This window comes from Apus apus, chromosome 2 (assembly GCF_020740795.1).
Source record: "Apus apus isolate bApuApu2 chromosome 2, bApuApu2.pri.cur, whole genome shotgun sequence".
Classification (NCBI taxonomy): Eukaryota; Metazoa; Chordata; class Aves; order Apodiformes; family Apodidae; genus Apus; species Apus apus.
Window position 1 is genome coordinate 143,335,216 of NC_067283.1, and position 235,766 is coordinate 143,570,981.

The 235,766-nt window shown below is 40.1% G+C and overlaps 2 protein-coding genes and 1 long non-coding RNA gene across 8 annotated transcripts; 2 read left to right on the forward strand and 1 right to left on the reverse strand.

Moving 5' to 3' along the window:
- Positions 1–1,545: 1,545 nt before the first annotated feature.
- Positions 1,546–9,288, reverse strand: LOC127381820 (uncharacterized). Of its 3 annotated transcripts, none has more exons than XR_007888814.1 (3): positions 8,815–9,288; positions 5,958–6,057; positions 1,546–1,744 (listed from the first exon to the last, which is right to left on the reverse strand). It is a non-coding gene; the product is annotated as an uncharacterized LOC127381820 (long non-coding RNA). The 3 variants fall into 3 exon arrangements; XR_007888813.1 differs by having other exon boundaries at positions 8,760–9,288; XR_007888815.1 differs by lacking the exon at positions 1,546–1,744 and adding an exon at positions 5,286–5,852 and having other exon boundaries at positions 8,760–9,288.
- Positions 8,249–86,326, forward strand: DEPTOR (DEP domain containing MTOR interacting protein). Of its 3 annotated transcripts, none has more exons than XM_051612617.1 (10): positions 8,249–8,519; positions 8,679–8,774; positions 37,164–37,342; positions 39,336–39,459; positions 44,761–44,939; positions 59,401–59,586; positions 60,203–60,337; positions 64,035–64,105; positions 64,805–64,909; positions 76,295–76,877. In XM_051612617.1, exons 2-10 carry the CDS (start codon positions 8,689–8,691, stop codon positions 76,325–76,327), a joined length of 1,098 nt encoding a protein of 365 aa, XP_051468577.1. In that variant the 5' UTR covers positions 8,249–8,519; positions 8,679–8,688; the 3' UTR covers positions 76,328–76,877. The 3 variants fall into 3 exon arrangements, with proteins under 3 accessions (XP_051468577.1, XP_051468578.1, XP_051468576.1); XM_051612618.1 differs by lacking the exon at positions 76,295–76,877 and adding an exon at positions 75,899–76,273; XM_051612616.1 differs by lacking the exon at positions 76,295–76,877 and adding an exon at positions 84,822–86,326 and having other exon boundaries at positions 8,251–8,519.
- A 24,735-nt stretch (positions 86,327–111,061) lies between these two features.
- On the forward strand, positions 111,062–234,219 carry COL14A1 (collagen type XIV alpha 1 chain). 2 transcript variants are annotated; one of them, XM_051610194.1, is made up of 48 exons: positions 111,062–111,162; positions 116,783–116,899; positions 118,001–118,144; positions 121,479–121,565; positions 144,154–144,309; positions 145,029–145,148; positions 146,479–146,643; positions 147,033–147,194; positions 150,167–150,318; positions 151,307–151,436; positions 156,711–156,856; positions 158,214–158,343; positions 162,259–162,398; positions 163,298–163,424; positions 163,776–163,915; positions 166,949–167,081; positions 168,185–168,256; positions 169,044–169,186; positions 172,994–173,123; positions 174,142–174,264; positions 175,571–175,720; positions 176,388–176,504; positions 180,649–180,795; positions 181,210–181,284; positions 182,600–182,739; positions 183,970–184,093; positions 185,142–185,285; positions 187,474–187,638; positions 189,330–189,368; positions 189,585–189,723; positions 192,226–192,368; positions 193,290–193,399; positions 195,115–195,273; positions 199,993–200,070; positions 200,346–200,432; positions 204,113–204,166; positions 204,563–204,658; positions 206,092–206,145; positions 207,235–207,288; positions 216,231–216,284; positions 217,178–217,249; positions 219,193–219,228; positions 219,583–219,649; positions 220,091–220,279; positions 229,993–230,070; positions 231,147–231,302; positions 232,663–232,755; positions 232,849–234,219. In XM_051610194.1, the coding sequence occupies exons 1-48, from the start codon at positions 111,087–111,089 to the stop codon at positions 232,986–232,988; spliced, it is 5,553 nt and encodes a 1,850-aa protein (XP_051466154.1). In that variant the 5' UTR covers positions 111,062–111,086; the 3' UTR covers positions 232,989–234,219. The 2 variants fall into 2 exon arrangements, with proteins under 2 accessions (XP_051466154.1, XP_051466153.1); XM_051610193.1 differs by having other exon boundaries at positions 232,663–234,219.
- Positions 234,220–235,766: the final 1,547 nt, after the last annotated feature.

A 235,766-nucleotide genomic window follows, 5' to 3' on the forward strand; every position in this document is an offset into this window, starting at 1 on the left:
AGTGACATACTAAAAATCAGTATGTGTCATCTGGCAAGTTATTCTATTGTCTCACTTCTTGATTAACTAGTATCTGCATAGTAGTAACCTCAGAAAGTTTTTTGCAGTTCATATATTATCATGTTGTGAGATATTACTAGGGCTAAGTGCAACAAGTAAATCCCAGCAAACTACATACCTTTAATATCTGTATGAATCCAACATAAATAAATGATTAATTAATGTCAAAACCCTAGCCATATTATGCACCATATATACGTATAAAAGGAAAGTGCATTAAATATTATATTTGTGAAGAGTGTTCAGTGGAGGAAAATGGCAGTGAAAAATATCAGAATTAAGGCTCAAATGAGGGTCATGAAGAAGCCAATATTGGAAAAGCTCATGTAACAAAAGGAGCACAATCTAACACAAGAAAAAAATTGAGATGACAGTAAAAATGAGCTTATAATAAAAATTCTGTCCAAACAACCCAGTTTTGGTGTGATCTATAAACTGCAGAACAAATATCTGATTCTTTTGAGTTCTAGTTGTTTTGTTTCTGCTTGTAGGGCCATTTAGTATCACCCTCAGTCATGCTGAACAATGAATTCTCAGGCTTGAGCCCTCCAAGAATCACCAATTAGCACAATTTTGTCATTCTCAGCTTTCCTCCTGGTGCTGAAATACTAGGTGAGCAGACTATCCCCTTCCCATTCTGTCCCCAGCACCTAGAAGTCCTAGTCCCACATCCTTTCTAGCCCCAAACCATCTGCTTGGTGTGAAAGTGTAAAAAACTCTGCAGACATCTCTGCAAGAAACACTTCATCCTGAAAATTTCCATCTACTCTCCTCAGCAGACATTACTAGAGCCAAACCTAAAGCATGAATGTCAGTTAGATTTTTTTATTTCTTTTTCTGTGTAGATCTTAACCAGCCATAGGCTTTTTTTTTCTCCTGCTGCTGAATAGTAGAGCCTGTCTTGAGGACAAACATTTTTCCATTGTAATCACTGTGTCAATGAGTAGCTGGAATTTTTTTTCTTGCAGCTCCGTGAGTAATGATTAGCAATGAGTGTATCACAAGGGATATCAGTGTCTTGAGATGTTGAACAATTTGACATCATGTGGTGAGCTACAAGAAGTAACTTTCCGTTTGACAGATGTTTTGGCCTCTCAGATCTGCAATTACTCTCAACTGGAAGCATAGCTCAATTGCCTGTACAGTTAGGAGAGATCATTGTCCTCTCATCTTTATCCCTCTAGGTATTGGAAGCAGGGTCACCCATTTTGGCATGGACCTCATCTAACAAAATTGCCTTTTAATCCCAGATATTGTTCAGTACGTGCATGGTGAGGTCAATCTCAATTAACTGCTTGAGAAGAGATGTTGTGTGAGGCTTGAGGGGAGATACTGCCCTTCAAGCCTCTTTGGAGATCTAAATGAGTTTTCCCTCCAAATTAATCATTTGAATGAGAGAAACATAAAAGGCAATTAAGAAACTTACAAATCTTTAATTAAAAATGATATGCAAGTTCCATTCCTGAGAGAGTGGGTGGTGGGACCTGCCAAATTGGGTTATAAGAAAAGTACAGGTGTACGGATCCTGTTCCATGGTGGGGACATGCAGTAAGTCAGCCTCGTGAGATGCTTCCAAACCAGCTTCCTGTACTGACATATTTAGGAGTGACAGCTTGGAGAGTTCCTCTCCAGAGAGAGGAGTCAATGCAGACAGGCAGGACAGGTCTTGTCTCTCTGCTGGTTGCTGTGGAGACAGGCAGCATCTCATGATAAAGATAGTGTAATACAGAGGGGGAGGGGGGAAGGTCTGAGGGGCATCACAAAGATAATTTATTCCTTCCATCTTCTACCTCAGCCTGGCTCTGTTCCTGCTGACTTCCTCCCAGCTTTTTCTCTTCCTTTCCTGGTTCTCTCCCCCTCCTTTCTCCAGGTCAAGTCCCACTTCAGTTCTTAGTGGGACTCTTCCTCCCCATTCCTTCACAGCTCTTTCCTGTACCTTTCTCTCTTCATTTCAGTCCACTTCTTTGGGTGAATTCACCTTGGTGAAGTTCCACCCAAACACAACCGCAGACTGATTTTCAGATATATATATATTTTTATTTTATTTTATTTTATTTTTTTTTTTTTTTTCTGCTGAGATGTTGAGAGTAGAACAGTATTCCTGGTACAGTTCAGCCTTGGCAATATTATTACCAGGTTCTGTATTTCAAGAGACCTGAATTTGGTCTTATGAGAAAACCTTGCTATGCTTCTGCTTCATCCCAGTTGTGTCTGTTGGTGGCTCCCTTCGCCAGTTCCTTTGGCACCCAATTTCCTTGATACAGAGCTGCAGCAAAGAATTCTGATTCTTTGTAGCACCAAAAATACCCTCTCTTTGGTTCAATAAAGGGACTAGTCATATCCAGTCATGTTGATACATATCACGTGGTATCTGAGTTATTTTAGAAACATGTTGTACTTATTTTATCTCATTGCTTCAGCAATCCAAGAGATCTGTAAATATTTTTAGAACTCAGGAGGTCCCAGACAAACACTGCCTGGCAAGGTGCTTTCGTAAAAGAGAATATTGACTTGTCTAGTGCAAAGATGATATTGTCTACAGATTATTTCCTTATGAAAATACTACTAGCTTCATTTAACTGGCTTTTTCTCTTGCGGAGCATCAGCTCTTTAACAGGCATTTTCAGGATTTCCTGAAAAGACCACAGGGTGGCAGAGTGATTAAAAACGTATCTACTGGAAACGGTTTATTTCACAGATGAAAACAGACAGGAGTTAGGACACCCGGAGTAGCTGCTGGTGGTGATTATCCCAGTGGAGCTGAGTGATGCCATCGGTCTGTAGCGTTCCTGATGTCTCACAGCAACGGGGACATAACTGTGATATTCCGGGCTGGCCGGCTGTGCCCCAGAGAGGCCTGGCAGCTTCACTGGAGGCTGCTCCTCTGTGTGCTACACAGCCTTACCTAACGACAGGATGTGATGTGGTTAAGGATGGAGACAACATTTAAACCTCTGCTTTGGGGAGTACTGTTTGACAAAGACTGTGTTTCTTTATGAAAAGCCTCATCAACGGGAGAGTTAGATTCTGTATCTTGTGGCAGCAGCTGTTTGGCATCCTGTCAAACTGCTTGCATCTGTTCCTGCCACCAGAACCACATCCACAGATAGGTGCTGCATGCTTGCACCCACCACCCACCCAGACCCTGGCTGTGGTGCTCACTCTAGCCACATAACTAAGGCTGAGTGCACTCCATAGTTTGGAAGGAGCAACAGTCAACAGAATCTTGGGCTGAGAAGAAGGAGTAGGTAACAAAGGACTAGTGAGGAACAGTGACTTAGACTGAATCTCAGCTCCTAGGCATTGCTTCCCAAAGTAGGAAAAAAAAAAAGAAAAAAGAAAAAAAAAGAGTGCCTGAGTGTTCAGGGCTGGTTACTGTGCAGAGTCAACTGTCAGTTCAAGCCAGGGTGGTTTAAGCAAACCTTCTTGACCTTGCAACCAGGCATCAGAGTGCATTAACCCAGATATAGCTGGGGGACAGCTTAAGAAGCTGGCTTTTACCACTTCATTGGAAGGTGTTGTCTTCACACTTGAGATGTGGTTTAGAAAGCAGTTCCTTTTCAGCTCTTAGTCACACTTCCCAGCTGACTCACACATCCCAGCCTGTGCACTCAGCTGAATACTACAGAAGCCCTGGACTAGAACCTGGGCTAAGCGTACAATGTAGACATAGCTCAGGTTGAGTGATTTCATAATTGCTATCCATTAAATGCAGAATAAAGAGAAAACAAACAAAAAAAACCCCTACCAGGAGTACATAGGAAATTTTCAAAGATTAAGGTTTCAGACAGTTTTTTAGGTGCTTTGTTATAGGTAAATATTTTTGTGCTTCTCAGAAGCAGAAATTATTGTAAAACTACTGAATATATTAAATAATAGGAATTACAAAATATTCCAGTTATAATAGATAAGTAGAGGTACTCGAGTGTATCGAACAAATGGCATCACTGTAACTTAGTAGTGCAAAATGCTGGTTTAACAGACCATACTGTCACCTTGAGTTATTGAGTATACTGCTCTGATGTGAATTTCTGATCTTTTATTTTATTGAAGCTGCTTGTTTCCATAAAATATATATCTGTTCACAGAAGCAAGCACTAAAACATCTATCTATCTCTTGGTTGTGCTTTAGCTGTCAGTCTGCATGGGAATCACTGTCTCTGTCTGGCCCAGGAAGTGTTTGAGCATTTAATACAAAATGGAATAGCTGAGTAAGGACAGGCTCAGAAAGCCTCTTTCAGATTGTCTCTGCATATCTCAAGAGCAAAATGCCTTTTTCTCTACACTTCAGCTCACTATTCAAACAATTACCAGGTCAGTGCCACATGAAATGTAAGAAACTTAAACAGATCTGAGTCTCACTCTAGTGCTGAAATGTTGGACAGATTGTGAAAAATTCCTCCTGTTATCTCACCATAGTGGCTTTTGCAGGAACTTTGGTGTTACAACAGAAAAAGAGAAGTGTAAAACATACAATTTTTTTTTGCTGAAAACTTACTAACTTTTCCTGCGGTTTATCGCAAGACTAAAATTAGCTCTGCCAGATACATTCAGTCCCTTGAATCACACAAGCACTGATTCTTCTGACCAGTTCCTAGCAAACAACTTAAATTGTTCAAATTTACAGCATCAAGTGAGCAGCCATGAATGTAATCTTTGCACTGCCAAGAATGGGAAACACTATTGTACGTAGCCCGAGAAGAGGAGGGGAGGCTGGACAATACCTGGTAGTTCCTCTGGTTCCCCTTGCCAGGCCCCTAGTGTTAAGGAAGTGGACCAGTTGAAACACAAAGACAAGTGAACTCTCTTTGCAAATAAGCATGGGAATATGGAAAAAAAAACCCACACTATTTTTTAATGAGTGTTGCAAGACCTATTTGAATGAAAGGCCAACTTAAAAGCCAAAAACCTATTTTGTATTTGTCTTCCTCGGTAAGAGAGGGTCCAAGTATTTTTAAATTTGAAGTTTACATAATGCTGGCACTTATACAAAAGATGTTAGGACAAACAAAACTGTTAACCCATCACACAGCTTGCTGGCTAAGGCCTATTCTCCCTCAAGTGCTTCACCACCTTTTGCATGAGTTGATCAATGCCTTAATGATTTGTCTGTCAGTTTCCTGTTTAAAAAGCTCTAGTCATCACTGCAAGGGAAAGACAACCTTATGTGAGGCTCAGGAACAATGCTGTAGGAGAAATGAGAAATACACACATGAATACTGGTAATTCTGTCACGTGAACTGTCTCATGCTAAATAAATTGCAGAAAATTTATTAGTGAAACTAAGGAATTTATTTATCAAATCTCAGATTAATTGGTGAAGTCAAAATATAGGCCACAGATCCAATACTTTTTAAAGCAGTGAAAGCAATATTCTTATTTCACTATGTAAACATGTCATGTTTTGGGCCTTTACTCAGTGAGATAAGAAAGTTTATACAAACTACTAGAATGTTTTCTAAAACCAGTACTCTAATACAATGTCCCTCTTCATGCACTATGTTCCACAGAGCATCATGACCTTGAGGGTTCAAAAGTGCAGCCTAATACCTTACTGCATGCCAGAAAGCCTCCAGGGTCATCAAAAGGCACTGGAAGACACTTGATCTTTCCCTCATGCCTCTGGTACCAACTCTCCACGAGACCTATAGCAGCTCTTCTTACTCTCTTGATGTTGTGGAGGATGAGTTTTAAAGTGTCCCAGGACTCCAGCTCAAAGATCTGCCATGCTGTTGGCTGAGGAAGGCCTTACTGTTAGCTGGTGATCCTCATCTCCCTTGACTCCAACCACGCTATGGTAAAATGCAAGTATGTGTTCATATCTGAAATAGACACCAACTCCTACAATTGATCCTGTGTTTATAAAAAAAGCAATAAATCCACTTCTTGGAGCTTACCTCAGAGGGATGTCTCTCTCTCTCGCTGTCAGGATTTCAAGCTCTACGCATGCTGTCCCATCTCTTAGAGGAGCATCTTAATCTTGGTGGCCAATCTCCTCTGCAAGGAAGGGTCAAGATAATTTAATCTTTGCTAGACTTTGTGTTCTATAGCAGTCTGTACATTAAAGCAAATAAGCAAATAGATTATTTTATGCAGCTCATTACTGGCTTTTAACTGAAACAGGACCCTTGGGGTTGGGTTAATTAATTGTTGGGTGACAGCAGTCTTGGTCCCTGCTCTTTGGCACACTGTAACTATAAGAAATTTCAGTGTGAACATGTGGAACAAATTACAGATGGGATGTCAGTGTGCAAAGGCAAACATGGCTGTGTATAATAATCAAATAAGTCAGTACAGGAAATCACACTGGCCCGCATTTTCCAAATTACAAGACTATGCAAGGAAACATCCGCATTTCAGGCTGCGGTTCCACAAGTACCCTGAGTCAAGCCAATAGCTTGTCACTAACCAAAGACAGCTTCTTCCCCCTTTTCCTCTCTCTCTTCCTCCTCTTTTGTTCCTGCTCCCAGCTGCCCAGACCCACTCCACCTTGGTGCCAGCTCAGGGGCTCATTTGACCCTACAGCCACCTGCACAGCTCCACTCACAAGCCCGGAAGAAACTCACCACTTTCTGGTACTCCTCTGCCTGTTTAATGAATTGAATTGCACCAAGCAGAGGTCCTAAAAATGGGAAAGCTACATAAAACACATTGCAGATTGTGCTGCTGGAGTGGAGAAGAATGGTGTATCCCCTTTTTAAGTAGTGGTGAATGGCTGAATCAGCCAAACCCAGGTGATGGAGCCAAGGACGTATGCAGAAATGGTCTGCAATCTACAATAACCTTCTCTAGAAATTGTCTTTCCTTCATGAGATAAAATGCTTGTTAAAAATTACTGTGCAAATTCTTTTTTCTAAAGATAAGGTCAGATGAGATGGTTGTTTCAATTCCCTTTTTGTTTCCAGCTCTGTGAATCTGTACTTTGTCTGTTTGCAGTACGAGTGGAATTAGAGGGTGTTTGCAAGTATTCAGATGAAATGCACATCTTCCAGATCTGCAGCAAGCAAGCTCAAGCTGTAGTGTTTACAGTCCTATGGTGTCCTCTCTCCCTGGCCCATTCCAAGAATTAAATGAAGAAAGATTCTGTTTTTCTCACTTTGCTATCCATAGGTCTCTGGTGCTTTTAGAGACTCACAAAGGTGTTCATTATAGTTACTATACTGGGTTGAACCAAAGTTCTGTCTAGTCCAGTATTCATCTCAGTGGCTTCAAACAGATGCTTAGGGAACAGCAGGGAAAGCCTGTACGAAATGTCTTGCAAATGCCTGCCTAGCTTCCAATTATTTTTAGAACAGAGAATTTTCCTGAGATGGATGTGCCTGCTGTCTGCTTAGTAACCCTCTGCAGATTTCTTTTCCAAGTACTTGTCAATATTTTTTCCTTGACTTCAACTCCATTATTTTACATCCAGAGCCTCCTTTGGTAATAAATACTTCAAGCCTACTATGGGCCATGCAAAGAATCACTTCCTTCCTGTTCTTTGCAGCCTGGTTAATACTAGGTTCACTTGATTCCCTCTTGACTCTCTTGGTTCTGAAACTATCATGTTGGTCCTCAGTGAAGGACTATATTGCAGACACTTAAATGTATGCAATTTCCATGCACACAGAGTATGTGCAGGCAGAAATAAAGGCAATAAGTGGGCAATCAAGGTATATCTTAATTGCACACGTTTGCAAATGAAAACCATGCTTGGACCACTGCAGAAGATGCCTCCTGGACTTTTTTTAAAGGCTGGGTTTTTTTTTTCCCCGTCAAAAATGTTGACAAATATTGCTCATCACCTTGCACTTCACTTCCCACTGTCAAGACTAAATGGTGAGAGAAATGCTTCTTTGCTCTCTCAGGAATTCTGCATCTGCTGTCGCCTGGAGACAAAGAGGTGAGGTGGGCAGGGGACCGATGTCTGAAAACAACCCCCGAGGAGCAGATGATCAGAAATCAGGACGGTGGAGGAGCAGCAGCGGTTTGGAGGGTGAAAATCCGGACCAGCTGCTCCCTCTCCGCCCCCCACATATCGCTAAGGATAATGGCCAAGGCGTAGCGCGCGCGCTACCTGCACGGCGGCAGCTCCGTCCCACCGGCCCCGCAGCTTCTCCCGAGCCCGCTTTCCCCCCCGCTCAGCCCGCCCTCCCGGCAGCCCCGCATCCAAGGGAGGCGGCGGGGACTTTGCACCCGCGGGAGGGGAGCTCTGCGCTCCTGCGGGGCCGGCGGGGGGAGCCGAGGCTGCGGAGCTGCCCCCAGCCCGGGGCCGGCGGGGGGAGCCGCGGGGCCCGCAGCCCCCGGGGGGAGCGCCGACCCTGCCGTGTGACAGCCGGGGGGGGGACGCTGCTGCCTCGGCGAGCCCGGCTGCGGCGGCTGCAGCCATGTGTTTCTCCGCCTGCCCGTGACACAATAACACGGGAAGCGGGGGGGGAAATCCAAGCCTGCCGAGGAGAAAAGTGACCTGCCCCGCTCAGGTGAGCTGAAGCGGCGGGGAGAGGCTGCCGCTGCCCCCCCCGCCCCGGTGACAAGCTCCGCAGCGCCCGGGGCCGGGAGTCCCTGCGAGCTGCCGGCGGGGTCAGCGCGACCAGGGGGTCCCCCTGTCCCCCCCTCACCCGGCGGTGCTGTGCCCGCAGGCCCGCGGCGATGGAGGAGGGCATGAGCAGCATGCAGCAGAAAGCGACGGAGCTGGAGCACATGGCCGAGGTCCTGCTCACCGGCGAGCAGCTCCGGTAAGCGCTGCCTTTCCCTCGCTTCGCCGGGGACACGTACCGGGGGGTCGGCAGCAGCCCCCTTGAAGGCGGGAGGGGAATCTGCGGGGCGAGGGTCTGTCCCTTCGGGCTGTCCTTGCACCTGCCCCGCTTCCAGCGCGTCCCCGGGCTCCGGTCCCGCTCCCCGCAGCGAGGAGAAGGGGAGACGGCAGCCCGGGGGGGTAAGTCACGGCCCCAGGGGTCTGACACCCCCGGGCGCCTTTGCTCCCTTGCCTGGGGTAGGAGGCGTCTGCGGGAAAGGCTGCTGCAGCGCTAGCGGGATCGGGCGATGCAGAAGGAAAATTGCATCTTTAAAGTTAAAAAAAAAACAAACAACCAAAACCCAAGCAGACCCAAAGAAAACGTAAGCAATAAAGTGTTTCAGCACTCCAGCGAGGAGTAAGCAGGGTACAGGTTTGTGCTCCTGCACAAACCCCGGCTGCGCTCTGGCTCTCGCAGTGGAGCCGGGCAGTGACCCTGCAGAGGTGCTCCTGACTCGAAGGGCTTGTTTTTGTTTTGCATCAGCTGGTCCCAGCAGATGGAAGGGGATCCCTACTGTCAGTGCCAGCAGTAATTAACAGTGCTGTGGGACTGGAGCTGGGCGCAGCACTGAAACCGTTAACAAAAATGCCTGACTCAGTTAATTTTTAATTTCTGTGAAGTGTTTAGTGTGCCATCTGTACCCATACACTACAGAGGAGAAAAAGAAATTTTAAGGCTTTTGGCTTGTTGATGGAACATTGTGTGATTCAGGAAGAATAATCCTATTGCTATTGTGTGTTATATGTGTAACTGGAAAGAGACTGTAGAACTATTTTCCCCTCTAGTTTTTGCTTGAATTTTCTTTGAACTTTTTTTCTTAAATATCAGACAAACACTGCAAAATTATAGACATTGTGCTTCATTTGGGAGGTGCCAAAGCTGCTACTAGAACAGACACTGACATTACTGGTTGCATCTCTATCGTAAGGACCATTGACACCTTGTGATGTACACCAGTGATATACATATTTAGGGAGTAAATGTTGTTTTAGTGGTCTGGCACCAGTGCACACACTAGTGTATGCTCCAAGCTTGAGATTCCCCTTCAAAGTAGCCTGAAGTGAAAGCTACTGACAGGGTGTACTGACATGCAGGCTCTGCATTTTGGGCTGAGTGCAGACTTGTTCAAGTACCTGCTAAGAATCCTGCTGTTCCTAATTTATCTCACTAGGAATCAAAGTTTCAAAGCTAATACAACATTTCTAGTAAGATCACATTAATCTTTCTTTATACCTCATAGTTAAATGTAAAAGCAAAAGCTTTGCAATCTTTCCCTAAGGAGAAAACTGAGGAAACCTCAACAGATCTGGTTTCTAGAATTAGCTCATTAGTCTCACAATCAAGGATTGCATTTGCTATCTTATTTATTGAAGTAATGAAACATGGTGCTATCTTTTGGGAGAATGACCTACAGATATAAAATCATTATTCCCTGCTCTGCACAGTTACCTCTGTGAATCTTCTAGGTAGATCCCCTCAGGCTGTGGTTTCATGAGCAAGACATCCTGCGTGATGTCCACCTACTGCTTGCTGAATGGGAATATCTTCTCTCTCCCTGACCCTTTTCCTACTCCCCATTCCCAGCTGCCCAGTCCTACCTTCCTCCCCCATGCCTGCTTGCATACTTCTTGCACCTTCCTGGGAGCAGATCCAATGTGGTATCCAGCAGGTAGTTATTTTTATGATCTGCCACCTGCCAGGACCCACAGGACATAGGCAGTGGGAATGTGGAACCAGGAGCAGGAAGAGGCCATAGTGTAGAAGAGATCTCCCATTTGGCAGTAGTGAGCCTGTTGGATCAGCTGGAACCATCCCATGAAACTGCACCCAAAATTGTCTCTCTTCCCCCAGTTTTCTGTTAACTTTGTTCTGTTTCTCTGTTGTGATACTCTATGCAAAGGGTTAGTTTTCTTTAGTCCTCCAGACAATAAAAGCCACAAAATATGTGATAGAGAACTGGCCAGTAGACAAGTTTTAGCCAACCCTGCATTAAAAGTTTCCCTTTTCCTGTCCAAGATAAGTGTGTAATTGTTAAGGGCTAAATGAGAACATGGAGGATTTTCAGGATCAAAGACAGGCTATCTCAGCAGCCTTTGGGGCAGGCAAACAGATGATAGCAAGCCACCACACACATGCACTCAAGGAAACATACTGTACTCTATTCTTAGTGATGCTTGCAAATGCAAGATAAGCCCCCAGCAGGAGTGATGCAGCCAGACAGGTGATTATGTGTGTATTTGGGTGAAAGTGCATATGAGCAAGTGTTGCATACTGCAAGATGAACGCATAACTTAGGAGTAAAAGTGTAAAACGAAACTGTGAGCATGGTGTCACTTACATAAAACTGACCAAATGTAGGTATTTAAAGCACTCTTGTACTAAACCAAGCACCACCTGTGTCTAAATTCAAATACTTCAGAGAGCTGCTTGATTTAAATTCCCTACAAATTTCCTATTGCCTGTCTCGCCCCAGCCTCACACATTGCCTCATAGCACTCATTCCTGTGGCCTGTTTGTTTCACATCTGTCCCTTTCTGGCAGGGACTTCATCCTGCCATGAGGGTTGAAGCCATCTGAGCAGAGCCTTGGTGAGCCTGGCTTTGCATGCTGGCAGTGCTAGCAGCAGGGATGGAAGCCCTCTGCCTCCTTCCCCTCCCCAGGCAACTGCACACTGGCAAGGAGAGGGAGAGAAGGAGGCCAAAGAGTTTTTTCCTTCTCCTTGTTACTGTCCCTTGGTTGCTTGTGATCTGTGTTTCTCCTTGGCAAGGTCAGGAGCTTCTGCCTTGGTGTGTGCTATGGCCGCTGGCAGCAGGGGAGCTGGCTGCTGGCACCCACTGGCTCTGGGCTTGCACCTACCAGCTTTGGTCATGAGCAGTTTGAGATTGTGATGTAAATCCTGGTCCATGGATGGGGTGATTATGGAAAAAAAAAAAAAAAATAGGATCTCAAAATATATTTTAGCTAAAGGGCTAAATTTTTACATCCAGTAGTGTCCTGTATGTCTATACCCAGGAGTTGGCTGAGCAAAATACCTAAATCTTAGTTTTTGTTAATAGAAACATCTTTTTTTTTAAAGTTAACATTTCTGAAGCAGGGCTCTTGGCAAGGCTTTAAATTATCAGGCTGACAGCTGTGAAACAGAGCTGAAGGACTTCAGACCCTACCCTTTGGCAGCTTCTCGCTGCTGTGCAGGAGACTAGGAAAAGCAAGGCAAGAACTGGGATGGGCATGATCCAGCTGTGAGCTCTCCAGGCACTGACAGCCCTGCAAGGACGAACAGTTGGGTCTGTGGCTGCCTGGCAGCTCCAGCCACACAAAAACTCAGCTCTTCGCTCTGTTCTGCTGCCGTTTCAGAGCCTCTGTAGCTGTTCAGTGGTGAGCTCACTCTTGTGAGGCTGGCTGCAGCAGAGCTGCCCTTCAAAGGCTCCATAAGCTACATGTCAACCTGTCTCCTGTAGAAACTGCGAGCTGTGCTTGACGGGATCATGGAGCCTTCAGCTTCCTTGGACTGGAAGAGCCCTTCGAAGCCTCCACCCTGCAATGTCCCTGCCTGCAAACACCTGCTGGGGGCAGCCCTGGGGAAGCTAATGCCTCTGAGCATCCCCAGTCTTTCTGGCTGTGCCTGAAGGAAGGTGTTACAGCCTTGGTGCTTTGGATAGTCATCTTTGGAAGTGTAGTAACGGGGACATATAACAGGACCACTGAAGTCAGTAAGAGTTTTATTGGAAGCAGAGCAATTCCAAGTTCATTTCTCTCCTGGTCAAAGGCAACAGGTTGTGCCCGTTCCAGCACTGTTTGGCAGAAGGATTAACATATCTCTGTCTGGGACTGAGTGTTAACTTAACTAGAGCTTATCTGGCCTCTGGCAACCAAAAGCAGTGTCAATGGGCATGCTTTGATATATGTGCTAGCTGCCTGTCTTACAAGTCAGGGGTGTCTGAAATCTTCCTTGCCTGCTAATTATTTCTTGATGCCAGATTGTCACTGAAATCTGGTACATCTTCCAAGATTTATTTTTTTTTTCTAGAAACTGTGCCTGGTCAGTCAGGGTGTCTTCAGGCCTCAACTGACCAAATAGCAATATTTAAAAAACACCTTTTAAAAATTATTTTTTTTATTTGCATCAGAAATTGCCATTGTATAAATGGTGCAGATTTTTGGATTCTTCTTTATCACCAGCCTTTAGAAGAAGCAATACCTTTCCTGATTCACACTTCTGCTAAATAGTTGAGTAAATAATTAGGAAACTTGTTAGACTGGCCACTTTTTTTCTTAGAATAATTCTTATAATTCACCATCTTCTTTCTTTCTGTTTAGAGAAATAAGAAGCAAGTTTCTTAGAGATTTTTCTTTCAGAAAAGACAAAATGCAACATACGGTTCAACAGAGATTTTGTTGCCTTTTTATCAGAGTTTGTATCTGAATTTTATTTTACAAACAAAGTTTTAGATGGTAAACAGCTATGTATTTTAAAGCTGCAAGAGAAAGGTCAAAACCAGTTTTCACTGGTCTTCCAAAGGTCTCACTTTGGTAAGATTATCAGTCTAAGAAAACTTCTTAACATATTGGAGTGCATAACTTTCAGAGTCATTAACTTCTGAGGGATGATGGCACCTGCCATAAATTTTTTTCTTATTCTGAGCAATAAATAGTTAACCTTTTTCACAGTGGTAGGGTTCAAAAGTTCATTTGCATTTTAAGGTGCAAAGAAACCAGGACACATAACAATAACAGCTTCTAAAGAGGTATAATCAAGACAGCCTTAGCATTAATGTATTGTCCTGGCCAATCTTCAGATGTTAAACATATGTATGTCATTTTTAGAGTCAGAATTCATTAAGATGAGTTTTTGTGATCTGCCTAGGCCAAGCAAATACTGAACTTCCACCTAAAGGGATGATGTGGTGTTCTACCCCCTGTACCTTGTTCTTGCAGCCTCCTTAGTTATCCTCCAGTGGCTGCATTTCCCTTAGCCAAGAGCTAATGCTCAGTCTTAAAACTAATCCTGAAAAAAATAGTTTCCAGTTGTTTAACTTGAGAAGGTTCCTGTCTGCTGACTTCAGGGCAGATAGAACACAGGAGATTATATCGTCAGATCTCTGTGGAATAGAGTGCTTCAGAACTCTCTGTCCAAATAATTTCATTAATTTGTTTTCCAAAATCAAGCAACCAAAAAATGAGCAATCTTCTTTGTGAGGGCCCACCAGAGTAACCCCTACCATTTTGTGATTCTGGGATTAATAGAATTTATTTTAATTTTATAAAAAGTATGTGTTTCTCAAAGTTATTTGTTCATTTTTTTTCTAGAATCTTTGATACCTGATGCACCTTCTCAAGTGTTTCAGTCTTGCTTTTCATTTGTACTAACTTTAATGACATCCAGTCCCATATGTATTTTTAAGTGTGCATGTATGCATATATATGTATGTATATACATGTGTATATGTATATGATTCCTGGGCCAGGAATCTCAGTTTCTAATGTCCCTCAGTAAAATTTGTAGCTATTCAAAATCTCTAGAAATGAAGACATAAGGCTTTTGTTTGCTCAGTTCTTTCCTTTAAGCTGTGCCCTCTAATAGCTGAGTCTTTCCCATCAGCAGCTTTCCTCAAGCACAACTCAGGGATCAAGCAGTTAACAAGGCATGTGCAAATAGCAATCGCTCTTTTGCTGTGTACACAAGAAGGTGGATGTTGTACAAGTGGTTTGTGCTGTATATTTGATGTATTCCATTGCAGGTGAAGTCAATAATTAACTTTTGTCTCAGGTTAGCAGAGATCAGCAGGCAAGCAAAGGATCCTGCATGCATGTAGCAAGTGCAAGAATATTTTTTGTTTGTTTTATGTTAGAGAAGCTGCCCATGAACAGATGAAGGAAACTGTTTGATGTTGATGCTCGTGCAGGGAAGGAAGAATTAATACATCAAAAACTATCCAGCTTTGCATTTACTACATGATCCCTGCTTCTGTGGGGGCAGTGGCCATAAGCTGGCATCATGACAGAGAAGTCCTCCTATCACTTGTCATTATTATTTACTATTTGTGCAGCAATAGCTCCTAGGAATTTGAGCTATTTAACAAGTCCCAGAAGAGGTAGGCACTGTATGCTCTGAAGAAAAATAAAGCCCTTGCAACACAAGTCTTGGCTGCAGTTGGTAGTGATTTCTTGCAGCAGTAGTGAGCTCTGGCCATCAAGGGAGGTCTGGGTGATGCCACCAAACTTGGTGAACCAAAGTGGGACTCTGTCGGGTTTGGGATTTCTGGTTTGGGAGGTCAGACACCAAGCCCAAGAGTGGTATCCCAAAAGCACAGGGAAAAACATCTCCTGAGTGTGGAGATGCAGGGAAGATACTGTGTGTGTCAGGATGGGTGGGGAGCTCTGAGTCTTGTGTTCAGAAGAGGATTTTCCCTTTTCTCCCTGCAATGTCACATCTGTAGAGTGAAAGACCAGACTGAAGCAAGGGGGAACGTCAGCCAGCTTTCAGTATTGGATAAAAGGACAAGGACGAGGGAGGAATCGGCACATCTAATTTTAATTGAGGTATTTCTTGTACCTGTAGACTCCAGTACTTTTTGAGGTGTTAAAGACAAATTTCAGTGCTTTTTGAGGTATAAACTTAAGAAAGGGAAGGATATTGTCACAGCAGCAAACATTGGCCTCTGCAGTCCAGCTAAGTTCCTGACACAAACCTCTTCATCCCCATCACCAAGTGTCTAGGCATTGAGTGCTGGCTTGGGTGGTAGATCCTGGCTTAGGGTCTGCTCTCAGAATCAGACATTCCTTCCTGAGGCTCTGGGCCATTCTGCCTTTCTTGCCACATATTCTGCATTTTATTTTCATAATCATTGTGTTGTGGTTTTGTTAACTCTTTTGCCTCTTTCTTGGCAGAGCAGGCTTGTGTGAGTCCTTTTGCTAATGGATACTTTGTTTCCTGTGTTCAAGGCCAGGGTTGAATACAGTCATCTCCTCAAAATGAACTTTTTTTGGAAGAGATTAAGGTTATGAAGAACTGGCAAAGGGGATGAAAGGCTGGGTAAGAAGCAAGAACTAAGTAGGTTTGGTTTATATACCTGATCTGTGAAGAGAAACTGCATTGAGGCTCTTAAGGTTAATAAAGACAGAAACTGCAAAGCTTCAGGTCTCAGCAGAACCACTGACATTCATTCATTGAAAGATGCACTTCACATGACAGTCATGGGTTGTTGTTTTATTTTTGTTCAAGCAAAAGCAGGACATAGAAACCATATATTTTAAACAATGTATCAATCATTGAAATTAAATACAGCTTAAGTTTATTTGAATGCAGCCTGACAAGGATCCTTAGTTACACTGATTCGACTAAGACTTGGTATTCCAACAGAATGGAGAGACAGATATACAAAGGCAGTTTGTCTCCACAACCTAGTAGAAGGAAAGCAGAGAAGGAATTTTTAATCAATTTCATAAATATCAACAACATTAATGACCTTTAATTTTAAATTTTTAAAAAACTGTTTGGAGATTTGACCTTTTCCATGAATCCCACGTTTTTCCTGTGGCCTTAAGCAGAAATGACTGTATTGTATATATGCTTTTGTTCCTTGCAGCAAAAAGAATAAAACTGGTCTCGTAGTTAATGAAAAATACAATATTTAAACCTATGCTGCCAGGAGAGTGTGTATAGCAGGAGCAGAAGTAAAATAGTGTACAGTCTTGCTCCTTCATATTTTGAAACCTCTGAAGCATGGAGAAAGGGAAAAGATAACCCATGGGCTCTGTGACAGGCTCACTCAGGCTCTAAGAAGCCAGGGAAGCCAAAGGAGCCTCCTCAGGCAGTGATCATCAGCAGGTTTACTTCTGTTACATCTTTTTCTCTGTTCCTCAACTGGGCTCTTTGGCGTGGTACAGCTACACACGGATCCAGGTACACCTGAAGCTAGAGAAGTGGAGAGAGGCTAATAGTTTGGATGGCTAAAATTCGAGCTAGTACTGTGACTGAAGGCAGTGGTTCTCTCTTTCTTGTAGCCACATCGACATATGTGTTTCTGCCTCCTGGTTCTCTCCTCTGTGCTTCCCCTCTGTTGGACTGGGTTAAATATCTCTGGACCATCACCATATGGTGACCTGCACTGGAAAAGTGATCAGCAGGGCTTTTGGATGACTGATACTTCAGTTGGGTCAGTTTCGTAAACCACTTTATCGCATGACCACATAAAAGCTTTCTCTGAAGCCATTTGGGGAAAGAAATGGGTGCTGGCTCATCCCATGTCACTAAGCTATGGTTCAGCTGCAGTTTTCTGATACAGCAGGTCTAGCTGCAGGCTGCTACTCTCCCGCTCTTATCTCTTCCCTTGCACTTTGCACCGGTGTTCATCTGGGATCAGGAGTTCAGGGAACTAAAGAAGCTGAAGCCAAATAAGAAAAATTTAACTTTCTAAACAGACTCAGCATGGGGTCAGACCAGTGCCAGCACTGGGGTGAGAGAGCCAGCAGAAACGCATAGTCAAGGAAGCAGAGAGGGAATGGTGGCAGCAGCCACTGCTGGGTTTGCTTGACCACCCACCCCCTCAGTGCTTAATTTGCCTAAACTCAGTGTGGGTCAAACGTTTGCTAGATTCCCATTAGAAAATTTCAGAATCCAGTAGAATACAGACTATAAAAATGATGTTGAGTTAAAATGACAAATGCATATGTTGTTACCACACAGGATCAGAAACTGTTGGCTATTCTCCTAGATTATTTCTCTTTCAAGGTTGTTACCATTATTTCTGCACTCTTGTTAGGGTATTGGGCGTGAATAGGGACAAACATTGACATTTCATATGTTTTGAAATTTGACAGCACTACCAGTGTGACAGCACTGCTTCAGAATGCAACTCCCTACTGCAATTATCAGCACTTTAATTTTAAAGTCTTTGTAGTTTGCTTCTTAACAGTGCCTCAATCAAGTAAATGCATTCAGATCTCAAAGGTGCATTCACAAGTAATTAAAAAATATACCTGACTTGGCTTGCTAATTCAGAGCAAATACAGAAGCTGGATTTTGCATAACAAGGCCATAATTCCCCATTTCCTTACAATTGTGTTGGTGATAATGTGGGCTACCACAGCTGTCTCACAGGGATTTGCAGGCAGGTGAGAGTTTTCTGTGGAGAAGCAGGGGACTGTGGGTTTTACAGCAGCGTGGAGCCAATGTCTCAAGCTTCTGCTGCAGTAAAGGGCAGCCCAGCCTTCATTGGTGTGTCCCCATGGTGAGCAGCCTAGGTAGCTAAGCAAGGTTATCATCATGGCAAACCAGCACCAATGGCAGTGTAAGGGTCAGCTTGCCTGGGGTCAGGGGGTGAGGAGATCCACAGACCCCCCTTTTAGTGGGGAACCCCACAGTGATGTTGGTTTCTCATGGAGTCTTACCCTCATGTTAAAGTACAGCTGTGCCAGTCACGGAGCCCCTCACCCCTTTCATCCATTCTTCCCCTGCTCAGCCCCTGTTTGGATGTCAGGTTTTTGGTAGAGATCATAGCAATGCTGGACAGGATTTTGGGGACTACAACAGACAGTTCCGTTTCTGTTTGGGTGAGGGTGCCTCCTGGGTATTAAGGCAGCAAGCATGAAGATGCTTGTTTAAACATTTAAAGCCAAATGGTAAAACTGGAATTAGATGTTGCTGGTTAGAGCAAGAGCAAACACTGCCTGAGACATAGTGATAGCAAAGGTAGGAGCTTGAAAGTGAAGATAAGCATGGTAATGCTGTGTTTGATGTGACAGAAGAGGAAGAGGCAATGGAAGGAATCAGAGAGATCAGGAGCTGTGTAAACTGTCTTTCTAAGAGTATTCCAGCTAGCTAAGAGCCAGACAAGATAATGTTTATCAAAGACAAAGCATAGAAGAAGCCTTGAGGTGTAAGATAGTAGGGAAGGAGAGCATGAAACAGAACTTCAACTTTCTGGGGGAGACATATAGCTGTCCTGGAGGTGCATTACATGAGATATCTGCAGACACCAAAGTTCTTCTGCTAATAAGCAGCACTATAATATTTCTTCTTTATGGATCTTGTATAATCTACCTCGTTTGGGAAGATTCTCCCACTCCCAGCAACACAGCTGGCACCCGGCACAGTGGCCTTTGACTTGCAGTTGTGGAGGTTTATGCAGGTTTGTTTCACTGTTTCCCGTATTAAGGGCCATTGCCAAAACAAGTGTGCTGCCCTAATGTCTCCATTACTGTTCAGCTGAACTGTTGTCCAACACACTGGCTCTGTACTTGCACCACTTTCCTGCATATTGGAACAAATGAGTTTATTGGCAGAAGTTAAAAAGAAGTGTACATGTGTTCTATCTGTTGCTCTTCACATTGTTACTCATGTCTTCAAAGCACTGAGGCTGCTTAAAGCAAGCCTGGGTATTTCTTTGTGTTTTCACAAGCCATTCTCAGCTCTGATTTCAGAGACAAACCAAATGCAAGGCATAATTACAATATGGTTCCTAAACCAATTATTTTTATTTTAATTCCAATAAGTATTGCAGAACATTCACAGAAAGCCGAAGTTGTGGTTGCTTGTCTGAGGACTCAATCCAGCACTTAGGCTTATCCTCTTTGGGAGGAGCATCTGACAACACATGGCCAACACGTCACTCAAAGTTATGACTGCAACTCATGGAAATGACTTCTGAAAGTATATTTGCTAAGCATTATTTATAGTGCTGATTGGCAGCAGTAGAACAGTTTCATGTTTTTGCAGAAAAGATTCTTCTATTGATAATCACATCCTTTTCTGCAGTAGCATAAAATGGTATAGCTTAGAAATCAGGAAGATATAATAGACAGCTGTTAATTGTTTCTTGATGCTCACGATGTAATTAACTTATACTTACCTCTAGCTGAAGTTAATTTATTTTTACTAAGATGTAGAAAGGGTAACTCCTAGCTTAAACCACTATTTTGCTGTTTGGTCAGTGCAAACAGAGGGAGATTGTGATGTGAAGAAGTAGCATTAATATGTACAAATCTCAAAAGAGATTGTACAAATGCCATTTTGAGAATTATCTGGGGCTAGAAGCTTAAAGACTTGTCTTGGACAATTAAGGTATTTTCAAAACTAATAGCATTTGGACAAACTCAGACCTTTTAAGTCTTGTGGAAAATGGTAGAAACAGATGAGGTGATATTTGTAAGTAGATCTCTGTGACAAGAAAAATGGCTCCTTCTTGGGAGGCATTGGTATCATCCTGCTGCTCGGCCAATTAGATGAGACGATGAAAGTAGGTCCTTAAAAGCACACTGAACAAAAGAAATAAAGAAAGGTTTATTAAAAGCTTATTTTAATAAGCTTAATTTATTTCCGCAACCTTCATTTATGCAAAAATATGCCATTAATAAAGAGCAAAAAGGTGTCTTTGTGCAAGAAGCAAGCCCAGAGGACTGGATCTCAGGGTGGGGTTGGACTGGAGCACGTGATGGAGAAGGAGATGCTGCAGGCTGGGTCAGCTCAGCCTAGATGAGAGAAGGCTCAGGGGGATCTTACTGCTCTTTGGAACTACTTAAATGAGAAGGTGCAGGAAAACAGGAAGAGAGTCTTTTCCAAGGTGCACAGAGATAGGACAAGAGGCAGTACTCAAAATTTGCAAGGAAATTTCTAATTAGATAATTGGAAATAATTATTAATTTTCAGGGTAAGTAAAAGATTGGAGCAGGGGCCCAGAAAAGTTCTTGCCTGGACGCGATCCTGAGCAACTTGTACTAGCTGGACATGCATTCAGTATAGGCTGGCTCAGTGACCTCCAGAGGTTTCTTCCAACCCAAATTACTCTATGTTTCATGGAGGCATAGTGTGATGTCTTCTGTAAGCTGCGGTGGCTGATGCTATCAGCATTTTCTTACTAGCTTGTAGCCAGAGATTATTATCCTCTTGGCTGCACTCAGGAGGGTTTGTGAGAATACTTCCTAACCTACTTCAGTGCAAAATGAGCTGGGTTAGTTTATACAATGGTTGCAGTGATTGACAGCCACTCTATTGTCCAGCTTTTCAAGCAAATTTAAGAACAAGAAATATATCCCTTTCCAAATGAACATCCAAGCGCTTTTCAAATGTTTCTGTTTCAGCTGAAATTTTTATGAAGATACCAAGGTGAGAACCTGATTCCATAGTGTCTTAAGTCAGGCCAGGATTATACCCCAGATCACGTGAAGTTCATGAGATGCCAACATTGCAACTCTTCCAGCCACCAAGAGAGCTTTTCAAGATATCTGTGGGGTTTTCTGTAGATTCATTTCTTAAGAACTCGGGGGACAGAAACCAAAGTGTGCATACTTAAGACATACTGGTTTTGTATCAGTCCTTGAAAGGATGAGAATAGAGAAAAGAGGGCAGTGTATGGAGTAATACATGCTGGAAGGCCAATAGACCACGTTAGTGCCAGAAATCCTGCTGGCTATGTCATGTTGGCACTACAAGAAGAACAGTGATCTCAGGGCAAACCACCTGCTCTTCCCTTCTCACTGTGCACAGTGAGATACAACAAATAGATTGACCACTTTCACATCCTCTCACACTAAGCACAAAGGGTTCAGTTTGGGAGTTCATTTGTGGGCATAAATTCCTGTTTTTCCATAGTCCTGCAGCTCCAGCTTTGCCTGTGGAAAGTGGATTTTCAGGCCCATGTTGAGGAAAGAAGGTATTAGAACTGTTAACACTTTCTTCCCTTGTAGAGGAATGTCTCATCCAATAATCCATTTGAAAGGAAATGGGATATATTCCCTCATCTTTATAGATGCAATCAAAGATGTAATTAAATCAGACACTATCTCACTTTTTTGAAAATAATAATCTTTCTTTCAACACAAAACAATTACATTTGTTGCTTTCTCTGTATGCTGTTGTGCTTTATTGCAATGCTGCAAGGCCTAGATACTTTACAAATGCTTCATAACAGGAGGAAAATCCAGTCATTTCAGGATTCTATAAAGTCGTGGTTTTTCCAAGTGCTATACTTTGGCCCTACTGTAATGAATCAAACAGTGGTGGTTGGAAGATAATTGCTTGCATTCACTTTGTTTGGCTACAGAGGGACTACAGCTACTCCAAAATAATATATTAAGAACTTCATATTACTTTTTTTGGTTAAATCTGTAAATCAATACCAGCTGAAACAGTGCATCCTACAATAATTTTACATGAAATATGTTTGGACTCTCTGTTCATTTCTTTTCTGATGAATATGGAACATCTGAGTTTATATGAGTCCAGTAACAACAGTACTCTGGGGAAACAAATTACTGGGGCAAAAGAGGAAGAAAAAAGGATTGTGTAGACTGTTAGGGAGAAGCATGATAAACACAGAGAGAGGAATTTATTTAAACATATAGTGGCTAAGGAAAAGTTGCAGTGGACTGGAAATTGTTACATTTTCCTAACAGTCTAAAGACAGTACACAGCACATCTTTTCATGCAAAATACCAGTATTCCACCTGAGAAAATGATAGACCTATAGAAGAAGGCACAGAACATTTTTAGCCACTTGATCAATGATTTCATGTCTTCAGTGGTTACAAACCTTTTGAAGTTTCAGCAGTGCTTATATACCCAGCCTGCTTATGTATGGACTGAAATCTTGTATGGTTCAGCATTCAGAAAGCTCACTCTAGTTACGTTCAAATTAAGACCTAATTGGTACTGTTTGTTTTCTGCTTTGATAGCCAGAGTAAATAATGGACTAAATCTTGGCATGCCTCCATGTGTCTGGGTAGCTACAACACGAAGTGACCGTGGTCCCTCTGCCTGACACCATCTGAGGAGCAACTTTACCCAGGCTCCTGTAGATCCTGCCTTTCTTCAGGAAAGGTGATGTCAAGGCTTGTCTTGAGTAAATTAATTTGATTTAGGATGAACACACAGTGTTGGGCCATTTACACTGATGACAGGTATAAAAGCACAGTGCAGACCTCTCACCTCCTCTCATCCTGTTGCTCGTCTAAAGCCTTTCCCTAACTGTCTGTGCAACCTGTGTTTTTAATTAAAGTTCAGGCCTCATCCAAAGTTTGGAGTATGGTGTAAACATAACCATACGTTTGTCACCTAAGTCTAGCAGAATTCAGCTAGACAGCTTACAGATATTGTCTGTAAGGCTGATGCCTTTACTTGGCGAGTAAGGGTCAGGGTGCATGTTCTGAGTTATAAAAGCAGTAAGAAGTCACAGTTAAAATTTATAGTTGGAGCACATGAATACCTGTTTGCTGAGTTTTCTGCATGTGTGGAGAGAGAATTTTGTCTAGAATGAGAAATGGCAAACACATGGCCCAGCAATGGGAGCAAGCAGTTCAGTACAACAGCTTCTTATTGATTTATTTCTTATTTTAAAGGAAAAATTCCATTTACTTTTAAGAGCAGAGGAATAACACTTCTGTAGTATTTATCTTTTTGAAGCTCATCCACTTGTGAACATTTAACAAGACAAGATCCTTTACAGCATCCTGACAGAAGGAACTATTCATGAAGAGTGGTCATGCAGCAGCTGTGTATCTGTTCTTATCATATATCAGATATAGAACAATGCTGAGCTCATCAAAAGAAACCATCCCCAGGACAGATTTTTGCACAAGTAAAATAATTTAAATATAATTGGTCTTACCTAGGATTTTTATTCATGTATTATCATTAATGGTAAACTTTGTAATTAGCCTGCCAGAGTTTATGCAGTGAGTAACTTCATGCCATTGAAGTAATCCCCTTAAATTCATATTCCATAGTTCTTCATGTTACATGTTTGTATGAACTAGATAAAGAGATTTAAAGCAGATGAGAGTGTTCTTTATCATTGAAACATTTGTGTCAAGAGAGCAATCCTTTCTGTGTTTTAAAAATAAACACAGCAGTATTATGTTGCAGAACTGTTGAGTAAAATCATTGTTACCATTTGGCATAGATGCATTTGGAATTCCTTCAGTGTAGTTTGGGGCAACCCGTAGTTTTCTGACACATTTTTAATTTTTTTCTCTGTAGATGGTGATTCATTTCTTCCTTTTCATTTGGCACTCACAGTGAAACCTTATCAGATGTTACAGGTTTCTCTTTAAGAAAAACATATATAAATGAGCAGAATGTTAATTGGGATTATACTGATTTGTTGCCTCCAGCTGGCTGTGAAGGTCATCCTGGCTTATATTTTACACTCAAAGCAATGTTTTTCTTGAGCAAATATGACAACTTAAGGCAACTGAAAAAGGCTGTAACATGAGTTTATGTAGGCTTTTATATTATTTTGATGTATTTAATAATTACAAAACTTGCATTCTTTCAAGAAATATAAAAAAAATAATAATTATATGCCACTAAATAAAATTAGGCAAATGCCAGGCTTAAAAAGACCAGGGTGACTATGACTACATAGTCAGTTTCCTCATGATAGCTTCACAAGATATCAGATGAAGGGCTAGAGGTTCTTGCAAACCTGGTGATTTGGATCTCAGTGGGATGAGTGGGTGTTGTACTTGGAGGCAGAGAAGTCAACTGAGTACAGACATGTACAGATTTCACCCAAGGGCAAAAAGGAATGTTTGGCTGAGGAGCTCTCCTGGCTTCTACACTTTTATTTAGCAAGGATGCAGACCAGACCCTTGGCCTCTATGCATTCTGCAAGCCCACTGATGGCATTTCCTCACAGAAAATCCCCAGCCATTTTCTGACACAGTTGTATGTCACAAAGGTTGTGGGATTTCCCTCAGATGTTGGAGGAAAACATACCACTAGTTTGGTGTTGTCTGCACAGTAATGAGCTGGTTCAATACCTGCCCCTCCAGTCAGCCACGTACAGGCTATTGTATGCTTGCACAGGAAAAATGAAAACCAAGTAATACTCTGTTGTAAAAAGCAGGAAGCCTGGTCACAGATACAAACATCCTTTATCATACTTACAGCTTTGGCAAGTACATGAAGGATATCTATAGATCTGCATACCCACTTTTACTTAAAGCCTTAACATAAACAGCAAATATCTTAATATAGGCAGTACTTGAACTTTTCCTTTTTGCAGCAGACATGAAACACAACATTTAAAAGGCTGCAAGTCCTGGTACCATGCATTCACAAGCCAGCCTCTGCTGTTCTTCCTCCCTGTAGGTAGTATTCCCAGTGTGCTCATAGGTATCAGTGTAAATCATACATGTAACTATAAAACATGGGACTAGGAAGTCTTCTGCAGAACATTATAACACGTAATCCTTTGGTATATTTATTACAGTTCTCTGAAAGTTATTTACGTTCTTGCCTCAAGTAACAGTGAGAAAATTTTGCACCAACACTTGCTCTAATTTTTATCTTAGGATTCCTTGGCATCACTTAAATAGCTTTTCTTTCACTCTGCTTTTAACTCACCTGAAAGATTATGGACAATAACTCTGTTCATTTCACTTTTTGCTTAAATAACACTAGTTATCCCAAGCCAGTATCTTTGTCTCTGCTCATGAAACAGGTTCATAATTTCTCATACCATTGCATCTCTTTGAACTTACTATTCTTGAATGAGGATGGCATAAAAGATACACAATATTTTTATGATCCTGTAGTATCTTATACAAGGACATGAACAACTAGATTTCCCATAATTTCTGGAAATATCTCCGTTAGTACAACCTAAGATTGCCTTTGGTTTTTATATCCTGTTGGTAGCTTGCAGTCATTGAAAGTTTAGCTACTACATATTAAGCTATTTCTTACTCTCTGTTGCTGTCAGCCTTCAAGTTCTCTGTTTTCAGCAGAGCAGTTTGTTGTTAGTGCACAGCCTTGCATGTTGCAGTCTTACCTGTGCCTCCATTTCTGTTTTTGCACTGTGAGGGTCATCCACTAACAATTTAATCACCTCTCAGTGATGCAGTCAAATGTATCATTACTTTCAGTGTGTAAAAATTTGCATCAGTTCCAATCTTATTTTATAGTTCAATGGTCGACCACTGGTTTTCAATAGACTTCTGGAAGACAGTGAAAAGAACCCCCTTGAATCATGTCTTCTGTGAGTGTAACATTCTATATATTGTGGTATTGCCAGCCATAGGAGGTAAAAAAAAAGCATGAATCAGTGCCAAAATGTAATACTATTTTTTTTTTATTTAAAGAAATTCAATACAGAGTGCCTTTTCTAGTCAGTATTTTTTCACTTACTGCTTTCACAGCTTCCTTCAAAGTAGAAATAAAGCTCAGGAAGGCAGTTGTACTAAACATGAAAAATAGATCCTGTTCATTTAGAATGGGGAGAGACAAAGTGTGAAGGTTTCAATACAACATATTGTATATTGAAGGAATATTGCATCTATACTCCTTTTAAGATGAACTAACATATTTGTTGGAAGTGAGTAAAAAGTCTTGAAGCATGGCCTCAATAGAAAATTTGCTTTGTTAACAACAGTACTCAGCACTAAATATTTTATTACTCATTTTAATTACCTGTCAAGTACTGGCTATTTTTGCTTAATGACACCCATGGTTGCGCAGCACAGTAATTGGTTAAGAGTTTTATTTAGAGATGGAAAACACTTGCTAAAAGCAATGGAGATATCACTGCAGTATTATATATTATTAATGAGGAAGGCCAAGGACTGTAGAAAGGACTGCACGCGGTCGGTGCCCCTCTGAGGAGCATAAAATATCAGGGAGAAGAGCTCCTGCAGACCTGCAGTGCTCAGGCTGAGAGCAGCCATGCCTGGAAGGACTTTGATATCAAGGATTACCCAAAGCCATAGAACATCTCAGCAAAACTATTTGTCACTCACTGACAGGATGGGAGGAATATCACAACTGCACTTGAGATAAAGCACTCGGCTGATTTCAGGTCTCCTGTGGATTTCTTGGGTTATCTCCAGCAGATAACGACACCTTTTCCTGTTCGCAGTGCAAACCTGTTGGGTGCTTTGTCAGTGTTATGGACCTTCACTTCTCTAGATGTGCCATGAGATGGGTGGGTGGAAAGGCCTCCTCATTTCTCATGAGGTGTGGAACGTGCTGCACATGGTCTGCTTTTCCCTGTGGATAAGTGTTAAAAAATCTCAGTGTTGGTGCATAAGGGACCTCAGCCTGTAGCTTTTTTTGGTTCCCCTGCAATGTGCATCCAAGAGAGGAGTTGTCACACCACAGGGCTTTCTGGAACCCACAGCCTCTTGCATCCTTGCTTCAGCCCCTCTTCTTGACTCCAGTGATGCAGACCTGCAGTCCAGCATGCTAGTCACAGAATCACAGAAGCACAGAAGCACAAAATCACAGAGCTGTTGGAGTTGGAAAGAACCTCTAGAAGTCATCTAGTCCAACTCCTTCCATATTTAGATGGAACTTCCTGTGTTTCAGCTTGTGCCCATTTCCCCTTGTCCTCTCACTGGGCACTACTGAAAAGAGTCTGGCTCCATCTTCCTTATACCAACTCTTCAGATATTTATAGATCTTGATAAGGTCTCCTATCAGTCTTCTCTCCAGGCTAAACAGCTCACTCAACCTTTCCTGATATTCCCCAGTTTCAGTCTGCCTCTCCAGGTTCTTGAATGGCAGTGCTAGCAGGAATGGCTGTAGCAGTAGGACTTGGGCCCTTTGTCCCCTATTTGCCCCATTTAGCATCTCAAAGGAACATTCACCTCTCCCAGCTGTGAGATAACAGGCTTGTGTTCCCTGACACAAATGTTATTGATTTTCGCTGGTCTCCCATGAGATGTACACTGCTCTTTCTTCAGTTTTCTGTCAGTAAAATACTTTATTGAGGGTGATTTTCAGCATAAATCCATAAGCATTGGTGTTAATGCAGTCAAGGGATGTCTATAGCAACAGTTGTCCTAAGGTCTCTGCTCTGCACTTTGAAATTTCAGTAGTCTGTGGCAGAAGTCTTCAGTTTAGATTTGGGAAAACATCCTCAAGAAAATTAATCTTCATAGTACTTACCTGAGAATATACTTGCAATGAAGACACGGAAAAATAATGTGAACAAAACCTGGTTGATGGACATAAGAAAAAAATGGCTTGTTCTTCCATCAGAAGTACATCAGTTCTGTTGGGGATCCACATAGTAATATCACATAGACTTTGACCTGCATGCATTTGTCATTCAGTGCATCCCAGCCCATCTGCACATGAGTGAGAATCCCAATTATATTTGACTTCCTTGTAGACAAGAACTGTGAGTTCCTGAGTTCTGACAGCTTCAGCCCAGAAAGCAAGCAACAGGAGTGAGACAGGCAGACTTCCACTTTCCTTATGACTAGGGGAAGGTGAAATCATAATTTGCCTGCATTTTGTGATTTTGTATTTGTAAAAACCAGTTGAATGCTTTCCAGACAGAAGTTCTCAAGGTTCAAGTGTGCAGGCAGTTGGAAGTATTATCCATCTTTGTACACATTTTAATTAAAAGTGAAATGGAATTGAAATGGCTTGGCAGGCAGAGAGATCCACAGCTTCCTATGGACGTGAGGAGAAAGTGTCGCCAGGTATCTAACCTTGCCAGATACTGCCTGCTTCTTGAAAATAGAGGTGAATAAATATTGTGCAGATTTAATTATACTGTTAGACAGCCCTCACACCTGGGTACACCACAGCCCAAAGAGAAAGGTGGAGTCAGAAGTCCACTGAGCATGCTCCTTTCCTTGAGGGGATCAAACCCTAGAAAAAATGCCAAAATAAACATTCCAAAACTTGATATAAAAGTTAACTAAAAAGCTTATTTACATTCATTGTTTTACCAGATCAGGAATGAAATACTGTGTTGTTTTAAATGAAGACCAGATACAGGCTCAGATTATATACCTTTGAGGTTTAAGAATCCAAACACTGGTTTTGCAAGTGGTCTCTAGTTTTATGACAGATCGATACAAACACACAGATCTAATTTCCTCCATAGTCTAGAGTACTCACAAGGGATGTTATGGGTCTGAATTTCTGGACTGAATTTGTGGGCTGAAGGAGTGTCTCCAAGAGATGTCAATTAGATTCCATCCTAGACCCTGAGTCCTGCCTGGGTCTGCTCCCCAGAGCTTGCTTTGACACCCACTGGTATTAGTAGTGTCCTGAGTATAGGAGATGTTCCTCTGCACGCTTGATTCCACACTCAGTGACCATATTACTCTCTGCATTTATAAAAAAAGACTTCATAAAAGAGGCAGCCCCAGTGTTTTATTTAAAGCAACAGGAGCACTGGTGGATCCTCACTTCTTGGGAAGCTTTGGCTTTTCCTCTGCAGTGTGCTGAGAGATGGTTTATCTGAAATCTCTGGCTCTGCATTCTGGCTTCTCCTCACATTGACAATGGCTGTGGGCAAAAAAGTGGAGATAAACACAATGATGAGAACTGATATCAGGAGCTGCTTTGCAGACACCCTCTGTAACCCTCTTTCAGATGGTAGAATTCCTTCTTTGCCACAGCTACCAACAGAGAAGTGTCTTGATCCTATTTCCAGTATGACCCCATGTTTTAAAAGGTATTTTAGCTTCTGTGGATATCAAGTGGCAGAAGTAAGTGGCTGCAGAGCTGAAGCATAAATAGAAAGAGGAACAGGCAGCAGCAAACTGCTGACACTTCAGCTGGCAAGCCTGGCTGGAAATGCTTGTCCCAGCAACACAGATAGCATTTGCAGAGTACCTTCGCCGTCGTCTCTGTGTACAAAGTTTATATCGTCACTGACCTATTTTATTCTTTTTGCTGACAGCAAAAGTTTAGTGTAAAGGACATTTCATGTAGTTCTGTATTTTCCTGGGCGTGTATATGTGCACAAACTCCACCCTATGCTCATTTGTAATGAATTGGGTCTGCAGCTGACCTGTGAGTTTTAACTTTCAGAGGGAATTATGCTTCTAAGTCACTGAGACTTAGAAGACTTTGGACGATATTTTTAGTGCTGTATTTTAGTGCTGTAAGATGCCTGTAATACAGTTCATACACTTATGATCAAAAACCAGCCAAATTTGTCATCTCTGGGGGGATAAAAAACTGTTCTGTTTCCAACAGAAAGGGGCAGTTCTACCTGCCAGTGGAGCAGTTATGATGTCTCTGGAGAAGAGATGTGGAAAACCAGTGAGTGCTCTTTAGCCACCGTGAATTGTCCTCATCTGTGACAAGATATTTTTTTCTGTCCATACAATTTTGTCACAAAGCACACTGTGACTTCTTTTACTTGGAAATAAGTAAATCCTTTTCTGACAGAAGTTTCAAATACTTGAAACTTGTGAATGAATTTGAAGATTGCAGAAGCCACTTGCAATGCTTTCCCCCCTGAATATCAGTATTAATTTTCAAGGGATCTAATGTGGCTTTTTTCAGAGTTTATCCTCAGGTGGTAAAACTGTAGTTGGTCAGTGCATGATGACTGGCCGTGGTCATGCTGGGCTGTGCAGACAGTCACTGAACCCAAGGGTCCATGCTGAAGGGAGATGTAACACAGCAGTAACACCTGAGCGTGTCCTAACTCATCAGCGATGGTTGAGTACTCTGGGGCAGGATATGCTTCATGCCATGACTAATTAAAATATCAGTATATATAGTTCAGTATTATTCCTTTTATGTGGTCTCCTAACTGTTGTTTTTGTTTGTTGGTTTGGTTGGTTTTGGTTTTTTTTTGTTATTCCATTAAAAAAAAAGAAAAAAAAGTTGTTAATAAAATCATAGAACCATTCAGGTTGGAAAAGACCCTTGGGATCATCGAGTCCAACCATCATCCCTACTCTACAAAGTTCTCCCCTAAACCATATCCACCAACACCACATCCAAACGACCCTTAAACACATCCAGGGATGGTGACTCAACCACCTCCCTGGGCAGCCTATTCCAGTGTCTCACCACTCTTTCTGTCAAAAGAAAAATTTCTTAATGTCCAGTCTAAACCTCCCGTGCTGCAGCTTGAAGCCATTCCCTCTTGTTCTGTCGCTAATTACCTGTGAGAAGAGACCAGCACCAACCTCTCTACATCCACCCTTCAGACACTGCTGGCTCATATTCAGCCTCTTGTCAATGAGAACCCCCAGATCCTTTTCTGCCAGACACTTTCTAGCCACCCTTCCCCAAGCCTGGAGCATTGCCTGGGGCTTTTGTGGCCCAATTGCAGGACTCAGCACTTGGCCTTGTCAAAGCCCAGACCATTGACATTAACCCAACAATCTAATCTATCCAATTCTCTCTGTAGAGCCTCCCTATCCTCATGCAGATCAACACTCCTGGTCTCATCTACAGACTTACTGATGATACACTCTATGTCCTTATCAGATACACTCTATGTCCTTATCAATTGCTCTTATATTGTTCTAGAATTATGTATTGATAGATAGATAGATAGATAGATAGATAGATAGATAGATAGATAGATATAGATAGACAGACAGACAGGCAGACAGACAGACACAGAGATTAGGGGTTGACCTGCTAGAAAGCAGCCCCATGGAGAAGGACCTTGGGGTCTTGGACAAGTGATCCATGGGACAAAAATGTGCCCTCGTGGCCAAGAACGCCAGTACATCTTGGGATGTATTAAGAACAGTGTGGCCAGCAGGTCAAGGGATGTTCTCCTCCCCCTCTACTCTGCCCTAGGAAGACCACATCTGGAGTACTGTGTCCAGTTCTGTGTTCCCCAGCTCAAGAGAGATAGGGATATACTGGAAAGACTCCAACCGAGGGCTACAAGGGTGAATAAGAGACTGAAATGTGTCATACAAGGAAAGGCTGAGAGACCTGGGGCTGTTTAATCTTGAGAAAAGAAGACTGAGAGGGGACTTTATTCATGTCTTTAAATACCTGAAGGGTGGATGTCAAGAATGAGCCAGTCTCTTTTCAGTGGTGCCCTGTGATAGGACAAGGGGAAATGGCACAAAGCTGCAATACAGGAGGCTCCACCTGAACACAAGGAAAAACTTCTCTGCTGTGAGGGCGATGGAGCCCTGGAACAGGCTGCCCAGAGAGGTTGTGGAGTCTCCTTCTCTGGAGACTTTCAAGGCCTGTCTGGATGTGTTCCTGTGTGATCTGCCCTAGGTGTTCCTGCTGCAGCAGGGGGGTTGGACTTGATGATCTTCAGAGTTCCCTTCCAACCCCTAAGATTCTGATTCTATGATTCTATATGTATATACATAGTATTATATATAATGATCTATGTAGTATACAAACATATCACATAAAATAGAAATTATATATATCATACTTATATTTGAATAGATCATAAATACAAATATGTAAGCACATATATATATATATACACACCTCTCTTATATATGCATATATATACACATATGTGTGTGTGCATGATTGCTTCAGATTCCTTGCCTTCAGGTAGGCATCTCAGTGGTTAAAAGAGGTGAATGAGTGAAGCACAATATGAAAGTCTTCATACCATGTTATTTATCAAGTGTCAGGAACTAAACTGTTTTCCTGAACTTTTTTATTGAGCCTTGCTAGGATAAACTTAGGGACTATATAGGATGTACCAGGGAATGGTAGATGAACTGTTGAGAAGATTACCAATGTGTCTTTTCATGCATAGAAATCAGGACTGGATGGTGTTCTGAAAGATATGTGTTAGCTAAGCACAAATTACTGGACTTAACAGAGGGAAATAGCTGGGTGAGATACTTGGACCATGGTTAGTGACATCATTACCATCTTCAGCCAGCAGTCTGGCCTTTTCTGGGCTTTGAAGGGGAAGCCAGACTCTTGTGCTGGCACTGCCTTTGCAAAATCTTTACCCATTGGCTCAGAAAAAGATTCAAGAAACTTCAAAACATGTAATTTTCCTGATGGAAAACAAAATGCAAGTTTCATGTAGCTGTGAGAGTTGTTTCTTCCCAAGTTGGTGCCTGATTCTTCATTCCTTAAGCAAAGACTTTGATATTTCCATTATGATGACTTTTCTGACAGTTGGCAAAGAAAAAGCCTAAAAGCCTCTCAACAAATAGCTTTGTTGCTGATTAACTCTGAACATGTTCACTGCAAAGCAGTGTCCTGGGTTAGCCTGTTCCATGCTACTCAGAGGGAAGGCACTTCTATTTGGAGCAAGAGTCCCTACATGTTGTTAATTAGGAGCAACTCCTGTTTAGACAGGCCCCCAGGAAAACTGTTGTGGCATGCATGCTTGCAAATACAGACTGTCTTCATTTGTTGTAAGTGTGGATAAGAGCCACGGATATAAAACTGTCAATATTAAAGAGTTGCATGTACCTGTTACAGTTCACAGGCAATTGCTCAAACACTTTAGTTCTCATGTTGTTTTCTGCAGGTAGGGAACAATGTGGCTCCAAGTGCAAAATCTGGCAGGTAATCTTGAACAATATATGGAATTAAGTATGGATGATGTACAGTATTGTTTTCAGGTGTTAAGCTATTAAGCTGTAGAAAGAGGGACAACTTTTCAAAGGTTTGTTAAATCAGGGTGTACTCCCATCACACCTTGTTGTTCAACCTCTCTCTTCTCCCTCTCTCCCTTCAAACTGGTCATGGTTTGTAAGTTAGTTAATTCTCTTAAGCAGCTCTTGAGGAAAAACTTCTAGCAAGAGAAATGTGACTGGTGTCCAGTTAGGGCTTTTCCAGTCATCATGCAGATTGGCTGACAAAAAGTAATTAATGTCTCTTAAAGGGAAAAAGTCAAGGTCTTTTGATAAGCAGCCTGTTTCCCAATGCCAATGGATAAATCTGGTATAGTTGGAGGTGTCCCTTCTTGTTGTAGGGGCATTGGACTAGATAACCTTTATAGGTCCCTTCCAACCCAATACATTCCATGATTCTATGATAAAGAATTTACCACTTCACTTGAGTATTGGTTCCAGTGTATAATTGCATTCACTGTTACATTTTATTCACTTTTATCCCATTTGATTTGGCTCCTGATAAGTATTTCTGAACACTGACACATTTTTAGAGTTCCTTCCTAAACTTTGGATTCTGATCTCCTTTTATAACCTGATGACCCAACTATTGGATGAGGGAAAGGCTGTGGGTATTGTCTATCTGGACCTCCAGAAAGCATTTGACACGGTTCCCCATAGAACTCTCATAAAAAACCTGGCTGCTCAGGGCCTGGATGAGCACACGATCTGTTGGATCAAGCCCTGGCTGGACAGTCGGGCCCAAAGAGTGGTGGTCAATGGAGTCAAATGCAGGTGTGGCCAGTCACAAGTGGTGTTCCTCAGGGCTCAGTGTTGGGACTGTTTCTGTTTAACATCTTTATTAATGATCTTGATAAGGACATAGAGTGTATCATCAGTAAGTCTGCAGATGACACCAAGCTAGGCAGGAGTGTTGATCTGCATGAGGATAGGGAGGCTTTACAGAGAGACTTGGATAGATTGGATAGTTGGGCTAATGTCAATGGTCTGGGCTTCAACAGGGCCAAGTGCCAGGTCCTGCACTTGGGCCACAACAACCCCGGACAATGCTCCAGGCCTGGGGAAGTGTGGCTGGAAAGTGTCTGGCAGAAAAGGACCTGAGGGTTCTCATTGACAAGAGGCTGAATATGAGCCAGCAGTGTCTGAAGGGTGGATGTAGAGAGGTTGGTGCTGGTCACTTCTCACAGGTAATTAGCAACAGAACAAGAGGGAATGGCTTCAAGCTGCAGCACGGGAGGTTTAGACTGGACATTAGGAAATTTTTCTTTTGACAGAAAGAGTGGTGAGACACTGGAATAGGCTGCCCAGGGAGGTGGTTGAGTCACCATCCCTGGATATGTTTAAGGGTCGTTTGGATGTGGTGTTGGTGGATATGGTTTAGGGGAGAACTTTGTAGAGTAGGGATGATGGTTGGACTCGATGATCCCAAGGGTCTTTTCCAACCTGAATAGTTCTGTGATTCTGTGATTCTATGATTCTACATTCTGCAGCATATACTCAATAAATTTACCTGAGGCATTTATATTTGTATTTTAGACTAGGTTCAATTCCAATTTATTGAGCTAGTTCTCCTCTACATACTTTGTTTTGTAGTGGGTTTGTAGAGGTGAGGAAGCCCTGGCAGAGAGAACAGTATACACCACCTGGGGGAGAATCTGAATTCCCTTTCTGTTCTTTATTTCAGGTAAATTAGCATGGACGTAATTCAGTATGAATACAATTGCTATAGAAGTTCCCACTTATCTTTGGAAAGGTGGATAAATTTCTTTTTTCAGATTTCTTGAGGCTTATGTTGTCATGCTCTGTTAGACTTAATGATTTCATAACCTCTTAGCAAATTTGGATCCACTTCAGCAAGTGGGTGGAGATAATAAAGATTATGCAATTTCTTTTAATTTTAGGAATATAGGCAAAAAGGTGTATAGGGAGACCCTGTAAATGCTCCATGTGAGGAAAAAGGTTGTTGTGGGAACTCATGTCTTTTGACATGACAGGGCCCTTGAGATATTTATAAGCCATCCAAGCAAAGTCTTCTGTAAGAATTCAAGACATAAAAATTCATTGCTGTGGCTCTTGGCTACTGGCTTTTGTATGGAATGCCAGACCAGCCCTGCCTCACTCCTACATGGTGTTTGGACAAACAATTTCATAGAAGGGGATTTCCTTCTTGTATCATATGAACTCCATCCATTTAGACTTACACCAATGACAGAAAGCTGGGTCAGACCTTCTGCAAATGTATCATTCGCTCTTTCCCTGTTTTTGTTCTTGCAGATTATTATGTGACATAAGACTAGATGAGCATTAACAGAATCTGGAATCTATTTCAAATGTAAAGCTCAGTTAGACATACTGATAATTGCATGTTCTATAATTAAAACTGTGTAGGCTTTTCCTTCTAAGTATGGCAACAGCTGTTAGAGCACATCTGGAAAATATGCTTTAAGCAAAGGTTTTTTAGCTCAGATAATTTCACAGTGCATAGGATATTTACCAGCACTTTTTTCCAGAATACTAATCTGATTAATCAGTAATTTTAATATAAAACTCTTCATTTTTTAATGTTTTTTTGCAAAGCTGGTTTTACATTCATATCACATACTGGCCATTCCATTGTAGTACACAGAATCACAGGATCACAGACTGTTAGGGATTTGAGAGGGCCTCAAAAGATCATCTAGTCCAATCCCCCTTTCAGAGCAGGATCACCTAGAGCAGGTTACACAGGAATGTGTCCAGGTGGGTTTTGAATGTCTCCAGAGAAAGGACTCCACAACCTCTCTGAGCTGCCTCTTCCAGTGCTCTGTGTCACCCAAGTTCAAGGCTAAATGCTGCAAAACAAAAGCTTGCTTTGGTACTCATTTTAGGTAGAAGGCTACACAAGCCTTGTCTGATGCTCTAGTAATACTTTCTTTACTGATTTCAGCCAAATATTTTCCTCTTCTTTCATTCCAAAGTGAAGTAATTGTTTCATACTGGATTCATATTGACAGGAGAATGGACTTCTGCTCTGTGCTTCTTGGGGCTCATCTTAGAGCCCTTCTGTGCTACGTCCCTCTCTAGAAAAGAGACAGTTGTACCCCCTACAACTACAGCATTACTCACAACATTTGGGCTCCTGTCACAACCAGAATTATTGTGGTTTCTTTACTTTCTTCAGAACTGTTGGATAGACAGGCACTATGAGAACAGAGTGGTTAAAACTAGTAATTAAAATGGAAACAAGAAAGTAGAAAACCTAAAAAAACTTTAAAAAACAGTATCCAACCATTTATTGATAATGGTACGGATTTCGTTTATTTGAGAAAAAATGATGAAAAATAAAGATGCAGAATCTCAGAACCTTTACTAAGGAGGTAAAACTAAAATCAGGAGTTTGCATTCTGATGCAAGTATCTCAAAAGCAGCCAGCCAACTTGCTTTCAAGATGGTGGGGGAGATTTTGCGGATAGATAACATTTACCAACAGTTTCCCAAGTGAGAAATCAGTTTCCCTTTATTTAGAGTAGGAGGCAGCTTTCTTGTGCTAGATGACATTGTGTTGGAACAGCTTTGCGACTGAATTTTAAATCATAAATGCAATGCTGGTTGTGCAGCTGGAGGCAAAACGCAGTTACCAAACCAAGGAAGAAACTACAGCTAAAAAGATTAATGAGATTAAAAGTAAATAAATAAATAAATAAACCTATGGCTGTGAAACTGCAAAATAAGAGTAACATGGAATGTATTAGTGGTAATGTGGGAAAATTAATTCTAAATTATTGACAGTTTAATTGACCTACAGGAAGTATTTTGATAGGCTTAGTATGTTGTGCTGTTCTTCATTTTTAAACCTTTCTCACTGGGCAGCAGGCCAGTTTTCCAAACATGGGGTTCAAAGTTGGATGTGTGACTGAATCTCTTCCTCTTCCATCCAACACCTTCCAAGCCCATCCTGTGAGCAGGGCTCGGATGCCTCTGCTCCCCTCGTTCCCCAGTCCTGCTAGTTACAGAGGCTCTTGGCAAATGATACTCACAAGGTGATTTGGCTCCCAGGCTCCGACTGCATGAAGAAAAGGTCATTAAAGATCGGCGGCACCACCTCAAGACGTACCCGAACTGCTTTGTTGCCAAAGAGCTGATCGACTGGCTGATTGACCACAAAGAGGCCTCAGACCGAGAGACGGCAATTAAACTGGTGCAGAAATTACTGGATCACAGCATTATCCACCATGGTGAGTGCAGTATCAGATGCTAAAAAGTTCTAAGCTGAATTTTGTTGACTGCTGTGAAACAGAGAAATCCAGTTCCAGCTCTTCAGCCGAGTATAGGACAGGTAGGATCTTTTCCCTGCCAGAAAGAGAACATGTCTGTTGAACTATGCTGCTCCGCAAGATCTCCTGTGTCCTGAGGGACGTGGAGAGGTTGAAGGGGTGTGGAGTGACATTCCCCATGTCAGTACAGGCCAAGGAAGGCACTGGAGACTGTGCTTGTACTTCCCTGCCTCCAGAGCAGCCCCAGCTGGATCCTGGCCGCTCTGTCCCTGCTGCCCTCACCTCCCTGCTTCCCAGAGAACAGCTTTCCAGCTGAAAAACCCACCTGAAAAACCAGCCAGCAAAAAAAGGTCATTTTTCTCACGTGGATTAGCTCTCTGGCCATATCCCTCACACCAGCTGCACAAACATTAGTGCTGGTACAGCTACAACAAAGTTAGTGGTCCGACTGTGCCCTGATTAATTTTCTCTGAAACTTGTTTCCTCTTTGAGATCTGTTCCTTTCAGCTTCTTGAATAACAATTTAGGCTGATGAAAAGGAGACTTCCAATTCAGTGGTAGCATTTATTTGCCTCTTGATACACAAAAAGGCTAGGAAGCACACACACAAAGTAGATCCAAGCCCTTGATTCCAAACATACAGTATTACCTATTTCAAAAAGGCGAAATGTACCATTTGTTTCCCGTTTAAGAGAAAACAGAGCAGCTGCAAAGAGACGAATATTGACTTTATGCAGAGGTCAGTGTATGTGCAGCAATAATGCTGCTATATGCAATACATTAACACCACCTTAATTAAAGGAAGAAATGCACATACTGAATGAGTGCCACTTCTACAGCTTCTGCTTGGCTATTAAATTAAAATTCTGTGTTGTTATGGAAACCGGGACTCACAGTAGATAGTTAAAGAATAAAGTAATTATAGGGTATTCAAATCTGACTACTTAATCCTCTATTGAGAAGATGTCAGTGAAGAGTTACGTGGCTGCCTGAGTGACTGAATTTAACTGAGCGATAGATGTTTTATTGCTGAATGCCCATTTAAAGCTTTAACAACCTTCAAATGTTTTCTACCTCAGGATCCAATTGCACACTTTCATAGAAATTTTACGTATGAGTGTATGTGTTACACATAGAGCAGGTGTTTCTTGAAAATGCTCATGTGTTGCACTCAAATTTAATAAAATAGCTTGCAAAGTGAGTTAGGGTAAATCCAGAGAGGTTCAGTCAGGTTCTGTGGGATGCTCAGACCTTCCTTTCAATTCCTATGTCAAAAGACAGGGGTACCAATTCCCGCTTCTGGGGTGCAGAAGGTGAGCCCGTGTATGGGTGCTGGCAACACTGCTAGGAGAAGCTTAGTTGGGATATCTTTACCAATAATTTATGCCCTTGCTGGAGCTCTGCTCTGCATCTACAAGAGTCCATCATCAGCTGCTGTCTTATAAACCTTATTTAGCATTTCTCAGTGTGCTTGCTCCTGTTGTACCTACTATTTGCTAGCTGGCATGGAAGAACAAGCAAGACAATTTTAAGAGGTCAGAAGGCTTTAATTTTGACTGATCCTGCAGCGTCAGGTTTCCTACAACATTGCTCAAATGATACAAGTAACTTTAAGAATCTTGTGAATCCTTAAATTATTGGGTGTTCTTTTTTTAACAAACAAGCTAACGGAATGTTTTAATCAAAAGGTTTTCTGGGTATATAGCAGATGGATGCATTTTTGTTCACAAAATGATGAACACCTATCCCCCTCACCAAGAAATCTGGTTACCTATCCAGAAGTTTCCTCCAACCTTTAATCCATTGTTAGAGCTGAATAAAGTTGTATGCACCAAAATACAGGAGTTCAGGCTCCATAAATGTAGAAGTTGAAGTTCCACAGTGAGACCTGCTAAATGGATCCTCAACTCCTTAACTTCTATATGAATATTTATTTCTTTATTTTGTGTTTCAGTCTGTGATGAGCATAAGGAATTCAAGGATGTCAAACTCTTCTACCGCTTCCGAAAAGATGATGGGACATTTCCACTGGACAACGAGGTGAAGGTGTTCATGAGAGGACAAAGACTGTATGAAAAGTATGTTGCATTCTGTATCTGTAATGTGTTGATAATCGTACCAAGGGAGGCAAATGATACTTGTTAGTCTGTTTGAATAGTCAGAGGCTTTCAAATCAATCAGGAATGGGTCTGCGTAGTCCCATGATTTTAGCTGGTAACCAACCCTTCTCTCTCCCATTTCTCTTTTGCTTTTCTACATGTTCACTTGTAACATTTTCTTTAAAATGAAATAGCATTTTCTGACATTCTGGGTTGCAAATACCTCCTATATGAGATGTAAAGCCTTGTACTCTGTCCTGTAAAAATTATTTCTAAAGGATGATTTGCTGTGTAAAACTGTAATCACAGGGCCTAAAACATGAATACATCAAAATGTACTGAACAAGTGGCTATGAGACTCCATGTTTACAGCTTCACCAGGAGGTATGATTTTAAATAATATGTGAAATTAAGCTTCAGTGTTCTAGTCTGAAAAATTTCTACTTCAGAAGGGTTATATTAAAAAAAAAGTAGTTTTTAAAAAAACTCAAACCAAACCTATCCAAGAGCATATAATTAAGATTCAAAACAGGTGATTATGCTGAGGTATTGAATATCCCACTGGATTACTTCTGTCAAATAACTAGGCAGCTTAATCATACTTCCCAGTCTGTAATTAATGACATTTTTATTTAGGTTTCAGTGTAAAATTTAGGATTCAGATAAAGTTACCTGAGACTCAGTGACTGACTATTTAAAGTAAAAAAATAAATAAATTGTATAAGACACAAGAAAATACATAATTGGAAAAAATCCTTCAGTGAATGCATTGGGACAAATGAATTGAATCACCCACCTGCAAAATGTTCTGTGCCTTACTAAGCACAGCTTTTGCTCCTTTAGACTCTGTAACACACAGTGCCTGCAATCCTGGCCCATACTGTGAAAAGCCCATCAGTGTGTCTACAGTAGCAAACTTTTTTTTCTCTTTGTTTTCTATATTTCTATTCTTTTGTAAGAAAAATCTTTTTATTTGTTATTGTTGGTGAGGCTGGTACCAGTCATCTGCATGAAAGGAGCTGTGGTGGGAAGAACTCTGTTCTGTCAGTGTCTGCTTGCATCCCTGTTTCTCTGCATGGACAACTGTCCCCAAACCAATGTCTTAGTGACCAGTCTGTGCAACACTATACTAGCAGAAAAATGTTCATATCAGTTTAGATTGTTCTCATCTTAGGAAAGAGGTTAATGCCAAAAGCAGCACCTATATCTAAATATAACTGCAACCTCACAAGGTAGTTGCTCCTAGGCAACGTATCTAAAGGGTTCAGAAACCTTTAAAACCAGCCCTGACAGCTAAATATAGTATAGATTAAAAATATCTGGCATTTCAAAATCAGTCTGTGACAGTCAAAGCTGGTAAAAATTCTCCATGGATCATTGGAAATATTATATGTTCATGTGAGATAAGAACCTGGGCTATCTGGGCTTCACTTTGTTTATTGCAGCAAATCCAGCGTGCAGAGCATTCAGATTTTACCTGGTCCTTTGTCCATGCACGTTTGTTAGCAACATCTTCATAGTTTCACTGGATGCATTTTAAACTCAAAATCGAGTAGTGAAAGTCAGACTACTACATTTTGCAATGAAATGGTTATGTGTGGTAGTTGTATCAATTTGCTGATAGTGTTGAGCAAGAAAATATTAATTCAGTGCAATTAAAATTGTTATCAAATGGCAAAAGCTGGAGAAAAGCATTCAGGCACAGATATGAAGTCATTCACCAGGACATTCAACATGTTTATCAAAATGCCTCTAGGCCTAATTTCAAGAGAAATGAAACTATGCCAAAGGAAATCTCTCTGAATCCAACATATTTTAAAAATCTGTGTCTAATTTTGTGGCTGTTGCTGATCTTTGTTAGACTTTGCTAGTTTAAACTAGACATTATAATACTATTTCCTGCCCTTCTCCACCCACTGCCCTGGGGCTGGAGTACCATTACATTCAGAAGCAAATGTAGTTTGTGCTTGCCCGGAGCTGTGGACATGTTATCCAAGAGCAGTCCATGCAGATTTGTACCCTCAATAGCTAAAATCAGCAAAATGCTTTTGGAGGATCAGCAGGTTGTTGCATGAGCAGAGGAATGGAAGCATTAGGCAGGTGCCCTGCATTCAACCAGCTGTTTTGGGTGAATGCCCTGTGTTCTCCCTTGGGACTGGAGAACATTAAGCTCCTCTTAGCCTGGATTCTCTTCTCTTCTCCTTTACCTGCTGTGGACATCTTCAGTGGCTGTGTGCTTGGATTTAAAATCAGCCTCTAATTGTTTTCTCCCTTCATTTGCACTGAAAATCATCAATCAGTTCAGATTCCCTGCTTATCATTGTGAATTTTGGTAATCCTTCCTGTGAGCATGCCTTTGAGTTTATAACTAGAGATGAAACCTACTTGATTTCCTGCAGTCCTGTTGATATGGTAAATTGCTGAACAGTTTGTTAGGTCCAAGGATGGTACCAGTTTTCATATTCTACAGGACTGACCAGATAGATCAAATGTGATAAACATGTTTCCAATTCAACCCTGTTAAGCAGCCTTCCCTGAAAATCTGAAAGAAATCCATCACAGACCTTTCAGAGCTTAAAAATTTTGAAAGAAATCAAGTTGTGCAGGCATCTTATTTTATGATGTTTGCAGTTTGCAGGAGGTTTTGGTCAGGCACATAGGACTGTTGTTTCTGGTGCAGTTGGATTTAGGAGCTATAAGTCATCTCATGGTGTTGACTTCAACTGAGATTTTTCAACCAGATTTCACAATGAAAGAAGTGCAGATTTATGGTTTTCATTTCAGGAAATAATTCTGATAATTTCAACACTGCATTCTTTGAACCACTTTCATTTTAACTCATCAGTGGTTAAGTCAGATTTATCCTCTGATGCAGTTATTTAGGTAAAACAAGGTTAAAATTTTCTTTTGAAAATGGGTTGAATTTCAGTGTTTGGCTAAATGAATTCTCTTAATGCAGAATAATGCCAATTTTAGCAGATAATATGTTTTGACATGAATAGCTCCATGTTTTTTTAAACAAGGAGAAAATGGAGGAGATAGAGGCAGTTTCTGATTCTGGCTAACGAAAGGACAGGTTTTGGCTGATATAAATTGGTACAGTTTTGTTGACAGCCATGGAGTTACAGTGAATTACTTCAGTTAGCAATGTAAGTCTATGGATTGCTGTTGCTGGGTTTGTTAAACTGTCAATTTGTCATGTCTGTTTGTTCACAAGTCCAAATCCTTTGCAGTGCTATTCTGGGCACATGCAGAAGGGTGTGAAATGTCAAGCTGAGTGTTTTTCCACTTGATATTTTTCCAAATTTCTTTTGTTTCTCTGTAAAAATCTAACAATTAGCATCTCTTTGTAAAGGACCTCTCTATCTGCAACTTCAATGAGCTGGTCAACTAATTATAGACTCATCACAGAGCCATTAAAATAATACTAAGGATTTTTTTCTTTGGTGCCTGCAGAGCCTGGGTAACCAGTTCTGGGTAGCCATGCAGCAGATGGTATGAAAAGACACGAGCTTTGGGTTTGTATTTTTTTTCTGGGAGGAAAAAAGCCTGGTGAAGGAGGCACATTTAAAGATGTTCCCTTGGAGCAGCGTCTGTATTAGATGTTGTTCATCTGGGACAAAACATTGCTTTGTGTGCAGACGCATTTAAATCAAAATACAAAAAAGAATAAGGTTTTTGCAAGAGTTCGAGAGTCAACACCTTGTCCTCTGTGGCACATCTCTTGCTTTTGGCCTCATCCCTGAGTTCAGCTAATTCTGACTTCCTTAGTTTGTACTCAGCTCAGAGGTGCAGGCAACAATGTGCCAACATATAAACATGCAGTTCAGTGGATCTGCCACTGACATACAGCTGTGGCTGAGCAGCCTTTTCCTGGTTTGGTGGCCTGCTGCCTGGTCATCAGATCCAGCTAGTTCAGGCTTCTAGTTAGCTCTTGTTAAAGTCAAGGGAATAAATCTCTGAAATCACAAGGGCTGGGTTCTTTCAAACCTCCTTGTAATTTCATGTGAAACTTTTCTCTGTGTTCTTATGGCACAGATTTTTCTGAATGGCTCCTAGAGGAGGTGATGTTATATTCCATGGACTCTGAACATGCTGGCAGTTCAAGAAGGAGATAACACACATATGGATTTACATGATTTTTTATTTTTTTTTTTTAATCAGAGGGGCAAAGATGAGGCGCTTCCAGAATATTCTTGTTACAGTTCAGTAGTGCCCTTAATTTCAAATGGTCGGTGAAGGGAGAGGACTTACTAGTCTTGCGTGGGAAAAATAGCCATGCAACTCATGACCTATTAGTCTGAAAGTCTTACCACTATTCTTGTTATTAGCCTATAACAAATAAAATAATTATGAAGATCAATTAAATTAATAAAGAAGGAGGCTATGGTGCTTGGTCTACCAACAACAACAAAAAAAGTGTGATTCTGTGTTGAAAGGGAATGATAATAATTTCTTTTTTCAATCTTCTATTTCAGACTGTCAGCCTTACTTTTGCATTGACAAATACTGAGACTTTTTTTTTTTTTTTTTTTTTAATACTGTGTCATTGTAGGTTACTTGAATGGAGAAGAATATTATTAGCATACCTAAACTAGATGCATGCCAATTGCTAGGGGATTTAGAGACACCTCAGGATGTTATTCTGAACTCTGGTGTTATATGGAGCCAGCTGGGGCACAGAAACTCTGAGACTCCAAGTGTTCAGGTGTGTAACATCACTGACTGCAGCTTCCCCCACTGGGTGTTGGACACTAAATATATATCAACCACCCAAACCACAGTATTACATTTTTTTCTTCCTCTTGGATTTTTCTGCAGCTGTTTTAAAGCTTATGGAGAGAATTTTCAAAAACATCTAAATGACCTTGAGGCATAGTCTTGCTAACTGTAAAAGCTACTTAGGGTTTTTTGAATGCATTAAGTCACAATCTGGTGCTTTTAGGCTAATTTTTGTTTCAAAGTTGTTTCTACGTTCATTTTTAGAGAAGCTAAAGAACTAACTAGGCAAAATGTGAAACTGAAAAACCTTGTTTTCTTTCAGGGAACAAATCAAGAAGGCATTAACTTCACACAGGGATATAAGGCCTAATTTTTTTTTTTACTAAGCAGTTATAATTCACATCCTAAGTTTAGACCAATAGCTTGAGGAAAGATTAAATAAGTCAGTGAAAGGTTCACATGTTTGCTTAGTATCAATGAGATTGACCAGAACAGATCTGGAGATGCTTTTTTAAAGAACCATTTTCCCTTCCAATTTTTTTCCACCCCCAATACCAGGCTGATGAGTTCTGAAAATACCCTTTTGCAAGCCAGGGAAGAAGAAGGAGTCAAGTACGAACGGACCTTCGTGGCATCGGAGTTCATTGACTGGCTGATCCAGGAAGGAGAGGCCACGACACGGACTGAAGCAGAGCAGCTCGGCCGCAGGCTTTTGGAGCATGGGATTATACAGCATGGTGAGAAATCTACTGCCAGGTAGCAAAAGCTGCACTTCTTGGAGTAGTTTCTTCAGGTCAAATCATGTCGAAAGGCTCTTGTCTTCTTGGTCATAATATGCCCAAGTTCTAAATAACTTCAGGTAGGAGTTTAGGTAAGTTTAAGTGATAAAAGGGGGGCTTTTTCAAAAGCTTGTTGTCTTAGTTCTGAAAATTCTACCTCAAATGCAAAATACAGCTGGAATTTGGGATTGCATAATAACAGCATAAGGATGTGGTTGAAAATCAGTGTTCCTGCACTTGTGGTAACTAACTTGCAGAACTTGTTATCTGAAATGTATATAATTGAGGTAAATAGCATTGTAAGGATCAAGTGGGGATTAGAGCCATAAATAAGCTAAATTTTCTATGTAGAATAAAAATGACATGTTCTGTATATCCTCCCCCTTGAGGACAGGAGCAGACTACAAACTGGTGCCAGAAAAGCAGCTTTCCTCTTGGCCATGTCACAGAGTCATTCTAGTATGTTTGAGCAAGCGAGAGAGTATCTCTTCCAGCTGAAGTGTTATTATATTTGTCCTGGTGGTGTAACTTCTTTAAGGCACAGATTGAGTATTTTTTCATGATCCAGCACAATGTGGCTGGCAGATGCACCTTCACCAAGAGCTCCTTATGTTAAGGGTGATGGAGATGAATTTTTCTCACTGTACTGCCCCAAGGGTGAAGAAATAAACACCCCTGGCACTAAAACCCATTTTGTATGTTTTCATCATCTACTTGCAGTGCAAGTTGCCCTTCTTTGACCAGGCATTTTCCACCATAAATGCGTTGCAGGGCCTCTGGGAGTGATGAGGGGTGCCAGGAGATGACAGAACAAGCTGCCAGTAGCTGTTAGCTACATTGCTTAATGCACAACAGGAAAGTAATCAGATCCTGGTGATCCAAATGTTGTCATATCAACACTAGTTCTGACAGAGAACAAACAATACATGATACTAACAGGTTGTTAATATACAAGGTGCTACACTGACTAGGTTGCTTGTTGCTTTGTGAGAAAACCTACTTTTAAGGAAAAGAGAAAAATGGGGGCATCAGTGACCTGCGCAGTTCCTTTATGGTTGTAATCATGCTAACATTATCTCTAGCTTCCAATTACTAGGAGCTACTCTTCAATGTTTACAGTAATCAGCTTCCAGTTCTATAATTACCCCTGTGCTTCCTATGATTTAGAGAGTTCCAACTGCTTGGAGCTTGACAGGCAGGGAAGGTATGCCACCCCTCCTCTTTATAGCAGCAATGATTTCATTCCTATTTTTACCCAAGAGTTTTCTGTATATAAGGTGAACTTTTCTTAAAAAAAGAAAACAACAAAAAAAAAGTAGTAGGTTTATGCTGCTATTGATGTTTTTGCAGAGGAAATACAGTCAGAACTTGGTATTTGGTTCAAAGCTGGATTTACTTTCCTATTGGAATCTTTGCAGAGCTAAGAAAGTCAGGATGTGACATTTATTGCAGATCAACCTTCTTTTTCGTTAATTAAAGCAAATGCTCAGCAGTGCACTTTGGCAGGGAAATAATTTTGCCTGTCATGCTGGGTTTCTGGGGTAATCCAGTGATGATGGCACTGCTCTCCTTTATGGATTGCCCTGGCCAGTTTTGCAGGCTGATCCCCTGCCCATCCTCTTCCAGCAGTCAAGAGCACATGCAAAGCACCCTGTTAGAAAGAGATTTGAAACTCAAGAAGTAATCACAAACAGGGCACTAGGAATTGGTTTATTACTGAGGATGTGGCCTTCTCATTCCAAGGTGCCATCATCTTCCTCACTCAGCTTTTATTGGGTCAAAGGTAACTCAGGATTTCACACTGAATTAATGGGAAAGCTGGAAATAAAATAAAACTCAATCATGTTCTTGAGATTTATCTTTACCAGTGGACATGCTCTGTGCATGCTCCTAGGCAGATTTCAATCTCCGCTGGATTTCTCTGAAATTATTCTATGATTTATCTAGGTGGAGTTTGAAATATTTATGAAAGTAATAGAGAATTAACGTGGAGCTGGTGTGGGGTTCATCTTAGTAAGTGGGTATGATCTATGTATTTTGAAGGTTTATGTAATGCTCATTTCCTCTAAGAAGGGAGCTCAGTGTGGTAACTCCCTGTGCAGAACTGGTGATACAAACTGGAAAACAGCAAGAGTGGTATTCTGTTTCCCCCATCTCAGTGAATTCTAGGTCCAATTGCAAAAAAAACCCAAACCAAGCCAAACAAACAAAAAACCACCACCAACAAACTGTCTCTTAGGACAGCAAATTCATTTCACCATACTAAGCTCCCTTTGGTTTATCTCATCAGCAGTACCAAAATGTTACTTGACACTAATTGGCATCCTTGTTGGCAGAACCAGAAGAAAAGGGTCTTGACTGTACAGGAGTGGAGAATAAAACATTTTTCTGCCCTAAAGGCAGTTTTCTGCTAGGAGTATTGTTTTATTTCCACAATATGGAATAAAATAAAGCTTGCTCTAATATTTTTATGAAGTATTTATTACCTTATCTAATGCAACAGAAAGTAATAGAAATGGTTCAGTCATGTTGCCAATCTCATTAGAAATTTTCCAGCCACAACTGAATTGTGCAATTTGTTTGTACTGATACTTTCATTTCAATTGCTCAGAGAAGCTCTACTCTGCAGCTGAGGTGCTGTATTCAAAACAGCTTCCTGACACATTTATCTTCACTTTAATTGGTCAGAGGCAAAACAGGTTTCACACAGGAAACAAACACTGCTGTTAATTTTAAAAAGGAAAACAGTGGTTTAAGAGGAATTGTATACATGCTGTAAAAACATAAAATGTTTCCGTTTAAAAATAATCTTATTGATCTCTTTGGGCACATATAACTACACTTATTTCCCTTGCCGTACATGAAAATGTTGAAAAGTGCTTAAGTGTGAATTGCTTCCTTCCAAAATCCCACTGGCACATGCAAATTGTAACCTACAAATCCCCGTTTTCACAAATAGGAGCGTCATGTCCTTTCCTATGGACTGGTAACCCCCAGGCACTACTGTATAACAAAAGCGTAGATAGCAGGTTACTATGCGCTGTACAGTTCTTGAAGGCTGGTGTTGGCAGGGCAGTTACCAGGAGTTATTCTGTATTTGGGAACACTGATGCTCTTCACCAGGATACAGGAATACAGACTGTGCAAAGAATTTTAAACAAAGTGATGCCCATTCAGTAGGGGCAGGGACAAAAGGTGCACAGAACACATTTCTCAGCCTTAGAAAAGCCCCTTTCTAGGATGGTGAGGTATGTAGAGCACTGTGATATTAACAGGTAAGACTTTTATCCAGGAGACTGGATTTTTCCTTGTTCTTCATATGGGAATGGTGAGACACATTAGTTACTATGGTAAAAATTTGTGTGCAACAAGAGAAGAAGGAGGTTCTCTGCCAGCTCCAGGATAGATGAGACCAAAACCAGAATGGGCTAAGGGGATAGCATGAGAATCCACATACAGTAACAGCTCTTGCTTAGTCTCAAAAATTGAGATACTGAGATGTCCATGGAGGAAAGAGGGAATCCACAGAGCTCTTTCTAGCATCATATTTTGGCTCATACTTGGTCATGGCACTTGCTGCAGCACTTACCCTGTACCTCTAGTCCTAGCAGCAGAGCTAGGGCAGAGAAGCACGTGTGATAGGTTCTGGAAAAGCCATAAACTATGCTTTCCTGAGTGAATGAGGGGTGGAAAAAGCTCTTTTTAAGATGACTGTCTAGCAGGTATCTTCCTTTGAAATATTTCATCAGTGCTAGGATTTTAAAGGGATAGTAAATATGTGGTAAGATGTACTAGGCATGACATGAGTGTCTTCTGCCCTCACTCCTCTCTACAATACCATTCAGCTTTAAATAGCTTTATGGAGTTAATTGCACTTGGCCAGACATGGTGTGTTCAAGGCACACATGTTCCGGCTTAGCACGGAAGCAGGTGCTTAACACCACTCAGGAGTTAATCTTTCATCAGCAAAACTCCACTGTGCAAATTACTTTCAGAGATGAAAACAAACATTTTGCAGTGACTTAGCAAGAACAGTAAATATTGACACATGCTATCTCCCTGTCTGCAGGAAAGTCTTAAAACATATATTTAATTTTCCCTATTATTTGCAAAGACTCTACATTTATACAGTAAAATTCCTCTAACAAGATAATCAGTGCATTTGGTTTTGAGCATCAGTATACACGATGGAGTTGAATGATTGTTATAATTGCATTATATAATTGGTTATAAAGGATCAAGCAGTGGCTGGACAGTCGGGCCCAAAGTGTGGTGGTCAATGGAGTCAAATCCAGCTGTGGCCAGTCACAAGTGGTGTTCCTCAGGGCTCAGTCTTGGGACCATTTCTGTTTAACATCTTTATTAATGATCTTCATAAGGACCTAGAAGTCTGCAGTAAGTCTGCAGATGACAGTAAGCTAAGCAGGAGTGTTGATCCGCATGAGGACAGGGAGGGTCTCAGAGAGACTTGGATAGATTGGATCGTTGGGCTAATGTCAATGGTCTGGGCTTCAACAAGGCCGAGTGCCAGGTCCCGCACTTGGGCCACAACAACCCCAGACAATGCTCCAGGCCTGGGGAAGTGTGGCTGGAAAGTGTCTGGCAGAAAAGGACCTGGGGGTTCTAATTGACAAGCGGCTGAATATGAGCCTGCAGTGTGCCCAGGTGGCCAAGAAAGCCAGTGGCATCCTGGCTTGTATTAGAAATAGTGTGGGCAGCAGAAGTAGAGAGGTGATTGTCCCCCTGTCCTCAGCACTGTTGAGGCCACACCTGGAGTATTGTGTCCAGTTTTGGGCACCTCAATTCAAGAGAGATATTAAGGTGCTGGAGTAAGTACAGAGGAGGGCAATGAAGCTGGTGAAGGGCTTAGAGAATAAATCTTATGAAGAATGCTTGAAAGAGCTGGGAATGTTTAGTTTGAGGAAGAGGAGGCTGAGGGGAGACCTCATCAGTCTCTACAACTACCTGAAAGGTCATTGTAGAGAGGTTGGTGCTGGTCTGTTTTCACAGGTAATTAGTGATAGAACAAGAAGGAATGGCTTCAAGCTGCAACAGGGGAGGTTTAGACTGGACATTAGGAAAAAAATTTTCACAGAGAGAGTGGTCAGACAGTGGAATAGGCTGCCCAGGGAGGTGGCTGAGTCACCATCCCTGGATGTGTTTAAGGGTCTTTTGGATGTGGTGTTGGTGGATATGGTTTAGGGGAGAACTTTGTAGAGTAGGGATGATGGTTGGACTCGATGATCCCAAGGGTCTTTTCCAACCTGAATAGTTCAATGATTCTGTGATTGTGGGAGTAGGTTAAATATCTAACAATATCTTTGACTTTTGTTGAAAAGCTTTCCCTCTCTCACCTAAAATTTCTGTAAATTATGAAGTATGTGTTGTTACTTTTGCATTAGACGTTTCTTATTTGTAAGTGAAAACTTGGCATGTAAGTGAAAATTTGGCATGAATAAAGGAAGAATAAACTGCCTTTATTCTTAATTCTTCCTTAAGAACTTAATTAGTTCTTTGGAACTCCTTTTCTTGGAAATATCAGCTGCAGATAGGAATTTATAAATGTCATTCAACCATGCAATAAATCTTTGTCTTAAATGGCAATAGTTTTCTCCTTCTAAAGTTAACACATACATTTTTATAATATCATTTTTCTAGTCGGTCTAAGACCTGGATCACATCAGGCATTGTTTATCTCCAAGCATTCATTTTGTGTACTCCATGCTAAAAATTATAAAGCATCACATTTTTACAGATGGTCCTTTGTTTTATCTCAGTAAAACACAAACCTTCAGTTAGTCTTTGAAGTCCTGCAACACAACTTTGTGTTCATTCTGAGCCATACTCCCCCTGCGAGGATGCCAGGCAGAGGCACTCAGCTGTTTATTTGTGTGGCAGTTCTTCCTCAGCAGTTCCCATACTTAGGAAGAGCAACCTCATCCATGTTAATTCAGATGCTTCTTCTAAGTCTGAAGACCATTTTTCATATTTTTCATTATTTTGCTCTGGTAGGGAAGTCAGAGAAAAAGAAATTGATATGTGATTCCTATTCCATTGTCTTCTCGTTGTGCTCTTGCAGTTATCTTTACCTAAATCCAGAATGGATTTGGTTTTTGATAGAGCCACATGCTCTTTGCATTATGTAAATAACATGAAGACTTCTCTTTGTATTAACTACCAAATTCTGTTTTTCTGACAAAGAATGAGTTTCAGTTTTTAACAGCTGCAGCAGAAAAAAGATACCCAGATGGGCCTTTTCATCTTCTGCTTCCCTTGCCACAGACTGTACTTTCCATACTTTATTTGGAAGCAAAGAAGAGCAGTTGGCTGTGTTCTGTAAACTTGCTAAATTAAAGATGATAAATCCTCATATACAAGCTGAAAAGACTGCTGAAATGTGGGTGATTCAACACTGGCTTTTCATGCTGGAGTAAGTCGCGTGTATTTGAAAATAGACTGTAAATAGATGGCAAACCTACTGGAAAGACAGAATGTATATAGAAACATTTATCTGCATACATATTTTAAGGCAGCTGAAATAAAATGTTAATGCACTAAGCAGAACATACTATTTTAATAAGAGCAGGATACTCTGTATTTCAGTTACCAAGCAACTTTTGACAGTTGTCTGTTGTAATCCTGATGCTTTAAAGGCATTAAAGTTGTCTAGACTTCTTTTTTTTTTTTTTCTTTTTCTTTTTTTTTTATGTGCTACATGAATATACCACAGTTCATGGAGGCATGGTTATCTAATTATACCACAGTTTTTTCTGGACCTACTTGCAGGTCCAGGGCATACTTATTTCTGAACACACTTACTGACTTCACCCTTAGCTAGGATGAGCTGGAACAGCTTTCTGAATTTTATGTTTCAGTGCCAGGATCTGCCTCACAGTTTTAAATGAGAGGGTGGGTGGAGGCGAGAGCAGTTCACGTTTAGATCCGTTGTCCGTTCAAAGCTAATTCCCTGTAATCCAAATGAGAAAAAAATGCCATTAAGTACAGCTACATTGCCAAGAGTTTAACAGGCTAGTTGAGCACATTCACAGGTGGGCTTATCTACAGTCTGTGTAGCATATATAGATTAATAAAATAGGTGGAATGGCAAGCGTCATATCTATATCGTGCAGGGAATCCAAGACCCAAGGCCCTGTGCTCGCTGACCATCTGTAGTCTCTCTTCCATGATTTGAGAGAGCTCCAAGCAGGTAGAATTCATTAATGTGTAAAAGGAAACTAATCTGAATAGGTGCCATTATTAAAATGCATTTGCAGATGCCAGATTAGCTTTAGAAAAACAGGAAGGCTTTGAGAGGAGTGGGAAAGGCATTGTCCAATGCAGAATAAAGTGCCGGTTATTCTCCTCCAGCAACACGTGTGTTGGTGCAAGGCAGGAGTGGGAGAGGATCGGGGCAGGAGTAGGGGGGCCATGCAGCAGTGGCTGGGCAGCATGGAGCTGGGGTGAGGAGCAGCCAAAGCCCAGCAGCTGCTTGGTGTTTTCCAGGCTTCCGGGCTCACCCTCGCGCTGTGCAAGCCCAAGTGGATACACACACACAGTTCCACTGCTGCCCTGGCAAGGGACCGAAACTGAGCTGGCAAAAAGCCTGAGGCACAGAAGAGAAGGGCTCAGCAAGCTGTGTGTAATCCACAGAGAGAAGCATTTTTTTAAGGAGCTGTTGTTTTACAGTGTTGATTTGTTTCCTTCCCTTTTAAACACCCGTTCTGCTTAGGAGAGGGGAGTGAGCAAGCAAAAGGACATGAGGCTGGAGCCAGGACCTTTTCCCTGGGCACACTTTGGGAGCTGGTGGGAGCAGCTCCAGCTGTGCCCTCCTTCAGATAAGCCAGAAGTCCCTGTCTCTCCCTGCAGCTCCCCAGCCTGTCTCATCATCCTGCACACATCAGCTGTTTTGGGGCAATGTCTTGCCACTTCAAAACCTGTATGGTCATCTCTGGCTTGCTATATGAAGGCACAGACCTAGACATAGTGACAGGTCTGGAATGATCTTCTGCAGCTTCAAACAGGGTTTAATGTAATTCTAATAGAGGGAACTACCTCAGTAAAAAAATAAAGTGTTCTTGTGAATAGACTGGGGCAGCTGCCGGGTGCAGCGAAAGGCTTGGATGTGTGTCGTGCACTGCTGGAAAGAGTTCAGTGCTGCTTTTGTCCTTAAGTGAGGAACAACATGACATATCAGTGCTAAAAACTCCGTATACTCTACTGATGCTTTTATAACCTCTTCCTCTTAACCCCAGCACAAGCACATGCTCACACAAACAAACAAGTGCGCACTTCAGCGTGTCCTCCACTCTCGAGAAAAGCTGCTCATCTGGCTCCGCAGGGAACTTTGATCTCTTTCCCAGTGCTCCCTTGACACAAAGCAGCCATTCCCTGGCTCCAGCCATGGGCTTGCTTGGTGACAGCCTCATGTTTCTGGGGATGTGTGAAGCAGCTGGAGATCATTGCTGGATGTGGCCTTCTGGGAGCTGCAGCTTTCATCTGGTAGAAAGCGTTAATCACCACAGTAGAGATGTAGACAGATTATCAGCGCTAAAAATCACAGGGAATTGAAGTTGTGGGAAGGATTTAAGGGAAAAGCCAGTTACGAAAATGACCTGATTTTTAAGGCATGAGTCACACCATTTATTAAAATAGGCTTTTGTACTTTGTAAAGCCTCTTCAGTTCTATGAAATCAATGTAAAGGTAATATTTCTATCTCTGCTGTGCATCAGCCTCCTTGTAAATGAAGACAAGAAAAGGCTGTTTGAGCCCCATGCAGAGCCCAGGATTTTATGTCAGAATCAGAAGCTGAAAGAAGATTTGCATGAACATTGCAATTCATATTGTATGTATCTGGACAGAAACTTTGAAGTAACCAGGCACAAGAACCACTAAAGCTGCAACAGTAGGTCCTCCCAATCAGAGAAAGGCGAAAATAAATAGTCTGAGTTTTCTCTTCTTAACAGTAAATGGGGAATGACCAGCTAAAATCCTTGCCAATTCAGTTTGCAAACTCTATGGATAGATGAGACAGTAAACAAATAATTGAACTCTATTAATTAGATGAGCATTACCCAAAAAGAGGTGTGTTTTCATATAACTAATGGTATAACTAGAAGGCAACACATCTAGGGATTGGGAATACAGGCTCTGCTCATTGGTGTGAAGCAATGCTGTGCAGGTAAAGGAGGATTTACTGGGCACAAATTGTTCCCACCTTATAGTTTTTGTGCAATACAGTTGTAGTAACTGTTACTATGAGCCTGAGATGTACAAAAAGGAGGACAGCAATCCAGAGAAAGGGAGTGAGGTTGTGACTGAGAATGGGGCAGTTCTGATAGCCATATTTCAGGAAGGATAAAGAAAGTTTGAAGAGGACTAGAGGAGGGCTAAAAAATGAGTCAGAATTTAAGGGGTGTTACTTAGTCAGCTGATCAAAGATACGTTTGAGTTGGCTTCATCTCTTCACAGACTTCTTTACGAATCTTTCTGACCAGATCTTGTGTCACTTTCTGATGAAGGTGTGATGAAGTCCAGGGCTTAGCAGCTAAAGTCAAACAAATTCAGCTTTGAGATAAATTTTTATTGCCTGTCAGCGAAAGTAACTGACGGCTTGAACAGCTCGTAAGGGGAAGAGTGAAGTGGTCCCTGCAGGCTTCTTTTAAGTATGAGTAAACTGTAGTTTTGTAAGAGTAAAAGATGTTTTTTTAATTCTGTTTCTGGTAGAAATTTTGTGGCCTGTGTATGTAGGAGGTTAGACTGGTGGGTTGTGACTGTACCTCCACAGTTTAACATGGGTGACTATGAATTAATGTTGGTGCCCTTCCTGCCAGGACCACAAATGCTCTTGTGCACTTTTATGATTTTTGAGGTTGACAGTCACCATGTATTTTACTCTCTTTGATACAGTTTCCTTCTGTTTCATAATCTGAACATGTTGCTACATGAGCACCGGTGAATTAAATTTGAACAAAGAAACCATGAAGTCACTCCACCTTTCTCTTTACACCACTCTCATCATGTACAAATACAGGTCCTGATCCTTGTCAGCTACAGCCTGATGATTTATCACAAACTGAAATGGATGCCAGTTTGCTTTTTTATGCTGCGTTATGAAGGGCAGTGAACTAATTCAGGAGTAGTTAAACCAGTCCCTGTCTGGAGGCAGCAACTTCCAGCAGAGGGACAGATACCTAGAGCAGAAGCCTTATTGGGCACCAGGAGTTTATCTGCTGCTGCCTCCGAGTCAACACTCCATGTTAGCTCGAGGTAACAACCTCTAAATTACCTTTACAAAAATCCCTCCTGAGCAAGTCTGTGCAGTCCTCTCAGAATTCTGCAATCAGCTTGGATTGCAGCAAAACATGAACTGTTAAAGCAGCTGAGCTGCATACCCATCCCTGCACCAGGACTGCTCACCCAGCATGTAGGCTGAACCATAGTCTTCCTTCTGAACCATAGTCTGGAAATCCCTTTTTTCCAAACCATTCCATATGCATTTACCCTTAGGCAGAAACCCAGCATGGGCATTTCATCCCAACTCATGGATACATCAGAAAGCTGCTAATTCAAAACGAACAAATGTAAAAAGCCCCATGGGGCACACCAATAATTCTGGTGAGAAATTTTATTTGATAATGTACATACAAGGAAGCAGTTTGACGTAGCTACTCCTGTGTGTATTTTGAGCTTCTCCTTAAATGTACACAAATATTACATTTTAGTCAATGAATATGCAAAAAATTATGTGGTGCTATGAATACAATATTTGAGTAAGCTGAGGATACATGCTGCTGTTCTAACACTCCCACATGAAATGTAAACTATCAGTAGAAATGAGGAATTCAACTGTGAAAATCAATGAGCACTCTACATTCTGTACTAATACTACTTGTCATAAACATTCTGGCTACAAACCCTTTGTTGTGTAAATCATATACAAATTTTCTACAATATATAATGATTGGTCCCAGCTTGTCCACTTGTATTAATTTATTGTATAAAAATTCACCCTTCCATGGACTAAAACGTTTACAGCAGACATGAATTATTACAATGTGAGACCTAAGTTCTGCTATTGTAAATACAGAATGTGACTATATTTCAGTCCAAACAAGTCTCATTATTCTAAAATATTTTCAGTATCTTGGCATAAAAAAGTTTATATTATGTAGCTTCATGGTCAGTAATGATCTAGAATTTCAGAGTGTTTTGTGATGTCCGCAACCCAAGTGTGTGTTGATCTCTGCTTATCATAATTCCTAAAGGTTGTCAAAACAGTTCACTTAACGACAAAAACAGAACAGAATAGTTTTAATTAAAAACTGTGGTGCCGTGATATTTAACTTGAATCAGACAACATACTGATCTTTTTTATACTGCACGTGGTTGGCAGCAGTAATTCTTCTTCCAGGTGTTTGTGGGGCCGTTTCACTGAATGTTATGAATCTCAGTAGTGTGCTGAATTAGTAGAACTTGTCTTTTGAAGTTTCAGGGAACTTTTCATTATTAAAAAAATGAAGGAAGTTTTTTGTATTTGCATCAGGCTGTTCTAGTAATATGGTAGAATATTGCTAGATATTGCTACTTTTCCTTATTGTGTCAGTGATCTGAAAATGGGACTGGTGGCTGTGAACACCTACATATTAACTCTGCCTCTAATAGCAAATCCTTTTTTAGATACAGGCAAGTCTCCAAATCTCTCCTCCTCTATTTTCATTCTTCAAAAACAGTCATCATTAGAAAATGTTGTTTAATAGCTCCGCATACTAGATGTGTCCAAAATTATGATCACAGCAGCAGTGTGTGCCTGCAATATTTAGCATGTCAGAACACAAATTTGCGGTGCTAAATTTGACTTAGTGAAGCCATTTTGCTCATGAAGAATGGATATGGCTGGTTTGAAGGAACAACAAGTTCAGCACCAAAATGAAGCAGAGGAAAGCCAGGTGGCACTGGCTCTTCTGAAGCTCTTCAACAGAACCAGGCAATCTAGGTCACAGGGCTCTTTTCACAGAATCACAGAATCACAACATTGCTGGAGTTGGAAGTGAACTCTAGAGATCATCTAGTCCAACTCTCCCACTGAAGTAGGATAACCTAGAGCACTTTACACAGGACTGTATCCAGGCGGTGTTTGAATATCTCCAGAAATGGAGACTCCACAACCTCCCCGGGCAGCCTGTTCCAGTGCTCTGTCACCCTCACTGTAAAGAAGTTTTTCCTCATATTTAACTGGAACTTCCTATGTTCCTACTTGTACCTGTTGCCCCCTGTTCTGACACTGGGAACTACTGAGAAGAGCCTGTCTCTATCTTCCTTGCACCTACCCTTTAGATACTTATATACATTGATAAGGTCTCCTCTCAACCTTCTCATCTCCAGGCTAAAGAGTCCCAGCTCTTTCAGCCTTTTCTCATAAGAGAGATGCTCCAATCCCCCTTTTCTGTAGAGGGTACTTGAAACATGCAGCTTGGCTGACTAGCGTCACCTTTCTGCTTTACTCATAAAAAAAAGGTAGTGTTTCAAAACTACCTTCTTTCAAAACTCTAAGAAATGCCCTACAGCCTACGGCTCATTGCAGGACTCTGGGGCAGATGGTCAGCGTGGCAGGTTGGGCACAAGTATGTGCAGTTCAGAAACCTCCTGTGTTGTGATTGCTCTTTGTGTCACAAAGGCAAAAGTCCATTTGCAGAGGCAGTATTGCCTCTCTGACAGTGGCCTGGACAGGCATGAGACATTCTTCTCTGCAAGATGGACCTGTGGTCTGACCCCCTCTGGCAGTTTCGTATCTGTATGGAGGGCTGTGCCCTGAGGGTCATGGCTAGGACTGGCCACATATTTATTGCCTGGATAATGATAACTTCCTTGATATCCCTGGCATGAATATTCTCTCTGAGATCACCAACTGCTGGAGAAGCTGGCTGGGCTTTTTCCTCTTTGAGGCTATTCCTTTAGCTCACACGCATCAAACAACACACTGGAAGTTTATGTCTAAATACAGCCTTTTTTGCAAGGCTACTACTTGTGTGGTCTGCTGTGGGTCTCATGGTGAGCAATCTGGGACACGAGGAGGTATTAAGAAGGAAAGAGAACAAGAAAGATCATGTTGGGGATGAGAATGAAGGGAAAGCAGGCCAGCAGGGCTCCAGGCTCTGGTCTGGTGTAGCACCTTGGGCTCAGTTGCTTTTGGACTCCATGTGCTGGGCAGAGCAAAGAGCAAGGAAAAAGTTCAGTATCTGTGGTAGGAGGCTGAAGCCAAATGACTGAGTCATGTACTCAAAAACTTGACTGACCTCTTGAGTGCATATCTGAGTGGTTATTTTATTACAAATAAATGCTTATAACCCACCAGTTCTTATGAGTTGATATTGAAAGAAATGCAATTTATTAACTAGGTAAATCCAGAATCTAGAACCTTCATCAAAAAGGTTGACTGTGGGAAATAATCTCTTTGGAACGTGATCACAGGAGCTGGGTGAAGATGGAGGAAACACGCAGCCAAAAAATCTACTGAAGCTCTTTAAGATGCTGCAGTAGTAATGCAGGGAGTGCTCCAGAGAACTTTCCTGTGATCAAGCCCTGAAAGAGCCAGAACACTTTCAGGACCTGGCACAGAGTTCTGTCCAACTGTTGCATTTTTATGACTATTCAGATGCAGCATTGGTGGCAGGAAACATGCAGGTGTTATGGCGATGCTGCAGTCTGTGGGTAGACTTGGCACCCTTGCTCAGGCACCAATGACCTGGGATTTGCTCTCAGTGTCACAACAGGTTGTAATTAAGACTTGTGATCATTATGTAAGAAATTATTTTTGGCCAGGTGCCCATTCCCAAATGTTGCGTATCTGTGCAAAAGGGAGGAAGTATCCTGCAGGAAGTGTCTGAGACACGGTGTCTGTGGTGAACAAGACAGAGGAAATACACAGGTCTTAGTCCTCTGCTGTCCCATAGCTCCAAGCAAGGTAGTCAGTCAGAGCACCCAAGGGCTGCCCTGGACTGGTGAATTTACAAAACACTCATGGTGAGGAGCTAAGTCTGGACTGCAGTGACGAAACAGCATGCAGAGGGAGTGTCTGTGGAGATGGACCATTATGCAGCCTGTCACGGAAAGATAAAGTACTTCCATTTCCACTTGACAAAAAGAAGTGCTTGTCTCTAATCAAGGTAGTGTAAAAGATTCCTCTCAGCAATGTCCCCTGATGTTCCTACTTCGTTATCAATGGTATAAAAGTGAATATATTAAAGATATCCATGTAAAGCTGAACACCTTCCTCCTTCTTCTGAGTCTGCAGAGGGGAGGGGAGAGCTCCAGGCGCTTCCTAACAGCAAAACATGCAGTGCACACCTTGCAGATAGGTATCCTCTGATTTCAGACCTACCAGGCATAGACTTTCTATCCATTATTTTTTTTTCCCCCCAGTGTCCAACAAGCACCATTTTATGGACAGCAACTTGCTCTATCAGTGCAGAATGAATTTCCGCCGGCGGCGGCGATTAATGGAGCTCGTCACCGAGAAGTCTCGCTTGATGCCAGAGAGCCATGACAGCCCGTTTTGCCTGCGCAAGCAGAACCATGACAACAGAAAACACACCAGTTTTCTCTCAGGTGACTCGTCGACTATACTGCTGTTTGTAGAATGACTCCATGGGATGTTAAACAATCCTTTTTTGGCCAAGGGTTTTCAGTGCTTACCTGAAAAAAAGCAGTGCAGGGTCTTGTGCAGCGCTGTTCATAGGGATTGTCCATTCACTTGATTTACCAAAGCTTTAGCTTCCTGGGTTAGTTTTGTGCCTGTATCGATGTCAGATGCTGATCCACAAACAAACAGAACTGGTTAAAATCCCTCTTAGCCCAAAGTAATTAGTGATATATTGAATATGGAGTTTTCAAGAAGAGTAAAAGTGAGGGGAAGGGATTCTTCAGCAATATCTAGCAAGAACTTAAAGAATGAATGGGAAGTAGAAGGAAAAATGGCAAAAATTATTTCCCTGTGTTGAAATGCTTCCTAGAAGACACTGCAATGGGAGCTCACTGTGTTAGCTATAGTAAACATGTGTATATTATACTCAGGCAGTGACTCTTCTAACTGCGTAAAACACACCAACCCATTCCCAGTGTTGTCAGCAGAAGTGTGCTGTATTGCTGTTGTTTTAAAGAAACCAGGAGAATGGTTTTAATAATTGGTAAAAGTTCCCTTTCTCTCTGTATTTTCTCTTTGTAGTGAGTCCCACCAAGGAGATAAAGATTGTATCGGCAGTACGGAGGAGCAGCATGAGCAGCTGTGGCAGCAGTGGGTACTTCAGCAGCAGCCCAACGCTCAGCAGCAGCCCCCCTGTGCTCTGCAACCCCAAATCCGGTGAGCACCAGTATGGCTTACAAGGCACAGGAGACAGGGTGCAGACATCTCTCTGGGGAGAAGGCAACATGAAGAACTCCTAGCATCACTCCTAAGATTATCTTTTCAAGGAGAGATTAAAAATGCACAGTGTCACAGGTGTTTGTAGGCTAGGTGGAACTATTATCATCCTCCAGCCTGAAGTCCTGCTAAACACAAGCCAGACGTCTGCCTCCAATAATCTCTGCTTTGAGCCTATCATTGTGATTTGAGCTGCAGTTTATCTCTTAGTAGGACATACAGTCAGAGACCCAGATTTGCCTCTTCATTGCCAAGCTCTGATCCGATTCAAATCTCCTCCTAGACACATTCCTTTGGTGCAAGTCAGAGGAGACTTTAACTATCCAGTGGCTGCCTGAGTTGCTGTGAAATAACACAACTCAGAAAACAGCAGCCTCTAAAAAAAGAGGCAGCATTGTTTCAGTCTGTCAGGGACCATTCCAATATTTTTGTTTGTTTAGGTCTTACTGGCCTGTTTAGGAAGGTAAAAGTAGTTTTGAAGCTTATTTTCCTTTTGAAAGGATTTCCTATCCCACACCGGAAGGTTAAACACACCCATTCTTCCACAGTTCACTTAGAATTGTTTCTTCCCCTTCATCTGGGAAGTGGAAAAGAGACCAGGATAGATATTGTTTCAGCCTTTTTTTTTCCCCTCAGAAACAGCCTGAAGTTCAAAGCTGAGTCCCTGCTGCCCTTTGTGCTCTTTATTTCAAATTTACCGGGTCTCTGCCAAAAGTGTGGGAAGTGTTGTGCAGCATGGGAAGGCTTCAGTGGAGATGTGTAAGCTTTGCTGTCAAAGGGATTGAGGTGATTTGAGGTGATTACTAGACAGTGCCTCAAGCCCTAAATGTATCCTGTTCAACACATTGACAATTTACTTTGGAGATGAGCAAGCTAACGTGCATTTCATTTCTTCTCTGCAGAGTGGCCATCAGAAGGAAAGGCATAGTTTGAGGACATTTTAATTCTGTCTTTCTCCTTTTAGAATCATAGAACTATTCAGGTTGGAAAAGACCCTTGGGATCACCGAGTCCAACCATCATCCCTACTCTACAAAGTTCTCCCCTAAACCATATCCACCAACACCACATCCAAAAGACCCTTAAACACATCCAGGGATGGTGACTCAACCACCTCCCTGGGCAGCCTATTCCACTGTCTCACCACTCTTTCTGTGAAAAATTTTTTCCTAATGTCCAGTCTAAACCTCCCCTGTTGCAGCTGGAAGCTATTCCCTCTTGTTCTGTCGCTAATCACCTGTGAAAACAGACCAGCACCAACCTCTCTACAATGACCTTTCAGGTAGCTGTAGAGACTGATGAGGTCTCCCCTCAGCCTCCTCTTCCTCAAACTAAACATTCCCAGCTCCTTCAAGTGTTCTTCATAAGATTTATTCTCTAAGCCCTTCACCAGCTTTGTTGCCCTCCTCTGTACTCGCTCCAGCACCTCGATATCTCTCTTGAATTGAGGTGCCCCACACTGGACACAATACTCCAGGTGTGGCTTCACCAGTGCTGAGTACAGGGGGACAATCACCTCTCTCTATATATACTCTTTTAGTATATATAGTAAATATGCTCTTTTAGTGTATTTCTTTCCCTCTCCTTAGGCTCTGCGAGGAATTCAGTATGAAACCGTAAACTTAAATAATTTGAAGGACTCAGTATGACTGCAGAAGCCATAACTCCCTACATCAGACTCTCTCTAGCTTGAGGGAATGCTCTCAAGTGCTGGTGGTCCTTGCATACTTGGACTACATTGCTGTTGGGCACTGAGCACCACCTTGTAATATGTTTAACCCTATACACAATGTGCTTGCCCCTGTGTGAAGATAGCCACACAATCATATTTTGGCAGAATGTTTCTCAGGTATACTTCCCATAAATGCTCTGATAGATTTTGTGTGGTGAGCCTTTGGACCCAGTACATCAATAATTACATTGTGGAACATTTTATGGGATGGATAAAGCAGCATTCGTGTTCTGTCCATAAAGATGTGTGTTATCTGAAGTATGCTGACTATTCCATTCAGTTATGATTCTGAGTATGTATGAAGTGTCAACCCATGAGTAGTGCGAACAAGTTTATTTTAAGGCAGCTGATTACACAACACTGGAAGAAAAAATACAGCCCTAATTTGGACTTGCATAAATTCTTTATTTTCTAAAAGAACTTCTTCCTGAGGACATACCTTAAGCAGACTCATATTTGAAATAAAACTACAATAGGATTATAAACAGACTTATCTTTTAGAATTATACAATTACCAGTGATGTAGGGTAATTTCTCCCATCGTGCAAGTACAGATCCACACATCATCTCACTTAGGTTAGCATAAGGCTGTCAGATGTAAAAGTTACAGAAAAATTCTTAATCCTCTGCTGAACTATAAAGTGATTTTTTTTCACAAATTGTTTCCTGCTATCCAGACCCAGAGCATGCTGCTGAACTGCGTGCTAATAAACACAAGGCAGAAGTATATTTATTGTCAGAGGAGTTATCTTGCAGGCAAACACAAATCCCAGGTCATGACTTAACCAGTCATGTGGAAAAACAATCAGCAAATAAAAAATAATGTCTGGAGGTATAAAGAAGGGAGGCACGCAAGGGAGTCCAGCATGGATGATTTACCTGATTCTGACTTGGCGAACGTACATAATCATTTAGGTATTTTATGTTGACCAAGCATCCTCTGCAAAGTGTAACTCTGGCTAAATGACAGTTTGTCAAAATCAATGGGAAAGTAAAAAAAAAAAAATGTTCTGGTTTGTATGCTAGAATTCTCCCTGTTCCTATGAATGTCATTGAGAAACTCATGAATGTCTTTGAATACCATCTGTGGGGAATGTCATCTTCTGAAAGGCAGACTGAAAAGGCAGACACCATCAAAATTAATTATCACTAAAAGAAAAGCAGCGGTGATTTTAGAGCTGAAGAAGGCAAATATGGTGAATGACATGTATCTTCCATTGTCCTCCATCTTGTGAAGCATTTATAGGCAGATAAAAACTGGCATGCAGAATGGTTTGGCATAACTATACATTTAGCTTGTTCAGGGGAAAATTATCCCATTATGTGGCAAAGCAAGGAGGAATCACCTGCAGAAACTCACTGGTATTCCATTGAAAATCCCAGCCAGCTATAGATTACCTAGGCTGTCCTTGGATGCAATTGAGTTAGATGCCTGTGCCTACAGTTGCAGAAATGTCTTTGTTGGAATAACTCCTGAATCAAGCAGACTTTTCTTATGACTTAATCCTGTGGTTCAAACCCAACTCAGATGAAGTAGCAGAGAGACCCAACATGCACAGAGCGAGCCAGTAAGAAAAGCTACTCCATGGCAAGTAGGTTGGTAATTTATTTCAACACTGGACACAGGAGTAGCCACTTCTGATATTTGTGATAGTGTGTAGTGGATCTTGATTGCAGACAAAAAATTCTGTTGGCTAAATGACCCAAATTCCTAAAGATCTCATCATTTATAGTCAGATTTATCTGCTGTCTTTTTCTCAGCTTTTACTGTCAAGCAAGTATGCAATAACTTAAGAAGTGTATGGGGAGTGAGACCAAAAAGATGTGTCCCAACACTTTATCTTATTTGTTAGGAAAAACTCTAGAAGAGTGCTTATATTGAATATTCATTCATGTACCTCCACAGTACTAAAGAGATCCGTGACTGCTGATGAGCTCTTGATGCCTGGAGCACCATATGTAAGAAAAACTTTTACGGTATGTCTCCAGTATTTTTCTTTATTATTTGCATGTTATATTGTCGCAAGCCGGTACTGGGGGGCTACCAGTAATCCAAAGGTAATCCAAACAGACATTTTCTGATGGGATAATTAGAGCTTATTTGCATTTTCTAAGGTTTGTACTTTAAAATCCCAAACTCTGTTATCAGTACTTCCACACATTTCAGGTCTTACTCTGCACTTGTTTATCCTGTCTTTATGCCAATATAGTACTGCTGACTTCAATGGAGTGTAAAATTACATTGAGCCAGTAGCATTTGTATTCTACAAACCCGTCTAGAGTTTGTGCTTCTGGTGATACCTGCACTGCAGGAGTGGATTACCTAGCCAAACTGAAGGTTTCTACTTAGGTCTTTCCAGACTGTGATGGGACAGAAATTTTGATGCATAGTCTCTGTTACAGGAAGCCTTCTTGTAAATATATTTTTGAACGTAGTCATGGGAAGAATTGCTTTTTACAGCCTCCTACTTCAACAAAAATAGTCCATTAAAAACAAGAAAAATAATTTGCAATGAGCCTTTCCCATGAGTGATACAGCAGCCCATACACACCATCCTGTACTATGTGTTGGAAGTATAGATGTGTTGAAGTTATGCCTTGAACCATTTAGATGTTACCCCCCTGAGTTTCACTGAGCTGCCCAAAGGTGACCACATCCCTCTTTTCTCTTCCCAGATTGTCGGTGACGCGGTGGGCTGGGGCTTCGTGGTGCGGGGCAGCAAACCCTGCCACATCCAGGCCGTGGACCCCAGCGGGCCAGCAGCCGCAGCTGGGATGAAGGTGGGTTTTCAAAACAGGGATATTTACTGGGGAGGGTATATTTGGTGCTGCTCAGTGAAGGTCTTGGGCTGCTTCTTCTTGGGAAGGGAGAGGTGCTTTTGTTTCAAGGGTCGAGTATCTTTGTCTCAATTGCAGCTGTTTGAGCACGGTGAGTTCTGCCTTTCACCCACCTCCTGTTTTGTTTCTTTTTGAGATTCTTCAAGTCCCTATTCCACTTGAAACTTGCTTATCCTTTCTAAGTTACTTTCTAGACCTTTTGCCTTTCTTTTATTGTTGTTGGTTGTTTTTTTTGTTGTTGATTGGTTGATTTTAGGGTTTTTTTATTGTTGCTTGGGGGTTTTTTGGTTTGGTTTTGTTGGGTTTTTTGTTGGTGGTTGTTTTTATTTTTACTGGTTGGCTGGTTTTGGTGGTGGTGTTTTGTTTTTCTGGGGTTTCTTTGTTATTTTTACCTTTTTCCAGCTCTGCACAATTATAGCTTTTCTCTTTACTTTGCAATCTATGTGGTTGCTGGTATGCAGCTGCTGGACTTATACCTTCTGGTCTATAGAGGAAGAGGCAAAGTCAGACATACCTATTGAAAGTGAAGCTAGGATAAGCCATTGTTCACTGTAAAGCAGTTAGGATTCAAGACATTTGGAAAGAAGAGTGTATGATACTTCCATATCTCATCAAGAGCTGAAATAGCTTCATACATGATTTAAAAATAAATAAATACAAACTCCATATCAAGGCTTTTGTACTGCTAATGCAGAGCCCATTGACTTACCTGTGACTTTAGATCATGTCCTGCATATATCCATGAATTAATCATTGTCCTATACGGTGGGAAAAATAAAAGCAAAGCATTATGCCAAGTAAAGATAAAAGCAAGAAAAGGAAACTAGTTGCTACATGTCCTCCAGGCTGGGCCAAACTCAAAAATTAAATTATCAGTTTCTGTCATGTTTTATTGTATGGTAACAACACAGATGAAGATTTCAGATGTATGCCACATGCAGCCCAGTTTGCCATGGACTTTGTTCTGCCTTTCAATTAATCTCCCTTTTCCATCACACTCACCCCACCCCTGTATTCACACCCACGAAGTTGGAGGCAGCTCCAGGGATGTGCATCCTGCCCATGGCACAAAGCCAGACCTGCCATGGCACCCTCCTTAACAAATGCACTGCAAGGGTTTCTTCTCTCCAGCTGCTGTTTTTTTTTTAATTTAAATGAAACCTCCAAAAACATACTGTTTTTAAAACACTGGCTTTTTCTGAGTATGGGCAGGAAAACCCCTGGGAGGGGGAGCAGCAGCTGCAGAGCCTGTTGGTGCAGGCAGAATCTGACACATCCTGCTGGCAAATGGCTTGATTCCTGAGGGAGCTGGAATTTTTTATATGTTTTATACAATAACTAAATATAAAACACATTTACAATTTTTAGATGAAGGGTATAATTTTCAAATAGTAATCCTGCCTAAAATTTAAAGGACTTAGATTTTAAAATAATGAATTTATTAATGTGCATGTTCTAGATTCTGAACTTGGGAGTTTAGTGCTGTACAGCATCTTCTACTCTCTGAATACAGCAGTTAGCAATCAAGTAGATCTATTCTGAAACCTGACTTATAAAAATAACACTGGGGTGTCAAATGTATAATCTTAGAGATTTCACTTCCACACTCAGCAGCTTAGAGCTGAGTATAGTGGGCCTTTGGTTTGTATGTATTTTTGATTTCATGCTGGCAGCCCTGTGACTGCACACTAGGATGTTTCAGTTAAGCTGGGTTCTTTCATATTTCACCTCTGAAACTGGTTTTATCTATTGAGTTATGTCCTCATGTCTTCCATTTGTGTCCTACATGTGCTCATGTAGTCTGTTGGGGTGACAGAGGTTTATTTGAACCACTCAAGACATAAAAATGTAAAATAATCCACTGTCCTGAGGGGAGAAAACAGTATTTTAGACACCAAAACATAGTATATGTTGCCTTGAATTTGCAGAAAAGGCAGATCCGATTATTTGCAAAGGTGCTATCTTTATATAAAATTGCTTTTCAGAGCAGAATTGCACATAAAACATTATGGACCTGTATTAGATGAGTCTCTATTTAGGTACCAAAATTGGTGCTCCTGTTTCAGAAATGCTGAACACCTTTAGCCTCTGGTGAAGAAATGCCAATTTTCTTTGAAGATAGGAGGGTTTGATGAGGTGTTCCCATGGCAATAGGTATGCAAATTAAAGTGCAGTATTTGAAATTTTTACAAATCTATGTCACTTAATCCATCTGTTTACAGAACTCCTCAATCTGGCAAATTCAAAGGAATCATATGACAGGCTTTACATGACAGCTCCTTGGAAATAAACCTTCCTCTGTGTGAAAGCTGCAGGAGGGGCACTTTGAAAATAGACTATTGGGCCTGGTAACTTCTAGTGGGCTTGTGCAAGAGGCTTTTGTCTGTCAGTGTTGCTCTGAGTACTACTCGAAAGGAGCACTAACAAGGAAAGTTGGCTATGATGAAAAGGGCAAGAATTTGAAGAAGAGCCAAGACTTGGCGTTGCACTTTGTAGAAAAGTTCTTGGCAGTAGCAGCAGGATTTTTACTCCTGAGGAGATGTATCCAGTGTTTTGGAAGTGTCTTTATTTGTAAAGCTTGTAATTTTGCATTTATTTCTCTTGGAGAACAATGCATTCCTGTATTTGCATTATGCTGGACAAATTGTTGAAAGAAGACTGCTGCCTACAATCTCATTGTAGGACCTAACTTTGTGCACTTATTACTCCACTGTGTATTATTTAAAGCAGTAAACATTTTAGGCTCAACCTACCTGAAGGATTTTGTGGTGTCTTGCTTTCAGTCTGACCTTGGCTGGGTTCCTGGCCTGCTCCACACAGCTGTGAACTGGTAGTCTCAGTTGAAATCTCAATGAACTTGATGGAGCTTTGACCACACACTGCAGCTGTATGGTGGACACAGTGCTGAGCTGGGATACATGGGTCCCTCTTCACAGAATCACAGAATGACAGAGTGGTTTGGCTTGGAAGGGGACCTTAGAGATCATCTAGTTCCAACCACCCCTCCATGGGCAAGGAGGGACACCTACCACTAGACCAGGTTGCTCAAAGCCCCATCCAACCTGGCCTTGAACAATTCCAGGGATGGAGCTTCCATAACTTCCCTGGGCAACCTGTTTCAATGTCTCACCACCCTCATGCTAAAGAATTTATTCCTAATATCCAATCTAAATCTGCCCTTTTCCTGTTTGAAACCATTACCCCTCATCTTCTCACTACATGTCCTTGTAAAAGTCCCTCCCCAGCTTTCCTGTAGACCCTTCAGGTACTGGAAGGCCACTATAAGGTCTACTGGGAGCCTTCTTCTTTTCAGACTGAACAGCCCTAACTCTCTCAGCCTGTCTTCACAGGAGAGGTGCTCCAGCCCTTTGATCATCTTTGTGGCCCTTCTCTGGACTTGCTCCAGCAGCTCCATGTCCTTCCTGTGTTGGGAACTGTGCACATGTGCCCCTCTGAGTGGCAGCATGTGCTATCTCATGACATGAGACATCCTCTTCTGAGGGCATTTTCAGACAACTTAATTATGAGAAAGTCCTTACTAGCATGGTCTGCTGAAGAGGTGTGAGAAGGTGTGACTTACTCGCCTATAGATCTTGATACCTCTTCTGAGGCCAGTAAATAAGATTACCACTGACAGTCTGAGGTTTCAAATATGAAGCTGAGCAAATAAATTAATAAGTATCTTGTCAATGAGCTTTATTTAAAGCATTTTTAGACCCGGTTTGTTGAAGTGCAGTTGGCTGTGACAGCCTTGCCAAGAGCACGGTTGCAGTAAGTCCAGTAACAAGGGGGAGCTGGAGGTGACGCGGAGCTCTGAAAGGAGCCAACACTGTGAGCTGTACTTCTAAAGGATTTGCAGCTCTGTTTTGCTGTCTGCTGTCATCAGTAGTGGAAGACAGGAACACCAGGATCTTGAAGTTTCCAGATTGCATAATATTCAGTATTGACTGGCTACAAAATTCAGGTCTCTGCTGATGATACTACTAAATATTGTGAGTTGTTGCCAGGAAAGCTCTTCCCCCTTTTTTCAGGGTTTTATCCTGTAAGTTACATTCTGTTTTTAAAGTAGAAGCATTCTATGAAAAGTTACACAACTTGACTTCAAACTGGTGACTTAAATTATGCGGCACACTTTGTTATTTAGTGTGACATCACTGCAACAGTGTGATAGACCTGGCTTAGTGTGAGGCTTGTGAAAGAGACAAATCGATCATCCAATTTGATGTTTATCTGTCTTCCCTTTGGCTGGAGAAATCAGTGCCCAGATCTAAACTTTGAGAAGTGCGAAAGAATATCTGATTCCTTAAACTGATTGTGAGCAATTTAGTACTTATAGGTGTTACACTCAAGGTCTTTGTATCATAAAAAATTGCCAACGGCCACTCAAGCTTCTTTATTTTAGTTCTTCTTTCAGTTATTAGCAGGGAGTTTGGAAGACCACATGTGGTCACTGTTACCAGTCTTTTCTGATTTGAGCTCTGCTTGGGGATTAAGGTATACAGCCAGCACCATTTCAGCATGGCTCTGCTCTCCTTCTGGTCTTTAAAAGCTGGCACAGAGAGGAGGTCAGCCTCATAAATTTTCTGCCTGTGCCCTCATCTTCTGCATTCACAAGTGATTATTTCAGGTCCAGGTTCTCAAGTCATTTCATTAGGAGAATCAGAGCCAAATCTCAAGTGTAACTGAGAAGTCACAGTTTCATGGAGCAGATTGCTGTCAGATCCATCAGGGTCATCAAGCCCAGTCTCCCTGCTGTCACAGGAGCATAAGAACTATCTGATTAGTCCACTGAATCCATATACTGCCATAGTCTCAATGTATTACAGCTTTATAACACAAAGAACTAAAAGCTATGCAGTATAAGGTGCCAAGTAGGGGATAAAGCAACCCAAATGCATGTGAAGTCAGTGGAATCACCAATGCCTTAAATTCCTGCAACAGTAAGAAATTTGAACTGTGAAATTCTTGGGAGATTGAAGTCCATGCTGCAGAGAAAAGCAAAACCCACTCTGTGATCCTTGCCAATCTGACCTCAAAACTGATGATTGCTTAACTGCTTCACAAGCAAGATTAAAAAAAATAATAATAATAAAAAAAATTCCCTGAGGAAAAAAAATTCCCATTTATGGCTGTGGCCAGTGTCCAGTGTTTTACAGGGTAGTGGGAAAAGCAGAGAAGCTAAAGGCAGCTTACCCAGAGCTGAGACGATATAAATAAGGGACAATGAACATGCCTCCATTTAACCCTCTCCATGAAGCTTAGGACAGGGAAGATCCCTCAGTGTTTGGTGCTGGGACTCAAACCCTTTAAAACACTGGGGAGATGCTTCAGTGCTAATTGAAGGTATCCAAAGGGTACTTTCACTGTCTCATGTGACTGAGCTGTAAATGAGAAGATGAAGTAGGTTTGGATAAATATTTATACCGTGCACTAGCATATGGTGTTGTTGAAGCAGATGCAATTCAGTCTTAGAAGTCTTATCTTATACCAACATGTTACTGATTGTAGAACCGAATAAATGGCAGGAGTTGCCATCTGTTTTCAATTACAGCATGAAAACACTGAAGCAGGTTGGTATTTTCCTTTAGCTGTGTGATGAGCTTGCTGCTGAATTTGATAATTACATTGAAGTGAATTCAGAATGAATGTATTTGGTAATGTGAACACTCAAGAAAAGTTGCTGACAAACTGCTTTCATAGCTTGTCCATAAATAGCAAAGCCGCAGAGCTAAATGCACGTAGCACTGCATGTGATGAATGTCACCGCTGTAGGGCTGGAGTGTAGATATATGTATAAAGTTTCAAGCTTGTCTCTGTGAGTGCCTCATTTTATGGTAGTATAGAATTATAAATTGTAACATAAGGGTCCATTCTTCCTGCTAGAGATGTGGAAGCTCTATTTAAGGACCTATGACTTTAGAGAAATCTAGTATTAAGAAATTAGGTTTGATACTTTACCATAAAATTTACCAACTCTGATTTTGCGAAACCAAAGAAAATTGAAACAAGTCGTAGCTCCATCTTTCACTTCATGCAGTTGTAACCAGAACCTCAGTTTTAATACGGTACTGTCCATCACAGAGACTGGAGAGAGTGAGACAATGCAGGTGGCCATTAGCCTTGAACATTTTGTCAGTCGTGCTCAAGAAGAGCAGTTGTCACATTAGGATGTGTTAAGAGCATAGTAAGAACATAATGGTCAACATTTTGGATGCTATGTTTTATTCATTTAATATTTATTAGAAATATTTCTGAAGGACTTTAAAGAAAACTTCAACAAGGCAGCTGTGTTAGTCAGTAGCATGATGATTCAACAGAAGTTGGAAGAGTTTAAATATTTGTGAATGTGAAAATACTCAGCTCTGCCACTGACATGATAAATGTATTAGTGGTTGGTTGTCCCTGACAACTGTTTAACAGCATGTGTAGCAGTCTCCATACTTTACCGATCAATGTACGAATTTGTGCCTGGGTGTTCCTGCCCTCTGCCTGCCTTTTCTTTTTGTTCTGTGGTCTAATTCACTCAAGGAGTTTGCTGGTGAGCTGTAGTGATGTCTCTGGAACTGTCCCAAAGTTTCTATTTCCAGTGGCTGTGTTTAATTAATGGGTAGTTCCCAAATTTTTTAGAGTGAGTGCTGTTACCACTTTTCAATAGGTTGGACCTACCCTAAGCCTCTGGTACTCTTGACATCAAAATTGTGACAGTAACATAGTTCTATAAGTACTGGGCAGCAGGCTGCATTGTACCCATCTCCTCTTGTCTGAGAGTTTTGTGAATTCAGCCCTCTTGGCAAACTGGGGACTTCTTTTACTGAAGGAAAACATTATTTTGGGAGCTGCATTGTGTGTCACTGCCAGACCTTGTGTCTGCTTGCCAAAAGGAGGAAAGGTTTGGCAAATCTCTCCTTTGCTTTCATTACAGAATACTGCTAGTGCAACAACAGAGTCCTTATGGCCTTGATCATCCTTTCATTAGCACAGTGTCTCTAGGTTAATGGAAATCGTGAGATGTTTTCTCAGCAGTGCCCATTTCCCTTTGGCATTGGGAATCCCAGTGCAGCTTTGGATGATCTATGAATCGGTCTCTCTTCTACCCCTTGGCTGTGCCAGCTACTCATTCCGTTTTGTTCCTCTTCTGTGGTGGAAGCCCTATCAGTGTTGGACCTCTCTGAATGGCAGGAGATTGTCTTAGAGACGCTGTACCACTGGTGTGCTGGAGGAACCTGCCCTGTGGTGGCCACATGGAAGACACAGTTTGGATTTGGATTATTTTCTTTACCCTGTCACAACCTCTCTGTGCAACTATGCTGACCATTTTCCTACTAGAATGCATAGGTAGTGGGATTAGACAGATGGAGAATACCAACAAATTGGACATAATCAAAACATTTTTTTTAGATCCATTTTTGTACCAGTACAAATTAATAAAACCCCAAGTTTGCTGAAGTTCCCTTGTGTTTTCTGGAGCTGTGCTTCCCAACATATAGTCTAGGTTTCCCAGTCTCAGAGTAACACACAGATCCAAATTTACAGGCTGTACAATCCCCTTGCAGCAGTGCTACAACTGCACAGACTCCACTGAGTTTCAGAACTCAGTTTGCACAATTGTGCCCTTGCTAAGCCATCCTCCTCCTGGCAAGGACTTTGTGTTTGCATCGACTTCAAATTGTTTCTTTGCAACATACCACCCTGCCATCCCTGCCAAGGTTGTAACTATTATGAGGATGAGTAGAGGCTTTCTACTTCAAGTGCTACTATATTCTAGTCTCTTACCAAAATTTTCCTCTGTTTCACACTGTTTCCCACTAATAATCACTAGACTTTTAAGCATGGCATTCTGGATCTTTTGAATCCATGACAAAGCTCCCTTGGTTTTCAGACATGAGAGTTTCATCCTGCATTCCTGTTTCTTGGTGGATCTCCATTTTTTTGCTCATTTCCCTGGTTTTCCTTGCCTTTTTCCCCACAGAGTTAAAGATCGATTTGTTTTGAAGACATCTCTCCCGAGCCCCAGTACTTCTTATGCAGTTGTTTTGGATGGTTACTTGAACTCCACCCTGTGCAGATGTCTCTGAGCACAGTCACCACCAAGTAGATGCACTTGGTTCAGCGGACCATAGGTTTCTGTTCTTCTGTGTTGGTGGACATAAAATCAACTATTGGACTAGAGATGAGGTGCTTGCTGTGGCTATCAGGGACTGTTACATGATAAAGAAATAAAAATTCTATGTGAGAAAATTCACCTCCCCTGTGAAGCATAAGGGAAAGACCTACTCTTCTGCAGATGGGCAGTGCAGTGCTCAAATGTCACTCCAGCAGGATGCACAGTGAAAACTGCACTACAAAAGATTTTCAGTCTTTATGACTTTCATAAAGTCATATGATTTTCAGTCCTATTTTTGAACAACAGGATCCATATTATTCACTACACAGGAAGGAATTAAGGCAGTGGGAATTCCTATGTGGAATATAAAAGGAGTGGGTTTATCATTTGAGTTTAAATTTCACCTTTAACAGTGAATTTCTTTTTTTTTTTCCCCTAAACTTACAGTGCACAGCTTTAGCAAGGTTTTACTTGCTTCTCCCAGACCTGAATTTTGGCCTGCAGAACAGTATTAGATTTCCAATAACTCTGTGTGAATTTTTCTAAAGACACTTTTAGCAGACTGGGAGTTTTACTGGGCAATAACATTACTTTTTTTTTTTTTCTTCTTTACAACTGAAATCTTATGCAAACACAGAAACTTTCATAATACCTAAGAGCTTGCTCTTCTGCATTTAAAACAGTGTAGTTGACATTAGAATTGTATTTGTTTGTAGGCTGGTCACCTAAAAAGCTGTTGGGCAACAAGGGAGCTACTTGTATCAGTACATTGGTTCCTTCTCATCAACAGAAAATACAATTCAGAAAACAAACCAAAAAATTGTCTGCAGGTTTGTAACTGGGGGTCAGTAGATTTTTAAAATTTAATCACATTATTTTAATAAAAAGTAGGCTTAAAAAATCCTTTTTGAGTAAGTTGGTTTTTATGGCCGGATAACCCGGCCATAAACCAGACCAGATATCTGATCTTGCTGCATTTATGAAAGTGCTTTCTTGATTGTTTCTGAAGTCTTACAGCTGCAGGCATTCAGAGGGAGCAAAAGTAGTCTTGGTTTCAGCTGCCCTGTGAAACAGGGCTGTGCTTGTGTTTTGATACAGCTTCCAAATTCCAGCATGGTCTATAGCCCATTGAGCAGCAAGATCTGGTGCCAGCCAGAACAGCTGGGATGTTGCTCTTCCTCAAGCTTTCTTAAGCTATTGCAGGTCAGTCTTAGGCTGTCCAGGCTCTCCAAAGAGAGGACTGTCATCTGAAAAAGTTACCTGCAGAGTAGCTGATATCTTTAAAAAGAGTGTCCTAAGAGTCTACAAAAAAGATATAAAATTAGAGGCCAGTACAGCAAATTGCTGGCGTTTTGAACTGCTTTTGCTATCAATTGAGGATGAAAAGCCTTTTGTATTGTTAGGTTTAGTTGCAATATCCATTTCACTTCAAGCCTTGGAGGGATTCTCAGGTGCTGTTGGGTTCACAGGATCGTGGCTATCTCAGCTCTTGCCCCAGGCACCTTGGGCTGCTGCCTGCTTTACAGACCCTTCCCCACTCTTCTCCAAGTCTTCTCTTGTTGCTGCTCAAGACACAAGCTGGCTTCCTTTCATGATATAAGCGAATGATTTGGGAAACACATTGCATTAAAGCCAAGGCTCTGTTTAGCCAGTCAAACACATGGAAAAACAATTGCACTTTTGTCTGTGCAAACAGAGAGCAGCTGTTTGTCTCGAATGGCACAGACCATTGCTGCTCAGTACAAGGCTTGATAGCAGAGGGTGCTGAGGGTGCCCTGCATAGATCTTGTTTGGGGACTGCTTTTAACTAAAATGGGCCCTAAATGAACTATATTTACTTTGTTTAGCCTAATTATATTTGACCTTCTAAGTAAACTGATAAATAGCTTTAGGGTTTTTTTTTCATTATGTGTGGCTTTCTTTTATCAACTGTAATTTATGTATAGATATACCAAAAAAACTCCAAAGATCACTGAAATTTCAACCCAAGCATGAAATGATACGATTTCTAAACTAAGTCCTTGTGTTCTTTGGTTCCTGATGCACTATTTCATCCAGAGCCACCTTCAGCCATTCTAGTTAGTTAACATTTTCAGAGCTGTTCAGTGGTAGGTATCAAATTGCAGTGTACGATAAAAACACAAAGTTAAGCAAGCAGTCACTGGTTTGTTTTCCTGATCTGGCCCAATCCAGCTTAGTTTGTTTTACCTGTGGGTATTTCTTGCTGGGACTCATTCAGTCATTCATTTTACACACCAATTCCCAATTAGGGCCATGAGAAGCATTGACCTATATTTCCCTATTCCCTATTTATGGAAGGTTTGCCTTTCAGGGTATTAGGTTCTTACTGCTGTTACCCTTCAGGTATCTACAGACAGCTTTCATTTACCTACAGGAGTAATTCCTGTTTGCTGTGTCAGTGTTTGTCTGACCCCTCAGCCAGTCCCTCGGGGAAACTGCCCCTGCAGAGCCAAGGTTTGCGTGCAGACTGAAAGCCACCCACCCCAAAACAAGAGTTGTTCTCATGGGCTATTAGGTCAGTTCTTTTCCCCCTCTCATTTGTCCACTCTATTTGTGGAGTTTGCACAGCAATGGTTTCATTCTATTCCTAGTGAAAAAAAAAAGACTGAAATACCCATTGATTCCTGTCAGTGGGGCGGGAGGGGTGGAGGGACAGAATCAATGAAGAGGCCCTTTGAGAACATAAGACTTAATTGGATATAATATGACTTATTATGTTATATTTTATTAGAGGTACTTACTTTTTATATTATATAGTTTTTATATTATATTGTTGGTTTTTTTGTGGTGGTTTTTTTTCCATTTAGAGACCAATGAGTATAGAATCATAGAATCATACAGGTTGGAAAAAATCTTCAAGATCATCAAGTTCAACCATCCACCCTACAATCCCTAACCACTAAACCATCTTACGAAACACCGTGTCTACCCCTTTTTTGAACATCTCCAGGGATGGTGACCCCACCACCTCCCTGGGCAGCCTGTTCCAATGCCTCACTCTAATATCCAGCCTGAACCTCCCCTGGCACAACTTGACCCCATTTCCTCTTGTCCTATCGCTGGTCACTAGGGAGAAGGGGCCAACATCCACCTCACCACAACTTCCTTTCTGGATGTAGAGGGCAATGAGGTCTCCCCTCAGCCTCCTCTTCTCCACTGTGGGTTACTATAAAAAATTCAGCTATTTTTTTTTTTTTTAAAAGTGTGTAATGAATCTATGCAATGAAAGTATGTAATGAAGCCATGTGGAAGCAAACCAGCCGTACCAGACTGCAGCCACAGACCAAGATGGAGAGCCAGAATTACACCATTACATTTGTAATTCTGTAAATGGAGATGCTTTTCTCTGCTTTGCATTGCACCAGGCTCTGCTGGTACCCAGTTTCTAGCCCACTGGTGGGACAGTGGGCCAGCTTAACACTGGTGTAAAGATGGAACAAGAAATGGGTCCCTCTAGACGGAAAATCCTGTGTTTATGCAAGACCTGGATACTTGCCTACTCCCCCACCACCCACCCTACAGCCAATTGCACATTTGCTGGAGATATTTACAGAGCTGAATACACAGCTGCAATTTATTCTGTTTCATCCAGTAACCTCAGTTATGCAGAAAAGGACATTGTGTGATTTTTTAACCTTTCAGTGACATGCAGGAGGTTTGGAATTGTTAGGCTCCAGCTTTGATTTACTAATCTTAGCAAGATTGCATGGATTTAAAAAAAATAAAAAATAAAAAAAAATCTAACTGGAAACATAATTTCAGGACCTCTAATTTTTATGTCTTTTCTTCATTCCAGTAAAGCTTAGCAGAGTGGAAGCAAATATTTCTGTGCTGCCTGTTTTTTTTATTTGGAAGGTTAGTCTTGTGTCCTGGGCTCTTCTGTAGGAGCACATTCAGCATCTTTGTAGCCCGGGCTCTTTGCTGAGCATGGGGATTCCTGTTTTTTTGCTGTGGGTTGCCTGTTAAAATAGAAGAGCCCCTGTATCAGCATAAATGCAGGGGGTGTGTGTAAGGGTCTAAAAGAAGCTGAGCCCTATGCCGTCTCTCCTCCACCATTTCCCTCCTGCCTCAGATTTCTCTGCACTTGTTCCTTCTACCCTAACATTCACCTTGCCATTGATTTCACTGGGACTTTAAGTTATCTGAAAACTTAAGCTGCAGTTTACTGATCTGAGTGTAAGCTAGTTCGCAAAAGCTTGATCCTATCTTCACCTCCATTTCATCTCCCTCTCTCCCTTTGCCTCCAGCCAGATATGTATCTATTGCCTCCTTCCTCCAACCATGCCAGGCACATCAGGGAACTTATTTTGCCTGGAGAAAAAACCTTTGATTTATTTGTTTTTGCTGGCACAAGATTAAAAGGGAGCGGTGCCTGGCGTTGGCACTTTGCTCCTGGAGCCAGCACAAAGGGTCAGGGAGTGCAGGCACCAAGTCCTGCTATGATCCTTCCTCCCCTTTGGAAGAGGTTTAATATCAGAACCCACAGAGTCCTTGGCAAGTCAGACCAAGGGTGTCCCTTTCTGCTGGCAGAAAGAGTTGTGGGGTCCCAAATCAGATTACAGCTCCAGCTTTTAATACACAAACTTTTTTTTTTCCCCATATTTTGTTTGAAAGTAACATTAGTTCTTTAATCCCTAAGGAGAGGGAACCTCATTGTCTGGTGTTGTCACTAAGTGTTTTGTTTACAAACTGTGGCATCCTGTGTGAGGTTGAAGATGATGTGCTAATTAGCTCAGGAGTTTTATTTAAGAGATCTAACCACCAGCAGGAGAAACCTGCATGGTTACCTGCTTGAAAATAGCTTCTTTTAAAATGGTAACTTCAATAAAAAATAGAAGCTGCCAGTTTTTGTTCCTCCCTGACAAAGTAACGGTCTTAGATGGGAGTGTTTACTTTCACTCATTTCCCAGCTCCTTCATCAGGGAACTTATGATGTCTTGATTTCCATCTGTTTCCTTGAGACCATAGTGGTGCTCAGGAGGCGGGATTGGAACAGCAGTTCCCAGCACCCCCAGGGGAGCAAGGGGAATGTAAAGGAGGGGGAATCACACTGGAAGCACAACTCTTCCTTTGAAATGTTGGAAGCTTGCGTGTCCCCTTCCTCCTTGCTAAAGGCTGGAACGCTGAGTTTCAGATGTTATATTCCTGTAGCACCCAAGCCTTCTCCAAATTTTGCTGAAATCTGTCAGCAAGACAAGAAAAGCCAAAGCAGATATATTGCCTTTTTAAACAGGCAATTGGAAAAAAAAATAAAATATATTTTTTGTTTGCTTTTTCCTTCTCAATTTCAGCAATTCAGTAACCTTCACAGGTGAGAGCTGTGGCCGTACCACAGAAAATCACCCAGAAAGATTTCTGTCTTAGAAGTGGCCCAAAGTTTAAAAAACTATCTATTAAAGCTTGAGTTCTTGGGTATTCTGCTTAAGACATCTATCTCCAGGTCACTGACAATTGCAAAATGTTAATTCTTCAGCCCCAGTTTGCATGGGTGCCTGTAAGGAAGGGTAATTACTGATAGCATGGCCTGACATTTACTAGAAATGAGGTCTGTCATGCAGGTTACATATAGAAAATCAATGCTTTTGCTAACCACACATGAAGAACTTTTCCTCTGGAAGATCACAGTGATTTTCAGACTAACATACTGAAACAATTATAAGCTTGAGCTACTCAAACTGGCCAGCTGATCCTTGTCCCTGCAGGATTAGTAGGACATGAAAAAGAACATTTTTTTATAGTTATTGAGAGTAGTGATACTAGAACAGAAATGTAAGCAGACTGTTCCTTTAATGTATTTCATTTTTATTTTCATTAGCAAGAAGAGATGCAAACCCACTAACACTGGACTATTTCTTTTGAAATAATTATATTGTTAGTTCTGGTATCAATTTTATTCTGTAAAATTGTCACAATGTACATTTCTTTAGAAAGCTCTGAAAGAAGTTACACTTAGAATCTTTTACTTTAGCTCTGAGGAAAATTGCTGAAGAACTTTCCAGGGTTGAATATAACTCCTGCATTTGCCTGAATTAATAATTTCTATTTGATGCTGATAAGGTTTAAACAACAACAACAACAAAAAAAAAAACAACAAAAAAGAAACTAATACTTTTTTCCACGCATTTTTTGAATGGCTTTTCTCAAAGTAGAAATTATGTGTGTGACTTTGGCATCACATCAGATGGTAAGAAGAAAAGATAGTTGAGGGAGAGTGTCCTAAATTATCAGATAACCACGTGTAGTTTGTTATGTGTACGTATTATGAACAGAGGGTTAAATCCAGTCAGTCTCATGCTGGATGACTGAGCCAGCCCAGATTCACACACAGCTTTCCCAGGAACTTCTTGTTTCTGTGCAGTGTGCTAATAACCTTTGAAGTACCTTGGTTTCAAAGGGATCTGCTCTGCAGCAGGACGTGGCCCTGGCTTAAGCTACCAGCTGCTAGAAATCTGGTTCAGATCTGTGCAGAGTCCAGGGATGAAATCCTGGCTGCTCCAAAGCAAAAGAAGATTGCAAGGCTGCATTTTACTTTATCTCCAGTGTTTTTTAAGATTTTCTTTCATATACTTGCCACATATACAGTAATATTTGCACCTTCAATGAAAATGAGTTGGTGGCAATGTTTTCAACGTCTCTTCACACTGTTAGCACCTGATGCCAGAGCAGCTATCGGTGTCAAGCAGCCTGTGGAAATCTTGTTTGGTTGCCCTTGGTGGTAGAGGAAAAAACTCAAGTGTGCTCGTAGAGACTTTGTGCGTTGCAGTCTTAGACCCTGAATGGTCCCATCAGCAACCAGATAGATCAGTGCTGCTGAAAAACACTGTTTTCACCACCATCTTTAACGTGTCATTGCATAGCGTAGCTTTGTATTCAAGAATTTCAAGCCAATGTTGTGTTTGCTAACATTGATTACTCTCTTAAAGAAAATTCAATCAAATAACCCAACACTTATTCTGGACACTGATCCAGTCAGTGAAATGGAAATGATAAATCCATTGTGAACCCACTGAAGCCACTAAATGAGGCACACACTTGCTCCTGTGGAGAAGGGGAGCTTCCCAGCCACCCCAGCCGTGCATTCCCTGGATGTTGGTGCAGACATTTGTGTTCCTCTTCATCTCAAGCTTTTTTCAAAATTCGTGTCAAATTAAAGTGACCATGTAACCATGCTCTTACCCTACTGTTTTGAGATACATTGTCTGTTGACTCTGTGTGGCTGTTACTCACTTCATGATCAGTGATGAACTGTTGTGCTCACTGCATCTGTAAAATTAATTGTTTTTTTAGGGCTGTCCTGAAGAGCTGGTTCAATCGTCACTTAAACCAAATTCTATGGTGGGAATTTCCAGCTCTTCATGATCTTTCACAGCACCCTTCTAAAAAGTATGCCTAGAAAAAGAAAGTAATTTTTTTCAGGGTTTTTTTTGTGCCTTTTTAAAAAAAATATTACATTGAGTGAAGCTCAGCCATCAAAGCCTGGCTCCACATGGGTGGGTGACTAAAGACTAGAGTGCAAACAGCATCTGAATATCCAAGGATCTAGGCTAACTGCCTCTTCTAAATAATACTCCTGTAACATTCAGAAATATTAAGGTCATCCAGAGACTAAATAAGAATTAGTGACAGGTAAGCAATGTTTTTATTCAATAACTGGCTTTAAGGTAGCTGTGCAACTTGGCCCCAACACGTGCAGCCGGGCTCTGACATCCCTGAGGAGCACCCTGCAGTCTTCCTCACTGCAGCTCCCAATCAGCGCTGGCTCAGCTGCCCAGCCTCAGGGCAGGCAGCCCCCTCCAGGGAGCTTTGCTTTGGCCAGCAGGAAATTCTCTAAGCAAGAAAATGAGGGGGTGTGGATGTACATCTCCAGGGCAGCTTGGCAAGACCAAGGAAGGGCCGGCAGCCAAAGCTTGCTGTGATGAGCGGTAACTAGTGAGGGGGAGGAAGGGCTGTACAGCTCCAAGTACAGCACAGTACGGATTTGGGCCATTAAACGTTACGGTAACTAATTATAAATCCTCTTGTCGCCATTTTAGTTTAATGATAGAATCGTAGAATCATTTTGGTTGGAAAAGACCTTTAATATAACCACATCAAACTATTTCATCAACTCCAACCATGATAAATGGCACAACAAATCTTTGCAAACTTCTTTAAGCGATAGGTTCCCAGATCCTTTCTGTTCAAATGTACAATCGAAGTTGAATTTTTCATTTTCCTGGAAACACCTGGATTTGCTTAATCCTTCTGTATGTGTCAGTGAAAACCCAGAGAAGGACAGAGGTGCCTTTTCTGCTGTCCCTACTTCAGTGGGCTGCTGTATGCCAGAGTGAGAAATCAAAATACTTAACAATAAATGCTTATTACTGTAACATACAATTTAACAATTTAATTAACAGAGTCTTTTCACTTTGGTGCTCCTTTATTTAACTGTTATTGTTTCTGTGGTTTTTAGATCACCACATACTGACCAACAAAATGGTCGGAATTTTTTCTGGGCTTTGTCATTTCTTGAAGTCAAAGCGATAAAAATGGATGCTTATCTCCTGTCAGGCTCCTTGGAGAGCTATGAGGAAATGAGCAATAAAAGGCTCTTTGAGGCTCTTCTAACTTTAGTTTATTATCTATTATAGTTACTGATGTGTGGAAACCAGCAGAGAAATTTTACATGTTTATAGTTACAAAGCCCTTAACAGCTGTAGCTATGAGCTGAGCACTTACAGCTTTTTGAAATGTGTTTTTATAAATGTAACATTAAATCATCATGATTTTGTAAACCAGTCTCCTTAAGAAAATTCCTGAGATAATAATACATGGGATGATATTCTCAGTCAGGGCTGGTTTGTGGGTACTCACTTGCTTTTGTAACTCCACCAAGGGAGCAAGTCAGAATGTGGGGTTTTGGGGGGCAGGGTTGATGATGGCCAAAATGCTCCAAGCAGTGCTGCTTTTCCTTTCCCCTTGCTGGATGGAAAAACGTGAGGAGAAGAAAACTGGATGAATTAAGGGCACTCAGCATACCAGAGTGCTCAGGACTGTGCAAAACTCTCTCTCCTCTTTGGGACTGGAGGACACAGCAAATGGCTCCACATTCCTTTATCCCTGAGGGAGCCGAATCTGGGATCTGCAGGGAATCAACCCTTGGGGTACTGCCCATGGACAGAGCTCTCTTCCTCCAGGGACACTGACTTTTTATTATTATCTCCTGTTCCTTACAGGTCTTTTAATGCAATTTTAGGACAGCAGTACACTCTTCTGTGCCTTGTACTCTCATCTACATTTCTCCTTTCTTCTGGCTTGGGTGGACTTTTTGCATCTAATCCTACCAAGTGGAAGTAGTGAAATGAATAAGCAATTTGGAACCACCACAAAGAATGGCACGAAGGGGACTGTTCTCAGCCCATATGCATTGCTGATTAATAATACTGCCAAGAGCACACATTAAAACAAATGCATTGAGAACATAGATGTGTCAACTCTTGTCTTTTGCATAAGAAATTAACTCTTTGGCACCAAGATTGCTGTTCACTACTGCAGTACTTGTACTGTCCACATAGTTGCAGCTCTGGCACTGGTGGATGGTCGGTCTGTAAAGTCTGTTCCTCTGTCAGGGATGTTCCTAAGGAGGCCCCTAAATACCCCTGACATGATCGAGCCTGCAGATTTAACCATCACACGTTTGCATGCCTGTCCCTGGCCAAACACAAATCCCATGCATTGGGATTTCAGTAACTTGAGAAGTCTGAGACTATGCATCAGTAAAAGAAACGTCAGCCATTCGACTTCCAAAAATTGCATTAAGCCAGAAGAGACAATGTTATTTCTGCAGGTCTGTTTTAAATCAACCCAAATATTATTCTGGAGCCAGAGTTGTAACTAAAACGTGATACAATCTTGGAAAGCCATAGAAAGTGTTAGGAAATACTGCTGGGAGTTGAGAGACCTGCTAAAATCTGCATTCTATACCAAATAGACATGCCTCTTAAATCCTAATTGAGGGTGATGGGTTACCTTTCCAAACAAAATCCTTACAATTCAGGAGGCTTTGTCTGCATGAGAAGACTGAACTGGTTCCTGATGCTAATTGCAGCTAAAATACAGCATATGAACATATAGGAAAGATCCGTCCATACCACCACAGAAGCTGACTACGTGGTGGTGCTGATGCCATCTTCTGATGACTGTTCAGGCTACCAGTAAGTCTGACTTCCAGGATTTTCACCTGTACAGAGGAGTTCTGAGTTTGAAGGGGGAAGGTGAAAGGGAGAGGCCTGCCCTCCCTTCAGAGGCTGCTGCTGCCGCTCCTCCTGTGCAGAGGCTCTGAGGAGCAGAGATTAAAATAATAGGTGGCATTTTTTATGAAATGTTACATTTTTATATTGTTTTTTCTTCCTCTGTAATTTTCCTTAAATGAACAATGTTTCACAAATAAGAATTGGGTCTCACCCCATGTTTTACTCCAGAGGGAAGGGAGCTGATGCACAAAAGTCAAATGATTTGGTTTGTGAGAAAATCTGGTTTAGAGCTAGCCATGGAAGACCCAGAGCTGTTTCCCACCTCTCCTACATACATTTCTGTGCTGTGTTTCTGCCTAAATAGGAAAAGTAAAAAAATATAAAATAAGGAGTGTACATTTCTAGTGATACTTGCTTCACAGATTACAGGCTCAAGATCACTTATGAGTAAGATAGCCTTCTGGTGAGGGTGTTGTTTTCACTGAAACATCAGGATGATATTATTGTTGCTTTAAGCTCCATATTTTTATCATTAAAAACACACAGCTAGTCACTACACACTTTTGGCCTTTTTATCAAATACTGTACTATTCTGATTAGATACAGAGAAGGCATCGTGTTTTGAGGAATCAGTATTGTTATCTTTCTTTTCCTTGTCAGCTCTTCACGATGTTTATGTGCCTTTTTCTCTGATTTTCCTTAATTCTTTTATATTACTCAGTGAAGTTGGTCAGAATATTTCTATCAAGATTTTTTGGACAGAAAAAGGCCTCTAATGATAGAAGACTTTTGGCATTTGAACTTGTTTTGGCTTTAAAAAAAAAAAAAAAGCATGTTTGAAATTTATTAATGAGCCACACTTGCTGGAGAAAAAAACCTGTTCACATTAAAAAAAACCTAAATCTGTGTAGGAATATCTCTGAAACTGGCAGTGGCATTTTAATCTGTCCTAGTAATGACTTCATCTTCCATTATATTATTTCCTAGAATTTGGATCCTTTGGGTTCACGTTGTACCAATGGAGGTTTTGGCACTGAATCTAGTCATCATCCCCACCATGCTCTGAGCTGGGGAATATGATGCATATTTTTACTGTGACTACCAAGAACTGTCTAAAATGTTTTCTATGAAGATGTTTGAGACAAACTAAGGATTGTCTAGTCCCATATTGTTTGCAAAGCACCGTTGATATAAGAAAATATCTGTGTTATGAGAATAATATAATTGTTAAAAGAAAAATGATTGGATATAGAACTTCAAAATTCCACAGGTTTGAAAGTTGCAGTGGTATTTCAAAAACATTTTTATAAAATCAACTTGCCAGATTAATTCTGGTTTTCTTAGCAGAAAATTTTGCTTTTCTTAAGAGTGCTGAATGAGATGGTATGAAGAGCTCTGGAGTTTTTGCATACCCAGAAGTTAATAGTACATCTGTGTAAATAACCTTACAAAAAACCCCTAATGCATAACTTTTTTTTCTGCTCTCCTTTCTCCTCAGGTTTGCCAATTCGTGGTGTCTGTCAATGGCCTCAATGTTCTCCATGTAGATTACAGGACAGTGAGCAACCTCATTCTGACTGGCCCTCGGACGATTGTGATGGAAGTGATGGAAGAAATAGAGTCCTGAGAAGAAAAAACAAAACCTCTTAATTGACATTTTTGTAAGAGAAATAGCGATGCCTGTGGAGCGGCATGACCCAAGGAGGCAAAATGTTGCTGTGTCTAAATAGATAACTTTTCTTTTTTTGGAAAGGGGGTGTCTTTCATTTAACAATAATAGCACTGGTGATTATGCTAAGAACAATAGATACCAGCATGTTTTCACTAAGGACTTTTCTTTGCCCGACAGAGACAAGGTTAAGGCCTTTAGGTTGTCTGTCCAGCCTGCGTCGGTCAGAATGGCTTCCCGCCTAAGAGGCCGTGCAGACTTCCTCACAGTCCAGCACTGGATCAAAGCTCTTCAGGAGATGAAAGAAGCAAACAGTGTGGGGTCAGGATGTCACAGACGGTTTGCATGACATATTTACATTGTTAAACATCCTCCTGGTGTCCAGTGTTGTCCCAGGAGCACGTGCTGCTGCAGTTGTTCCCTCCTTGGGCTGAGGGACAGCCGGCTTGATTGCAATCAATACAAACAAACTACAAATGCATGAAAAAAGGTGTTTATTCTCTGTAGGGAATACTCTGGTATGAATGTTTGGGTCTGGCAGAATACATGGATTAGTCTAGAAAGAAAAATACAAGACCATGCAAAATGGAAAATTGTGTGGTACTTTTGCTAAACATGGCCTTGGAAAATCAGGCCCTTTGTTTAGATGCCTATGCACTGGTTTAGGTGCTCAAGCATAAGATGGTGATTTGAATTTTTTTTTCCTTATCTGTAATGAAAAGGTGTCTCAGTCTTGTCGTTTGTCACTTTGGAGAAATTTTGGACACCTCTATTCCTAGAAGAAGAAGACAATTTGGTGGGTTGAAATGGGAAATTCACAGTGTTAGCATTAGCAGTGATACATCCAGATGCTCCAGTAGAGCACTTCAGATCGAAGTGCTGATGTACTTGAATGTACATTAAACTTGTTAGCACTTTCCAATCATCAAATGTTTTGCAAACTACAGACTTGCCACGTGAATTGCATTTGACACTGTTACTAATAAAAAAATGTATTTAACCAATGCTTACTCTTTTTTCAAATGAATTAATGAAGCAAATCTTTTTTAAAAATGCATATACAAATTCCATATTATGCTGAGTTAGGTGGCTCTTCAACTTGATGGTAATTGAACTGCATCTGTTTTCTTTGATCTTTCAACTGAATAAATACATCCTTGTCCACAAAATTATAAATATGTATTGCAGACTTTCTCTACTGCCTAAATTATACAATTAAAGCTTGCCTTTGTATATGAGCATACCGTGAATCCTTCAGTTATGGGATGGGGAAAGTATTTTTTTCCTCAAATAATTTTGAAATCTGTTTTATATTAAAAATTATTCTCACTAAATGCATTGCTCTTGCAGTATGTTTATCACTCAATCAAACACTTTTTACATCAGAGTGACAGCAAGTCTTCAAAATCATACATGTCTGCAGCTTTGTAGGTAGAAGTCCATGTGTTCCTTGTTTCTGATACAGTGTGGTTGATTTTTCACCAAGAAAACTTCTGGTATTCCACTAATATGTAGCAATGAGGAGAGTTAGAAAACTGCAAATGCTAACTTGATAATGACCAGCCATAAAAGTGTTGGGTGAATTCTTTCAAACTGTCATTTAGTATGATAGCTGTTTATCCTTATTGCACCCCAAAAAAGTTTTGGTGCATGTATATAACCCATAGCAGATTATATTCTAACAATTCATCTAAAAGACATAGTTCAGCACATAAAGTAATGTGAGATTGTAACAAGCACCAATGATACCTTCTAGGAACAGCTGGAAAAAATCATGTTGTCCCAGAAATGTGTCAGTATGCTACAGGCTTTTGATGCTGTGAATCCAGGAATGCTTCCCAAATACTTCCATTTTCATTTCTCTTTTTTAGTGGCTTAGTTGTCATTTATTTCATATCACTTCAAAACACAAATTCTACATGTTCAGCGAGGTTAAATATTAAAATGTGAAGGGTTTTCTTAGCAAAATGCTAATGAGTCTCTCTAATGACATTGTAGATTCTTCTGTCTTACATCTCTTGCCTTAGTTAATATTCTGCTACAAGTTTCCTGTAGCTTACAGATAATTAAGAAACTGGGTCAGAATTTAGCTTAATAATGCATTACAGAGTGCACTTTTGACTTGAGCAAAAACAGTGGGGATGGGGGCAGGGAGAAATCTGTGCATATCATTATGTTACAGATTGAAGATGGCATTTTCATTTGCAAGATACATTAGTCTCTATCACAATTTAAGCACAGTTACTTGCCTGGTGTTTAATGGGGATTTCCATATTGTGTTCTCAACTTGATTGACAATCTGGAATTTAATGAATTCTTTCCCTCTTCAATGTAACAAAGGGATTCATGTTACCTCTGCAGTGAAGTTTTGTATTTTGGAAAAAAAAGGATGCAAAGCTAACAATTAAGCTATGAAATGTATAATTTCCAATTAAATTGCAGTTTCTCTGCACATAGTGATACATTCCCTCTGAGACATCCCACAGGAGTCAGTGTCAAACTCTCATGCACTTCAGAGGGCACAGAATTTAGAGTATAATAGAGCACCTTGCTGCCTGCAAAGTACCAGGGGAAATGTAAGATCATTCACAAGAAGTGAGGCATTTCAAGAGATGCATTAATAACACAATGTGGACTGAAGCAAGAAACCAGAAAGGAAAAAAACAAAACACCACAACAAAACCTAAAAAACCCCTTGGCATCAGCAGTAATAACTTCATTAAAAAGTTAGGCCTTTTGTAGGACTTACTGTCTTACGTGATGGCATTTTTGGTTACTATAGATCTTGTGAGATCCTCTAATAAATCTTCAAGCCTTAATGACACAGATCAGTGCCACTCCTCTGCAAGGAGGACATTTGCGAGTCATTTATGGAAAATCTTCAAGCAATGTAATAGTTAATTCAAGTAGCAGTTAAGATAATTGGAGCATTAATTCAGTAACTTATTTCTACTATTTTTCTTCTGTCATATTTCCTACAAGATACATTATTTTCATTACCTTTGTCTAGATCCAATGCTTCCACAGCTAGTTCAATGGAAGGTGTTTCACTCATGAAATAATGCAATAAACCACTTCACGTGTATCAGATTTTGATTGTCTGCCTTTTAGGTTTCCACAGAAGCTGAAAATCAAATTGTCAGCATTAAAAGGACATAGTGGTGTCATAGCAGCATCTGCAATACCAGTGGGTCTGTCCTACTACCCTCTTCCATGAAATTACCTTGAGAAAGAGTTTTGGGAGGAAAAAGTGATGCAGGAGGAATTTCTGTGTCAATATTTCCTTCCTTTTCTGGTATATGTCATCACTAATAACTACAGAGTGGTAGGGAGGTGTCAGATCACTGGTTTAATGGTCAGCATGTCTGCTTAGCATGGTGTAGACCTCTGAGAAAATTGCCTGACCGTAGTTCGGAGAACACTGTGAGATCAGAATTTGGGTATAAGGGTGCAGGCTGGTTTGTGCCAACTGGCCTTAGGGCCAGAGAATGGTCCCTGCACTGATTTGATGTACTAACATAGACGTAGCCAAGGAGAGTAGTCTGAGGATTAGGGAGCAGAAGAACAAGTGACTGACTTCTTTCCTCATCTGCACTGACAGCTGTGATGCACGGAGGTTTCCTTCTCCCTGTGGATGGAGACAGAATGATCAGATTAAGGACTAACGCTCTAATAATTTCAGATAACACCAGGAATTAAAGTTTTTCATGTTAATCTGTTAAATAATAATTTTTCTGATTTTAGAAGTACAAAAACTGAGACAATATGGTTAGCAAAAATGTTTGCCCAATACAAGGCAGACTGAGAAATTGTTGCAATTATGAGTATTTTCTTCCCTGGATATAATTAGAACTAGACCTCCTGTATAAGTGGAAAAGCATGTGTATGTCACATGTATAACTAAAGCTAGATCACATCACTCTCCAAACATAGTCAGAGAACTTATAACCCTTTAGAATCAAACAGCCATTAAAGGTTGCTGTAAATCACACATTTCAAATTTGTCTTTCTTTATCTGGTGAGTGATGTAGCTTATATTTTTCACTAATATATGTTACTTATAAAAAAATAAATAGTAACTGCCAATGTAATAATTCCTATTGTATACACACAGTGCAGATAAAATCATCATTGATGTTCCAGAGGAGCTGAGTGATTTTAAACCATTTGATTTCTCTACAAATTCATGTATAAATGTTTACACATTCATTTTCCAACTGAGCCATTAATGTAAGACATAAGAATGCCAAAGAATATCACAGGACTCAATGATAGAATGAATTCATACTATAAAGATAGTGTTTCATGTATCAATACTTAGTCTTTATATATGCAATTTCTCAGTAAAATTAAAAAAATATTCAGAAGGCAATAGCCATAACTGTTAAACCAAACATCCTGTAGAGAAATGGCTGTTGTTTTGCAGTTGGGCATCCATGCTCAGAGCATCTGCAGGAGCTGTGAATTTCCAGTACAGGTTGCATAAGCACACACATAAAATTAAATACCTTTGAGACTACACATTTGAAGCAGGCATTGCACACCAGGTGGCACAAATGATTGCATTGCCTCATACAAAAATGCTACCATACATGCTTAGCTTTCCCATCACAAAGATGGTCACAGGGCTGGAGCACCTCTCCTATGAAATAAGGCTGAGAGAGTTGGGGCTGTTCAGCCTGGAGAAGAGAAGGCTCCAGGGAGACCTCAGAGCACCTTCCAGTACTTGAAAGGGGCCTACAGGAAAGCTGGGGAGGGACTTTTTGCAAAGGCATAGCGATAGGATGAGGGGCCACAGTTTTAAACTGAAAGAGGGGATTTAGATTAGTTATCAGGAATAAATTGTTTTCTGTGAGGGTGGTGAGACATTGGCACAGGTTGCCCAGAGGATCTGTGGAAGCCCCATCCCTGGAAGTGTTCAAGGCCAGGTTGGATGGGGCCTTGAGCAACCTCGTCTAGTGGGACATGTCCCTGCCCATGCAGGGCATTGGAACTAGATGGTCTTTAGGGTTCCTTTGAACAGAAATCATTCTATGATCTTATGTCTCCCCTTTGCAGGTGAGTAGAGCCATAGGAAATTATATTATTTTTACCTGCAACTTCTTATTCAAGAATCACAGAATTACTGAGGCTGGAAAAGACCTCTGAGATCATCAAGTCCAGTCTATGACTTCACACTACCACATCAGCTAGACCATGGCACTGAGTGCCATATCCAGTCTTTCCTTAAAGACCTCCAGGGACTGTGATTCCACCACTTCCCTGGGTAGACCATTCCAATGCCTAATCACCCTTTCTGTGAGGAAGTGCTTCATTATTGCTGTTTCTGAAGTGCTTGTACTCAGAGACCTGTATAAAATGGTTTCTAGATTATGTCTGTGGACATTTAGTGCCCAGCAGATCATTTCAAACACTTCATGTGTTTATCTTGTGCCTGGCCAGCTGAGCACTTCTGCTGGGAAATGATCCTGCTGCTGCAACCACCCAAGCAGGCCAAGATGGGGAACATTGGTCTGAAGGACAGCCTGAGCCCAGGCCTAAAGGACAGACTGTTTTGCTTCTACCAGTGATTTATTTTATGTATTTAGTTTTCTTTCCTATTCTTCTACTCCTTTTTGCCTAATAGTTAAAATGGTTCTACTTTCCGCTTCTAGCTCAAAAATCGGTTCTTGGAGGTCTTGATGGCCCTGCTTGCTTTGTCACTTTTGCTAGTCTGATTTTGAGTGGCTCTTTATCATGACCATCACCACTTGCTTTTCATAAATTAGCAGTGCTTATTCATCAAGCATAACATTTTAGGAAAATGGGTGAACTGGCTTCTGCTTTAGTATTAAATGATAACTAACATACAAACAAGGCTTTGACGTAAGAGAACAAAATAAGATGAGTAAGCCTCATGATAGAATAAAGTTAATTCAAGGTATAAAATACTACCATGCCTACTCTTAACAAAGCTTCTTGTTCATAACACATTATGGGCCATAGCTTTCATGAACTTTCTCAGAAAGAAAAGATGAGAAACCTCCAAAGAGTGAGTGTTGTATTCCTCTCATCATCTGGATGAGTCACCACAGCCCCTCTGCTCCTTCCCTCCATCCCATCCCTGCTGGAGCACAGTCTCCCAACCATAGCTGGGGGTAGAACCACCTGAAGTCATGTCTTCAATGTAAGCTGAAAATGACAGAAAATTTAATAATTAGCTTCAGGTTGTAGAATATCTTGCATTAAGCAGAAAAAAATTAAAATAATATTTTTCTCCCTCTATTGTGTTGTTTTCCAACTGGGATATGCTCATTTCCCGCCCTTATGTTTCCAGTTGAACTTGTGATGAATAGAAATCATACTTTTCTGTTTGTACCCAAGCATAACTCAGATAATACAAGTCCTCGCCTGTATTTCTTAGGTAAACCTCAGGTAAAGTATGATGCCTATTACTAGATTGTGATTTTAAATTAGAAGCAAAATGAGTGTAGAACCCAGAAGAGCATCCATCAGGGAGGTGGAGTGATAGGGTGTGGTATGGAAAGGTTCTGTTCCATTGTCTTTCTTAATAGCACAGAGAAGTGCAGTAGATTGATGACTGAATTGATGATTTACATTCTTAACCCTGTTTTCTTCAAAATAACAAAGTTGTAATTAATACTCTTGCATTTAAGAACACTGAAGAATAAAATGCACTAGATAAGAACATAGTAAAGATTTATGTTTGTGAAATATTTCAGTTTCAAATGTAGCAAGCTACCTGAACCAAACTTTTCTTTTAAAGAATCAGTTTTCATTTACATTGTGAAGTAATTACAATTTTTTTCATATCTTCAATTTCTAAAATATTCATAAAATATTTATACATATACGTGCAAACACTGCATGTATCATCTCAAAATAAACACACATGCAGATAAGCAGGCCCGACTAAACAGCTGCTTTGTCAATGGAGTCCAGTGATGGGGCTAAACTGAGCTCTTCATGTTTATTAGCAAAAGTTTAATTGAGTGTGATGTTGAGCATAACCTGGGAAATATTAAGTGATTCCACTTGGAAAAAGTGCTCAGTAGTTTGCAGGATCAGGAATCAATTTAATCTCTGTTCTCCAAGTGCTCGAACAGCCTTGCTTTAACTGTAAAGTATTTCTAGAAACAAGATAAGATTTTCTCATTTAAATATTGCAGATGAAACCCACTTACTTTTATGGGTTAACTTGGAAAGGGAGAAACATTAAAGTATTTAAGATCTTAATGTTACATTTTCCTGTGCCTGTTTTGCTTAATAAGAATTGTCAGCTCAGCTGCTTTTTGAAGATAATGTACTGCACCCTTTTGTTTGTTACTTCAGTTTGGGATGTGTATGTGCTTTGTTTGTTTTGCCAGAATCAACAACATCATGTTGAATATTAAAAAATTCGGTATTTCATTTTCTGTTACACTCCAGAAGGCAAATTGTCTGTTACAAAATATGCTTAAAAGAAGCATTTAAAAAAGAGTGCTGTTACATTTTTAAATGTTTGCTTTTTGTTCTAAAATATTTCAAATTTTGTTTTACTACCCACTGTACATGTAGCTGCGTGATTGTAGTATTGTTCATGTTATTTTCCAAGGTTTGTTGATTCACCTTCCTTACAGCAGCATCAGTATTCCGTTCCACAAACCATTTAACTACAAATCCTCTTGACCTCATCTCCTACACAGTTGCAGTAAAAAATCTTCTCTTCTCGTTCAGCTGGAAATTGTATTTGGAAGGTGAAGGCACAGAAAACATTTACCCCCAACTCTCGCTGATTACTGTTTCTTTTGCAAAAAAAACAGGCAATGCTGTTACAACATGCAGAGCTTCAGGAAGCCACATAATACAGGAATAAAAAGCTTATGATTGTCCACATTTTAAAGGCTCTTTGATGATACTCTTTTCCAGTAGTTATAATTATTAACTCCTAATGATGGGCTTGTAATTGCCAAGATGACCTTTGGCATGTGGGCTAATGCAGTGCTCTTTTCCTCAATCTGCAGATAAACTGAAAAAGCATCCCAGCAGGGTGATGGCATCTACTTCTGCTTACCTAATTGGAATCTGAACTCAGAAGCCAAGGCCTTGGTTCTGTTGCACACACGTAAATGTCAAGTGCCATCAAAGATGTTTTAGGGTATTTGAGACATTTTTGTGGGACAGAGAGGACATATGGGAAAGCCTACTCCCCTTGAAACCACATCTTGAGACTAAGTCCCAGAGGATGTCTTAAATACTGTAGGATAGAATCACAGAATCACAGAATGTCCCTGGGCTGGAAGAGAACTCCAAGATCATCCAGTCCAGTCCTAGACCCCTAGACCTAACACTGCAAGCTCTCCACTAAACAATGTCTCTAAGCACCAGGTCCACATGCCATTTAAATGCCTCCAGAGATGGTGACTCCACCCTGGGCAACCTATTCCAATGCCTGACAATCCTTTCAGTGAAGAAATGTTCCCTAATACCTAACCTAAACCTCCCCTGGTGCAGCTTGCATCCATTCTCTCTGGTCCTATCCCATGTCACCAGGGGGAAGAGGCTGTCACCCTCATCACTCCAGCCTCCTTTCAGGTAGTTGGAAAGAGCAATGAGGTCTCCTCTCAGCCTCCTCTTCTCCAGACTAAACAACCTCAGCTCCCTCAGCCGCTCCTCACAGGACTTGTGCTCTAGGCCCTTCACAAGCCTCCTTGCCCTTTTCTGGACACGCTCCAGCACTTTTGTGTCCTTATTATAGTGAGGGGCCCAGAACCAAACACAATATTCAAGATGTGGCCTCACCAGTGCCAAGTATGGGGGGATGATCACCTCCCTATTCCTGCTGGCCACAGTGTTCCTAATACAAGCCAGGATGCCATTGGCCTTCTCAGCCCCCTGAATGCACTGCTGGCTCATATCTAGTCGACTGTTGATCAATACCCCCAGGTCCTTTTCCAACCACACATCGCCAAGTCTGTAGGTTACCATGGGGTTGTTATGAGCCAAGTGCAGGACCTGGCACTTGGCCTTGCTGAAACCCATACAACTATCCTTGGCCCACTGATCTAACCTGCCTAGGTCCTGCTGTAGAGCTTCCCTACCCTCCAGCAGATCAACGCACCCACCTCGCTTGGTGTCGTCTGCAAACTTACTGAGGGTGCACTCAATCCCCTCATCCAGATCATTAATAAAGATATTAAGGAGAACAGGCCCCAGTGGCACTAGACACCTATGGGTGAACAACTGGATGACATCCCTAGTAATCAGCACTTAATGTCAGCTAATTCAACTGTCTTACTGCTGTCTATTTTATTGGAATTACCCAGCTGTATATTCAATTAGTGCTGTTGATGTGAAAGAACTTCCGGGCTATCCAGCCAGTTCTCTGAGAAGTCATTGCACAATTGTATCATGCAGAACTGGCTGTGATCATCTGCTATTATTAAATGTCCCAAGAAATGTGTCTCCTTTTTCTTTTTTTCCTCTTGGGCTTTTTGTTAAGCTGCAAAGTGGTGTCTCACCCAAGGGTAGCTTTGTTTCTGAATTGTCTCTCACCAGTCAAAGGGACAAGAGACATTTGTCAGTTGAGCCATAATCTGTATATAGAAATGATCATAGGTAATTACTCTTGGCACATTTCAACAGACTCTTCCTGCTTTTTGTGTGTTACTGTTTTAAAGTCATCCTGAAAAACACTCATTTCATGCAAGCAGTCACTGCAAGGCCACAACCTGCTCCCACCAGGGAAAGCAGATCCTAAGAAAGGGTAGCAGCTACTGTAGCCACAGCAGATGAAAACAGAGGCAGCAGGAGCTGAGTATTTCCACTTAAACCTGGGTTTCATCCCACTGCTTGCAATATGACAGGTTTTGTAGTCCTCAGGTGTCCTGAAGTATCATATACCTCCCACGTGTTTCAAGGATGGCTCTTGCTACTCTGTCCCTTGCACCACAGACAATTATGTATCTCAGTGTTTGACATCTCAGCCCTTGGTACAAGGGTGGCTTCTGTGCACTCCCCATAACAGAAGAGGGCAGAGGCAGTATGGAAAACTAAATGAGGAATTCAAAGTGAGAGGATGAGGACTAAGGTGCTGACATAAAAAAGATAAATTTTAAAATAGCTCTTAAGCCACACAGGTGTTTAAAGGGCCATCAGCATTGAAGATTTTAGCAGTAGGTACCAAATATGTTGTGACCCTACTAGCTGGCTTACAGATCTTCACGTTCAATAGGTTTTACACCTGGCAGCACATCCTTGGGTCCCCCACTCCCACATCCACCATTCTCCAAGTGTCACCAGACAAGTTCCTAGATCCACTGTACAGGAAATAAAATCCATATGGGTACCCTGGATATCTGAGGCCATCCAAGAAGCCTGTGGAGGAGCAGAGCTGAAACTTGCTCTCTCAAAACCTTGGTGGGTTTGCTGCCTGCTGGACAACCCTTCAGAGGGGAAACAAGGCACACAGCCTCTAGCATAGAAAGACAGAAGTTCCCTGTGCTGACTGCAACCCACGGGCTCTGCAGCTGTGGAAAAATATTTCCCTTGGTGTATTTTGAATCTCCCATAGCTGTTGTTATTTACAGCCCTGTGTGTTCAGCTTTGGCAGGCTCTTGTCACAGGTGTGCCAGGAACCTGTCATGTGCAGTCAACCTGTGAGCTTCTCAGCCCCACAGTCCTCTCCAGGCTCCTCTCTTTCATGCTCCTTTCCAAGCTCCCCTTCCTGCCAGCCTTTCCAAGAGGGAAAGGCTGCCAGCTGAGCATGCCCGGGCTGGACCAGCCCCGCTCCGGTGCGGAAGAAGCGCCGCTTGCCTGGCGCGGGAGGACGCGGAGACCAAACTCCTGCAGGGTTGAAGGGCTGGTGTTTAAATCCACCTCTAACAACAATTCTCATTTTAATACTGACATTAACCACACATAAATCTTACATGCTCACTAGGCAAGTGAAGAAAATTTAAACTAGTATAACAAATAGTGTTGAAAATTCTTTGAGAATACAGTTAGGCAAATTATAATTGTTAATATAAATATTTATGTTAGCTTCTGTTCTTTTTACCCCCATGAAAACCAGGAATAATTCCATTAACTGTACAAGAATAACACTTGACTACAAAAGTAGAACCAAAATGACAGTCTGACCTTTTATTGGCACATTAATTTTAACAGCAGAAAGATAAAAAACAACCCATATTTAGGAAATTATTTTGTAAACCTGAACTAGACTTGCCCACCAAATGCAGCCTTGGTTTCATAATTATTATTCCATGTGAGAAGTATGGATTTGACTATGATGATTCTCTGAAACACTCTTGAAAAAAAAAATAGAGAGCAGATGCTCATGGTGAGTACTGCCAACACAGATTTTTGCTGTTCCACTGATATGCAAGGTGGTTACTCAGCATCACTAAAGCATCACGTCCTGTTCAGGCACTTACTACTTTACTTTTAAATGGGGCTCACTAGGCTCTCACCTAATCCTGTGAACCTGGGTATGAATCATGGCTCTGCAGTCCTATGGTGTTCATCTGTTTGCTCCTCTGCTAAGAAAATGTGATATACTATGACATATATTGCAAATTTTATGAGAATTTTTTTTTTTAGTATTAACAGAATGTATGTAGCCATCTGAACTTACTTGCCCTGTCTTGTGGCTGTAATACTTCCTGAACATGGTAAAAGACCATGGTGGATTTTTATTTTTTTTTAAAGATAAAATATATGAAGAATGTAGCCCACTGGAGAAACAAAACTGCTCTTCTTTTTTTCCTTTCGAGTGCAGGCAATAACTACCTAAGTTTTTTAAACTACCAGCAGATATAATGCAAAGGAAAAGAACCTCAGACTGTAGAGAAGGACAGAAACATGACTTTAGGAAATGTACCTTTGTGCCTACCAGCTGATGTCAGTAACAAAATGCATCGTTACTGCCTGTTCCTCTCTCACTGCTACAGCACAGAAGCAGCTAATGGACAGACCCCTGGATGGCTCTGCGTGACCTGGTGGAGAACTGCTCAGGGAGAGCTGCTGTGTGTGAGAGCTGAGCCTGAAGCCTGCTGATTTCAAAGGTGCTTATACCTCTTTGAAATAAGCTGATCCTATAGTGCCTCTTTCCTACCAATGAGTTTCTCTCTTGATTTTTATGGAATACAGTCAAATCCCAACCACATTTATTGTTACATAGATTCAAGTCCTTGTAGACTCCTACAGCTTGCATGCATTAGGTCCAGTGAAGAACGATTTTACTGAGAAAAGTTCATTGCCCCAAAATCCCACTCTCCTTCTGTTCATCTTAGGCTTTCCAGGCTGGCAGGCTGAACAATGACAGAGAACAGGGAAGATGGGAAAGGGAGTTTTCCAAACATTAATGTCACTCAGAGAACAGTGTGACATGGAGAGCTACCTGTATTACATGGGAGACAGGGAGACAAGTTATTTTGTTGGGTGGCATCGGGAAAAAAAATTGAGCAGAATAGAACAGGATCATAATCCATCTTGATTTAATTAATCTGCTGTGTAATTGTCTGTAGACAATATTAGCTCTAACAAAGCAGCATATACAGAAGCAATATGAGCACGTAGTTTGTTACTACAAGGACTCACATGCTTGCTTCCTAGTACAAAAGCATTCAGAACTTCCAGATTTGAAGGAATAATTCTCTAAGTCAAACCTTGCTAATATTTGAAGGGACAGATTGGCTGATGTCCCAAACAGCAGTAATCCCTTTCCATGTGCTGAATTGTTGTTGTTGTTGTTATTATTATTGTTATTGTTATTATTGTTATTATTGTTATTATTATTATTACTATCAACACTGTGAAATGCCCAGTGGCCTAAAGCAGATGTTTTGGCTATTCTTCCAAGACTGCAAACCTTGGGACAGAGATTTTCTACCAATGTCTCCAAAGATTGTGCTGCCACTGTGCTTGTCAAGGCTTTATTTTCCTCAGGGCTCTGTTATAGTCTGACTTACCTGAAGCACTGTGCTAATTCAAACAGGCCATCGACAAGTTTTTTTTTTCTGTGAACCGTAAGACAAAGAACATTAGCACAGTCAGTTTCAATATTGCAAGAAGGTTTAAACTAGCATTTATGAAGGATATCACTGGTAAATTAAAGGTTACAAAAGGGCCCAAGCAATTATAATCTAAAGGAAACATAAAAACAAAACCAACAAAAACAAACAAACAAGCAAACAAAAACACCACAAAAAAACCCCCATGAATTACAGTACTTTGTCAAAAAGTCTGAAATGAAAAGTCAGTCACTACAGTTTAGTGAACCAATACTGGAAAATGGAGTAGCAGCACAGATGGAGTGTTTCTGACTGTTCTGTTTCAACTGGGTTTTGTGAAGAACACGGGTTAAGGTGATGTTCAGTGCAAGATCAGGATGCTGCAAAAACTCCAAGTGCTGAGAGTCAAGGGAAAAAAACAAACCAAAGCTATCCTAAAAGCTTTTGAGATGTTATCTGCTTTTTGTGGTTACAGACTACTGCCTCCCTTTTTTTCAGTTCTCACATTCTTTGTGACAATATCCTATAGTTCTTTAAATCATCAGATCAATCAGTTTGGAGCATAATTACCACCAGCAATTTGTCTAAGGCTAGTATATAAGCTTGCTCCCCTCCTGTGTAATTTCCTGTTGTTCTTGGCTTTATGCTTAAGGCACTTAAATAATGTTCAGTGGGAAGTGTCCAAGCACTTCCTGGGTGCATATGTGACATAGAGTTAGTTCTGCAACACATGCAGAGCAGAACCAAAACTGTGCCTCCACCTTCTCTTTATCCAAATAATTCTTGGCAAATCTTGAGACAGCAAATGTCCATCTCAGCCTAGGGACAGTCAACAGTCACATATACTCTTAGCAGCAATGCTGAGCAGCACTTCCATCGTCCCATGGTAGCACCTTCCTCTCCCCAGAGTTGCCTTTGGCTGAGTAGAACCTTCCTGCACAGAAGTTAAGCAATTCAGGTGTTTACAGCTGGTAATTCCTCGACTCTTACATTGTAGATTGAAGCACGGGGACTAGTAAAGCAGGTTTTTTTAGCAGACTCAGTACTTGGATTTGGATACACAGAAGCTAGACAGTTTGTTAATGCACCAAAGAGATTTTTGTCTAAGACTGCCCCCCTCTGTTATTGCCACACAACCAAAAAAAAAAAAAAAAAAAAAGTGTTTAAAACTGCTGTTAATACTTCTTATACCTGATAAACTGAAATTTCCAGTATATTGGTATTTAGCATTGATATTTAGTGGAATAATTAACTGACGTTTATTTCAGCTGCTCAAATTCCTGTGAAATAAAAGAATGGAAGGCATACTGAATTTCTTCAGTGGCTATTTGAGGGAGGGCAGTTTTACTGAGCTATTTGCAATGAATAGAATTTGGTATTTCATTTGGTCTTATCCATCTACATCTACATTTTCTATAAAATTACTCTGAAACACAGGCTATGTTAATTTACAATAATGCTTTTTTTTGTCAAATACAAACCACAATACCATTTCTCTGTCATAAAATTTCTGCTATGCTCTATTTAATATTTTATTCATATAAAGTTAACTTTATATGTTTAACATATGATTAAATGAATATTGGAAAACTAATTCTTGAAAATTCCGATTGTATTGCTTAAAAATGTAGATGGGAACCAAGTACTCAGCTCTGTCAACCACTTCAAATCCCTTAAAGCAAAAGCAGCAAAGAGAACCAGGGTGTTTAAAATTGAACAAAGCAAATATTTTAGATTAATAAAATTCGTGAGCAATATAAATTGTTGTCTTAAAGGGGAGTTTTGCTCAGGTGTTTATTCAGTGGCAAAACCCCCCTTATGTGCTGTCATGAGATATTATTCTAGGATACAAGTCTATAATTATTTTTCAGAGTCTAATGAACAGACCTGCTTCTCTCAAAACTGCAAATGAGAAAAGCTGAAAATTCGTAGCTTTACATTAATCAACAAGCTGGAAAAATCAATCACTGAACAGCGTTTAACAAAACTTGCTCCTCTAGTCAAGAATTTTACTCTCATGAGTAATTATAGCATCCAAGAGTGTATAGGGTAGGAGCTCTGACAAGAAGCTCAGCAGAAGACAAATAAGAAGCTCTGTTTCTGTTAGGTAATAGTCTAAGATACATGTTATTTGGAAAGGAATTCTTCCTTGTTCCAGACATCTCTTGTATTCATTACTCAAAGTATATATTACAGAGACCACCGTGGTATTGCTTTCAGCTCTTACTGGATTTAAACATTCTTTTCAGCCCAAATTTCATTCCAAAGAAAACTACTTGTGGCTCAGACAGCAAGAACTTAGAGGTCTTCAGCTTAGTCAGTAAAAAATGTGGGGACCCCTTCCCTCACTGCTTTATATTGTACCACTAGTGGGTTGCAACTTGATCTGCACAGCGTAATCCACTGAAAAGAAATCTGCATTCACTTTTGCCAGCCTAATGCTCTATTTCTACCAGCTGCTGGTAGATCCAAACATCATAAAGTTCGGTCTTTCCTCTTTCCTGAGGCGGCCCTGCCTCTATGGTAGCAGCCTCTCAGGATTTGCCCATCAGTTGAAGCACTCACTTGGGCCAGTTGATGAAGTCTCAGCATGGTGTCTGGGAGCAAGTGGGAGCAGTGATTATGGATTTTGGCTCCAATGTTTTTTATCTTGAGTTCAGTAATGCTTTGTCCCATAACTTCCTCAGAGACACACTGATGAAGCATGGGCTAGATAAGTCGACAGTGTTGGACATTGAAAACTGGCTGAATTGCTGGGCTCAAGGGGTTGTGATCAGCAGCTGGAAGTCCAGCTGGTGGCCAGTCACTAGAGATGTACCCCAGGGGTTGATATTGGAGCCAATACTGTTTAACCTCTTCATTAATGGACTGGTCAATGGTGGAGACTGCACCATGCACAAGTTTGCAGATAGCAAAAAACTGAGAGGAGAATAATGTGTTTCTACCACTACCCAGAGCATCCTCAGCAGGCTGGAGAAATGGCAAAACAGGAACCTTGTGAAGTTGAGCAAAGAGAAGTGCAAGCTCCTGCCCTTAGGGAGATATAACCCTGGGCACTAGTACACTCTGGTGGCCAACTGCCTAGAAAGCAGCTTTGAAGAAAAGGCACTGGGGGTGGTGGACAACCAACTGATCAAGAGTCAGCAATGTGTTCTTGCAGCAAGGAAGGCCAACAGACCCTTGGCCTGTACAGGGAAGACCACTGCCAGCAGGTTGAGGGAGGTGATCCTTCCCCTCTACTCAGCTCTGGCAAGGCTGCATCTGGATGTTGGGTCAAGTGCTGACTCCTCAGTACAAGAGAGACATGGACTTACTGGAGTGAGACCCATGGCTTGGAGCATCTTTTATAAAGAAGAGGCTGAGAGACTTGGGAGTGTTCAGCCTAGAGAAAAGAAGACTCTGGGAGATCTAAGCCATATGGATAAATACTTGATGGGAGGGAATGAAAAAGAGGGAGTGGGACTCTTCTCATTGTGCCAAACAGCAGGGTGAAAGGCAATGGATACAACGGATACAAATTTAAATCCACTAAATTCCAGCTGTACACAAGAAAATTCCTTCCTTCCTTCCTTCCTTCCTTCCTTCCTTCCTTCCTTCCTTCCTTCCTTCCTTCCTTCCTTCCTTCCTTCCTTCCTTCCTTCCTTCCTTCCTTCCTTCCTTCCTTCCTTCCTTCCTTCCTTCCTTCCTTCCTTCCTTCCTTCCTTCCTTCCTTCCTTCCTTCCTTCCTTCCTTCCTTCCTTCCTTCCTTCCTTCCTTCCTTCCTTCCTTCCTTCCTTCCTTCCTTCCTTGAAACACTTCCTCCTCCTGGCAGCCTGAGGGGTAATGAGCACACATGAGCCCTCCCTGTCCAATGAGGTAAGATGGGCTCCTACTGTGTGACCACATATGCACATCAGGGGATAACACCACTTCTCAGGTAGACTGCCCACTCACTGCAGCTGTGAGGGGGCTGTGGGTGCAGAAAGTAGTGCCTGGAACTCCAGTTTTTCAGCAAGCTGATCTCAGCCTCCCTGCTGCTCAAGGACTATCATGTGTGCCTGGACTCCCTCCCTAAATGGATCTGGGCAAGCTACACTTCTCAAAAGCTAAGAAGAGGGAGTTTAGCTCCTGGCTGTGTCTCCAAGCTCATATGTCTACATGCATTCCTCAGCATTGGCCAGAAAAGGGCTCAGCAGCTACTGCAGATGTTGAAGTGTAAACTCAGGATCGATGAGTCTCACCTCACAAATCTAAAGGGATCTAATTTGACTGCAGAATGAAAAACTAACTTCATGAAACACTAAACTCGTAATTCTTCCCATTATATTTTGGAACCCTCATACTGACAGATGAGCAGAAAAATACATAACCAAGAAATATTTGTATTTTTCCATCTCCCTGTGCTCCCTTTTTGCCTAGTTTTGCTCCTTTTCCTGCACGAGGAACCAACCCCAAACATGAACGGTTACACTTCAATGGCCATGGCATCAATCTGGCTTCCTATGTATCCCTTTCACTTACCTAATTATGTGAAATAAACTTCAGATGACTAAAGAAAGACAGAAGCTCACTACAGTGCTGACAGAACTGAAATCTTCTCAAATGTATCAAGGAAATTACAATTTCTCATCAGACATGCCAACCAATAATGAAGCAAAGCTGGACTACTCTGTCAAGTTTCTGCTGAAAAAACAGGGCCATAAAAAGCCACAGCTGTAGCAAAAAGAGAATATCTAGGAAAAAAATGAATTCATAAAATATTTCACCCTTTTCAGAAGTAATTTCACTGCATATTCATATCACAAAATAACTATGAAATTATTTTAACTACTGAAGACAAGAAACTTTAATAAACAAGCACAGCTAATATATTAAAGATGAGGTATCACGACTGTATTTTTTATTAAAATATTTTTTTCTGCATTTCTTATTTGGGAAGAACATAGTCATAAGTCCTTCTCCAATCTCTCAGCACCTAACTTTATAAATCACTTAATTATTGCAAATGTTGAAAGACTGATCTTGGCAAACCACCTTTCAGAGAGCAATGTATGTACCATCATATTTAATAAGAATTACAGAATTTGAAGCAAAAGTCAGCTATGTTTTACCTCAAGTATGACCTTTGTCTTTGAGTTCTTCAGTTCTTTTAATAAAAAAAATATTTATAGGAATTGTTACTAGGTTTCGGGACTAGTTCAAGTCATACAAATATAGATATGCATAGTCAATGTCTTTGAATAAGACTGGAGTTTTTGGATGCTAAAGGAAAAAAGACATTTAAAAATTTACATCTCTTTGTAAGATATATTAGTTTAAAATATAAAAACATTAATCACCTTTAAAATATATTTGTAATAACAGAATATGACTTGATGAGGTTTTCATTATTTACAATTTAAAAATATATTCATATTTGACATTCTTCTTTCCCAAAAGTCTTGTGAAAAATGGCAATGCAATTAACATTGAATTTATTAATATATCAGAAAAAGTCAGAAAAATGTTTGAAGTATATCCCAAAAAGCAGAAGATATTCTAAAAAGCTGAAGATTGATAATCACAGTGTAAATCTTCCCGATAGCCACCCAAAATATCCATTATTTTGGTTTCTACTCAGCTCCCACAAACAGTGCCATGGGTGATCCATTACTTGGTCCAACCATAGCAGTAGATTCTCAGCACACTTCACTTTAGACTCACCAGCCTGTGTTGATTCTCTGCTTTGTGGCACTGGCCTTGGATTAGTGGAATTATTTTCAGCTGTGCTTTCAATACTATTGTCATGTAACCCTATTTATAGAAATTTCATGGAATCTATACTAGCCAAGCAAAGAATGGTAAATATCTTTCTGGTTTGAATACTTTTAAAATGTGGAGTGTGTAAATCTTTGTTGCTCTTTCGGAAACACAATTCAAAATAGTGGAAGGTAAATTCATGGGGTCTATCAATATTCAGGAAATTTCTTCTCAAAATTTTAGGTTTTTTTCTTGGAGAAAGCCAAGGAAATATTGAAAAATCATTTGTATATTCATATTGCACATATTGCAATCTCTAAAGATTTGCAATTTATGCTAATAACTCTTTCAAGGAAGCTTTATCTTTTAACTTTCATAGAATCATACAATGGGTAGGGTTGGAATGGACCTTAAAGATCATCTAGATCCAATCCCCCTGCATGGGCAGGGACATGTTCCACTAGATGAGGTTGCTCCAAGCCCCATCCAACCTGGCCTTAAACACTTCCAGGGATGGGGCATCCACAACTTCCCTGGGCAACCTGTCCCAATATCTCACCACCCTCACACTAAAGAATTTCCTCCTACTATCTAACCTAAATTTACCCTCTTCCAGTTTAAAACCATTACCCCTTGTCCCATCACTACAAGCCCTGGTAAAAAGTCCCTCCCCAGCTTTCCCACAGCCCCCCTTCAGGTATTGGAAGGCTGTTATAGTTTTAGCTTTGGAAGAAAAAGCTTGTAAATGTCCTTGTAATTATGCAAGGAGACCTACTGTGCTTTCCAGGGGAAGCTGAGTACAACTCACTGGTAACAAGCATGATTCACTCTAAAAAAACTGGACAAATGGTGTAAATACAACATTGTAAATCAGGAAAATAAACCGATACAAACAAAATCAGCAGACTTACTCTTGACAGTATATATTTTGTATACATTTTAACTATTTGTTTCATTTCTGATACAAACAGGTCACTCAAAATTAAAGTATAAAGTAATTTGAAGGCTGTAGTGAGTTCAAGAATCTACCTACTCGTTAGTGGGATCCTCAAGGCTTTTTACTGTAAGTCCCAGTACAGTGACTGGATGCAGCCACAGGATGGTGCTCATGGACTTTGCACACAACGTTATAAATCCGGGGAATAAAAAGGGAGAAAGGGAGAAAGGGAGAAAGAGAGAAAGAGAGAAAGAGAGAAAGAGAGAAAGAGAGAAAGAGAGAAAGAGAGAAAGAGAGAAAGAGAGAAAGAGAGAAAGAGAGAAAGAGAGAAAGAGAGGGAGGGGGAGCCAAAGTCACCCTTTGGCAGGCTCTTCCTTGTCGTGCTCTGAAATATATGAGCCCCAAAGCAGTCACACATGAGGCTGATTTATCTCTCTACACGTACTGAGTCTTCAAGGGCGTTGCAAACAGACCTATCCCCCTGCTTCCTTGTCTTCTTGATATTATTGTTTAGATAAATACATGAATTAAGGACTGCGAAGCTACAAAATGTATCACATTTAGCATCAATCAGCTGAACATCTTAATGCTCCAGAACAGTTATTAGGAATTATCTTGCAAGCTACTCTTTTCTTGACTGTTACAAGTGTTGGCCACTGCACACAGCTGGTGGTGCAGTAGAATAACTGCAGATAATAAATCTCGCAGGTTCCTAGATCTGGGAGATGCTTTCTAGACTGAATAATGCTTTCTAACCTTTGCTATAGAAATCGACTGGACCTAAAGTGTTTCCTTAAACTCAAACACTTCTGCAGTTTCAGTGGAAAGACAGCTGCACACTGAATTTGGACAAGAGTCTGAAGATTTGGAATCCTACTCGGCAACAGAAGGTCCCACTTTACAGGTAGCTACAGTCATCTTGATACTTGCTGCCTTCCCCTGCCTTAGAAAGGGTTCTTACATAGGATGCACGTGTCTGTTTCACCTACTCCTGTTGCCTCTGAACTCCAGTCCTTCAGTGATTTAAGCTGTGAGTTTATACAGATTTTATATCACATTGTAATGAGTATTTTCATTCACCTCTTAAATTCTTGGGACTTACAAACGTTGTAAGTAGTAGCCTCCACCGTAAATTCAGTAGGTTATACCATGGCATAACTCGTATTTCTAGATGAATATAGATTCTGCAATTCCACGTCCCCATTGCACTATGTATATCACAAAACGTGCATCCGTACTACGACGCTTTTGATCAAGGTTTATACTAAGCCAGACAAGCACTGGAACACTTTACTACAAATATTTTGCCGATGAATCATTAATCCACACACCGCAATACCCGGCTCTGGGGGACACCTGCATTCCGAGCCGTACTGCGGCAGGAGGCACCTTTTAAACCACTGAAACCGGAGTGAACGAGCTACTTCGGGGAGAGCAAAATGAGTTAGAAGGTATCAAAACCTGAGGAAAGAGAACACTGAAAAGCGCAGCACCTGCGCCTGTAGCGCTGCCCGAGCCCCTCCGCCCGGCCCTGCCTCCCGCGCACCTGGGCGCGCCCCCGCCGCCGAGCTCGGGCTGGGGGCGGAGGGCTGGAGCTCAGGCATCGCTCATGCCTCTTTTCCCACCCCCGCTTCTTCTCTATAATTGCCCGCCTCCTTTCGCTCCCCTTTCGCCTGATATCGGATGCGGCGCAGCGAGGGGGAGCGCGCCCGGAGGGGAGGGGAGGGAAGGGAAGGGGCTCTCCCGCAGCCCCGCGTGAAAACGACCGGCCGCACCTCACCGGCTGCTTCCCCGCTGATGCCCGCACAGGTCGGTGTGAGCTCCGCTTCGTCTCCCTGCAGAGCTGGGGCGAGGGGCTGGCTCCGAGGAGGGAAAGCCAGCGGGGGGGGGGGATCAGGGACAAGAGCGCTTCCCACCCACCTGCCCGGCCACCGCCGGAGGGAGAGCCGGGTGAGGGAGGAGGGGGCAGCGGGGTGGCCAGCGGGGAGAGGGAGCCCCTTAGAAACTCCTGCGAAAGTCTTTAAAAAACAATCACGATTTTAAAATAACCAGCCACACTTTAAAACGGAGGGTCTGGCTACTGCCCGAGTCCCCTCAAGGTGCATCCTCCCTCCCTCCCTCCCGCAGCACGTCGAGGCAGATCGCTTCGGCCCCCGCAGGGTGCTCGGTAGCGGCTGCCCGAGCAGCCCTGCCCTGCGGGGCTCCGCTCCCTGCCGGCGGGACCTGCTCCCGCAGCACCCGTCCCTTGCCTGGGCCAAGGCAAGGAGCTTCCCCGCTGCCCCTTTCTTAACGCGGGGGCAACTCGCTTTCAGATGGGAGCCCCGTGGGTGCTGGTGCTGGGGGGGCGGCGGGTCAGGAGGGGCCTGCGGTGAGGCGAGCGGAACGGGCCGGCGGGTCGTGGCAGGTCTGCGGGTGCCGGGACGGGATCCCCCCTCGGAGCCTTCCCTTGCGGGGCGGCGGGCCCGGCTGCTCCCGGGGGGCCGCGGCGGGGCAGGGGCAGCTGGCACTCTTATTGCCCCCCACCACGGGACGCTGACCGGGAAACCCGTGTCTGTTTCTAGGCAGCGGGTGGGCGCTCGGTCACCCTGCTCCGTAACGAGACTCCGAGATAGGAGAAAGAAACCCCCGGGCTCCAGTTCAGGAGGGCAGCGCTGACCTGCGTGCCTTGGGGACTGAGCACGGAGATGAACGTCGCGTTTCTCCCGGGCTGGGATGTCCCAAAGGCAGGTGGTTGCCTCGGGAGAAGGGACCTGTTCCCAGAGCTGCGGCAGGTGTCCCAGGCAGGCGGCCTGGAGCCCGCCCGGGAGAGGAGCTGTGAGCGCACGGGGCAGCGGGGCTGACCGCACGGGCAGGGCTCTTGGCTTGGCAGGGTTTGACGTCTGCTGCCAGGGCTGTCTGGTCAGATAAATATCTTATCAAATAAAATCATAGAATCACGAAGTTTGGGAAAGGCCTCTAAGACCATCAGGTCCAACCCAAGACCACCATGCAAATAGTTAAATGGAGAAACAGGAGAAAAAAGGCAGGAGGGATAGGACACTTATTCCCAGGTGATGTCAGCCGCAAGGTGGCTGCAGGCTGGTGGTTGCCTGTCCTAGTTAAGTGAACTTTGAAGTGAGAAGCATTGCAGAGGTGAGCTTGTGCCTAGTTCATCCAGCACCAGTTGTGTGTATCCCAGTAAATCCTCTGTGTTCAGTGGCTTTTCTGTAAAAGCAGCAGTAGAGTGTGTTTCTACGCACGATTACCTGTCAGTTACTATTTATAATTCTCATTTGGGAGGAGGGTTTATCTCTGATCTAGCAGCTGGGGAATTGAGCCACCACTATGAGTGAATATTTTAATGGCTGGGTTATTAGGTGCAAAGAAATACACATCATCAATGGTGACTGCATTGAAGAATGAGTTGTATGCTGCTCTTTGAAGAGTGTACGTTTATTTGCCCCAGGTTGTATTCCTAAGTGAGGGGAGAAGCCTTGATACCCCATATGAGATACACAAGGGGTGTATTTCAGACTGTTTAAGACCTACCTGTCTTAGGTTTTTCCTACTGCCTGTCACTAGACAACTGTCTGCTGACTGTGCTTAGTCTGGATCCAGGCCCTGGGTGCCTGACTCTGTTCATGTAGTAGGAAGCCCTGGGCACTTTGCTTAGGTTTCTGAATTCCAGCTGGAGGGTGTTTTCTGAGAGAGTTTTTGGTGCACGTTTTCTGCTGTTGCATCCAGCCATTTATCTTGAGAGGTTTGTACTGTAAGAGATTAATTCAAAACCCGTATTTAAGTAGTGTGAAATTTGTGGATAATTTAGCTAAAACTTGGGTAACCTCTTGTGGTGGTGGAATTCACAATGACAAAAAATGTGTCTAGGTGGCATATCAAGCATTCATGGTTGGGATTTGCAGCAGTAGACCTACCACGTCCTGGGTTAACTAGGGCAAATTGTAAATACTTGGAGATGTAAGTCTTATCTTCTCATTTAATAGTGGTTGATGTGCTTCAGCTGCCTTTTATATTAGATAGTGGTTGAACCACTTGCTTTGTGCCTTCCTCAGAAGACAATGAAAATTCAATGATGGTATCTTGGGAACAGAAGAGAAAATGACTCGAGGTAAATGGGAGGGACCTGCAGAAAAGAACATAAACCAAAATTTACCCAAGTAAACTTTCAAAAGCTGACTTTTTGTTGACGGCAGGAAATCTACTATTAATATTAATTTATTTTTCCAGTAAAATGCTAACAGGAGAGGGCAGCAAAAAATCTTATTCTTAGCCCAGAAAATCAACTAAAACTAGTGCAGTAAAGCTGAGTGATATATAAACATTCAAACATGACCTTGTGAACATGATGCTGTATCTTGAGAGATGCTTCTGTGTATATTGAATAAGTGTACTGGAGAGCATTAAAGGCCAAGTTCAGATAATGAAATTTGTACTATTCTTAACCTAGCTTCTGTGGGCAGATAAGTTACCCGTTTTGGAACTTATTATTTAGAACCAGAATTGCTTCCTCTAACTCAACTAGTTCACCTAGGACTATGCTGAGTGCTCATATAGTGCTTCACTCTGAAGTGTTGACTTTTCTAACTGATTAAGTTAGAGTCAATATTTTTGACCACGGCATTACCTACAAGTAGAATTAGTGCTTAATCATCTGATACCTTGCATGTCTTCTGAGCTCTGTCTGCTTTAGTCACCAACTGCCAGGTAGTGAAACATAGAGCACAAAATAAATTGAACAAGATAGAAAAAGGAAAAATAGAGTAGGCTGTAGAAGATAATGAGAAGAGGACTTCTGTTTCCTCAGAATGAAGTTCTGCCTTTTTTTTTTTTTTTTTTTTTTTTGGCAATTGATGTGCAAAATTGCTTAGTTGCTGGTCCCCAGGGATCAACACGCAATCCAGTCTTGTTCAACATATTCATCAACAACCTGGACCAGGGGCCAGACTTTATCCTCGGCAATTTTGCTCATGATACCAAACTGGGAGGGGTAGCTGACACTCCAGAGGGTTGTGCTGCCATCCAGTGTGACCTGGACAGGCTGGAGAGCTGAGCACAGAAGAGCCTAATGAGGTTCAACCAGGGCAAGTGTAGGGTCCTGCACCTGGGAAGGAAGAATGCCAGGCACCAGTATAGGTTAGGGGTGGACCTGCTGGAAAGCAGTTCTGAGGAGAAGGATCTGGGTGGGTAGTAAATTATCCATGAGCCAGCAATGTGCCCTTTGTGGCCAAGAAGGCCAATGGAATCTTGGGGTGCATTAGGAAGAGTGTGGCCAGTAGGTTGAGAGGGGTCCTCCTCTCCCTCTACTCTGCCCTGGTGAGGCCACATCTGGAATACTGTGTCCAGTTCTGGGGTCCCCAGTTCAAGAGAGACAGGGAACTACTAGAGAGAGTCCAGCAGAGGGCAATGGAGATGACTGGGGGACTGGAGCATCTCCCTTATGAGGAAAGGCTGAGAGAGCTGGGACTCTAGCCTGGATAAGAGAAGCCTGAGGGGAGACCTTATGAATACCTATAGGTATCTAAAGGGTGGGTGCAAGGAGGATAGAGCCAGACTCTTTTCAGTAGTTCCCAGTGACAGGATGAGGGGCAACGGGCACAAGCTGGAACATAGGAAGTTCCATTTAAATACGAGGAAAAACTTCTTTACAGTGAGGGTGACAGAGCACTGGAACAGGCTGCCCAGGGAGGTTCTGGAGTCCCCTTCACTTAGAGATATCCTAAACCTGCCTGGATGCAGTCCTAAGTAATGTGTTCTAGGCCATCCTGCTTTGGTGGGGGAGCTGGACTAGAAGATGTCTAGAGGGCCCTTCCAACTCTTACAATTCTGTGAACTGATCCATTTTTATCTCACTGGAGTTACCGAACACATATTGTATATGCTATTTTATGCAGGCTTGCAGGACAGTTCTCATCTAATGTGTTTTTAATTACAGATTCCCAAAATAAATATTTTAACATTGCATTCTGGATGCTTTCTGTGTATATAGAAGATAATGGGTTTAGTCCTACTTTGTTAACTAGAGAGTCCAAGTTTTTTCAGGGAGTTTTACCACAGATATCTTGATGAGCTGCTTGCAAGACTGGATGGTACAGAGGTAGCTATTTTACCTTGTTTTGTGTAGCGAACTCTGATTCCAATACTTATGTACACCTAGCAAAGAGTATCAGTGTTCTCTTTACCTGAGCTGAATTTTCAGAACTTTTGAGGAGCCCAGATGTGGTTCTTTGTCCCTTTCAGGTAAAATATGCTTTGGTTATAAAACTGCTGTCAGGATGAAGTCTTGGCTCCACTGGTGTCTATGGCAAATTCCTAATTTTTTTAAATGGAATTCAGATTTTTTTCCACACTTGTCATTAAAGAGGGTGCCTTATCTTTGCAGGTTTAATAAATCTTTTTGTTCTATGTGTTTTCAGACCTGCTGATATTGTGTGTCTTGAGGGAAAGAAGATGCTTTGTCAGTATAAGATACAGAGCTGTTTCCTCTTGGCTTTATCTTTCTTCATCAGTGATGCCCAGAGCCAAGGTAAGTCACAAATAAGAAGGTGGAGCTTTTCACTCTGATGTGCAGAAATAGGTTTTCTTATTCCAAATACAAGTGTAACTTCTCTCTTGGTATGATGTGGATTCAGTATTACTGAAATGGAGCAGGAGTTTTGCTGCTGATCTTGGGGAGGGCAGTGTGAGTGTGTGTTTCTGTGTGTAGAATTACTTGTTCATGTGTGCTTCTTGAACCTAGTATCTCAAATAGCCTAAGTCTTCTCATATTCGGGTGTCTCAAAATTAGTTATATGAAACAATTTTTTAAAATCTTATTTACATTAAAGTACTAATCAGAAATTCGTGTGAGTATTCTCTGTGTAATCATAGAAGTTTGAAGGATCAGTTATGATACTAAGCTTATATGGAATATATATATATTTTCTTTGTTGGAGCAGTAGCTGTTGTAGCACTTACTTCATACAGTATTCACAGAACTGTTAAATGTCATAGACTACTGCAGGGTTGGTTGTTGGATTTGGTTTTTTTAAATCTCCTTTGTGGGTATTAAAAGATATTGCTGAGATTGTTAGGCTTAAATGCTTGTTGGATTGTATTGACAGTGGTTTGACTTCTAGACAAAATTTATCCTGTTGCTTGGGAAAGAAAAGAGGAAGAATGCCAATGGATTTTTCTGATTTTTAAAGAAAGATGTTTCTCTCAACTTTATGTGTATGTAATCCCTTTGATATGAGGCTGCATAGTTGGGAGCAGAATTTGATGCTGGGGCTCTTGTTATAATACATGATTCATGAGCACATTCAGAGATTAGTGGCAACCTGAGGCTTTCCAAGTTCTGGTAAATGCCTGTAGCAATGCTGTCCAGTCTGCATGATGCTCAAGTGCTGGGGAAGCTTACCATCTTGGATGCTTCGGAATCTGCAAGTGTTTATAAACCTCTTCCAGAACTTAGGGACACATGTAAGCAGTAATATTTGATGTGGGCGATGTGAGGTGAATGAAGAAATACATGTTCCCAATGTTCAACACATCAATTCTGTTCAGAAATGAAGTCCAGAATGTTTGTGACTTAATAAGCCAATAAAGCAAAGCATATGGTTAGTCCTCTCTCTGTGTATTTCAATCCTGATACATATGGTTAAGATTTGCAAAATGGGATTGGGGATTGAAGTCCATCTCCAGAAAGTTTTGCAAAATTCCTTGAGCTTGGAAACTGTATTTTTCCACCCATTCTTTAAAAAAACAAAACAAAAAAACCCCACCACACTTTGATTTACTTGGTCACATGTAAGGGAGAAAACTAAAACTATTAATACAAGGAAATGAAGGTCAGAGAGTTTTTTCCACAATCATCACACCAGCAGAAGCTAGGGTTGGTGTACTTAATGAATAAAGTACAATACTGCCCTTGTTCTTGCACTGTTTCAGTAAGCATCAGCTGTTGGATGCTGTCAGCAGTGTGATACTAAGCTAAGTGGACTATTGCCTTGGCCCAAAATTACTGTTGCGTTATTGAATGAGGTGAGATGAAGTCTCTATTCCATACTCAGAATAAAAATCTCTTGCTACATATAAAGTAATAAGATGTTTCTCAAGTCATTTCTTTTCTCAAGTTGCCACCCTTTGCAGTAAGCTCTTCATGCAGTTGGCTAACTATTTACAATTTATTAGAATATTGAAAGTATGTTTGTTTTAAGGAATTCTACACTCCGCCAAGGTGTAGGAGGAGCTGGTATTAGTTACGGCTTGTGTTTCCTTCCTTTGGCAAAGATGCTCAGGTAAAGGTGTGTAATGTGATTTCTTGGAAAGGAGAATGTGTTTGGAAGACTGAAGTCAACATGCCTCAAGCTACAACTTAACTCCTTCAACTGAAGAGTTACCTGCCTTGAGCCACGTGGTTTTATCTCATTTATTTCTTGAACAGCTTATAAACCACATAGTGCCGTTCAGTTTTTGCTCAACACCAATTATTCTTTCCTCGCTGCCGTTTCTTCCCCATTCAGCATACTGCCACTTAAACAACAGCAACGAAAAAACCCAGCTTTTATGTGTTCTTATGTAGTACAAAAATAATTCTGGGCAAGAAAAATACTTTAGAATGTTCCATTTATTCATGAAGTAACTTCAGTAGTTTTCTTTCTGTATTTAAAGATGGAAACTTTTCTGTGTGTAGCAACAATTTCCATGTGATTGCTTAGTAATTATATATGTATTACCTTGTTCAGTTCTTGTGACAAAACCAAGTTGGAAGCCACAAGGTTTAGTTCATATTCAGTCTTAAGAGAGCTGCACATATGCAATTTGTGGTATTTTCCTTTCTGTTAAGATACTGAATAGTTCTAAACACACTTTCCCTAGTTGTCCCAAAGAGTTGTGTATTTGGAGTGCTAATTTATCTGGTGACATAAACCACAGCCTTGAACTTGTCTGTAGTTTTCTTTTGGGTGACTGCTCAAATATTGCTGACGGCCATTCACTTTTGCATTCCTGTAAAACTACTTAAAAATCAGTAGCTGGAGCTTGTTATCAGTTAACTGACTCAGCTTGGATTAATTTTTTTCCCTTTCTGCAAGAAGTGAGATTTTGTTCCACAGACAATAAAGGTCCAAAGAAATAAAGATAATCCTCTTCAGGTTGGTGAATGTGTAGTAATTCCCATAAATATTTTGTTGTCTGTTCAAGTTAGATTTTTAACTTTCTTAGCTATATGTACTTTTCTATGCCAGAACATTAGTCTTTGCACAACTAAGACACAGTTGAGTATCTGTCTGGTGAATAATTCTTCTCTTCCTTCTGGTTAATTGCTGTGTGGGAATGTCCGTTCTCCTGCACTGCCACCTTTGATGGAAAAAGTACCCAGTGAAAATTGACTAGTTATGTAAAGACTATTCTGGCACAACTTTTCTAGTCTTTTACATTGTAACTCTGTAGTAAACAGAAAAACTTTTGGTGATTGTCCTTCTTTGCTTGTAAGATCTGTGGTCGTTTTTTAGGGGCTCACAGAATGTACCTGGTTTGGTGATGGCTAATAGCAAATAGGCCAGAACTATGCTTCTTTGTTAGAACGTGCTTTCATAAACTGTAAAGTTGAAAATAGGACAGAATGGAATGGCAGGGGAAGGAAGAAGATGGCAGAGAAAATGAACTCTGAATTATTTTTGTTGGTCTTCCTTGACTTTATTGCTCCCTGCTCTGCCTCTTAATCCCCATACATATTTACCACTTAATCCTGGTAAAATGTACAGCATTTTTACACTTGCATACTGTTGTTGTTTAAAAGTTTGCTCACTATTTCTTAGATGAAGTAAAGGATAAAATGTATTACATATTTTGCAAACTTCCAGGTATGATTTGTCACTCTTGGTTCATTCAGCCCCAATTCACTGTGATTTATGTACACCTCAAAGACAGAATGCATCTTGAGAATGAATTAAAAGCTGTAATCCATAACTACAGTCTGCTTGGCTTTTAAAGCTTTTTGCCATGGTCTTTGTCACGTTGTCACGACAATTATAGCATGCTGAATGTTTCTGCAGAAACCTGCCCAGCAAAACATTTTACAATATGAGGGCCAAATTTTCAAAGAACCAGTTTTGTATTTGCAGTGATTCCTGTACACACTCTTGCTTGCAACCTCTCTTTCTCTAAACTTCAGAGAGGTGACAGCAGTCTGAAGGTGAGGTCTGCCAAGCTTGTGCCTAGCAACTGGGGAAACCTGCTCTTTCGGTGGAAGCCTGGTGCTGTGAATCAGACCAATTCCAAGTGTGTGGAATTGGTGTGCTACCTGCTATTTCTGTCCCTTTGCCTCTCTTCTTGAGCTTACTCTCTGAAGTCTTTGAGAGTGTGGAGGTGTTGCTAAACTGTTCTTGGCACTGACATACTCTTTTCTGTGTTCTGATGCTAAGTCCCTCAAGGCAGAGAAGTGCAAAGCCTGCCTTTGCTCTGGCAAAAGTGCCCTGTGCAGACTCAGAGGCTGGATGTGATAGACTATATCTATTGTATTAAACCTCCAGATTTTTACTTTGAAGACCCAAGTATTTTTAATGTTAGATGGCATTAAACACCACCCCAAATCTTGAACAACTACAGCCTGCCTCTTTTTCTTTCCCCTCAAGTCTTGGAAAAAGCAGCATGTAGGAAAAAGTAATCAGGTCAGGACAGGTCTTTGGCTGCTGCTGGTGCCAGAGCTGCATTGACTATAGCAGGTCAAATAGAGAGGCCAGAGACTCTTGGACAGCACGTTCTGCCTGTTGACTCAAATGCTCCATAAGCTGTAATCCCTGTATCTCAGAAATATAACGAGGGCTATCGCCTTCTTATATCTAGTGGGCCAACAAACTTGTGGGCATAAGCATAGTCAATTAAGAGTTGTCTTAGGCCCTGGAGCAATGAAAGTGCCCCTTATCCTCTTCAGATAGTTTCCCTAGTTTCTTGGATTTATGAACAGAAATCTTAAGGGTGGTAGTGGCAGAGGCACTGAGGGTTTGGAAAGAGAAGGGGTGAGGTTGATGGAGGTGTTTAGTAAGCTTTTCTAGTGCTTTCTGTTGCTCAGCCTCTGGCTAGCTTCCCTGGATGCCTTTCCCTCTAGATCAGTTTGTGCTCTGTGAGCCAAACCCTGTTCAAATGTCTACAGAGTTCCCCTTATTGCCAACCTTGGCCACCACAGACTGTGCACCTAGCAGCTCTGCTTCAGCTGTTTGCTGTGAAGGAGAGATGTGGTTCCCTGGAAGTAAGCAGAAATCCTATCTAGGGTGTTGTTCAACATCCATGGAGCTTGCCTGAGGAGAGAGATGCAAAGTTATGAAAGATTAATTAACGTTCATTAGGCACAACGTTGCTGATATTGCAGTAACAACTTGGGGTGGATTTTCCATTTGTCTGTGTATTGCTTCACTGAAGCTTCCTCTTTCTCAATCATTTCATGCTTATATTCCTTTCATTCCTTTCACCTGCTGCTTCTCTTTGAAGCCAAGGTGATGGCACAATATAAATAGAAGACAGATTTGCTTACAACCTCCAGATTGCTCCTGTCTAAATCTCGACTAGCCTTTGCATGCCTACCACTCTTGATGAGACTGAAGCAGCACTTGCAGCTGGGCAAGTGTGTTTGCTGCTAGGCCAGGTTTGCAAATTGAGCAGCCAATATTCCATCTGCCTTGTACATGTCTGTTTTTCCTCTTGGCTACTTTATCTTCACAAGTCTTTGAAAATTTGGCCCTGAGTGACCTTAAATGTGGGGAAGTGTCCACAGTAATGCAAGGGAAAGGAGGCTAGATAATGCATATTGTCAGCATAAGCAAGGAGAGCAATTTTAGTTCCCATATATTAACAAAGAGCATTTTTATTGCCAGCTTTGCCTGCTAAACTAGAGTCTTAACATCTAACACTGTTTGTCTTTGTCTTACACTGTTAGGTTGTTAGTTTGTTTTCATAAAGAGATAAATAAAAGGTATGTCTGAGGGAAGTAGTGCACCTGGGGATGTTGTTTTACAAACTAATAAACTGATGTATGTGACATTTTTAATAACTTGCGTCCTTTATCATTAAAATTTTGTGTTGTCTTCCTCTCTGTGTTTTTGTTTGTTTAAAATTGGTGGTTGCTTTTTATTTGAATTTAAAATGTTGTTTTCTTTCCCCACTTGCAGTGTCCCCACCAACAAGACTAAGATATAATGTAGTCAGTCCTGACAGTGTACAGATCTCTTGGAAAGCCCCAAAAGGGCAGTTCACTGGATATAAGCTTCTTGTCACTCCAAGTTCAGGTAAAACAAAAGTCTGTATGTTGCTTTTTAAGGTGAAAGAACTGTCATCCTAAGGCTGAACAGCTTTTCCAAGGCTAGTGCCATCCTTCAGGACAAGGGAACAGTGGGCAAGCTGTGGATAACAGAGTACTGGCAGGTCAACATAAGAGAGAAATCGATCTCACCAGAGGGTGGTCATAAGTATTTAATTCCCATATTCTATGCCTAAGGTAGAAGTGGGTGGTTGCTAGTTATGTTTCATCTGTAGTCCTCAGAAATTGTCACCGATCGTTTGTCTTTACCTTTCTGCCAGTGTAGGGAAGCCTAGAAGTGTTTGAGGGAAAGCATAGGAACCCTATTGCATTCAGAGCTTTGAGGTGAATATCTCTGGGCATTCTCCCATAGTGAGCTCCCCAGAAAAGATTTTGGACCAAACTTAAAAAAACACAAAACATTACCCAAACCTTTTACTTTTTTTTCTTTTTTTTTTTTTTTTTTTTTTAATGAAAAGTTGAAATTTAAAGACAGGCAACAACATGGCTATATCAGGCTAGCTGTGTAGAGGTACTACTTATGTACCTATTTAAATGGATAAATAGATACCCTTTTTAAATACAACTAAATTTCATATTTTTTTATGGTCTTTGTGTATATGTATCCACAGAAGTGTTTAATATTTGTATCTATACATGAGAATTTCCTTGCTCAAAGGAAGTGGGCAGAGGTGTTCAGGGGTGACATGGGTATGATGGGGTCAGAACTGGCAGCCAGTCACAGAGCACTGTAAAAGACTGTGGGTCTGATGTTACCAAACTTGACAGCTTTTTACCAAATCTTTCTTAATTAATAGCTTTCCTGGGCACTGTGGCTATTCTATGAGGCCTAGATGCAAAGGCTGATTGATTAGCATTTCTGAGAGAACTGGTCTGTGTCTTTGGTCAGGCTGCCTGACCTCTTGCTTTTCTGGGATGCCCTCTGGCCTGGTTGAATGGATGGTCCCAAAAGTGGGAACACTGTAGGTCACTGTAGAGCTGGAGGTAGTTTTAAGTTACTACATTTACTATGCTATAAGAAAAACAAACAAAATTGCATATTTGTGGATTTTTTTCTTTTCTCTTACAGGTGGAAAAACCAATCAATTAATTCTTCAAAGCACTGCAACCAAAGCAATTATTCAAGGTCTTATTCCAGATCAAAACTATGCTCTTCAGATCATTGCATTCAATGAAGATAAGGAGAGTAAGCCAGCACAAGGCCAGTTCAGAAGTATGTGTCTTTTTAGGCCTGACATGCAGAATTTAGCAGATATTTAATGTAACTTATGAAATTGTAATCAAGTCTGACATGAAGCAGGACAATGGAAAAAGAGTTTCTTCTGTGGTGGAAGGCTCATGAGAGTACAGATTTTACCTGGTACATATACAGGTGGAGGCCTGAGTTGATTCAGTTGATCTTGCACAGGAGATTCTTGCTTTGGACTATCTTTGTTTACATCGGTTTGGAATCGCTTTCTTGCCCATTCCATTATGAAATTAGCCAGTATCTTGTGGAAAAGAATCTTCAGTTTGTGGAAAAGAGACGGGAAGTGCTATATTCTGATACTTTAAAAATTTCCTTCCTTTCATCCAACTTTTTATTAAAACATTCTTATAACTGTGCCAGCTGGCAACTAGTTGCTAGCTCAATGATACTATGAAAGGCTAAATTCTTACTGGCCTTCAGCTGTAAAATATATTTACAAATTATGCTCAAGGCTATATCTGACCTACACATACTCTTAATGTCTAAATCATGGTGATATAGATGTCTTAGCTGATTTGTCTTGATCTGAATCTTAAACAGATCAGTTAACTATCACCAGTGGAGTTTTGGTCAATAAAGGTAAAAATGACAGTCTGGGAGTACAGTTGAATGCCTACTGATTTCCCTTGACACTGAATATTTCTCAGTAGCATTGCTAAAACCACCTTTCTCTTAGAACCAGCACAAGATAAAATATGCTGAGTGCTCGATGTAGTGTGTGTCAAAGTCTTTCTAGCTTTTCATCACAGCAACTGCTTTAAGTTCTGTTCCTGTTAGGAAACCCAGAAAACCACAGATTACTTTAACATTAAAGAGTAGCCCACAGAAAGCTACACCAACTTCTATAATATTAGGTGTGGCTGTTTTTTTTTTTAAACCGCCTCTATTTTTCAGGGCAAGTAGAGCCAGCAACTTAATTTAAGAATGTGGAGGTTATGTTCTATTTACTATACTCTTTCTCTGCTGCAAGTGAAAACATGTAGTACTTAATGAGGCTAGATTTCATTTGACAATACAATGCCTTGCACGAGTAAAACCAGATACAGCATGTATACATATACTTCATTTTTGCTATTCTGTATTCTATATTTTTTTCCCCATCTCTGAGAAGTGGTCACTAATTCTTGAGATGAAAAAGGTCAAACATGTTCAAAGCTTTGAGAATATTCTTTGGTTTAGTGGTTTGGAAGTAGGTTTTAAATGCTGTTGAGTTGTAACTGATGTATAAGGACTTCTCAAGCCTACAATGAAAACTGATTGTTAAAATAGTTTTACTCTTTATATAGCCAGTTATGCTTTCTTATTCTAGTGCTGCTTGTAAGTTATTGTACATAGTATGTAATTAACAAAGACCACTGGAGAAGTTTTTCCTTTTAAAATTCAGCTGTAAAAACATACACTAGTTAGGTTTTTTGTCTGTGTGAATATGAGCTTGAACAGGCTGCCCAGAGACACTGTGAGGGCTCAATTGCTGGAGGTGTTCAAGGGCAGCTTGGATGGAGCTCTGAGCAGCCTGTTCTAGTGGAAGGTGTCCCTGCCCATGCAGGGGGTTGGAACCGATGATCTTTAAGGTCTCTTCCAACTCAAAAATTCTGTGATTCTGTGAATAAAACTGCTGTCTTCTTGTCCTTCCTATGTGGTTGGAATTTTGACTATTAGAAATGGCTTTTCCAAATCTGTAAATGTCAGGATGTGACCAACTTGTCTCCTGTGTGCATTTTCAGACTTTTATACAGTTTCTCTGGAGATTTGCTGCTCAACAGCAGTAGCATTAGAGGAAGCCATCAAGCAGCTCCTTAGCTTGCTCTTAGCCTTTTCTTTGATTGACTAGTATTATTCTGGTTATTTAGTCTCTCTTATTTTAGTTGGAGGCTGGTCTAGGAAAACCTAAAACCTTAAACCCAGACTTCTGAGTAAGATCAGGTGTCATCATGGCTTTATCTGTAACTGAGCTAATAACCAAGGTCTACCTGACTCTCCATCAAGCTCGTGGACCTGAATTTGCTTCTCAATCAGTTTCACAACTGTTTTCTGAAGGTAGAAGTGATGTACAGGCACACATGCTGTGTTAGTAAGGAGAGGAGTCAAAACTTCAGTTATGTTTTCACCAATTTTTTTTTCCTCTATGCATGGAGTGCAAGAGCTGTATGTAGGTCCTGCAGAGAGTTATCACACTGAGAAGACCACACTCCAATGTTTAACAATGGCTTATTGTCTTCCTAAGACCGTAGGATGGTCTTGTGATTATATTTTGGATTGGAACTTAGAGCATTCTTGGCTGTTTCAGATAATCTATACTCTATTGGGTAAATTAGTGAAATCTATTTGACTTTGTTCCACTTCTGTAAAACAGAATGCTTGTCTATTTTATATCCTATGTTTCAAGAGACAGGTAACCTTCTATCACCTTCTCACAGTGTTTTTTGAATGATGTAGCCCAGAGACACTCTGATCCTGGCTGACATTCAGTGCCTGCTTAGATGATTGCTGGTCATAATGCAGCTCTACATAAACTGAAGATTTTAATTGGAGTAGAATTTTGCTTGCTATTAAAGATATTATCCATTTTGTTCTTTTAACCTGTTCCTGGCCATTATTGACACCAATTAGCATTCTAAGCAGCTTCTGAATGGTTTGGTTTTTTTAGCAATTATTTTGCCATAATCTTTCAGACTATGAGTAGAGTAATACTGTCTGCTAAGGTAATGTTAGGAATTGCTGATCAAGCTGTGTTCTGCTAGGCTGTTATGAGAGATTTGGGACATAATAAGGGAGGTATCCCACTCACTTGCGGGACAGGAAGCTGTTGAAGTCTGAGCTTTCCAGCAGCTTTGCTCTCATGGGAGCATTTTGTGCCCTGGACACAGATTTGGGCATGGGATCTAAGCTGATGCTTTAAAAAGGATAGTGTAACAGCTGGCTTATGTGCTTTTGTGTTGAATGACTTGGAGTGGAACTCTGCAGTGCTGGACTTTCCCCAGCTAGCTTTGCCAATTTTCTGGACTATATTTCCAGTGCTGGATCATGTCATCATGGTCTTAGGTGCTGATGTCACTGTATTTGGACTCTTCTCTGTGAGAAGGGTCACTTCTGAGAACTTTAATGATGATAGGATGGGGAAAGATTCATAAAGAGAATAAACCCAAAGGGTGGGAGGGAAAACCCAGTAACATTTACTTGTTACCTAAGCTTATTGCAAGATGTGTGCAACTTCTTTATCAGGAAGAAAAAAAATTACATGGTTCTGACTGCACTGTTTCTAGTCTGATTAATTATTTTTCCCCTCCTTACTTTTCAGTTAAAGATATTGAGAGAAGAAAAGAAACAAGTAAATCCAAGGTGAAAGATCCAGAAAAAACAAACGCGAGTAAACCAGCTCCAGAAGGTCAGATCATGTGACTTGTGTGATATTCTGAAAATAATCAGCTTTTTTATTTAACTTGGCTATTGTATAGATTTTTCTTTAAGTCAATAACTTAAATCTGGTTCCCAGGGTTAAGTTAAACAGAAGGGAAAATTCAGTATTTTTGGGGATATTGGAGAGTTGCTCCAACAGAGGTATTACTCTTAGTTCTGTGTTCTGCTTTACTGCTTTATGTAGGAAGCACTAAATACCACCATGAGCAGCATAAAAGCAGTCTTTGAACCTTCATTAAAAAAATTATACTCCCTGTGCTTCCCCACTGAGTGCACTTTTAGTATTGAAGAATCGTGTGTCTGCATGTGTGTCTATGCATAGTAATTCTCACCATATTGGTTGCAAGACAGACTTGCAGTATTGATTCCCACCTAAGGTCAAATATGTGGTATTGTATAATCAGGCACATAATGACTTGGTAACTCTGTCCTAATGTAGGTCATATATATGAAAACTTTTCACAGAATAATCAAATGGCTTGGGTTGGAAGGGACCTTTGAGATCATTTAGTTCCAACCCCCCTGCATGGGCAAGGACACCTCCGAATAAGATCAGGTTGCTCAAGGCCCCATCCAACCTGGCCTTGAAGATCTCCAGGGAGGGGGCATCCACAACCTCCCTGGGCAACCTGTTCCAGCATCTCACCACCCTCACAGGAAAGAACTTTTTCCTAATGTCCAGCCTGAATCTCCCCTCTTTAAGCTTCAAACCACTTCCCCTTGTCCTCTCACTACGCACCCATGTAAAAAAGCCCTATCCCAGCTTTCTTGTAAGCCTGCTTCAGATGTTGGAAAGTTGTTATAAGGTCACCATAGTACCTCCTCTTCTCTAGGCTGAACAACCCCAACTTCCTCAGCCTGTCTTCATAGGGGAGGTGAAATATTTGAAATATTTGGAGGGAAAAATGAAAGAATTCATTTTGTTTGGTTGCAAGGAGCTAATATTCTGCTGAAATGTGATATTGCTTGTCATGAGAAGCTTGTCTAGTATGGACAGGAAAATCTATTTCAAGCTTAATATATAACTCTATTTCCTGTTATTCTAAAATTCAAATAACATCTCCCTTATGAAGTAACCCCAGCAGTAATTATTCCCTTCAGTGGTTATTTATGATGTACAGAGCAAGTATAGACGAGAATAGCTTTATATGACCTTAAATAGTCTTTCTGTGAATAAATTGGACAGTTTCAAGGATCCCGTTTCTGCTGTTCCTTTTAGCTCTGTCTCCTACTAATGCAAGTATCAAGGACCTCAACCAAAGCTCCTTGAAGCCCATGCTCATTTTCCTGACTTCAGTGGGTTTTTCGTCTTACTGTACATGCTTGTGTTATGTTGTATCTATTAACACCAGACAAGTTTGTTTCCATGCAGCATTTCTCAAGCCAAAGCACCCTTGAATTTGTCTCTTTTTGGTGCATTGGGGAAAATAATAGCTAGTATTTACAATGCTTAAAGAAGCAAGTTATATCTGCTAGTGCACAATGAGGTAATGATCTTTCATTTCTGGAGGAAGGTTAAGTTGGAAGAGATGGAGAACTAAAGAAAGAGCATGTGATTTGTTTTCTTAATGAAGGACAAGTGATAGAAGTAGAAGGAGGGAAAACTGGGCCTGTAATAGGAAAATGTTGATTAAATGCAGACAGAGGAAAGTGTCTGCCAGACTGTGGGAGAGGATTTATGCTCTTTCGTGGAGTAAGGGCAAAAATACTTTTGGCAAGAAGAGACAGGATCTGCAGTCTTTCCTTTTTTAGGATGCTTGTTTACTTGCAAAGCCTTTAGCTCAATTGCTTTCCTCCTCACATAACTCTTTATTCATCTAAACTTTGTTCAGTTGTATCACGGTAGTTTGTATCAGCAAAATACGCTTCTGCCTGGAAGTCTAATGAAAGACTATGGCCTTACTCTTGCTGGGGCAGGTTTTACTAGAAAATGAGGGTATATGTTTGAAAGAACAGCAAAACATACTAACTTCTTGAATGGCAAAAGCAAGTAACTTCTTTATCAGCAGAACTGACCAAAAATTAAAAAATGCTATGCTGATTTTTATGAATTCTTGATTTTGTTTAGCTCTATTCCCAATTCAGCTATATTTTAATGCAAAGTAATAAACTTTTTTCTTACTAACTAGGAGAAGCATATTTCTTTCCTTTGCAAAGTATAATGATTATTCAAAGTGGTGGAGATTCCAACTGAATGACTTCAGTGGGAGTAGAGTGAGAGTCCAAGCAAAAATCCTGTGCAGAAATAACAGCATCTGCAAAAAAAAAAAGCGTAGTTAGGATAGAAGTGAATTCAGAACTGATAAACAAAGACTAACGGTATCAAAACTTTCCTAGTTTAGTAGATAAGGACTGTTTCACCTCAAATTTAAATCAAATAAAAAAATTAAATCAGGAACAATCTGTGAAAGAAATTAAAGAAATAAAAACAAAATTTTATGGCAAAACCATGAACGATAACTTGATCCTCTGCAGATGTTTGATATTGAATGATTTGAGTATGATCAAATGCATTCAGGCCAGCAGTTAATTTTTTGTAACAATTTAGTATATGGCTAAGTTTGATGGATTTAATAGCAACGCTGATACATTCTGTGGCTGTATTGCATCCTTTATCAACCTTAAGAGTTGACAGTAGAAGAGAAATCATGAGGTAGTATAATATCTTACCTGAAATCAAGAGCAATCTTTGACCAAAAAATAAGTTTTAAACAACCCTTGTCCAGATTGGTGTTGTCAGTGGCTTCTGCTCTTGTCCTGACTGAAAGAACAGCAAAAGCCTATTTTACCTTTTCTGCAAGTATTGGAGTCAAGTTTTGCTGTAAGGAGGTACCTTCTGTGAACATCTCCACCATGTCTTACAGGACTGGTTTTATATAAGAACAGGGTGTTTTTGCAAGACTTAGAAATACAAAGGTTGTCAGACATTCTCCTGCATATGGAGAATTGTCTGGCAAAATTCTCTGCTGTGACTGTTAAAATAAATTTGGCATCAGTGGCCAGATAATCTAAAATCAGCGTTTTGGGACAAAACTACTAAAGTGTGGTAATACACTTGTCGAAGTTACAAGAGAAGGCATGTGGACTCTTTCAGTAATGCAAGGTCCAGTCTGAGCATTATGATAACTCTTGTGATCTGATCTACACATATTGTGCTGATTTTCCTGGAAGACACAAAGGACACATAATCATATATAATTATTGTTTATAAATACTTAGCTAATTTGTTTTCTTCAGAGTTCACATAATAAAACCCAGAAATCTCACTTTCCATTTCAATGGGACAGAGGTTTCACCATAACACTTCTAGTCATAGAAAGCAGCTTTCCACAAGATGGATACCTATGTTAATTATTCCAGGTGCTTGTTAAGAGTCTCACATTTATGTTAATCTATAGTTTGGAGGACTGATTCTGCAGTCCAGTATTTGATTACCGACTGTCTAAGGCTCTAGGTAGTACTGGGTTGTGTGGATGTCTTCTCCTAATGTCCAAAATCTACCATTTTCTTCTGTCTCAAAATTATTTTGTATCTGAGTTTTGCTCTGTCTTTATGAAAGTCTGTCAGTGGATTTTATGTCTTGCTAATAATTTTTTCAGCAGCTTGAATAACCTAGATTAAAATTTTCCGTCTATTGTGTCCTGTTCATTCAGCTAATTTGAAAAGATTTAGTCCTTTCTTTCCTGCTCTTAAGTGCTATTCCCTTATCTGAAACAATCCTCCAGTGTACATTCAGTAATGTCATTGTGCCAAATTAATTCAGGTTTTTATGTCTAACGCTCATCCATCAAATGTTCAGGTTATGTTTGATTTCCAGAAACCTCCTCAAGTTCTTCTGCACTACCACTTTCAAGTCTTGAAACTTCTTTAAATTTTTCAGAACCTGTCGGTGTTCAGCTTAGTGATTTATCACTGCTGCACACTCATATTAATAACATCAGAAGCTTTTTCTCTTTCTCTCTGTTGAGATAAACTTCACAGACTTGGCTCCTTTCAGCACACACTGATATTTGAGTACTTGTGCCCTGGCACTTCTCCAGCTCCCTCAAGTACAATGCTCCTTTCTGTCCAGCGACAGGGGTTAATACATTCTGTACCTTCTCAGATGTTATGCAGTTTCTCGAACAGTTTCTACAGGTGATTCTTTTAATCAAATTCTTTTGGGGAGGGGAGAATCCCAGTGTTGTGATTATGTCCTGGGGTTAAATATGCAACTTCATCCTTTCTCTGCAGAATCTTTCTCTGTGTGTCAGATATTTTTAACCACCCATTTCAATAAAAGCAGCAAAACACTGAGGACCAGTTTTATTTTCTTGCTTGTGGGCTTTATTTTGGGGCTTTTACTTGAGAGGGGTGGTGGGGTAGCCTAGGCTGGCAGCCAAACTCCCATTTAGCTGCTTGTTCACTCCCCTCCCCAGCAGAACAGGGGAGAAAATAGGAAGAACAAGAAAGAAATAGCTCATGGGTTGAAATGAAGACAGGGAGACTGCCAATTACCATGGTAGGCAAACAGAGTCAACTGAGGGAAAATTTACTTAATTTATTGCCAATTAAAATAATCTTAGAAAAAATTTTGCAAATGTGGGGAAGTGGGGGGGAAAAAAAGGACAAACATTAAAATAACAGCTTTCTTCCTAGCTTTCCCAGGCTCAACTTGACCTCCTCCCAGACTCCTCCTCCCTTGTTATCACTGCAGGTTACACTCAGTCCAAGTCCCATAAGAGCAGAAGCAAGCAGTGCAAAAGGGATGTTGAGGGTTTACAACCAAGACATGGTGGTGGTTTCTCTCTGCCATTCATGTCTTCTGCAGTGTGGGTCCTCTGCAGGCTGCAGGGAATATCTGCTCCACTGTGGAGCACCTTGTCTAGCCTTGAGATTCCCTTTGCTATTTCTCACTTTTTTTTTTTTTTTCCCCTCCTCCTCTCTCAGTCTGGTATTTTCTCCTCTTTCTTGAATGTGTTTTCCCTGAGGTGCCACCAGCTGTGTACAAGCATGGGGTGGCCCCTGGCATCCTCTCAAAAAAGCCACCCCTGCAACCTCCCTGCTGCCAAACCTGGGCATGGACACTCAGTACCAGAGGTGCTCTATCAATTCTTTAGTAGAGTAAAACATTTACACAGTCTTAAACCTGTTCTGTTCAGAAATTTACTTTTGCAAATCTCAGATTGGGATGATTTAGGACAGCAGAAAATACTGACCAGATTTCTCTTCTGAATCAAGTTTTTGCAGGGTGAGCCTTCTACAGACTGTAGACTCTTGAAACTGAGAAATAAGGTCTCTTAAAAGACTGTGATTTATGTATGATGCAATGTAATAGTTATTTTCTCATTGTAAAATGCATGTAGTATAGTCATATGGTGAGTATGACTTCTCAGGGAGGTCAGAGTTCCTCTCTGCACAGCACAACATGCTGGTTAGTTCAACTTTCCCAACTGAAAATTGTATTTCATCCCTGGAGCAAGTCCATTATCATAGAATGATTTGAGCTGGAAGGGACCTTAAAGATCTTCTAGTTCCAACCCCCCTGCATGAGCAGGGACACCTCCCAGTAGACCAGGTTGCTCAAAGGTGTTAGGAGCACATGTGTTCTTTTGGGTTTTTTTGCCAATTCTGATTAAACTCAAGTGCTGTACAGCCACATTAAAAATCCTGGGAGAAATGCAGCTTCTTAAAGCTCTTAGGTCATAGAATCTTAGGGGTTGGAAGGCACCTCTGAAGATCATCATGTCCAACCCCCCTGCTGCAGCAGGAACACCTAGGGCAGATCACACAGGAACATGTCCAGACGGGTCTTGAAAGTCTCCAGAGAATGCTTCTTTCTGAGGGAGAAACCTTTACCACATGCCAGGAATCAAACTGGCAGAATATTACCTGAGCTGCCTGGGCCAGTGTGGGGCAAGCTGAATGACCTGAGAACAGGGGTATTGCCCCTCAGTTTCCCTTCCCAAAAGGAGCATACAGGAGGAAGCTCTAGGATAAATCACTGAACCACAGAATTACCTTGGTTGGAAAAGACCTTGAAGGTTACTGAGTCTGACTGTTAACCTAACATGAACAAGTCCTTCACTAAACTATATCCCTATGTCTGTACAATTCTTAAATATCTCCAGGGATGGTGACTCCACCGCTGCCCTGGGCAGCCTGTTCCAGTGCCTGATAACACTTTTGGTGAAGAAATTCTTCCTAACATTAAACCTAAACATTCCCTGGTGCAACTTGAGGCCATTTCCTCTTGTCCTATTGCTTGTAACTTCATTGAACAGACCGATCCCCACCTCTTTACAGCCTCCTTTAAGGTAGTTGTAGAGAGCAATAAGGTCTCCCCTCAACCTCCTTTTCTCTAGGCTAAACACCCCCAGGTCCCTCAGACATATGGTACAAACCCTTCATATATTTGTTGCCCTTCTTTGGCCACCCTGTAGTAGCTCAATATCCTTTCTGTAGTGAGGGTCCCAGAACTGAACATAGTTCTTGAGGTGCAGCCTCATCAGTGCTGAGTACAGGGGTAAGATCCCCTGGACTGACAATATCTCATTGTGGAACACTGAGAGAAGCAGGTAGAAGTTCAGGATAGAAAATGTACAGCTCATCTGTTGGGTCCTGGGTATAGAAAGGACAACCTGGGAATGGAAGAATTGGACACTGGGTGAGTGAAAAAGAATATAGAAATCATAGTGAGCCTGAGAGACAGGAAGAAAGTGCAAGAGCTCTGTTTAATGAGCTGTGTAATGCCTTATCTCTTCTGCCACAAAGTATGATAGAAAGGTGCAGATGCCAGGTTTTATTATCTGTATGCAGGTAATGCACTGTGAGCTGACGTTGAATAGTGACTTCATGTGTCTTGATCAGTATTTCTGCATTTTTATAATAATTTAAATATACAAAATTTACAGGAGGTGGTAGAAATGGCCTGTAAGGATAAACAAATATTTCCCTTGAAATAATTTAATATTATTAGTGACTTTCACTAGTGACCCTTAGTGAATTTAACATTATTAGTGATATTATTTTTTATTATTATTATCACAAATGTCTATAAATACAAGTTATAGAGAACAGCTGCTTATTCAGGATTCCCTCTGACACATTCTGATCCTACTCTCCTCTGTTTTCTTCACTAATCAGTGCTGCACAGAGAAGAGATTTTGGTTATATTGTACTAAATTTCAAGTTTTTAGCACTTTCAGGGTTTAGTGTCATAAAAACTCCAGGAAAGAGCAATGTGGCATGTGATAATTACCTGCTAAGTATTCATAGGAATAAGTATGCCTGCAGGTGTGTTCTGCCCATGCTCTGAATCATGCAGAAATGATGTCTCTTTGGTGCTGGATCTTCTGTAGTTTTTCATGTGAACATAACTTTTAGCTTCCTGGTCCATGTCTGGAACATAGGTGGAGTTTTCAGCTGCCTGCAAGAGCTGTGCATACATATCCAAAGTTGTGCTATATTGCAGCGAGTAGTTTATTTCTTTGGTTTTCCCATTTTTACATTGATTTTACATTATTAGCAATACTATTATTTACATTCTTGCTACAGTCTTTCAAAGTAAATGTTTCTGAATTCTTTTTTCATATTTTTCTTTTAGTGCTATGCACACTATCATATAATGCAAAAGGCATATAATTCCTCAAAATGACACGGTACACAGATCTGAGGTTTCTATTATAAAAGCTCTTGCAGTGGGGTCATGTCAGTCTTCTGATAGCGATAGAAACGAGAGGTGCAGTAAATTTGCAAAATACACTGATTTGCTTTCTTCTTCCAATACTTCTATCACCTTTGATGCAAATAAGCACTGGGGAGAGACTTTTTACAAGGCCAGGTAGCAATAGTACAAGGGGCAACAGTTTCAAACAGAGAGGGGTGATTTAGGTTAAACATGAGGAAGAAATTATTTAGAGTGCTGAGACACTGGAACAGGTTGCCCAGAGAAGCTGGGGTGCCCCAACCCTGGAAGTGTTCAAGGCCAGGCTGGGTGGGGCCCTGAGCAATCTGGTCTAGTAGGAGGTGTCCTTGCTCACAGCAGGGGGTTGGAACTAGATCATCTTTAAGGTCCCTTCCAACCCAAACCATTCTGTGATTCAGTGTGTAGCTGTTGAATGGCACTATTTAAGCAGAGTAGGAAAAAAGTTCACAGAGAGGTATATTAAGATAATAGTAGAAGAGCATAATTATTGTTTCATAAGATGGTTTAGTGTTTAGGGGTTGTAGGGTGGATGGTTGGACTTGATGATCTTGACAATTCTATGATTCTATAATCATCTAATTTATTAACTAATTTGTTTAGTTATGTCAGATGCTTCAGTAAGTATTACTAGACTGTGAAATGAATGCTATGAGGTATTTGACAAAGCCACAGGAATTAATACCTTCTGACCTTCTGCTCCATTGGCTGTGTTTCACAATTTTACTCACTTCATCCTGGCAAATGTAACTGCAAATGTCAGTTTTAGTCATTAAATTTTTCTTTTTATATTATTGCTTTCTGAATTCCTAGGCTATGGAACTCATTAACTATGTCTTTACACAACCTAGAATTGACCTTGCTAACAGTGTTTCCCTGAGCTTTCTGTAGGGTTCTTTAGCTCTTATATTGTGATATGAGCAGGCAGAAGAAAGAAATAGTAACTGTGCTGTGTGGGCATTTCCCCCCCCCCATTCTGTTCTTCCTGAACAGTCCTTATCTCCTTAGCCCTTGCACATTAACCTGCCTCTGCAATCTGAGTATAAAAGCATAGTTTACTGGAAAGTACTTAACTCTTCCACTGTCAGCATGATTTCTTTTTTCTCTTGTGTTGGGATCACTGAATCCTGTAGCCCAGTAGAAGCATGGCATGCAGGGTTGCCTCAGTTCCATGCCTTCAGAGCCAAACAGCAAGGCTGAACGTGTAGTCCCAGTAGGTCTGGTGTGATCAAGTACAGGTCTTGGCCAAACAAATATTAGTCAGCCACCTGTGTAGGTGGAACTTGCCCCTTTTATTCCTTCATACTTTTTTTTTTCCCCCCATGCTTGTTCCTTTCCAAATACCTTGATCCCTCATTTTTGTTGCCTTTGATTCCCCCCCTAAACATATTGTATTCAATCTCATACAGTTCTCAGTTTACCCCACATACTCCTTCCTGTATCCTCTAAGTCTCATTACCCCCTAAGCAGTAACCCACAGCAGTCTGAACCATGAACAGACCATGTTGTGAAGAAGGTGCAAGTTATAAAAATATGTTCCAGATCTTGGAAGGTACTAGCAGGAAGAAATCCCTGTAATTAATATTTAATTTCTGGTGTTATGCTGGACTTACATTGTAAAGCACAAGGTCACCAGGGAGACTTTTGATAATTCCATGACTGGAAATTGCTGATCACCTTGGATGTTTTCTAATTAAAGTTTCTGCTTGACTTTGTTTGTTTGTTTTTGGGTTTTTGTTTGTTTTGTTTTTTTGTTGCAGTGCAAGATGATATCAAAGGGTTGCTTGAACTAGATGCAATCAAGTTTACTGCAAAACTGGTGGCAGTGCAGCCATATTGTCCTGTACAGCACACTCCCTAGTGCATGCATCAACTTAGAACTAGCTAGCTCAAGGACTTCTCCCTTATTCTCGATTACGAAGTGTAGGAGGACTCTGGCCATTATTCTTTAGCATCAGTTTCTTAGATCCTGCAGAATAGGGACAGAAGCATTTCTGACTTTGGAGATACAATAAGTTGTTTAAACATTGTGGAGTGCTTCAGTGTGGTAGGGTTCGTTTTTGGACCTGTGTATATTACAGTTTGCATGAAAAGGTATAGTGAAGTTTACAGCTGATGTTTGCTTTTGTCTAAATGATAGGCTGCTGTTCTCATTTCCCTAAAAGTCGTATATACATTGTACTGAGTCTTGAATATTTCATCTTTGCAGCATCTGTAGGGGTTGTGTGGATGCGTTACCTTGTCATGTATGAAACAGATACTCGTTGTTTCACTGCCTCACAGCTGGGAACATGTAATCTATGTAGGCTGTTAGGTTGCTTCAGAACTGTTTGGTTTTTTCAGTTCGCTTTTAAGTTCTGTGCTTACCATTCAGACAAAGGTTTTAGTAGTCTTTACGAAAACTTGCTTTTCAGTAGTGTGTGGCATGCAGTGACATGCAGTCCTTTGACCTGATTGTGGATAACTCTTGTCTGTGTGGTGTGTACCTGCGTGTTCTAGTATTTGCTAATCAATAAAAGGTAATACAAACAGAAAAATTAATCTACTGTCCATGCTTCTTTAAGAGGGTGGACTCAGATCCCCATACCCCTCTTGGGAAGACTGGGGAATACTTGGACCATACTGCAACATTCTGAGAACAGTTGGACCACCACAAAGCTTTGGCAAGCGTTTAGAGTTATGCTCTGCTCACCATAGTCTTCTGACCACTCTGAAGCTGTTTTGCCTGGGAATAATTTGTTAAACCTGTTTTGGTTTCAAACTTGGTCACTTTGGCTTTGAACACACTTGGCTTTGTTCTGCCTCACCTTTGTCCAAGCAGAGGATCCATGATGCATCACCCTACCTGAGCTTTCACTAGTCAAAGAAGCATGTGACCATCTGATGTTTGCTAATAGGATTCTCAAATGCTTGCAGCTAGTCTGTTGTGTCAGTGGCTTCACTGCTGGTCAGATCAGTGTCCTGATGTCAAAAAATCTCTGCTCTGGACTCCACTTAGAACCTGCCCAGCAGGGGTATCAGCAGCCCTCACCCATGCTAGGTTGGTGGAGCCTATTATTTTTGTTTTTATTTTTTTATAGTGACTTATTTTTTAACTTGTGCTATGTGTGGTGGCTTTGCATTCTTTTTCTTTGTGACTTCCTGTGGACTCTTTTTTTCTCAACTCGGATGATGCAAATATCTGTTTAAAAACAGGAGATGAAGTAGACTTGCCAAAATATACCATTGCTTTCTTTGACATATGAATTAAGGATACACCATCCAAGCTGTGTCAGTTTCTGTGCTTCTCAGAAGGCAGATTTTGATGAGAGGCATCCATTAAGTTTCCAAGCTAGTCTATATACCTGTGAATCACCATGCAGAGCTTTGTACATTAGAAATTCCTTGTTAGTCACTGGAGGACTTCCAGGAGAACTCTGTTGGAAGGAAACTCTTGGGTAAGCTCCCCATTACTGTCCAGAAAGTTTAGCTCAGTGTTCTGTATGAACAATGCTTATTCCAGGAGTTTATCATGTGAATTTCTCTGAAAGACATAGCTAAGTTTTTGTGTCCTTTGACTACTAATTGCAACTTGGATTTCCTTTTGCAACTGCAATACTTTGATGGACCTGGCCAGAATCCTTCAGCTGACTCATGCTTCTTGCCTCCAACTAGAAAACCTGATAGGGAGTATCAGCATTGACAGAAGGGACAGAATTCTTAAGTGCTCTTCCTTTGCCATAATTTTGGTAGTTGCTGTGGAGAAAACCAAGCTACATTTAGAAATTGCAACATTTACATCTGGCAACATCTGGCCAAACTAAATAGCCATTAGTTTACTTGCAAGTGTGTTGAAATCATCTGAATAAGACATTTTTAAAGAGTCCTTCATCTGGAAGCATAAATTCTAATAGTCAGTCTGTAGGATTGTTTATGACTGTGTAATCCAGGTAAATACCTCGTATATTATGAGTGATGATTGTCTTTGACAGAGGCACTATCTAGTCTTTGAAACTGAAGCTACATAGTTACAAGTTGAAACTAAGGGCAGTTTTCAAAATTTGTGTAGCAACCTTGAAGGGAGAACCAAAAAAATCTTTGGTGAGGTGGTAACAGACAGATCTGTTAATAAACACTGAAGTGCGAGACCAAGACCCTCATGTGAGAAAGCTGTGGTCATAAAGGACTGGTGCATTCATCAGCAGAGTTAGCTGTTGTGGGTTTGCACTCTAGTCTTATTGAATACCCTGATGATCAAGCTGCCTTGCTTTGTGCTCTGGACAGCAACATGGGAGATAAAAGTTCATGTTTTGGTACCTCTTTTCAGGAACTGTGAACCCTGACATGGCCTTGTCTTGAATGCAACTAGAAGGTGCCAAATCTTTCACTTTTCAGTTGTCTGCTGTGCGAGTTCCCTTTCCAGGCTGTTCCTTGTATTTTGAGAGAGGAGTCTCGTTTCACAGTGTCTCATTCAGCTGATGCTAACACTGTTGTCATCAAGCTTGTACAGAGGATAGAGGATTTCAGGGTCATTTCCACCCTTGTTGCACAATCTTCATGTTCTTTCTGGACCTCTTGATGCAGGACACACTGATTCTCAGTTGTCTCATGGTCAGTGCCCTTTACCTGGTGCCCCATGTGCTGAATAAGCCTCAGTGTTACAACTGAGTGATGTCCCTTGGTCAAAAAGCTGCTAGTTAGTAACTAAAACACAATTTACTTGCATAAATGGTCCATGTGTTCCACCTCAAAAGTGTTGCCTGTCTGGTTAGATGTACTGATTGTACTAGTATATCTGCATACAATGAGGGAGTCCTGTTTCCTCATCTGACTTCTGGGTTTCATGTGCATGAAGTGTTTGTTTGATTCATTATTCCCTGGTGAGTGGAGTCATGGCATTCTGGTACTCTGCTTTTGGTCTGTTTATGTGGTTAGAAATGTGTGGTAGAATTTCTGGTCTTTTGCACTGATCTTTCACAATAAAATAAGACTGTAAATTGTGGGTACAGGGATGGTAGCTCTTCAAAAGACTAAATATGCTGTGACCTATGAAATACCACTCCTATCTCATCTTTCCTCTCCCTGCCCTCAAGACTTTTCAAATTCAATATCTGAATTTAGCTCCCTAGGAGGCAAGGAGGTAGTGTCAAGCTGTGGCAGATATTTCTGCCTTAAGAGCTTCATAATCTTTAGTGGTTTTTTTGTTCTCTAAGAACTAGTAATAAAGGATCAGTTGCAAGGAATAATTATGTATCTGTTAGAAGTTGATTGAGATACTTTTATTACTTTATTGGGACAGTTCTGTTTACCTATACCTTAAAAAAAGAAAATGACAAGAAGAAGCTTGTATTGTGTATCAACAAAATCATAGGTCCTTTGCCAGCTTGCAACTGTTCGTACTTTATTAATCAAGTGGTGGGAGGGAGACCCTAAAACTCATCCAATATAATGTGATTATGCAACAATTATTTATTGGGAAAAAATGAACCGGAGCTACTGAAAAATTATTGAATATGGAACTTTTTTTTTTTTTTTTTTAATGAGAAAGATTCTCTGTTGAGCTCCATAGGACTGTTTTAATATATTTTTCTATTGTTTCCCTGACCCTGCTTTTCAGGCATCAGGGTAGTTTAACTATATATGTATATTTTGAAGTACATGGTTTTAGTTAAGGGCCAGCAATTTCTGTTTGGTTATGGCTATTGTAAATTGCTAAGTAGCTACTGGTCAAACTAAACCCAAACACAGGTACTTGTGGTAGGCATCTCTTTTGGTTTTGAAAGTTCCCATAGCAGTTGTATACTTTGGATAACAACTAGTAATTTGTCTAGATTAATTAAAATAATTGTCTTTTCCTTTTAAACTCACTCTTACAGATTTAGAATTTGCCATTGTTTCTGGAAGATGTTTTAAAAAATATAATATGCAATATAATTTTTGAGTCCTATTAATTCCTGTGCAGACCTTTTCCAAAGAATCAGATTAGTGTTTTTCTCATATGTGAGCAAATTAAAGATAAAAAATTGCCTTCATCTGTAAAGCAAAATTGTTAAGAAAATTCCTGTCTTCAGGCTAAGGAAAGATTTTTGGTTTTATTTTTAAAAAATGCAGCTGGATTTGGAGATAAAACTTGTCATTCTGTTTTAAATGCTTTGAAACACTATAAAGAAAAGTAGCTGTAAATGGCATTGAATGAAAGAAAATATTCAGTAAAGTATTTTGAGATTTATTATTAGTCCTGTAATTTAAAAATTTCTTTATCTACCATATAAGATGTCACATAACTGATGTGCCTGTATGTATTTTTTATCTGTCTGGATGGGACTGTAAGTACAAGATAAAAAAAATAGTAAGTGAATGGAAGAAATTTACAGAAAGAGGCATAGCAGGCTTGAAGACATCAGGGTGATCTGCCTGACTGGAAAAATACGCAACATGGCTATTTAGTGATTTGTTTATGGTCAGGTGTAATTACTTCAGTGGATAAGAGGAATTTGAAAGTCTGTGACCTAGAGAAAAAACAAAATCAAACCTTATCTTAAATGCTCACTTAGGAAAAGAGATCTGTGGTGTGTTTATTGCTGCTTAGCCAGTACTTCAATGCAGTACGGTGGCACAGATTTTTGGGATGTTTCTTTTAAATACTCATTGAGACATACATAATCAAATCCTCCAGGGAAGACTTTCTTTGTTTTGATATTTGTCTACTTTTCGTTACGAGCACATTGAATCATAGAATGGTTTGGATTGGAAGGGACCTTAAAGATCATCTAGTTCCAACCCCCCTGCCATGAGCAGGGACACCTCCCACTAGACAAGGTTGCTCAGAGCCCTATCCAACCTGGCCTTGATCACTTCCAGGGAGAGGGCAGGTTTTCATTTTAAGAGATCAGGAATTAAATATATAGAAACTAATTGCACAAGTCCTGTTGCCAGAGTCTCTTTGCATTGGGTGGAACTCTCTCAACTACATGGCTCTGGAGGCAATGGTCAAGGGCATATGAGTTCAGGTGGCCTTTTTGCACCCACTTATGAGGGAAAAGGGCTTGAGGAGGGCTGGGCAGATCCTACAGGTCAAAAATTAGTTCTGTAGCTGCTATCAGTTACAGGGTTTAGGTTTCTATGACAGTGGCACCCTCTTTGAGGCTGAATAGCTGCTTGGAAAAGTTGTGATCCATCTGACTAAGTGGGGCAAAACCCTGTTTCTGAACAGGCTGGTCAGCCCGCTGAGAAGAGCTTTAAAATAGGAATTATTTGGGAGGGAGATGAGAACCTAAAATCATGGGGGGACTGGTATGATGGGAGTGTACCCTCAGCAAGTTTGCAGATGATACAAAACTGGAGGAATGGCTGATACACCAGTGGGCTGTGCTGCCATTCAGAGTGTCCTCAGCAGGCTGGAGAAATGGGACCTTATGCTCTTCAGCAAAGGGAAGTACAATGTCCTGCCTCTGAGGAGGAATAACCTCAGGCACCAGAACATGCTGGCAATGGACTGGCTGGAAAGCAACTTTGCAGAAAAGGCTGTGGGGGGTCTTGATGGGCAACAAGTTGATCGTAAGCCATCAACGCACACGTGCAGCAAAGGCCAACAGCCTTGTTGGCTGCATTCGGAAGAAAGTTGTCTGCAAGTTAAGGGAGGTGATGATTCCCTCTGCTCAGCCCTGAAAAGCCTACATGTGGAGTTCTGTGTCCAGTGCTGGGCTGGCTATCCAGTGAGGAAAGATGTGAACTTACTGGAGTGAGTCCAGTGAAGGGCCATGAAGATGATTAAGATCTTGGAACATCTTTCCTAAGAGGAGGGGCTGGGACAGCTGGACTGTTCAGCCTGGAGGACAGCAGGTTCAAGGGATATCTTTCCAACATGTAAAAATACACATTGGAAGGAGTAAAGAAAGCAGATCCAAAGTCTCCTCAGTGATGTCTAGTCAAAAGCCAAGTGGCCACAAACTAAGATAACTGTAAATTCCATTTAAGCAAGGAAAGCACTTTTTTTACTGTGAGATGGCCAAACACTGGAGCAGGTTACTTAAGCTGTGGGCATTATCTGCATGTGTGACTGGACATGGTCTGCAGCAATCTGCTGTTGTTGCCCCTGCTTTGGGCAAGGCAGTTTGACTGGACAGTCTCAAGAGGTCTTCTTCCCCTCTCCACTACCCTGTTATTCTAAGAGTCAGAGATTTTTCAGAAGAGGGTATTCACTCAGGCATCTCTGCCAACTGGACAATGGATGGATTGTTGCATTTGAGAAGGCACAAATTTCCTTCCAAGCTTTTGTGGATTGACACACAACATCCAAAATTAGTGATGCTTCTGAAGAACACCACACGTTATTTACACAAGAATATACATTGGTTACATTATGATAATATCATTTTAAGAAATGCTTGAATACAAAATAGGGACTTAAATTTGAAAGTCTTCTGCCATGTAACTGTACAGGACAGACTTCTTTTTCTGGACACAGCATCATATGTACCTGGATCTATAATGCTGGGCTGTAATGTGACAGTGATGTAGCAGTTTGCTTCAACTACTTTTTCATTATTTCTGTGTTCGTGGCTTTCATAGATGTGCAGCTGGTTCTCTCAGGCAGGCTCCTTTCTCTTACTTTAGCTGTTGTGTTAAAGCTTTAAGTTAGTTACAAGCTCAGGCACAGAGCAGCTCTTTGTCATAGTTTAGAAGGATTTATACATAGAGCTTAATAAATGCTGAAGATTTCTGAGTGCCAGTTTTGTCTGCAGCCCCTGATTAACAACCTTCTAGGTAGCCAGAGAAAACTGTCTTGGGGATTTTGTACTTTACTAAAGCAAAGGGAAAAGTAACTCTCTTAAATCCTGGCATATTTTTACGTAAGAATGGTGGATAAATATGACCATATTAATAAAAAATTACAGTTCTCCACCTTGAAAAGTCATTTAGACTTTGAGACAGCTGTTTCATCTAAAGCATTAGAGCACTCAGATGCAGAACTGCGAGCAAAGAGAAGCAGATAATTATCACTGAAATCTGCAGGAGAGTTTCTTAGGTTTCATGTACTTTACAGGAGGGTTATGAACCATAGTCAATTATGGCTAAATGGACACAGTATCTGGTCTGAATTTCAGGAAAGATTTCAGCAGTGTGCTTTGTTCTGTGTTGATGTGTTGCCTATTGGAAGATAAATGAAAATAAATGTTTTGAACTCTCAGTTTAAATGCAGGGGGATTTTAAAGCATTTTTTTTCTGTCTAGGTACACAGACCAAGAGAATTTAGTGCAGCTCTTTGAGAAGCTGCTGCTAACATCAGGTGCTTCAGTGCTATCAATCAGCAGTGGCCTGCCAGGAAACATCAGCACTTACTTTCATAGCTACCTTTTATATTTATTCTGTCTCTCAAATAAATTAAATAGTTAAAATGTAGGAAGAGAGCTGTAAAAGTTTTTCTAAGCTAGTGATTGCTTACTGCTAAGTACAACTATCACTGAGTATGTATGGAAAGGTGCACAGAAAAAGGCTGCACACTTCCTTCTCTCACACTGGAGAATTATGACTAGCGCATGTAGGCAATCAATGTGTTTTATAAGCTACTGCTTTAATTACTTTTGTGGCTTTAAATTCCAAAGGTGTCCTTTAAATAATAACATTTATGTATTGCTATGTACTTTTTGAAAGAAGCAAAATTATTGAACTACAGTATCCACAGTCAAATGTGTTAAGTTTAGACACAACAGAATCAATAAATCTTAATATTCCAACTCCTCCAAATAACAAATTTGTGGGCCTGCCAGTTAGACTATATGAATTTCCTGGGACAGAACAAGATGCATGGGAAAGGGCTGGCTGCTTTATTTTATTTTGTGTTTTGTTTTTTTGTTGTTGGTTTTTTTTCAGTGAGCAGGGACAAACTTCTAGCTGGGCTGCTCTTTCAACCTAATGATGTTCCAGTATTGAGTCCTTCAAATTCAAGCTATGGTTGGATCTAGTTCAAAGAAAAGCAGTTATGTTGTATGCATTTGTCTGGTCCATAGCCTGACATATGGGATGTGTTAAACTGAGGTCTAAGTGCAATGATGATATCACCAGCACAGTGCAAGAAGATCATTGTCAAAGTGTGGACTAGTGAGTTGCTGAATCTCGGAGCTGAACTCTGCCTCATGTCCCTGTGTTTTTTTAACCCCTTTTTAAAAAGAAATGGTGTTTTGCTGATGTAGGTGTATATTGCCCTTGTCCTCAGTGACACTTCTGCTAGGCTGTGGTGATGTCAATCACTGGGCAGGGCTGACTTTTCTCTGTCATTCATGCTTTGTTTGTAAGGTGTTTTTCACTTCTGTTATCAAACTTCTTGCCTTTTGTGCTTTGTTGCCCTGCGAATGAGTCTTCCATTCATGCTGTATTATTAGTGGCCTCTACTTGAACTTTCTTCCTCTCCTTCCACATATATTATTCGACTTTTCCACTGTGACAGTAAGAAAGGAAACTACATGCTGCAGACTCAGAAAGAATTATAGTCTTAAGTTCTTTTAGCAGAAGAAGTGTGTGTTTTGGCTCTTGAAAATGAGAACAGAGCTCCATACCAAGGGGAGACAAAATATCAAATGTGTTTCTGCAAAATGTATCATAACTGCATGCAGATTTAACTGGTTCTTCTGAGGCATTGAGTCCTCCCGTGTGGCAGTGCCTGTGTTTACTGCTTCTCCCTTTGCCTTTCAAAGAATTTTCTAAGAGAGCTGCTAGTCTGGTCTAAAAAACATTAGTTTTGTGTTTGTGTCTGAGTAAAGGCTTGCAGTTTTTTGGGTTAAAAACTGTTTTTTACTTGCTTACTGGATGTATGTGTGAAAGAATAACAGCAGGTTGAAAATGTGGCCTTGGAGAGGTGGTCAGAGTTTGTAGAAGCTTGAAGACCCTGCTTTGTTCTGAGCATCCCCTGTGCTGCCAGAGCCCTTCCCAGTCCTTACTCTACACTCCATTCCATTCAATAGGACATCTCAACGGTCACATTTTGCAGGCTCCAGTAACTCTCCCTCTGTCCAAAAAAGTTCTAGCTAGTTCTTTTTTTTAGCATTGCCATCATTAGCTCCACTCTCAGCCAAACTCTGACATGGGTCTTGATGGTGCCATGGCACTTGCACATTGGAATTGCAAGCAAATGCATCACCTTTAATGTCTTGAGGGATCCCTTGAGGGATCAAAGGCTGGTGACTTTGGTGGATACAAAATTCCTTTAATGCTGGTTGTTCTTTGAAAGATTTCCCAGCAACAAAAGAACCAAAATTTGTGATGATGATAGGATAGGAGTGTTGGCAATACTGAAGCAGGTTTTGTGCAAATTTTCTGCCAAATAAAGCTAAGGAGATAGTAAAATTTTTATAGAAAGTCCATTAATTTTTTACTTTCTCCCCATCAAACTCCTCCACCCACTGGAGGTGGATACACTGGAGACAGTTGCTGGTGTAAAACATGTAAGCTCATTTTCTGACTTGAGGATGTTGACAATTCTGTAATTTGCTCTGACCTAAAAATCACAGGCACTGCTATTGTTTGTTGTGGAATGCAGCACTTGAAGTAGAATAATGCAATCTATATAACATTAGGAAACATTATATGAAGTTGGGTAACTGGTCTTCTTCCTGCTGTTCTGCTCTTGATACTGGTGAGTATAGTATAATTCAGAGGGAAGGGGCATCTTCTCTCTCACTACAGTTTTCATGATAACCAAGTAAAAGGGAAATATGTGCAACCTGATCACACTGTTGAAACTTGTGGTGGGATAAAGCACTGAGTGTTGGGAGCTTTTTCAATATGGAATTATATGCTGTGATCCCTCTTCAAGAAATATATTTGAGAAAATTGCCTATTAAAGTTATGTTTAGTACTTGAAATGTTCAGGATTATCCTCAAACCTTATAGGAATTCATGACCATGTATGGAAAGATTACTGAAAAAGGCATTTGCTAGAAGTGGTAGTGGAAACTGGCTAATCTCTGTGGGGTGCATAAATCATTTGCTACAGGCTGTGTCTTTTAGTCTAACCTTATAAACTAAGATGATATAGTGTTTGTATTCCTATCAGGTTTTAAAGATTTCTATACAGCATGTTATTCTGTTTAATATCTCACTGTTGTTTATTCCATTTTAGGGAACTTTCTACAATTCTATTAAGTACAACAAGGAGAAAACATAAGCAAATAGTGGGTGTACAGAAGTAACAAAACCTAAATGTTTTATGCAGAAAAGATTCAACAACTATCTCCTATCTACGAAGAATGAATCAAATTTTCACATTCTGTGACATTGCAGTACAATCTTGGATCAAACCACACATGCTTTCTTAACAAAAAAATAGTTGGATTGTACTATGCACTGATCTGATGATGTGGAAATAAAATATTGAAAGGAATGTCGTTATTGTTTTCTTTATTCTTTGGGTTTTGCTTCACTGAATGGATTTGCTATAACCAATAAAAGGTTTTATTCACAAAACCATCACTACAGGCTTGAAGAAGCCTAATAGGCAAAGCTTGATATGAGTAAGACCTGGGGTATTAACTGGGTTTCATAGTAAGCATAAGATTTGCGAAGTAGAGAAGGGAAAACCAGCCACACAAATCCTGTTATCCTCATTGGGCTAAATAATTAAACTGCTGGATTCAAACCAAAAGGTACATCTGTGCTTTAGTACAGCTGCTTGGATGTGAATCAGGGGTCCAATTCTATCATTCTTACTGGTGTCGAGTTGAATGTACTCTGCCAACAGTTCTTTTGAAGTTTAAGGAGCTAATTATGAGCAGTGTGAGAATGGCACAATTGAACTGCATATTAATGGAAGACAAATCCTGCAAGTAATGAAGACTAATTAACAGGAAGTTTATTTGGCAAAGATATTTAAAACATTAATTTTGCCATGACCAGTAAGTTCCTATGAAATCACAAAACAGATTCCAGTCTTGCTGAAATCAAAGGAAGTTTTCCTGTTGACTTCAGTGACAGAAAGATTTGGACCTCTTTTGGATTAATCTTCCAATTCAAGATCATTTTTCTGATGCTTACTAAATGTTCCCCAGTGTTTATACATTAAAATGTGTTGCCAATTCAAATAGCATTGTCTTGTACTGTAAAAGCTAAAATAAAATATTTGTTTTGGCATCTTTGTAAGTGGAATTTTTGTCATGTGCTTAGAACTTGCTCTGCACTGCTAGCTGCACGTAGGAGATGTTCTCTAGTCTTCTAAAAACATTTTTAGTGCACGTTTAAGACATTAACTGTAACTCTGTGAATTGGGTTTCTTGCTCAGTGGATTTACACACAGTATGAATCTAAATCTTTAATTATTGCACATCAGATTGTTGTAGCCTGTGAGACTATTATTTTGTCTTTAATGAAAAGATTGTCAGTAATATTGTGTTAAAGGTTTAAGTTGCTAATAGTGTTGTTTTTTCCCTCTCTGTAACAGGAGAGCTATTTGTGAGCTAATGCAAGCATATTTTTGATTATTTCTCACTGTATTATTTATTTTATTCACTGAGCATCTCTGCTCAAGATCAGTTTATTTCTAACGTACATAGTGATTCCTTTTAGTACCACCTTAGTTGTTTTCTTTGTCAACTAACATACGTAGTGGGTTCTGAATAAAATGATGATAAAAGTTGGGCTGCAGTTTACTAATCTGCAGGCTTCTTACTGTGTTCAGGGACATGATTTTCATCTCTAAATGGTTTTTGTTGCATTTCTACTACCATGCTTCACTTTGACTTTCCTACTTTCATCCTTATTCATTAGTCAATCTGGTGGGGAGTTTGCTATTTTTGTATTTCAAACATAAACTTCTGTTTGGTATATCTGTATAACATCACTCATTCATTTTCCCTCTCTACAATATGAATCCAGTATTTTAGCAACCTTACTTTTACAGTCATGCAGCCACCTCTGTGGAATGTGGAAACCTCTCTCTGAGGTTATGGAAACTTCATTTCTCTTCCCTTCCTGTCATTTCCTCTAACTGAATATGACACGTCTGCTTAGGCTTCTCAATTTGTCAAGAATCTGGATCCCTAAAGACTTTCCTGTTGGCTTATCTTGCAACTTGTGTCTAATCTCTGCTCCCATTTCCTCTGATTTCCCCATTGGTTAGTTAAACCTTAGAGATGATTAATATGCATCTCTGCTATTTCTCATTAGATCTTTTCTTTTGCTTTTAAAATGATATTTTATTTTTGTGTACTTTTCCATATATCTGTAAGGCTAAATCTTCATGTGCTGCTGATTCTCATAGAGATTGTGAGTTTGAATCTGAGGTCTTTGCATTTTACCTTTGCTGTATGGAGTGCCTCCAACTTAGGTTTATTACAGCTTATGCAACTGACCTTCAGATTTACTCTAGACTCCCAAGGGGGATTCACTTCTAACTTCAGAAGTATATCATGGCAGCTAAAGAAGTTTTCCTACAGAGTTGTAGAGATGTAGAGAAACACCTGGTTTTCTATGTTGGCTGTAAAAGGGGTCTTGATAACTCTTTTGGATGTCTGCATGTCTAGGTAGCTCTCTCGGCACTGTTTGCACCTGAGGTTAATTGTCATGAACTGCGTATGTGTATCCTTGGGAAAACTTCTGGTTTGGTTGGGTTATGTGGCAGCTTCTTTCTTAGATACTGTAGTTTTAGAAGCAGTATTTCTTTTTCATGGGTCTCCCAATGGTAATTTTGAACAGCTTAATGAAAACACTGAAGTAGATTATGGCCAAATTGTTCTATTACTTAATGTTGAACAAATGTGTTTAGTGATTTTACTTACTTCTCACTTCACCCAGGGAAAAAAGCTTTAAGTATTAAGCTTAGGAGGAGGAGGAAGGTATGCATTTATTGTGTTACAGTTTATTGTTGAATTAACAATATATTTTTCATTTGAATAATTTGCAGGAAGCCTGTTTACCTGTAAAACTCCAGCAATTGCAGATATTGTGATACTGGTAGATGGTTCTTGGAGTATTGGCAGATTCAATTTCAGACTTGTTAGATTGTTCCTGGAAAATCTGGTTTCTGCTTTCAATGTGGGATCTGAGAAAACAAGAGTAGGTAAGATGCTGTGGGTTTTTTCTTAATATTTCTGTAACAATATAAAAATGTCACTATCTCAGGACAGTTAACAGCTTAATGCTACTTATTTGTCCAAGATTCATCCTCACCTGAAACTAACACTTCTGTCATAAGATTAATGCTGCTACTTGAATGCTTGTAGTATTAATTCCTCACAGTTTACTGTGATACTTGGCTCAAGTAAACTCTAGTACAGTGTCAGTAGAGGGGAAACAAAAAAAGTGGACACAGTCATACTGACTTCAGCCAATGTTAGATCAAACCCTTGCAGGTTAATTTTCAAAGGAAGAATGTACCAATGGATGGCTTTTCTCTAGGTTTAAACTGGCTTAAACGTTATATTTCTGTTCTCCTACATATATTCTGTTCAAAAGTATGTTAAATAAAACTGTTCTACTTCAAAACCAAATGTATTGGAATCCTACTAAACTCTGAAAAAGTTGTGTACTCCTTATTTTCTTCCCTTAGCATTTGAAAGAAAGGCTTTGCGAATAAATTGGGGAGTTGCCACTAAGAACAACTTCATACTAAGTTTTGACATCAAGCAATGCGATTTTTCTAGTATGGTAGTAAAGCTACCATATGGTGGAAAGTGTACTCTGGTCAGCTGTTGGTAACCAAGTGCTTGAAGTATAGATGCTTGAAAAAGCCCCTCACCTTTCATGTCTGATAGGTTGCCTTAATGCCTGGTTTCTTAGGTCTGGCGCAGTACAGCGGCGATCCCCGGATCGAGTGGCACTTGAACGCCTACGGCACCAAAGACGCCGTTTTGGATGCAGTCCGTAACCTGCCGTATAAGGGAGGGAACACCTTAACAGGTACAGTGCCTGCTTTAGCTTTTGGCAAGACGTGTTCTGCTTACAGACTAAGAAGCTGTAGTGCTTGTTATGAAGGGTGAAAAGGATAGGGTTTTTGCAGATTGCTCGTGGCTTTATCCAATGTCAGTGGAGTCTCTTCTGCTGTGGTTGTCTCGTTGGCTTCACTGGGAATCTTTCTGATCGGGGCAGAGTCTCGTACAGCTCAGGCTACTTGAACACTCTGTGCTGGAAGTAAAATCTTTTACCTGCTAGGAAGAAAATGCAAAATCCATTCATAATGTTAATGCACAGAGCTTTATTCTGGGGAAGGAAAGAATGTTATTTTAGTATCTGACAGTTGGCAATAGTGACTTTTCAAATGATCACCTGGGGCTTTTAGATTTCCATTGACTTTTTAGTAGTTAGAGCGCTGAAGCCCCAGAAGACACTTTGTGGTGGATGAATGGGGGATACCTATCAACCTGGGAAAAGCAGTGTCTCTGAATACAACTCCAGCATCATCAAAGCAGCAGTTAGCAATATTGACCCAGACATGGCTTTAAGTAAATTGCTACTGTCTTTTTTTTCTCTTTTTGGTGGGGGGGAGGGATGTGGAGAGAGAATGTGAGTCTTACTTTCTGTGACAGCCTTTATTTGGTAGGAGGAGTGACTGCAGTGGAACTAGGGACAGAAGAAGACTAGTATGATTCTAGAAATGAGATTATTGTGAGATAGCAAGTAGTAAGTTATCATAATTATTTAATACGGATGTTAGAAGGTAGTGAGTTATAAACCTGTGCTGTGGGATACTTCAGAGAGTATTCAGATGGAATTTCATTGCTACATGGAAGCTTGTCCTGAGACATCATTCTTCTTTCCCTTTAAATAATTAGCAGGATTAAAATCAGATTATCCCTAAGATTTCCTTCAGCTTGGAAAGAACAAACAAATTAAACTAAGATTGTGTGTAGTATGGGGATTTACTAAGCTATCCAGAGTTTGTATTTTCATGTAAGTGATGTAGGTAGAAGGAGAAGGGACTTCCTATACAAGATTTGTGGAGTAAGAAAAAAAAGATACATTCACAGGAAGATAAGTTTAGGTTTCCATGATAAATTCAAAATACATTGATTGACCAAAAGGCTGCTAAAGATTAGTGTCACCTTCTCAATAGTTTAGGTTGCTTGCTGGAATTTAATCTGCCATCAAATAAGCTCTTCTTTTATACCTACTCTTCATTGAAAGGTTTCTCAGGATTTTTAAATTGAGTGGAAAGACAAACATTTTGATATTAGCAAAATGAATGGATGTTCTTCCCTTTTAAAGTCTTGTAAAATGTTTCCTTTTTTAGGTCTGGCCTTAACTTATATTTTGGAAAACAGCTTTAGGCCTGAGGCAGGTGCAAGACCTGGAGTATCTAAAATTGGTATACTGATCACTGATGGGAAATCTCAAGATGATGTTATCCCTCCTGCTAAAAACCTACGGGATGCTGGCATAGAGCTGTTTGCTATTGGTGTGTATTCTGCCATATCCATATATTGTGTCTCGTTACATTCTGGTCTGTTTGTGTCTGTTCCACTGTAAGGAAGTGTTCTTTTCTGTCTGTATCTGTTAACTATTGTCATTGGGTTAAGCCTTTAATATGTTCTCCAACTCTTTGCTGGTAGAACTTGAATTTAGCAGTATACATGGATGCTACATTATCAGGAGACAGCTGAAAATATGCCAGTCACCCTGGCAGAAATAAACATCTTGAAAGAACATCTTAACAACAGAGCAACTTCTAGTTGGTCATTAAAATAAAAAGAAATAATTGGATGTTGGTAATTTTTTTATCAATCCCTGTGCATACAATATATTGTTGTTGTTGCAATATTGTTCTTTCTTTCTTTCCAATGAAAGGTGTAAAGAATGCAGATATAAATGAGCTCAAAGAGATTGCGTCTGAACCTGACAGCACACATGTCTACAATGTTGCTGACTTCAACTTCATGCATACCATTGTTGAAGGTCTTACCAGAACAGTCTGCTCACGAGTAGAGGAGCAGGAAAAAGAAATCAAAGGTAAATGAGAAGCAAGGTCTAATGTAAGTTAATGTGAACTTAGAGCTACAAATCCTGTTCTAAGTACCTGCAGTCCTAAGCTGGCTTTTGGCACTTGACTCATGCTATGTATTCTTTTGCTCACAAGCAAGTGCACTGTCAGGGAAGTTATTTTCCTAGGTGTGCTTTATTTTTGCTTTGGTATCTTTGTTATTTTGTTCTTTGTCATTGATATTGGTAAATACTACAGTATTTGGTAGTACCAAAAATACAAAAATATACATTCATTCTTCTGTAACTATATCCAAGCGGTGGGTAAGGAATTTTTTTTATATAATACACAGGTTTGGGGATGAATTAGTTTAACAGCTTCTCATGGAATTGTTACATTTGTGCTGAGATTTCAATTTCTTAACTTACTGTTCTTATTACCTTGTACGTTTTCAAAATTTTCAACTTTTAAGATTATTTTGTCCCTTCCTGATGATGGATTTTTTCTTTTGTTCTTATTTAAGAGCATAAGAAAAGATGATGGTGAAGTAAATTGTTTATATATAAAGAAAGCCTTCTCTGACTACAATATTTTTTTAGCTTTTCTGCTATGAACAAATGTTCCAGTTTGTGAGAGAAACAGTCTGACTTGAGGAAATTCTTTCTGAAAGGCTTCAGTGGATTTAGTTGGTATTCCTTGGTGTGTGATTCTGTAGTATCACAGAAATGCTGAGTGATTTTTCAATAAGCTTGTTATGTATATCAGGAAGACTGTCTTCACACATATTTCTACCTAGGCAATGAAAATGTGTATCAGGAAGGTTTTATTCCATTTTTTTCCTCTTCTATTCACCTAGAAACTGGAAGAAATGCAGAACATTAGCTGTGTCTTGTGGGGGGAGTAAGCAGTTAGTTGGGAATAAGCAGTAAGCAGTCGGAGAGGAAAAAGAATGGAAAAAACTATAGAGACATCTTTGTGGAAAGGGGTGGTTGCCATAGAAAGTGACCATTCACTGCATTCATAATCTGGACATCCATAAATCAATGGGTCCGGATGAAATGCATCCAAGGGTGCTGAGGGAGCTGGCGGAGGTCATTGCTAGTCCACTCTCCATCATCTTCGGTAAGTCATGGGTAACTGGAGAGGTGCCTGAGGACTGGAGGATAGCAAACGTCACTCCAGTCTACAAGAAGGGCAAGAAGGAGGACCTGGGTAACTATAGACCGGTCAGCCTCACCTCCATCCCTGGAAAGGTGATGGAACAACTTGTCCTTGGCACTATCTCTAGACATATCAAGGAGATGGGGGTCATCAAGAGCAGTCAACATGGTTTTACCAAGGGTAAGTCATGTTTGACTAACCTCATAGCCTTCTATGAGGAAATTACTAGGTGGATAGATGATGGTAGAGCGGTAGATGTGGTCTATCTTGATTTCAGTAAAGCATTTGACACCGTCTCCCACAGCATCCTTGCAGATAAGTTGATCAAGTATGGGTTTGATGATCAGGCAGTGAGGTGGATCAAGAACTGGTTGAAAGGAAGAAGTCAGAGAGTTGTAGTCAATGGGGCAGAATCTAGTTGGAGGCCTGTGACTAGTGGAGTCCCTCAGGGGTCGGTACTGGGACCGGTGTTGTTCAATATCTTCATCAACGACCTGGATGAGGGCACAGAATGTACCCTCAGCAAGTTTGCTGATGACACCAAGCTGGGAGGAGTGGCTGACACACCAGAGGGCTGTGCTGCCATTCAGAGAGACTTAGACAGGCTGGAGACTTGGGCGGGGAAAAACCTGATGAAGTTTAACAAGAGCAAGTGTAGAGTTTTGCATTTGGGGAAGAAAAACACCATGTACCAGTACAGGTTGGGGGCTGACCTGCTGGAGAGCAGTGTAGGTGAAAGGGACCTGGGGGTCATGGTAGACAGGAGGATGACCATGAGTCAGCAGTGTGCCCTTGTGGCTAAGAAGGCCAATGGCATCCTGGGGTGTATTAGAAAGGGTGTGGTTAGTAGGTCAAGAGAGGTTCTCCTCCCCCTCTATTCTGCATTGGTGAGGCCACATCTGGAATATTGTGTCCAGTTCTGGGCCCCTCAGTTCAAGAAGGACAGGGAAGTGCTTGAAAGAGTCCAGCGCAGAGCCACAAGGATGATTAAGGGAGTTGAACATCTCCCTTATGAGGAAAGGCTGAGGGAGCTGGGTCTCTTTAGTTTGGAGAAGAGGAGACTGAGGGGGGACCTCATCAATGTTTACAAATATGTAAAGGGTGAGTGTCAAGACGATGGAGTTAAGCTTTTTTCAGTGAAGACCAGTGATAGGACAAGGAGTAATGGATACAAGTTGGAGCATAGGAGGTTTAAGATGAATATCAGGAAAAATTTTTTTACTGTAAGAGTGACAGAGCACTGGAACAGGCTGCCCAGAGAGGTTGTGGAGTCTCCTTCGCTGGAGACATTCAAAACCCGCCTGGATGCCTTCCTGTGTGATGTACTCTAGGTGACCCTGCTCTGGCAGGGGGGTTGGACTAGATGATCTTTCGAGGTCCCTTCCAACCCCTAGGATTCTATGATTCTATGATCTCTTCAATCTGCTGATAGGTGGCATATCAGCTTCCAACCTGCAGAGGAGCACAGGAGGTCACAGCTGTGTATGTACTTGGATGTCCTTTGTGATTGGGAGTAAAGCAGCCTGAAAGAAAAGCCCAGAAAGAAAGGGCTTGAAAGACTGGTGGGAAGGAGGACAGGGAAGGCTTAGTTTTGTATTTTTGTCTCTTTCATATAAAGGTTTATGAAAGACCAGGAAGGCTTAATCCCAGTGAAAACTCCCAAGTGCAGTTCTCTTTCTTATTATTCATTCTTTGTTTCCATTTAAAATAGCCTAAATAAATGTGCAGTAGCCAATTATTTTCTGATGAGGAGCGATAATTTGGAGCTTCAGCAAATGCAGCAAACCAAATAATTATTTTGCAGAGGGGAATAAAAAAATCTGTGTTGTCTTTAACCCAGGAACAATTGCTGCCTCACTTGGCACACCTTCGGATTTGGTCACATCTGAGGTAACAGCTAGAGGATTCCGGGTTAGCTGGACCCATGCTCCAGGCAAAGTGGAAAAATACAGGGTTGTGTATTATCCCACTCGAGGAGGACAACCAGAAGAGGTAATAGGAGGGAAAACTTCTCAGAAAAATTGAATACAACAGCAAGAGCTAACCAGACAGAAAACCCATAATCTTATTTAAATCTGCCCTGAAATTCCCTGTGTGGGCTCTGAAGCCCAGTGCAGAAAGGAGATATGATCACAGGGGGTAGTGGTGAAGTTTAAGTAGCAGCCAAGCTGTTTTCTGTCATGTGATTTAAAGTAAATGTGCTACAACAGTGAGCACTTTTGGAGGGTGGGGTGAGCTGCCTGCATTTTTGCTTATAAATATGGTTACTTGACCCAGTTCTATAGACCTCACTTGCACCATTCTGTTTACAAGAAAAGAAGAAGTAGGAGCTGATGGGAAGGCAAGGCAGGTTTTCAGTTCCAAGAAAAAATAATTAATGAAAGGAAGAGAATACGGGTGTGTATTTTGAGTTGTCTGAAACTGGTCACTGAAATGTGGAGAGGGGAGTTAGGCATTTTGGAGATGGGGAAGAATGTAGTAGAACAAGCTTTTGGATTCACCTGACAACTTAGAAAACTGAAGGGAAGGGCAGAAGAGCAAAAGGATTTAACTAAGGATATATTTTATATCATTTTGTAGAAGCTTTTTTAGCATAGACATGTAATGTCAATTTCAAGTACTCTGTATGTACATATATAGTACTAAAAGAATACTCATGATGATGTACTAATTACTCAAGAAGTACCCAATATACACTCTTAAATTGTATTCCATAAGTTTCATTTATCTAAGGAATTCCTTTGTTTTAAATGGTTACTTATATCAGCTAAACATTTTGATTATGCATATGGTTGCTTTTTTCAGACACCTCACTCTACAATAAAGGGAGCAAAGCAAATTTTATTTATGAGTTGAACTTCAGAACATTGATTCTTCAATGACAGTGTAAAAATTCCTGAAAGAGGGATTGGTTGGTTGATTAGATGGTAATACAGTTAGTTTGAATTATGTCTGTTAAGTTGAATTTTCTTCTAAACAGGTTGTGGTAGATGGAAGCTTATCAACAGCAGTTCTGAAAAACCTGATGTCTTTAACTGAATACCAGATAGCTGTGTTTGCTATATACTCAAATGCTGCTAGTGAGGGCCTCCGTGGAACTGAAACTACACGTGAGTATTCTTATCGTGTATCCTAAGGATTTGGCTCTCTGCATTTAATCACACTGTGTAAGCATTAATTTTTATGAAAAATAATTGCAAAGAGAATTTTCTTCAGTTTAGTTTCTTTTAATGCATTTACCTTACATTAATTTCTGTTTGAATTAAATTTGGGCTAATTTCCTATGTCCAAATGCTCTATGAATATTTAAATGCTGATAAAGGTTGTATCTCTGGGCTGAACTTGGAAATCAATTGTATTGAACTCTAAATTTGGATGTGGAGCCAAGCCTTATAAATTAGGTTAGTGGCTGAAGATGATCTAATGAGTGGAGGAATAAGGGAGGGGGCAAAAATACCTGCACTTGATTCCCACCAGTGCCAAAGATTCCAAGGTAACTTCTGTAAGTTCCTTTCTCAATTATTCAGTTATTTTCTGTCTGAAAAATGGAGACTTTTGGTGTTGTTAGAACAAACACCTTTACAGTTTCAGGTTCTATAATGAAAACTGCTAATACCTGAGATAATGTGCTCCTATTTATAATTAAATTTTATACATTTGTATACAAAATACAGTTACTTTTAAGTAACTATTATCGATATTAGGAATGGAAGTAAAAAGTAACTTCATAGTTCAAACTAGGAGCAGGGAATTCAGTATGTGATATTAACAGCTGATATCTGGTGGAAGAACAACACAGCAAGGCTCAAGCAATCTGGAAGATTTCTGCAGTGCTTTGACAACAGCTTCCTGCCACAAGTGCTTGCTCCAGCAAGAGAAGGCACCGTGCTGTAGCTGGTACTTAGAAAAAACAACAGCTGATGAGGAGTTTTAAAGTTACATGTATCCTTGGCTGCAGTGAGCGTGAGATGCTGGAATTCAGGATTCTAGGAGGAGGGAGGAGTGCTAAAAGCAGGGCCATAACTCTGGATTTCAGGATAGCAGTCTTCAGTCTCTTCAGAGACATGCTTGGAAGAATCCCAGGGGATATCGCCCTTGAGAGAAAAGAGATCCAGAAGAACAGTTTGATACTCAAAGATCACATCCTACAAGCTCAAGAAAGGTCCATACTGACAAGTAGAAAATGAAGCAAAGGCAACAGCAGGCCAGCATGGATAAGCAAGGAATTCCTAACAGAACTCAGACATAAAGAGGAAGTGTATAAGAGATGGAAGAAAAGGCAGAGGGCTCAGGAGAAATATAGAGTTGCTGTCTGATCTTGCACAGGTAAGTTTAGGAAAGCCAAGGACAATGTGGAGCTGAATTTGGCAAGGTATGTGAAAAGCAACAAGAACGGACTGTACAAGTGTTTGATTAGTAAAAGGAAGACTGAGGAAAACATGAGCTCACTCCAGAGTGGGACCTGGTGACAAACGAAGTAGACAAACACTGAGGTACTCAATGACTTATTTGACTCTGACTTTACCAGTTGAAATGGCCTTCAGAAATCCCAGGCTCCTGAGATCAGTGGGAAAGTCTGGAGAAGGGAAGACTTTGCCTTATTTCAGGAGTAACAGCAAAGAGAGCGTGTAAGCCAACTGGACACACAGAGGTCTGTGGAACAGGATTGGCTGCACCTGTGAGTGCTGAGAGAACTGGCTTATGTTGTTGTGAGGACAGTCTCATTTATCCTTGATAAGTCACGGTGACTGGGAGAAATTCCTGAACACTGGGAACAGCAAATGTCAATCTTTTGTGAATCAGGATCTGGGGAACTACAGGCTGGTTCATTGTCATCTCAATCCTTGGGAAGGTGATGGAGCAACTAATTCTTGAAACCCTTTTCCAAATACGTGAAGGTCAAAGAGGTGATTGTAATTAATCAGCATGAATGTATGAAGGGGAAAGCATGTTTGAGCTCACACAGTTCAACAAAGGGAAGTGCCAAGTTTCTGGGGAGAAATAACTTTAGGCATAATAATAACTCTACATATGTATACATATATATGCATAATAATAAATGAATAATAATAATAACTCTATATGCTGAGGGGTGACCATCTGGAAGGCAGCTCTGGAAGTACCTGGGGTCTTGCTGAAGAACAGGCTGACTGTGAACCAGCAATACGCTCTTGTCACAAAGAAGGACAAGAGCCTCCTGGATTGCATTAGAAAAGGATTGCCAACAGGTTGAGGTGATTCTTGCTTTCTGCTCAGCACCAATGAGGCCATGCCTGGATGCTTGGTCAAGTGCTGGGCTCCCTAATACAGAGATGTGGACTTACTGGAATGAGTCCAGTGAAAGGCCACAAAGATGATTAAGGACTTGGAACATCCTTCATAAGAGAAGAGGCTGAGACAGCTATAGCTGTTCAGTCTGGAGGAGGGAAGGCTCAGGGTGATCTCATCAATGTGTAAAAATCCCTGATAGGAGGGAATGAAGAAGAGGAAGCCAGACTGTTCTCAGTAATGCCCACTGACAGGACAAGAGTCACAGGGCTCAAATTAGAAAGTGAGATTAAATCAGAACAGATGGTGATGGTGACCAAACTTGGGAATAGATTGTCCAGAGAGGATGTGGACTCTGCATCTCTGGAGATATTTGAATCCCAACTGGACACAGTTTGGAGCAATCTGCTTTAGCCGACCCTGACTGAGTAGGGAAGGTAGACTAGATGATTTCAAGAGATGCCTTTCATCCTCAGTGATTCTTGATTCTGTGTCAGTACTAATCTTCCGAATCTGAAAATAAAATAAAATAGGATCATGTAAAATTATTTGAGATTTCTATTTTAGCCTCAGTGTCCCAAAATGTAATCTCCAGCCATGTTATACCCCATAATGCAGTGTAAGGATCTGTTTAATTTATTGAGGCAGAGAAAACAGAATCACATACTAAGCCAACAGGATTGTTTCATATTACACCTGGTATTCCTTTGAAGTCACCTAGTCAAGTTCTGACGGAGCCCAGCCCTGCTGGTTTTCTGAGGTCTGATCAGATCAAACCCTGAGGCCACGCATCTAGCATTTTATACAGCTGTCTTCGGGACTGTGTTGGAAGTAATAATCTGGCAAGTGCCAGATTATTAATCAGTCCACATGGTAAAATACCTGCAGTTTCAAAGTATGCTTTGCCTTCCTAATGGACGACTATGGAAAATTGTAGTTTACATTCCTGCCTTTGTGTGAGATACTGACAGATTAAAATAGCCACCAGTCACATTTGTTCATATAGAACATTGAAAATAGCTTACAGGAAATCTGAATAGACATATTCAATATGCATAGCATAGAGATAATTAGGTTTCTGATTTAGTAGTTATTTCTAACTTGAAATAAATGTGAAATACATTCATATTCTAAATTGCTGCAAATATATTTTTACCTGCTTTAGTTTGTTTCAGTTGCTTTTTAGTAGATTTAATTTATTCCTATGTCACCAGATCATTAGGATACCCTGGTAACTGTCCAAGATGCAAATCAGCCTTATCTACTATATCTGAGATTCTGAGGTCTTCAGCTGAAAATTCCAGTATAAGACACCACTTGTTTGATTTCCAGTCACATCTTCATTAGTTAATATTTATACTGCCAGAATATCTAGGGGTTCCTGTTGACAGCTGAAATATCAGTCATAAGTTAGACTTAGAGGATACTTTTCTTGTAATTTTTTAGAATAAAAATAAGGTGAGAGACAGGCAATGGATAACTCTCTCAGTGATCCTGGGAGAATCTGAGACAATCTGGTAGGAAGTCCCTTCAGAATATCTCAACAGGTCATGTTTTTCTGTAGGTATCAGAGGTCTGAAGGCAGAGACTGAAGTACATTTGAAAGTGTTTATGAGTAGTTTCTCCCTGTAATTAGAGTGTGGGAATTCATGGGAATATAAGTTAACACATCAACAAGGATTTAGATAGCATGAAGGTAGGCTGTGAAGGGCTTGGAGGTGAGGATAGATGAGTAAACCTGGAGGTGGAAGCCTAGAGAGAGGCCTGAGTTGAAGTTTTGTCCATGTTTACAGACCTGAACAACAAACTGAGTGAACAGCGTCAATGAACAAGAAAGGACGAGGCTGGCATCTTTCCATATGGGAAGTTAAGAGCTCTGTTAGAGCTTGTTGGAACAGAACATGATAGATGTACTATTCCTCGGAGATGTCAGCTAGACAGGCTGCAATTTTTGGTTGGACAAGGAGATTAGCTCTGTGAGTTATTAGCATTGTAATTAGAATTGGTTGCTGCATCTGTTTTTGCAGATCAGATTCTTCAGAAATATGCCAAGCAGAGCTTTGTAGTGGCTTAACAGCCAGCCAAGTACAGTCATTCTGAGTTCCTAATAAGAAAGGTTTGATACCACTTAGCAATTACCTCCTGGATTTTTTTAGACCCTTGGAATAATTTTAAGGAGTATTTTCAGTGTAGAAGTTCCAAAGAAGGAGGCAAAGTTCCCTTTAATCTTTCCAGTAACTAGATATTTTGGGGGAATCCATCAATGATGTGACAGCAGCGGAGAGGTCTTGGGATGTTATTCTGTGAGAGGAAGAACATGAGGACAATCAGAGAAGTGCAAAGTGCTACTCTGGAGAGTTACAGAAATACAAAGAAATATTCAGGATCCCAGATTGGTGCTTTGTTTTGGTATCAGTGCCTTACATTCACAAATAAACCTCCTAATAATGTTTGAATCTCATCCATCCAGCTTAGTTGTACTCAACCAGTTTAGCATTTGCCATAATAATTTACAATGGATGATCTTGCCTACACTTCCATAATCCCACTGAGCCACTTTGGACAGTCCAGGCCTTAAACACACAACAGTCCGTAGTCAAAATATTTTGATGGGCGCTATGTGCTCATTCAGTTTCCTCCAGGGTGTCCTACCTCATGGCTGTCTCTCCCATATTCTGGCTTGGGAACTACTGCCAGAAACAGCCACCTCTGGGGACTGCTACTTCTTCCTAATAGCAACCATGTCCTTTCTTTGATAGTGAGTGGTCATCCTCCTGCAGATCAGGAAGGGAGAGGTCTGAAAGGAGTGATTTGGTGCTTGAAGAACAGAAATCTTCCCACTTGAAATGTTCAAAACCATTTAGGACAAAGAGCTGAAATGCTTTGTAAGGGGTAACTCTGCCCTGCTGTTAGAGTTGCTCGGCTCATCATTTCCTTGTTTCTCTAATTCTCCCATCTTTTATGTACTAATCAGCTCTTCATAGCTGTGGCATACAGACAGCACTTCCATGCCTGGATGTAGAGATATTCCTTTGTGTTTCCTAGGGTAAAATAAACTGAGAAATAGCTGGTTGTTCAAGTGAGACAACTGATGTGTCTGTCTGTTTCCACTGTAGTTGCCTTGCCAATGGCATCGGATCTGGAGTTGTACGATGTGACCCAGAGCAGCATGAGAGCCAAGTGGAATGGAGTAGCGGGTGCCACAGGTTACATGATCCTGTATGCTCCCCTCACAGAAGGACTGGCAGCAGATGAGAAGGAGGTGATGTATTGTGCTTTCATTTAAATAGCAATTATTAAAAAAATAAATATTTTAAAGAGTAAGCTAGTACACAGCCTTGAACTCCAACTTGCTCAGCTTTTTTTTTTCATGACTGCTTTAAGTATTGTATATATTACAGCCTATGAATAAAGAGCAAGTACCAGTAGATTATTTTTATATGTCATTGCCATAAAAATGCAACAATTTCAGCTCAATTAGTGACCCTTTTGAAAAAATATATCAGGTGATACTGTGTCATCATACAAAACTAACACTCAAAGGAAGAAAAACTAAAGTAAAAGTAAGACATTTTCTAAGTGTATTATCAGAAGAATATGAAGTTATCCTTTGTTCTCATCAGGACCTTTAAAAGGATATAAAATTTGCAGATGATTGGTTTTCTTTTAGTTGTTAGATAACATCTTTTAGATGTTACTGGTTTTCTTTTAGGTCTGTTCAACTTTTAATTTAAGTTATTTTAAATTTAAAAATAATACCCTCCATCAAAACTAATTTTTAGGAGGTATTTTTAGAAGGAAAAGAAGGTGGAACAAGGTAAAGTCCAGTCTTCTGTCACTAAAATAATAAAAACAGTAGACTTTTCTAAAGCTGCTAGCATAGTTCCAACGGAATCTCTGGTCTAGAATGTAAAAGTTTTTATACTGAAGTTTCTATGTGTATAATTAAGATTGTGTACAAGCAAGAACACTCGAAAGCATGCAGGGGCATGTGAACTAGTGAAGAGTGTAGGAAGCTACTGAAAGCTCGCATGGACTTGTGCTCTCTGCTAAAAGAGTGGCTGTGATCATGTAATTCTCTTAAAACTCGGGCCTCTCTGAAAACTAGCTGGTGCAGGAGGACTGGGATTTACCCTAGAGAAAGACTTTTTTTCAGTAGATGAGTCAGTCCATCCTAATGTGATGTTTAGTGAAGGGGTGGAGGAAGAAAATGAGACATTCCTTAAATTGCAAGAAAATCTGAATTTCATTTTGCATGGAAATTCATTCTTTCTCATTTGAAATTTCAGTCCTATGACTGAAAATGAAACAAAGTGTAGCTGGTAATGAAAATATCTTAGTAGCTGCATGTTCTAGAGAGAGCTATTTTGTCATTGCTAATGGGACTAGTTACTTTTAAAGTCCTCTTACCTGTATGTTGTTTTTTGGCTTTTTGACAATTTTGGTTTTTATTACTGTGCAAAATCCAAAATCTCGTGCCAAGCACCACAGACACAGTATCAGACAAATACTCAGCAGAGAATTTGTTCACATCTCTAATTCCAGGTGTGTAAATAGTATTCTTCCCTGTATGTGCTAATTCAGAAATAATGTGTCTTTTTTATTCATGGTGTTTTTAGATAAAAATTGGGGAGGCTTCAACAGATCTTGAACTGGATGGACTATTGCCAAATACAGAATACACGGTCACAGTTTATGCCATGTTTGGAGAAGAAGCTAGTGATCCCCTTACAGGACAAGAAACTACATGTAGGTAGAACAAATATATATTCACTTAATTGGTAATAAAACTTCAGAATAGCCTTTGCAGCTATTAGAGCAGACATCTGATTTTAAAATCTGATTTGAGTAGTCCATAGAATAGAATCATAGAATCATTAAGGTTGGAAGGGACCTTAAAGATCATCAAGTTCCAGCCCCCCTGCCATAAGCAGGGAATCCCACCAGTAGATCAGGTTGCACAAAACCTCTTCCCACCTGGCCTTAAAAACCTTCAGGGATGGGGCATCAATAACCTCCCTGGACAACCCATCCCAGTTCCTCACCATCCTTAGAGTGAAGAATTTCTTCCTAATATCTAACCTAAATCTCCCCTCTCCCAGTTGAAAACCATTATCCACTATCTTCTCTGATGAAAAGCCCCTCCCCAGCTTTCCTGTAGGCCCCTGTCAAGTACTGGAAGGTGCTCTAAGGTCTCCCTGGAGCCTTCTCTTCTCTAGGCTGAACAGTCCCAACTCTCTCAGCCTGTCTTCATAGCAGAGGTGCTCCAGCCCTTTGATCATCTTGTTGGTCCTTCTCTGGACCCTCTCCAGCAGGTCTGTATCTTTCTTGTGCTGAGGGCACCAGAACTGTACACAGTATTCCAGGTGGGGTCTCACCAGAGCAGAGCAGAGGGGCAGAATCACCTCCCTGGCCCTGCTGGCCACACTTCTTTTGATGCAGCCCAGGACACAATTGGCTCTCTGGGCTCCAGCACACACTGGTGACTCATGTTAAGCTTCTCATCTTCTACCACCCCCAAGTCCTTCTTCTCAGGACTCTTCTCCAGCTATTCTTCCCCCAGCCTGTATTTGTGCCTGGGGTTGCCATAGGACGAGGTATTTACTGTACTTAAGTTTCTCAGTGTTAATACTTTATAGAGGCTGAGGATGTGAGTTTCTGCAGAACAGCTTGGTTTTGGGACAGAATTTTGAACTTTTACCTTGTTAGTAGTGGTGCTATGGATATCCCTGTTGATCTTGGTTAAAGACAATTTTCTGAACTTGAAGTTGAATGAAGGTCACCATATAGAGTTAATCTGAGACTGCCGTGTTTAGCCTCTTGTAGCCAGAGAACCAAGTGTGTGGAGGAGCCTGCTCAGATGGACAAGTTCATTTCTGTGGCTCAGTAGTAGCACAGACAGAAAAGAGGCAAACAGAAGTTTTCTCTCCAAGCCCTGCTGCCTAACATCTGGTAAACGAAGGGTTGGAAAGTGCCTGTGCAGTCATGATAGATGGTGTGTTTTTAATAAGCAGCAAGAGTTTTGCCAGCTAAATTCTGTCTTCTGTACAGTCAACTGTACAGAGCACTGTATGTCAGCTCTCTAAATAGTCTCAGCATTTGGACGACAAAGGAATTGAAAAGAAGTGATTGTGCTGCTGCAATATTTCTGGGACAGCATTCAGTGACGTTTGTGCTGCTCCCAAGAATGGAGCAATGATTGCTTCCTCTTGTTTTGTGCTCCTGGCATGAGTAAGTCAGTGTGAAAGTGACTTACATTTAATAAGTAAGAGGATTTCAGACATGAGAATGCAAAGAAAAAGACGGGCCAGAGCAATTGCCTGTAAGGTCAGTAAGGGTGGAAGAAGCTCTAGGAATGCTGTTGGAACTGGGTCATACCTCAGACGACAGTTGTAGACAGACAAAGAGCAATAGCCAACTGCTGCAACCTGGGCACGCTTGTGGACTTTAATGTAGAAGATTCTTCACTCTTGGAGAATCAAACCTTTGGCTCTTTGTCCCTTTGTCCCTTTCTCTCTTTATGCCACCCCCTTGCCCCCTTCTCATGCTTTTGGACAACATCTGCCCAATATCTGGTTTTCATTTATTCTGAACAGTAGTTTATGTGGGTTATGACTGTGCCAGCCTGATTTCTCTTCATGTTATATGGTCTTGGGGGCTGCACAGCTCTAAATCTGGCTAACACATTGCGTGGAAGATCACATGCAAGTTCTGGATACATTGGTACAAGCTGAGAGGATTCATGACCGCAGTGTTTGATCACAGAAGCTAGTAACATATGTTAGCTGATCATCACTGCTGTTACCAAACTAGAATAATAAAAAAAAATAGTCTAGCTACTCTGCAACCTTCATTTATTTTTTTAGGATGACTCAATGCAGCCAGCTCTGATTGGTCTTTAGCACTGCAATATGAAAGATTAATTCTAACCTTCCACGTACAACTATTCAAATAAGCCCTCTTCTAATGGGCTTTGATTGATCAGGCAGTGGGGCAGTGTGGGGTGAAAGAAAGCTCTTGGTGAACACACCTGCCCCACATGGTCAGTGTTCCATGGTAATGTTTTCCCTGTCTGGATTCAGATTTAAGCTATATTTTTTTTTCTTCCACTGTGATTATTTCTGGCTTCCAATTAATGAAGAGGCCACCTAGTATTTTCTTCCTGGAGCATACATCAGTCTGGAGAGTGATCTGCCTAATTTTCAGTAGTATTATATGTAGTATCTGATGAATACTGTATTTAGTAAAAAATATCATTCTACATGCTGCATCATCTCAGTTAATGTAGCGAAACACTTCTCCATGCCAGACAGGATCAGCATGCTCATTCTGCAGTGGGATTTCTTTCTGGAGCCAGTATTTATCCAAGACTCACCGTACATGTCACATAACCCTGGCAGCAAGACTGCCTGTCTGGTTGAGAGCAATGTTGTCAGGAGGCTGGTTCCAAAAGGAAAGAGCTGAGACTGAAGCATTTAGTGGTATCGTCTGGATGGTGAAATAAAGTGCATTCCATGACTGACAGAAAGTAGAAAGGAAAGCCAGCACGTGATACTCCCTTAACTAGACTCTGAGGAATACATTGAATGCCAGAAAGTGTGGCAAACACATCTAGTACATTTCCAATGTGTTCCTGTCTCCTCTTTCCTCATAGCCATGTTGACTTTACTGTTCCTAAACTGCTTAAGTGTTTGCTTGCAGATTCTGGGTCAATATATAACCTGCTTGAAGTTCCCACATAATACATTGGGGTTTTTTTAATATATATTTTGCTTTTTCCCATGTGCTCTTGTGTGAGGGAAACTGCTTTACAAGTGCTGATATTTATCATGTCCACATGGGTTGGTGAGGAGCGTGTGTGTGAAGGCAAAATGGATAGAGATAGGCTTCACAATTCAGAGAAAATTAGCAGATGTTGGGCTAATGTTGGATGTTGGAACCTACTGCTGAGAGTAACAGAGAGCACAAATTGCTTTCTGTAGTGTGACAGACAAGTGGATAGAATCTGAGACTCTGTCTTGCATGACCTCATTTTCCTTCAGCTCATGACAGCCAAGGACTATATAGTATATAAATATGGCTTTAACTGGGGTTGCTGTTAGGAAACAGCTTTTTTGTGTAATAAAAGAGGAGAGGTTATGAAGACTTAAAAAAAACCCAACACAACCTTATCATATTTGGAGATCTAAGATAGTTATGCTTTTGGACAAACTTACCCTTATGTCAGGGACTTTTATGACTCAGAAAGATTTTTTCCAAAATATTACTATCATGAAATGTTTTTGCTGGGATACTCAGGGAAAACAAATGCATATAGGATAAAGATCTAGATGGATTAAGTTACTTTACAAATACAAACACAAATATATTGTATTGTGTAGGTTAGATCTTGCTATGGTATTTGCTGTGAGCAATAACATAATTTCTTTTTCAGTATTAGTTGAGATGCGCTTAGAAAGACTGAAAGTTCTGTTTCAGCAAAGAGCTAAGTTATTTTATAAGCCTCTGTGTGCTTGTGTAGCTCCATTGATGTCTTTTTATGTAAATACCAGTTATATGGTTTTTTTTAAAAATGGAAAACGTGCTGTTTATTTTCAAGACATGAAAGATTTCACAGCTGAAACCTGGAATCACTTTCATAGTTTTACCTCTTTCCTTTTCAAGTGCCTCTAAGCCCACCAGCAAACTTGAAATTTTCTGATGTTGGACACAATAGTGCTAAACTCACCTGGGATCCTGCTTCCAAAAATGTGAATGGCTATCGCATCATGTACGTTAAAACAGATGGGACAGAAACCAATGAGGTAAATTACTTGCATCTCTTCCCTTAACCGATCTCTGACCTCCCCAAACTTCTATAATTATTGTGGGGAACTTTTATAAACAAAGGCTACTTTGCAAGCTAACGAATTCTGAAACTTAGCACAAATAAGAGTGTGCTTAGTATCAAATAAACATTTGGACTGGATCATAATTGTGGGGAACAGTACCCTGAACTTCTTATGTACCAGGAGAATCATTGCTGATGCACATAAACTGAAGGAAACTACTCAATTGAACAGTGGTTTGTAGGTGTAGAATCCTGACTAAATGTATGGTTTGGAAATATTTTATCTTAATTCAGTCCAGATAACAAGTTTTTCAATGTATCCTACATCATGGACTCAAGCTCATTCAAAATTACTGTCTGAAGGCTTCGCGCATTTTCTTAACATTTACCGCTTTAATTAAATTTTGAAAACTCACTTCCTAGCAACAGGATTTGGCCTGAACAGAATGATAATATGCTAACAAGATGTTCTAACTTAGGCTTTTGCATGTAATAATTTACTTATGTAATATTTAGTTTTGCATAATTCTGTATTCAGTGATTGTTCATGATTCAATAGCCCCAGAAGTTCTTTGCTCTTCTCTGTTGCTGAATCCACAGTGCTGATATGTTAGCTAGTGAGTTAGGCTTACTAAGGCTGAATACTCTTTTTCCCTTTTTTGCCATAAACAAAATTTCCCTTTTCTCTAGTTTGTCTATTTTAATTGGTTTTGTCAGTTTTCATGGCACTGATTTTATATTTGTTCATAGTTTCACAAAATTTCTCTAATAATTACAGGATTTCTTTCTGTATCATTATTACCCATCAGAATTTCAGACAGTGATAATGTGAAGTGTATGATCAATATCTATTGCTAATTATGCTTTCTCTAGGTGGAAGTTGGTCATGTTTCAACCCATACTTTAAAAGGTCTGACATCCCTTACAGAGTATACTGTTGCTATTTTCTCCCTGTATGATGAAGGACAATCTGAGCCACTTACTGGCAGCTTTACCACAAGTAAGTATTGCTGAGTTTTTGAAGGCTTTCCAAGAAGACTTTTTATACACTTACACTGGAAAGTAAGATCAGTAACAGCAAGTGTCTCTGGCTGTGAATTCAGATGTATGGAATGCTTTATGTTATTTTCATTGAAGTTTTTTACTTCTTTGCCTTCTTATGGGGCCAATTGCATCCTTACTCATGGGAGCAATCTCTTGACATCATGAAAACTTTTGTGTGGATAAGGTTAATTTCTTAAGTCTTTCCACGATCACCCATTTTAAAGCATCTTTTATTGCAATTAGGTAGTAAAGCATTAATCTTCCCAGTTTTCTGAAGCATCCTTCACTTTTGTGTAATATTTTGCAGAAAGAGTTCCAGCTCCTCAGCATTTGGAAATTGATGAAGCATCAACAGATAGTTTTAGGGTCAGCTGGAAGCCCACATCCTCAGATATTGCTTTTTACAGATTGGCATGGATTCCTTTGGATGGAGGGGAATCTGAAGAGGTGAGTTGCCACGACTTTCCCAGGGTGTGAAATGGAAGAGCGAATTCCATTCTGAGGACACCTGTGCTGCAACTTTTACCAATTAAATAGAGCCAGTTCACTTACAGATAAATCTGCCCCACTGCAAAGCTCTTTAAATCAAAATCGACATGATATTCCAGTCTCTTTTTGAAGAGGAAGTGAGGAAAGATCTTCTGTGACTGATCAGTCTAATACCTAATGTGTCAACTGCCATATAACTGATGTTGCTGTTTTATGTTTTGGTGTTTATGTTTGGTGACATTCATGTTCTTCACTTTGATGTGAAGATGACAGTAGCTGAGCACTGATATCCTCACATAAGGCTCCACATTTGTTTAATGTGCTTCCTGCAGTAAAACTGCCTGTGAAACCTGTGTTGTGTAATGTTACTAAAGGAAAGTTTACACATAATTTATTACATTGTTCCTTTTTTCCCTCTTGATGTTTTTTTTCTCTAGGCCTTTGTGCAACTTCTCCATAGTGCCATTTTCATCAGCCTGAATTTTTAAATGTTTTTTTCATCCTTTTAACTTTTCCTGTTCTTTTTCCAAGTATTTTGCAACAGACACTTTATCTCCCTTTCCCAAATTTTCACCTTTCATAGTCTGTTTCACTTCCTCTTTCCCTTTCTATTTACTCATTCTTTTGGTTCCTTTTGTGCTCTTCAGTCTTTAACGACACTCAAACATCTTGCTGTCTTGGCATCAGCACTGTGAAGACAGGCCACATCTGCAAACTGTTTATCTGGGTACAGAACTCAGTGGGGAAGATGACATTTGCCACCTGGCCCAAGGTTTCAGGCATCATTTTGTCATCCATTAGGACTGAAAACAGTTGTTGCAGTTCAGGTTATATGGCATTTTTTCTGTAAATTTAGCTTTGCCTGATTCTTTCCTCCCTTTCACCTATCAAGAGGTAGTCATGGAAGAAAGAAAGAAATTGTGGTAGTGAGCAGTGAAAAGAAGGAGTTGGCAAATAAGTGAGTGGACACAGGTTATCCTCTAGCATTTTTTCTTGGAGTAGATGAACTGATTTGTATCTGTTTAAGTTCCAGTGTGTAGCTGTTAATTAATCCCTTTAAGCCATGTACATTTTTAAGTGAGATTTATGATATCTGTGTTCTTTGAGTGTAAGAAGAAATGATCAAGAAATATTTGAACTTCTCAGGTTCCACTTGTCCATAGTTCTTCACTAAGAACTGCCCTAATATTTTAGTATGTTGAAATATTAAAAATACACAAGCTGCTTTCTTGTTCTCCTTGCATGACCTCTCTAATGGGCTCTGGCCTAGGATAGCACAATGCCTCCAGGCTATTGCCTCTTTCAGCTGCTTTTCCCAGCTAAGTGATCAGTCATGCAGAGAAAGGACATGCACTCCCTCAGTCTTTCTCCCAAGACCCAACTTGCCAATTAGCCGAGTGGGGTTAGGGGGTGGTGGGGAGAATTACACACCTCTTGGCTTACTTCACCCACAGTGCTGATGAGTGAGGAGCATTTCGTGGGCTGTTAGTGCTAAAGTGCCAGAATAAATTTTAGTGACCTTTTATTTCTAGGTTACAGTAGAGAATGCATGCTGTTATACTTGAACATTTGTTGCTATTCTTGCTTCTGTTATTTGTCCTCTCCACTTGAAAGTTCAGCACTTTGTGTTCTTTTTTTGTGATCTTCTCTTTGGGATAAATTAATAGGGAGTGGAAGATGATGGAAATTATGCTTCAGAAAGTATACCAAAGTTATGTGAGAGATAGTAACTATGTATAGTTATTTAATGGTGATTTGATACATGACTAAAGGCTCTGAGGAACTGGAAAGGAAGGTATTTGTTTTACCTACTTAGCATATAGCTAGATTCAATCAAGCTTGTTTCTGAAATTTTCCAAAGAAAATCTGTGCCAGGAAGTGTGTGCAGCATGGGGTGCCTAATTCATTATTTGATAGTTGTAGAAGACATTTCTGCTTGTATTTTCTGTATCTGAGTTCAGATTGTTTCATGGGTCCCTTTACACTAGGACCAACTGAGGAGATCTCCTGTGGTAATTAAAATAATAAAGTGTCATTCACTGTTTCTGCTAACTGCTGTAGCAGGTTTTATGCAGCATTTCATGTTCGATTTCCACTATAAATCCTACTTTAATTCTGTGAATACAGTGGCCACCTTTAAAAACTTGCCAATGTTATCCTAGAGAAAAGTTGTGTTATTGTAGTATCTGCACAACCTAAAAACTGTTCTCAAAACCAGTCAGCCCATTTCACCAGAATTGCTGGTTAGGCTCTTTACATTCTGCTTTACAGCCCCTTTAGCTCCAACTCTTACCCATTTGTTTATCCCTTCTGATTATTAAATAAATAAACCACACAAAAATCTGAAGTGGAACTTCTAGTTAACATTGCACATGTGAATCTTCTGCTGCTGTCCTATATAGAAATAAGGAAAATTACTATTTAAAACATCACACCATACAGCAAACTTCTCATCCGCACATCTCCCTCAGTTCCCAAGTCTGCAGCAGATGTTCCTTCCAGTTGCACTCAGATGTGTGGAACCATAAATCAGATTATAATTCTAGGATAGAAACAGCATTTTGTAAGGCTGTGGAGATGCTGAATACATTTATCCTAATGGTGATGGAATGGTAGAATTATGAATGGAAATGAATCTACTCTGTTGTGTTACTTCCATTGATTAATGTTTTGAATTTTAGTGATTTTCAAAGGGAATGCACATGGTCATCTTTAGCAATTAATTAGTTGTGGGTGAAAGTATAAGACTACGCATTAGGATAACCAAGCCAGCCACAAAATAACTAATTATATGTAAGTATTCTTAACAGTGCTTTTTTCAGATGTTGTCTGTGATACTTTTAATTTCAATTTAGCTAATAAATTATTTGGGCATATGTGCACATTGATTTATTTTAAAGGATAATCCATTTTCCTTCTTTCATTTAAATCAGTTTATACAAATTAATCAAATGCAGAACTGATTTTCTTTAATATTGTTCTATTACTCAGGTTGTCATTAATGGAGACACAGAGAGTCATGTTATTGAGGGTTTGTTGCCCAACACGGAATATGAAGTTTCTTTGCTGGCAGTTTTTGATGATGATAGTGAAAGTGAAATTGTTGCTGTTCTTGGAGCTACATGTGAGACAACCTCTTGATTTTTAAAGATGTTGAAGTGATTTAAATGTAATGCATATGTCTTATGTTTAAAATATAGTCCATCTTTGGGTAGCTCTGATATTGAAGAATGTGGTGGTTTAGCACCAGGGCTTTACTGACTGTAATTTTTGCTTTTCTTGTTCAATGTTTTGTAGTAGATGGCAATTAATCAAAATGATGGTTTGGCTCCCTATCTGGGCTGTGACATTAATGATCTTTGGAACTGGGATGATAATCTTCCATCCTACATTTCAGTATTTAGTCTTTGACCAGGATTTCTTATGAGAAGATACATTAATTTTTTGGGGGAATAAATTTTTTAAAGTAAATAATCTGCAAGAATTTGATGTTTTTGGCATTTACAGTATACCCTTTTCTTTCTTATTTATGTAACTTATATTCACTAGAGATAAACTGACTGTTGGCTGAAACAGTGGTCCAAAAAACTTACCCAGGCATCCTGTGACATTAAGATGAAAGTAAAAAAGATAACTTGAAAGCAATCTACAATCTATTTTATACTTAGTAATAAAACATGCATTTCAGTTAGGTGGATAGTAACTTGGTTAAGTAAACAACTGTATTTAACTTATTTAACTTATTTAATTCTTAGTAATTTAATTGCAGGCTTAATCTTGAACCTTTTGTTATGACAAGAAGCCCTTACCCATCCAAATGATGCTGGTATTGCTCAGTGTTGCTGATTGTACTTTCTGCTTTTGACTTGGACAGGAGAGAAGCATCTTTCAATAGCCAGTAATTCAATCTGACAACCCTAACAAATGGTCAGAGTGGAAGGCATTATGCATAGCTCAGCCAGAAATGTGGGAAACTACATGCATTCTTATTTAATTGTACAGTTTATAACTATGTCTTATCTGTAGATCTGAGTGCTAATCCTGCAAATATATGTGCCTGAAGTAAATGAAATGAATAGTTGCCTTGTAGTCTCTGAAATGCCTGAAGCGTGTGGGATACCAGTAGGTGTGAGCACATAGTTTCTTTGCCATAGTTAGAAATACAGGATAAATAGTGTGACTTCCATGTCTTGTTGGTTTGTTAGTGAGCTGAGTATTGTTTTTCAGTTGGAAGGACTACCACAATACCTACCACGGTGACTACTACCAGTACCACAACTTCTAAGGCCACCACAGCAGGTAAATGAACAGTATAAAAGTGATTTAGACGCAGAGGGCTGAGGATCCCCATGGGCATGCTCAGATCTAGGGGCAGGCAGCTGTGATAGTACAGACAAGCTGATAACCCCAGCTCCTGATGGGCCATGCGGTCAGCACACTTACCATGGCAGATCTTGTGGTGGTGTAGACCTCAGTCAAGGGACATCACTGGTTAAAGCTGCCCACCATCATGCTCCTGCACTGCTCTTCTGCATGTGGGCAGCTTCCTGCACCTACCGTGTGTGGAGGAGGAGCTGACCTGTAACACAGTGCAGGGACTCTGAATGGTACCAGTGATATTATATAGGGATACAGAGTCTAATTTGGAAAATTAGCTCTCTCTTCTCTTTCCCTTTATAAATATGAGCCTCAGAATTGTGTTTAGTTTTGAGGGTTCTGTTTGGTTTAGCTGGAATTAGGATACTGACTTTTAAGGATCAACATTTGTGGATTATTTCTCTTCTGTCACATTCTAGCTGCAGTGGAGTTCTGATTATTCTAATGCTCTGTAAGCTGAGTAATATAAGCAAATCAAATGGGGTAATCTATGTTAATGGCTGTATAGGACAGGTATTGTTTTATTAAATGGTTGAAGTTTTAATGTTATTAATCCCAAACATGACTCAACTCTGTGGGTTTGCCCCACCATGGATTTACAGACCCACCGTGACTCCAGTAGAACCTGCAGCTACCTGATGATAACTAGCACAATTTTAAATCTAAAAATAGGGTTGAAAGAAATTAATTAAATTCTTTTGGGCTTTAGTTTTTCGAACAGGAATCAGAAACCTTGTTATAGATGATGAAACAACCTCAAGTCTGAGGGTGATGTGGGACATTTCAGACTACAATGTTCAGCAGTTCAGAGTGACCTATCTCACTGCGAAAGGTGACCGTGCTGAGGAAGCGGTAAGAATGGTCTGTATGGGTTTTGTGAATGGCTTCTTTAGCTTGAAAAGTTTGTTTAATAATTGCTAAGGCATAGACTCTCCTTATATGACACTCCTGCTGCCGTTCTAAAAGATCTATGGTTGCTATCACTGAGAGATTGAACTTCAAAGTTTTAATCATGTAGCACTTGCTGTCAACAGTTAAATGTAAGATGTTAAATGGTAACAGCAGTTAAATGTAAGATAAAGGCCTAGTTCTTTAAACACAGATGTTTAAAGAAGTCATGGGTGAAAGAGTAGCTATCTGTCCTCTTTTTTTTCCCCCTGTATTTTAAAAATTTGACTAAGTTTTTAGGGTTTGTTTGGGGTTTTTTATAATTTTTGTTTTAAGCCTATGCCTTTTTTTTTTTTTTTATCCTGAAATTGTGTTTTAACAACTCGTAAATGTTTGTACAGGACAATCAAATAATTCTTTTTTCCTTCAGCAATTTTGCACCTTCCCTAAGTCTTGTTTTATGCTAAAGCAATGAATTTACAGTTCAAATGCAAAGATTTCATACTGCTCATTAATCTGAATTTGTCATAACAAGGACAGCACTTTTTCATTTATTCCTAAGAGTATTTGTTATTTTTCTAATACCATGTGCTGGTGAAAATTAAAAGTGTCTTACACACAAAAAAGTTTCTGGTGATCAAGATTTTGGAAAATATTTGAATGAATGAGCAGTACTACGAGTATTCTTTTGTGCATGTAGCAAGTAAGAAAAAAAAGCCCTAACTGTTTTGAGATTTCACAATTTTTGAGATAATTTCAGAATTCTGAAAAGCCAAGTAGTGTTTTGTTTTTTTTTTCTATTTTTGTTTTTTTTTAACAATTGAGGAAATCTTAATATTGCAGTGCTTGCTTTTACTTTCACAAAAACTAGATTATAAAATTTTGAGCTAGATCTGTTTAGGTACATTTAAGAGATTAAATGGAATACATCAAAGTTATTTTCTTAGTAAATATCTCAGAATGCAGAAATATTCCCCATATTATTCTCCTTATATGTCTGTTATGTGACTCACTCTGTTCATGGAACAGTTATATCAAAACTATGGGATATTCTTTTTGATGCCTAGCAGCTGATATTTTTAGCCCTATATCAATAAAAAAATATGAAAATGAGTAAGTCAAATATCTTTTTTTCTAGAAAAATTAGTCAGACTTTTTTCACTTTGGTTCCATTCATCTTTTATGAGACCATGGTCGAAAATTACATTTTAGCCATCCTCTTACAACTATAAGCTGAAAATGAACTTTCAACGTAGTGGTTTCCTTTTGGACTGGAAAACACACTATAAGAATTTACCTCAACTATGTGGTAGTATAATATATAATACAGTGGCAAACTTGCACAGCATAATGACACATTGTACTGTTCTGACAATAACCCAAAATTTCTGAAATTCAGATCCCAGATTCACTGTTTTGGCTCTGGAAAGATTAATCACATTCAGTTGATTGATACAAATGTAGTTCTGTTTTAGTATTCAATGACTATTATTTTTAAAAGGAAATTAAAACTGTAGGAAAGGTATTAAAATTCTGCCTATCAGAAGGATATTAGAGTTGAATCAAATGCTCATTAAAGAAAACTATAAAATTGTAAGAGTAGGTAAGCATCTTGGCTCTAATTTAAAAAAATATTTAATTTTAAGTCCAGTCTCAAGTTTTATTATCATCGGTCACAATTCAGCAAACAGATTAACCACATGTTTCATCTTTGAAATTAATCACATGCATAAATACTTTACTGAATAACAAATGATGTGAAATTACATGTAATATTGCGCACATTTTAAATGGAAGGAATGTATTTTATCATATGACTTCAAGCACCTCAGAGGTGCAACACAAATGTCAATAAAATTACACAGACATTGAATTTTTAGGGGGCGTTTACGTGTTTAAGTACATTCCTTAAACAGAACCTAAAAGTTTTGTGAAATTTGGACTTAAGTATACTATAGTGTGACAATTCTGTGGTGGATGCTTCAGTTTTTTGGCTCTAATTTCAGTGACATAAATTTCAGTTACTGCTCCCTTTCCTTAAAAAATATTAATAAGATTTTTAATCCTTGATGCAATTGCCTGGACATCAGGGTCTAGAAAATGAAACAGAATACTTTTCACTACAGAAGAGTCAAGCCCTAAATTGCGTGTATGTTTTTGGGTGTGCTGTACATACTGGAAGGATCACATTTTTTTTCTTCCTTAAAGCCAAGAATGTTTCTCATTGCTGAAAACCATATTGTTCTGTAGAAGTTCTCTGATGTGCACATGTGGAAAAGGGAGAGTTCTCAGTACTTGCATCCCCTCTCCTAAAAACCCCAAAAAGTTTTTTCTTCTTTTTTCAGAACTTGGTTTGTTTGTTTTGAGTATATGCATAGAAGAGTTTAACATGGGAATGTTTCATGGTCTTTAGATAGTTTTGTCCAGTTTTGATCAACGAATGAAGTACTTTTTTGACAAGTCTCAACACCAATGTTTACTAGATTAATTATCTCTGTGTATCACTTGCCAAAATTACAAGTAGTTTGAATGTGGCCTGGAGTCTTAGGACTGATGAGAGATTTTTTCTCTGAGTACATGCTTCAGAAAATTTTGCTCTGCCATCAACACATGCATCAATCTTTGTTGAAACAACAAAATACTTTTAGGTTCAGTTTCTCCTTGATTTTAAAGGGCTTTTAGGTCTCTCATCTTGCTGGCTCAGGTGATAGATTCACGCAATCGACATGGGCCAGAGAGAGTCCAAGATATGACATTGGACTGTGGGGATGTTGCTTCCAACAGCATCAGTTCAGAGCACAGGTTTAGTGCAGGAAACACCTTGATTTTCTTACCATGTCAACTCCATGTGAAAGGTAGTTCCCATTCATGCTTTTGAAGCTCCCCAAGATAAAATTTTACTGACAAGTTAAAATATTGTGACCCTTTACTTGGGCATCTCTCTCCACTATTGTGATACTAGTTTTTGAGGCTCTGGTTAAAATTTTGTAATCTGCTGAAGAGTTTCAGAAATAGCTGCTTATGGGGAAGCCTTGTGCTGTATTAAAACAAGCAGTGCTTAATTCAGTTGTTGGAAATGTTTGCTTTGGCACACCCAAAACTACCTGGAGGGATTTTGACAACTTCTCTACTGCTGATGGGTTGCCTGGTTGGGTTTCTTCCATGTTTCATGGCAGTTTGGGATCCTCTGCTATTTGTGGGATGTACTCCTACTTCCTTTCTGAAACAGCTACCATCATGGCCTTGTCCCCAGACTAGATGCAGATGGGTCAAATGTTTTATTCCTTCTTGCTCAATCCGTGCTTCCTGATTTCCTCAATTAAATTTCCTTCTTCCCAGGGAAGATTTTTATCTCCTCAAAGAATGTAACAATCAACCTTCATTAATGTGCATAACTTTGAATAATCATATTAATATCAAGAATAAATGCAATAAGAGGAGTTATTTTGTCTGTACAGTAAAATTGTTTGAGTACTAACCATCTATATAGTACCAGGGATTTGTGGAGCTGAAGTGGTTCATAGGTTTAATATAAAACTGTGTTATCCATAGGCACATTCTCCTGTTTCTATTACTCATGTGTAGCAAATAGATCTGTTAAAAGGGTTGTTAATTTAATTATTTTATTTTACCATATAGCATCAGAAATATTTAAAAATGCAGGCTTTGCAGCAATCCTAGTGGAAAGTCCTGTCAGAAGTGATGTAAGATACAAAAAGCTTTTGGCCCTAGTCACTAAGCTTGATTATTTTTGTTTTTCTGACCGTCCAGGTAATGGTGCCTGGGAGGCAAAACACTCTTCTGCTTCAGCCTCTGCTGTCTGATACAGAATACAAAGTTACCATCACTCCCATCTATGCTGATGGGGAAGGAGTCAGTGTTTCAGCTCCTGGCAAAACTTGTACGTACAAACTTTCTGCTTGTCTTTGGCCAGGATATGCATGAAGAAAGGCTTACTCTCTTGGCCTTTTTCCTTGGCTGCAGTAGTGTATTTTAGCATACACGTGGGATTATTTTGCATGAATTATATGACTCGAGCTTTCTACTAATCTCAGTTCATTGATTTATAAACTGTGAGTTGCTTCTAATTGACAAATTATATTTTAGATTCAAATAGTCTGAGTTTGCAGAAACTTTTTGAGTAATAAAGGAGTAATAGCCTACCAAGGACAAGCTAACTAATGCAGAAAATAAACAATGTCTGCTGGGACAGTATCAAACCAACCATTGTACTGTTAAATTTTCTATTGTGTGAGATCATTACTTTATAAAGGTCATTAGAAATGCTGATGAACTTTTTATAAAAGTGATTGCATTATCTCTAGAGCTTTGACCAAGTACCAAAAGATTACTCAGCTGTAGCTTAAGTTCTGTCTTTACTGTATATCGGTAACAAATCATCTCATTGTGCACTGTTAGTCATGACAATATAATTTTATTGAATTATTCTCCTAATTTACATCATTTCTGCTTAAATTGAAGTGCTATTTGTGTAGACACTGAAATGACTAGTAAGTCATTCCTTTGATTCCATTTGAAAGCATGAAGTGTTCACAAGAGCATGATTTACACATTAAAAATTTTACTGCACAAGGATTGAAAGAAACTATAAATAAAAGATAATTATCTCTAAATTGTCTTAGGGACAAAGTTGGGAATTAATATGAAAATTCGTTGTTTGTTGAGCAAAGTTAATAATTAATCCTTGGTATAAGTTGGCATAACCTTCTTAAATATATCAACATGAATCCATTGGTGAAGTGCCAAGGATGAATCTGATTGAAGGCTTTCATCCTGGCACTTTTACCTGTAAATCTGAGAGTACTGTGTATTGCACTGTTTTCATGTACATGCCTTGATTTTTATGCATATGCTTGTGTGAGATAAAGTTTTAAAAGTTCAGTTTGGTTTCCTTCTAGTACCCCTCTCTGCTCCTAGAAATTTACGTGTGTCAGACGAATGGTACAACAGACTGCGCATCAGTTGGGATCCCCCGCCATCACCCACCATGGGTTACAGAATTGTCTACAAACCAGTCAACGGTGAGTTTTTCAACTGATTTTTGTTTGCTCATTCGTTTTTGACTGTACAAGGTCTTGGCATCATCACTAGCTGAATTTTGTACTTACATCTAACTGTTGTAGGTACAGCCTTGAAAGTGCTATTAATTTAGGTGTCTCAGGTTTTGAATACGCAAGTTTCATAGTCACAGAGTGATGCAGATTGGAAGTTATCTTTGGAGTTCATCTGGTCCAACTCTCTGATCAAAACGGCCAACTTGGAACAGGTTTTGCTGGACCTTGTGCATTTGGGTTTGTAGTATCTCTAAGGATGGAGATTACAAAAGCTCTGTAAGCATCTGCTCCAGTTTTTGACTGCCCTCATCATGAAACTGTCTATCCTAATAGCTAATAAAAATTTCCCATGTTGCAAATTTTGCCTGTTTCTCTTACCATCTTTCTGTTTGCTTCAGAAGAAATTCTGTCTCCATCTTCTCTACTCCCTCCCATTTAGGTAGGTGTAGGCACCAGTAAGATTACCCATAGAGTTACCATCTTAAGGCTGATTGAATCCACTCTTTCAGTCATGTTACATAATTTTACATTGACTCTTTATTTCACAGACTGTGTTCTCCTATTACACGTATTTCCCCTCACAATACAAACAAAGCTTTATTTTCCATGACTTTTACTCCCACTCTGCACCTCCCAAATACTTGGCATTTTATTCATTGCCCTTTTCCCACCTGTACATTTCAGTTAGAGCACCCAAACTCCTTCAGATTTCTTTAGAAAATCATGGTCCTTTATTGGATCAAAACCCAAATGTGTGACTATAAAGGGACTAGAATACTGTCTAAAGACAATGCTTGTTATCTCAAGAGAGGTGACAAAGGAGCTGTTTGCAGTTTTGATTTGGGAAAGTTTTAGTCTTTTCTATTTTCATTATAATTTTTGCACAGTGTTAAATGATGCTGTTGTATAAGAACCCCTTAGGGACTGCACTGCTAGCTGGCATCTGCTGTCCCCCCTGTTGGTCCTGGCACACCATCAAACTGAGGAGATCTTTGGCTGCCTATTTAGGGCAGTAGTAAGTCACTGAGGCAGAACAAAAGGGTCTTAACAGATGCCAGTGTCTAGACCTGCCCTAATGAATCCACTGCTGAATTTCCCAAGTGTGTTGTGGCTTCTGTCCATGCAAGGACTGGGCAGAGTGTCTCTAGTTTTGTGTATGTTAAAAAAAAGGCAAGAAAAGTAGCAGTGCAAGTGTGCAAGTGATAATGCAATGGATGAGCAAATGACTATCAAAAAATTATTCTCTAAATGTAAATTATTTCATTTTTTGCAGTTCCTGGTCCTGCGTTGGAGACCTTTGTAGGGGATGATATTAATACCATTCTTATTCTAAACCTCTTCAGTGGGACAGAATACAGTGTTAAAGTATTTGCTTCATACTCAACAGGCTTCAGTGATGCCCTAACAGGCGTAGCCAAAACCTGTAAGAATGATTTCATGCTGTTCAGATCTCTACAGGCTGTTTTTCTCTACAACTGTGGCTTTGTGCAGCTCTCGGAATAAATTCTTACATGGAAGACTTTCTCAGTTGTGTGCAAATTGTTTTCCCGAAATGAAAGGCTTTTTTACTCAGACTATATCACGTTTTAAAATAGTCTTCTGGTTGCTAGAAAGACAGAGGTCATAAAGTAGATGCTATTATTTATTAGCCAAACATATTTGCTGAGTAGTAGATATAAATTTAATTTAATGGAAAGACTATTTAGCCTTTTTTTTTTTTTTCAAGATTCATATATAATCTGATTTAGCCTTTATATATCTAAAGCTCAATTTTAAATCAGATTTTGACACAGGTATTGCTGTTATTATGATATTTTTATATTTATTTGTAGTAAATTAATTTTTAAGTGTTCATTATTTAGTCTTAACTAAATTGACTGATGTTCTGAACTTTTGGTCTAAAGATTCACTTTTTTTTTTCCCCTCCCATTTTGGGTTTTTTTGACATCATTCTTTTAAAGCAGCTTTTGACATAATTTGTTAAAAATTAATTGGCACAAGTGTTTCACTATAATTCATAAAAAAATATCATTTTTTCTTGTATGTCTTATTAGAGGAGTAAATCTAACTTTTTGGTATTTAATTTTCAGTGTACCTGGGTGTGACAAATTTGGATTCCTACCAAGTCCGCATGACGAGCCTCTGTGCTCAGTGGCAGCTTCACAGACATGCTACTGCATACAGGGTGGTTATAGAGTCACTCGTGGGTAAGTTACTGAATCACCTGGTACGCAGCTACAGCCTGACCCACAGAGTTGAGTTGCTTAAGTTAAAAAACTGTGTGCAGTCCGTTGCGGTCTGAGTTCAACCCGGGCTAGAAAACTCAAGTTGAATCACGGATCGCTCCTTCTCCTCCATGAGAGGAGGAACAGCCCCAAATTGGCTGGTTTTACCTTCACAGTGGGTCCGTCCCTGGCTTGGGCCCGGCTGGCTACACCGGGTGTGTCTCTAGAGCACAAAACTCTGCCCAGATGTGCGTGCACCAGCACAAACACAGAGATTGTGTTTAAAATACCACTTGACTGTGACAGTTTTCAAAGAGTGTGTGGGGAGAAACTGGATATGCAAATGTGCCTGGTCGGTAAAGAGAAAGAAAGACTATTATAGCTGGGGATAGAGAGAGCAAGAGCCCAACGCCTTTCCCGTACAGGGTCGACGAGGTGCGTGTGTGTGTCCCATGACTTTTGCCCGGGGAAGAGAAGGCAGGAAAAGAAAGATTTCTTGGTTAGTGAGTCTTACAGTTCCCGGCTCAGAATTGCTGACAGGGGGAACGGCGACGGCTGCTCGGGAGCGCGGCTGCTCCTGCCAGGGCTTTGGGGTTGCTGCGCCGGCTTGGAGCCCAGGGGATGGCAGGGACACGGCTGGAGCTGTGGCTGGAGCTCGGGAGCGCGGCTGCAGCGGCTGCTTTAGGAGCGCTTGATGACGGAGGCTTTGGGGAGCGAGCAGTGATCCCAGCTTTTTTAGTGTGCTCCAGCTCCCTTCTTCTGCTTCTTCGGCTCCGTTTGTGTAGCTCCTCGACACACAGGCTCCACGAGAGAAAGCAGGGACAAGCTCCTTTTCCCAGCCACTGAAGGCTCCCTTTTATCTGGTCTCCTATTCCTCTTTCTTCTGTCTTCTATTACTTCTCTCCTCTGCTCCAGCAGCAGCGGACAATAGGCGGCAACGACCCATAACGGCCTTTAACGACCGGTCTCTTGCCCGCTCAGCTCCCAGCCCCAAGGTGGGTTCCTGCAAGGGCTGGTCCTGGCTGCAAACACAGCAAGGTGGGGCTGCCTGTCCCTGTCCTGCACTGTGTGAGCCCCGCCCGCAGCCCCTCCCGCAGTGTTGCTGCCGTTTCTCCTTCCTTTTTTTTTTTTTTCTTCTCCTTCTTTTAGTCTTTTTGAGTCTCTCTATCGCAGTCAGTTTGGTTGAGAGACATATCTTTTGTGGAGGCTGGTTCTCCACACAGTCAGATGTGTAGACTGGCTCCTGAGACTCTGGAAATGGTGGACAGAAGCGAGTTGTGTACACATGGAAAGTTTCAGGAGTAGAAGTAGCATTCCTGTCCTTTTGTATCCACCAGATGTTGATAAACTGTCCTTTCTATGGGAGGAAGTATTATCTATCCATAGAAGATAAGTGATGACCTGAGTATTTAAGTGGAGTAAGGGACAGAAGATGGATGAAAGATGAACTGAATGCATCTAACGCTGTACATAAACCATCAGTGATAGCTCTGTAGGATTAGGATGGGGATGAGTAGAGTGCAGAAGAGTAGGAAAAGCTCTAATTGAATCCAGACCGTGCTCACAGAGCCAGAACAGCATCCAGCTTTGTCTGTTCTCATTCCATTGATTGTTAATTATAGCCTGTAGTAATGTTTCTCATCTGGATAAACATGAGATATTTTTATGTTGCATCACATGATGTCTTGATGTTTTTAGCACTGACTGTGTAGAAGATGCATTAGAGCCTCTTCCATCTCACTGATTCTCAGGTGTAGCCAGAAGAGGTTATTGTCCCGAAGGGGACTGGGTGGCAGATGAGATGTTTATGCACTGATAGGGAGCTATTGCTTATGACACCCTTAAAAGGCACAAACATGGATTGTTACAAACTGAATGGGGTAACAGATGAGACATATGTGCACTGACTGAGACCTATTGCATATGATGCCTTAGGAAGCACAAGCAGAGATTGCCCTGAATGAGGTGAAACAGCAGGCGAGATGTATATGCACTGATTGAGGTTAATTGCATATGATGCTGGAGTCTTAACCCTTTAGGAGGCACAAGCCCAGTCAAGGTGTAAGGAATTGAGTGATTGGAACAAAAGCTGAGGTTAGAAAGCAAAATAAATCTTAACAACAAAACGTACTGTTAGTAGTTAAACAACCAGGGTTAACCATTAAAATGTTGACAACTAACTTATTACTAAGTTTTATACTATGGCTGGACCATAACTATTGACTTTAAAGGATCCTATAGTCTTGAAACTTAAAACTTAACCATGAAAATTGCTTAATGTGAATTTTACTAATAAAGACAAAAAAGGAGTTAATATCTCTCACCCTCACCTGGCTGCAGCTGGGTGTCCCTGGATTGGTCTTAAATGTCAAGAACTAATCTCTCTGGCAGATGTCCCCGCTGGAGAGGAGAAGGTCCAGCACCCTCCTGAGAAAGTGTATGGGAAGTCTCCTGATTAAAGATAGGACCTGGCTTTTATACAATAAAGTGGATTGACTGCTGCCATTTTATTATTACTATTTAGCCCTATCTCCAAAGTCTCTCATTGGAGAACAAAAGGAAAACAGTGGAAAAACCACAAAGGCCCTTTTTTTCACCAAGCAGACTTTTTTTTTTTTTTTTAATCTGTTAGTTCTTACTTTATATCCGTTGCAGGCCTAATTGTGGCTGGGCTGAGCTCCATGTTCTTCAGCACTGGAGAGCAGCTGGTGGTGTGAACATCAACTTAGCCCCTGTTTGTACCTTTCAAAGTTGTTGCCAGGAAAGATCTTGCTAGGTCTTTCCTTTCTCATGGGAATCTTTCCACTCCAGGCCTGGGCCTGCAAAACTGAGAGACACAAAGCAGTTGAATGTTAGAGGGAAATCGAGGCAGGCATATCGGGAGATGGAGTGTCCTGCTACAGCTATGGACCAAGTCACTGTTTGTGCAAACTGTCCCTCTTATCCCCAGCAGACATCAGTGATCTTTTGTACGGCAACATATTAAAAGCTTGGATAACTTGAGAGAAGTGCAGTTAATAACATTTCATGGAATCTCTCAAAGGTATAATGAAAAATAATACTAATTTGGTTGCAAAAAAATCATGACTTTTCTGTGGAATGGTAAATGTATGGTGATGCAGTTTATTTGAAGGCCTGAAACATAGACAAGCTGTTCAGAAAGCAGAGATCTTGGCTGGCACAAGACAGCACAGATTTACTGCTTATCTGGGAGCTAGCCAACACTCTGCTTTCATCATATAGAACTGCCAAAATTGTTCTAACTGAACCAAAAGAGCCTAAATGTGAACAGAATTAGCTGAAGTGTTAACAATTGTTTCTTCCTAACATCATGATGAGTTTTGATTGTCAGATGGGGTGTGTGTCTCATTCAAGCAGTGATCAATTATTTTTATACTAACATGACACCTCCTGATAAGCATCAGCTGTTTTTTCCTTGGTAGTGAATGGCTGTTCAGCATTTTTTTTATATACTCTATAAAAGGTGAAAACAGTTCCTTGTATTTCACTTCTTTCTGCTACAGATAAGGAATTGTACTGAAAGTGTTGTTATTATTAAAGTATTCCTTATGCTATTTGCAGCACCCAGGCTTTTTTCATTGTCAGCAGGTTTTTCGATTGAGAATTCAGAAGAATTAATTTCAGAACCCTGTAAATACTCCTTAACCAAATGGTAAAGTGATTACTAATGGAAGCTGGAATACAGTATCTAGTTAAGTCTCTCTTGCAATTACTAAGCCCTTTAGGCTCTGAGAACCAGAGGCATAGACAAAGGATGCTGTAGAATTACATAATGTAACAATTCCTCATTACACTCTGTTAATTTAGGACCACATCCAAAGCCCACTGATGACAGTGCTAGAGATTTTTGTTAACTTTGGTGCATGGGGTGAAATTCATCTCTTTTCCTGCAGGCATCTGACACATTCCTCAGTTCCTACTTGAAATGAAGGATGAAACATTACAGAGACCTCTGCACAGAGGTTAATTTCCAGAAATAAGGCAGCATGTAGTTTACTGGTTTATGTCAATACTGCTGTCATGTCCCCTTCTTATTTCAGATTTTAATTATATTGTTCCATCTAACACTAAATAAATGTTTTAATGGTTTATTTTATAATTCCAGACGGGAAAAAGCAAGAGGTAAATCTTGGTGGAGGGACACCTAGACATTGTTTCTTTGAGCTGATGCCTGGAACTCAATATAAAATCAGTGTTCACACACAGCTTCAGGAGATAGAGGGCCCTGCTGTAAGCATCATGGAGACAACATGTGAGTAAAATAGATCAGAGTTCAGCCTGCAGCAGCAAAGCTTGGTTGCTTCTCATATTTTGCTCTTTGCCCACAGATGTGCTATTCCTACCCAGTTCCCTTTAGCTGAGTTTTTAATTTTTAAACTACAATGTGACTCCTTCACAGAGTTGCAGGATTCTGACACCACAAGGAGGTTTAGCTTTCTTGATAAGAAGTCCCACTGTGGGATGTTCTGAAAATCTGTGACTGTGAAAAAGAAAAAAAAAATAATCAGAGAAGGTTTTGTATCATGCAGCTCTCCGATTGCTTAGCTAGTTCATTAGAGATAATGAATTTTAAATGTGAACATGAGTAGAAAATGTTGTGTTTAATATAGCTAAAATACATTGGGCTTTTATGCATTTTAAAATATTATTTCCTTTTATTGTCCAGTACCGTTTCCAACTCAAGCTCCAACAACACCTTCAACACCACCTCCACCACCTACAATCCCTCCTGCAAAAGAAGGTAAGTGTGACATGTATGGGTTATAATAATTTTAAGTGTTGATGCCATGTTTTTCTGCTTCTGATACTATTTTAGACCTGTGGGTATCAGATTTCAAAATACATTTGCTACAGTGACACTATTAAGGCAGCTGGCTTAAATGAGCCAAAAATCTGACATAATTATTGCATTGTTGAAATTTGCAGAAAGAAAGGTTAATGTGTGTGAGGTTTTCTTTTCCATAACTCCCACCCCATACGTATTTTGCAACTGAAGCAGACATCCTAGAGCAATGAAACCATATGATTTAAAAAAAAACTGTGTATCTACTTTAGGTAATGAGAAAGGTGTTGGCCACGTTCAGTCTCTTTTCTCGTTAAATGTAGACTTTCTCCTATGGATCATTTGACCATGCAGTGTTTTGTTCAGAGTCTCATAAATATTTCTGTGATGGGAGCATTATTATTGGAGACTGAAGGTCAGATCTGTCAGCTTGAAGTCAGTGGACCAAATTGATGTACAATAATTGAGAATTTAATCCTGAAGTAGAGAAAAAAACAAAACAGCACCACCTAAAACTTGTGTGTGTTAGAAATGCATAGCAGCAGATGGGTTTCTTGGTTTCGTTGGGGTTTTTTTGACGCAAGGAATAGTCAATAGAAAATGAGAAGTGCAAGTGTGTATCTTCCTGTCCCATTCTCTGGAGTTTTCTTAAGACCAAGTATGTTTGAATACATAACTACTTTCAGACTGTTTCTTTCTGATCTCTGGACTCTGTAGAGTGTTGAAGGTTCCCAGTTCCCATGAAAGAGGGAGCAACTTCTGTGAGCTGTGCAGCCCATTTTGCATAAGAACATGCTGGAATAAGATGAGATGGGGAAACCTGAGTTGCTCCTAAGTAGTGCAGTTAAAGGGATGAGCATCAGGTACTACAGACCTTGGGGACTGGTTTCCCACTGGGAATCTTCACAATCTAGAGTCTCTCATCTTGTTTACTGTATCGTGCTTGAAGTCCGGGATTGTCTAGGGTTCATGTGTGACTTCACTTAACAACTTAAATAAAGGTAAAAACAGTTTGCCAGGTTTTAAAGAACCTTGCTATGGTCTTGAAGTGTATTCTACAATAAGATCTGTCAGTGAAGACTATTCACCCCTTGCAGAGCTCAGCTGGTTCTACACCTGCACTGAAATCAATGCCAGCAGGTCTGTTAAAGCATTATTAACTGACATTAGACAAGGACTTTTCATGACAGTTGCATTTTCTTAAGTGATTGATTAGATTTCGTGACGACTGAGGCATTGCTCTAATTCTAAAATACTTGCTTTTCTTTCTCAGTGTGCAAAGCAGCCAAAGCTGACCTAGCATTCCTGGTGGATGGGTCATGGAGTATTGGAGATGACAATTTCAATAAAATAATTAGCTTTCTCTATAGCACTGTTGGAGCTTTGGATAAGATTGGTCCTGATGGAACTCAGGTAATAACCATGTAGAGAGAATGAAGGTGCATGGACTTGACAGGGTATTTTAGACTAGCATCTGTGCTAGTGGAATGAATCAGAAAATTAATTAACATAATTTCAAGGTCCTTTAGAAAATATAAACTGCTTTAGGACAGTATTTTTTTTCAGTGTCTTCTTTTGTATGCACCATATGGTGAAATTAATGATAAGAATTTTGCTTGCATGAGGATTAAGTATAATTTCAGCCTCCTCTAGGTCATTCTAATGAGACTTACATTGTGTCAATATTTTTTGTATTGATACTCATTGTGGTGTTTATTTCTAAATAAGCTAAAAATTGCAATGATAAGGAAAATTAAAGGTTCATTTATTTATAATCACGCTCTACAGAATCTACAGTGCTTAAAATAAAATACAGGGTTTACAATGATTGTTTTATTTATTTTTTTAGAGAGGTGCTCGAATCTGTTCCAGGAAAGATTATTGGCAAATATATATTGCTGTTTTAGGTGTTACCTGTATAATATGCATTTAAATATAATATGCTGGGATAGCATTTAAAAATATTTTTAACTTGTCCAAACTCTGAAGTATGCTCAGTTTTTACTGTTTCTTTCTATGTGGCTATTTTCCCAGAATATAGTGCTTCAGAAACTTATGCACAAGCATAAGCTTAAGCATGTGAATAGCTCCTTTTAAATCAGGGACATCACTTACAAAATATGAAGTTCAATATAAGTTTTGTGAGTTGTAGAGGTTTAGTATTGAAATATAGGTCTTGGACTCCTGTAGACCATATTGGGAACATATTTCAGAATATGTTCTTGCATCTTTCTTTTGCTTGCTTCAGTATTGCTCCGTAAGTTACGTGCAGCTATTAATTTGTGGATATGGAATAGAGTCCCTGCAGTTATGTGTATGACTAACTGTACACGTGTGAGCAGCTGTAACTGCTCTCTGCTTTTGGGCTCGATTGAGAGTGCTTTTTCCAAAGTGGGTATTACTTTTCTCATCCTGTTTGCTGGAAAATGAAACCAGAAAGTGTTAGGTGGTTGCCAAGGCTGCAGAGAGTAAAATTAAGCTTCATTTAGTGAAAGCTTCTTAAAGAGAAAAACATTTCTGGCTTCAGTTTAAGGATGAAGCAAAGTTACAAGATAAATCCTTGTTTCAAATGTGCTGATTCATTACTTTTTGCTTGTACACTGGGTGGTGCTTTAGTAATAAACACATCTTCTGTGTGCACAGGTGGCAATAATTCAGTTCAGTGATGATCCCAGGACAGAATTTAAATTAAATGCATACAAAACAAAAGAGACTCTCCTTGAAGCTATTCAGCGAATAGCCTACAAAGGAGGAAATACAAAAACAGGTGAGAAAAGTCATGATTATGATGCAGATGTTCTTCTTGCTACTCTCTGTGTAGTGTTTCTTTCCCATTTGCTATGTAGTTTCATGTATCAGTGCAAAAACAGTGACAACATGGTCTCTCCACGCTGCAAGTGAAAGGTTGGGCTTTGAAGTTAGAAACTCTTTGTAATCTGCGGTTTACAGCTAACACCTCATACTGCTGAGTATTGACCTCTCTGACCCACAGTGATGTTGAAGGTCAGGGAGGAAGGGAGAGAGGCACCTAAGGCAGAAGTGAATGACTTTGGGGGTTGTGTGTGGAATGGGGAATCATATAAAATCAGCTTGGCAAGTGAAAAAGTGGGAGGAGAGAGAAGGTGGGAGGGATCTTGCAGAGCATGTAGAAAACAGTGGAACAGTGGACAGAGTGGAGGGTCAGTTTGGTTATAAGCCAGGACAATTAGGCCTCAGTGGTATGTTTAAGATGGGACTGGGGGAAGATGTCAGTTAACTGAATGTCGTTATATTTTAATTAATCCCTTAAGATAGCTCTCTGATGTCAAGAAAATAAAGATGAGTGCTGAAAAGGTTAAAATATGTTTTAGTTGGAAACCATGTTTTATGATTCTCAGACTGCACAGAAATTTCTTGCAGCTATTGCATTGCATCCAGTCTCAGTAGTATCAAAATAACACATTTTCCATTTAATCAAGAAAATGCTACAATGGCACTTTCAGTTGTCACCTGGACTGTGCCTTACAATCCAGCAGGGAAAGATTTTGTTATCTCTGACCTGCACAGAATATCCTTTCCCACACATGTCATATTCTTGAAGTTCAAGTTCTGGATTGAAGAGATGAATGGCTAAAGCCATCCAATTTTCAAAGGTTGGGGTAAAAAACAAACTTTCCTAAATATCTATTTTAATAACTACAGGATGCACTAATTTAAAGCCTGCTCAGGACTCAACAGATTTCTCATTTTATCCATGTCTTAATATGATATTAGAAGCCAACAGAAACTGGATTTATGTCAAAGTGAAAATGTGTTGTTATTTTTTTCTGTTTCAGGCAAAGCCATTAAACATGCAAAAGAAGCCTTGTTTACTGGAGAGGCAGGCATGAGAAGGGGCATTCCAAAGGTTTTGGTTGTCATTACTGATGGGCGTTCACAGGATGATGTGAACAAAGTCTCCAGAGAAATGCAATTAGATGGTAAAATGTGTAGTTTTAAGAACTATTCAGATTTTTTTTTCTCATTAATTATAACTATGTAAGAGTGGGCATGAGATAAGAGTAACTTTTACTCCAGGAAGATTTCCAAGTTTAAAGAAAACAGACAGCAAATGCTGAGAAATTCAGAATATCATTAGGATATGGTTTGATTCTGGATATTTTTTGTGTGTGTGATTCATGCTATGATTTTTCATGTTAGCAGCAATGCTGAACACATGTAGTGATCAATGGAATTGCTCCCATGATGAAGAATTTAGGGGGCACTATCCTGAGAATCTGGACTGTCATCTATGAAGTGTAGTCTTGTGGTTACTAGCAAATGGGACTGTTTTGTTTTCTATGCAAGAGGTCCTTTGATAGTTCTTTCATATGTTGTTTTATGGGTTCTGATCTGCTCTCATGTTACACTAGTTACCTTCAGGAATTTTTTTTTAAACCACCAATTTTAGAGCTTTAAGCAAACACAGTGTTGTGAATCTAAGCGTAAGAACTGGGTTAGCTGTAGAAATGTCTGATACTTGGGTTTGTATAAAAATCCAAGGGGCACAGTGTGACACATGGAACAAAACACAGGATGGAAGAAAAAAGCTATCATCTTTCTCATGTGAGGAGATCTAAGAAAAAAACACATTTGTGCTTTTTAATTTGCCTTTAGACTTTGGCAGCTATGAAGTTACCAGTGCATATTACTGATTCCTGAAACCCAATGCAGTCATTGGGCTTGGCTGCCTGCTTGGATTGCTGCTAGATGCCAAGTGCAGTGCCTTCATAAACAACATCATATCACAAGATAATAAAGCATGCAACACTTGCTTTAAGTAGAAATCAAGAAAACACAACGTTTTGAAATTAGAGTCTATGTCTAAGCTGAACAAAAATGTTCAACTCTCAGATTAAGTCTTGCAGTTGCCTGATTTCCTATTAGACTGGCAATGGCCTGCGAGGGGACACTGTATGGCAGGGGTTCAGCTGCTGACTGGGATGTGTCACCTTGGACAAATGACATATGCTGCCCCATTTGCTACTGGGTGTGCTGTATGCTTAGGCTGCAGATGGGCTGCAGCAGTGACTGACTGGGATCTGTGGTAGAGACTGGCATGAAGACGTGCTGATCTTGGGAAGATGGTGTTATAATCAATTAAGTCAAAGTTTTGTTGAGCTAAAGGCTCCGCAGAAGGTGGTGGATGCCCTTGGGCCTCATTCAAACTTAATGACAATATTGCTGAGTGGAATAAATTTGGGGCTGGACCATGCAAGAATAATATGTCCATTAAAAATATTCAGCCTCCTGTAGACAGTTTTTTTTTCTTGATCTGTTATGTACAAGAAAATGTTGAAGAACTTTCATCTAGTTTGCTGCTCTTCAAACTTATAGAATACAATTTTAATTTAATTTAAATCTTTGAAGTCAGGATCAACTTTCAAAATATTTTCGTGCAGAATATGCATAGAACAGACTGAACCAGTGCAGTTAAGTTGCTGATGAAATGATAATGCATTTATTTCAGTGTTCACTCATGAGGCAGCAGTGAAAACTGTAATAAATGGCACAGAACAAAATCTGTAAAAGACAAAATAATTTAATTGCAGTGTAACATTTCCTAAAATTTTAAACTTCTGAGAAATCTTATGTCTTCAGGAAAACACTTATGCATTAACTTTAATTAACTGGTAAGGATAAATAGCCAAAATCCCTCACAAAGGATGTATTACCTTTATAAGGGACTTACTATAAGGGCATGTAGCAATAGGAGAAGGGGTTAAGCAAGAAGAAGGTAGATTTGGGTTAGATATTAGGAGGAACTTCAGTGGTGAAACACTGTAACAGGTTGTCCAGGGAAGTTGTGGCTGCCCCCACCCTGGAAGTGTTTGAAGTGGGTTGGATGGGACTTGGAGCAACCTGCTCTAGCGGGAGGCATCCCTGCCCATGCAGAGGGGTTGGAACTAGATGATCTTTAAGGTCCCTTCCAACCCAAACCATTCTATGATTTTTAGCTCATTTGAGGTTACATGCATGAATTTTCTTGTGTTATAGGATAGTAATAAAATTTCCACCTTTGTATTTAATCAAGAAAGGAGCCAGAACACATAACAGTTCTGTTCATTTTGTATTTCCACTCTCTAAATGAATGACTCAAAAGACTGTTCCTTTTTTTTTGTTTTACAGGTTTCAGCTTTTTTGCTATTGGAGTAGCTGATGCTGACTATTCAGAGTTAGTTAATATTGGCAGCAAGCCCAGTGAAAGACATGTCTTCTTTGTGGATGACTTTGATGCCTTTGCAAAGATTGAAGATGAGCTGATCACTTTTGTTTGTGAAACTGCATCAGCAAGTTAGCCATTTTGACTTTTACTTTTTTCTAAAACAAGTGCTAAATACTGGGGGGTTTTTTGTAGCTATTAATTTTCCCTTAAGAGATATTCTTGATCTTTTAAACATAATTTACTGCAGATATTACAACTCTTATGTTATTTCCTTAAAAGATTAAGTAAATGAAGGTGTTTGGACTTCAAAATAATTAATGGTTGTTTGCTATAAATCCAGAATACATCCATTGTTTATCAAAAATTTATTTCAGATCTGAAACATTGTTAATGGCTTATAATTTAGTAATAAAAAGTTAATTATATTTTATTTTCTAGACTACTTTAGCCATCGGTAAGAGTTGCAAATCAAATTGCATGGTTAAGTTAGTAATGGAGAGCTAATAATTACTGTTTGTATGTAGGAGTTTGTATTTGTAGAATGTAGAAGAGTTGTAGTAGCATAAAGCACACCCATACTCATTGAAATCTGTGAAAATGCCACACTTCAAACTATGAAAATGAAGACCTTCTGGAACACCTAATGGTTAGAGGACAATAATTCACATGCGTTTAGGTGTGTGGCTTCAATATATTTCGTTAAATGGGCAGGAAGTAGGAGATGGAGAGCTGGTGTTCATAATTTGTGGTTGTATGGAGTCCTTAGGCGTAGGACTGTGAGTTGTCAGAGCTGGGGAACACAGATACAAAGCTTGTGTCCCATCACTTCTTTGGTTTGGACTCTATACTCTCCTTTTAATGACAGAGAAAACGATGAATGTTGACAACACTCAGCAGCATTTATTGGTCAGTCGTGCTTCTATTTCAGAAGTGAAGTCCTAATAGGAGTGTCCTGGTGTGCCATATTTGACACCCTGCACCTAGGCTTATTGATTTCCCAGGGCACGTTTCTTGGGAGAAATTAGTGTATTTTCTGCCCTGCCAAAAGAAAATATAACACAAATCTACATCTATTTACGATGGATGCACACATCTTAAAGAGCACATGCAATTCTGGTCTCTCTTGCTCATGAAAGCTATAGTGGAGTTTGAAAAGGCAGAGAATCCCAGCTAAAGTAATTGAGCTTGTGCTGGACTTAGGCTGGAGAATCTCACTAAATTGGATATTAGAAATAATTTCTTTACCAAAATAATGTTTGGACAGTGGAACAGGCTGCCCAGGGAGTTGGTCGAGTCACCATCCCTGGAAGTATTTAAAAGAAATATAGATATAGTGCTTAGTGACATGATTTAAGCACTGAAAAGGTAGATCAGGTTATGGTAGGGGGATTTAGGTTATGGTTGAACTTGATGATCTTTCAAGGTCCCTTCCAACCAGGGTGATTATATGATTCTATAACAGTGAACTAGGGAGCACTTGATTCAAACTCAGTATAAAACATACTTTTTTACTCAGCAAGTGTTGTCACGATAGCTTGTGAAGGCAGGATCATAGAAGGGTTAGACACGGAAAACATCTATGAAAGGAGATTATATGGAACACACATGGATGCACCATTTAGCATCCTTGCTACAGCCCTTGTGAATCCTGAGGAACATCAATTGAATGGAGTAGAAAGTGGGCAGGTTTGCATGCTCTTTCTGAACAGAATCTCCTTTTGCTGCTGTTGGTGATAGTGTACTGGGGCTGAGTGGATCATTGTTCTGACCCAGTGGGACATCTCTTGTATCCTTAAATGTATCTCTTCTTCTTTTTCAGCCTGCCCATTGGTAATTAAAGATGGCAGCAATTTTGCAGGTACAGTATTTTTGTGTTAATTTTTGTTCCTGATTGATGGAATCATTTTCATTACCTGATATTTACAAAATTCATAATGATTTTCCCTTCATGCTAGCAGCTGTTAAACAGATGGTGATACGAAACTGTCTGGTGCAACCAGATTTGTCTGGTTTTTATATGCTGTAATGTGGAATTAGTTTCCATTACTGAAATGTATATTTTCATGCCTTCCAGGATTTAAAATGATGGAAATGTTTGGTTTGGTCGAAAAGGAGTTTTCAGCTGTGGAAGGGGTTTCGATGGAACCTGGTACATTTAATGTTTACCCCTGTTACAGACTGCACAAGGATGCCCTGGTATCCCAGCCTACCAAGTATGTATTAACATATAAATACTCATAAAACACATGGAGATGATTGTCCAGTGCATGCAATTATTCATTTCAGGGTTCAGTATTTTCATGTCAGAAGAGCAGACATGCTAGTGGATGTCTACATATGATCATACTAGTGAATATATAATACTATTATTATAGTATATTGTATGATTACTAATGTAATAATTGTAATAATTTTAATATAAATATATGAACAAATATAAAAATATATAAATATATAAAATTATTTATAGTATGTTGTGCACCAATTGCAAATATTATATAAGAATATGATTATTAATATATACTATCATTATACTATTATTATACTATATTATTATACTAATGAATAGGAAGAGTGTTTGATGTCCTGAGTCCTCAGTAGGTTTCATTAAAAAATAAATAGCAGTTTGGGGTAGAAGGAGGTGAGCCCACTGCCTCTTTTGGGTTTCCCCTGTGAAACAGTTTCAGGCTTGTGCCAGTTTAGCACAAAGCACTTTTGTGCAGGGGTACATTTGGGCAGGTACCAGTATGGAGTACTTTGTGAAAGGTGCCTGTGGAAAGTGGGTTGAAGTCTCATAGAGAGAAGAATGTCTTTGAAGTCTGAGTCAGAGTGGGAACCTACTTTAGGTGTCCTCAGTCAGTTTCTACCTCTTTCTGTGTCAATTCATTGTTTACAAAGGAAGATTATCACCTTATGCTGAAATGAGTCTGCGTGAACACCATCTAGTACCTTCCTGGGAGGCAGAACATAGTTCATTCATGAGGACAGAAGGGAGAGCTGTGAAGGAGGTGATGAATAAACCTCTTACTGAGCTCTTACAGTCATTCCTCACAGAGGAAGTGATGGAAAATCCCTATTTCTTTTACAAACAGTCTGTATGTTGTGTTTAGGTCCTCTCAGTCTTGTTCCTCACTTTGTATTAAGTGGCACCAGTAAAAAGCAGTAGTTAAAAATGGGAAGATGGAGCAAAAAGTATTCTTCAGCTGAGATAAATAAGAAGGAAAACCAGTTGGAAATTACTTTTAAGATTTACATTAGATGTCATCGTAGTCTTTTTGTGTGATTATCCTGTTGTGTCCCAGTTGGCTAATACTCCTTGCACCTGTTTCACATTCTTCATAATAGTTGCCTCCCAGGCCTAGATGGACTGGATTTCCAGGGATTAGCATTTCTCACTTCTTTTTCCCTTTCTGATCTTTCTAATCCTATCTGCTGCTTTTATATGCTCTCCTCTAGCTGCCACCTCAGCCCAATCCTCCTTCGTTAGGCGTTCACTCCCTTTCATTGAGAGAATACATTTCTCTTACTGATCTACAGGTACGTCTGAATAATACCACTTACATTTTGTCATCTCATCTGTGCACTGAATATCATTAATGTTATTCTCCTTTTTGAGCTCTGTATATCCCCAAACCTGGTCTTTGCCCCACCCTGCTTATTGAATTTTCTTTCATTTGCGCTTTGTTCAGTGGAATTTGCTCTTACACCTGTTGAGTTCCCTCTCTTTTCTCTATGGGAAATGTTCAGTGTAACATACCATTTCATCATCTACAGATACTGTGCACAATACATTAATTATATAGCACATTTAATTCCTTTTCCAGCATGATTCATATCTATACATCTTACATGTGCCAGAAACACTTCAGAAGAAATGGATTGTATTGGGGGAAAAGAAATTTATTAAATAACTTACTCGGGCTCCTTTCAGATCCCTTTACTATGATTTTAAGGAATCAAGCTAATTAACATGTTCTAATGCAGTCAGCTGTTCCAGACACTTATCCAAATGTCCCACCTTGGGATTTGACAACAAGAGGTTAAAATAAATTTGAAGTACTAAATAACAAATTTTAGGAAATGGCATAAAATAACATACTTCTTTTATATCATAAAATTCCTCTCCCTTCTGCAAAAATTATAGGAGATGAGATTGTATTTTGTCTGTGTGATCTATTTTGACTTCACTTTCTTATATTTTGGCTTTGAAATGTGCAAGCTACATTCCCTATGATTTATAAAGCTTCCTGTTTCATTCTCTGTCATTCCTAATTTCTATCCATTAATGATGGTTTCATGACAAAGGACATGTTTTTTGAGATTAGTCTTTCAAGCAACTTCTGTTTGCATTGTCTTTTAAATGAGACAATAGCAAAGATCTTCCAAGTAAGTGGCTACTGCTTTTCAAAAGGTTTTAATATAATTCATTTCAGCTTTGCTTCAAACTGACCTCTGATTTGGTCTTCAAATAAAAAAAAAACAATTAATAATTAAGGAAATTCTGTAGATTTTAAGGGGAAAGATAACTTCTCATTGCTTCATAACTATTTGTTTGATAGTTACCAAGTTGAGTAGATTTTGCAAAGACTTATTCCTATTGCTTCTCAATCTTGATTTCCAAAGACATATACAAGGTAATAGAAAGCATGCTAACATCTAGTGAGTAAGTATCTGGATATAATGTTTCAGTTTAAAAAGCATTATTTCTCTTACAGGTATTTGCATCCTGAAGGTCTCCCTTCTGATTACACCATTACATTTCTGTTTCGTATACTCCCTGATACACCTCAAGAGCCGTTTGCTCTTTGGGAGATTTTAAATGAAGAATATGAACCACTGGTTGGAGTTATTTTAGACAGTATGTATTTTGTATTTTATTAGTGTGTTGTTTTTTTTCTTTAACTCTATAAATGGTTTATTGTGTGTCTAGATTTCTTATTGCCAAAGTTTTAATCTGCTGCCAGAACAACTACCTGATCTGGAAGGTGGTAGTCTTGAATGGATGTTTTTTAGATTTAATTTACTTGATTTTAATTTGGAGTTAGAATCAAATTTTAAGTACACTTCTCTAAACTGGAAGCAATAATTGTGAAATCCGAAGACCTGTTCCAGATATAAATCAAGGCAAGGGAGCTAGTAATTTACTTATAAAATTCCCACTGCTCTGAATCTGTTTCTAATAGTATCTATCTTACTATATGCCAGTGATGCTGACAGTACGGTATGTGTAGAGGCAGTGCAGTCTGGTGGATAGCAGACTTAGAGACATGAGCTCTTGATGACTTTTTTTCATTTCTACTCAACTTCCATAGCTATAAAACAGAGATTATAATTTAAAGGTTTCTGTATGTTCTGTTGAAAAGATTTAGAGCGATGGCGATTTGAAGTCGTACTTATCTTTCTATGTTTCCTAGAATTTTTTAGGCGTGTCTCCTTGAAATAGGTGGAAATTGGAAATTAGGCATTTAGCTAGCTTGAAGATCCATGTATGCCTTACTTGTCCAAGTCCCACAGAGATCTGGTGGGAGGGTAGGAACCAGTAAACATGGGTGAGGTAGACTCCCAGCTATTGGCCCATCCTTCCTACCAAACCAGGAAAGAGCATTCCTCTGAGATAACTTGATACTACTGGGTCAGTGTATCACTAATGAATGTGTTCTACTAATACTTGATTTGACATCCTTGGTCATCTTTGTTAAACAGAAAACTGACCCTTTCAAATAATGTATCTGAGCTTTTCTTCCTCTAACATGGAGCTGCTATTTTTATTCTCACACAGATGGTGGTAAAACTTTGACTTTCTTTAACTACGACTACAAAGGAGATTTTCAGACTGTGACTTTTGAAGGTCCTGAAATAAGGAAGATATTTTATGGGAGTTTTCATAAGGTTCGTAATGGTAATAGGAAAAAAACCCAACACTCTAAATAATGGTTTTGGAGTTTTTCATGCTTTGAAATGGTCTTCATGTGGTCATCTGCTGCCAAGAGAAATGCATATTTCATATTCAGTATGATCTACCAAACTGTCTTAAGTCTCTTTGCAATATTGAATTAACACTAAACCAATGGTAGTTTTTATTATGAAGGTGATGAGATCAAATTTCATTTCATGCTTTGTGCCTTTATTTTAGAGTTGATTAAAAATACTTGCCTGGAAAAGTAATTTAGAAATAAATTGGCTTTTCCTTTTAAGCTTTGGATTAGAATGTCACTCAAAATTAAAATAAGTCCAGCAAAAAAAATAAAATGAAAATCCCTATCCTCCTTTTGATCATAGTTGCTATTTTTAAACATATTATAAGGGCTGTGCCATGTTGAACTTCTCTTGGCTCTTAGACAACTCATTACATTCTTTCCAAAAACAGCTGAAGCAGTGCTGGGACTGTAGCACATAGTTGTTGTGGAAGGCACTTTTGTTGTTCGCTTTTATTCCTGATGTTTGTATCTTTCTTAAATAAAAAAAAAACAACAAACAAAAACAAACAAATAAACAAAAACAACATAGGAAAAAAAGAGACCATGGATTGAGGAATAGTAGTAACAGGGCTTAACTTCTCTGTGCTTCCTTTCTAATCAATGGAGCAAGAAAGGGAAGGCAGGTCAGAGCTGGGGTCCAGTTGTGTTTTGGAGGCACATATGAGCCTTTACCAAATTCTCCTCTTAAGCATGTTTTTGCATTTTGTGTGATGATCTTTGCTATTTATATGTTTGAAAGGTACAGGAGACCAAATTCACAGCAGCTTTTAATTTATTTAGTTCCAGCTGAGCCCAGAGCAAAGCAGCTACAGGACTCCTTCCTGGCTTTCTGTCACCTTGGGCTCTGATCTCCACCTAGGGTATTGGTATAGAGCAGATACCTCATTTCTCCCTACTCTTCATCTGGTTTCTCCCCCAAAAAATTGTTCCCTCCTTTGCTTAACTGAGAGTTTGCTTGTGATGGGACAGTTGTGAGTAGGACTGTCCTCTCTGCTAGGAATGTCTTTGCTGCATCAGCCATGGACAGCAGAGTGAGTCAAGGCAGAAGGAAGAAACTTTTGTTGCTCTGCTCTGCTTTTCATACTGTGTTTGATGTGATTGACTTTTTTCCGTGTAAAAACTTCACTGTGAAAGGTTTTGCTGGGGGGTTAATGTATGATTTACAGGCTAAATGTTACTGCTTATTTTTGTTTTTTCCAAGTTGCTATAGAAGGTGTATTGGTGAAATCCAGTGCTGCAAAGTAGGGTCATGCAAAGCCTAGAAGTTATTTCTTACCACATAAATCAAGGGTTCTTTGAGATCTGGGAGATACATGAATACTGTGTAGATATTTTGTTAGAGGTAAATAATTTTCTGACTGAATAAATTATGTAAGGTGTCAATTTGTATGCAGATGTTCCATAATCAGAAAAATAAGGTAAATTCATTGAACAGATTGGAATCCTAGAATACTTCAGGTTGGAAGGGACCTCTAGGGATCATCTAGATTATTTGCTATGGATTATCCTCTTTTCTTAGCAAACATGGAGTTAAGAGCTTATTTTAAAAAATGGTTCAGTTTTCCCAAGAAAGTAATATATCCTGTGTGCTCCTTTATATGTTAAGGCATCTTTTCTTTTACTTAGTTGCATGTTGTTATCAGCAAAACTACGGCCAAAATAATTATTGACTGCAAGCAAGTGGGTGAGAAGACCATTAATGCAGCAGGAAATATTAGTTCTGATGGCATAGAAGTGCTGGGGAGAATGGTCAGATCCAGAGGACCAAGAGACAACTCTGCACCAGTGAGTAGAACAAGATAAGTTCTTTAAACCATTTCAAATATCATAGAATCACAGAATGGATAGGGTTGGAAGGGACATTAAAGATCATCTAGTTCCAACCCCCTGCATGGCAGGGACACTTCCCACTAGATCAGGTTGCTCAAGGCCCCATCCAACCTGGCCTTGAAGACCTCCAGGGAGGGGACATCCACAACCTCCCTGTGCAACCTGTTCCAGCATCTCACCACCCTCACAGGAAAGAACTTTTTCCTAATGTCCAGTCTGAATCTCCCCTCTTTAAGCTTCAAACCATTTCCCCTTGTCCTCTCAGTATGTACCCATGTAAAAAGCCCTACCCCAGCTTTCTTGTAGGCCCCCTTCAGATGTTGGAAAGTTGCTATATATCCTAAAAATGAGTGTTTGGGATCTTTGCAGTTAGTTTTAAGTTGAAGCAGAGTGAACTCGTATTTGAAAGTGTAAAGTTTCAGCGTTTCAGAAATTCTGCCAAAGGTCACAATAGTTCTCAACTTGGGCAAAATCTATTTTTTATTATTTTAATAAACGAAATCACTAGATCATTGTTCAAGTGTTATTCTCTAACACATATGTGAACATAGTCCATACATTCAGGTATGACTTGTGTTCCAAACTTCATTACAGAGAGTAATACAATGTGTAACTCCTTTGCCTGGAATAATTTAAACTTTGTTTTGAGTGATAATTGCTCCCCATGTCTCTCACTCTTTGTTTGGCCCCAAGCTCGCTGTCTCTTCATTAAATAATTGAACTGGTTTGACTCAGGCAACCCCTAAAAGCCCCCATCTTAGTTTGTCTAGTTATTTTATATTATAAAATACTTTGAATGTGAAAGGTCCTCCCCAAGATTAAGTACTCTTTCATTAAGCAGTAGTTGATCATTCTGTTTGCATGGCAACCTATGGGAGTCTTTCCGTTTTGTTTCAGATGCCATTAAGAAGGTTTGTTTGGGTTTTTCAGGTAGATTTATTTGTTGAAAGAATTGACAATCTGGCCATGATCTTAGTCTTGTTTGCCATGCTAATTTGTGTGCTAATTTTCTAGAATGAGGGTAGCAGAGAACGTGAACCTTGAACTTGTGGCTCGATTTGAATAGGAATAAGGTTCTGAAAATGCATTTACTTGCTATTTTGTTCAATAAAAAAGAAGTCCTCAGAATATAACTCTATGTACAAAAAAGCGGCTTTAGGCCTCAGATTTATGGGTAATAATTATATGAAGCCTGTAAAGACAATTACACAGAGAAACCTTTGTAGTCAAATTCCCATAGAAACAGAAAAAAGCAAACTCAGGAAATCTTGAAACTTGAGAAGGCTTTGTAAAGATGTGGAAAGAAATGGTGTCTTTTGTTAGAACCCAGGAATCTATAAAAGATAAAATGGACTTCCCACTCACTGAAAAATTTGGTTTTGTTCAAATGAACTGTCAATCTGACGTAAGACTACAAATGTGTAGCTGAAGATGGAAATTCTTTACTCCACAGTACTGTTTAGCTGCCTTCAAGTATTACCACATATACCAAATCACAAGCAGGCCAAGCGACCACCCAAATACCATCCATTAAAGTTTCCATTCTGCCCATTTTTTCATATTAAGTAGATCTTGTGTGAATAGTCACATTTAAGGTGTTAATGAGTTGGTTTCCTCTACTGCAAAAATTAGAGGTCATCAAAGGAAACTAGTAGGAGGCAGAACAGAAGTTTTCACAACAGTAGATCAGTGCAGCTTCTTGCCATAGAGTTTTGTGGGTGCTAAATATATATATTGATTGTAGGGAAGCTTGGATGAGTGAATGAAAGAGAAATACTGGTTGTTAATAAGTCTAGGGCTGGAAATCTGTGATGTGAAAGTCATTGAAAGCTAGGAGACCTTAAGGTAGCAGTATGACTTACACCCTTGTGCTTCATTAGATATCACTTGTGCCACTGTTGGAAATAGAATACTGGGATTTAATCTGTTCCAGTATCTTCACAGTTTTAAGAGGCCCATGAAGGCATGGATACAACAAAAATGCCTTTTTGCACAAACATTTTCAAAAATGTTTTGATTTGATGTGAACATTTGGGTTTGTTGATAGCTCTGAAAAGTTCTTTTTTTCACCAGCTCTATTTTCATGAAATACTAGCTTTAGAGATGCTTGTTACATAAAATAAGAACAGACAGGCAGTTATTTTAGAATAAAATTGTGAATTATTTTTCTGACTTCATTCACATGGAACAGTTTAAACACTGTCAGAATGTTTCTGTGTTGTTGTTTTTTTAAAAATACATTAATCCAGTGCAATCACCTGAATTACGCAATGAAAAAAAACAAACCAAAACCAACAGTGTTGAGGGAATATAATTGTGTCAGAGTTTTTTTCCCGTTGAGGTGTATGATGTGGAATGGTTGAATGAACAGGCAGAAATAGAGATGGGACAAAAAAGGGGATTAGGTTAAATGTGCCCAACCCCCTTGACATCCCTCAGTAATGAGTTGTCTCTGGATTAGATACTCCAGCCAGCTAGAGCAATGAAATCTGACCATGATGTGCAGCAAGTTATGTTCTTTACTCCTTCAGTGGGATAATGAAAAGTCCAGCATCAAAACATTATTTATTTAGAATTCACAAACCTGATCTTTATTCATGTTTCCTTGTCTTTCAAATGTAGCATGCTTACCTCAATGTATTTGTCCTATTAAAAAAAGTAATGTGTGATGTGGTCTGCTTTTGAGAAATCTTTCCAGAACTGAAGGCTGATCAAATGAAGATGGGCAGACATTTCTGTCTTACTGTTTCAGCTTGCAGGGCTGGGTATTTTGAAAGCAAAATCACTATGAATACAGAGAATTATGAATAAATGTTTAACAGTAGCAAAGGAAGCTTTGTTATGTTATTTCCCTCGAGTCACAGCAACCCACATAATATTTTAAAATAAGAATACTGACTCATTCAACATTTGGATAGTGAATACAGCAATTCAAGGAATGTCTGTTTGCTCTTTATTTTACACCAACATGCTTTATCACTCCCAGATCTCTAGATTGTCTAACACAGAGAAAATGAATGCATATGCACGCCTATGTAGAGCTGCATAAATTTAGCCAATTGTCAATCTTCCATTGTTCAGGATAACAGCATAGCTTGGGATGAACAGGGTTATGGAAAAAATGGCACCACTACTTAATTTGTACCTAAGCTGCTTTCTGTACCACCCTCTCAAGTCCTTTTCTGGGATGTCTTATTTGCTTCAATGTAGTATCATGGAAATGCCCAGGATCATTCTGAATCCTAGAGCAGTATGTTCAGGCACGTTCACGTGCTGTGATGCTCAAGCTAATAAGTCCTTCAAGAATTAGCAGGTTCTGGGTGCATAGTGAAGAGGCATTTAAGTGGCTACTCATGGAGCCAGCTTGCATTTGACATATCCAGGGACACAGACTTGTTGGACTCAGGCCAGACCTTTGTGCAGCCAAACCACAGGTCCAAAAGCTGCCTTCATGCTGCAGGTTAGTTGTCCAAAGAGTATAGCATGGAGCCAGCTCATGGGTGTCTGTATCTGAGATGCAGCATATCTAAAACTAGCTAATCTGATGGCAGGTAAGAAGAATACGTATATGAAAGTATTTCTTTGTTTAAAATATAATAGTTGACTTATATAAAAAAAAGAGGCAAAAATGAAGGTACACATATGTAGTTCATTTTAATAACTTTAGAAATTATGCCGTTTTCAGGAAGTTTTTCAATTCACTCTCCTGTTCTAGTGTTAAAATAATGCTGCTGAAAATAATGGGAGCATAACCAAAGAGAGTTCTGTCTCTAGCAGTTCCTTACATTTTTTAACATGTGGGGTTAATTTATTGGGATGTTCTGTTCCATTCCCCTCTCTATTCAGTATGCACATAAATGAAGGATGGAAAAAGAATAGAAATACTAACAGAAGAAAGCCTCATCTCTCTAGACCCCTTTGTTCTGTTCAAGGCTGTAGAGGCGACAATTGGTTTTACCACTGACTCCTATTTAGCATCTTGTTTCTGAGTACCTAGCAGCCATTATTTTTACCAAATGTGTGTTCTTCTAGATTCAATTCTTGTTCAAACCACGTTCCCAGACTGCAGTGGGAATTTTCTGCCTACTCTTGCCATATGTTGAGCAAGCTTTCCACCATCCTTGAGCTTTCATTGCCTGGGGATGTTATGTGGATAAGAGAGGGCATATTCTAAAGTAAAATAAAACTGGAGAAGATTATAAATATTATTTGTGGCTCAGCTCCAGTGTAAGTAATAGACTAGAGGAGCCCTTGTCCCAGATAAAATCTGAGCACCATACTAGTGGTTTAAGAGAGAGTACTCAGTTTTGAGAAACTGAGCTCTGTTTTTCCTGTCTCCTAATGACTTCTTTGCTAGAAAATGTATTGGGAGACACCATTGAGTAAAATCAGGGATTTAATTGAGGAGGTGTGGATAATCTAACATATCACTGCAGTATTTAACCTTAAACAGTTTGTGTAATCCATGTAATGTCTGATAATTTGGATAATTTGGCTAGAACACAAGCCTTCTACTGTTCAAGGTAACACCTTTGTGGCTAGCTGCTCTCAGTTGATAGCCTTTTCTCTGTCTAATCTGAGTACTTGAAGCCAGGTGGCTTTTCTTGCTGATGACTCCATTTTGCCCTAATCTTATAACTAACAGTCACGTACATCTCTCTTGTTTTGAAATAGTTGCAGTTACAGATGTTTGACATTGTTTGTGCTACCTCATGGGCCAATCGGGACAAATGCTGTGAGCTTCCTGGCTTGGTAAGAAACCTCTTTCAGTAACTGCAGAATTTACCTTTTACTTTCCCCTTTATTGAGACAAATGTTTTAATGGAAATGAATGGTTAAGAATTTTCAAAAAAGACCAGGTCTGCTTGGATTACTTGTCCTATTGACTTTCAATGTGATGTATGTTGTGAAATCAAGTAGGTGCTTTTAAGACACCCACAGAGTGCTCTGTCTTAGATTCATAACATTCTTAATTTCTGAAGCAAAGTTTTGGACATAATTCTCTTTCTATATTGATCTTTCCTTAGAGAGATGAGGAAAACTGCCCTGCCCTTCCTCATGCTTGTTCCTGTTCTGAAGCTAATAAGGGTCCCCTTGGACCTCCTGGACCACCGGTAAGGTTTTATTCAGGTTTACAGTCAACTGTCCCAAATACTCCACTGGCCACCTTTATTCCAAGATGTGTATGTACTGCCATTGTGTAACTAATAATGCTAAGTTAGGGGTTTAGGTATTGCCAAGGAGATAAAATTGCATACAATTTGTAGCAAAGATACCAAACAACATGCTTTTTAAAAATCTTCTAGCTCAATAGGTCAGTCAGATTTGTAATGCTTTAATCAAGACCTGAAGCAGTCAGGGTAATCTGTAGACCTTGAGTCTTGCTACCTGTCTGTAGCATTAGTAGATACGTCATAGTGCCATTTATTTTCAAATTTTTTATCACAGGCTATCAGCTTACTTTACCACATGTGTATTAAATATAGCTGGGAGTTTAGCTTTCTGAAATGCTCAGTTTACAGTATTACGAATTAAAGATACAGGGTATGACAGTGCCACTTGTGAGTCACTATATTAATTCAACCTTACATTGTAAGGTTGATTTTCAGCAGTTTAGAACAGCTGTAGGCTCCATTTCATGTGGTCTGTTATTAGTTTGGTTTAATGAGGAATCTAACTGGGATCTCTATAGAATGGTCATGTGTTTTTTTCTTTTACAACTAGGTTGATGACTCTGACTGGCATCTTAGGGCTGCTTACTAAGTTAGCTGGAGATGAGGCCCTCATGTGACCAAGTTTAAACTGTTTGTTTCTCTGCTCATACTGTGTCCTGGATGCTCCAAGAGCATGTTTTGAAGAGAGAGAGCCAGTGAGGAATGTAAAGGAAAATAAGTTTCTTAAAAGGTTAAACTATGCAGATTACACGAGATACATGTTCAACAACAAAATTAACTTGCATATAAGGCATTCACATAGTAGATTCTTGCAGATATTTATCCTAGTAACAACTCAGAGATCAGTTTTTTCTGCAAGAACTGTTCATCGAGGTCTGATACAAAAACGTTAAAAGGAATTCAGGAGAAATTTCACTGAAGGGGTGTATCTTGAACAAACAAAAAATTATTCTAGTCTCCTTTTTGAATGTAGGTTATAAATCAAGTCTAGTTTAAAGTTTTAATTTCTTTCTATAGGTGTCTAATTTGTGTTCTGTGAAAAAGACAATGGAATAATTCACACAAAAATGCAACTGAAATTGATTAGCTTGACTACATTTCACAGTAAAATTAAAAATGTTCCAACATTTTTTTGACTGGAAGGGTGTTACTATAGTTCAAAACTTACTCTGTATCAGGGATTGCTAAAGCTTGTCCCACAAGTAAAACAATGTACTTCTATTTTTTACATTTAGCATTAACAGTATTTTGAGTAGCACAGTGCCATGGAAGAGGAGGCTTAAAATCAAGCAGAAAAATCACTGCCTAGGCAGGGAAGTATGTGACTCTGGAATTTAACCTTTTATGAGTGATACTTTTTTTGCCAGACGGTTCGATGGCATAGCTCTGGAAAAAAGTAAGAGGCCTAGGAAAAAGCAGAGCAAAAGAATAAAGTCAGCATTCATCTCTGTGCCAACCAAAAGTCAGAAAGTCATATGTGCTGTGTCTGGTCAATACTCGTCCAAGTCATTAAAATGTCATGTGACTTTTCTCTAAGCCAAGAATTTTTCTGCTTAAGGGATCAGGATTCTACCATGGAGCCAGCTTTGGACATTAGACTCAAAAGACTCCAAATAAAAGGCTTCCATTTGTGTGGGATAGTGTCTCTGGAAATATTTTTTAACCTCTTTGAGGAAATGGGTCAGCTTGGGAAGACAAAGTATCATTTAGAGTTAAGGTTATCTGGCAGATTTCATTATGGGGTACTGTTTTTATGGCTTAATCTTTGCCAGAATTTGGTTATGCTGTCTGAAGTTCCCCATGCAAAGTAAAAATATGATAGCACACAAACCTGATGCCTGCAATTTGAAAGGAGTGCTGCAGAACTGGAGAAGGTGTGGAATGACACAAAAAACATTGGAGGACTGGAGAAGTTTAATTACAATGAAAAGCTTTTAGTGCTTCATAGGCTTTAACTATTAAAAAGAAATAAGGAAGTCATTTGATAATAGTTGATTAAGAAGTGTTTCTGGGAGAAAGCTTTTAAGAAGTTATTTAAAATAAGAGAAAAAAAAAGCATAACAGGAACTCTTGGCTAGGAGCAGAAGCCAGAGAAATGAAAAAATTGAAATTAGTTACACAAGCTTAGTAGTGCTGGGGAACAAACACCAAATTTATGAGTTTATGAGAAAAATTAGGGAGGCTCTTGTGGTATTTTCATCTTAAATCAGTGCTTTTCTAAAGCAAAGCTTACTGGGTTCATAACATGGATAAGTGTACCGAACTCAGTGTGAATCTTAAAGCATATGATCTGGTGGCTCACCATCAGGATATTTTCATGTATATAATCTTACTCAGTAAAAATGTAATCTGTTTCTGAGAACAAAATGGGAGAGAACTGTGTGATTTTGTTTATGTTAAAAATTTGCAGTTATTTTGCATAGGAAATTTTATCTGAAAGAGAGGCAGGAGAAAGGGCAGAAGGAGCTACTGGAACACAGTAATGCGAGGACTTGGAATTTGGGAACTAGCAACTGAAACACGGTTCTGTGGAGAGCACAGGATGAGATATTAGGGCTGGAACTGACTGGGATGGAATGGGTTGTGGCCGTAGAGCTGTGGGATGGAAGTAAGAAGACTGAAAGAGCTGGGATAAAGAAGTAGAAAACCACTCTGAGATCACACATAAGAAGACTTTATTGTGAATCCTTCATAGAAGAGCAGGAGTCTTCTGGTACTTCCAAATGTTTCTCTTATTGGCATTCCTATGTAAAGTCTCATAGATATTACATATGCATTTAATCTGATAAGCATGTTGTCTAATGTTATGTCTATATTGTAATTGCTGTTATAAGTACTTATTGTAGCCTCTAAACAACATCACGATCCATACTTGTACCAAGGTCCTTTTTAAGTACAAAGGACAGAATCCCTGTAAAGCTCAGAACCCGAGAGATTAAGGAATATACTCAGATGGGGGAAGAAGGGAAACTGACCTAAAAAAAAGTGAAAAAACACGCTTTATTTATGCTGTCCTAGAGGACAAAGCCCATGCAGCCTGTATATGCAAAAGACGTTCATGGCAGCCATCCACAGATATGTGCAACTCCGGTGTCCAGACGATACTAATAAAAAAGGCAGCAGTTGGTTAATAAATGATTAACAGATGTAGGCACTGCTGAAGAAAGCAACAAAAGAGAAAAATGGCAAAAAAAGCGTTTAACCTAAGAGTAGATCTAAACTAAACTGTGGTAAGTCTAGTAGACCCTGGAATTGTTCTTAGTGAAAAAGATCCCCAAGTTATGGGAAACTTAGCCTTTAACAATGTGGAGATTTTGGTGAGAACAGACAGATGTGCGGGAGGTTTGAGCAACTGGAAGGGAACATGTGTACATTTCCATCTCTATTGTAGCTTTCAGTGTTATTTTGATGCTTATATAGTGTGCATTCTTGGCTCTAGAAAGCAGTCACATCTGTTTAAATCTGTTATTGTGTATGGCTACACGTATGTATGTTCTCAGTTTAATTACTCCAGTAGAAGGATATGGACAGAATATTCACTGATTTCTGAGCTGTTTGGGCTTCTCTGGATTTTGTTTTTGTTTTATTTTATTTGAGAGTCTTGTGCTTGTGCTTCCCAGGGTGGTCCAGGTGTCAGGGGTGCCAAAGGTCATCGTGGTGATCCAGGTCCAAAGGTAATTTGTACAGCACTTCATAGTTGTCAGATGCACAGGTCCTTGGTTTATCTCTGCTGCATGTAAACCCTGAAATGAGTTCCAGATTCTCTCTGATGTCACTGAGGAAAAAGCATAGTGAAATGCCTTTGGCGTTTGGTGTGTATCTTTTCATAACAATTGCTTGTCCTCTTTGCTCCTTGATAAAAGAGATAAAATTCAGAATGCTGCTGTCACAACATTATTTTTTTTTTGTATTTATAAAGGAACCAGGCCATTTTAAATTGAACCCTAACTGCTCAATCAAATGTTAACTCATATTTCAGATGGTTTTGAGTCTATTGGTATATATTCTTCAAACAGAAGCTGCCTTTATCCATATGATAAGAGTTTAACTTATGTCCTGTGCTGCTTCAGGGACCAGATGGACCTCGAGGTGAAATCGGTGTTCCTGGACCACAAGGACCTCCAGGACCACAAGGACCCAGTGGACTTTCTATTCAAGGGCTTCCAGTGAGACTTAGAAAATCAATAGGATTCTTTCTTGCAGTGTTTTGAACAGTCCATATCTTAAACTAGACTGAAATATCTTTAGGTGTCCTGATCAGAATTTGAATTTCAGTATTTGAGGTGAAATAATGGATTTGTGTTTAACCTATAGTGGATTCAGTGCTAACATTGTGGGTTTTATTTGGATCTGAAATGTTTTTAGCTGAATGGATTTGATCACAGATAGAATATGACCCAGGTATTCACATCCAAGCCTTGGAGACAAGTGAAAAAAAAATGCACTGAGAGTTGTAACATGGCTCCAAACTAAAATGTTAATATTTTATCTTTTTCTGGTTGTGGAGTTGCTCATTGCAGATCAGTTCGGACTTGAAAGGTATACCCAAGCAAAAACACCAGATTTGCTGCCAAGAATGAAGCAACAGTATTCACTGCAGTTAGAGTCTGTCATCAGAGATGATTAGGCATGGAGATTGCAATGCTGTTGTGAAATAAGTCTCAGAATTTCATCATAAACACATACTGGTAGAGTACTGAACCAGCAACACTCATTTTATAGACATCTCTAGTAGATGGGTACACACAAGCCTTGAAAAGGAGCAGATGCATATCTTTTTCTGCTAGACTTTTTTTTTCAAAATTTATTACAGTATAATACACTTTCTCCTTTTTACCCCATCTATATGATCCCACTGTACAACATAATGAAGTGATGAAGTGATTTACCAAAACTGTACATTCTTGATGATACCATCATCAGAGAATAATACAGAATAAATTTATTATAAGAATAGTTATTTGACAAAGAAATTGTTTCTACATAAAATTTAATTAAAATCGGTTTATTATCTAGAAAAGCATATCTTTGGCATGCATATGAACTGTAGAAACATGTCTAGTTTCCATGGAAGTCCATTGCTTTCATCATTATAGGAAATACTTCAATGGGCTGAAGAGAAATAGATTCCTTTGAGAAAAAAAGAAATTAAATACCTTTTTATAATATAATGGCTTTATTTTGTCAGGTTAATTCAAAAGTCTTTTAAAATTAGTTTTATTTTCTTTATTTTCTATATTTATGAATTCCTCAATTAGTTTTGAAACTGGAGTCTGTACGTTTGCTTTCAGCAGAAAAAAATGGTCTGCTTTCTTATTGGTTGGTAGTTTTTTTCTATAGAAGCTGAATGAAACTATTAAAAATAAGAATCACAGAATCCTAGGGGTTGGAAGGGACCGCAAAAGATCATCTAGTCCAACCCCCCTGCCAGAGCAGGATCACCCAGAGCACATCACACAGGAACGTGTCCAGGCGGGTTTGGAATGTCACCAATGAAGGAGACTCCACAACCTCTCTGGGCAGCCTGTTCCAGTGCTCTGTCACCCAGAAGGAAAGTAACCATGTATTTTGTTTACTATGTGTTACTCTTAATTTGCAGGGGCCACCAGGTGAAAAGGGAGAAAAGGGAGATCTTGGTTTTCCTGGCCTGCAGGTAATGCCTAAGTTACTGTTTAACCTGTCACTTACTGCATTTGAATGTTGAATTGGCATAATTGTGAATGTAGGGCATATATTCAAACCTGCAGAGGAGCATGTTGTTGGGGTGAGTTTGAAGAGAGGTTTAGAATCCGGAAGTTAGGGTATGCCAGTGTGGAGTGACCAAATCCTTCAGGGTCTGGAGAAGCAGTTACTTTCTTGATGTTGTTTAACACTGAGGTGGGGTCTCTGTAGCTCCAAAACCTACCCACTCTTGGTTTTCTGCGTACTTAGGGATTAATTAGCATCTTCTTGTTTTCATTTTAAACCCATTCAATTCCTTCTGGAAGTTATCTAAGAAGACAGATCAGGCACTCAATCTTTTTGATGCCATCTTTCACAAGATTGGCATCTTAATAAGGTGTAATATTCAGTGACTCTTACTCAGTTTGATGTCTGTTATGTAGTCTGGTGATTGCATCCCAATTTATTGCTGCTTTCCAGGATCATTTGCTCTTCCCTTTACAGGTGCTCCTCTTCTGCTAATTCTATGCCCCCAGTATTTGTTGGTCATTACTAGGTTCCCCCTCTCTTGTTCATATGTGAGTAAACTCACACAGATTTTCCGCATAAGTCCAGACACCTGCTCTTGCAGCTTTCATGAGCCAGAGAGTAACATTTTATCTGAAGAGTGGGGAACTGCTGGAACTAACTTGCAATCCTGCTCAGGCAGGATTTTCCTTCTGATATTGCTGCACTGACATCAAACATATGACACTGTAATGATGCAGGAAATCAAGCTTTCTTCTCAGCTTGGTGGCATAGGAAGCCTAGCTTGATGAAATTGTCAGTGTTCTTAACAGAGGGTTGTACCAAGGGGGTTTGAAGCCTGTGCATTTTAACTGTGTGTGTTTAACCATCTCTCAATTCACAGAAATACCTTCTTTACTGAATCTCTTCTGTGGCCTCACACATTATTGAACTTCCTAGTTCCATTTATTGAAAACATGTATCCAAAATCATGTCATACAGTTTCACTGGAAAGTATTTTAGTTGGATTCTGTTAACTTGATCTCATCACTTGCCCTCCCTTTATAATGTTTAGGGTGTCCCAGGAGCATCAGGTTCACCTGGAAGGGATGGAGCTCAAGGTCAAAGGGTAAGGTAAAATGAACATGTTTTGCATTTGTTTTCAGAGTTTCCATTCCATAATGGGTATGTGTGCATAAAGCAACCAGCATGGTTGATTTAATATAGCTTTAGTCTCTTAGAATCTGTCATTTCTGGAGACCCGTATCTCTGCGCCGTTCAGAAGAGAAGACAGAGATAGGTGGAATATCCTTCCATATGGCAGACCAGTGTTGAGAAATTCCAGACACATAACAGGAAGCAATGCACCATGTTTGTGTTTAATGAATTTGATAGTAGATGTCACTAGTGTCCAGCATTGCCAATCAGTCACTTGGCTTATACATTTAAAATTAGATGGTGGTTAAATGGTACATAACAAGCATGCAATCCAATGCAATGAGCTGAATTTGATTTCTAGGTAATTAACGAATAAGAGAGACAACTACAAGGGAATTTAATATTGAATGTAAAATAATACCTGTAGAAACTGCTGAAATAAGGAAAAGGTGAAGAAGAATATCAAAATTTAGTCAACCCTATTCTGCTTCTGGTAGAACAAATGAAGATACTTACAAATACAGTCCTTCTTGGAATTGGTAAAAAAAATCTTCATATTCATGTGTGCAGTTAAACCTCTAAGTCCTCCTCCCTGTTTTCTTGGGGAGATTTTTGTTTCATTACCAGGCACTGGCAAGTTATTGTTAGCATAAGACTAGTTTACTGTCTACAGCAGTAGTTTGTTATTAAATATGACTTTTCAGTTCCACTTGAACAAGATACACATATTCATGATACTTTTTTGGGGATATGTTAATGTAACTTGAGGTCTAGAGAAAACTGGACTTTCTCTGGATTTCTGGCATTAACCTGAGACCTTGAGATAGATATATATATATAGATATATATATATATAGATATATATATATATAAATTCTCTATAGCAAAATGCTTGCTTGAGCTCACTACTACAAAATTAAGCATTGGTATATCTTTATGTAGAAAAGTAATCACTGAAGTTACTGTAGAATTTGGGCAATACATATTTGTTTTTCTCAAAAAACAAGAAAATAAACTAATTTTATGAAGATAAATATTTACACATTATCATCAAATTAATAACCTTCTATTCAGATGAATAGCCTTCTCATTTTCAATTAGGTTATGATGAAATTTGAAGAGAATTCATTTCCTGTGATGCCTTCTTCTTTACAGAAGCTCATTTTTGTATGTTTTCAATGTCTACTTTTTGACTGCACTGGACTTTTTTTTCCCCTGAATTCCCCAAGCTTGGTGGTCCCTGTTCATCTTGAGGTTAATAATGATCTGGAGACTGATTTGGCTTTTTCTATCATGCTGCCTAATTTTGGTCATTGCTAGGTTGTAGTGACTTCTTGCTAGATGCTTTACATGTGAGTGATTTGTGCCTTCTCTTTCTGCATTCCTGATCACTTGGGACACTGAACATTCAGCAGTTCAGGGAGAGTAAAACACTCTTTTTTTACTTTATTCTGTAACTAAATGTATATTTAGCAGTGACAGCCCTCAGCCATGTCTTGATACCAGTTCAGAAATGATGTAGTCCTCCACATGAGGAAGTCAGCAGGTTACTGCACAGGGATGATATGTCTGAGAAAATACTGAGAGGAGGACTAATGCAGAAAAGGCTTTTGAGCCTGGAAAGGTCATGCAGGGCTTATTCTGTGGAATACCCCAGTGCTGTCTATAATAAGGCAGGGCAATTACATAAATTACCAGTTTTCATAGATAGAGTAATCATGCTTGGTTCATGTGTTCACTTTCTTCTGGGATTAATCAAAGAAGCTTGATAAATAGCTTGGATCTCATAAAATTAGGTGTGTTAGCCTGTTATTGTCTCTGTGACGCTTGTGCAATATTGCGCAGCAGCAATTTTTTTCTATGGCAACAAATAATTTTAACTAATTTTATGGTGTTGTAACTCATTTGATTCCTGTGAAGTTATGACAACATAAAATTGCTTTTACTGGGTGAAGATTCAAACCAATGATTTCACCACAGTCTCTTTGAAGGCCAAGAACTGGAGAAAGGCATAATTCTAAGGGGCATAATTGCAGCAACAGCAAAGGGGAACTGGAACATTCCTGAGAAGTAAATTGCTTTTTTGTATAATGTTCCCTTTGTTGGGCTTCCTCTTGTTAACCAAGATGCCAAACTATTTTGCAGCTATTATGCTACTAGAACTGAGATTTTCAATGTTATTCTTTGCTTGGCCATAATTTCCTCATTAGTATTTATTATTCACTGAAAAATTTTAATTATCCATGCTGTGAAGTTCTTAAACACATGGTTAAAACACACTGATTTCAATGTGAGGTAAGCACAGGTCTGATATTTATTGGGAGATCTCAGACCACTGGGGCTAATTAGATACTAGGCTCAAGAAGTCTAAGATCTTTTTACTTCCAGTTGCTGGTAGTTGGAATCGCTTCACTTTTACAGTTATTTTTCTTTCTTTTTTTTTTGTTTTGATTTCTTGTTCATATTTTCTGGTTTTAATGTTGAAATTAGTTTAAAATGGTCTCTTTTTTTTTTCCCCTCTTAATGTTTTAATTCAACAATTAGTCTGTAAAAATTCTTTCTGTATTTCTAAACTTCTGCTTTTTAGTCTTTGTTCTGTTTGTTTTTCATGGGTTTTAGCACCTCATTATGAAATACAGCATATCCCCTCTCAGTTGTGTGAATTCATTCAGAAATCATTTTCATAATGCAATACTCTCACTATGAAAAATGTGGGATATGATAAAAATACTGTGTGAAGGTTGAATCAGAGTAAAATGATGTGTTGTCTGATAATAAAGCAAACTTTCTGAATATCCATTTTAATACTTTATTTAATTGTCTGGTAACTGGTGTAAATCTGAATTTGAGACTCCACACTAAGAACAGTCTCCTGCCTTCTCATCAGCTTTCAGGTATAAAATAGTGTCATAAAATATTTTATTAAATAGAAAATAGTTTCTTTTCATGGTTGGGACTGTAGTTGTTTGCTGTCCTCTCCTACTGGCCCATATTTCTAGCTGGCAATATAGAGAGGTTTTCCTAAAGAGAAGATTTTGTTTCTCCACCAACTCTCCCGAGCATATCATGTTAAAAGATGCAGCCTGAGTTGTACATGCAAGAGAATACAAACTGGCATTGTGCTTCTGGTCAGTATGTAGAGAGTAGTTGCTCTCTATTGTGCTTTTGGTTCGTCTCTTTAAGCTTGGAGTATAAAGTTTGGAAGCAGACTGACCCTGTTTAGGTGTGTAGGTAGAAAGTGGGAAATGTACCCCCCTTTCCCATATCTCCATGGCTACTACCCAAAGTCAGGTCACAATTGCAGTCCTGGTTCTTTCTTTTTAAGTGCAGCCTGCCTGAGAGGACAGATCTACACAGATGGCAACAAGAGAAACCTTGTATATTATCCTGAGGGGCAAGCATGCTCTGCGTGATGACACAATGTAGGGAGGGAGCTCAATCATTCTGACTCCCAGCTTTGGATCTCCTGTGCCTGTGATGTTGTCACTGTTTGCTGTTGGTTGGTGCTTTTCTTCTCCTGGCCAAGCCTCTCCTTGGCAAATAGCATTGGTTCTTTGTTAGCAGGTTACAAAGTTCTGGAGGAAGCTCTGCTGGATGTGCGTTCCCATATGTCTGCTATAGGTGGGACCACAGAGTTAAATTGTCAAGTTATTGATTAGCTCAGCTGCTGCAGCTAGATTGGAGTCCAGAAGCATTGACCAACACTGCTTTATCCTGCTTTGAAGACACTGGTCTGCAGTAAGATACCCCTAACTGATAGAGAGTATTATTCAGTCTTTTAAACTTTTCTTCAGCTTTTAATGGTTCCTGTTCAGAGCAGAAGGGCAGAGAGACCATCTGCGAGACACAGCCTGCATCTAGGCTAGTAAATTAGATATTGCCAGAACATGGCCTTGATCATTGGCTAGTGACCTGTGTGGTCTAATGCTTATCATTCTTCTTGGCAGTGTTACGCTGGGCCAATCACCACTCTTTCAGCACATGGTTCAGGGGATAACAAAAATCAGAAGCCATTTCTAGTTGGCACTTTAAATGCACACTATCCTAGTAGGACTTATAGAATCACAGAATGAAGGTGGGAAGGGGCCTTCAGAGGTCATCCAGCACTCTGCTCTATACAGTTCTGATCAAATAGCTCAGGTCCATTTTATGTTGAGTCTTGAGCACCTCCAAGTATGAAGACTCCATGTCCCTGGGCCAGCTGCGACAGTATGTATTTGACCACCTTCCTTGTAATGTTTTTTCCTTACATGTAGTCACATTTTCCCCTTTTTCCACTTTTGAGTATCACTGCACACCTCTGAGAAGAGTCTGGCTACAACTTTTTTCTCTAGTCAGGTAGATTAGGCAGCAATAATCGTGCCAAACAGAGCAAACCCACTTCTTTCAACCTTTCTTCATATGTCTTGTACTGCAGCTTGGTGGCCTTTCACTGGACCTGCTCCAGTATGTCAGTCTTTCCTGTACTGGGGAAACCAAAACTGGACATGGCACTCCAGAGGCAGTCTTTAAAAGTACTAAGTAGAGGTGAATGGCAGTGGGTTTGGAACGAGATGATCTTTAAGGTCCCTTCCAACCCAAACCATTCTGTGAAGGAGCACAGAATCACAGAATCATTCTAGTTGGAAAAGACTTTTTAAGATCATCAAGTCCAACCATAACCTAACTCTACCAACCATTAACCTAACTCAGCCAAGTCCAGTGCTTAGACCATGCTCCTAAGCATCACATCTATACATCTCCTTTATACCTCCAGGGATGGAGACTCAATCACCTCCCTGGGCAGCCTATTCCAGCATTTCCCTGAATCTAGAGCTGAATCTGCTGCCTGTGCTACAGCCAGACTGTGGTTGGCTGCCTTTGCTGCAGAGACATGCTGATGACTCATGTCCTAGGAACTCCCCTAGGAACTCCCATGTATAATGATATGAGCTGTGTCACATAATTTTCTCCAAGGACTGACTTAATTTATAAGTAAAGGCATGGTCAAAAGGACACAGATACATAAGAAAAGGGGTATTATCTTCCAGATTTCAATCTTAATACTGCACTGCTATCACTGGAGGAGAAATATGACTGATTAACAAAAGATAAATATATACAAAAAATACATGTTTTAAATTCTGAAGAATTAATAGTAAAATTAATAGTAAAATAGAATTAATAGTAAAATAGAATTAATAGTAAAATAGTCTGAAATTATCAGCTTGAAGGTGGCACTGGTAGTTTCACAGGAGAGGTTATGGTAAATCAGCATTATTGTGTATTAAGACAGAACTAGCTCATTTTGATTAAAAAAAAGGCTGTGTGGTCTGAGCAAAATTTCAACCTCCACCCAAATTTTTCTGCTCTTTTTCTGGGTCAGCTTTAATTTAAAATTGCTCATGATTGTGCAAAGTCTTTTGCAAGCTACAGCTTAGATTAATACATTGAGATAGTGTGCAGTAGTATTTCTCTGGTCATCACATTGGTTTATCTTAAGAGAAGGAACACTGGGTTTTGAATTTTTCATCAGAAAAATAAAAATTAATAATGAGCCAGTCATGGGTCCCAAGCTTAAATGTCTGTGCATGAAAGTCTTTCAAGGCTGGGCTCAGTAGCTTCAGTTAAGGTTTTACCAGTATCTAGTCCTACTTGAAAAATCACGTCTCCACAAGTACCCCAAACAAATTCCAGGCTACCAAAAGCTAAAGATTTTGCAGCGAGGTCAGCAGCAGCCACCACTGACTTCAGCAGACTTTAGATTTTACGAGGATTTAGATGGTGCCTACATTCTGTGATGTCATAAAATCCCTTATAAAAAATCTGTTGTAGCTACATTATTTTTCCATAACTGTTTTTCATGCCTTTAGAAAAACATGTCCTGATTTCAGTTAAGCTTCCAAAATAATACACATCTTGAATCTAAAACACCCTACATCACAGATCACACATCAAAATCTGTCCCATCCTGCGCTTGGACATGCAGCTCCATGGAGGAGGTTCAATGGCTCTGTACAGTCATTCCTACCCTGGGTGTGACCACATCAGAGAGAAAGTGCTGTTGTGCTGTGTAATTCCCCCAGTTGTTCAGGAGATGGATAAGCAAAGAGAATAATTAAATAAAGGGGAGGTTGAATAACATCATTAAGGCTTCAGTGCTCTGAATATAGCTCTATTTTCCTCTACATTATGCAGACCAAAAATAATGGGAGAAAGAGCCAGAAGAAATACATTCCCAGTCTTCCTGCCAGTTTCCTGGTACCTCCTAATCTCCTCTGCTCACAAGTTCAAAATGAGTATCAGACCCGTTCTGGCCATTGGATGGTCTGAGTAACATCATCTTTAAACTCTCTGTTGGCAGCACAAAGAGATATCTTTAGTCTTTTACCTTCATGAGAGAATAGGCATTGCCATACTCTTTCTGAAACCAACCCTCTTTTTGACTTCATTTATAAATAGCAGTTTTCAAAACTAACCAATACAGTAGGAGGTGATTGTTGTTTGGTTTTTTTTTGTGGCCAAGCGATACAGACACAGTGCTAAGAGAAATGAATCCTAGGAGAATAGACAAGAGATAATTCTTAAGCAGCTAAGAGTTAGAATCCTGCTCAGAAGAAAAAATAATCCTATTGAGAGAAAATGTAGTAATTCTGATCATAGTTTTAGTTCTACTCTGTGACTTGGATGGGAGAAGGAAGGGACATACAGTGCTATTTTTCTTCAGAAGTTTGTGTGAACCCACACAAGATCCTAGAAGTCACTGGAAAGCTCTCAGTTTCCCTGCTTTTAGTTAAGTCCTTAAGAGAGTCCAACCAGTTTTCATCCTGCTTTAGGACTGATCAAAAATAAATGCAGATTTTAAACCTTTGCTTTAAAATGTGAAGCATATTTATAAATATGAAGATACCAGCCTTCCTGAAGGTCTTACTGTTACAAAAACAAGTCTCCTTTGCATCTTTTAAGGACTTCAATGTTATTATAAAACTGTGAATAGCTATAATTGAATTTTTCACAACTAAATGCTTCCAGAGAATATCAGAAACCCTATTTTAATTTTTTTGTGCATTTAAAAGTTCCTTATAACATTCTCCGTTTCCTCTAGAAGCACCAGTTTTGAAAACTAAGCACACTTTCCTTTGCAATTTTATTTAATTAAGCTAGGCTTGCAGACTTTTCTCTGCATATGTCTTAAAACTACTGTGACAGAGATACTACTTGTATTTTTATCTCAATGCCACTTAGCTGTTATGTTTGCTTTAGTTCTTACTGTGATAGGGGAGCTGCTTTGGTCTTTGAAGCTTCAGGAACCATCTAGATACACTGTGAAATAGGAAAATATTTCCTTATCAAGATTAAGGATGCATAGATGACATAATATGAGTTGACTATGTGACTTATTTTATTGTTGAAATACCATTCTGGTAGAATTTTAAGAAAATCTTTCCAGGTACATGGCAGATAATATTCCCTGATTCAATGCCATGTGGTAGCAGGTTTGAATCATAGTTTCCAAATTATGTAAAGCATAAAACCAGTAGTTCATGCTATATTCATTACTGCGACTCTGTCAGAAATAGTTTCAGAAAAAAAAAAGTACAAAATTAAAATGATGTAATTTTTTTTCTGAAGCTCTACGAAATACTGAAGCCTAGAATGTTCTTTACTGTGTGTGTGAGCATAAATGCTTTCAAACCCTCTCTTTCCTTTTAGTCTCACCTTCATATTCTGTGCTTGAGCTAGACAAAAGATTATATTTATGAGGAGAGACTGAGGGAGCTGGGGCTGTTCAGCCTGGAGAAGAGGGGGCTGAGGGGAGACCTCATTGTTCTCTACAACTACCTGAAAGAGGTTGTAGTGAGGTGGGTGTTGGCCTCTTCTCCCTGGTGACCAATGATAGGGCAACAGGAAATGGGGTCAAGCTGCACCAGGTGAGGTTCAGACTGGATATTAGGAAAAATTTCTTCAGAGAAAGAGTGGTGAGGCATTGGAACAGGCTGCCCAGGGAGGTGGTGGAGTCACCATCCCTGGAGGTGTTCCAAAAACAGGGGGATTTCATGTTTTAGGAGATGGTTTAGTGGTTAGAGGTTATAGGACGGATGGTTGGACTTGATGATCTTGAAGGTCTTTTCCAACCTTGATGATTTCATGATTCTATTACTCCTTTTTAGGCTGTGTAATAATGAAAGGACCAGGCTGTTCAGAAACCTGTGCTTTATAGCATGTGGATGCAAAAAGTGCATCTTGGTTACTCTGCAAGAATATCTTATTAATAGTGTGTTTTCTTCTACATCTGGTTAGTCTTTTTTCTATTATTTGCTTGCTTTCCAGCTTCCAAGTTATCTTTGGTTTTTGGCTCTGATTTCTGGAAGCTCTAAAGCACGTTCATAATGTAAACCACATGAGCATTCCTGCTGCTTCCTGAATCTGGACCTTGGTGATAGCTAGTGCATATGTACACTATGACTGGGCAGAGAGATAGGCTCACAGTTGTCATCTTTCAGCACTTCATCAGTGGGACTTTGAATAGTTGCAACCAGTGAGAACAGATGTAGAAGCATGACCCATCTTGTGACAGGGAAACCTGACAACAAACGCTCTCAGTTACTTCCTTGCAGCAGCGTCATAAGTGAAATTCGCTCAGAGGTAAAAATCGCCAGTACAAAGAGCTGTGCTGCTTCTTACTTCAAAAGTATTATAAGACTTGTTGGATTTGAAAAAAAAAATATCAGCTGTGCTATAGCTCCTTGTTAGAAATAAACTCACCTAGGGCAAAAAATGGAATTTGCTTCCAAAAAAGTACTGCCACCGGTTCTTAATTTAAGAGAAGATGAAGAAAAAAGGGAAGAAAAAAAAGTCTTCTATATGAAATGAAACAGATTCACAAAGTACATCTAAAAAGCTGATAAAATTGCATATATTTCTCTCTTATAGGGCCTTCCTGGCAAAGATGGACCCACGGGCCCACAAGGACCTCCTGGCCCAATGGTGAGTATTGCCCATGGAATTTGTTACTGTCAAAGTCAGCAGGATTTGGGGGGATTGTGGGTCACTCTGTTATCTAGACTTCAGCAGATAGACTAAGGCCAAGGGTTCTCCTTGGAAGTTAAAATTCTCATGATGCACAGGCTTGGCAGAGAGCTGTTTATCTAGTGTAATTTCTTTCCACTCTTACTTAGCTCAAGCAAAAATGTCTCCCATGGGAAGGGGAGACAGTTATTCCATCAATAGATTGGTAGCTTGTTCTTAGTCAAGTAACTGCAGTATATAAAGGGAATTGGTTCCCTTAGCATTTTAAACTAGACTACTTTGGTAAGAAGTGAGTTGCCAAATTTGCTTGGTCTGGAGGTGAGTGCAGGTATTCAAATGCACTCACAGAGTAATCAAGGAAGACAGCAGAGGTCAGATTCAACCTTCAAAGCAAGATGGCCTCTGGAATCAGTCTCATCTTTCTCAGATAGGCAAAGTCAGTGCCTTCTTAGATTTAAGATGCTAGGTGAAACTGCTGATGATACTTAGTATCCTCCAAGGAATTCTGTTCTTTTTACAAAGAATTTTCTGAGTCACTCCCCTGAATACAGTAGTAACGTCAACAGGATTTAGTCTTGTCATTCAGCAGTCTGTGTCTCTTTCAGAAAGCAAGCAACAAGTCCATTTTTTGTGAGTGCTTTTCTCAGAGCTTCACTTTCAATGCTCTTTTTCCTGCAAAATGTACTACTTAGTCCAATCTCCCAGCATCTCCATTTTTTGACTTGCGGGACTGTCTGTGTTCTGTCTGCTTTGTGAACTTTCTCTCCATTAGGCAGTTATTTCTCTTATTAGGATTCATGACTGCTGATTGTCATCACCAGTAAGTATTTTCTTTCTCTTTTTCCATGCAGGGCATACCTGGTGCTCCAGGTGTTCCAGGTGTTACTGGAAGCCAGGGTCCACAAGGTGACGTTGGAGCTCCTGTGAGTAAAAAATATGAATATTGCTATATTTTTTTAGATTAATTGGTTTCTGATCCTGGCTTCACTGTTCTACAGTGCTCCTCAGTGTTTATGGCTTATGAGCTGTTTGCACTTAGTGGCTAAGTGAAATACCCTGTTGGTCTTTGTTTATTCTTCATAATTAAATTTACTTATCGATCTTACATACGACATTTGAAATATAGGGATTAGAGAGTCAAAACACAAGATTAAGACAGAGAAGTTAAAAACATAACAGTATGGGAATTTGTAGTCTGTGTGTAATTGCTTTCTCCTTTTTTTCCTTGCCCTTCAAGCAGCTCTCAGGAAATTAAAGTATGCCAGTTATTAACCTGAATATTTCCAAAGTATTATTCTGATTTTCAAACTGTGAAAACACTGCATGAATAAAAAAGACCTGACTTTCCTGGTGACTCTGGGTTTACGTTACAAATAATGATCAGGACTTTTCCTAGAATCTTATTTTAAATTTGATCATCACATCCATTGAGTGGCAAATTAACCTTCAGTTCTGAAAATAATTATTAGGAACCTCTAATGGTGAGTTTGTCATTATTTTCTTTATTGTTAAAAATACACCCAGCCCAGTTTAACAAGAATAAAGGAATACAATTATAACATGAGTGTGTAAATTATGTAAAAGAGAAGATTTACAGTGGACCTCTTTCTCTGTAACAGTTCAGATAATATTGTGTATTCAAATTTAAACAACTGACCATGTGGTTAATTAGAAAGTCTGGTCAATTTTTCTCCTGTGAATGTTCTATTTTATTTTTAAATGCATCAGACTGTTACAGTATGTACTTCTGACTAGATTTGAAGAATATTTTTAAATTTTTTTTTCAAAATCCAGTTAGGTTTGGATATTCAGTCCAACACAAGCATTTTTATTTGTTAAGTGGAAATGAAATGATTGATAATATATAAGCAAAGATGATAACCTAATGCCCAGTTCTGCATAGTTTCTAAGTGTAATCATGAAATCTACTAAGGAGATTTGATGAGCTATGGAACTTATTACTATCAATGTATAACATGCTGACTGTTCAGTTCCTGTCCAAACACACATTCCAGATAATTGGACTAGATTTCTTAGAATGTGGATATTCCTGTGGGTCATGTGAGACCTCTGCTGTGAATGTTTAGACTCTTGTAGTTCTGAAAACAACATCTAGGGTTGGTAAAAAACTATTCCATTTCAGTAACTGTCTCTCCCAGTAAGGAGAGTAGTAGAGAAGAGGGTTAGAAATAATCTTGCAGTCTTTGTAGGACTTTCTTCTTTCCCAGAATAGAATAAGCTGTGCTTTAACCATGCATCAGTCAGCTGGTTGCTTCTTCACGCAGCCATTTCCTTGCTTCAGGAGTTCCTGAGATGTTTAGCCTACCCCAAAAACTTCCATTGGTGAAACTGTAACTGCCTTAGACAACTTGTTCCAATCCATAATGAACCTTGCCACCATTAGAGTATTACGTTATCTTTAATATCATACTTAATTTTCTATGCAGTTCAATCCCAACCCTGACTCTGTTCAGAGCGGATGCAGAGTTTCAGTGCAGCAAATGCTACACATGATGTTTTGTCTCCCATCAGCCTTCTCTTCCTCATACTCAGTGATGATTAGACCTTTTCCAGCCATGTGAAATGCATCATGCAGTGCCCTGCCCTTGCTGACATTTTAAACAAGATAATTCAGTATGAGACAAACCCCCAAGAAAGTCATTGTCTCCATATAGTTGCCAAATGTCAACATTTTGTTGAATACTGAAATAGAAAACATATCTTTGTTACTGTCACATAGCTTCCTGAATTTTGTTCCTTGTTTTGTTTTTCTCCTTATGGTATGATCTGCAAGGAAGACTTTAGGCTTTAAAAATTTTGAGCAAGATCACAATGAGAATTTATTTTGTGTTGAATCTTTTCATAGGGTCCTCCCGGAGCTAAGGGCGAAAGGGGTGAGCGGGTAAGTCTATGGTTATGTTAGCCATGTTCCTGTCTGGTCTTCTGTCTCATAAAAAGCTTCCTCAAACAATTTCTCTTTCTCTGAGTTTGCAGGCACAGGAATTTTCTCTGTGCATTTGGGCACACTTTCCTTCTTTTCCAGATATTGTCTTACACACAGCTACAGTAATGTTTTGAAGGCGAGAAGTACGTGGCATTAAACATGTCCTCAGGTCTCTCACTGACTTTGGCCCTTTTTCTCATCTATGAGGATATAATATCTCAGGGATAATAAATGTCTTTCATTGCTCCAAGTGTTTTCAAGACAGAAATTACACAAACATTTGTGTTCTGACACTGCTGCTGCTGTCCCTAGGGTGATCTCCAGTCCCAAGCAATGGTGCGTGCTGTTGCTCGGCAAGTGTGTGAACAACTCATCCAGGGTAAGTCCATCAACAGTTCCTGTCTCTAGAATGGATCATTTTAGGCTAGACAGTCGGGGTTTATGTTCTGACTAAATTTATGTTCAAATGGATTGATGTCCAATTAGAGCTGATTAGCATCAGGCATCTAAAAAAAGCCTGAATTGTCTCCAATCTATTCTAGTATGCAGAAGCTTCTGCTGTAACCATTTAAATTTTATAGATGTAAAATGCGAAACACAAACCCCATCAAAACAAGGAAATAAAATTCTGCACAATAGTTCTTCCCTGGTTTTGTATACTCCCTAAACCACTGTTTCTCCACCAACAAGAGCACAACTTCATATTATCAAAGCACAACAGAACACAGCCTTGAGGCTGAGCCTACCAGTGCTGTGTTCAAACTTAGCTGAACCAGATTCTCCTCTGCAATTTGAAAATAAGGGCATTATTTCCTGACAGGTCATATGGCAAGATACAACTCAATTCTGAACCAGATTCCAAGCCAGTCTGTCTCAACACGAACCATCGCAGGACCTCCTGGCGAGCCAGGGAGGCCAGGGTCTCCAGGGCCACAGGGTGAACAAGGATCACCAGGCATGCAAGGGTTTCCAGGAAGTCCTGGTCAACCAGGAAGACCAGGAGAAAGAGGTAGGTTTCATACTTCACATACAAAAAAAACATACCTCCCTTTCCTGATACATTCTAGTGGCTTTTGTCTCCTGAATAAATGTGAGAACAGCTTTGTCACTGGTTGAGTGGTGAGCTCAACACAGGCCATAATGAAAGCTCTGGTGACTTTCACTCAAGCAGGTTATGCCGCCTTTACCAGATAGGATTTGTCAGGATCAGACTGAGGTTAAATGCCTAAACTGCTGAAGATTGGTGGCATCTCATTGGGTGTATCACTTCACATCATGCTTTCATCTTAGTAGGACTCTGAAGTAAACTGGACCTGTGAATGTGTAAGCAAAGGAGCTTTTGGAAATGGCAGCTGCAAAACAGACAGATTTGCATTGGGGAAAAACTGAACTTTCCTGCAAAACTTAAAATATGTCAGTTTCAGGATTTCTAAATTGTGATAGTCTGAAAGGAGCAGGGTTGATAAACTAGGAATTTTTTTCCAGGCTAGTGCTGACAGAGGTAGTACTGAGTGGATCCATAATTGTGAAGGTGCTTGTGAAGCAGCATTGTGAAGACCATCACATGAGGATATGACCAAAAACTGAAGAGATGTATGTGATATTCAAGAGTGAGGAACTGGTGTTGCTGTTACAAAATCTAAAATGGGATTTTAAAAATTAATTGCTATGAAGGCTGTTCATTTCAGGAGCTTAACAGTTCTAGTTGACAGTAGCCATGATGACCAGAGTCAAAGCTTTGTTTTGAAAAGAAAGTCTTTGAGTGAACCTCTGAGTCTCTGGGTCCTTTCTTCCCCTCAAGACTGTAACTCTAATTACCTTGGGAAAAAGAGGCAAGGTTTAGGGCACCAGCCTCTTAGTCATGCTGCTGCCTGCTCCAGCTGAGCAAAGACCAGACACTGTCCAGAAAAAAGGAGGAATGAGAGTGTGGGAGGCAAGTAGGATAGAAAATTGGAAGAGATAGCAAGTGAGGAAGTGACTTTAAAAGGCGTGACCCAGAGAGACTGAATGCAGATTTCAGGGTAGTTCCTTAAATTACTAGTGTATTTTAAATGGCTTCTCAAGCAGGACCTGTTTAACTACACAGAATATTTTTCTGGGCCTTCAGGAATGGAGGAACAAAAATACCAGGCTACAAAAAGTGAAACCTGCCTGGCATTTAGCATATATGTTCCATTATATTTGTTGTACTATTATGAAATCACAGAGTGATTTCTTATAGTAATTTAAATGAAACATGATTTGGGTTAACTGACTGCTGATTAAATCTGGAAAACAGCATTGGCAGTAGAGTGAGTACGGAAAGAGTAAAAGCACATTTAAAAAGAATATTATTCATTTCTGTTTCTACAGAAAACTGATGTCAGAAGGGATTGATGTTGGCAGGTAGTGCTTGTGGGGAGTTTCATACTTGGTAGAGGGCAAGCACTTATCAAGTGTACGTCAAGAACTATAATCAGTCTGCCAGGATTCTGCAGATTTTCATAAAATGTGATGCCAAATGTTGGGAGTGTTGTACAGTATTTATAGCTTAAAATGATGTTGTTTTAAGAAAAGAGAATTTGTGTGTAAACCTAAAGACAAAACAATTTGTTTTATTTGAGTGAAAATGGGTTTTAGGACATTAATGTAACCAGAGCCTTTCACAGAACCTGGAAGGATGAGGACAGGGATCATTCAGAACCTGGGAAAAAATGGAATTTATTAGTCCTTGAGCATTTAATTTCTTCAGAAGAAACGGAATTTTATATTGATAGTATACTTGATGTAGGAGCAGTTTATGTAACACAAAGGTGACTTTTGAGTTGTACAGGCACTTGGGATATTTCAGAATCAATTTCTGAGGAGTTGCTCTAAGTTAACCCCAAAATGCAGCAGTGAAAAGTAAAAAGTATTTTCACCAGTGTCATGTTTGTGGAGGTTGACTGGAAATTCCTTGTGCATTACCAGTTCTCACTTGATTCCTAACTACATATCATACAATGAAGTGGCAGACTAGAATTTCTCTACTTTTAGAAGGAAGGATTTTTAGTTTCCAGTGACAGAGGAGGGTAAGTGAATTCCAACTCCATCCCTTTCTTCTGAAGCATTGTTGGAATTTGACGTGTTCAGCAAGTCACAATGTATAATTGTGTCCTGAAGATCTCCAGCCAGCCACTTTGAAGTCTTTATAAATTATGTGTTTCTTTTTGCTGTTGCCTTCAGCGTTTTGGTTATATATGAAGTCAGTTTAATGTTCCAAACCAGTGACAGGTTAGCAACTCTGAAAAGTCAGCCTCCACCTTTAAGTAGAGACAATACACTGCAACAGTGACATCAGTGTCTGTTGGGTGTACTAAAAAAGAAATAGACATTAGAAGAGAAAAAATACTGTTTTGTTTATTTAGTAGAATGTTTCCTTTTTTTCCTCAGAGTTCAAATTATTTGGATTACTGTGAGAACCTCTTACTGTCTCTGAGCTGAATGGCAAAGTGTTGGTAGAGTGGGAAGACAAAAGGTGGGAGGAAGATGGACATTTCCTCCTTCCCCGCTCTCTTCTCCACCACCCATTCAATCCCAGCCTGTCAGAAGAGGAAACTTCTGAAAGCAGCGTGTAGAACTGGTTAGACATCACTTGCCAAGGAGGGCTTTACTGGGAAATATCAGCAGTGAGGGATCTTGACATAAGTGAACTTCCCTGCTAGCCTGGCCAATACCTTCTTTTCCCTTGTTTACCTTGTCACTCTGCCAAGCATTAATCAAATATTTTGGAAGAAGGTTTGGGCTGAGACAGTGTCCTGGAATTCAGCTAGAAACCTTCACTTGAACTTCTAGGTCCAGAGTGTCCCATTCCTGGATGAATTCTCTCACCAGTAACACACTGAGCTGGTTCTTCCAAGAAAGACCATCTCAGTGAGAAAGGATAAGTCATTATCTTAACAGATTCAGTTCTCAGTGTCTGTTGCCAGCTAAGATCTATTTTTTCCAGTGTAGACATAAGTGAATGGATTAGGATCACACTGACATTTGTTATTTAGTTTTCCCAGTTGATTGTTGGTTTAGCCATACACTGTGGGGCCTTAATTGTTGTATTTTTGTAATGATGTGAAAAGAAACGTCCCAGGCAATCTCAGTATGTGGTAGCATTGTTAACATTTTATTGGTGCACCAAGAGGCCATTTGAATTGGCCCAGTGATTTAACAATATAGAAGGCCACATTGTGATATCAGTCCCCTATAGTACATAATCCCAGATAAATTACTGGAATTTTGCTGTTTTACATATTTGCATAAATATAGGACTTTGGAAAAAAACAAACCCAAACATGGAGTATTCAGAGCGCTCTCCTCTATTTTTATTTTAACTAGTGCATAGCACTGGTTTCTATTTTTACTTCTGCTAGTTCAAGCATCTTTTATTTTGATGTTAAGTTTATGAACTGGGACATAAATAACTAGTGTCTGGTTTCTGAGTGCTCAGAAAGTAGTTGTACTTCTGCAAATTAAAAAACCCCAAAGATTTAGTGTGGGTTTTCTCTCCTTTTTTTTTTTTTTTTCCCAGTTATTTTTATAAAACATGGGTAGCATTCTCAACTTTGAGGAAAATGTAAAAACTGTAGTAAAAACTATGCTGAGGCAGTGCTACCTTTCAGATGCTGTGAAAATGCAGTTGTTCTTCTACTGCTGGGTGGAATTCTGCTATTAGGATGTGTTCTGAGGTGATGTGCAAAACTTGGGCTACTCATTCCATCCCACTGTGATTAAAATATTACAAATACCTAAGCTGTGACTGGGAAAGTTGCTGTTCTCAAGTACAGCTTCATCCATATTTGCTTTCTGGCTTCATATGAAAGAATTAGTTGAACATGTGTTATCAAAAGCTACCTGTTTACAGCTCTTACAGCAAAATTGCAGTGGAATTATATGTAACTTTTGCCAGTTGAGTTAATTAAATATTTTTATTTCCAATTTTAGCTTAATCTGGATAAATAAAAACAAAAAACAACATAAAAAGCCAAGCACCTGGTATTATATAACATAATGGTTACAACTGAACATCTTTGAAAGGGGATATTTTTTGTAAGTTTAATTTTTCTTAATTGCAATATGCAGTTCTCCTCAAAGGACAGTATTCTCTTAAAGGCAAAAATAGATAAGCAGTGCCTGAGGTTTCCTTTCTTATAGAAACCTTGTACATTTAATTGTCTTAGCTAGAGAATGTATTAATGATCTTGATTTTGTTCTTAATAACTATCAGAAGTATCTTTAGCAGAGCGTTGGAGATAATTGATTTCAGTTGCTTGTGGTCTCCATGGGGCTGAACCAAAGCCACTGCTTATTTTGGATGGGGACAAGGCATTAAAAAGTGGTTAAGAGTAAAAAGGGAGACAGTTCAATGACATTGCTGAAGTGTGTCCAGAGCACAAATAGAAAACAGTTACTAGAATTGGAAGCCGCTCTAACTCTAGTGACAATGTTTGATAGAAACTTTTATCCTTGAGAGTGATTAACAATTGCAGTAACTTACTTGGAGAGTGATGTCTGGTCTGGTTGGCTTTCTGTAAACTTTGCTCTGATGAAATACAAAGATGATCTTGATAGAAAGCAAAGTGGGTGAATTTTGAATGTTGGGTCATTTATAGATGGGAGTCATTAAATCTGACCAAGAGGTCTGTGAATCTGTTAACTTACTCATTAAAGTGCTTTGATGAAAAGTCCAGTAGAGAAGCTCAATTTTTAACTCATGTGAGTTTTGCCTCAGGAGTAGGGTATTTTTTCTTCAGTGTTTATGTTCTCTTTCACTTGGGTAAACTTCGCTGGAAATCAGACTAAAAGAAACCTGAAGCAGACTTGTATCTTGGCCTTCAGTATGTTTGCTTTAGGAATTTGATATCCATGTGATTTCAAAGGTTTGCCTGCACGAGAGCTTCATAACTTGTTCCAGAATGAACATTTTGTTCTTAGCTTGAGTAAATTTGTTCCATATTTATCATTTCTTACTCCAGTTTATTCTGTGAACATCACATATGGGTGTGTATTCTAGCATGTGTAAAGAATAATAATTGAGTGCATGGGAGGCTGTGATTTGAAAACATGGTGGCAATTGTCTTTGAATTCACCATGTAATGTTATTGTAGAGTAGGATAAGCAGTGGTCCTTGTACTAAACATCTGTTTGGGTTCCAGATTGTTATCATGGGTCCATCTTATGAACAAAGCAATCCATGTGTACAGACTGTGCCTTTTGCAAATGGCAAGGATTTCTTCACAGGGCATGTGTGGTAAGAGACAATTTAGATGAGTTCACCTTGGTGAAAGGCCTGCAGCAGAAGTAGTTGAATTGCAGCAGGAGTCTCTCCATATGTTTGAAGCCAGGGCAAAGCAAACTTTAGGTATGTGGAAACATTGGAATGCAGGACAAGAGGTTTGCCTGGGAAATTTGTCTTTAAAATGGGTGGAATTCAGTTGTTGATCACAGATGATGTGTTGTTTTTGGCAGGTTCTCCCAGAAATATAAATGTAGGTTAGAGCACATATCTGCCACCTAGGGCTGCACTCATTCACCAGAGGTTCTGGATAGTGCTTCTGAAGGGAACAGCAATCTCTGCCAACCAAATGCTGGATAGCAAACAGGACAGTCATACTGGACTTGGAAGAGAGTTTCTGGGAACAGGAATCCCATGCATTGCATTGCTAAAACTCCCCCAAAAAAAGATGTTAGCAAATTTCAAGATGCCTGAGTAATTTAAACACTGAAGACCCATTGACCTTTAGTGAGATGCAGGGGCTAGGGATACCAAAATCTATGGATATAAAATTCCTGAAACTTACCTTTTGAACGCTCTATAATCTGAAAGTCTAAACCAGTCTGAAGACCAATAGGCATCTCGTACAGCTGTGAGCTCAGGGAGGTGTGCAGCTCTGTGCTGCACACAGCAGTCAGACACAGATTTGCTCCTCTGTTCTGAGGTCACCAGAGGGGTTGTGTTGGCAGTGCTGAGCCCATCCTTAGCAACAAGGTTGTATTAGCTCAAGGCTACACCTTCATCAACCTGGCCACATTGCTGTTAGTAATCTTGTAGTTTGGCCAGTAGTTGCTCATTATCTACCTGTAAAAGGCTGGTAGGAACTTGTTTATTTGTAAGAGAAAGCTGTGGTGTGCAAGCAAGATAAAAACTAGGAAGATTAGATATGAAGGAGTCCTGATAGAGGAAATGGTGGTGCTAGTTCCTCTCCAGCATGTGTCCCAATGGCTAGCATATAATTTCAGGAAATTTGCATTCCTTTCCTACCTGACTGCCACTACTGAGAGATGATCTTGTGATCCAGTTTGATCAATATCCTCCTCTGTGTTTTGGTTATTAAATCTTGGAATAAAATCTGAAACAAGACCTGCCTCTCCCTGCTAAGTTTTTTGAGGAGCTTTCTTAACCTTTTATGGCCTAATGCATCCTGAGGTGGCAGTCAGAGCCATTGAATAGGGGAGAACATACTGTCATGTATCCAAGCCACATTATCAGGATTGTCTGCACTTGAACATCCAAGATTTCTGGGTTTCAGCTATATGCCATCATCTAGAAATCTGCATGTAGGATGGGTTTCAGCGTGGCAAAGCCACTTTTTGCTGCTGTCTGCACTGTGGAATGAGATCTGGACCTCTCCAGGGGGCTCAAATATGGTGGCAAAATGAAATGGCACTAGAGAAGGGGAGAGGAGATCCCTGAAACCCTATCGACCACAGCCCCTGAAACCCTGCTGGCCTCTTACCCAGACTAGGACTTGTAAAAACTAGTGCTATCATGACAGTATTATAAATGTTTCAGTGTGCACGTGTTTACCTCTTTCTATAGATAGGTAGATAGAGAGGTAAAACATGTGCCCTGGTCAGTCAGCTCTGGGAGCTCTTCCCAGAGGGAAGTACATTCATGGCATGTATTCCTTCAGCATTTCTTTCTTTCCTTGTGGCCACCTTAGCACTCTGGCTTCTGTAACCTATCCTAAATGTCTTGGTCTCTTCAGGTACTCTAGAGTGAGTGTAGGTGCTTAACTGAGTTGTGCACATCAGACTTGGCTTCATTCTGCTGCCAAGCCTAACTGCTAGTTTGAAAAGCTAATTTTGTGGCAGCTCTGTAGGTTTTGAGACTTGTGGTTACAGATAGTTTCAAGAAATTCACCTAAGACGTAAAACCATGGAGGACGTACTCACCTCACTTTGAGTGGCATAGTAAGCATGGGTGAAAGTATTAAACCAGCCAAAGAGAGCCCAGCCCACAGTGACAAGAATTCCAGGCCCTTGGATATCACTGTGAAGTATCCCTGGAGTGAAGAGCCAGTCAGGGAATAACAAGCTTGTGTGATCAGAAATCTGGCTATTGAGCGTAATACAAGCAAGAATTTGCCAATAAGCTTGGCAGGTGCTTCAGGAAATGAAGAAGTATAGTAATCAAATCAACATGTTTTAGAGGCACAAGTTAAGAGTCTCCAGGTCAGAGCACATTCTGGGGAGCACCCTGGCACTTGTGTTCTCACACTGGTCAGTGGAATATTTGCTAACGCTTCTAACACACGCTGACATAGATAGGGGGCCATGTTAAGACTCTGAAGAAACTGCTGCAGCCTTGTAGGCATCAAATGACTACATGGTAAGGACAACCAAAGTTTTCACTTTTTGTAATTATTGTATAAATATCCTAATATCCATAAATTCAGGGATGAGGCACACAAGACCTTGCTCTGGAACAGACTCTCCATAGAGGTTTTGGAGGCTCCATCTCTGGAGACATTCAAAACCTGCCTGGACGCCATCCTGTGCAACCTGCTGTAGGTGAACCTGCTCTGGCAGGGGGCATTGGACAAGATGATCTCCAGAGGCCCCTTCCAAGCCCTAATATTCTGTGATTTTGTGTGATTCTGTGATCCTCTGGAAGCAACAGAAGAACACCTACTATTTGCAAAAAAATGGTACAAACATCACCCAGATTGTCACACCTGTTCTCTTTTGCCACTTCCTGCTAATTTATTTTGGCCATGGTATTTCTCCTCTATGCTATTTCTCCTCTTGGTAGTAACATGTTTCTCCTGTGAAATACATGTTATTAGAGACACTTGGAGAGCTTTGGAGACCCCCTAATGGAAAATGCTGAGAAGTATCATTTCTCTATGATAAGGTAACTGGTCACCAAAAGACGTGTTTTTTTTTAACTCAACAACAAAATTCTGCAATCAAAGGAAATAAAAGATACAAGATAGAAACACAAAGCACTTAAACTATGCCAGGACAGTGGCAAAAGCCTTGTAGAAATAAGACAAAGAGCTCATCCTGCTTTAGGTAAAATCAATCTACTCAGAATGTCACTGCAGTGTTTTCCGTGTTGGTTGGGCTACCTGATATCTTGCCCTGGAAGCCACCTGTTATGTAGAAGACCTAGAACTCCTCAGCAAATACCAAATCCCCTGTAATCCAGTAGACATACTTTGTAAACTCTGTGAGCCATTCTTTGCCAGTGATGGGTTTTAACTACTTCCCCCCGGTTAGAAGTTTGTTCTTACTTATTTGCTTCCATCAGAAATTAGCTTAGGAAGGAAAAAAAAAAAATATCTGCTGTGGCTCCTTGCAAAAATGGGGTGTCTTCCAGATGTGTTTCCCTAAGAGGTAATAGTTAACTGAGCAGAAGGGAAGGAAGAAGGCCAGTCAGTTGAAATTGTAGATACTATCCCATCAAAGGTAGCAGCTGTTTTCTTTCTACTTTGCTTTTTTGAAGGTGCTCTTTGTTGGCTTTGACTCTGAAAGTGTGGAAGCTGTGAAGCAGTGAGAGCAATTACCACTGCTGGGAGGTCTGGAAAATGGAGGGAAGGTCCTAAAAACCAGCCTGGATTTTGTGTCTTTGAACCATCCAAATCAAACACATACTTTAGGAGAGTTTCCAAGTCACCAGTGGAAACTGAAGTTCTGGAATTTGTAGTTTTGACACCTACTTGAATTTGACACTACTCATTGTGATCACTGTGTATAGAAAGTGTTTTTATAGGATGCCATAGTAGCAGTGCAAAAGGAGATGGAAAGCTGGGAGAAGGTTGTGCCTTTGCTGAATTACAAGATCTGTGATCTCCATGGATCAGACCCAAAGACAGAAATTCAGGGCCATGTGCAAACATGGGAGCACAACTCAATGGCTGTGCATGTTGGAACAGCAGAGTTTTGAGGCTGGGAACCTCTTAGGTTGGGCTTCACTCTGGGGAGGCAGATTTTGCCTGTGCTGAAGCTCCTTTCTTGTTTTTAGCAAGACTCTGCAAGAACCCACAATAACTCTCCCCGTTTATGCATAGAACCATCTTGTGCTGAACCACTGGTGGGTGAAAGTTTGAAGGCAAACTGGCTGCTGCATTAAAAATATGACTCTTCTGGGCCACACAACTTGCAATAGTTGTACTCTGGTACAACTGAGGCAGCTTTCCAACAGGCATTGCAGCCTGGAAACTGGCTGATGCCTCTGCATACCACCTCGATGAAACCACCATGGCAGCAAGAATATTTAAGACCCCAGGAATGCCATGTTTCCCTTGAGAGGCTGTCAGGGAAGGGAGGGAAAAAGAATGAAATATTTATTTATTTTTATATCCTTCCTTCTCTGCCATCTGTTTTTAGATAAAAAATAACATATGAAACTCTAATTCTGGTTAAACAATAATAAACACTGCACAGAATTTTGTTAAAATGTGACTCAGTTGAGTACTATTTCCTTAGGTTTACCAGGCGAGAAAGGAGAAAAAGGCAGTCCAGGTGTTGGAACTCAAGGACCCCGAGGCCCACCAGGATCTACAGGTAAAGTTGTTACATTTGGCACATCTGGACTAGACCATTCTGACCCATGGGTAGAGCAGCTAAGACCTGTGTGACTCTGTCCTCCACTTCTAAGGGTTAAGCAGCAGAAGAGTCAGTAGTTCAGGCACTGAAACCATTACAGTGTTCTTACTATGTTATATGAGAATGTGTTGTCACATGTGATGGTGTCACATGATTATTTTCCTTTTCCCTGTGATAAACTGCTTCTCCAAAACCTTATTTTTAATGTTTTAAATATTTGTTCAAAGATGGGGTCTGGAAGAGTTAAAAATCAATCTGGATTAATGAGATTTGTTTTCTCATTCATTCAAGGTCATACCTAACTATGACTTGACAGAGAAACATATATTAATTAAGCACATTAATGACAGAGATTTATATTTAGCTCCTGAAAAAGTGGAGAGGGCAATCATAGAATCATAGAAGGCTCTGGGTTGGAAGGGACCTTATAGATCATCTCGTTCCAATCTCCCTGCACAGGCAGAGACACCTTTCACTAGATCAGGTTGCTTAAAGCTCCAAGGCTAAATCCGGGTCCTGTTGAAAGAGACATAAAATTGTGTTAATTTTTTAAAGATAATCTGGTCATTAAAGCACTGGTATCAAAGGCACAGTGTTACCCAGAAGCTGTATTGAAAGGGAGTGGGTGAATCAGGAGCTGTGCAGCATCCAGAGCAGTCCTCCCCCACATGAAACTCTTTCCTAACATCTGATGCTTGGTGGAACATTTGCTGTAGTATAAATTTCTGGCTAAAAGCTGCCTCTGGCAAGGAAGATGAAGCAGTGGCCAGAGAGGAGAATTCCCTGCTCCTGACAAGTCTCTTCTTGGGCTGCTGTTTCATCTTCCTTGCCAGGGGAAGGCTGGAGCCTTTCCCTCAGCTTGCCCAAGCAAGTTGGAGCCAGGAAGCTCAGTGCCCCATCTCAGACTATCTCCTGGAAGTGTTTGTAGTACGCTGACTGTCATAGTTTCCAAGCACCAGGCCTGCCAAGGTGGCCTCAGCTCACTGCTTCATGAAAGACATTGCTCAGATCTTTCATCTCCCCCTTCTACACAGGACCTCCAGGAGAAAGTCGAACTGGCAGCCCGGGACCACCAGGATCTCCTGGCCCACGAGGTCCTGCTGGTCACATGGGACCCCCAGGCTCACAGGGTCCTTCTGGCCCACCAGGGTACTGCGATCCCTCCTCCTGCGCTGGTTACGGCATGGGAGGTGAGTAGCCAGGAGCCGGGGTGGCTGCCGTTTGCAGAGGCAGGCGGGCCTCTGCAGGGGCATTTTCTCACAGCCCAAGTAAGATGGAGGCTACTTGTGTTAAAACGTGGTAGCCCCCTAAAAACATCCAGTGCTGCTGCACTTTGTGGAACTGCAGCATGAAGAGAAGGTCATCCCAGCCTAGTGACCAAAGGAAGTCTACCATCTGATCCCGGCTCTAAAACGGATCCCACATAGTGGGCTTTTGTCCGGTATGTGTTTGTGTAGCTGTACAAGCCTGACCCACCTCAGCTGAACAGTCTGTGTGTTGATCCCCCACCTCCTAATGTTCCTGACAGCAGTCTTTTTACATTTGTAGTTTTTCAACTGTGTTGCTCGACTTCCTCTTCCATGTTGCCTCCGAATGGCATGAGAGCATGATCCTTACTAAACACCTAGTAGTGTAACCTGACACAGGGATGCACGTGTCCATCATTAACCAGTGAGCAATCTGGAGAAAATTATTCTTTCTAAGTCTTCTCTGTGTCTTACTTTCCCATCTCATTGTAGCACAGAGAGGCCACAGGGAGGAAGTGAACACAATTACCAAAATTATGTCACCCAACCTAAAACTGAAATTGATTAGTAAAGCACTAGTTAGTACAAGTGTTACACACAAGGCGTATTTGTTTGATGTTGTTTAATCTGCCCGTGAGCTGATTTGTACGTTTTACTTACCTGAATGTTTTTGTTGTCGTCTCTTCCTGTCCTTTCCTCCTCACTTCCCCTCCCTGTTGTTCATTTCCTGTTTGAAGGCCCCATCCCTTACAATGGCTACCAATCCAGAAGGTGAAAGGCTCATTCTGGTTCAGGTCTCATTTGGCTGAAGGTCAGAGATGGATGCTGAACTGCTCTGTGCTTTCCAGCAACGATATTGACTACCACTAATGAACTGACTAGCTGCTGTACATGCACTTAGCTTCCTTGCACTGCTAAAAAGTATTGCCTGACCCATTTTGCCTGTTGATCGTGTATTCTAGACCATAATTGGAGTAAGCTAAAGCAGGCAGAACGTGCAGTGTATATAATAAGCACAGTATTACAACTGGACATTTGACAAATTCTGGTGGTGGTTTCCAACTAACTTGGCTGTCTGTTGGTGGGTTTCCAATTGCTCCAGCTTATTAATTTTGTTAAATGTTTTCACTGTTCCTTCATGTGAATAAAAGATGTGTATTTAAAGAAGATATATATATACTCACACACATTATATATAAATATATCTAAATATTAAATGTCAATTTCCTAATGAGTGCTTTAATTTTCTACTCCCCTTCTCCTGTGTTAACCGTATGAATGCTCTTGGTGGTGGTGGGTTAAGGTGGATACGGTGAGCCAACTGATCAAGACATCCCAGTAGTGCAGTTGCCACATAACTCCTACCAAATCTATGACCCCGAGGACCTTTATGATGGTGAGCAACAGCCGTACGTAGTTCACGGGTCCTACCCCTTACCATCCCCATACTCCCAGTCCTCCTATCCATCACCTCATCTTGCTCAACCAGAGTTCACTCCTGTTCGAGAAGAGATGGAAGCCGTTGAACTGAGATCCCCAGGAATTAGTCGCTTCCCAAGGAATGTAGCCAAAAGGAGCCTCAAGACTCCAGTACGCAGAAGGGCGAATGGGAAAAAACCCTCTCAATGAACTGCTTTAAAAAGGGAAACATTTTGTGTGCATCTTTGTTTGCCCTTTTCTCCAGGTGCCCAACCTGTCATGAAAGATGTTTACAGGTTCTGATATTAAATGAGAAAAAAAAAATGTACATGACCAGTTGACACAACAAATAATGGTAATTATCTTGCATGCCAGAAACTTAGAATGTTAGTGAGTTGGTGCTAGTTGATCATGGTCACTTGTAGATCTTTCTCTGGAGTACTGTTCCATGAACTATTCAAACTGTATCTAAACAACTGCATCTGGATAGTTAGTGTACCGAGAACCATTCAGAAAAGTTAATTCTTTTTAATCCATGTTTTTCCAGTTGATTATGTATTGTTAGTTTTGGATGAGTTGCTTTACTAGCAAAGTAACCCTACTAAATTCATCAGAGAACAATGCATGACTAGGTTTCCTTCGACCCAGTTATTACTTCTGCAAAAAAATCTTGTTAATTGATCATATTTTTTTTAACCCACATTATATACACAAGAATGTTCCATGGGAGCACACTGATAATTTATTGTGAACCTCCTTCTTTCCTGTTTTGTATGCAAATAAAAGTGGCAAGCTTTTATACATTCATTTTGTATTTCACTGACTGCAAAACCAGGAAGAGTGGTAGGGCAAAAGCAGGGACATATGGAAGACAGCACAGAGATAGTAAAATGCTGCAAAATAAGGCATTTGCTGTTATTTGTCCCGTATTTGAAATGAATGGTGAGAGCCGAACCAAAGCCCTGAGTGTGTCTGTGCTGCACAGTCAGTGTCACCTACACTGTGCCTTCCAACAGCTCCTGCACTGGTCCCCAGTCACCTGGGTCAGGGAAGCAGCTGGAAGCACCCTTCTGCTCCTGGGGAATTGGGTGTCCCTAACTTGTGGGACACTCACCCAACCAGCTGCCAAGGCAGCCATCCTCCCCCACACGCCATATGGGATGTACATGCAGTGAATCAAACAAAGAGGTTTCTTGGAGGCAGTAAAGTAGGCACACATTACAATTTGGTAACAATTTATATACTAATCATACATTTTTTATGGCACCAGTTAGTGGTTTTGCTTTGTATTTCTAATGACAGTCACAGGCACTCTGCTATCCAGAATGCTTCACACATCATTGTTGATCTGCTCGTGCTGCATGTATCCCGGTGGGCACAACCAAGTTACAAAAATATTATTCAGGATTTGCATGTCTGCCAAAACAAGTAAGACACAGACACATATGTTCAACATTTTCTCCAAAATCCAGCCTCTAAATAATCAGAATATCTAATGTTTTTCCAAACTTTCTAAGAAACTTAAGTTGCTGACTGTGAAGTATTCAGGACATGATGAACAGATGATGCCACCCAGACCTTACCGATAAAGTGTATGTACTGGGTCCTTACAGACAACAGAGCATTCAGTGAACCTATTGCTTTAAAAAATACTTTTATTAGGGTGGTTACTGACTTGGAAATGAAGTCTGCATGTTGACTGGATAAGAAATTTTCCTGCCACAGACATGTTCAACACCAAACCATTATTTCATCTAATAAAATATTACTATAAATAAAACTTTTTCTTCCTATATTCTTTTATAAAATGGATATAGAAAAATGCCAATTTCCCTCATCAAACATTGCAAAATTTGGCAGATAACATGACAGCATCTTCTACTATACAGAACACAATAGGTGCTTCATTTGTTTACACATCAGCATTGACTTGAGGGTGATCGGTGCAGAAAAGCAGTAATGAACTTCAGGCAAGTAATTTGCAGAAGCAAAATAATTTTTAAGACCTATTTTGCATCATTCCACACTTAAGTTCAGTTTCCTCATTTGGTTTTCATAATAAAAATGTTGCTGCTTCATTCTAATACATTCTTGAAGGAAGGAAGGCATGTTCCTGTGGCATGAATCAAAATCAGATTTGGTCTTCGGAAGGGAAAAAAGAAGAAGTTGTCCATATGATCTGTATTTACTGTCTGTTATTTCAATAAGCTCTTTAACAAAATCTGTACTGTGTAGGGTTCTCAGCAGCCCTACTCCTAGAGAGGCAGAGCCAGTTCAGAAACTACACCACACAGCTGCAGATGGGTGGTTTAGCTGGGAAACAGCACTGTGAATCCCAAGTGTGACAGTTTCAAAAGCTGTGCCTAGATGGAGGGTCTTCTGCTTGTCTCTTCTCTGAGGCAGAGAGGTTACAGATAAGCTCCTGCTGACAACCACATAACATGTCCCCTATCAAGTATGAAACTGTATTTGGAATACATTTAATACCATTGAGCAGTCAGAAAGTATAGGATGCAACCCTGATGTCATTCACACTAGAGATTAAGTGCAAAACAGACTAACAAGAGTCTGAAAAACAGTAAAATAGATTATTTTAAAAAAAAGTAGTTCCCGTTCTGTTTGTTCCGTGCCTACATTCATTATGCAGTTCCTGGAGGCAGACCTTTCCCACCAATGTGGTTTGCTGTCTGGATGCAATCTAGCTGCCAGTATCACCTCTGAAATCCACGCTGTCCTTGCTGCTCTACAGTGTTCCAGCAATCTGTTCCGTTGGAACTAAAACACCACTCTTGCAGCATCCAAGCAACTCCAGACACTGTGGAATACTGCAGACCTTCTCCCTGTAGCAACGAGGCCCCCCTGGAAGCATAAACCAATTTCCCCTTGGCTTCATTTTTGGTGTTGCAAGCACACCATTTGGTATTCCATATCTAGAGCCAGCCAAAGCTTCAGGGTGAAAAATTATGGTTGGTGACCAGATACTGCTTT

Excerpts from the sequence above, each read along its gene's own strand:
- COL14A1 (XM_051610193.1), top strand. The coding sequence starts at position 111,087 with ATGCTTTGTCAGTATAAGATACAGAGCTGTTTCCTCTTGGCTTTATCT. Across the intron at positions 151,437-156,710 it reads CCGTGGAACTGAAACTACAC|TTGCCTTGCCAATGGCATCG; the intron begins GTGAGTATTCTT and ends TTTCCACTGTAG. Across the intron at positions 156,857-158,213 it reads TGGCAGCAGATGAGAAGGAG|ATAAAAATTGGGGAGGCTTC; the intron begins GTGATGTATTGT and ends TGGTGTTTTTAG.
- DEPTOR (XM_051612616.1), top strand. The coding sequence starts at position 8,689 with ATGGAGGAGGGCATGAGCAGCATGCAGCAGAAAGCGACGGAGCTGGAG. Across the intron at positions 44,940-59,400 it reads GCATGGGATTATACAGCATG|TGTCCAACAAGCACCATTTT; the intron begins GTGAGAAATCTA and ends TTTTCCCCCCAG. Across the intron at positions 64,910-84,821 it reads CAGCCGCAGCTGGGATGAAG|GTTTGCCAATTCGTGGTGTC; the intron begins GTGGGTTTTCAA and ends CTTTCTCCTCAG.